Genomic DNA, 264,984 nt, shown 5'->3' with positions numbered 1-264,984 from the left:
TTTTGCCCCAGGGAATGTTAAATTCACCCACTATTTGTCAATACTATGTTCATCAAGCCTTGCAACCATTTCGTGCCTATTTCCCTCAACTTTTGGTATATCATTATATGGATGATATACTAATTGCAGGGATAACTCTTCCCCCTTCTTGGAAATCTACTTTAATTTCTATCTTGGCCTCCTCAGGATTAACAATTGCCTCAGAGAAGGTTCAAGAAAAGGAACCCTATTTATATCTAGGTTTCCGTATGACTAAAGCTGCAGCCCAACCTGTCGCTCCTCATCTCAATTTACAGTCTCCCACGACATTACATCAATTACAAGAGATTTTAGGAAATCTCAATTGGTTACGTCCCTACTTGAAACTTCCTACAGAATTTTACAACCCCTGTTTCTCGCATTAAAAGGTCATAAAACACCTGCTGAATTAATTACACTCACTGCATCGCAACAAACAATTCTGTCACAATTGGATCAAATCTTACAAACAAAATGGACAGATAGACGAGATGCATTTGCCCTTTTTTGTTTTTGCGTTCTCAAAGACCCCACCCACCGACAACCGTTTGGTGTCTTATATCAAGATACAACTCCTCCGAAATTGATAGAATGGGTCTATTTACAGAATACTCTCCATTCTACTATTACACAATGGCCCAGCAACTAGCCTTGCTGATTACTAAAGCTCGAGAGCGAGCAACATTCATGACTGGTTTCGACATTCTTAAACTCATCATTCCTCATTCTTTGTGGCAGTGGGAAAAAATGATTCAGTTCTCCGACGACTTGCAATTTATTTTAGCCACTTATGTTGGTATTATAGATTGCCACTATCCTAAAGACCCTCGCATACAGGGCACATCCATTTTGCCAATCACTCTTCATGATCCCATTTCTTTACGTCCACTCCCTACTGCTCTCACCGTCTTTACAGATGGTAGTCCCACTCGTGGGGTGGTTACTTGGTACAATCTGAACAAATGGCACGTCAAATTTACCTCTCCACAAACCTCTGCTCAACGTTCAGAGCTTGCTGCCATCATCCTGGCTCTTTCTTTATTTTCAGATCAACCACTGAATCTTATTGTTGACAGTCAATATTGTGCTAATCTTGTCCGTCGCATGCCCGACAGTTATGTATCATTCAAAATGGATGCCTCTTTTTATGCTTTACTGTTAACCCTCCAAGGTTACTTGGAGAATCGCCTTTCTTCTCTCTTTATAGGTCATATCCGCAGTCATCAACCTTTTCCTGGTGGTCTGTCTGAAGGGAATGCTCGAGCGGATCGCCATCTTCATTTTTTCTCCACAGCACACTGCAGTCATGAACTTCATCATCAAAATGCACCTAGCCTAGCTCGCCAGTTTCAAATTTCTTTAGAAGAAGCTAGAGCTATTATCAAAAATTGTCCACAATGTTCCTTTTCAGCTCCTACTACCTTTTTTCCTGGAGTTAATCCTCGTGGTCTGGAAGTTAATAGCCTCTGGCAAATGGACGTTACTCACTTTCCCCCTTTTGGTCAATGGTCTAGGCTTCATGTGGTTGTTGATACTCATTCTGGATTTTTGTGGGTCACTGCACAAAAAGGGGAAACTACATCTCATGTCCGCTCTCATCTTCTCCAAGCTTTTGCGGTCATGGGTGTTCCTAAAACTCTCAAGACAGACAATGCCCCTGCTTATACTTCCACCTCCTTACAGGAGTTCCTGACCCTCTGGCATATTGAGCACCTTTTTGGTATCCCCTATAACTCCACTGGTCAAGCTATTGTTGAACGTGCTAATCGCACACTGAAAACTGCTTTAAGTAATCTGACTACAAAAAAAGACGGTATTCTCCGTCATAGAGTAAGCATTGATGAATGCTTAGCACAAATCCTTTACACACTGAATCATCTCAATCTCATCAATAATCCTGCTACAAAAACTTTTTCTTCCAGATTTGAACAACATTTTCGTACTCCTGCCCCACCTTTATCTCGTCCTTTGGTCATATACCGACAACTACCTTCTGATCAGTGGAGTTCCCCTGTGCCTCTCCTTACCTGGGGTCGTGGTTACGCTGCTGTTCAAACAGATTCTGGCCCGGTGTGGATTCCAGCAAAGTGGGTGAAACCTCATGTCGTGGCATCAAGGTCTTCACAACCCAATTCCCAATTTCACACTCACCCTTCAAGGACCGCAGATGCAAACACGCAACGGTCAGTGACTCGTCAACCTAATGCTCCTGTTACTTGGGGACAAATTAAAGCCTTGAGTCAACAAGCTACAGAGACTTTAGAAAAAGCTCATATTGAAAAGACTGATGATAACTTCGTAGTGGCTATTATTGCAGCGCTTAATGCTAATTCCATTACATTGCTTCTACTGTGTTGTTGTTTGTACATACCTTGTGGACAGTCACAATTACTTCCCACAAAAAATATTTGGGAAGCGTTTGCAATTTCACTGAACCAAACTGATTTCTGTCTTTCTCATCAAAAGGCAGTTGGAGAAGTTTTGGCAACTTGCCTGATTCCAGTATGTCATGATCCTAAAGATATGCAAAATGATACTTGGTTTTATTCACAGCTTCCTGTTAATTCATCCTATCGAAATGCTTCTTATGAATACCATAATTGGGGAACACAAACCCTGTTGCCGCCTACTTTGGCAATGCATGTGAGAACCAATCAAATAGCTAGTATCAATATGACATGTGCTCGTATGGTTAATTGTACCCGATCAAATTGTGTTAATTTTGGACCAACTTTGTTAAATTGTAGCTCCTACGAAAATGTTTCATATATTTATAAATTTACTCATTTACCCCCTGGCTGGTTTTGGTCATGTGGAATGTATACCTTTAATTATATTCCAGCTAATATATCTGATGGTACTACATGCTGTCTAAGTCGACTCACTATGGTACTTCCCAGTAAACATATTTTATTTTCTAACTCCTCACATATGCGATCCAAGCGTATGACCCTTGCTGCCAATTGCAATGATAATGTTAAATTTCTGAGTCAAACTGAATATCTGGCACTTGCATTTTCATTAATAGGTGTCCCTGCATTGGCAGCGGCAAATGCAAAAAATATTCGTGAATTAGCCTGTTGGGCAATTAAATCAATCAATGCAACCTCCACTGCTATTAGTTTACTTAATGCTGAGCAACAGCAATTACGTCATGGAGTTTTACAAAATCGAGCAGCCATTGATTATCTTTTATTACTTAACCATCATGGTTGCGAAGAGTTTCAGGACATGTGCTGTTTTAATTTATCTGACAATTCAAGGCCATTGACAAACAATTAGCTTTCCTACGGAATTTAACTACTCATATTACTATTCATAATAACCTACTCTCTGATGTATGGGATCAATTGTGGCAATGGATCCCTTGGACCTGGCTCCGCCCTATTATCCAGTATTTAGTCATTGGTATTTTTGTTTTCACTATTTTTTGCTGTTGTATACAATGCATTCCTAACCTTTTTTCTTTATGTTTTCCTCGTCCATTCGCTCCAACACGTCACTCTGCTCAATATGTTTATAAGCTATTACAAACATCTCCACCTCCATCTCCAGCTGGCACACCACGGAGATTTCATTAAAAAAAAAAAAAAAAAAAAAAGGTGGAGATGTAGATAGAATGTATTTGGATACAGGCAGCAGATGATGTTTTGTATATTCCTGAGAATCTAGCATGTGATGTTTTTGTTCTTTCCTGAGAAAGTAGCAGAATAGCAGGTGATGTTTGTACATTCCTGAGCAGGTTCACGAGCTGTTCATGTAGAGTTGTTCTTGTAAGCAATGCATGATCATGGTTGTGTAAGCAAAATGTAACCAATAGTAATGATAATACATGTAATATCCATGAATATTCATAGAGTATATAAGAAGGGGATTGACTCCCAAATAAAGAGTTTTTTTGCCCAGACACACGAGAGGAGAGTTATTTTGCAACAGTCTCCTGGCGGTGTGTTTGTAAATAGATGAGGGTGAAATTTTAGTATGCAGGCAAACAATACACTGCAAACAGAACACTATTCACCGCCAAGTCCATACAAAGTTAAATTATGTTCAGTGGAAAATAGATTTGTTTGCTGCGTACCATGTGTTTTGGGTCAAACAATGTGGCAGCAAGCTCCGCCTATTGGCTTCAGCCCACATAATGGGCCAGATAGGCTCATGTTGTCGCCTGTTCTCACTCTAACCTCCTTGGAGGTAATTAGCCCTGCAGCTGTGCATTGAAGAAATGCACTCAAATTCTTGCATGCAGGAGGTGGGACTGCAATGGAACCAACATTTGGGCGGAAGGAGCAGGGCTGTTTGCTCTTTCCAATGACGAGTGGTTCCAACTTCTCACTCCCATCCATATTACAGTTTTACTTCCTGTAGTTTCGGCTTGTTTGAATGCAAGTGTTCCATCAGGAATCGCTCGCCAGTAGAGACCGTTTTCTTCAGCATTGAAAATGTCACGAGGTGCAAACTCGTTCAAGATGGTAGGAAGAACTGAAAGAACCCAATTTTCAGCACCAAAGTCATCAGTGTCTTGTTTTTCACCATGCTGTTTCTTGAATTTTATGTTGTTCCTCTCCTTCCATCTTTCCAACCATCCAACAGTGGCTTTGAATTCAGTTAGTCCAAGACTTTCAGCTAGCTGATTAGCTTTCTCCATAAGCAGTGGACCACTGACAGGAAAGTGTCTGCTCCTGACTTCAGAAAACCACCGAAGAAAAGCATCTTCTACCTCCTCAGCTTTTCCTGCCCGTTTTTGTTTCTGGTGTGGATTTGTATTGTTTTGCCAGTCTTCCAGAAGCTGGTCTTAGCAGAAAGATACGTGAAATTTGACTGGGATTGACACCATATTCTTTAGCAATAGGTGTTTGACTTTGTTTGTTTTCTAATTTTTTAAGAACTTCTATTCGTTCAGCCAGTGTTAGTCTTACAGTTGCGTGACAACGACTCCAGTGTACACTCTAACAACATTCTTTTGCTTATTCTGCCTGTGGCAGTTAAAGGGGCGGTAAATTTGAAATCTCGTTGGTTGTCATGCGCCAATCAGCTTACATATTCCATGCGTGCGCTTATGTGGAGTCTTTCCTGCAGAGGAGTGATCTTAAACCATGCATATAAGTGAATCTTGCACTTATCAGTGGTGCTCTAAATCGAAGTTTGACCCCATAGAAATTGATGGGGCCAAAACGGGACCGAAGTACAGCATGCAGTTACACAGAGCATGTGCTTATCCGACGTGCACTTAAATGGAGTGTACTGTGTGTGTGTATATATATATATATATATATATACTGTATATATATATATAATTATATAATTTTTTACTAGGCCCCCCCCCCCCCAGGTACTCTTGTGGCCCATTTACCTCCTTTCCTTCACTTCCTAAAAATTGCATGGTAGTCTACTGCCTCTCATCTTTCCCCGATATGTAAAAAAAAACACTTGCCCTGGTTGTTTAGTGGACCTCCCACCCTCCCTCCCTCTTCAAAAAAAGTCCCTGGTAATCTAATGGCGCTCCCTCCCTCTCCTCCCCCTTTCCCTGATTAGAAACAAATTAAATCCCTGGTGTCTAGTTGCACCCTCCAAAACCCTGACCTTTCACCAGAACTGCCTGAGCCCACCTCCTGATACCTTGACACAAGAGGCAGGAGTGATGCCTTTTTGGCCGTGCCTTCGGTGTTGCCACTTGAAAAATGGCGCCCTGCCCTAATCTGGAGAAGGGGTCATGGGTGAGAGGGAAGGGAGGAAAGTGGAGGGAGGGCCACTAGACTACCATGGAAATGTTCTGAACTTGAGCCTTCTTGCCTGCAATTTTGCCAGCATTGATTGAAGACAAAATTATACATTTTATTAATTCTTTCTGTGTGCTCCTCTACAGCCTCATCAGATTTGCTCCCTGCTGCTTTCTTAAAGCAGGTGCATGAGCCATTTCTCCCTTTATACATTTGCCTTTCTTCTGGCTGTATTCCAGCTAACTGGAAGTGTGCAGCTATTTTCCCTCAGTTGAAAAATTCTGTTCTATACCTTGTGACCCACAACTTCCATTCCTTTCATAGATAGTCGAGAAGGTCATTGCCCAGCAACTCTTTCTTTCTGGACAAGACTATTGCCTTGCATCCTCACCAGACTGTGTTCTGTACAGCGCTGCATTCATCTAGTAGCTCTATAGAAATGATAAGTAGTAGTAAGTAGTAGTAGTAGTATCAGCATTATAACACTGAGCATGGGTATCATAAATTTTATCCGTACAGCCCCTGACAGAGGTGATGAAGTTCTTGTGTCTGCTGCCTTCGACCTTGTTAATCATCATTTTCTCCTTCAGCGATTGTCAGAACTAGGTATCGTGGGCTGTGCTTTGTCTTGGTTCCATTCTTATTTAACAGGTACAAGTTATTGTGTGATCTGGTCTGATGCCATTTCATCTTCTACTGGTATTTCTTGTGGGGTTTCCCAGGGCTCAGTTCTGGGCCCTTCTTCTTTTTAATATTTTCTTGGCACCTCTGCTCTGCTTATTTTCATTTTTTCTTTTATGCCGATGACATTCAGTTGCTCTTTTCTATTCGCCTGGGAACACCTCAGGTTATCGCTCGGATTACTTCCATACTTGACACAATTGCTGGTTGGTTATATTCTTACGGCCTTAAACTAAATGCTTCTAAACTTAAGTTGTGTTTTATGCTTCCATCTCTTCCAAGTATTTTAGGCGAACATATTACTCTCGTTCAATCTGTTACATAGTAACATAGTAGATGACGGCAGAAAAAGACCTGCATGGTCCATCCAGTCTGCCCAACAAGATAACTCATATGTGCTACTTTTTGTGTATACCCTACTTTGATTTGTACCTGTGCTCCTCAGGGCACAGACCGTATAAGTCTGCCCAGCACTATCCACGCCTCCCACCACCGGCTCTGGCACAGACCGTATAAGTCTGCCCAGCACTATCCCCGCCTCCCAACCACCAGTCCCGCTTCCCACCACTGGCTCTGGCACAGACCGTATAAGTCTGCCCAGCACTATCCCCGCCTCCCAACCACCAGCCCCGCCTCCCGATCTTGACTAAGCTCCTGAGGATCCATTTCTTCTGCACAGGATTCCTTTATGCTTATCCCACGCTTGTTTGAATTCCGTTACCGTTTTCATTTCCACCACCTCCCGCGGGAGGGCATTCCAAGCATCCACTACTCTCTCTGTGAAAAAATACTTCCTAACATTTTTCTTGAGTCTGCCCCCCTTCAATCTCATTTCATGTCCTCTCGTTCTACCACCTTCCCATCTCCGGAAAAGGTTCGTTTGCGGATTAATACCTTTCAAATATTTGAACGTCTGTATCATATCACCCCTGTTTCTCCTTTCCTCCAGAGTATACATGTTTAGTTCAGCAAGTCTCTCCTCATACGTCTTGTAACGCAAATCCCATACCATTCTCGTAGCTTTTCTTTGCACCGCTTCAATTCTTTTTACATCCTTAACAAGATACGGCCTCCAAAACTGAACACAATACTCCAGGTGTTAAGATTTAAGGAGTTATTCTTGATAGACAATTATCTTGATAGACAATTATCCTTCTCTCTTCAGGTCTTATTGTTAGTTAAGAAATCTTTTTGTGTTTTGAAGCAAATTTGTTCAGTTCATTCTTTTTTTGACAGGCCTTCTCTTCATTTGCTCATTTAGGGGCCCTTTTACAAAGTGGTGAAAGGGCTACCGCACGTGTAGCGTGCACCATATCAACACAACTGCCTAGTTAGCGCGCCCATCCGGTGGTAATATTGAGGTTGGCGTGTGCTGTTTCCCGTGGCAGAAAATATTTTTTTTATTTTCTGCTGGGAGGCAGTAAATAGCTATGTGCTACTTTTAATTCTAGCGCATGGCCATTTAAAACCATATTGAAAATGCCTTTTTTCCCAGCCACAGTACAAAATGGCCCAGTGCATGCCAAAAACATGCGCTCGTACTACTGCAGGCCACTTTTACCACAGCTTAGTAAAAGGACCGTCACTCTTTGGTGCTTTCCCATTTAAATTATTGTAATTCGGTTCTCTCAGGTATTCCACAGTATTAACTGCACTGACTTCAGGTTATTCAGAACACTGCTCTCAAACGTCCCTATGGGGCTAATAAATTTGATAGTGTATCACTCTTTTTTTTTTTTCATGTAGAACACTGGATACCTATTTGCTTTTGTCTACCATGTAAGCTATTAACTATGGGGGTCTTTTACTAAGGTGTGCTCACATTTTTGGCGCACGCTAAAATTGTAGGCAAGCTAAATGTTAGAGACGCCGATGCATTCCTATGGGCGTCTCTAACATTTAGTGCGCCCACAATTTTAGCACGTGCTAAAAACGTGAGCGCGCCTTAGTAAAAGATGCCCTATGTCTTTCATATTTTTCACTCCCATCCTTCTTGCACAGTTTTCTCCTTCCTTATCAACCGTGTACTCTGCATTCTGCTAATCAGCACCGTCCCATTGTTCCTTCTCATCTTCTTTTGACCCGCTTGGTGGTGGTCTGCCTGCTTTAGTGTTCTTGCTCCTACCTTATGGAATTCTCTGCCTTTATATCTTCGCTCTGAACTGTCTTTTCTGACTATTTATTTATTTATTTAATTTGTGACATTTATATCCCAAACAAGTTTGAGTTCAATGTGGCTTACAAGAAACAGTATAGGATACATAAGTATTGCCATACTGGGAAAGACCAAAGGTCCATCAAGCCCAGCATCCTGTTTCCAACAGTGGCCAATCCACTACTACTACTACTACTACTACTACTTAACATTTCTAGAGCGCTACTAGGGTTACACAGCGCTGTACAAATTAACGAATAAGGACGGTCCCTGCTCAGAAGAGCAAATGTCAAGTTGGGGTAGTTGAGATTTCCTGAGAAGAGGTGTAGTGATTAGGTGCCGAAGGCGACATTGAAGAGGTGGGCTTTGAGCAATGATTTCAACATGGGTAGGGAGGGGGCCTGGCATATGGGCTCAGGGAGTTTGTTCCAAGCATGGGGTGAGGCGAGGCAGAAAGGGCGAAGCCTAGAGTTGCCGGTGGTGAAGGGTACTGAAAGGAGGGATTTGTCTTGAGAGCGGAGGTTACGGGTAGGGACGTAAGGGGAGATGAGGGTAGAGAGGTAAGGAGGGGCTGCAGATCGAGTGCATTTGTAGGTGAGTAGGAGAAGCTTGAACTGTATGCGATATCTGATCGGAAGCCAGTAAAATGACTTGAGGAGAGGGATGATATGAGTATATCGGTTAAGGCGGAAGATAAGACATGCGGCAGAGTTCTGAATGGACTGAAGGGGGGATAGATGGCTAAGTGGGAGGCTGGTGAGGAGTAGGTTGCAGTAGTCAAGGCGAGATGTAATGAGAGTGGATGAGAGTTCGGGTGGTGTGCTAATGTTATAGAGGAAGAAGCGACAGGTCTTGGCTATCTGCTGGATATGCGCAGAGAAGGAGAGAGAGGAGTCGAAGATGACACAGAGGTTGCGGGCAGATGAGTCGGAGACGATGAGGGTGTTATCAACTGAGATAGAGAGTGAAGGGAGAGGAGAAGTGGGTTTGGGTGGGAAAACAATAAGTTCAGTCTTGGCCATGTTCAGTTTCAGGTGGCGGTTGGACATCCAGGCAGCAATGTCGGATAAGCAGGCCGATACCTTGGCCTGGGTTTCCGCACTGATTTCTGGTGTGGAGAGATAAAGCTGGGTGTCGTCAGCATAAAGAGATGAGAAGAGATCAGGGAGCCTAAGGAAGAGGTGTAGATTGAAAAAAGAAGGGGCCCAAGGACAGATCCCTGAGGAACTCCAACAGAGAGCGGGATAGGGGAGGAGGACGAACCATGAGAGTGTACTCTGAAGGTACGATGGGAGAGATAAGAGGAGAACTAGGAGAGGACAGAGCCCTGGAACCCAAAGGAGGACAGTGTGTCAAGAAGTAGGTTGTGATTGACAGTGTCAAAAGCGGCAGATAGGTCAAGGAGGATGAGGATGGAGTAGTGACCTTTGGATTTGGCGAGGAACAGGTCATTGCAGACCTTAGATAGTGCCGTTTCTGTCGAGTGTAGGGGGCGAAAGCCGGATTGAAGCGGATCGAGGATGGCATGAGTGGAGAGAAAATCAATGCAGCGGCTGTGAATGGTGCATTCAAGTATTTTGGAGAGGAAGGGTAGGAGGGAAATGGGGCGGTAGTTGGAGGGACAGGTAGGGTCAAGTGATGGTTTTTTGAGGAGTGGTGTGACCACAGCATGCTTGAAGGTGTCCGGGACAGTTGCAGTGGAGAGAGAGAGGTTGAGGATATGACAGATGTTGGGGGTGATAGTAGGAGAGATGGTGTTAAGTAAGTTGGTGGGGATGGGGGTCTGAGGAACAGGTGGTGGATTTCGAGAAGGAGAGGAGATGGGCGGTTTCCTCTTCGGTGATAGCAGGAAAAGAGGAGAAGGAGGCCTGGGTAGGTTGGTTGAGAGAGTGGGTTATAGGATGAAGAGGAGGAGAAGGTTTGGTCACAAGTACCTGGCAAGATCCTAAAAAAGTACAAAAACATTCCATACTGCTAATCCCAGAAATAGTGGATTCTCCCCAATTCCATTTAATAGTGGTCTGTGGACTTTTTCTTTAGGAAGCTGGCCAAACCTTTTTTTAAACTCCGTTAAGCTAACCGCCTTTACCACATTCTCTGGCAACGAATTCCAGAGTTTAATTACACGTTGAGTGAAGAAATATTTTCTCCAATTCGTTTTAAATTTACATTGTAGCGTCATCGCATGCCTCCTAGTCCTAGTATTTTTGGAAGGCGTAAACAGACGCTTCACATCTACCCGTTCCACTCCACTAATTATTTTATAGACCGCTATCATATCTCCCCTCAGCCGCCTTTTCTCCAAGCTGAAGAGCCCTAGCCACTTTAGCCTTTCCTCATAGAGAAGTCGTCCCATCCCCTTTATCATTTTCGTTGCCCTTCTCTGCACCTTTTCTAATTCCACTATATCTTTTTTGAGATGCGGCGAACAGAATTGAACACAATATTCGTTTCCTAATAATACCTATTTTGCTTTCTTAGCCGCAGAAGGTTTCAACGTATCATCAACGACGACACCTACATCCCTTTTTTGGTCCGTGACTCCTAATGTGGAACCTTGTATGACGTAGCTATAATCCAGGTTCCTCTTTCCCACATGCATCACTTTGCACTTGCTCACATTAGACGTCATCTGCCATTTAGACGCCCAGAGGCATATTTTCAAAGCACTTAGACTTCCAAAGTTCCATAGGTTTCTATGGAACTTTGGAAGGCTAAGCACTTTGAAAATATGCCTCCCAGTCTCGTAAGGTCCTCTTGTAATTTTTCACAATCCTCCCAAGATTTAACGACTTTGAATAACATTGTGTCATCAGCAAATTTAATTACCTCACTAGTTACTCCCATCTCTAGGTCATTTATAAATATGTTAAAAAGCAGCGGTCCCAGCACAGACACCTAGGGAACCCCACTAACTACACTTCTCCATTGAGAATACTGACTATTTAACCTTATTCTCTGTTTTCTATCTTTTAACCAGCTTTTAATCCACAATAGAACACTACCTCTTGTCCCATGACTCTCTAATTTCCTTTGGAGTCTTTCATGAGGTACTATCCAGCTTATAATAGAAAAAGAAAAACGCCTATATTTCGACCCAAATCGGGAGATGGGCGTTTTTCTCGCAAAGGCGCCTAAATCGGTATAATCAAAAGCCGATTTTGGGCGTTTCCAACTGCACTCCGTCGCGGAAACGAATAAAGTTGACGGGGGCGTGTCGGAGGCGGGACTGGGGCGTTGTTATCAGCCAAGGAGAGATGGGCGTCTGTAGCTGATAATCGAAAAAAAAGGCGTTTTTACCGCGATTTTGGGTCACTTTTTTTGGACCCTTTTTTTTCACAAACAAGTCCCAGAAAAATGCCCCAACTGCCCAGATGACCACTGGAGGGAATCGGGGATGACGTCCCCGGACTCCCCCAGTGGTCACTAACCCCCTCCCACCAAAAAAAAACCCCACTTTAAAAACTTTTTTCCCAGCCTGTATGCCAGCCTCAAATGCCGTACCCACCTCCATGACAGCAGAATGTGTTTGATCCTCTCACAGCCTTTCCCTGGGTCAGATGTGGCTCTCAGGTGGACTACAGGGTCACATCAGCATTGCATTGTGGTGGGTGTAGGGTATTGGGCTCCGTGATTTCATTAGCTTGTGTTACAGTCTCACGATGTTGGTAGTTGGTAGGCTCTTCTCCCATGGTGCTTTTCCCCCTGCCTACTGGGTCAGAGTGTGCCCTGTTGTGTTTCCTGTTGTAGTCCATGCGGTAGTGGCCATTTTTGTAAGCCAGTTTTAGTTCCCTTTCCTGTGTTAGCCACGTTAGACAATTTAGTTCTTACCTTGAATGTGGCTGAAAGAGGGCATTGTACAGCATTCTGCCAGCTCTGACCTACTGCTAATCTCAGTACCAGGGAGGCTCGTTGCCAGTGGGGCACAACCTCTGCAGTTAACTGTGAGTAAACGTGCTTATTCCAATAAAGGACGTTTTTGGAGAGATTAGTCTTCAGGTGTCAACTGGTGTGCCAATGTTATACAGCAGCAACAAGTCCTAGAGGCCTGCGTGTATGCAGGTCCCTGGAGCACTTTTAGTGGGTACCGCAGTGCACTTCAGCCAGGTGGACCCAGGCCCATCCCCCCCCCCCCACACCTGCAACACTTGTGCTGGTAAATGGGAGGCCTCCAAAACCCACTGTACCCACATGTAGGTGCCCCCTTCACCCCTAAGAGCTATGGTAGTGTTGTACATTTGTGGGTAGTGGGTTTTGGGGGAGGGGGTTGGGAGCTCAGCACCCATGGTAAGGGAGCTATGCATGTGGGAGCTTTTTCTGAAGTCCACCGCACTGACCTAGGGTGCCCAGTTGGTGTCCTGGCATATCAGGGGGGGCAGTGTACTACCAATCCTGGCCCCTCCCAAGACCAAATGGCTCGGATTAGGATGTTTTTGAGCTGGGCGTTTTTAGTTTCCATTATCGCTAAAAAAAACGGAAAGGAGAAACAGGGGTGATATGATACAAACGTTCAAATATTTGAAAGGTATTAATCCGCCCAGCTCAAAAACGTCCATTTTTTCAAAAATTTGGTTCGGCTCACCCCTTCACGGACCCGTTCTCGGAGATAAATGCCCATGGAGATAGGCGTTTGCATTCGATTATGCCCCTCTTTGTCAAACGCCTTCTGAAAATCCAGATACACAATATCAACCAGCTCACCTTTATCCACATGTTTGTTTACCCCTTCAAAGAAATGTAATAGATTGGTGAGGCAAGGTTTCCCTTCACTAAATCCATGTTTACTTTCTCATTAATCCATGCTTTTGAATATGCTTTGTAATTTTGTTCTTTATAATAGTCTCTACCATTTTGCCCAGCACCAACGTCAGACTCACCGGTCTATAATTTCCTGGATCTCCTCTGGAACCTTTTTTAAAAATCGGCGTTACATTCCGGTACCGAGCTCGATTTTAAGGATAAATTACATATTACTAACAATAACTTCGCAAGTTCATTTTTCAGTTCTATCAGTACTCTGGGATGAATACCATCCGGTCCAGGAGATTTGCTACTCTTCAGTTTGTAGAACTGCCCCATTACTTCCTCCAAGTTTACAGAGAAGTCATTAAGTTTCTCCGATGCTTCGAATACCATTTCTGTCACCGGTATCCCACCCAAATCTTCCTCGATGAAGACTGAAGCAAAGAATTCATTTAATCTCTCCGCTACGGCTTTGTCTTCCCTGATTGCCCCTTTTACTCCTCGGTCATCTAGCAGTCTAACCGATTCTTTTGCTGGCTTCTGTTTTTTAGGCTGCTTGTATCCCTTCCCAAATTAGCATGAACCAGCCATTCTCAACTGGGAAGGGTAAAAGAAACCAAAACTACATGCATATGAGAGAGTTCATTTTATTCACTTACCAAGTACAAATACAATAGTTTCTCATGAGAGATCAATAAAGTTACATGAAAAGATGTTCACTGTCTATATCTCTGAAATACTACTCTGATTTAGCAGCTTATATAATTTGTTTCAGACAATGATTTACATGGCTTTTTCTGCAAACTATCCTTCTCACAGATTTTTATCTGGTTTCCAGCATCTGGTTTCCTTGACATGTTTAAACCACATTCTTCCTGTTTTGTTTACACTAGTTTCTTTCCCAGGCCTGCTTGCCCCCTAAGGGTATCATAATAGACCATAAATTCCAGAGTCGTGCGGGCTCGTCAATCTCTGATAGATTCCAGAGTCATACAGACTTATCAATCTCTGGTCTTTTAACCCATTCCATAGTGCGTATCTGTGCTCATAATTCTACATCTCCCCCCTTGAAGGCATTGTAATAAGGACTTCATTTATATTAGGTTTGTGATCCTAGTGTTACAGAAAACATAAACCACAGCCTAGTCCTGCACCTAGGGCCTGTATCTCGCCTTTATTTCATTAACTTATTCTACATATTCTATGTTAGTGCTCCGGCCGCAGGCTGGCTTAGGTTGCAGGCCACTCAGATTGCCTTAGCAGGATGAGAATTCGGTTCCTGTCTGACCTGTCATTGTCATACAACCTCATGAGCACTAAAGGGCGATTTCAGTTTCCTGCATAAGTGTCTAAATCTTAGTCATATTGTTAAGGTTAGGGGGTAAGTGTGAGTCACAATTCATACCAACTCTACAGGCTATATATGACAGGTATTGGGTTATGTGTAACAAGACGAGGTGGTTATAATGATATATATATTGCCCTTCTTTAATCTTCCTCGGGCCTTATTTTTATTTATTTTTATTTTATTTTTGTTACATTTGTACCCCGCACTTTCCCACTCATGGCAGGCTCAATGCGGCAGGCAATGGAGGGTTAAGTGACTTGCCCAGAGTCACAAGGAGCTGCCTGTGCTGGGAATCGAACTCAGTTTGTTACTTACAATGCCTCCCCATCTGAATAATCCTAGAGGAGGATAATGATGCAGAATAAAAGAAATCACAAGAAATTTAAATATTATCTTCAACATTTTAAACCTCTATGTCAATATGTAGTCTTTCATATAGAACATATTCATGTCCCATAGGTTCTTTCTTACTTAAAGCAGTTTCAATTAATTGTTGCACTAAACTCCTAATGCAAGGTATTATACAACAACCAAGAAGTACAAATACAGCAATAACAATTATCATTGTGGTTAAACTAGATACTATAAAAGTTTTCCATTTCCCAAAAATATTGTCCATCCACCCAGTCCAGGTGGTGTCTATACCAGAATTCTTAGCAAGCTCATCAGCTAAGGTAACAAGTCCTTGCAAGGCCTTAGTTATAGTCCCATCAGGTGCAGTGTTGTTAGGAATACATGTACAACCTTGTCCTCTTAACAAAATACAAACTCTACCTTCTTTCGCCAACATCATATCAAGAACCATGCGGTTCTCCCAAGCCATCCGGCTTGTGGCGTCCAGTTGGGCAGCAATACCTTTAACTGCATCTTTGGTGTAATTAATAAAACGTTGCTGGTTATAATAAATATAATTAATCCAATCAACATTTTTGTTAATAGTGGACCACCAAAACAAAGTGGATTCAAAACCTGCAGCAACTTGGTTGCAAGCCTTGAATTAATCTGGCCACCCCCCTTGGTACACCTATAGAGTCAATATAAATTCTATCATCAAAGGAACCAGGGATTTCTCGCTTCTTTCTAGAAAGAACTGGATTATCAACTGATTGGGTTACTATGGTAAGTGGAATCACTAATTGGACTAGACCACATTTGCCCTGCCAATTGGTGGGCAGGGTTGAGTATAAAGGTTTGATTCCACAATACCACCATATGTCTGCCCGAGGACGAGAAAAGTCAAGGTCATTGGTAGAGGTTAAGGTAGAGTTACATAGTGAAAGGTTACCAACTAAAAGGATTCAAGACTTTTTCTCAGGTTAAACAGGTCTCAAAAGTTGTCCTAGGGACTGGTGGTCTGAATACCGGGGGTGTTTTCGCTCCTTTGGGTAAGTCGGGGAACAATAGACTGAGGGAATGGCAGTGTGGTTCAGGAGGTTTACTGGAACCCTGAAGCAGTTTTAACATGCACATGGTTCCATTGTAATCATTTACAAAATTTAAGGCAAAAGGGACTGCCTGAGGCTCAGGGCGAGAAGCAGAACAACCATAACAATCAGATACGTTTAAATAAGTACATAAGTACATAAGCCATACTGGGAAAAGACCAAGGGTCCATCGAGCCCAGCATCTTGTCCACGACAGCGGCCAATCCAGGCCAAGGGCACCTGGCAAGCTTCCCAAACGTACAAACATTCTATTCATGTTATTCCTGGGATTTTGGATTTTTCCAAGTCCGTTTAGTAGCGGTTTATGGACTTGTCCTTTAGGAAACCATCCAACCCCTTTTTAAACTCTGCTAAGTTAACCGCCTTCACCACATTTTCCAGCAATGAATTCCAGAGTTTAATTACACGTTGGGTGAAGAAAAATTTTCTCCGATTTGTTTTAAATTTACTACACTGTAATTTAATCGCATGCCCCCTAGTTCTAGTATTTTTGGAAAGCGTGAACAGACGCTTCACATCCACCTGTTCCACTCCACTCATTATTTTATATACCTCTATCATGTCTCCCCTCAGCCGTCTCTTCTCCAAGCTGAATAGCCCTAGCCTCCTTAGTCTTTCTTCATAGGGAAGTCGTCCCATCCCCGCTATCATTTTAGTCGCCCTTCGCTGCACCTTTTCCAATTCTACTATATCTTTTTTGAGATGCGGCGACCAGAATTGAACACAATACTCAAGGTGCGGTCGCACCATGGAGCGATACAACAGCATTATAACATCCTCACACCTGTTTTCCATACCTTTCCTAATAATACCCAACATTCTATTCGCTTTCCTAGCCGCAGCAGCACACTGAGCAGAAGGTTTCAGTGTGTTATCGACGACGACACCCAGATCCCTTTCTTGGTCCGTAACTCCTAACGTGGAACCTTGCATGACATAGCTATAATTCGGGTTCTTTTTTCCCCACATGCATCACCTTGCACTTGCTCACATTAAACGTCATCTGCCATTTAGCCGCCCAGTCTCCCAGTCTCGTAAGGTCCTCTTGTAATTTTTCACAATCCTGTCGCGAGTTAACGACTTTGAATAACTTTGTGTCATCAGCAAATTTAATTACCTCGCTAGTTACTCCCATCTCTAAATCATTTATAAATATATTAAAAAGCAGCGGTCCTAGCACAGACCCCTGAGGAACCCCACTAACTACCCTTCTCCATTGTGAATACTGCCCATTTAACCCCACTCTCTGTTTCCTATCCTTCAACCAATTTTTAATCCACAATAGGACATTTCCTCCTATCCCATGACCCTCCAATTTCCTCTGTAGCCTTTCATGAGGTACCTTGTCAAACGCCTTTTGAAAATCCAGATACACAATATCAACCGGCTCCCCTTTGTCCACATGTTTGTTTACTCCTTCAAAGAATTGAAGTAACTTGGTCAGGCAAGATTTCCCCACACAAAAGCCGTGCTGACTCGGTCTCAGTAATCTATGTCCTCGGATGTGCTCTGTAATTTTGTTTTTAATAATAGCCTCTACCATTTTCCCCGGCACTGACGTCAGACTCACCAGTCTATAATTTCCCGGATCTCCCCTGGAGCCTTTTTTAAAAATGGGCGTTACATTGGCCACCCTCCAATCTTCCGGTACCACGCTCGATTTTAAGGATAAGTTGCATATCACTAGCAGTAGCTCCGCAAGCTCATTTTTCAGTTCTATCAGTACTCTAGGATGAATACCATCCGGCCCAGGAGATTTGCTACTCTTCAGTTTGCCGAACTGCCCCATTATGTCCTCCAGGTTTACCGTGAAGTCAGTAAGTTTCTCCGACTCGTCCGCTTGAAACTCCGAATATTATACCAAATCCAATCTAGCCACACATTAGCTTCACTGAAACCAGTCTCAAGAACAAAAGTTTCCCTAAGGCTGGTTACATTGAAGAGCTTAATAGGAATCTTGCTTCTGAAATTTGAGGTAGTAAAGGATTAAGTGAACCAGCATTGGCTATTTGAGGGTAAGTGACCATCACACGAAAGCGATCAACAGGGTCCATGTTGGTGGCTTCTATTCCATTACAAAAGGTGCAGTTAATCCCTTCATATGCCCCTTTAAAGGTAATAAGTACGAGGTTACATTTCCCCTCTTCACAATTTGTACAGTCTACTGATTGTTTGACAAGGGATATATTATGACGTAAACGATTATTCCAAGCGTTTTGGTATTTTTCTGTGGGAAAGTTGGGTCCAGTATACCACCATACATTAGCCCATGTCGTGCAAGGAGATGTATACTGACTCATTTCAACATAAGTACACAAATAAACATGATAGTTACAGTACCATCGTTGCCAGGCTAAAGATCCACAATTGGCTATGTTAAAAACATCCAATTGTAATGTGACTATCTCATCAGTTAAATTTAACTTTATTGTGGTCTTGACCGGATATCTTCCCAAAGCGTAGTTCCTATCCACGTCTTGGGAAACTAAGTTATGATTGCCAAAAAAGTCCTGAGGATTAAAGACATGTGTGCTGATAGAAAGCCAATAGATGGTATACATATTAATGGTTATGCTAAACAAAAATAATACAGTTTCTTTCTAATAACACTTCCTGCTTTTAATATACCTAAAAAGAATTTTATGTGTTTTTGCCTCCAATGCAATCTTTTTTTCAAAGTCCCTCTTAGCCTTCCTTATCAGCGCTTTGCTTTGCATTGACTTGACATTGCTTATGCTGTTTCTTCTTATTTTCAGTCGGTTCCTTCCATTTTCTGAAGGATTTTCTTTTAGATCTAATAGCTTCGTTCACCTCACTTTTTAACCATGCCGGCTGTCATTTGGTCTTCCGTCCTCCGTTTGTAATACGCGGAATATATTTGGCCTGGGCTTCCAGGATGGTGTTTTTGAACAGTACCCATACCTGATATAAATTTTTGACCCTCGCAGCTGCTCCTCTAAGTTTTTATTTTTTTCTCCATTTTTCTCATTTTATCATAGTCTCCTTTTTGAAAGTTAAATGCTAACGTATTGGATTTCCTATGTATACTTACTTCAAAGCTAATACCAAATCCGATCATATTATGATCACTGTTATCAAGCGGCCCCAGCACCATTACCTCCCACATCAGATCATGTGCTCCACTAAGGACTAGGTCTAGAATTTTTCCTTCTCTCATCGGCTCCTGTACCAGCTGCTCCATAAAGCAGTCTTTGATTTCATCAAGGAATTTTGCCTCCCTAGTGTGCCCTAATGTTACATTTACCCAGTCAATATCGGGGTAATTGAAATCACCCATTATTATTATGTTGCCCAGTTTGTTTGCGTCCCTAATTTCCTTTAACATTTCTGCATCCGTCTGTTCATCCTGGCCAGGCGGACGGTAGTACACTCCTATCACTGTCCTTTCACCCTTTACACGTGGAATTTCAATCCATAGTGATTCCAATAAGTGTTTTGTTTCCTGCAGAATTTTCAATTTGATTCAAGGTGCTCGTTAATATACAATGCTACCCCTCCACCAATTCGTTCCACCCTATCACTACGATATAATTTGTACCCCAGTATGTCAGTGTCCCACTGGTTATCCTCCTTTCACCAGGTCTCAGAGACGCCTATTATATCTAATTTTTCATTTACTGCAATATATTCATATATTCTAACTCTCCCATCTTATTTCTTAGGCTCCTGGCATTCGCATATAGACATTTCAAACTATGTTTGTTGTTCCTATTTACATGATGCTTAGTACTTGACAGTATTAATTTGCAATCTTTTGTCTGATTTTTATTTAAGGACACCTGATCTACCACGGTCTCTTTTGCAACCTCACTATCAGGATACCCTATCTTCCCTGTTTTGGTGATATCTTTGAAAGATACCTTATCCTGAACCTTGCGCTTTTGAGCAACTGTCGGCCTTCCCCCAATTTCTAGTTTAAAAGATTAAAAGCTGCTCTATCTCCTTTTTAAATGCCGATGGCAGCAGCCTAGTCCCACCCTGGTTAAGGTGGAGCCCATCCTTTCGGAATATTATTTATTTACTAGTAAAAAAAGCCCCGTTTCTGATGCAAATGAAACGGGGGGGGGGGGGGGGCTAGCAAGGTTTTCTTCTGTGTGCATATGGGAGTGTGTGTGTCCCTGCCCTCTGCCCTCTCTCCCCTCCCCCCTCTGAGTCCTTCACTGCTTTGCTGTGTTTTCCTTCACTGTTACAGAGAGGGCGGGGCAGACACTCATGGGGAAACCGGATATCTCTCCCCTTTCACACTTCCGGCTGGAGGCTTCATAGAACGTTGGTGTTGCCTTTTATATAGAGAGATTTATTTATTGCATTTGTATCCCACATTTTCCCACCTTTTTGCGGGTTCAGTGTGGCTTACAATATGAGTTAAATATTGGAAATACAATTTGTTACAGATTGGTTATGGATTACATTTTGCATAATTATGCGAAACAATTGGAGTGTCCTTGGGAGTGTAACAATGGAGCACAAACATTGAAACACTGGGAGGAAACAATGGGAGCTTAGAGGGCGATAAGAAGGCATAAAGACATATGATATATATCTTTCTGTGATTGAAGTTATGAATGATGTGATATTACGGGAATGAGAGTTCCGAGGTGAATGTGTGATGCATTCGTGAATAGTAGGTGTGGACTTTATGTGTTTTGGTTCTTTCCGTAAATCTTTTCGAAAAGATGGGTCTTCAGTGATCTGTGGAAGGAAGCTTGCTCGTTGATTGTTCTTAAGTTGCGTGGCAGTGTATTCCAATACTGCGTGCTCATGTGAGAAAAGGTTGATGCATGTAGCGTTTTGTATTTCACGCCTTTGCAATTGGGGAAGTGGAGGTTTAAGAAGGTTCGGGATGATCTTTTGGCGTTTCTGGGTGGTAGGTCTATTAACTCAGACATGTAGGCTGGGGCTTCGCCGTGAATGATTTTGTGGACTAATGTGCATACTTTAAAAGTGATGCGTTCCTTTAGTGGAAGCCAGTGTAGTTTCTCTCGTAATGGTTTTGCACTCTCATATTTTGGCTTTCCAAAGATGAGTCTGGCTGCCGTATTCTGGGCTGTTTGAAGTTTTCTCAGTGTTTGTTCTTTGCAACCTGCGTATAGTGAGTTGCAGTAATCCAGATGGCTGAGCACGAGGGATTGTACTAGGCTGCGAAAGACGGATCTTGGGAAGTATGGTCTTATCCTTTTAAGTTTCCACATGCTGTAATAGGCTCCCCCTTCCCCAGAATTTTGCCCAGTTCCTAACAAATCTAAAACCCTCCTCCCTGCACCATTGTCTCATCCACGCATTGAGACTCCGGAGCTCTGCCTATCTCTTGGGCCCTGCGCATGGAAAGGATAACATTTCAGAAAATGCTACCCTAGAGGTTCTGGATTTGAGCTTTCTACCTAAGAGTCTAAATTTGGCTTCCAGAACCTCTCTCTCACATTTTTGTATGTCATTGGTACCCACATGTACCAGGACAGCCAACTCCCCCCCCCCCCCCCCCCCCCCCCCCGAGCACTATCTAAAATCCTATCTAGGTGACGCGTGAGGTCCACCATCTTCGCACCAGGCAGGCAAGTCACCAGGCGATCCTCACGTCCACCAGCCACCTAGCTATCTATATGCCTAGATGGCCAGGATGAACAGACGGATGCAGAAATGTTAAAGGAAATTAGGGATGCAAACAAACTGGGCAACTGGGTGATTTCAATTACCCGGATATTGACTGGGTAAATGTAACATCGGGGCATGCTAGGGAGGTAAAATTCCTTGATGAAATCAAGGACTGCTTTATGGAGCAGCTCATATAGGAGCTGACGAAAGAAGGAAAAATTCTAGACCTAGTCCTTAGTGGAGCGCATGATCTGGTGCGGGAGGTAATGGTGCTGGGGCCGCTTGATAACAGTGATCATAATATGAATAATGCATAAGAAAGTAATTTGTTGTAAGAATCCAATTATACAATATCATAAACATACTGGGATAGCTATGGATGTTTAACATTTAGAAAATCTGTTATGAATGAGAAATGGCCCATGAAAGTTAATGGTAAATAGAGTAATAACCAATTCAGGTAATAATTAATTGTTTGAGATATGGTTGTTCTTTGTGAGGGTTTGTTTGAATAGGAACAATTTGAGGATTTTGCGTAATCTAGTATATTCCTGTATATTTCTTATTTTGGGTGGTAAGGAGTTCTACCATTTGGTTCCTAGGTAAGTGAAGTCTACAGAGTGAACAGTTTTGTAGATCAATTTTTTGCCATTTGGGAGGTGTAGTCTGAAAACTTATTATTTTCATTGCACTTCTTCCTCTGCTACAGCTACCTTTTGCCTTGTAGTAGTTACTGGTTGTGCAGCAGCTTTTCCTTCCTCTGTCTCACTGTGTCTTGTCATTTTTGCACTCCTTTCCTTCCTTTCATATCCTTACATAGATAATGTGGTATTCCTTGTCATCAACAGCAGATGAATCCATTAACTGATGGGTTGTATCCACCTACCAGCAGGTGGAGATAGAGAACACTGAAAGCACATGGTGTTCCTGGACGCCCAGCCCCCTCTGCCTTCAGTATATCTCTATCTCCCAGCAGGTGTGGACGTTGCTTTCTCAGCTCCTGGATTTCTGCCTGGGGTGGCTCCTGTGCTTTGCCAGTAGAGCAGGGGGGGTGTTGTGGCTGGTGGTGCCCACTTTAAAGGCATACTTGGTTTTCCCTGTCCCTGCCTTACCCCATTCCCCCTCCTTCCAGAGTTCCTCTGTGGCTGCCTGCCTCTAACTTTCCTCAAAGTTAAAAAAAAGAAAAGAAAAGAGAGAGGCTCGCTTTCTCAGCGTGGCGATTTCTAAGGCTTTCTCCAGAGCTCCTGGTTCGGTGCAGCTTGACCAAAGCTCGTTTGACTCGGTCTCCAGAGGTGAGAGTGGTGCCCAGCTCCTCCGGGGAGGTTCCCACTGACAGCGCTCTGTGCAGGGTAAGTTTTGGCGCGAAGGCGCCATTTTGTTTTCTGTATTTGATGGCTACTGAAGGGGTTAAGCGCTGCTCCCACTGTGGGAAATGCAGATCAGCAGCGGGGCTTTGCAGCTCATGCTGCCTATATGCTAAAGCTGGCACGAGCATGGCGGGCCTTCCCGCCCGACGGAGTTGGCAGCGGGCGCCATCTTGGAGGTGCCGCGTGACTCGACCCTCGTGGTTGCGGAGGGGTCTGAGTGCAGGGGGACGCCTCGTTTCAAGGTTTCTAGAGGAGCTATTGCCTCCGCTTCCCCCAATGTGGGGGCGGGGGTACAGGGTGAGTTTTTCTCCCTTGAATTTGTGCTGCTGATGCATAAGGCTTTTATGTTAAAAAGAGCACTGCCTGAGGCTCCTGACTATTCCTTTCGGACTGGGTTGCCTCCAGTTCTTGATAGCCCAGTGAATACCCCGTCTGAGGGGGACTCTTCTCCCTGTTCTCCCCCGTGGTCTAGTTTCGGGGAGTCTGAGGGGTCGGGCACGCCATCACAGACTGATGATCCAGACGAGGGTGGCTGCTTGCCACAGGAGTTGGATGACCCTAAAGCGGTAAGGATTTTCCACTGCGACGAGCTGCCAGCGCTCATTTCTGATGCCTTACAGGCCCTTTGTATTGAAGATCCTGACAAGGTCGCTGCCTCTTCTATTAATCCTAGGATGGCTAGTACTAAGAAGCCTTTTCGGGCTTTTCTCGTGCATGCTTCCATCCAAGACCTTATTTCAGCTCAGTGGTCTGACCCTGATGGTCCCTTTAAGGTGTCACCTTTACCCTCTGAGAGAAAGTCAGTTGGCCCTCTTTGGATGCCTAAAGTGGATGCGTTAGTCACGGCTGTGACTAAAACGACTACTCTCCCGGTGGAGGGAGTGGTCACTTTGAAAGATATGCAGGACCAGCGGCTGGAATCCGCGCTGAAGCGGTCCTTTGATATCTCCTACCTGTCCTTACGGGCAGCTATTTGCAGTTCTTATGCAGCCCGGGCCTGCCTTTCCTGGTTGCAGCAGGCAGTTGAGCAGCCCACCCATGGAACGGGTTCCCTCGCTGAGGTCAGCCCGCGTATGGGGGTCTGCACTATCTTTTTTGGCTGATGCCCTTTATGATCTGGTCAGAGCTTTGGCTAAGCAGATGTCGGTGGCGGTTGCTGCCCGCCACCTTCTTTGGCTCTGGCATTGGGCGGCTGACATGGCCTCTAAACAAAGGCTAGTGAGGTTACCCTTTCGGAGCCTCCTTTTATGTGGGGAGGATTTGGAGAAGATTGTTAAGGACCTAGGGGACTCTAAGTCCCAACGGTTGCCTGAGGATAGGCCGAGGCCTTCTTCCAAAAGTCCTTCTTTTCCCTCCTCTTCCAGGCCACGTTTTCACAAAGCTTGCAGGTTTCACCCGGAGCGTTCTGCGGGGTTTGGTCAACGTACCCGTTTCCAGCAGAGGAACTCCTTTCATTCGGACAAACGCGCTGCGGCGTCCGGGCAACGCCTAGGAGTTCAGGGGCATCCTCCACAATGATGGGATGCCGGTCCACTCGTTGGTTCCCACAGTAGGGGGGTCATCTCTCCCTCTTTCTCGAGGAGTGGACCAAGATTACTTCAGATCAGTGGGTCCTGGACCTGATCAGAGAAGGTTACCGACTAGAATTTGCTGCCCCGGTGGGAGATGCGTATTTGGAGTCCCGATGCAGCACTGCTGTCAAGCGGCGGCGGTAAACGAGACCTTGCAGATGTTGCTGACGCTCGGAGCAGTGGTTCCGGTTCCTCCTGCCAAACGCGGCTGCGGTCGCTACGCCAGCTATTTTGTGGTGCCTCGAAAAGGAGGGTCGTTCAGACCTATCCTCGACTTACGCAGAGTCAACAAGGAATGCGACACTTCCGCATGGAAACCCTGCGCTCCGTCATTGCGGCGGTACAGCCAGGAGAGCTTCTCACATCGCTGGACCTCAAGAAAGCGTATTTGCATATTTCCATCTGGCCGCCGCATCAGCGGTTTCTCCGGTTTGCAGTATTGAGCCAACATTTCCAGTTTCGTGCTTTGCCTTTTGGCCTGGCAACTGCCCCTCGGACATTTTCCAAGGTGATGGTAGTGGTGGCTGCCTTTCTCAGGCGAGAGGGTATCAGAGTTCACCCTTATCTCGACAACTGGCTCATCAGAGTGGATTCGGCAGACGAGAGTCGACTTGCCACAGCCAGAGTTGTTACAGTTCTTCAGACTCTGGGCTGGGTAGTCAATATGCCCAAAAGTCACCTGACCCCCTCTCAGTCTCTCGAGTATTTGGGGGTCTGGTTCGACACGGCTTCGGGGTTCGTTTTTCTTCCTGACAACAGGCGTCTCAAGCTTCAGAATCAGGTCCGCCTGCTCCTGCGGATGCCTCGCCCTCGAGCTTGGGACTTTGTTCAGCTCCTGGGATCGATGATGGCCACCATAGAGGTGGTCCCCTGGGCGAGAGCTCACATGAGGCCGCTGCAGCTTGCTGTGCTTCAGCAATGGTCCCCGTTTTCCCAGGATTACCAACGCAGACTAAGGTGGCCCAGCGCAGTGTGGATTGGTGGCTTTCCGACAGCATGCTGTGGCAGGGGATGCCACTGGCTCTTCCTTTTTGGTGTCTGGTGATAATGGATGCCAGCCTTTTAGGCTGGGGAGCTCATTGCCGGGTACGCTATGCTCATGGTCTGTGGTCCACCGCAGAAGCGGGATGGTCCATCAATCACTTGGAGCTGAGAGCGATATTCCAGGCTCTTCTGGCCTTCCACAGTAGATGGGTGGGAATGGAATCAGAGGAACAGGTAGTCAGTTTGGAGGAGGAAAGGAAATGTGCAGTTTTCTCATTAGTGATTTCAGAAAAGGTGGCAGGGGTTGATGGAGGGCTATGGGAATGGACTGGGGGAAGGAGAGATGGAGATGGCTTGGTTGAGAACTCAAGGTTAATCTTGTGAACCTTGTCATGGAAATACTCAGCCAAAGTTTGGGGAGAAAGGGGGGGGGGAGTTGGAAGTGAAGGCACTTTGAGGAGAGAGTTTAGTGTGGCAAAGAGACGTTGAGGATTTGAGCCAAGAGAGTTTGTCAAATGGACATAGTAGTCTTGTTTGGCAAGTGAAAGAGCAGACTGGAAGGAGGTCAGGAAGAATTTGAAATGTATGAAGTCAGCATGAGCACGGGATTTTATCCAAAGGTGCTCAGCAGATCGGGCACAAGAACGTAGGTAGAGGATTCTAGAAGTCAGTCAAGGTTGGGATTTGGTATGCCTTACAGAATGGGGAATGGGAGGAACAAGATTATCCAGAGCAGAGGAAAGAATAGTATTATAGGAAGCCTTATTGATGGATAACATAGTGGTTCAGAAGAGGGATGAAACACTGGTTGAGAGAATGCAAGGGTCAATAGGCTGAAGATTCCTAAATGTATTGGTGGAGATTGGACTGGACTGGTGGGGGGGAGGGTGTTGAAGTGATCAGATGATGGTTAGAGATGGGAAGAACTGAGGTGCAGAAATTGGAGAGTGAGCAGTTGGAGAAGAAGACAAGATCAAGACAGTGGTCATTCTGGTGAGTAGAGGTAGTGGAGCACAGCTGAAGATTGAAAGAGGATGTTAAAGCAAGAAATTGAGAGGCATGCGAGTCAGAGGGATCATTAGCATCAGTGCTTTTTTTGCGCCGGTACGGCGTACTGGCACCTTTTTTGTGAGGTCCGGCTCCCCCCCCCCCCCGCCCTCCCTCAGCTCCCCAACTTTCCTTTGAAATCTTTAATTTACCTGAAGTTGCGGCGAACCAGCAGTAAAAACAGCTGGCAGGCAGGCAGGCAGGCTTGCCTCCTCATCACTTCCCTCTCAGCACGTCCCACCTTCCTCTGATGTAATTTCCTTTCCGTGAGGGTGGGACGCACTGAGAGGGAAGGGAAGCAATGAGGAGGCAAGCCTGCCTGCCAGCTGTTTTTACTGCCAGTTCGCCGCGACCGGGTAAATTAAAATTTCAAGGAAAGTCGGGGAGCTGAGGGAGGGCGAAAGGGGAGCTGGGGGGGGGGGCTGGGGTTTGAACGAATTGCTGGACATGGAGGGGATGGAGGGCAGGGGAGAGAGGAGAATTGCTGGACATGGAGGGGAGGGGAGAAAGGAGAATCGCTGGACATGGATTTGAGGGGAAGGCAAGGAAGAGAGAATTGCTGGACATGGATAGGAGGGAAGGGCAGAGGAGAGAGGAGACATGCTGGACATGGGTGGGAGGTGAGGGCAGGGAAGAGAAGAGAATTTATGGACATGGATGAGAGGGGCATCACTTTGCAATGCGAAGAAATGCAAAGTGATGCACTTAGGGAGTAGAAACCCACGAGAGACTTATGTGTTAGACGGTGAGAGTCTGATATGTACTGAGGGGGAGAGGGATCTTGGGGTGATAGTATGAGGATCTGAAGGCGACGAATCAGTGTGACAAGGCGGTGGCAGTAGCGAGAAGGTTGCTAGGCTGTATAGAGAGAGGTGTGACCAGCAGAAGAAAGGAAGTGTTGATGCCCCTGTACAAGTCATTGGTGAGGCCCCACCTGGAGTATTGTGTTCAGTTTTGGAGGCCATACCTTGCTAAGCATGTAAAAAAATTGAAGCGGTGCAAAGAAAAGCTACGAGATTGGTATGGGATTTGCGTTCAAAGACATATGAGGAGAGACTTGCTGACCTGAACATGTATACCCTGGAGGAAAGGAGGAACAGGGGTGATATGATACAGACGTTCAAATATTTGAAAGGTATTAATCCGCAAACAAATCTTTTCCAGAGATGGGAAGGCGGTAGAATGAGAGGATATGAAATGAGATTGAAGGGGGGCAGACTCAAAAAAGATGTCAAGAAGTATTTTTTCACAGAGTGGTGGATGCTTGGAATGCCCTCCTGCGGTAGGTGGTGGAGATGAAAACGGTAACGGAATTCAAACATGCGTGGGATATACATAAAGGAATCCTGTGCAGAAGGAATGGATCCTCAGGAGCTTAGCCGAAATTGGGTGGCGGAGCCGGTGGGGGGAAGAGGGGTTGGTGGTTGGGAGGCGAGGATAGTGGTGGGCAGACTTATACGGTCTGTGCCAGAGCCAGTGGTGGGAGGCGGGACTGGTGGTTGGGAGGCGGGGAATAGTGCTGGGCATACTTATACGGTCTGTGCCAGAGCCGGTGGTGGGAGGCGGGGCTGGTGGTTGGGAGGAGGGGATAGTGCTGGGCAGACTTATACAGTCTGTGCCCTGAAAAAGACAGGTACAAATCAAGGTAAGGTATACACATATGAGTTTATCTTGTTGGGCAGACTGGATGGACCATGCAGATCTTTTTTGCCATCATCTACTATGTTACTATGGACATAGATGGGAGGGGAGGACAGGAGGCAGAGGAGAATCTCTGGACATGGATGAGAGAGGAAGGCAGGGGAGAGAGGAGACATGCTGGACATGGATGGGAGGGAAGGGTAGGGAAGAGAGGAGAATTGCTGGACATGGATGGCAGGGGAGGACAGGGGGCAGAGGAAAATCACTGGGCATGGATGAGAAGGGAGGGCAGGGGAGAGAGGAGACATGCTGGACATGGATGGGAGGGGAGGGCAGGGGAGAAAGGAGAATCTCTGGACATGGATGGGAGTGGAGGGCAGGGGAGAGAGGAGACATGCTGTACATGGATGGGAGGGGAAGGCAGGGGAGAAAGGAGAATCGCTGGACATGGATGGGAGTGGAGGGCAGGGAAGAGAGGAGAATCGCTGGACATGGAGGGGAGGGGAGGTCAGGGAGAGGAGAATTGCTGGACATGGATGGGTGGGGAGGTCAGCGAAGAGAGATTTGCTGGACATGGATGGAAGGGGAGGGCAGGGGAGAGAGTAGAATTGTTGGACATGGATGAGAGGGGAGGGAAGGGGAGAGAGGAGAATCGCTGGACATGGATGGCAGGAGAGGACAGGATAGAGGAGAATCGCTGGACATGGGAGGGGAGGGCATGGGAGAGAGGAGAAATGCTCGAAATGGATGGAGAGGAGAGCAGGAGATAGAGGAGAATTGCTGAACATGGATGGATGGAGGAGTTGGCGGGGAAAGAGGAGAAATGCTGGACTTGGATGGAGGAGAGGGGAGAGAGAATTATTGCTTTATATGGATACAGGGGAGGGAAGAGATAGGAGAAATGCTGGACATGGATGGAGGGGAGGAGGAAAGAAAAAATGAAGAAGATGAACATGGATGGAGATTAGGGAAAGGGAAGAGAGGAGAAAAACTGCACATGGATGGAGAAAATAGGCAAAAGCTGGATCCACGTTATACCTCCTCCAGTCAATTCCACGGAGGAGGACCCAGCTTTTACTTATGGATGTAGGACAAGAAATGAAGAAGAAAGGAGGAAAGTAAATAAATATATGGAAAGGAAGCCCTGGAAATGGAGTTAAGAGAACAGATAGAGAGCAGCAGAATCAGAGACTGGGACCAATATGGATAGAAAAACAAAGTCACCAGACAACAAAGGTAGAAAAAATCATTTTATTTTCATTTTAGTGTTTGGAATATGTCCAATTTGAGAATTTACATCTGCTGTCTTATTTTGCACTGGGTATACTGGAGCTGTAACAGCTTACAGAAATTATTTATAATGAAAAAAAAATCACATTATTTTTTTCTCCTATACTAGTATAATATTTTCAATGATGATGTCTGTTTATATGCACCATGGCTGGTATAAGGGGTGTGGCTAATGTGGGTGTGGCTATAACAGGGGTGGAGTCATATGTGGTGACCCCACCCATAATGAGTACTGGCACCTTTTTTTCTACAAAAAAAGCACTGATTAGCATGAATGTTAAAATCCCCAAGAATAAGGGAAGAAGATGAAGGTTCAAGAAAGAAGGAAAACAAGGAGTCAAAGTCAGTGAGAAAGGAAGAAAGGGACTTATCAGGGTGTCAATAAATGACTGCTACTCAGAGAGGTAGAGGAGTGAATAGATGGATGGAGTGGATTTTGAAGGAAGAAAAGCAGTGAGACTGAGGTGGAAGAAGAGGTTGAAATCTACAAGAGGGTGAGAGTAGCAGCCTGACACCACCTCTGTAGCCAACCGGGTGAGGTGTATGGGAGAAAAGGTAACCTCCGTGACACAGGGCAGCAGCTGAAGCAGAGTCATCGGGGCAAAACCAAGTCTCAGGGCAAGCAGATGGAGAGTACGAGAGATAAAGAGGTTGTAGATGTAAGAAAGCTTGGAGACAGAGCGGGCGTTTCACAGGGCACATGAGAAAGGCAGAGAAGAAGGGGAAAGGAAAGGAACAGAAATACGATTGGAGACATTGTGGTGTGACCTGCACGAGTAAGGTGAGAGCTGATTGGGAGGACTAGGTTTGGGATTGATATCCCCAGCAGACAGCAGGAGAAGGAGCAAGAGAGGCATGATGAGATGCACTCAGACAGAATGGAGATGGTTGAATGAAAGGAAGAAAATGTTGAAAATTGAGAGATGAGAAGAAGGGAGAAGACAAAAGGGATGGTGAGATGAGGAAAGCAGAAGGTGGGTAATGCGGTCCTGAGGTATGCAGTGGTTTCAGATGGAGAAAGAGATTGGGAAAGGGCAGTATCAAGAAGAGAAATTGTACAGGAACCATTGAAAATGTCAGGAGTGCATGTGTGTCTATTTATTAATCTTTGGAACTGGGGGAATAGTATGGGGGGAGGGAGGAGCAGACCGTCATTATTGTTAAAGAAAAATATAAACATTGTCCAATGATTTCAAACTGACAAGCATTAAATCAATTAAACATACCACATACCAGTACTACGTGCAACATGATATCCAACACAGCTTAAATTTTGCATGAAATGAAAAATTTGAGATAGCTACTATGACCATTTTAAATTAATTTAATTTAATTTGGTATTTATAACCCACTTCACTGACAAGTTCTAACGGCTTTCAATCAACAGTGTGTTGTCTATAAACTTAACATCTTACAGTGGAACTTTCAATATACAACCAACATACTTACATCTTACAGATAACCATCAATATAAAGTTAGCATAATTAGATCTACAGCATGATTTATAACATGATAGCTTTTGAAACCCATAATCAATAAGGAAGTACATGATTCTAAGGAACTAATCTTTAAGGAATGAAGTGTAAGTTCCTAAGGAGCATGTCTGGGACAATCAACAAGAATGAGGTAGAATCTCTTATGGGAACATGTATTCAAGAGTGAAGAATATATTTCTGTGTCCAGAACAAATTGACAAGAATGAAGTAGAACTTCTATGGAACGTCATTAAGAGTGAAGATACATACTTCCTGTGATGCATGTGAACAGGTATGAGTTATAAGTGAACAAGCATGAAATATACTTTGAGACTGTGATTAATTTAATGTCCTCATGAAAGACATGTATATCCCGTGATCGGGTGTGAAGTATATCAAAGATCTAGGGATTGGGTTGAAGATGAATGGCATGCTCTATGGTGATAGTTAAAAGCAGTAAGGATTTGTTTTACAGGTCCTGGTGGATAAAGTTAGTCGAGATAATTTATTCTAGTATCCTAAAACCATTTTTACAAGAAAGGGTTGGAGGACCATGTAACATAGTAACATAGTAGATGACGGCAGAAAAAGACCTGCACGGTCCATCCAGTCTGCCCAACAAGATAACTCATATTTGCTGCTTTTTGTGTATACCCTACTTTGATTTGTACCTATGCTCTTCAGGGCACAGACCGTATAAGTCTGCCCCGCACTATCCCCGCCTCCCAACCACCAGCCCCACCTCCCAACCACCGGCTCTGGCACAGGCACAGACCGTATAAGTCTGCCCAGCACTATCCTCACCTCCCCAGCCCTGCCTCCCAACCCCGGCTCTGGCACAGACCGTACAAGTCTGTCCAGCACTATCCCCGCCTCCCAACCACCAGTCCCGCTTCCCACCACCGGCTCTGGCACAGACCGTATAAGTCTGCCCAGCCCTATCCCCGCCTCCCAACCACCAGCCCCGCCTCCCGATCTTGACTAAGCTCCTGAGGATCCATTCCTTTGGCACAGGATTCCTTTATGCTTATCCCACGCATGTTTGAATTCCGTTACCGTTTTCATTTCCACCACCTCCCGCGGGAGGCCATTCCAAGCATCCACTACTCTCTCCGTGAAAAAATACTTCCTGACATTTTTCTTGAGTCTGCCCCCCTTCAATCTCATTTCATGTCCTCTCGTTCTACCACCTTCCCATCTCCGGAAAAGATTCGTTTGCGGATTAATACCTTTCAAATATTTGAACGTCTGTATCATATCACCCCTGTTTCTCCTTTCCTCCAGAGTATACATGTTTAGTTCAGCAAGTCTCTCCTCATACGTCTTGTAACGCAAATCCCATACCATTCTCGTAGCTTTTCTTTGCACCGCTTCAATTCTTTTTACATCCTTAACAAGATACGGCCTCCAAAACTGAACACAATACTCCAGGTGGGGCCTCACCAACGACTTATACAGGGGCATCAACACCCCCTTTCTTCTGCTGGTCACACCTCTCTTTATACAGCCTAACAACCTTCTAGCTACTGCCACCGCCTTGTCACACTGTTTCGTCGCCTTCAAATCCTCAGATACTATCACCCCAAGATCCCTCTCTCTGCCCGTACCTATCAGACTCTCCCCGCCTAACACATACGTCTCCCGTGGATTTCTACTTCCTAAGTGCATCACTTTGCATTTCTTCGCATTGAATTTTAATTGCCAAACCTTGGACCATTCTTCTAGCTTCCGTATGTCCTTTTTCATGTTTTCCACTCCCTCCGGGGTGTCCACTCTGTTACAGATCTTAGTATCATCCGCAAATAGGCAAACTTTACCTTCTAACCCTTCGGCAATGTCACTCACAAATATATTGAACAGAATCGGCCCCAGCACCGATCCTTGAGGCACTCCACTACTTACCTTTCGCTCCTCCGAGCGAATTCCATTCACCACCACCCTCTGGCGTCTGTCCATCAACCAGTTCCTAATCCAGTTCACCACTTCGGGTCCTATCTTCAGCCCCCGTCTGAATGTTAAGTAAATATGCTATTGGGGTTCATTAGGTAGTTCCATACTTTGTTTTCTGTGTCTTGTGTGTAGGTTGGACAGGTTTTCCGGAGGTTGGGTCAAAGTATTTCTGGAATAGCCAGGTTTTTACCAAGCGTCTGAATGTCAAATATTCCATTATAGTTAATCTTATTGCTTGTGGGAGACAGTTCCACAGTTCCGCTCCTTTACCTGTAATTGTTGTGCTCTACTTTTTCTTCCATCAGCATTCATGTGGTGTTGGTGTGACCAGTTTGATTTCCTTGAGGGATCTAAGAGTCCTTTTTGGTTGGTGTAGTTGGATTAATTTTTGTGTGTAAGGTGGTATGAGGCCATAGAGACCTTTAAAGATCATGGTTAGGAGCTTGAATTCTATTCTATCTTTGAGAGGTAGCCAGTGTAATTTATGAGAAATGGTGTAGCACGATCAGACCAGCAACCTCCTCTTTTCAATTTAGCTGATGCATTTTCAACTATCTATAGACGTTTTAGTGATTTGTCTGGTAGACCTAAATATACTATGTTACAGTAGTCCAGTCCTGTAAGGACCATGGCCTGTACTATAATGTGGAAGTGGGTTGGGTCAAGTAGATATTTCATAGTGAAGACATTTTGAGGGGTGAGTGTATCCATACTCCTAAGAATTTGATCTAATTTTTCAGTGGAACTTTTGATCCCGCCAGTTCAGGGAGTGCATTCAGGATTGTTGATGTTTTGTTTCCCCCCATATGTTGGTTTCATCTGGGTTGATTTTTAGATTCAGGAAGCAAAACCACTCATATAGCACCGCAAAGACTTCTTTCATCAGTGAGTAAACTACTGATAGGTTTGTTCCTGGGAATAATAGGATAGGTGTAATATTTGATTTTATTAGGGGCCAATATCTTCCTATGTCTCTGAGATAAAAATTGAAAAGAATAGGGGAGAGTGGAGAGTCTTGAGGGGCGAAACAACAGAAGAACCACAAGGACCCTCGCAGTTACAAAGACACACATCACACAGCGAAGGTGACACAAAAATGGAAAATAGACAATGTTCACTGGAGTAAAAACTTTATTCAAACACATCCAAGACTCGAGACGAGTCGTGTTTCGACCAATATGGCCTGCACAGGAGTCTGCTATAGGATGTTTTTAGTCAGTGAATATTTCGCTGTAGACTGCATCATAGAACATTTGAGCTGTTTGGCTGCATTTCGCGTCATTTGAACTGTTTGACTTCATTTTTGCACCATTCACTGTTTGTTTAACTATGTTGAATTTACTTCACTAGCTTTATCGGCTAAATTTGGAAGCTAGAAACATGAAATCATCCTATAGCAGACTCCTGATGCAGGCCATATTGGCCGAAACACGACTCGTGTCGAGTCTTGGATGTGTTTGAATAAAGTTTTTACTCCAGTGAACATCATCTAGTTTCCATTTTTGTGTCACCTTCACTGTGCTGATATGAGCATTGAGGGACTCCATATTTCATGGGCCATGGCTGAGATCAGGACTGTTGCCATTTGACTTGAAAAGATCTGTGTTTTAGAAATTCTGAGAACCAATTAAGGACTCTGTCTCCCACTCCCACATCTTCGAACATTGTTAAGAGGGTTTCATGGTTGACCAGATCAAAGGCAGCTGACAAGTCTAGTTGCATAATTACATTTGCTGATCTTTATCCAGGAGGAGGTGTAGTTCCGAAACAAGGCCTGCCATGACTATTTCTGTGCTGTATTTAGAGCAGAATCCCGATTGCATTGTATCCAGGAGTTGGTGGTGTTCCATGGGTGGCGACTATGGCTTCCATGATCTTGGCTATGGTAGGTATCTTTGCTACTGGATGGTAGTTGGAGGAATTCTTGTCAAGTGACTCTCCTTTGATTAGTGACTGGTAGCGCTATAGAAATGATTTGTAGTAGTAGGGTAAAGTAAGATTCCCCCCTCCCCCATTTCTTTTGGGAAACACCCCATAGTCAATATGGTATCTACTAGAGTAGTTATGTAGTCCAGTATCATTATTGGTGCTGACATGAGAAAGTATACAATGCATGGATCCAAGATGCATGATCCCTTTGCGATTTTCTTTATTGTACATTTGAGGTCTAGAGAGTATTTCTGGTGGTCTGCAGGGTAATTGTTTTCTGATGTCTCTTTTGTTGAGTTCTCTGGAGCTGGACTCTTAGGAATAGTGTGTAGTTTCTCTATCTTCTCTTGAAAGAAGGTTGCAAGGATTTCCACAATTAAGTTTGTTTCTGAGTTTGATTGTATAGGTTTGGTCAGTGACTTGACTAGCTGAAATAGTGAGCGTGTGAAGTTGCTGCCTTCAATAACCTTCTGGCTATAGTATTCTGTTTTTCTGATTTTATCTTTTCTTTGTACATTTTGATTTGTGTTCTCCAAGTATTTTTGTGTTGGGTGTCTTGGGTTTTCAGCCAGGTTCATTCTAGTTTCCTGCACAATTTTTTCAGGTTTAGTATTTCTCGTGTACAGCATGGATTGATCTTTAATCTTGCCGTCATTTGCGCTTTCAATGGGGCTATTTCGACCAAGGTGTCTTGTACTGCTTGGGTCCATGTGGAAACCATCTTGTCTATCGAGGGTTGAGGAGTTTGATTCCTCTTTAGTTTTTCTTTTACTAGTTCCCATAGTGGTTGGCTCATCTATTTTAAAATAAGTTTTCTCACTGACAGCTGAAACACGGCTGTATCAGAGAAAAGAAGTTAAGAAGTGTTCAGACTGAATAAAGATTATTTACAAAACTTCCAATGTTAATATGTTGAAGTTTTTGTAACCTTATAAAATACTAAGGTGATTCTTTCCTTTCTGGTGGTCCTTGTACATATAAGCACTATCCAGGGACATGGGTGAGGATTGATCCAAAAATTTACAACACACACTACAAACATAATTATGGGAAAATGATTTTTGGGCAAAGAACAGTGATTGTCTGGCATATGCTGTGAAACCGTTAAAACTGAATTTGAGATAGAGCAGATGAAGATCCTATATAATAATTTGCACCTCCTTCTGGATGCCTAGGTTCGAACACACTTCCCATTGGTCCACCCTGGCGATGACATCAGAGGGCGGATCAGTGAGAGGGAAGGGAACCCAGCCAGCGGAGGTGAGTAGAGAATCGCCCCCTCCCTCCGAGTTGCAGGCCCCCCTCTCCTCCTCCCCCTCTCCTCTCTGTTCTAGCCCCCTCCCCTCTGAGTTCCATGCCCCCTTACCTCCCTCCCTCCCTCTCCTCCCCTCCGAGTTACAGGCCCCCCTCCCCTTCGAGTTGCAGGACCCCCCTCCCCTTTGAGTTGCAGGACGTCCCTCCCGCCCTCCCCTTTGAGTTGCAGGACCCCTCCCCTTCAAGTTGCAGGACGACCCTCCCCCTCCCCTTCGAGTTCCACGCCCCCCCTCTCCTCAGAGTTCCACGGCCCCGCGCCTCCCTCCCTCTCTCTCTCTCCCCTTTGAGTGCAAGCATGACCTGTCCTCTGGCAGCCCCTCGCCTTCCTGCGTGCAGGCTGTAATTTAAAAATTCTTACCTCAGGGTCCAGCGTCTGCAGTGAAGGCGAGCGGCGCTTCAGACTGCCTTCCCATGTGTCTCAGCTCTGCCTCTGGTCCTGCCCTCATTTCCTGTTTCCGGAAGGGCGGGACCAGAGGCAGAGCTGAGACACATGGAAAGGCAGTCTGAAGCGCCGCTCGCCTTCACTGCTGACGCCGGACCCCAAGGTAAGAATTTTTAAATTACAGCTGGCACGCAGGAAGGCAAGGGGCTGTCGGAGGACAGGTCATGTTTGCACTCGGAGGGGACAGAGAGAGAGAGAGGCATGGGGGTCTGGAACTCGGAGGAGAGGGGGGGCATGGAACTCGGAGGGGAGGGGAGGGAGGGACGTCCTGGAACTCGAAGTGGAGGGAAGGGAGGGGGTCCTGGAACTTGAAGGGGAGGGAAGGGAGGGGTCCTGGAAGGGGAGGGAGGGGGTCCTGGAACTCGAAGGGGAGGGAGGTGGTCCTGGAACTCGAAGGGGAGGGGGGGTCCTGCAACTTAAAGGGGAGGGAGGTAGGGGGGCATGGAACTCGGAGGGGAGGGAGGCTGGAACTTGGAGGAGAGAGAGAGAGGGAGGTAGGGAGGGGGGCGTGGAACCTTGCTAGCACCCGTTTCATTTCTTTCGGAAACGGGCCTCTTTTACTAGTGTTTATAATATTTCTGTGTTGGTTTCTGTAGAATTAGAGTAGGAAACCCTGGAGGAGGAGTTGGGTAGAGGGGGACGTCCTGTCAAACTACCACAAGGTTCAGTCCTAATGCTGGCTGGAGAGTTAGGTAGGTCATTTCTTAACATCCATATGTACCAAATCCCCATTTTCACATGTTTTCAGATCCCAAGGATCGCAGATAGCTTACTCGATACTCCTGAATGAATATGTTCCCTCTTCATCTGGGCCTCCAGTTGTTGTGTCGACAACAAAGATGCCAGCAAGGTGCATAGAAATATCAGAGTGAGGCATCTACACTGTAGGAAATCCATGGACATGATAGGGTCGATATTGAAAGCAATTTAATACCCAGAAACAGCTCCTGGACATTTAAATCGTCTATTCAGGGCTAACCACTCATCTTCGGTGGGACTTAACCGGTTAGGGCTGCTGAAAATTAGTGGTTAGTGCCAAACTGAAAACTGGCTATTTTGGGGACATTCCAGTGGCAGATTAGCTGGCCAAAGTAACTGCATAAATAGGATCACATAAAAGTCAGTTCTATCTTTATGTGGTGCTCCACAGCTGGTTAAGTGCTGAATATTGCAATTAACCGGCTGAGGCCTGGCATTGAATTTTTGGGTTTGATGCTGGCAGCAATTTACAGTATAACTGAATGCCATAAGCTGAAGATCACGGACCCAGTTCCCATGTCTAGGAATATCATTAGTATCACAACATAACCCACGGTAGAAAGAGGATTAGGAAAGAATCATTGGCACGGCAAGTCATGCTAAGATGAAGTTAAGTTGCCAATATGTGTGTATGGTATAACATTTCTTCCCTTGACCTTATGTGTAGACATAGTATAAATGCAGCTGGATCTAAGTCATTGCGTCCTAGTCTCATGCCTAGAATCTACTTAGTAAAACAAAGAAGTAAATGTAATCCCTCTGCCTGATGCAGTCAACATGCAGCTCACTATTTGGGGGTCTATAGATATTTATTCCAGTACAGTCACTGTGCTCTATAAGAGGCTAATGTGTCAGCAGATTCCCCCAAGCACTTCCTCTCTGGGCCTCTACATGGCAGGTGAGGGTAGGACCAGAGGAAGGGTGTTGGTGCCCCTTTCTTGCCAGCAGGTATCCAGGAGTGGGTACAACTTGCCCTGGAATTCTGCCGGGAAGGTATAGATGTGGATGAGCTCCAAAGGGCTGTCAGCATTGTAAAAGGACAGTTCACCCTTCTCATAATCCAGGAATACTCCGATCTTCTGTGGCCGTGTAGTGAGCGGCAGCACCACCCGGGGGTTGGTGAAGGCCTCATAGATCTTGCCTTCTTTCAAACCAATGAGCCACACACCATTGTCAGGAGACTTCTGCAGCTTGCCCTTTCGACTGGTGGTGCCCTTGATGATGCCAAGGCGCCACTTTTGCTTGGCTCCGACAGCTATCTCCCAATAATGCTTGCCTGTGGAGAAGCCCTTGTTGGCCAAAACACAGTTGCTGTAGTCAAAACGCTCAGGGTTGCTGTCCCGGCGGGTGTACAGGAGACGACACTGCACCACTGTGTCACCTTTGGACAGATCCAGAAGAGGATGAGCAGTCATAGGGTCTAACTTCAATATCTCTGGGGCTGATAGAAAGGAGAAGGAAAGAAAAAAAATATTGCATTATACAATATGTGGTAGAGCTTGGCTTCCACTATGCAAGGCTGGGGACTAGGCCTGGGTGAGACAAGATGCCAATAGAGCCTTTCATGTGACAAGGTGATGTGTGGGCCTGCATGGTAAAAGGTGAGAGTTGGGACCTGTGGTATGAGAAGTTGGGAGTAGAGCTTTCCATGTGACAGGGTGATGTGTGGACCTGCATGGTAAAAGGTGGGAGTCAGGGCCTGTGGTGTGAGAAGTTGGAAGTAGAGCCTATTATGTGAACAGCTGATATGTAGGCCTGCTTGGTGAGAGGCAGGAAGCCAGGCTAGAAACAAAGACTATAAGGTTAGTGGGATGGGCTTCCCTGTATCTTTATATGATTGTAAAGACCTCTAAGATTCTACCGTGGCTATAGCTAGAGACCTCTAGTCATTCCACTAAAAGTAGTGTTCGATGACCTTTTTATGCTACCCAGTATTTTCCAGAATTGGGAGGGCTCTCCTGACCTGTGAGGTAATGTTAACATATGACCTCAGCTTGGAGGGAAAACTGACTGGTATAAATACCTATCCCAGCTTTCTCCCTCTGCTTATGTTTATTTAAAAATTGGATGGATCGCCAAATTTAGAGAAACCAAGTATAGGCAGCTTACAAATAACTCAAATAAAAAACTATAAAGGTAGAAAACAAACATAATAACATAACATAAACTAGTCTCCATACCCTTTTCCTTATAGTTTTAAAATTTGAACCATGGCCTACAGCGTTAACAGATAGTCTCTAGAAGGCACAGCATGGCCTTGTACTGTCATTATTCCCACCCACCCTCCCCAACTCGCCCACCCCTAGAAGATCTCTTCATTTGTAGACTTAACTTTATAGTCAATTATTCTAATGAGGATAATGAGCGCAATTTTTATTACAGGTTTAATTACATTTAATTACTTTCTGAGAAGCAAATAATAAATAAATCACACAATATATTAAGGTTCTTTATATTACCATCAGAATTCAAACTCCATGCAAGAATTCCAAGTCCAGCCAAAAATGTTCTTATTTCCAATTGTTTTTATTACAAAATTTTTTATAATTCAATATCCTTGTGTCAAAACATTTAAAATATATTCTTCCATCTTCATTCTATTTCTTGCAAAAATGTATTTAAAACATTTTTCTTCTTTTGTCATTCTTTGGGGTATGCTTACTAAGGCGCATTAGCGTTTTTAACACACCTTTAAAGTTAAGGCGCGTTAAATGCTAACGCGCCTTTACAGTTCTATAGGCGCGTTAGCGTTTAATGCGCGTAAACCATTAACGCGCATTAAAACTGCTAATTCACCTGTGGTGCACCTTAGTAAACATAGCCGTTTATGAGAATCAACATACAAAAGGAAGTTGCAACTCATTTATTTGATTGAAAACCCAATGGGAACCCATTTTGCTCCACAGGGGTTTATCATTCAATAATCAAATAGTTGCAACCAGGTCAACTTTCTTTAAATGTTAGTGTTTCACTTAGTAACAAATAAATCGACAATATCCTCGTGCTTATCTAAGCCCCTCAATATGATCTTGCTACTGTTTATGATTTGATGGAAGAAAAGCCTCAACAGACTCCTTGTTGTATGGCTCGATAGCCTTCAACTACCTGGAGCACTCGCTGTCCATAAGTTTATTTAACGTTCTAAACAATTTTTAACACTTCTTTTAGTGTAAACATATGCTAAAGAAAGTTCTCTTCTACACTTTCTATATTTTGGGTCTTTAAGGAGGAAAAGGCGTCTGCTGTTTGGTATATTATATGACTTTAGCGTATCGCTTTGTCATCTGCCAAACCGATTTCTTCATCAGCCAAAAACCTCCTTGGGCCGAAAAGATTTTTTTCTTTTGTTATTTTTAAATATTAATTAAATCTTCTTTTTGAATTGTGTTCAATGTATTTTACAATTACTTATTTGCTAAGGGTAACACCGTGACTTATCTTATGAAGTAGTGCTGTCTGCATAGGTCTGCTCAACAGAGTGCCTTAGTTTCGGTTGCTTCGTCAGGAGACAAACGTTCTTGCACTATTTTTTCGTGCCCCCCTTATCGTTATCTTGGCGTTTTTGTTTCCAAATGACTTGTAAACATGTAAACTTGTAAAAATATAAACATATGCAAAATGTAATGACTTATCTTGCTGTGGAACAGGCTTGAGATTGGAGTACCTGGGAACTTTCGAACTGTAGTCACCCTGAGATTGGGGTTGATTAGTGAGGGAGAAGAGCAAGCATCAGTTGTCTCTTCTCCACCCCACCCCTGCTAATCCACCACACTCTCTAGCACACTTTCTCTCTTTCCTTTCCACCTTTTCCTAAGCTTAATTCCAGCACTCTCCTTCCTCATGCCCTCAATAAGTCACTCAGAGCCCCCTAACTTGTATCTAGGATGTCTCCTCCTCAACCCTCTCCAACTCTACCCTCAGCTAAGTCCAGACTACAGGAATTGTAGAGAGCTGCAGTTTGCAGCTGTGTCTGCTTCAGTGCCTCTCCTCCTTCCCCTTCCCCTCTTCTCATGCTGCCTGATGGTATGGAGAGAGAACAAGAGGGTAACAGGCATAGGCGTAGTTTGACTGTTTCATTTGGGGGGGCAAAGGAGGGGGCGGAGCATATTAGCATATTCATTTGCATATATACAGTGGGGGAAATAAGTATTTGATCCCTTGCTGATTTTGTAAGTTTGCCCACTGACAAAGACATGAGCAGCCCATAATTGAAGGGTAGGTTATTGGTAACAGTGAGAGATAGCACATCACAAATTAAATCCGGAAAATTACATTGTGGAAAGTATATGAATTTATTTGCATTCTGCAGAGGGAAATAAGTATTTAATCCCTCTGGCAAACAAGACCTAATACTTGGTGGCAAAACCCTTGTTGGCAAGCACAGCGGTCAGACGTCTTCTGTAGTTGATGATGAGGTTTGCACACATGTCAGGAGGAATTTTGGTCCACTCCTCTTTGCAGATCATCTCTAAATCATTAAGAGTTCTGGGCTGTCGCTTGGCAACTCGCAGCTTCAGCTCCCGCCATAAGTTTTCAATGGGATTAAGGTCTGGTGACTGGCTAGGCCACTCCATGACCCTAATGTGCTTCTTCCTGAGCCACTCCTTTGTTGCCTTGGCTGTATGTTTTGGGTCATTGTCGTGCTGGAAGACCCAGCCACGACCCATTTTTAAGGCCCTGGCGGAGGGAAGGAGGTTGTCACTCAGAATTGTACGGTACATGGCCCCATCCATTCTCCCATTGATGCGGTGAAGTAGTCCTGTGCCCTTAGCAGAGAAACACCCCCAAAACATAACATTTCCACCTCCATGCTTGACAGTGGGGACGGTGTTCTTTGGGTCATAGGCAGCATTTCTCTTCCTCCAAACACGGCGAGTTGAGTTCATGCCAAAGAGCTCAATTTTGTCTCATCTGACCACAGCACCTTCTCCCAATCACTCTCGGCATCATCCAGGTGTTCACTGGCAAACTTCAGACGGGCCGTCACATGTGCCTTCCGGAGCAGGGGGACCTTGCGGGCACTGCAGGATTGCAATCCGTTATGTCGTAATGTGTTACCAATGGTTTTCGTGGTGACAGTGGTCCCAGCTGCCTTGAGATCATTGACAAGTTCCCCCCTTGTAGTTGTAGGCTGATTTCTAACCTTCCTCATGATCAAGGATACCCCACGAGGTGAGATTTTGCGTGGAGCCCCAGATCTTTGTCGATTGACAGTCATTTTGTACTTCTTCCATTTTCTTACTATGGCACCAACAGTTGTCTCCTTCTCGCCCAGCGTCTTACTGATGGTTTTGTAGCCCATTCCAGCCTTGTGCAGGTGTATGATCTTGTCCCTGACATCCTTAGACAGCTCCTTGCTCTTGGCCATTTTGTAGAGGTTAGAGTCTGACTGATTCACTGAGTCTGTGGACAGGTGTCTTTCATACAGGTGACCATTGCCGACAGCTGTCTGTCATGCAGGTAACGAGTTGATTTGGAGCATCTACCTGGTCTGTAGGGGCCAGATCTCTTACTGGTTGGTGGGGGATCAAATACTTATTTCCCTCTGCAGAATGCAAATAAATTCATATACTTTCCACAATGTGATTTTCCGGATTTAATTTGTGATGTGCTATCTCTCACTGTTACCAATAACCTACCCTTCAATTATGGGCTGCTCATGTCTTTGTCAGTGGGCAAACTTACAAAATCAGCAAGGGATCAAATACTTATTTCCCCCACTGTACATATGCAAATGAATATGCTAATATGGAGGAAGGAAGGAAGGGAAAAAAAGCTGGCTTTTTTTGGGAATAACCATAATGAATATGTATGAGATATCAAGCCAGCTCTTTCTCCCTTCCTTCCTTCTTTCCTTCTTCCACTCCAGTAGTATTTCCCCACCCCTTTTCCCATACCATGCTAGTGTTGACCTTAGAAATGCATAAGCTCTATATGTAGATCCTTCAAGAGGTAGTGTGTCATGATTTAGGCTCTACACCCTTTCTGATGTTTTGGTGCCACCTCAGTAAAGCCAACACACAATCTCTCCACTGCAACACACTATATACAAACTTGTGCAAAAACACACTCATAACCTTACTAAACCATAACAGCACTAATTCCAAGGACAGGACGAGCTGCAACCTTATGCGTGAAAAGGCAGAACTGTAATTACACCAGGCTCTAAAACACCAATACACTACCTCGTGAAAAACACATGACACAACAGACATGACACAAGGAACTAGAAAGCAAAAAATATGAAGGCAAAATACTTAACTCGATGTCAGACTCAGCATGCAGCAATACCAGAAAAATTGAAACTTACATGCAAAATTTCACAGAAAGCTGACATATTCCAATTAATAAATTCTGAATAAAATACTTTTTTCTACCTTTGTTGTCTGATCATTTAGTTTTTTCTATTCGCTTTGGTCCCAGTGTCTTCTGTTTTATGCAGTATCTTCTTTCCATTTGATATTCCATTTAATAGATTCAAAATAAAATACTTTTTTGTACCTTTGTTGTCTGGACATTTTACTGTTCAATCATGCTGGTTCCAGTTTTCTCTTTTCTTGTCTTTCTGCTAATTCTCCTTCAACTGCTTGCTGTCCATTTGTCTTTTCTCTTCTCGCCTGTCTTATTCCATTCCTTCACTACACCTACCTTTGACACATTATTTCTTTTTTAGCTGTTTCCTCTGTTTTTTTTTTCTTTGCTGCCTCTCTGTTCACTTAAATTTCACCCTCGTCCTCATCCTTCTCCTTTTTAGTTTTCAGCTATCAAATTCCATTTCCTTCTCTCACCCACTAGCTGCCCCATTCCTCTTCTCAGTCCTTCCTCCAACCTTCCATTTCCTTTCATCTTTAATCAATTCTCGATTACCACATTTCTGCCCCCCCCCCATCACTATCATCCTCTCATTTGTTTCCTTCCCACCTCCCCTTTGGCCTCTCCCAAATAGTTCCACCATTTGCAGCATCTTCCTCCCTCCAACCTTCTAGCCCAGCACGCCTGCTCCCTTTCTCCCCTTGTAGCCTAATATCTCCCTGTCCCTTCCACACACACATCCACACCCCAGTATCTTCCAGCCCCCCCCCCCTCCCTGTGGTCCAGCATTTCTTCCTCTCTCTCTCCCCTCCCTCCAATTGTCCAGCATTTCTCCCTCACTCCCTTCTGTCCCTGGATCCACAATCTCCCTCTTTTTCTCTTTCCCCTCTAATGTATATCTATCCCTCCCTCTCATCCATCCCCATGTACAACCTCTCTTCCCTCCTTCTTCTCTCCCACTGCCCACATCACTCTCAGTATCTCCCTTCTGTTTTAATGTCCCCCTTCTAGACCCCTTCTTGACCCCTCTACACGGAGGAGTAAAGATCGTTAGTTCGTCTAAAAGCGTTTGAATTCTTTCCCGGACCTCCAGGGTTACCCAGTCCCATGGGGGTCTGTTCTGGGGAGGCATCAGAAGGCTTAGTCTAAACCTTATTCCCAGGACCATGACTTTCTCTCGCTCTAAGTCTAAATGAATCTTTGGCCATTTGTGTTCCCACATATGTTATCAACCCTTAAATTAGTGTAGACAGTGTGTATTACTTGTATGTGGCTTAGTTTGTAGTATAAATGACAGGTGAAGAATACTTGAAAATAAAGACAGGGATAGATTTCAGAACGAAGGCTTTATTCTTACCAAGTTTTCAATTAAGTACAGGCATCAAACAGATTCTGGGTTCAATTGCATAGAGCTCTGCCGTCTGAGAAGTGTTGGGGAAGACTCCAAAAATCTGCCCAAATCCTCTCTCTTTTATAGGCATACATTTCTATAGAAGTCAATGATAACACACTTTTTTTCCTATTCTTGCCCAACTCTTTCCGGCAGGTGTACCTCTGTACCATCTGTACCATCTCTTTTCCGGTTCTAGCTATTTCAAAACATTTCCGTTCTTACAAACATGTTTTTCTTGATACCAAAATATCTATTCCAGTTATTGCAAATGATTTTGACACTTCCGTCTTCGTAAGCATCTTACTTTTTGTCTTTTACAAAAACATCTTAATAATAGCATACCAGTTTCACAACCCAATTTTATATCATCTTATGATCTGTGTGCCATCTTATAGAAGGACAAACTTCCATTTTGAGAACCATATTTTATCTATTCTATCCATTATTCCTACATTATAGGTGCTACATGCCATTAGAAAGTTGTACCTGGTTTTGTTAAGACTCCTGCTTCTTGCGGATTCTCAAATATGAAGCCATTAGCTTGTTATCAGGCCTTGTCAGTGCTTTTCAGTTATTTCAAGCTATGTTGCTTGGCCCACCACTATTCCAGTGGATAGATCTCAAGCTAGAACACATATTAACATTCCCCTCTTCACCCTATCCCATAGGGTGACACCAGAGATAATGTACCATGGTACCATCCATTCCAGAAGGTATTCTATAAGGCCATCAGATTTTCAGAGTCTTAATGTAAACAGGTACAGTCAGATTTATTTGATTGGAGATTACCTATCTTGGCACCACTTCAATTACTTCAAGCCTACTTATCTATACCTGTGTTTATACAAAAGCTTACATTTACTATAATAATATTTTTCTTCAACCCTTTAATATGCAGGTTCTATCTTATTCTTACCTAAGTGAGTATATATTGTTATTAATCATAAATTCTTTGGTTATATAGTGATTATATCTTGAGTATACATTTGCATAGATTTGCATAGATTATGTAGACATTTTGCTCATTTATCACATCATCTTATAAAGCTTTATATTGTTATATTGTATCCCTGTGTGCTATTACCTGATTATACAGTTGCAGACATTTGTACATTGTCTCTAGGATTTGCGTAGCGATTGGTCCATCTCATAGGGAGATAGTCCAACGTGTTATCCCCTGTGGTGTTGGGAAGGAGATTTTCGTACAGGGCATATTGTCCTGCTGCTGTCTTTTTTGTTATTGCAGTTTCAATCAAGCGTTCTACTAAGCCTCTAGCACACGGGATTATGCAACATCCTACTAACACAAAAATTGCTACCACTATGATTATGGTAGTGGCTGCAGAAATGATAAACGTCTTCCATTTACCAAAAACTTTATCCATCCAACCAGTCCACGATGTGTCAACACCAGAGTTCTCTGCCAATTCTTGTGACAGTGAGGTTAAGCCTTCCAAAGCTCTGGTGATTGATCCATCTGGAGCAGTATTGTTAGGGATAAAGGTGCAACACTGTGTACCTATCTTCCGGCACACCCCGCCATCCGATGCCAAAATCTGGTCAAGAACTAATCTATTTTCTAACGTCATTCTGCTGGTGGCATCTAATTGTGTTGCAATTCCTTGAACCGCGTCTCTGGTGTAATTGACAAATCTCTGCTGGTTGTAATATATATAGTTGATCCAGTCTAAATTCTTATTTATCGTAGCCCACCAAAAGAAAGCTGATTCGAACCCTGCAGCTATCTGGTTTCTGGCTTTGAACTCATCAGGAACCCCTCTTGGGACTCCAATTGCATCTATATAGACTCGATCATCAAAAGATCCAGGCATAGCATCTCTCTTCACTCGTGAGGAAGAGCTGCTATGAGGAGGGAGCAAGGATGCTATTATAATTGGAATTACCAATTTGACTAAGGCACATCTGCCTGTCCAACTTCTGTGAAGTGTATGGTGGATAGTATGGGTTCCACAATACCACCATACATCTGCTCTAGCTTGTGAAAAGTCTGTGAGGTTCAAATTTCGCAGAGTCTCTTTTTCTAGGGTTGTATTACAATTGGTCAAATTTCCTAGAAACCGTGTATTTCTCACCCCATATCGTTCCAGACATGTATGATATCTGGTAGCAGGATCTGGAATCCTGAATGCAGGTGGAACCCTCATCCGAGGGGGTAAGTAGGGGTGGTGCTCGTCAAGATGTTGACAAGACTTATTCACTTCAGTTGTTACCTGAAGTAACTCTAGCATACACCAAAAACCATCTGGATCATTGTGAAGATCTAAAGGAAAGGGAACTACTGTTGGTTCTGCTCTTGCATGGGAACAAAAATAACAATTAGAGACATTCAAACTCTTTGTAGTATAATGCGCCCATTCAAGCCACAGGTTTGTTTCTCCAAATCCTGTTTCTAATGCTATTAAATCTTTGGAATTATTAATTGACACGATCTGGTAAGGAATCTTTACTTCTGGGATCTTTGTTGGCATCAAAGGATTCTTTTCTGGTTGTGCTGGGGGTGGAACAATTTTAAATTTGCCAATGGGGTCTCTACCTGTGGCATCAATTCCTAAGGAATAAGTTCTGTATGTAACAGCCGTTACTCCTCTAAAAGTGATGGCCACTTGATTACATTTGGTCATTGGACAAAGACCATTCACTCGCAATTTCATGATGGAAATGCTCTTTTTGAGATCTGGAATCTCACTACCTGAGTATGGAGCCCATGAACCTGTGTACCACCATACCTGTGCCCAACTTCCGCAGTTGGAAAAGGGACACAGGTATACCTCAAAAGCTGACAAATATTGCTGCACAGGATGTTTCCCACACATTGTGTAAGCACACACATCAAGGGTGATTGTGGTCGTGTCCTTAGTTGTGGGTAATGTTATTTCGGGGGTGGTAATAAACTGTTGCAGAAAACCTTCTAGATCCTTTGTTCCTTGTACCATAGGCAAGGTGAGCTAGGCTAGGCACTGCATGTTGGTAGTTTTCATGGTCAGATGTTGGATCTGGACTGTACAAAAGGCAGCTGGCGACTAAGAAAAATGAGTAACAAAATTAATCCAAGGGTCTTAATAAGAACTGCAATTGCTATAATTAGTATTCCAAGGTTTACCAATGCTTGATATATCATTAGGAAGAATTTGGGTAGGGTGGGTAAATTCTAATAGCTCCTCTTCCAGTAGGGTCGGGGACTTCGAAAAGGCTATATACTTCCAAAGGTCCCAATCCAACCTCTCTAATGAACAGGAAGGGTATCCAGTCAGTGCCCAGGACGGCGTATGTGATTAACCAAAAATCTACAACGTCACCAGTTTCTGGTCTTATTAGGAGGTCGTCGGTTTGTTCAACTTGTAAACCTAAGGTTCCTCCAAACAGTACCAGAGTGTGTGTAACCGTTCGACTAGGACCTAGTATCCAACTCTCAAATAAGGGTTCACACAATGTTTGAAATCGTGTGAAGGGGTCCCAATTGGGATCGTCTTCTGGAGCTGGGTCCCAATGAGGATGTATTAATTCTCTTGGATCAAAAAGGTACTCTGGGGGTTCAGGGATTAACTGTTCACCTAAATTTAAAGGCGACGGTGGGGGAGAATCAGGTGGAGAAGGCTGGTTATCTGGTCTGTTCTGGGACATATATTGATAGCTACTTTGGGATGTTGAGCTATCTGGGAGGACGAGTAGCTGGGACGTTGATATTTGGAGTGGCTAAGGTAGTATTCGTGGGAGGAGGAACGTCACTAGTAGGCACCAGAGGATAAGGAGGAGGGGTGGGTCGTAATTCAAGCAAGGTAATATTATCCTGTTTAACAGGAAGTGCATCAGAGAGAGCCGGTCGGAGGAGTGGAAGCGGCAAAGGGGAGCGGGAACGAGGCTGCCTGTGAGAATGAATGGCAGCGCTGACGGCGACGGACAAAAATGCTGCAGGGAGTCAGGGACTGAGGCAGCGCCGGCGGGGAAGACACAATTAAGCCCCGCCAGTTCGCCGGTGCGACTCGTTTGGGGGGGCAATGCCCCCCCTCGCCCCCCCAATCTACGCCCATGGTAACAGGCTAGAATGGATGCCTCAGAGCAGAATACAACTGTTCTACTCCAGCCCTCTCCTTCATCTTCTTTACCAGGGCTCAGACAGTACACCTCTCAGAGCCCCTCTCCAATCAACTAGTGGCTGTCCAGGAATTGATAAACGTACTTATAAAACCAGCTGTCAGAGATCTTGAGTTTATAATTCTTTCACTCTAAAACAGTTGTTACCATTCAAGATTTCAAATAGGAAGTTTCAGCATGCATTTTATTTTTTAGCAGTGACTGAAGACAAAACAACTAGAAATTCAACTCAGTAGCTGAATCCAACAGGAAAAGTCTAGTTCCCTTACTTTAGATTGTGGTCACTTTGAAAATGTGGTTGATTAGTGGAGGAAGCATAGGCGGTCGGTGGCCCAACTGTTTGGGGAGGCTAAAGGGTGCGGGGTTAGGGGTGGTGCCAGGGGTGGGGCTTACATCCATAATTGTCTGACAACACACAGAAAAAAAAGTAAAATACTCACAATACCTTTTATTAAATTTAGATATTAGATATGTATCATATGTCAAAAAAAGCGGTTGCTCAAAGCATATATTAACCAATGTATACTATTCAAAACTGTTATCAATTATTAAACACTGCCATTTCCATCCATGGGAAATTCCAAAATGAAATGGTCATGAGGCAGCGTGGGCAGAGAAATTATATTTGTTAATTCTATTTTAACTCTTCAGTTCTGCAAGTGATGGAAGAATGCCATCTGGTTTAGATTATTTAGAAGTCTAGCTTTTGCTAGACTAAAGGTTAGAAAGGTCAGAGAGAAATGAAACTTGCTTTGTCCCTTTTTGAGTTAAATGTTAGGTCATAGGTATTATTTACCACATCTGGAGGCCATTCAATCTCGAGGGGATCACCAAGCAAAGCATACTGTAGTTTTAAAAGGATTAGTCTAATGCTGGTTAGAAGGAGATAGAGTAGAGATAAATAATTCTAGATACCATTATAAGTATTTAGATTTTGTCTTATAAGGAATTCTGATTTCTGCTTATTGTAGAATATGTTTTATTCTGTGTAATTAATAAGTTCTATTTCTATGTAGAATATCTGTTCAACTCAGTGTTACTTTTCAAGTAAGAGTTTAAAAGGTCATCATCTGGTTTGAATTATCCACAGTCCTAGCTAATAGGTGAAAGAGGTCAGGGAAGTCTTGATTAATTATAGCTAAGTGTAGGACTGGTCCTGAAAGTAATAACAAACTATATCTGTATGCCATTAAGTAAGATTGGCCCTTGACCCCTTAATGAATGCCAGAGTCCAGTTAGCAGTTTAAGCTATGACTGGGAATAAGAGAATGAATAATAAAATGCAAGAGATAGGTGCCACATTGTCTAGTGTGAGAGGCCCCAGATCATAGGTCAGTTTAGGAAATGTCTCAAACCTATGTAACTGATATTTTTAAGTAATGTATAGTAATAATTAGTTCAAGGCAGGGTAATCAATCTACTCTTTACCATCTGGTGAGAAAGGGGGGCTAGAAGGGGTTTAGGAATAGTATATAACTGAGAGCAGAAGCAGCTTACGTCAGAAGGAGAGAGCTGAGAAAGAGAAGAAGAGACTTAGTGCTGATGTCCTACTTTGTTTGCTGGCAAATAAAGAAGATTTCTCCCTCATTCTGGTGTGTGCTGTTTGACTCCTGAAGTACCACAGATTCTACTAACAATAGTGGTAATTCCTGCAACAATTCTTGGTGGCAAAGGTGGGATCCCGAACCCTGCATCAATTTCTGGCACCCAACTGACTGAGGAACATTAGCCGGGTATGTATTTTGTATTCTGTATTCTGTATTGTAATCCTAGCTAGGAAACTGTAAACCAGCCCCTCAAAAATTGAGGGAAGGGGAGTCTGATCAACTCTCAGTGAAGGCCTTAGTACCTTCTAGTCGTGGGGACTAGTAGGAAAACCGCCAGCGCTTATCTGTATCTGAGAAATCTGAAATTGTTGGGTGGGATTTTTTGTACAGTATGTGTGTGATGAATGAATGTTAAATGAGTGTGGACTTCTTATAGCTGCGGTTCCAGTTAACGCGAGTTCAACTGGCCAGCGACGGAAGGAAGCGATTGTTGTTTGTTTATCTTTTTGTCTCTGGATCTGTGGACCCCTTACCACACTTCCAAAAATTCCCTCCCTTTTTGTGTGTTGTAATTGTAAGCATTATGGGAGGGACATCATCTAGACAAATTGCTACTCCCCTAGATTGTATGCTTAAGAACTTTAAGAAAGGATTTTTAATTAATGATTATGGACAGACTTTAAGCTTAAGTACTCTAAGAACCTTGTGTGAAGTTGAGTGGCCATCTATGGGAGTGGGGTGGCCCCCTGGTGGCAGCTTAGATATTGACGTAATCCGGAAGGTCTACAGCATAGTTGTAGGAGAACCAGAATATTCTGAACAACTCCCCTATATAGATTCCTGGGACAGCCTTGTGACTGACCCTCCCTCTTGGTTGAAAACTTATATGGGATCCCCAGTGAAGTTCATGTTGGGCCGCGTTCAAAGAAAGATTATTAGAAAATCTAAACTGGAAGAGGGAAAGAGCCCCAGGAAGCCTACCACCCAATCGGTGGCTTCCGCCCCTACCCTGTCCGAGAAACCCATACTCTCTGATGACCCCTCAGATCTTGAGCCACCACCTTATGGCCCATTGTTGGGGTTCCGTGCCACCCCCAGAGATCCACGGCGTCCAGCCCAAGCCTCTCCAGTACAGGCTTCTCCGGATAATTCCTCCCCTTCTGTGCGAACCCCGCCACATCCTAGGTTGGACTTTTCACCCAGCCTCTACCCTCCTCTGCCACATCCTCCCCTGCTAACCTCCCAAGACCCGCTTTGGGCTCCACTCCCTGACTCCTCAACTCCCGACAGCCCAACCTCTCCCTCTAGTACCCCTACCCACTCATCAGGGGCCCGGCATCCCTTTCAATGGACTGAATCACCTGTGATCACCTCTCAGTCTATGAGTACCCCTCCCCATCCCTCAGGGGTTCAACACGCCTCCCTTGAATGGGTTAGACCTGTTGCAATCACCTTTGAGCATGATAAGAGGGTAGCTCCTAGCTCTACCTCAGGTTCCATTCCCACCTCCTCTGCCCCTGCGCCAGGTACCCACCACTCGACCGGATCCTAATAATCCGGGTCAGGTTATACAGACACAGGCCTACCAGTATGTACCCTTCACAACCACCGATCTCCTGAATTGGAAGACGCATTACCCCTCTTATACTGAAAAGCCTCAGGCAGTGGTGGACCTAGTGGCTAGCATTATGGCCACCCATAACCCAACTTGGACTGATTGTCAACAACTTCTCCTGACCCTCTTCACAACTGAGGAGAGGCGGAAGATCTTACAAAATGCTGAGGCCATCACGCGAGCGCGTGTTCCCGAGGGGACACAGGACCCAGAGGAATGGGTTAGAACTCGGTTCCCTCGCGCAGCTCCAGCTTGGGATCCAAATAATGGGCAGCACTATGAACTGTTGTCTGGCTATTGCCGGGACTTGCTGGAAGGTATGAAGAAAGGCATAAAGAGGCCCATTAATCTGGCAAAGGTCTCTGAAATTCTCCAAGGGGCAACTGAATCCCCTGGGGCCTTTTTAGAGCGACTAATTGAAGCTTACAGAACATACACCCCATTTGACCCTGAGGCACTAGAAAACCAGAGAATGGTGAATAGTGCATTGGTGGCCCAGAGTATGCCAGATATCCGGAAGAAGCTGCAGCGTCAGGAGGGATTCGCAGGGATGAATACCACCCAGCTAATTGAGATCGCAACAAAGGTTTTCGTTAATAGGGATCAGGAGATGCGCCGCGAGGCTGACCGGAAGATGCAGAAGAAGGCCGACCTTTTGGCGGCAGCCATTACTAATTCCACCCTTAACCGAGGTCGACCTCTAGCTAATGGGAAGCCAAAGTGGGACCCCGGACCGCCAGCCAGGCCTCGAGATTCCTTCAATCAATCCCGGCCACGAGGGGAGAATCCCAGACCACGATTGGAGAGGGATCAGTGCGCCTACTATAAGGAAAGAGGGCACTGGAAAGATGAATGCCCCCAGAGGCGCCAGGGACTGAGAAGGGGACCAGGAGATCGAGGAAGCCGAGGCCGAGTTCGAGAGGGAAGGTATGAGCCTTCTGAATCTGACATCATTGGGATAGCCGAGATGGCAGAATGGGATGAATAGGACAGACCGGGTTCCTACAAACTGGGCTCCCAGGAACCCATGGTCAAGCTAACCATAGGGAGCCGCTCAATTCCATTCATGATTGATACAGGAGCTGAACATTCTGTTGTGACGGAGCGATTAGCGCCTGTGTCTGGAAAAACTGTCCGAGTGGTGGGAGCCACGGGGGTGCAGAACCGGAGGCCCTTCCTGACGACCCGTAGATGCCAATTAGGCTCACACACAGTCACTCATGAATTCCTGTATATGCCAGACTGTCCAATCCCTTTGTTAGGCCGGGACCTGCTGTCCAAGCTTAGGGCCCAAATTTCCTTTGACTCAGATGGCCAGACTTCAGTCTCCTTTCAGCCCCCGACATCCAGCCCTAAGGGTATATTGAGTTTCTGCTGCCCCCTTGAAGAAGAATGGCGGCTGCATCAGTCGCATGGCCAAGTTGACCTATCCCTGGCCGACAGCTTCCAGGTCAATGGGGTATGGGCAGAAGATAATCCCCCAGGGTTGGCCCGAAATATTCCTCCTGTTCATGTAGATTTACTTCCAAGTGCCCGGCCAATCCATCTTCGCCAATACCCAATTCCCCGAAAGGCTCTGGAAGGGATTCAAGCACATCTGAATCGTCTGCTATCCCATGGAATTATTCGTCCTTGCCAGTCTCCATGGAATACGCCACTGTTGCCAGTCCAGAAGCCAGGGACTGAGGACTACCGGCCAGTCCAAGACTTACGAGTGGTCAACAAATCCACTATTTCATTACACCCTGTAGTGCCTAATCCATATGTCCTGCTGGGATTGATACCTTCTGGAGCTACCCATTTCACAACACTGGACCTAAAAGATGCCTTCTTTTGTATTCGGGTGGCCCCCGCCAGTCAACTGCTTTTCGCCTTTCAATGGGAAAACCCAGTAACAGGACGGAAGCTTCAGTATACATGGACCCACCTGCCACAGGGGTTCAAGAACTCCCCCACCATTTTTGGGACTGCCCTAGGACAAGACCTTAAGACTTTTAAATCCGAGCCTTCCAGGCGAGTTTTACTCCAGTATGTAGATGACCTCCTGATTGCAGCAGTGACCCAGGAAGAGTGTTTCGAGGCTACCAGAGAATTGCTGGAGTTACTCTTGGATGCAGGCTATAAGGTCTCACGCTCGAAGGCCCAACTCTGTCAGTCAGAAGTGAAGTATCTGGGCTTCTGCATTTCCCAGGGAAGTCGGAGACTGGATGTCAGTAGGAAGCAAGCGGTTGCTGCAATTCCCCAACCCAAGTCCAGAAGGGAAGTTAGGGAATTTCTGGGAGCAGCCGGATTCTGCAGAATTTGGATTCCAAATTTTGCACTGATGGCGAAACACCTTTATCAGGCCACAAAGGGGGGTGAAAAGGAACCATTTGAATGGGGACCTATTGCTCAACAATCCTTCCTTGCCATAAAGAAAGCCCTACTCCAAGCCCCTGCGTTAGGCCTTCCTGATGTGGAGAAACCTTTCTCACTGTATGTCCACGAGCGACAGGGGGTTGCTCTGGGTGTGCTGACCCAGATGATGGGATCCTGGCAGAGGCCTGTTGCATACCTGTCTAAACAGCTGGATGGAGTGGCTAAAGGATGGCCAGCCTGCCTGAGGGCCATTGCAGCAACAGCCTTACTGGTCCAGGAAGCTGACAAGTTGACCTTGGGGCAAGAACTGGTTGTTAAAGTCCCCCACGCAGTTCTCACCCTCATGGAGTACAAGGGCAATCACTGGTTTACAAATAGCCGCATGGTTAAGTACCAAGCCAGCTTGTGTGAGAATCCACGGATACACCTGGAAACAGTGGCTACATTCAATCCCGCCACTCTTTTGCCAGCATCTGAGGGACCACCGGATCATGACTGTATCCAAACCATGGATGAAGTGTACTCCAGTCGACCAGATCTTAAAGATGTTCCTTGGAGGGACCCAGATGTAATTTATTTCACAGATGGAAGCAGTTACGTGGAGAACTCTAAGCGATTGGCAGGCTATGCTGTGGTGACAGAGGATAAGGTGATAGAAGCAAGAGCCCTGCCCCAAGGAACTTCAGCCCAGAAAGCAGAACTTGTGGCCCTCATATGAGCTCTGGAGCTAGCAGCAGGACTGGTGACCAACATTTATACTGATTCCAAGTATGCCTTCACAACTCTACACTCTCATGGAGCTTTGTATAAGGAAAAGGGACTCATAAATGCCGCAGGCCAACCTGTTAAGTATGGACCTGAAATACTTCAGTTGCTAGAAGCCGTTTGGGCCCCTAAGAAGGTAGCTGTCATTCACTGTCGGGGACACCAAAGGACAGATACTCCAGTGGCCCGAGGGAACCGCCATGCTGATCGGGTGGCCAAGGAAGCTGCTCGAGGACCCCCAGCAGGTACTGTGACCCCCCTGTTCCAGATTCGACTGCAAGAATGGACGCCTATATACACCCAAACGGAAGAGAAATGGGCTCAAGAGGAAGGTGCAGTAAGGAGACCTGATGGCTGGTTACATCTCCCTGATACTAGAGTTCTGGTGCCACGCCACCTAGCTTGGCCTGTAGTGTCTCAAGCTCATGACTTGTCACACTTAGGGAAAACAGCACTAGCCCGCCTACTCAGTCGAGTAGTGGTGCTGGAAGGATTGGATAGTCTGGTTGCCACTGCCTCTGCCCGATGTACTCTCTGTGCCCAGAATAATGCTCGTCAGGGACCCTGTATTCCACCAGGAGTTCAGTCTAGAGGACTAACACCCTTTGAGTCCCTAGTCATAGACTTCACAGAAATGCCCAGGAGCGGTAGGCTCCGATACCTCTTGGTCATGGTCTGCACTTTTTCTGGGTGGGTGGAAGCATACCCTACAGTTACTGAGAAAGCCACAGAAGTAGCTCGAGCCCTCCTTAGGGATGTCATCCCCAGGTATGGACTGCCCCTTGCCATAGGCTCAGATAATGGTCCCGCCTTTGTTGAAGCCACACTTCAGGCCCTGTCCCGCGCATTGCGCATTACCTGGAAATTGCATTGTGCCTACCGTCCCCAGAGTTCAGGGCAGGTTGAGCGGGCAAACAGAACCTTGAAAAATAGCCTAGCAAAGATTTGTCAGGAAACCCAACTGAAATGGCCACAGGCACTGCCACTAGCCCTCTTCCGCCTCCGATGCACCCCAACTAAAGGAACAGCCCTCTCTCCCTTTGAAATTGTGTATGGGAAGCCCCCAGCCATTTTGCAGGGAATTAAGGGAGACATAGGGACTTTAGGGTCTGCCCAGGTGCAGGACCAGGTAGCCCTCTTGGGCCGGATAATTTCTGAGCTTCAGTCTTATGTGAGAGAAATAAACCCTGTCCCCTTCCAGGCTCAGGTACATTCCTTCCTGCCAGGGGATAGAGTTTGGGTGAAAGACTGGAGGCTCCAGCCTTTGGGGCCCCGATGGAAAGGACCTTTTACTGTTTTGCTTTCTACCCCTACAGCTATGAAGGTCGCAGGGATAACTCCATGGGTCCATTGGTCTCGAATCAAGTCTGCTGACCAGACTGAGCCCAGTACGGATCAGACGGAGCCTAAACAGTGGAGAGCAGAAAGTGATCCAGCGGAGCCATTGAAGCTGCGCTTGACCCGAACCAGAGAATCTACTAGCTGAAAAGAAGGGTCAACTGCATACCGCAGGAGCTGCTGGACTTCGGCTTCATACTGAGACTCTTTCTTGCCTGATTCTGGCTTTCCTGGAATTTGAGAGCTTGATCCTTGTCAGTTGAGGTTCTATCCCAACTGGTATAAGAACTCAAAGACTGAGAACATTATATTAGAGTAATCTGTGACTAGCACAGACTGTTAGAATATTATTGCTTGATTAGTTTGCTGTATTTGTTTTAGATTAGGAAGAAAGAAAATGTTAGTAGTTTGGGTGTTTTTGTTGTTTTCTACTCCTTGCCTCCTTGTTCCTAATACCCCAACTCGCTCCAACCTTTGGCTACATTCTGTCCAGGAACTAATTAGCCAGGCAAAGATTACTTCCCCTTGTATTGTGTGTTCCCGATTTTCTCCTTATACCACAGATGTCCCAGCTGTTCCTGTCCCTGTGCCGCTTACAGCTCTTATACCTCCCTACTTTTCGAGTTCAGGCCCTTGGAGCCAGGATTATACTTGGTGGTCCTTTTATAATGCTACCTCCCCCTCTGAATCTTCTCTAAGGCCAGTCTTTACGTCTCCCTATCCAGCTTCTGGAGTGTTTTGTTTAACAAGAAACATCTCAACTGTTCTTCCCATTTCCTGTAACTATACCAATGTTCTCCCAGAGAAGGGGGAATCTATGTGGGTAGTCTCTCCAGGTACTCCTATGTGCCCTACTACCGTACCTGCAGATTATGACCCAGGTGATTATCTGGCTCCTGAGCGTACCACTGAGAGGACTATAGTGTCCCGGCTTATTTTCTATTTTTATAAGTCCCCGGGGTATGAAGAGTTTATAACAAATGAGCAGCCTGTCACAATTGGGGATTGGCACCTATGGTGTGCAAAGTCTCCATTTCGTCTTCGTTCCCCCTGGGATAGGGGCTCGCATTATGGGCATCCTAAGTACCTTGTCCAGCCTGAGCCAACATTTATTGGGAATTTCCCTCACCCTCTCCTTGGCCATTACTGGCTCTGTGATAATGTCCTCCACATGATTCTTCCCCCCACGTATGATTTTTGTGTATTGGTAACCTTGAATTATTTTCCTAAAGTTATTCCTCTTCTCAAGCCACCATCCCCGCACCGCTCTAAGCGAGAGGCCTTGTCCTTACCCTCCTCCGTTGCCACAGAAGATGAGGCGATTGAATTAGCCCTCCAGTATATCAACTCTACTTATCCTCTGACTAAAAAGAGACTTGTGGCCCTTTCTGCCACGGCCTGGATTCCAATTGGGGGCCCGGTAGCGGGTATTACTGAACTAGGCATGGCTACCCGGCGACTTCAGTCCCTACTCCATGTTTTAGTTCATGAGCTGAATGTGGTAGTCAATGCATTGCAGGATCAAATTAATGAATTAAGTGTAGTTTCTCGGTATAACCGTATGGGCCTTGACTACCTCTTTGCAGCCCAGGGTGGCCTCTGCACAGTGCTCAATTCTTCAGAGTGCTGTACCATTGTCATAAATAGGACGCATGTAGTTAGGCATGCCATGGATAAAGTCCTACAGTTGGCTAGCCTTAATGTGGAGGATTACCGAGGAGGATTAGACCTTACCTCCTGGTGGTGGTCATTGACCTCATGGATACGTCCCTTGTTCATTTCCCTAATAATTTTAGTTTTAGCAGGATTGTTGTTTTGTTTCCTAGCCTCATGTGCTTCGGCAGTATGCCGTCGGACCTTAACGAGTAGGGTAATGGTGATTCACAAGCCTATTCCTAGACGTTATGCCCCAGGAGGAGGTATGGAGTTGGCATCACTATAATCCCCAGAGTTTGAGTTGTGAGACTTATCTCTGCATAAGCTGATTTTAGTCTCAAAGGGGGGAATGAGGCAGCGTGGGCAGAGAAATTATATTTGTTAATTCTATTTTAACTCTTCAGTTCTGCAAGTGATGGAAGAATGCCATCTGGTTTAGATTATTTAGAAGTCTAGCTTTTGCTAGACTAAAGGTTAGAAAGGTCAGAGAGAAATGAAACTTGCTTTGTCCCTTTTTGAGTTAAATGTTAGGTCATAGGTATTATTTACCACATCTGGAGGCCATTCAATCTCGAGGGGATCACCAAGCAAAGCATACTGTAGTTTTAAAAGGATTAGTCTAATGCTGGTTAGAAGGAGATAGAGTAGAGATAAATAATTCTAGATACCATTATAAGTATTTAGATTTTGTCTTATAAGGAATTCTGATTTCTGCTTATTGTAGAATATGTTTTATTCTGTGTAATTAATAAGTTCTATTTCTATGTAGAATATCTGTTCAACTCAGTGTTACTTTTCAAGTAAGAGTTTAAAAGGTCATCATCTGGTTTGAATTATCCACAGTCCTAGCTAATAGGTGAAAGAGGTCAGGGAAGTCTTGATTAATTATAGCTAAGTGTAGGACTGGTCCTGAAAGTAATAACAAACTATATCTGTATGCCATTAAGTAAGATTGGCCCTTGACCCCTTAATGAATGCCAGAATCCAGTTAGCAGTTTAAGCTATGACTGGGAATAAGAGAATGCATAATAAAATGCAAGAGATAGGTGCCACATTGTCTAGTGTGAGAGGCCCCAGATCATAGGTCAGTTTAGGAAATGTCTCAAACCTATGTAACTGATATTTTTAAGTAATGTATAGTAATAATTAGTTCAAGGCAGGGTAATCAATCTACTCTTTACCATCTGGTGAGAAAGGGGGGCTAGAAGGGGTTTAGGAATAGTATATAACTGAGAGCAGAAGCAGCTTACGTCAGAAGGAGAGAGCTGAGAAAGAGAAGAAGAGACTTAGTGCTGATGTCCTACTTTGTTTGCTGGCAAATAAAGAAGATTTCTCCCTCATTCTGGTGTGTGCTGTTTGACTCCTGAAGTACCACAGATTCTACTAACAATAGTGGTAATTCCTGCAACAGTCACATTAGTGAAGTAACATCCGGCGACTAGACTTCTCATCATAGGTGTCATCTGCTCAGGGTTAATATCTCCAACAAGATCACTTTCAATGTTCAGTAAACATAAAGCTGTCAGTCTTTCCTGACCCATTGTGGATCTCAGCTAGTTTCGTACACATCTCATGGCAGAAAAGCATCTCTCACAGGTAGCTGTGCCAACAGGAACAGTAAGTGCCAATTTCAAAAGCTTTATAAAATTTAGATAAAAAGGTGTTGAAGCTGCTGCTTTCAGAGTTTCAAGCACTTACCAACACTAAATCAAATACACATCTATGGAACAATTCAACATCGGATCTTCCAAAATATTGTAAAACCATGTCTGATGTTATGACAAACTTTAATTTAAAGTGTTGATGTCACCTCAGTAAGTCCAACACACAATCTCTCCACTGCAAAACACTATACACAAACTTCAGAACCTTACCAACTCATAACAGCACTAATTCCAAGGACAGGACAAGCTACAACCTTATGTGTGGAAAGGCAGCACTGTAATTACACCGGGCTCTAAAACACCAATACACTACCTAGTGAAAAATACAAAACAAAAAAGGCTGCAAATACTACACACTAGCAGAATACTGCACCTTGATCACACATGAAAAACACATGGCACAACAGATATGACACAAGGAACTAGAAATCAAAAGATATGAAGGCAAAATACTGAACTGGAAAGTTACCTCAAGAAGTCAGACTCGGCATGCAGCAATACTAGAGAAATTAAAACTTAAATGCAAAATATCACAGATGCACATTTCCCAAAGCTCAATTATTGGCACACTATCTGCTCTTTATACTGGATTCTATAATATAACCACAATACTTCTTGACATCCAGTTTAGTTTCTTTCAACCTCACTTTTTCACTTGAGTAAAGGGTTACTGGAATTGTTGATGAACTGGTGATTTAGTGAATAATAAATTGAACTGGCAGTGCTTGAGCTTTATCAAGTGAAAAAGTGAGGTTGAAAGAATCTAAACTGGATGTCAAGAGGCATTTCCAAAAACTGGCATATTGCAATTAATAAATCCTGACTAAAATACCTTTTTTCTACCTTTGTTGTCCGAGCATTTAGTTTTTCTATTCACTTTGGTTCCAGTGTCTTCTGTTTTATGCAGTGTCTTCTTTCCATTTGATATTTTTTCTCTCACCATGTCCACCATCCTCCTGTGTCTTTATGCATCCTGTCTACCATTTATAGCCCTGTCCCTATTCTACCTCCAGTTTCAGCATCTGCCCTCAAAGTTCCAATCCAGCCCTTAAATTCATCAGTTTCCCCGCCATCCATATTCAGCATTTCTCCTCACTCCCCTCCCCTCCATCCATGTGCATCTACTTCTTCTGTCTTCCCTCCCCTCCATCCATGTCCAGCATTTCTCCTCTTTCCCTTTCCCTCCATCCGTGTGCATCTCCTTCCTTTGTCTTTCCTTCCCTCCATCCCTGTCCAACATTTCTCCTCTCTTCCCTCCCCTCCATCCATGTGCATCTTCTTCCTGTCTTCCCTCCCCTCCATCCATCCATGTCCAGCAACTCCCCTCTCTCCCCGTCCCCCCCCCCATCCATCTATGTCCAGCAACTCTCCGCTCTCCCCTGCCCTCTCCTCCATCCATCCATATCTAGCAAATCTCCTCTCTCCCCTGCCTCCTCCATCCATATCTAGCAATTCTCCTCTCTCCCCTGCCCTCCCCTCCATGTCCAGCAATTTCTCTTCACTCCCCTGTCCTCCCCTCCCATCTATGTCCAGCGATTCTCCTCTGCCTGTCCTCCCCTCCATGTCCAGTGATTTCTCCTCTCTCCTCTGCCCTCCCCTCCCATCCATGTCCAGCAATTCTCCTCTGCCCCTGCCCTCCCCTCCATGTCCAGTAATTTCTCCTCTCTCCTCTGCCCTCCCGCCCATCCAGCCCCAGCCCCCCTTTTCAGCCCTAGAGTTTGAGGTCCAACCCAGCCCCACCTGCCTGCCATTAGCTCACCGACAGCTCTCCTTTCCATTCCTGCCACAGCTGCTCAGTGTTTAAACCTTTTTATTTTAAGTTTATTTATTTATTTGTTACATTTATATCCCACATTTTCCCACACATTTGCAGCCTCAATGTGGCTTACATAATACCGTGAAGGCATTCGCCAAGTCCGGTACGGGATAAGTACAAAATGTTGTAGTGGGGTAGGGAAGATAAGATTCAATCAAGTTGGGTTTGAGGTAAAAGGGTTTGTCAATGTTCAATACGATCTTTGATAGTGAAGTGTTGCAGGGTTGAGTCACTTAAGTTGGGTCATTCGGATTGCAGCAACGGCTCACCTCTAGCTTTTCCGTTCCAACTCAATGCCCCGCCTTCCTCTGATGAGGTATTTCCTGTTTCCGCAAGGGCGGGACACTGAGCGAGAAGGGAAAGGCTGGAGGTGAGCCGTCGCTGTGACTTAAAATAAAAAGGGGCCACACACCCTCCTTCTCCACCTACACAACAACTCCTTGAGCTCTTACCTGGTCGACAAGAGCAGCAGGAACTCCACGGTCAGCAACTGCCAAAGGAAGAAGCCAGTTACGGGGTGCGGCAGTCAGTTCGCTCTATACTCCTCACAGACACGCACCCAAGGCGCTTCCCCACGCCGCAGGCTGAACAGTCACAGTGCAAAAGCGAGGGAGAAGAGACAGTAAAGTCTCCACGCTAGCAATAGCGCCTTGTGCACTTGCGTACATCTGAGTGTGTGTGTTTGTGTATGTAAAGGGCGGGGCAATGAATAGAGACACTGCTCCAGCCTGGCTCAGCCCCGCACAGCTCGATTGTACAATGCCTGACCGTCTATTGGCTGTCTTCGTCGGTCCGTGTAGCATATGCTCATTGGCTCAACTAGGTGAAAGGGGTGTGGAGGAAATTATGTGGGGGGAAGAAGCGTAAACGCTGGGCAGCCGTGGCAAGGAGTTCTGTTGGGGAGCTGAGGAAGGGCTCTGCAGGGGGTGGGCGGTGGCAGAGATAAATTTTGAGGCAGGCGGGGAAGGTCACAGCTGGGCTCATATATGGGGCATCTATGGGGGGAAGGGAAGCATGGCTATCAGCTTCTTTCTTTCAACCTCACCCTCCACCCCCCCCCCCCCCCCCCCAGCTCCTGCTAATCAACATGCACACACACACACACACACATTTGACCACCCAGGATCGGCACCTGGCTGGTTACATGTGGGATAACCGACTATCCGCCGATATTCTGTGGTACATGGCCGGCCATGTCCTGCTGAATATTGCTGATTAGTGTTTAGCGAGTTATATCAGGCAATATAACCAGCTATCTACTGATTTTTAAAGTCAGGCTAGCCAAGTTTGACGGGCATATTTGGGTGCTTGAAACCCTGGAATATCTTTGGCTGGTCTGACTTTGACTGGCCAGCATTTAATATTGGCTTGGCTAGTTAAAGTCTGACTGGCCAAAGTTAAACCAGAAATAGCACCAACCACAGGAGTTAGCTGGTCCAACTCCCATGGTCTGAAAATCAGCCCCATAGTCAATCGCTCCCTCTGTTTCTTCAGCTTTGAATGTAGCACTCTCCTTCCTCCCAGCTCCCTAAAACACCACTCACAGCTCTATGACTTGTGCTCTGGGAATCTCCTTCCTCCCTCCTACTCTGCTTTCAGCTGAGTCTGGAGTCTACAGAGCACCAGGATGAGCAGTGTCTATTCCAATCTGTCCCCTCCTGGCTCTTCCCATATGGTGCCTATTTAAACAGGGCAGGAGGGGTGAAGTTGGCATAAAAGCAGCAGAAAATAATTGTTCTGCTCCCTTTTTCAGCTCCTTCATTTCTGTTTCTCCCAACCTGCTGCCTGTTGACAGGGAAAGAGTGAGGCTGACAGTAGGAAGAATGGTGGTGAGGCTGGAGTGGACACTTCAGAGCAGAAAATAATTGTTCTTCTTCTCCCTCTTCCAGCTCCTTCCCCTGGCTGAAGTGGAGGAGTTTGAGCAGTAAACAGTGAGGCCCTGGTGTGGAGCTTTTCAATTCTTTCCCAAACATCTTGCAATTGTTCAAATTCTGAGTCAGTCCCAAAGTATTCCTAGGGATGGGGATCAGGCCAGAATAGAGAGACTGGCTGATCACACTTCAGATATGGGATCAGAATAAAGCCTGGGGCTGGTTATCTATGGAACAGGCTTGGCTTTTGGTTTGCATCCAGGGTCTAGCTGACTAGAGAATGAGAAACAGGATCAAGATGGGGCCCAATTACTGTGTGATAGGCATGAGGCCTGGGATATGGCTTGCTGCATGGCAGGTGTGGGATCACCGTAGGGCCCAAGAGCAGTTTGACTGTGGGCTAGACATGAAATTGAAAGAGGATCGAAGCTAGCTGAATGTGAGTCAGGTGTTTGACTGGCATGGGGCCCAGAAGCTGATTGACTGTAAAACGGTCATGGGATTGGAATGGGGCCTGGTTCTCTGTTGGATTTAGGTAGGGGCCTGGGCTTACCTGGCAGCACCCTACGAAACATGCGTTTCCATACAGTAATCTTGATGTCATCCTGACGGAAGCCTGGCTTGAAGGATACAGCACTGAAGACACCATCTGTAGGGTGCTTTTGGGGTAGCTGAGATCTAAAGCAGAGGGCAGAACATAAGAACTTTAAAAATGACCATCAAGCCCACTCTCGTCTCCAATGGTATCTGCAGGTCCAAATGGGGAGAACCAATCCCTCTTGCTCTTTCCTATATGTAAAAGGTGGTGATTACCTGGTTAATTGTTAATGGTCTATAAACTTGTTCAAACCTTTTTTTTAAACCATCCATACTGTTAATCTTGACCATATCATGCAGAAACAATTTCTACAGTGTTGACTGAAAATATAGGACCCCACATTCAGCCAGTGGCAATCAGTGTTTTGCTGACCGCTGCTAGTTTCATTGCTGGGCCATGTTTCCAGATTTCCAGAGCTAGCTAAAGCATAGCCAGTTAAGTGCAATATTCAGCATTTAACTGGCTATGGGTTACTGCATAAAGATAAGACAGACTTTTATGCGGTCCTATATAAGCAGTTAACCTGTAAGGCTCAAGAAAAAAAATAGGCAGATATCTGCAATATGCAGAAAAGGAGCAGATCACAAGGGTAGTATTAAAAAGTCTAATTTATTTTACCATACATATATGAATCATTAATCATAGGATAAAAGCCCGACAAGATCTTGTTTTGCCCTTGCCAGGGCTGCGTCAGGGGCTTCAATGACAAAACCCAAAGGTGGTTCCACAAAATTTCACCTTACATGTAAAAACAGCTTCACTTCTGCCTGTTGTATGTTGGTATAGAGAAATTCCACAACAAAGGTAGTCAAAATAATGCTTTCTGTGCGTTTTAATCCTCTTAAAACATTAATAACCTCAGTGTAATCCTTGCTATATGATGATATTCTCGATACAAAAGGTTGAAGAAATTTGTCGGTAAATATGGATCCAGATTTGCAGGACAAGGTTGATCCAATGCTGGGCTTACCCCAGTGCATGCTGAGAGTTGTAGTTCTGATTTCTCCATTGCATTCCCTAAGAGCAAGACTACATATCCAAGCATGCACTGGGGTAAACCCAGCACTGGATCAACCTTGTCCTACAAATCTGGATCCAGTTAGCAGTCTTAGGTTAAACTGACTGGTTAAGTGCTAATTATCATCACTTAACAGGCCAAGTGCCACTTCTGGCCCTGGAATGCCCCCAATATAGCCAGTTTTCAGTTTGGCACTAACCAGTTATTTTTCAGTGGTACTAACCAGTTAAATGCGGCTGAAAATTTGTGGTTAGCTCCAAACAGGCAATTTAATCAGCTCGTTTAATTGCTTTGAATATCAACTTGATAAATATTATTTATTTATTTATTTTTCTTAGATTTTGCTCACACCTTATTCAGTAGTAGCTTAAGATGAGTTACATTCAGGTACATAGGGTACTTCTGTGTCCCTAGAAGGCTCACAATCTAATTTTGTACCTGAGGCAATGGAGGGTTAAGTGACTTTTCCAAGATCACAAGGAGCAACAGTGGGATTTGAACCAGGCACCTCTGGATGTCAAGACTGGTGCTCTAACTACTAGCTACTCTTCCACTCTAAACAGGTTTTAAATCTGTTACCAGTTTGCTAGTGTCCCCTAACCTTATCCCATCAGACAGGAAATAGGCAATGATGTCAGCAAGGGCGGGACATGGGCATGTGGCAGATGTAAGTCTGCAGGGCCGGCACAAGCAGCGAGGATGAATTGCTGCAGGCGCCGAGGATGACACTGGGAAGGACGGGGTTCAGAGACAGAAACACAGATGCTGGGACACTGCAGAGCAGAGGAGGGGAGATGTGGGGTAGGTGAAGAAAATCTATATTTTAAAAAATATCACTGGGAAGATATTTGGGGGAGGGGTTGCGGAAAGGCCCATCCAAGTTACTTCTGGGCCCATCCAAAATACTGAGTGAGGCGTTCTGTGGTTAAAACACTGTTTAAAATTTGGTACTGGAGAAACAAACCATGCACTAATGGTGGTGTGGAAGTCTTATAGTGTCTGTAACACCCCTAAATGGCAAAAAACATTTTTGTCCATTTGGTAACATTATTATTATTATTTATTATTTGTTACATTTGTATCCCACATTATCCCACCTCTTTGCAGGCTCAATGTGGCTTACAATTCGTCATGGATACTGAAATAGAAGAGAGTATACATTTGGCTTTACAGAGTGTTTTGGGTTACATGAAGATGAAATACATGATAGTGTAAGAGCAAAAGGCATTATAAGATAATGCTGGATGTATTAAGGGTTGTACAGTTACATGTGTTGCTCATTGTGATATATCTTGTCAAAGAGATAAGTTTTTAATGCTTTACGGAAGTTGGTCAATTCATAGACCGTTTTCAGGTGACGTGGCAACGCGTTCCAGAACTGCGTACTCATGTAGGAGAAGGTAGATGAGTGCATTAGTTTGTATTTCAGGCCTTTGCACTTAGGGGGATGAAGATTGAGGAATGTACGAGAAGATTTTTTTGCGTTCCTGGGTGGTAGGTCTATTAGGTCCGACATGTAAGCTGGGGCGTCGCCATGGATGATGTTATGGACTAGGGTGCAGAGCTTGAATGTGATCCATTCTTTAAGTGGGAGCCAGTGTAGTTTTTCACGTAAAGGTTTCGCGCTTTCGTATTTTGGTTTGCCGAATATTAGTCTGGCTGCCGTGTTCTGGGCAGTCTGGAGTTTTTTAAGTATTTGTTCTTTGCAACCAGCGTAAAGTGAGTTACAGTAGTCCAGATGACTACTAGTGATTGTACCAGATTGCGGAAGACAGTCCTTGGAAAGTATGGTTTGATTCTTTTTAGTTTCCACATTGAGTGAAACATCTTTTTAGTTATGTTTTTCGCATGGTTCTCAAGTGTCAGGTGTCGATCAATAGTGACTCCAAGAATTTTTAGGGTGTCCGAGACTGGTAGATTTAGTTTAGGTGTGTTGATGGTGGTAAATTTGTTCTTATTGTATTGTGAGGTGAGTACTAGGCATTGGGTTTTTTCTGCATTGAGTTTCAACTGAAATGCATCTGCCCAGGAATTCATGATGTGTAGGCTTTGCTTGATTTCGTTAGATATTTCTCTTAGATCTTGTTTGAATGGGATGAAGATCGTTACGTCGTCAGCGTATATGAATGGATTTTAGTTCTGATTCGATAGTAGTTTGGCCAAGGGTATCATCATTAGGTTGAAAATGGTCGGTGAGAGGGGGGATCCCTGTGGTACTCCACATACAGGTGTCCATGTAGTTGAAGTGGTCGAATTTGAAGTCACTTGGTATGAGCGTAGATGCCAGCAGATAAAGACCTGAATAATCCTTTCAATCTGCCCAATGGTCACTCATTATCAATTCATGATTAAATTAACAAAGAATGCGACATAAAATACTTGATCATGGTCTCTCCCCAGCACTTATGGGACACAGAGCGTAGAAGGCTGCTCGGCACTGTCCCAACAATCCAACCACTGGAAGCCCACCCCAGCCTCTCCAACACCACCCTGCCATTTGCGGGACACAGACTGTAAAAGTCTGCCCAGCACTGTTCTCATGTTCCAGCCACTGAAGTTGCTGTCGAAGCCCTTTCCAGCCCATCCTAAACCGGATTGCCATATATGGGACACAGATCATACAAATTTCCCTGGCACCAGCCTTAGTTCTTCACAACCGGAGTTGCCATTTAAGTGCCACGACACAGCCACACACACAGCCATTTAAGTTTTGGGTTTCTTTTTATACTATCCATTTTCTAATTAGAGAATTTCTTGCCATTACTCCTGTCTACCACCCCAAAACCTCAATTCATATTCTCAATTCATTACCTCTTTTAAGAAGACTTTGGGAGACTATTTGCTTTGTTTGGCATGCCTTCTTGATTTTGCTGTTTTATGAACTCATGGACTCACGATAAGCTGATATTTTTTTCTTTGCCTGTGTGTGCAATGATGCTTCACTGCTTGAATTTGGCCTTGTTTGTGATTTTATTGTGTATGTTTCTTTTGTAGTTCCGCTTTGGATAAAGTCAGTGTATAAATAAATATTCTAATTCTAGTTTTAGTTTTACCATTTCCTCTTTTCTGGAAAAGATTTGTTTATTGTTTATCGAGTTTACTATACCACTTCTCTTGCATTCAATCAAATATTTAAAAAACTAAATTAATAAGGAATGACATCAAATAGAAAGGAAAGCACAGTCACTCAACACCAATCAAAAAGTACATAAGCATCCAACTTAAAATCAATACAATTTGAATAAAACAGTCTTTTATGACTGACAATTGTGATTCCTCCCCCCATTGCAGAAATCCAATCAGAAAGGTCATTAAAGTCCAAAAGGTAATTTAAAAAAATAGGTTTTCAAGGAAGCTTGAAAAGAGGCATAAGAGTCATCTAACCTTAAATATTGGGGAAGCAAGTTCCAGAGGGCTGAGGGTACGGGAGGGAGTTTAGGGAACAATTAAGGAAGCCAAGTAAGAAGAGGTGGCAGTGTGCAGGATTTTGTTTATCACTGCAAAAATCTTGTATTTTATTTGAAACTCGGTAGGTGACCAATGAAGATGTTGCAACAGTGGAGAAGAATGGTCATAACATTTTGCACGACAAATTATAAGGGCTGCAATGTTTTGAAAAGTTTGAAGATGTTTTAAATTTGCCTTGATAATACCTGCATAGATGGAATTACAGTAATCATAACGAGAATTAATATATGCATAGAACAAGAAACAGAGTGAAGCTGAATCTACCAAATTACGAACAGAGCTAAAACAGCAGAGAAAAAAGAAACCAGTTTTCATAATCGGAGTTATTTGCGGGGTAAAGTACGGGGCAGATTTAAGATTTCCAAGATATCTGAAAGAAGTGACAGGAATAACCTTTCTGTCAAAAAGTATAGGCACCAAAGTAGGAACAGAAGAGGAAACTGTGATTCAACAGGCCACTGTCTTCTTAGGGTTGAGAACCAGATGATGCCGTTTTAGCCAATTTGCTACCTCTCGCAGGCAGTCCTGAAGTGGACCTAAACTGATGGACATTAAATCAGTGTAGTAAACCAGGAGAAAGTCATCAGCGTATGAATAAGCACTAATGCCAAAGGTCTGAATAAGCAATACTAAAAGGCTGACAAAAAAGATTTAAAAAAGAGGATGACAGAACCAAACCCTGGGGAACCCCACAAGGAAGTACATGAGAAGTAGAAGTAGATGTAAACTGGACAACTGTGAAAGAACGATGTTCCAGAAAAGAAGTGAACCATTTAAGAAACAGTTCCTGCAATCCCCAAAGAAGATAAACTTTGAAGGAGAAGGGAATGGTCAATCAGATCGAAGGCAGCTGAGAGGTCTAAAGTTACAACTAGTTCAATTCTTCCTTGCTCAAGATTAAAATTGAGTTCACTTAAAAGTGCAATAAGAACAGTTTCGGTGCTGTAACCTGACCTGAAGCCTGACTGGTGAGGATATAATGCACTTGTAGACTCAATATGAGATTGGAGTTGTTGAAAAACCACAGTTTCAAATATCTTTGACAGAAAAGGAAGATTAGAGAATGGGTGATAGTTATTAGATTGTAATGGATCCAAAGTAGATTTCTTCAAAATAGGTTTACTAAGCGCATGTTTAAGCGATGATGGAACTACCCCTGAGATTAAACTATGAGATATCAAAGAATGAAGAAATGGAGATATTCCTAAGGAAGGCTGTTTCAACCAAATAGATGGGAAATGGATCCAAGGAACTGTAAGTCACATTAAGTTGAGACAATAACTTAGACATTGATGTTAAAGATGGAATGATGAATGCTGTCCATACAACAGTATTAGCTGAAGAAGGAGGTACACATAATGGAAGCACAGCGGAGGGAGCAGGCTGTAATACCAGCAAAAATGGAACCCGAAGCCTCTCTATTTTAGAGGTAAAATATGAGGCTAAAACTTCAGAAGATGAGCAGTTGAAGAACCATCAGGTGGAGATGAGAGCATTAACCTAGTAACATAGTAAATGATGGCAGATAAAGACCTGTACGGCCCATCCAGTCTGCCCAACCAGATAAACTCATTTTACATGGTATGTGATACTGTATATCCGAGTTTGATTTGTCCTTGTAATTCTCAGGGCACAGACTGTAGAAGTCTGCCCAGCATTCTTCTTGTACTAAGTTCTGAAGCTAACGTCAAAACCCCTTAAAATTTATAATCCAGCCCATCCCTATCTATTCAGTCACAATCAGGGTGTAGACCGTAGAAGTCTGCCCAGCACCGGTTTCGCTTCCCAATTACTGACGTCACCACCTAATCTCTGCTAAGATTCCGTGGATCCATTCTTTCTAAACAGGATTCCTTTGTGTTTATCCCACGCATGTTTGAATTCCATAACCGTTTTCATCTCCACCACCTCCTGTGGGAGGGCATTCCACATATCCACCACCCTCTGTGAAAAAATACTTCCTGACATTACTCCTGAGTCTGTCCCCCTTCAACCTCAATCCTAAAAAGCTGTTGAGTAGGATTTCTACTACTACTACTACTACTATTTAGCATTTCTATAGCGCTACAAGGCATACGCAGCCTCCTGAATCTGCCTAGAGAAGAAATTCTTCTTTGCTAAGCGAGTTTGAGCAATATAATATTGCTATGTCTGTCGACAGAACTTAAGAAATTTATCTGTTCTATGTTTACGCTGCTCTCTTCTGGCCTCGGTCAGGATGCACCGGTGTGTTCCTCCTACCTCCTCACCTTATTCTATAATTTGTGTATGCAAATATGCCCACTAGTCACCATAAGAACATAAGAACAGCTATACTGGGTCAGACCAATGGTCCATCTAGCAGAATCTGTTTCCAACAGTGGCCAATTCAGGTCACAAGTACCTGACAGAATCCCAAATAGTACAAAGAATCATGCTACTGATCCCAGGAACAAGCAGTGGTTTTCCCTATGTCTGTCTTATGGACTTTTCCTCCAAGAACTTATCCAAACCTTTTTTAAACCCAGATATGCTAACCGCTGTTACTATATCCTCTGGCAAAGAGTTCCAGAGCTTAACTATTTGTTGAGTGAAAAAATATTTCCTCCTATTTGTTTTAAAAGTATTTACATGTAACTTCCTTGAGTGTCCCCTAGTCTCTGTACTTTTGGAATGAGTAAAAAATCGATTCACTTCTACTCGTTCTACATCACTCAAGAGTACTCATGGAGGAAGTATTTGTGAACTGTTTTTTGGATATGCAGTGATGAAGGTGAAGACGGTACCCTGTTTGAGCATACCTTTTTTTTGTCATCCTCAATATAGAATGCACCACAATGCTTGTGGTACAGCATTTAAATTGAAACAAACAGATCTTGTATGGGATTAGGAAAAATTATGTATGAATTATAGTAGTTGGTGGATAACTTTATTAAACAGATCCTATAAACTGTATGTATGAATGTACTGTACAATTTTGCCATATGGTATATACCGCCAGTTTTCAAATGCCAGGATAAATTATCCTTTTAAATTTATGCATTTGGAGGTTATGTGATGCTAGGCTAGCAGGAGGAAGCCACAGGGAAGAGCTCCGCAGCCACTGTTTTAAAATCAGACCTCAAGCGCCTTGCAGACTGTTGCAATTACCTGTTTCTGACGACAGGATAATCAGAGAAGCATTGCTGAGGAGGAAAGTGCTGGCGATAAGTATCTACCAGAGATTTTATGGTGACAAAGACCCACCGAAAGGAAGGTGCACGGGGCTGCACCGGAGAAGCCAAGATGGCGGAGGGAGGCTCTGCAGAAGCGCCAACAGTAAGCTCAGCGTGGGTGGCGGAGATCGCGGCAGAAGTCTCAGCACTTTTAGAATCTTCGGTCGACCAGAAGCTGCAGCGAATCGCTGATTAGTTGGAAAAAATAGGTGACACATTGGGGGATCTTAAGACAGACCTCACAGAGTACCAACAATAGCTTTCAGATGTGGAAGATAAAAGTTTACAGCATGAGGCCGCATATCAAGTGCTGCAAAAAAACTTGGACCGCCTAGAATCTAAAGTTGAAGACTTGGAAAATCGTGCTAGACGCAACAATTTAAGATTAGTGGGGCTCCCAGAATCGATCAAGGAAACTGAGTTACGAAGCTTTTTGGAATCGTGGCTGTCTAAGGTGCTGGATTTACAATCAGCGGAGGGCCCCATTAAGATTGATAGAGCCCATCGTTTGGGATCGCTTCGTTCGGGGGAAACCAGGCCAAGAATTGTAATTTTCAGACTACTAAACTATGCACAAAAGATGGAGATCTTGCGGGCAATCAGGTTGGTGGGCACGCTAAAGTATGAAAATGAACGTATTCTATGCTTCCAAGATTTTTCAGCAGCAGTGGCCGCACAACGGAAGGCATTTTCAGCAAGCTGTAAGGTGTTATATTCTAAGAAAATCTCCTTTGCTTTGTTGTATCTGGTGCAGCAACAAAACTCAGCTTTTCACATCACCGGAGATGGTTGCGAAGTTTGTGGTGCAGATAATTCCGGAGAATAATAGCGCTGTGAACTCTGGTGGGGTTTGAGCTGTATTAATGCAGAAAATGGAGTATTCATACAAGATTTCAATACAAGGAAGTAAGATCTAAACATCTTATAAACGTGGGTAAATTTAAGGCATAACTATGGACAGTACTGACTAATATACAGATGATAGTATATTGCGGGTTTTTTTCCCTGGTTCTTTGCTCTTTCCCTCCTCCGGAGACTTCTGTGTAGCCAAGATGAAGATGGAACTTGCTGCCACATGAGCAGATAATGTTACGAACATTACAGAATATGGCAGTTTGAAGACAGTGTGGAAACAGGGTCTAAAATCTTTTTGGAGACTGCTACGAAGTTAGAGCTACAAGTGGTAGTGAAGCATCCAAGTGCATTGGGATTACAATAAAGCTACACGAAAGTGGTGCCACCAGGCGCTACATAGGAGGCTTAACATATTTTCTGAATAGCGGGATACAATAAATACGGATACGTTAAAATAATTACAGTAGCGGCTTGGACATTACAGATTAAGGACACTGGACTACTTGGTGAGAACTGGAGTCTAGGAATTCGGGAATATCTTACAAAGATAACCAGGAAGGTGATTGTGGAGTGCCACTAGAAAGGTTGGATTATAAAAATGATGCATGGAACATTACAGATTAAGGAAATTGGACTACATGGTGAGGACTGGGATCTAGGAATTTGGGAACATCTCACAAAGATAATCAGGAAGGTGAATGTGGAGTGCCAAAGAAAGGTTGGATTATAAAAATGGTGCATGGAACTTTATTTGCAGACCCTATGGAAGAGGATTAGCACTCCCCGGAGGGAGATATAATATAAACCAAAATATTATTATTTTTTTCTCTTGCTCTCACTGTATTGTGAAAGGACCCCATTACTGCAGGGTTGGGGTGATGAGAAGAGCTATAGAAATGGTTGTAGTAGTAGTGTGTAATAGAGAGCCCTCTGTTTCGGGTGTATTTTAGATGGCTAAATTTGGAGGGGAAGTGACTCGTATGGATATGTTAGGGGGGGAGCCTGAAACTTCTCCCTATGATATAGACATATCACTCATATATATATATATATATATATATATATATATATATATATATATATATATATATATATATAGTGATAAATAAGAGGCTGTCCTAGCCGGGGCGGTCCCCTAGATGGCGCTGTTCCCCTAAAAATGTCCAGGATGTCCGGGGTAGGCCACTAGAGGGCGCTAGGAGAATAGGTGGAGGTCGCTAGGACCGGGGAGAGTCCTGGGACAGCTACAGGTGCAGGCGGTTATGGGCTGGGTCCTGTTTAGCTTTTAACCACTTTATACCCCACCTGAGAGGTGAAAAGGAAGAAAAGAGAGCTGGTAGCTGAAGAAGGAGCATCCCCCTGGAAAGAACTGGCTAAACCCTATGGACTTGGGGTGGACTGTGTGCTCAAGGAAGGAAAACAGGCTGGGGTAAGAAGTCCCTAAAGCATTAGTGTTGGACTGTGTAGCCTCAGTACTTAGAGGAACTGTGAGTTCAAAGAAAGGACTGGGTGTCCAAGGAAGGAAGGACTGGGTGTCCAAAGAAGAAGTAGGGCTGTGTGTCCCAGTACTGAGAAGCAGGCTGCAAAGCCTGGGGTTAGAAGTCCCCAAAGTATTGAGGTTCATGCTGAGCCCAGGAATCTGTGTGGGGAGGCTCAGTATGAAGATATGTAAATGTATAAAGTATTTAAGCTAGAAGAACTGTGCCCAGGAGCTGGAATAAAGAATTGCCTGAATATGCTGTTGGTAAGACCTGTTTAATTTTGCCTCTGGAGAACCAGGTCACCCTGAGCGTGAAAGGATAACATGCTAATCTGCATACAATTTGCGTACTGAGAACCAGCTCACCCTGAGTGAGAAAGGGGCCCAGGAGCTTGAGGTTGGATTGCTCAGGATGCTGGGAAGAGATTGTTTGGAGGCCTGGGAGGCCTGCTGGAGAGTGGGAGCAGAAGCCTCATCTTCACTATATATATATATATCTATATCTATATCTATCTCTATCTCTATCTCACATCACTGTTAGAGGATGTGGCAGGGGGATCTCTAGGGTAGATTATAGCTTTCATGGGCATGCAGAGGTGGGCATAAACAATGGATATAAAAGGTTTTTTTTTCTTTCTTGTCATATAGCTACAGACATCTGTACAAATATATATAAACTGTATTGCTTATGGAAGGCGAGAGAGCCCTTGCGAGTAAGTAGACGGCTATAGTTGCAAGAGTTAAGGTTATTACCACTTAATGATACAGAAGGTCCGAGAGGCTCATAAGTAACAATAGAGTTTGACATTTCATTCCAGGCAGGGTGCTTGAGGGGGGTGACTCTAATTGGGGCTATTAGTGACTAGGTTAGTGACTAGTAACTCAAAGAGCGTATCACGTTCAAACTCTGCACCTTGGTCCATAAAATCATCCATGGAGACGCCCCAGCCTACATGTTGGACCTAATAGACCTTCCATCCAGAAATGCAAAAAAATCCTTCCGCACATTCCTCAATCTCCATCCTCCCAAATGTAAAGGCTTGAAATACAAATCAATGCATGCATCAACCTTCTCCTATACAAGCACACAACTCTGGAACTCACTGCCACGTAACCTGAAATCGGTCTATGAAATGACTAAATTCCAAAAATTCCTGAAAACTTATCTCTTCGACAAAATATATCATAAGGAACAACACGTGTAACTCCACTTTCTTTAAGATATCTAAGAACGTTCCTTATATCCTTTGCCTCTATACTATCATGTACCTATATCAATGGCTTTATTACCATCATGTATCCCACCAACATGTAACCAAACTCTGCAAATCAAATGCATAATCTTTTCTATTCCCATTACTATGTATTTCACCATCATATACTCAAATCTTGCTGTAAAACCAAATGTATATTCTTTTCTATTTCCAGCATACAAGATGAATTGTAAGCCACATTGAGCCTGCAAAGAGGTGTGATAATGTGGGATACAAGTGTAACAATAATAATAGGTTCTATGATAGAATGGTTTGGGTTGGGGGGGGGGGTGCTTGGAAATGGGGGAGGGGTGGGTGTTTTTTTTCTCTCTTGTTGGTTGTGGGTCCTTTCTTCTCCTTTTTCCTCTCTTGGAGACCTGAGATAGCTAGAAGAGGTGGAGGTGCCCAGGGGTTGAGGGGGGTGCCTCTACAAATTTAATCCGAATTAGTTTTGCAATTGCTGTTAGTTGCCATAGCCCTTAGAGAATATGAGTACAGTTAAATTTATTTCCTGGAACTTGGGGGGAGTATCCTTACCAATCAAACATACAAAAGTGTTGCAAGCTCTGAAGCGTCATAAAGCTGATGTAGCGTTTGTGCAGGAGACCCACCTTACCACTGCAGAGCATGTTAAATTCCAGCAGAGGTGGGTCGGGCAAATAATAGAGGCTCTGGCAGTACGGAGAACAGCGGGCATAATGATCCTTTTTTGTCGAGGCCTTGACGTAAAAATTAAGTCAATAAAACGAGAGCGGGGGGACGTTATGTCTTGGCTGAGGTACAGTTGGAGGGGATTCCTCTCATTTTGTGCAATGTTTATGCCCCCAATGTCTTTGATAAGCAATTTTTCAGTAGGCTGATTTCTCTTTTAGCCCCCTTTTCAGGGTGGTAATATTATATTAGGGGGAGATTTCGATATAGTTTACGATCCACAGTTGGACAGATCATCAGCGGCATCTCAAACTTTGAGTCACTATGCCCAAGGATTGCCTTTTTTGTGTAATACTCTAGATTTAGTAGATGTATGGCGAGTGTTGAACCCCACTGTTCGAGATTACACACATCTCTCGCGGGCACACTCAACACAATCACGAATTGATTATTCTTTCTTCTCCAGGCAACTGTTTTCACGAATACCTCAGGCGGAAATTGGCCCTTATGAAATATTAGATCACGCTTTAATTTGGGTTCAGTTAACCAGGGGAAGAGGGTCACAACAGAAGGGAGGCTGGAGGTTCCCCTTAGATTTATATTGTGACACCAAGAGGGGCATTCTTGAAAGGTCGTCCAAGTCTGAATGAGGACGCCCTCACGAAGTCGGGCAAAATCAGGTAGATATAATGGAAAAATAGAATGGACATCCTTAGACATTCCATTATCGCAGTTGAAAATGCTCAAATCAGGGACGCCCAAAGATAGGAAAAATACTGCAAAGACGTCCTTAGTACAGTAACAAGGACGCGTTTCTCACAGAACTGCCGAAGGACGTCCATCTTACTAGGCCGACCTAAGGACGGTGGCCCTGTAACAGGGACATCCTTCGGCAGTTCTGTAAGAAACACGTCCTTGTTACTGTACTTTATACTTCTCAATGTTCCTTATATTTTCCCCGCACCTGCATATCCACAACTACATGTACTGTACTTCCGGAAATGCAGCTATGGGAAATATAAGGAACATACATATTTAATTGTGTATATATAAAGTTCGCACACTTGATAATGATCCATATAAGGAAGGCTCCGCACGTGTCAATACGTACTCATCCAGATAAGGCCCCACACGCGTGACAACGGTCCATGGAAGTCCATGCGTGACGGCTGTCCATGTGTGGAGCCATTATGTATGCCAGGATGTGCATGTACTGACCCGTCCATATATGGACCTGTGCATGTAAGAACGTCCATCACGCATGGGCGTCCATATAAAGCAATGCACGTTTTCCAACGGTTATTCACTGAGAAACATGGCTCTCAGACGGGACCCAAACTTTAGTGAGCAGGAAACTTTGCGCCTAGTGCACCTGTGCTTGAAGCACAGGCGCATTCTTTTTCGCCACCACCACCGCCTGCCCCCCAGGACTGTCTCCATCGAAGCCTGGTGTGAGATAAGTGACAGGTTGGAGAGGTAAGTGTTTGCTCTCCCCCCTCCCAGGCTATCAGGGCCCCCTCTTGTAGCTACACATATAAGAGCTCCCTCAGCACTGTAAGCACAAACTGTAGTCTGTATTCTGTATTCAAGGGTAATCAGTGATATGTGCACATGCACAATCATTAATAGAATCTATGTACTAGAAAGGAAAAACATTCCCACATCCCTATAATACTGCACACAAACGGTACTCTCTGTCCTCATGTTCACCTCAATGACATCATCTGTACCAATGTAATGTCTCCCCCCCCCACCAATCAGTGTTGTGAGTCTCTCCTATTTCATTTCCAAATGAAATTGTGTGCTGAAGGCAAGAAGGGCCTTCCCCTGACTCCTGGTGTACAAACTTATATCTTGCAGAAGATTTGGCATTCGGGGGGACCGATGTAAGTATTATAAACACAGCACCTGTACTCATTTGTAAATGTATTTATTTAATAATGCAAATGTCGTGTACAATATCAGTTTCCATGTGGCTAATAGGCAACTAGTAAGTCATAACACCTCTGTCCCAGATCAAGGCCTGAGGCTGCAGCTACCCTCTCATGAGTGTGGCTGTAACTTCCAAGTAACCTCCTCCGAGATGAATGAATGAGATGACATGCCTCACTTCTGTATCCCCCTTTCTGGGGTGGATATGGTTTCATGGTATTCTTGCCTGATGTCCTTCTCTTAGTGGATGTCATAGCATGATTTGAAAGTAATGTAAAGAAATAGTGCTTCCACCCCCTCCTCTCCCCCCCCCCCCCCACAAAAAGTGGTCATCCTACTATAGTCACAACTCAAAATGCTTACATGCTGCTGAGGAATGAGTGTTCCCTGCCAACACATCTTATAGTGTATTCCTTTTTCAGACCAGCTTCCAGGGACCCTGTCATGTCATCTCACGCATCTCATACCCCACGTGTCTAGCCCAGGGCTCACCACTGACCCCACCTTTCCCCATTCCTGCTTTATGCCAGCCAGCCAGCTCCTGCACTATGCAAGCCATGTTGAATGTGCTGATCTCAAGGACAATCCTTTTACATACACAGGGCACCAGCAGGAGGAGGAGGAGGAGGAGGAGGAAGCTGAGGCACCACCAGTGGTGGAGGAGGAGGAGGAGGAGGAGGAGGAGGAGGCAGAGGCAGCAGCAACAAGCCAAGCGGCAGACCCATGGCATGACATGCCTCCCCTTGAGGGGGATGAGGGCCCAACACCGCCTGCCCTCTCCACCCCAGCACTACGCCTCCTGCAGCAACTGGTGAATAGCCAAAACCAGTTGCTGCAGGAGGTGTCAGCAATGAGGCTGGAGATGGTGGCAATGCGGCAGGCTAACGAGCAGCACTTCAGAGACAACATGGTTTTACCAAAGGGAAATCGTGCCAAACGAATCTCATTGAATTCTTTGATTGGGTGACCAGAGAATTGAACCGTGGACGTGCTATAGACGTAATCTACTTAGATTTCAGCAAGGCTTTTGACACGGTTCCCCACAGGAGGCTCTTAAATAAACTGGATGGGCTGAAGATAGGACCCAAGCAAGTGGCTGAGAAAATAAAGGCTAAAGAGTTGGTGTTCCAGAAATACAGAAAAACTCAAGACGAGGAACACGGGGAGGAATACTGGAGGAAACTGAAAGAAGCCAAGAGAGAGGTACGTCTGGCGAAAGCGCAAGCGGAAGAACAAATGGCTAGAAAGGTAAGGAGGGGGTGACAAAAATTTCTTCAGGTATATGAGTGAAAGGAGAATGACTAAAAAGGGAATTGTGAGACTAAAAGATACTGCAAACCGCTATGTAGATAATGAAGAAGAAAAGGCAAATTTGCTAAATAGATACTTTCGTTCTGTTTTTACTGAAGAAAATCCTGGAGAAGGACCACGATGGACTGGCAAAAGTTCATTTGAGAATGGAGTGGATATAGCACCGTTCACGGAAGAGAGTGTGTATCAACAACTAGAAAAACTAAAGGTGGACAAAGCCATGGGACCGGATGGGATCCACCCCAGGATATTGAGGGAGCTCAGAGAGGTTCTGGCAGGCCCTCTTAAAGATTTGTTTAATAAATCCTTAGAAATGGGAGAGGTTCCAAGGGATTGGAGAACGGCGGAGGTGGTCCCTCTTCACAAAAGTGGTGATAGGGAAGAAGCTGGAAACTACAGGCCGGTAAGCCTCACTTCGATTATTGGAAAAGTAATGGAAGCGATGTTGAAGGAAAGGATAGTGAATTTCCTGGAAGAAAATGAGTTGCAAGATCTGAGACAACATGGTTTTACCAAAGGGAAATTGTGCCAAACAAATCTCATTGAATTCTTTGATTGGGTGACCGGAGAATTGAACCGTGGACGTGCTATAGACGTAATCTACTTAGATTTCAGCAAGGCTTTTGACACGGTTCCCCACAGGAGGCTCTTAAATAAACTGGATGGGCTGAAGATAGGACCCAAAGTGGTGAACTGGATTAGGAACTGGTTGACGGACAGAAGCCAGAGGGTGGTGGTGAATGGAATTCGCTCGGAGGAGGGAAAGGTGAGTAGTGGTTTGCCTCAGGGATCGGTGCTGGGACCAATTCTGTTCAATATATTTGTGAGTGGCATTGCCGAAGGGTTAGAAGGTAAAGTTTGCCTATTTGCGGATGATACTAAGATCTGTAACAGAGTGGACACCCGGGAGGGAGTGAAAAACATGAAAAAGGATCTGAGGAAGCTAGAAGAATGGTCTAAGGTTTGGCAATTAAAATTCAATGCGAAGAAATGCAAAGTGATGCACTTAGGGAATAGAAATCCTCGGGAGATGTATGTGTTAGGCGGGGAGAATCTGATAGGCACGGACGGGGAGAGGGATCTTGGGGTGATAGTATCTGAGGATCTGAAGGCGATGAAACAGTGTGACAAGGCGGTGGCCGTAGCTAGAAGGTTGTTAGGCTGTATAGAGAGAGGTGTGACCAGCAGAAGAAAGGAGGTGTTGATGCCCCTGTATAAGTCGTGAGGCCCCACCTAGAGTATTGTGTTCAGTTTTGGAGGCCGTACCTTGCGAAGGATGTAAAAAGAATTGAAGTGGTGCAAAGAAAAGCTACGAGAATGGTAAGGGATTTGTGTTACAAGACGTATGAGGAGAGACTTGATGACCTGAACATGTATACTCTGGAAGAAAGGAGAAACAGGGGTGATATGATACAGACGTTCAAATATTTGAAAAGTATTAATCCGCAAACGAACCTTTTCCAGAGGTGCGAAGGCGGTAGAACGAGAGGACATGAAATGAGATTGAAGGGGGTCAGACTCAAGAAAAATGTCAGGAAGTATTTTTTCACGGAGAGAGTAGTGGATGCTTGGAATGCCCTCCCGCGGGAGGTGGTGAAAATGAAAACAGTAACAGAATTCAAACATGCGTGGGATAAACATAAAGGAATCCTGTTCAGAAGGAATGGATCCTAAGGACCTTAGCCGAGATTGGGTGGCAGAGCCAGTGGCGGGAGGCGGGGATAGTGCTTTGCAGACTTATATGGTCTGTGCCAGAGCCGGTGGTGGGAGGCGGGGCTGGTGGTTGGAAGGCGGGGATAGTGCTGCGCAGACTTACACGGTCTGTGCCCTGAAGAGGACAGGTACAAATCAAAGTAGGGCATACACAAAAAGTAGCACATATGAGTTTATCTTGTTGGGCAGACTGGATGGACCATGCAGGTCTTTTTCTGCCGTCATTTTCATTTCATTTATATCATTTATGTCTGGGTAAAACTGGACGTATGGTAACCCTATTTCTGCAACTCAGTTGTGCCTCCAGTCTCTCACCCTCCATTGCTGTGGCCAATATACTGTACTCCTGGATTCCTTTCTGATCTGCACTCCCTCCCCACCTTTAGCTCACTTTCCATGCCCGTAGACCCTTCTTTATAGCCACACTAGTGGTGTAGCCAGACCTCAGCGGGGGAAGGAGCCAGAGCCTAAGGTGGGGGGGGGGGGCACATTTTGGCTTGCCTCCATGCCACACCCCCCCGCCGCTGCATCATTATCATACCTTGGTTAATGGGGGTCCCCCAACTCTTGCCAGCTGAAGCGTTTATCCCATGCTGGTCTTGCCTGCCCTGATCTTCTCAGTCACGCAGTGCATTTTATGTATTTTTTGTTACATTTGTACCCCGCGCTTTCCCACTCATGGCAGGCTCAATGCAGCTTACATGGGGCAATGGAGGGTTAAGTGACTTGCCCAGAGTCACAAGGAGCTGCCTGTGCCTGAAGTGGAAATCAAACTCAGTTCCTCAGTTCCCCAGGACCAAAGTCCACCACCCTAACCACTAGGCCACTCCTCATTTTAATGAAACTGAGCATGAATTTCACTAAAACAAGCATTCAAGGCGTGACTGAGAAGAGCAGGGCAGGCAATACGGCGAGACCAGCATGGGACAAATGCTTCAGCTGGCAAGGGTTGGGGACCCCCACCAGCCAAGGTATGATAATGATGCTGCGGCAATTTGGGGCGGGCCCAGGCCCCCGTGGGCCCCTGTAGCTATGCCACTGCCACACACACATCTCTGTTCTCTTTCCTTGCATCCCATGCCTGTTTTCTTACCTTGGAGGGAGAGAGCCATATTTCTGTAACAGAAAGGAAAAAAGAGAATATTGAGGAGCTGGAATGTGCAGAGACGTTACAAAGCTTGACTGGAACATGACACAAGAAAATAAGTGTTGCCATACCCGGTCAGACGAAAAGTCCATCAAGCCCAGTATCCTGTTTCCAACAGTGGCCAATCCAGGTCACAAGTATCTGGCAAGTTCCCAAAAGAGTAAAACAGATTTTATGCTGCTTATCCCTAAAATAAGCAGTGGATTTTGCCAAGCCCATCCTAATAATGGCTTATGGACTTTTCTTTTAGGAACTTGTCTAAACCTTTTTTAAACCCTGCTAAGCTAACTGCGTTAACACATTCTGTAGCAACAAATTCCAAAGTTTAATTACACACTGAGTTAAGAAATATTTTCTCCAATTTGTTTTACATTTACTACTTAGTAGCCTCATTGCATGCCCCCTAGTCCTCGTATTTTTTTGAAAGAGTAAACAAGCAATTTACATCTACCTGTTCTACTGTTTACACTGGTAGAAGTTGCTTGAAGTGCAGCACAAGCCTGAACAAAGCAGGCAGCTTTCTAAGGTGTACTGCCATAGGTCTACTTTCTACAACAATACAACTCTCGTATCCGTTTCAGAAATCAGTGATCACTGGATAAGCATTTGCACTATTATTTATTTATTTGTTTCATTTGTATCCCACATTTTCCCACCTATTTGCAGGCTCAATGTGGCTTACAATTTTCTGTCATGACTTATGTCATTTCAGAGTACAAATACAATTAGTAATATATCATAAACAGTCAGGTGGAAAAGGGAAAACATACAATTGGTATCATAAATTGAACATGGATTGCATAATAAAGTTAAACATTACGATATAGGGAGAAAATAATCCGATTGTTAAGTAAACGATGGTGAATTACGGTTCCAATTATGAGTCCTTATGGTATGTTATGTTAAAGAGATGAGTCTTTAGTGCCTTATGAAAGTTAATTACGCTGTGAATTATTTTCAGGTCAAGTGGTAAAGCATTCCACATTTGCGAACTCAAATATGAAAAGCTGGATGCATGTATTCATCTATATTTTAGACCTTTACAGCTGGGGAAGTGAAGATTTAGGAAAGTGCATGCTGATCTTTTAGCATTCCTGGGTGGTAGGTCAATAAGGTCTAACATGTAAGTCGGGGCATCATCGTGGATTATTTTATGTACCGGAGTGCATATTTTGAAAGTTATACGTTCTTTAAGAGGGAGCCAATGTAAATTTTCTCTTAAGGGTTTAGCACTCTCGTATCTTGTTTTTCCAAATATAAGTCTGGCTGCAGTTTTGGGCAGTTTGGAGTTTTCTAATGATTTGTTCTTTACAGCCAGCAAGAAGACCATTGCAATAATCTAAATGACTCAGAACCACTGATTGTACTAGATTACGAAAGCTTTCTCTGGGGAAGAAAGGCTTAATTCTCTTGAGTTTCCACATTGAGTAGAACATCTTCCTTGTTATATTCTTTACATGCCTTTCCAATGTGAGATTCCGATCAATGGTTACACCAAGAATTTTCAGGGCATCTGAAATGGGAAGGGCAAAGTTTGGTGTGGATATAGTGGTGAAGTTATTAGTATTATATTGTGATGTAAGTACAAGACATTGAGTAGCTGTACACTATCCAGGCTGACCAAAGCACGCACTCCATTAAAGCAGTTAAACAGCAGACCCTGACTCACTGCAAGCATGCACGACAATACAGTGTCCTCACCAGTATGTGCACAATACAGCAGCACCCTCTTGGCTGCAGGTGCACTAGTGCAGTTCCGCCCTACTACTACTACTACTTATCATTTCTATAGCACTCCTAGATGTATACAGCATTGTACACTGAACATGTAAGAGACAGCCCCTGCTCGACAGAGCTTACAATCTAATCAAGACAGACAAACAGGACACATAAGGGATAAGGGAATTACTTAAGGTGGAAATGACAAAACAGATACGGGTACTGGACAAGTCAATAGGAGTTAGGAGTTAAAAGCAGCCTTGAAAATATGGGCTTTTAGCCTAGATTTGAAGACGGTCAGAGCTGGAGCTGAAGTACGTGGTATGGTGCAGCAAGATAACAGGAACAGAGTCTGGAGTTGACAGTGGATGAGAAGGGTACAGATAAGAGAGATTTACCTGATGAACGGAGCTCCTGGCGAGGAGTGTAGGGAGAGATATGAGTGGAGAGGCACTGAGGAGCTGCAGAATGAATGCACTTGTAAGTCAATAAGAGGAGTTTGAACTGAATGTGGAAACAGATAGGGAGCCAATGAAGTGACTTGAGGAAAGGGCTAATATGAGCATAACGACACTGGCGGAATATAAGTCATGCAGCAGAATTTTGAACAGATTGAAGGGGAAAGAATGGCTTAGTGGGAGACCTGTGAGAAGCAAGTTACTACTACTACTACTAACTAGCATTTCTAAAGCGCTACTAGGGTTACGCAGCGCTGTACAATTTAAGCATAGAAGGACAGTCCCTGCTCAAAGAGCTTACAATCTAAAAGACAAGAAAACAATCTAAAGACAAGTGAGCAATCTAGAGGACGAGTGAACAGTTAGTCTGATAGGGTGGATAGATTGGGGTATTTTATATATCTCGAGTGGTTAGGCGCCGAAGGCAGCATTGAAGAGGTGAGCTTTTTTTTTTTTTTTTTTTTTTTTTCTTTATTTATCAATTTAGATATATTAAACAAGCAAAAAGAAACTTGTCAAGTAAATAACATCACTGTTCAAATATGTAAGGAAACCAATTAATATTCAAAATAATTACAGCATGTTAATTAAAGTCCACATTGTGAGATTCAAAAATTACAAAATGGATATCGAAAGAAAATAATTAAGGAAGCTTTCCTTTATCGGTTGCTCATAACAGATATCTTCTCTTAACATATAGGGCTATAAGTTAAATACTCCCTTGTCCTTTTGCAGCCAGAAATAAAGAAAGTTGTGCCGGCTCATAAAACACATATTTATTAGATTGGTATTTAACTAGGCATTTGCACGGGTACTTTAAGAAAAACGTTCCTCCTAACTGAATTACTCCAGGCCTCATAAGTAAAAATCTCTGTCTACGTTTTTGAGTCTCCTTAGTCACATCAGGGAAGAGACTAACTTTTAAACCAAGGAAACTCTTATCCTTATTTTGGAAGAAAAGTCTCATCAGCCAGTTTTTATCTGGCGACAAGGCTACTGTGGCAATTAATGTAGAGGCTTGGATTAATTCAGTATCTGAAGCTTCCAATATCAAAGAAATATCCAAATCTGGCTGCTCTTGAGACACCTGGCGCTTCAGGGGCAAATAATATATCTGTGTAAATGGTGGAACCATTTCCTCCGAAGCGCCAAGTGTCTCAGTAATGTATTTTCTAAGCATTTCCCTTGGTAAAACACCAATTTTTTTTGGAAAATTTAAAAAGCGGATATTATTGTTTCTGGTTACATTCTCCAAGAATTCAGTACGTCTCCTCAAAGAAGTTAAATCTTTAATCATAGTCTCTTGGTTTAAATGAACCTCTTTCACTTGTTTTTCCAATTCTTCTTGACATTTCGATATTGTCTCTATCTTGAGTTCAGTCTGTTGAACCTTGTGGTCCATATTAGACATTTCTTGAGATAATTGTTTAATTTGTGGACTTAAGGAATTCCCCAAGTCCACAATCAAGGTGTATAGAGTCTCTAGTGTAATTTCAGTAGGTTTCCGAAACTTAGGAAAAAGTACCTCTGTAACTGCAACAGCGGACTGTAGTGTTTTATCTTCGGTCACAGCTTCCGTCTGGTGCTGGTTAATAGTTGTCATATCTCCCCCTCGAGAGGCACCTAGATCGCAAGAAAGGTCCACACTATCCGCAGTTCGACTCTCCTCCTCGGTCCTATGGACGACTGCACTCTTCGGTGGCGTTCTGCTAGGATCCGGCGTCGACGTGCTCGCTCCCGAGGGTTGCGGGGGAGGTGCCCTATCATCGGGGCTGAGCGATAGCTCCAGTCCAGCGGTCTCCGAAATGGTTCCATTTCCACCCGGTCGACCTAGCGAACCTGCTCCCGGTGTTCCTGGTATCTGTGCACCGCGAAGGTAATTAATCATTGTGGATTGTAAAGAAAGACTTTGCCGTGGAGGGGCAGCAGCGGAGGACAAGCGGCCCCTTCTCTTTGGCATTTTGATTCTCGGAGCGTTGCTGAGCGTCCGAACTAGTCAGCGGCCATTTTGAATCTCTTGAAGAGGTGAGCTTTAAGCAGAGATTTGAAGATGGGTAGGGAAGGGGCATGGCGTATGGGTGAAGGAAGATTGTTCCAGGCATGGGGTGAGGCAAGGCAGAATGGGCGGAGTCTGGAGTTGGCAGTGGTGGAGAAGGGTACTGAGAGAAGGGCTTTGTCCTGTGAGCGGAGGTTACGGGCGGGAACATAGGGGGAGATGAGGGTGGAGAGGTAGTGAGGAGCCGCGGACTGAGTGCATTTGTAGGTAAGGAGGAGGAGCTTGAATTGTATGCGATAACTGATCGGAAGCCAGTGAAGTGATTTGAGGAGAGGGGTGATATGAGTATATCGGTTTTGGCGGAATATAAGACGTGCAGCAGCGTTCTGAACTGAATGAAGGGGGGATAGATGGCTGAGTGGGAGGCCGGTGAGGAGTAAGTTGCAGTAATCAAGGCGAGAGGTAATGAGAGCGTGGACGAGAGTTCTGGTGGTGTGCTCAGAGAGGAAAGGGCGAATTTTGCTGATGTTGAAGAGGAAGAAGCGACAGGTCTTGGCAGTCTGTTGGATATGCGCAGAGAAGGAGAGGGAGGAGTCGAAATGACTCCGAGGTTGCGGGCAGATGGGACAGGGAGGATAGGGGTGTTATCAACAGAGATAGAGAGTGGAGGAAGAGGAGAAGTGGGTTTAGGAGGAAAGACGAGGAGCTCGGTCTTGGACATGTTCAGCTTCAGGTGGCGGTTGGACATCCATGCCGCAATGTCGGATAAACAGGCCGATACCTTGGCCTGGGTCTCCACGGTGATGTCAGGTGTGGAGAGGTATAGCTGGGTGTCATCAGCATAAAGATGATACTGAAAACCATGAGACGAGATCAGCGAGCCCAGGGAAGAGGTGTAGATTGAGAAGAGAAGGGGTCCAAGGACAGATCCCTGGGGAACTCCAACAGATAGTGGGATGGGAGTGGAGGAAGATCCATGGGAGTGTACCCTGAAGGTGCGGTGGGAGAGATAAGAGGAGAACCAGGAGAGGACAGGGCCTTGGAACCCAAAAGAGGACAGCATGGCAAGAAGTAAATCATGGTTGACAGTGTCAAACGCGGCGGAAAGATCGAGGAGGATGAGGATGGAGTAGTGACCTCTGGATTTGGCCAGGAGCAGGTCGTTGCAAACTTTAGAGAGTGCTGTTTCTGTCGAGTGCAGAGGGCGAAAGCCGGATTGAAGTGGATCGAGGATGGCATGAGAGGAGAGAAAGTCAAGGCAGCGGCTGTGAACAGCGCGCTCAAGTATTTTGGAAAGGAAGGGTAAAAGAGAGATGGGGCGGTAGTTGGAGGGGCAGGTAGGGTCAAGTGAAGGTTTTTTGAGGAGAGGTGTGACAACGGCGTGCTTGAAGGTGTCAGGGACAGTTGCAGTGGAGAAAGAGAGGTTGAGGATGCGACAGATGGCGGGGGTGACAGTATGGGAGATGGTGTTGAGTAGGTTGGTGGGGATGGGATCAGAGGAACAGGTGGTGCATTTCGAGGAGGAAAGAAGGCGGGAAGTTTCATCCTCGGTGATCTCAGGAAAAGAGGAGAAAGAGACCTGGGTAGGTTGGTTGATGGAGAGGGTTAAAGGGTGAAGAGGAGGTGGTGGCTTGGTCGTGAACTCAAGGTTGATCTTTTGCACTTTGTCGCGGAAATAGTCGGCCAGTGATTGAGGAGAGAGAGAAGGGGGAGTAGGAGCGGGGGGCACTTTTAGGAGGGAGTTAAGGGTGGTGAAGAGACGACGAGGGTTGGAGCTGAGAGAATTGGTCAATTGGGTGTAATAGTCCTGTTTTGCACGGAATAGGGAGGAGTGGAGGGAGGATAGCATGAATTTGTAGTGGAGGAAGTCTGGAAGGGTACGAGATTTCCTCCAGAGGCGCTCAGCGGATCGGGTGCAGGAGCGAAGGTAACGGATGCAAGGAGTCAGCCAGGGCTGGGGATTGGTGCGCTTTGTGGGACGGGAGATGGATGGCGCAAGGGTGTTCAAAGCAGAGGAGAGAGCGGTATTGTAGGCGGAGACCGCTTTGTCGACAGTTTCGGAGGACATGATGGAGGGGAGGAGATTAGAGATAGTAGATGATAAGGTGGAGGGGTCAATAGCCTGGAGGTTCCTGGAGGTGGTGGTTAAAGTTGGACGGGGTGGAGGGGGGGGGTGAAGAAGTGTGAATGTGATCAGGTGATGGTCGGAGAGAGGAAGAGCTGAGACGTGGAAATTGGAGGGTGAGCTGGAGGAGGAGAGGACGAGGTCAAGACAATGGCCGTCACGATGAGTAGGGGTGGTGGAGCACAGCTGGAGGTTGAAGGAGGATGTTAGGGTGAGGAACTTAGAAGCATGGGGGTCGGATAGGTCATCAGCATGTACGTTAAAGTCTCCGAGAATGAGGGACGGAGATGAGGGGTCAAGAAAGACAGAGAGCCAAGCATCAAAGTCGGTAAGGAAGGAAGGGAAGGATTTATCAGGGGGGCGGTAAATGACTGCCACTCTGAGTGGTAGCGGGTAGAATAGCCGGATGGAATGGGCTTCAAAGGATGAGAAGCAGTGAGACTGCGGTAGGTGGAGGGGTTGGAAACTACAGGAGGGTGAGAGTAGTAGCCCAACGCCTCCGCCGCGGCCAATTGGGCGGGGCGTGTGGGAGAAGAGATAGCCTCCATGGCAGAGGGCTGCAACGGAGGCAGAGTCTTCCGGGGAGAGCCAGGTTTCGGTTAGGGCGAGCAGTTGAAGGGAGCGAGAGATAAAGAGATCGTGGGTGAGAGGCAGTTTGTTGCAGACTGAGTGGGCATTCCACAAGGCGCATGAGAAGGGGAGGGAGGAGGGGGGAAGGAGGGGAATAGAGACGAGATTGGAGACATCCCGGGATCGTTCGCAAGGATAGGACGGGGACAGGTGAGGGGGACCTGGATTAGGGTTAATGTCTCCCGCGGATAGCAGGAGGAGGAGCAAGAGAGTGCGGAGGAGGGTGGGGGAGGTTGGGCGACGAAGGCGACGAAGACGGGGTGTACTGAGGAGGAAAGGGGATGGGTTAATGGCAGGAAGGAAGTGCCGAAGGTTGAGAGCCAGGAAGGAGGGGGACAAGAGGGATGGTAAGGTGAGGGATGGAGGTGAATAGGGTATTGCGGTGGCGGGCAGGGTGGGAGGGCAGCGAGTAGTTCTAATGGTAGACAGTGGGAGTGGGGGGGAAAGGAGATTAGGAAGGGACAGGGCAAGGAAGAGAACATGGACAGGGGCCATAGGTGGTGACTGAGGTGTAACAGGTGACAATATAGTGACTGCCTGACATTGTTGCCTGAATGTCTCACTGCCATCTGAAACAACATGGCCAAGACTGAGCTTCTTATCTTTCCCCCTAAACCCACCCACCTCTCCTCTTCCTCCATTCTCTATCTCTGTGGATAACAAGTTGAGGTGTTCTAAGCAAGAGGTGATAAGAGTGTGGATAAGGGGTTTGGTAGTGTGCTTAGAAAGGAAGGAACACATTTTGGTAATATAGAGAAAGAAACGACAGGTTTTAGCAGTCTGTTGGATATGTGCCAAGAAAGAGAGAGAGGAGTCAAAGATGATCCCAAGACGAATTGATGAGACAGGGAGGACGAGAGTGTTATCCACAGAGATAGAGAATGGAGGAAGAGGAGAGGTGGGTGGGTTTAGGGGGAAAGATAAGAAGCTCAGTCTTGGCCATGTTGTTTCAGATGGCAGTGAGACATTCAGGCAACAATGTCAGGCAGGCTGAGACTTGGACCTGGATCTGGGAGTCATCAGCATAAAAGTGATACTGAAAACCATGGGAGGAGATCTGAGCAGCAAGGGAAGAAGTATAGATGGAGAAAATAAGAGGTTACAAGACAGAGCCCTGAGGTACACCAACTGAAAGTGGGACAGAAGTGGAGGAACCACCAGAGCATACACTAAAAGTGCAATGGAAGAGGTAAGAAGAAAACCAAGAAAGAACAGAGCCCTGAAAACTACTAGTACTACCACTACTACTACTACTTATCATTTCTATAGCACTACTAGACGTACGCAGAGCTGTACACTTGAAAACCAAGTGAAAACAGTGTATCAAGGAGTAGGTGGTTATCAACAGTGTCAAAAGCTGCAGATAAATCGAGAAGGATGATAGAATAGAGACCTTTGGATCTGGCCAGGAACAAGTCATTGGAGACTTGAGCAAGGGCTGTTTCAGTTGAAAGTAGAGGGCGAAAGCCAGATTGGATAGGTAAGAGAGAAGGGAGATGGGGGCGATAGTTGGAAGGGCAGGTAGGGTCCAATGAAGGTTTTTTGAGGAGTGGTGTAACTACAGCATGTTTGAAGCATCAGGAATAGTTGCAGTGCCAGATAGAGGGGATGACAGTAGGAGAGAGAGTGCTGAGCAGATGGGTGGGAATAGGATGAGAAGAACAGGTAGTCAGTTTGGAGGAGGAAAGAAAATATGCAGTTTCCTCATCAATAAATTCAGTAAAGGAAGAAAAGGAGGCAGGGGTTGGAGGAGGGTTGACAGAATGGACTGGGGGAAGGAGAGATGGAGGTGACTTGGTTGAAAAATCAAGATTAATCTTGTGAACCTTATCATGAATGTACTCAGCCATAGTCTGGAGAGAAGGTGAAGGGGGATTGGAGGTGAAGACACTTTGAGAAGAGAGCAGCATAGCAAAGAGACATTGAAGGTTTGAGCCAAGAGAGTTCGTCAAGTGGATGTAATAGTCCTGTTTAGCAAGTGAAAGAGCAGACTGGATCTCGGCTGCAGGTGCACAGTACAGCGTACACTATTCTTTAGCTGCACACTAGGGGGCCAATGCTCAAAACTACTGCCAGCGTTAACATACTGTGACACTTGTGAGGGGTTAGGCAGATCTAGGAGCCGGAACTCCGGACCGGGGCGCTGGAAAGGCAGGCGTGGGTGGAAACTGTGGAGGGACTACCAATCCCAGCATCCTCGGGAAGGATCACCTGAACCCTCTAGAAAGGCTAACCAGCGCTGCAATGCCCCTGACTCCCAGAGGAGGCCACTGGACTCCCTTAGAGAAGGTGAACCAGGCTACAACTCCCAGGTTCCCAGGGAGGAGGAGGAGGCCTTTGAGCAGGCTCATGATTGGGAGCAGCTGGGGAGAGGGGAGAGACAGATAGACCCCCATGGAGTGGATGCCTGAGGAGGTGATTACCGAAGCCAAAGAGGTTGGTGAAGGAATGCAGGTAGAGGGGCAATCTCAGGGCCTGTTAGCAACCTTGATGAACCGGTTAATTCAATTCATTGAGAGAAAAGCCCAGAGAAGTATCTGAGCAGGCTCCCTGGGGAAGTAGCTTCCACCTGGCCCTGGGCTCAAGCATGACCCTTAATGGAGTTAATGGCTGGTATTGAGGCAGTGGGCAAAAGAAATTGATTAATTCTGAGAAATCATATGAAGGGTTAAGTCTGTTTAAAAATCTGGGGTTTAAAAGCTTGGTGATTTGAATTCTAACTTTTTACCTTGCAACTAAAGTGAAGGAATGCCAGATGGTTCAGATTATTTTGAAAGTCTAGCTTGCCGAGCTAAAGGTTAGAAAGGTCAGTGAGAAATGAAACTCTGTCCCTTGTGAATGATGAAGGCTAGCTCAACATCTGTATACTATTAGGCATACTGAATAGTTTTGTAAGCAGGCATGAGCCAGACATATGACATATTGTAGTTTAAGAATAGGCTGAAATACTATTTAGAAGTGCTTAATATGTAGATATTCCTGATGTTTAGATTTGTTTTATAGGGAATTTGATTATGCTTATTTTAGAATATGTATTCTGTGTAGTTAATATGTAGGAAACCTTTTTAAATTCTGTATCATTCTTTGTCTGACGTTCTAAGTAAGATTAGACTGCAGTGAAGAGGCCAACATGTGTTTTAAGTTATTCTGCAGTTCTGGCTGGTTCAATGTATAAGCTGATAGGTGAAAAAGGTCAGGACTAGTCAGCTCTCTTCTCCTTGATTAATTATAGGTAAAATGTAGGAATGGTCCTGGAAGTAATAACAAGCTATGCCATTAAGTAAGACTGGCCCTTGACCCCTTTAATGAATGCCAGAGTTTAGTTAGCAGTTAGTACTAGGAATATGAGAAATCAATCATAATAACATGTAAGAGACTGGAGCCCAAATGTCTGGTGTAAGGGGCCCCAGGTCACAGGTCAGTTTAGGATGTCTGGAACCTATGTAACTGATATTTGTATAGAGCTGATTGGTTGAGGCAAGGTAATCAATCTATTCCTTAACCAATTGGAGAGTAAGGGGGGCTAGGCTAGGCTAGATAGAACTGTATTTAAGTGGGAGCAGAAGCAGCATACGTCAGAAGGACAGAAGGAACAGACAGAAGAAGGAGAAGACAGCATAAGAAGAGAAGCAGCTGAGACGGAAGCCACAAAGACACAGAGAGCTGAGAGAGAGACAAGGAGAGCTGAGAAAGAGAAGAAGAGACTTAATGCTGATGTTCTACTTTGTTTGCTGGCAAATAAAGAAGATTTCTCTCTCATTCTGGTGTGCTGTCTGACTCCTGAAGTATCATAAATTCATGCATCAATTCCTGCAACAATTCTTGGTGGCAGCGGTGGGATCCTGAATCCTGCATTAATCCCAGCACCCAACTGACTGGAGAACATTCGCCGGGTATGTATTCTGTATTCTGTATTGTAATCCTAGCTAGGAAATTGTAAACCAGCCCCTCAAAAATTGGGGGAAGGAGAGTCTGATCAACTCTCAGCGAAGGCCCTAGTACCTTCTAGTCTAGTGGAGATTAGAAGCGAAAACGCTTAAGCTTATCTGTATCTGAGAAATCTGAAATTGTTGGGTGGGATTTTCTGTACTGAATGAATGTGTGATGCCTGAATGTTAATGAGTGCGGACTTCTTATAGCTGCGTTTCCAATTAACGCGAGTTCAATTGGCCAGCAACGGAAGGAAGCGATTGTTGTCTGTCTACCATTTTGTTTCTGGATCTGCGGACCCCTTACCGCAAATCCAAAAAAATTCCCCCCCCTCTTTGTGTGTTGTAACTGTAAGCATTATGGGAGGGAAATCGTCTAGACAAATTGATACTCCCCTAGATTGTATGCTTAAGAATTTCAAAAAAGGATTTTTAATTAATGACTATGGACAGACTTTAAGCTCAAGTACTTTAAGAACCTTGTGTGAAGTTGAGTGGCCATCTATGGGAGTGGGGTGGCCCCCTAGTGGCAGCTTAGATATTGAAGTAATCCGGAAGGTCTACAGCATAGTTGTAGGAGAACCAGAATATTCTGAACAACTCCCTTATATAGATTCCTGGGATAGCCTTGTGACTGACCCTCCCTCTTGGTTGAAAACTTATATGGGATCCCCAGTAAAATTCATGTTAGGCCGTGCTCAAAGAAAGATTAGAAAATCTAAACTGGAAGAGGGAAAGAGCTCTAGGAAGCCTACCACCCAATCGGTGGCTTCCGCCCCTACCCTGTCTGAGAAACCCATACTCTCTGATGACCCCTCAGACCTTGAGCCACCACCTTATGGCCCATTGTTGGGGTTCCGTGCCGCCCCTAGAGATCCACGCCGCCCAGCCCAAGCTTCTCCAGTACAGGCTTCTCCGGATAGTTCCTCCCCCACTGTGCGAACCCCACCACATCCTAGGTTGGACTTTTCAGCCAGTCTCTACCCTCCTCTGCCACATCCTTCCCTGTTAACCTCCGAAGACCCGCTTTGGGCTCCACTCCCTGACTCCTCAACTCCTGACAGCCCAGCCTCTCCTTCTAATACCCCTCCCCACTCATCAGGGGCCCGGCATCCCTTTCAATGGACTGAATCACCTGTGACTACCTCTCAGTCTATGAGTACCCCTCCCCATCCCTCAGGGTTTCAACCTACCTCCCCTGAATGGGTTAGACCTGCTGCAATCACCTTTGAGCATGATAGGAGGGTAGCTCCTAGCTCTACCTCAGATTCCATTCCCACCTCCTCGAGAGTTCTGCCACTCCGTCAGGTAACTACCACTCGACCGGATCCTAATAATCAGGGTCAGGTTATACAGGCACAGGCCTATCAGTATGTACCCTTCACAACCACCGATCTCCTGAATTGGAAGACGCATTACCCCTCTTATACTGAAAAGCCTCAGGCAGTGGTGGACCTAGTGGCTAGCATTATGGCCACCCATAACCCAACCTGGACTGATTGTCAACAACTTCTCCTGACCCTCTTCACAACTGAGGAGAGGCGGAAGATTTTGCAAAATGCTGAGGCCATAACGCGAGCGCGTGCCCCCGAGGGGACGCAGAACCTAGAGGAATGGGTTAGAGCTCGGTTTCCTCGCGCAGCTCCAGTTTGGGATCCAAATGATGGGCAGCACTATGAACTGTTGTCTGGCTATTGCCGGGACTTGCTGGAAGGTATGAGGAAAGGCATAAAGAGGCCCATTAATCTGGCAAAGGTCTCTGAAATTCTCCAAGGGGCAACTGAATCCCCTGGGGCCTTTTTAGAGCGACTAATTGAAGCCTACAGAACATACACCCCATTTGATCCTGAAGCACTAGAAAACCAGAGAATGGTGAATAGTGCATTGGTGGCCCAGAGTATGCCAGATATCCGGAAGAAGTTGCAGCGTCAAGAGGGATTCGCAGGGATGAATACCACCCAGCTAATTGAGATCGCAACCAAGGTTTTCATTAATAGAGATCAGGAGGTGCGCCGAGAGGCTGACCGGAAGATGCAGAAGAAGGCCGACCTTTTAGCGGCAGCCATTACTAATTCCACCCTTAATCGAGGTCGACCTCTAGCTAATGGGAAGCCAAAGTGGGACCCCGGACCACCAGCCAGGCCCCGAGATTCCTTCAATCAATCCCGGCCAAGGGGGGAGAATCCCAGACCAAGATTGGAGAGGGATCAGTGTGCCTACTGTAAGGAAAGAGGGCACTGGAAAGATGAATGCCCCCAGAGGCGCCAGGGATTGAGAAGGGGACCAGGAGATCGAGGAAGCCGAGGCCGAGTTCGAGAGGGAAGATATGAGCCTGCTGAATCTGACATCATCGGGATAGCCGAGATGGCAGAATGGGACGAATAGGACAGACCGGGTTCCTACAAACTGGGCTCCCAGGAACCTATGGTCAAGTTAACTATAGGGAGCCGCTCAATTCCATTCATGATTGATACAGGAGCTGAACATTCTGTTGTGACGGAGCGATTAGCGCCTGTGTCTGGAAAAACTGTCCGAGTGGTGGGAGCCACGGGGGTGCAGAACCGGAGGCCCTTCCTGACAACCCGTAGATGCCAATTAGGCTCACACACAGTCACTCATGAATTCCTGTATATGCCAGACTGTCCAATCCCTTTGTTAGGTTGAGACCTGCTGTCCAAGCTTAGGGCCCAAATTTCCTTTGACTCTGATGGCCAGACTTCGGTCTCCTTTCGGCCCCCGATATCCAGCCCTAAGGGTATATTGAGTTTCTGCTGCCCCCTTGAAGAAGAATGGCGGCTGCATCAGTCGCAGGGCCAAGTTGACCTACCCCTGGCAGATAGCTTTCAGGTCAGAGGGGTATGGGCAGAAGATAATCCCCCAGGGTTGGCCCGAAATATTCCTCCTGTCCATGTAGACTTACTTCCAAGTGCCTGGCCAATCCATCTTCGCCAATACCCAATTCCCCGAAAGGCTCTGGAAGGGATCCAAGCACACCTGAATCGTTTGTTATCCCATGGAATTATTCGACCTTGCCAGTCTCCATGGAATACGCCACTGTTGCCAGTTCAGAAGCCAGGGATTGAGGACTACCGGCCAGTCCAAGACTTACGAGTGGTCAACAAATCTACTATCTCATTACACCCTGTAGTGCCTAACCCATATGTCCTGTTAGGATTGATACCTTCTGGAGCTACCCATTTCACGACACTAGATCTAAAAGATGCCTTCTTTTGTATTCGGGTGGCCCCCGCCAGTCAACTGCTTTTTGCCTTTCAATGGGAAAACCCAGTAACAGGAAGGAAGCTTCAGTATACATGGACCCGCCTGCCACAGGGGTTCAAGAATTCCCCCACTATTTTTGGGACAGCCCTAGGGCAAGACCTTAAGACTTTTAAATCTGAGCCTTCCAGGCGAGTTTTACTCCAGTATGTAGATGACCTCCTGATTGCAGCAGTGACTCAGGAAGAGTGTTTTGAGGCTACCAGAGAATTGCTGGAGCTACTCTTGGATGCAGGCTATAAGGTCTCACGCTCAAAGGCCCAACTTTGTCAGTCAGAAGTGAAGTATCTGGGCTTTTGTATTTCCCAGGGAAGTCGGAGACTGGATGTCAGTAGGAAGCAAGCAGTTGCTGCAATTCCTCAACCCAAGTCCAGAAGAGAAGTTAGGGAATTTCTGGGAGCAGCCGGATTCTGCAGAATTTGGATTCCAAATTTTGCACTGATGGCGAAACCCCTTTACCAAGCCACAAAGGGGGGTGAAAAGGAACCATTTGAATGGGGACCTACAGCTCAACAATCCTTCATTGCCATAAAGAAAGCCCTACTCCAAGCCCCTGCGTTAGGCCTTCCTGATGTGGAGAAACCTTTCTCACTGTATGTCCATGAGCGACAGGGGGTTGCTCTGGGTGTGCTGACCCAGATGATGGGATCCTGGCAGAGGCCTGTTGCATACCTGTCTAAACAGCTGGATGGAGTGGCTAAAGGATGGCCAGCCTGCATGAGGGCCATTGCAGCAACAGCCTTACTGGTCCAGGAAGCTGACAAGCTGACCTTGGGGCAAGAACTGGTTGTTAATGTCCCCCACGCAGTTCTTACCCTCATGGAGTATAAGGGCAACCACTGGTTTACAAATAACCGCATGGTTAAGTACCAAGCTAGCTTATGTGAGAATCCACGGATACACCTGGAAACGGTGGCTACATTCAATCCCGCCACTCTTTTGCCAGCATCTGAGGGACCACCGGATCATGATTGTATCCAAACCATGGATGAAGTGTACTCCAGTCGACCAGATCTTAAAGATGTTCCTTGGAGGGACCCAGATGTAATTTATTTCACAGATGGAAGCAGTTATGTGGAGAACTCCAAGCGATTGGCAGGCTATGCTGTGGTGACAGAAGACAAGGTGATAGAAGCAAGAGCCCTGCCCCAAGGAACTTCAGCCCAGAAAGCAGAACTTGTGGCCCTCATACGAGCTCTGGAGCTAGCAGCAGGACTGGTAACCAACATTTATACTGATTCCAAGTATGCCTTCACAACTCTACATGCTCATGGAGCTTTGTATAAGGAAAAGGGACTCATAAATGCTGCAGGCCAACCTGTTAAGTATGGACCTGAAATACTTCAGCTGCTAGAGGCTGTTTGGGCCCCTAAGAAGGTAGCTGTCATTCATTGCAGGGGACACCAAAGGGTAGATACTCCAGTGGCCCGAGGGAACCGCCATGCTGATCGGGTGGCCAAGGAAGCTGCTCGAGGACCCCCAGCAAGTACTGTGACTCCCCTGTTCCAAATTCGACTGCAAGAATGGACGCCTATGTACACCCAAATGGAAGAGAAATGGGCTCAAGAGGAAGGTGCAGTAAGGAGACCTGATGGCTGGTTACATCTCCCTGATACCAGAGTTCTGGTGCCACGCCACCTAGCTTGGCCTGTAGTGTCTCAAGCTCATGACCTATCACACTTAGGGAAAACAGCACTAGCCCGCCTACTCAGTCGAGTAGTGGTGCTGGAAGGATTGGATAGTCTGGTTGCCACTGCCTCTGCCCGATGTACTCTCTGTGCCCAGAATAATGCTCGTCAGGGACCCCGTATTCCACCAGGAGTTCAGTCTAGGGGACTAACACCCTTTGAGTCTCTAGTTATAGACTTCACAGAAATGCCCAGGAGCGGTAGGCTCCGATACCTCTTGGTCATGGTCTGTACCTTTTCTGGGTGGGTGGAAGCATATCCTACAGTCACTGAGAAAGCCACAGAAGTAGCTCGAGCCCTCCTTAGGGATGTCATCCCCAGGTATGGACTGCCCCTTGCCATAGGTTCAGATAATGGTCCCGCCTTTGTTGAAGCTACACTTCAGGCCCTGTCCCGCGCATTGCGCATTACCTGGAAATTGCATTGTGCCTATCGTCCCCAGAGTTCAGGGCAGGTTGAGCGGGCAAACAGAACCTTGAAAAATAGCCTAGCAAAGATTTGTCAGGAAACCCAACTGAAATGGCCACAGGCACTGCCACTAGCCCTCTTCCGCCTCCGATGCACTCCAACTAAAGGAACAGCCCTCTCTCCCTTTGAAATTGTGTATGGGAAGCCCCCAGCCATTTTGCAGGGAATTAAGGGAGACATAGGGATTTTAGGGTCTGCCCAGGTACAGGAGCAGGTAGCCCTCTTGGGCAAGATAATTTCTGAGCTTCAGTCTTATGTGAGAGAAATAAACCCTGTCCCCTTCCAGGCTCAGGTACATTCCTTCCTGCCAGGGGATAGAGTTTGGGTGAAAGACTGGAGGCTCCAGCCTTTGGGGCCCCGATGGAAAGGACCTTTTACTGTTTTGCTTTCTACCCCTACAGCTGTGAAGGTCGCAGGGATAACTCCATGGGTCCATTGGTCTCGAATTAAGTCTGCTGACCAGACTGAGCCCAGCACGGATCAGACGGAGCCTAGACAGTGGAGAGCAGAAAGTGATCCAGCGGAGCCATTGAAGTTGCGCTTGACCCGAACCAAAGAATCTACTAGCTGAAAAGAAGGGTCAACTGCATACTGCAGGAGCTGCTGAACTTCGGCTTCACACTGAGACTCTTTCTTGCCCAGATTCTGGCTTTCTTGGAATTTGAGAGCTTGATCCTTGTCAGTTGAGGGTCTATCCCAACTGGTATAAGAACTCAAAGACTGAGAACACTATATTAGAGTAATCTGTGATTAGCACAGACTGTTGAAATATTATTGCTTAATTAGTTTGCTGTATTTGTTTTAGATTAGGAAGAAAGAAAATGTTAGTAGTTTGGATGCTTTTGTTGTTTTCTACTCCTTGCCTCCTTGTTCCTAAAACCCCAACTCGCTCCAACCTTTGGTTACACTCTGTCCAGGAACTAATTAGCCAGGCAAAGATTACTTCCCCTTGTATTGTGTGTTCCCGATTTTCCCCTTATACTACAGATGTCCCAGCTGTTCCTGTCCCTGTGCAGCTCCCAGCTCTTATACCTCCCTACTTTTCGAGTTCAGGCCCTTGGAGCCAGGATTATACTTGGTGGTCCTTTTATAATGCTACTTCCCCCTCTGACTCTTCTCTAAGGCCGGTTTTTACGTCTCCCTATCCAGCTTCTGGAGTGTTTTGTTTAACAAGAGACATCTCAACTGTTCTTCCCATTCCCTGTAACTATACTAATGTTCTCCCAGAGAAGGAGGAACCTGTGTGGGTAGTTTCTCCAGGTACTCCTATGTGCCCTACTACCATACCTGCAGATTATGACCAAGGTGATTATCTGGCTCCTAACTATACTACTGAGAAGACTATAGTGTCCCATCCTATTTTCTACTTTCATAAGTCCCCGGGGTATGAAGGGGTTGCATCATATGAGCGGTCTGTTACAATTGGGGATTGGCACCTATGGTGTACAAAGTCTCCATTTCTTCTTCGTTCCCCCTGGGATAGGGGCTCGCATTATGGGCATCCTAATCTCCATCCTGTGCCTACATTTATTGGGAACTTTCGTCGCCCTCTCCTTGGTCATTACTGGCTCTGTGATAATGTCCTCCACATGATTCTTCCCCCCACATATGATTTTTGTGTATTGGTAACCTTGAATTATTTTCCTAAAGTTATTCCTCTTCTCAAACCACCATCCCCGCACCGCTCTAAGCGAGAGGCCTTGTCCTTACCTTCCTCCGTTGCCACAGAGGATGAGGCGATTGAATTAGCCCTCCAGTATATTAACTCTACTTATCCTCTGACTAAAAAGAGACTTGTAGCCCTTTCTGCCACGGCCTGGATTCCAATTGGGGGCCCGGTAGCGGGTATTACTGAACTAGGTATGGCCACCCGGAGACTTCAATCCCTACTTCATGTTCTAGTTCATGAGCTGAACGTGGTAGTCAATGCATTGCAGGATCAAATTAATGAATTAAGTATAGTTTCTCGGTATAACCGTATGGGTCTTGACTATCTCTTTGCAGCCCAGGGTGGCCTCTGCACAGTGCTAAATTCTTCAGAGTGCTGTACTATTGTCATAAATAGGACGCATGTAGTTAGGCATGCTATGGATAAAGTCCTACAGTTGGCCAGCCTTAATGTGGAGGATTACCGAGGAGGATTAGACCTTACCTCCTGGTGGTGGTCATTGACCTCCTGGATACGTCCTTTGTTCGTTTCCCTAATAGTCTTAGTTTTAGCAGGGTTGTTGTTTTGTTTCCTGGCCTCATGTGCTTCGGCAGTATGCCGTCGGACCTTAACAAGTAGGGTAATGGTGGTTCATAAGTCTATTCCTAGTTAGGACCACTATAATCTCCAGAGTTTGAGTAGTGAGACTTATCTCTGCATAAGCTGATTTTAGTCTCAAAGGGGGGAATGAGGCAGTGGGCAAAAGAAATTGATTAATTCTGAGAAATCATATGAAGGGTTAAGTCTGTTTAAAAATCTGGGGTTTAAAAGCTTGGTGATTTAAATTCTAACTTTTTACCTTGCAACTAAAGTGAAGGAATGCCAGATGGTTCAGATTATTTTGAAAGTCTAGCTTGCCGAGCTAAAGGTTAGAAAGGTCAGTGAGAAATGAAACTCTGTCCCTTGTGAATGATGAAGGCTAGCTCAACATCTGTATACTATTAGGCATACTGAATAGTTTTGTAAGCAGGCATGAGCCAGACATATGACATATTGTAGTTTAAGAATAGGCTGAAATACTATTTAGAAGTGCTTAATATGTAGATATTCCTGATGTTTAGATTTGTTTTATAGGGAATTTGATTATGCTTATTTTAGAATATGTATTCTGTGTAGTTAATATGTAGGAAACCTTTTTAAATTCTGTATCATTCTTTGTCTGACGTTCTAAGTAAGATTAGACTGCAGTGAAGAGGCCAACATGTGTTTTAAGTTATTCTGCAGTTCTGGCTGGTTCAATGTATAAGCTGATAGGTGAAAAAGGTCAGGACTAGTCAGCTCTCTTCTCCTTGATTAATTATAGGTAAAATGTAGGAATGGTCCTGGAAGTAATAACAAGCTATGCCATTAAGTAAGACTGGCCCTTGACCCCTTTAATGAATGCCAGAGTTTAGTTAGCAGTTAGTACTAGGAATATGAGAAATCAATCATAATAACATGTAAGAGACTGGAGCCCAAATGTCTGGTGTAAGGGGCCCCAGGTCACAGGTCAGTTTAGGATGTCTGGAACCTATGTTAATGATATTTGTATAGAGCTGATTGGTTGAGGCAAGGTAATCAATCTATTCCTTAACCAATTGGAGAGTAAGGGGGGCTAGGCTACGCTAGATAGAACTGTATTTAAGTGGGAGCAGAAGCAGCATACGTCAGAAGGACAGAAGGAACAGACAGAAGAAGGAGAAGACAGCATAAGAAGAGAAGCAGCTGAGACAGAAGCCACAAAGACACAGAGAGCTGAGAGAGAGACAAAGAGAGCTGAGAAAGAGAAGAAGAGACTTAATGCTGATGTTCTACTTTGTTTGCTGGCAAATAAAGAAGATTTCTCTCTCATTCTGGTGTGCTGTCTGACTCCTGAAGTATCATAAATTCATGCATCAATTCCTGCAACAGTATGAATGGGAGGGGGGTCCCCTTTCCTCAGGTTGCTCTGAGGTGAGGGTTTGCTAGGGTGAGTGTGAAGCGTGCAGCAGAACCTTTTTGGCTGAATGAACTTTGGGGAACTTTTGGGTGAAAGAACTTTGGGGGGTTTTGCTGAATGGACTTTGGGAACCTTTTTGCTGGGGAAAGTGCTGGAACCTTTGCCCAAGGATTAGTGGACTTGATGGACTCGGGGAGGGAAGGATTTGGACTGTGGGACTCAGGGCTGGGTTAATACCTGTGGGAAAAGAGCTTGTTTTTCTTTTTTGTTGCTGAGTTGAAACTACAAGAGTACTGGAACTATGTACTAAGCCTGGGGAGGCATATAGCCCCAGGGAAGAGACTGTACCTAATTAAATATAGGACATTTCTGACTGGTTAGCTATTGTTTGAACTGCCAAGCATCCAGAGTTACCTAGTAAACCTGGTGTGGAGATGTGCCTAGGACTGGGAAAGTCAAAGCACAGCTAAGCGGCGGGGGAAATGTTTACAATACGGTTAACGCCAGGTTTCTGCACACATTATACAACGCCGAAAGGTCAGATAGTTCGTGCGCTGGTATTAATGTGTGCACTAAAGATGGTCGTTAATTGTATTTAAATAGATGTTAATGAGGTCAGTAAGTATTCCTTCCGAATACATAGAAGGAAATGACGACCCATAATGCTGAAAATTTACAGCCAGGTCAGAGGCAGCATATAAGGTTTACAGAAAAAGATTTCTTGTCCATTTCTCATATTAAATTGCAGGTTTTGTCTTCTTTTGCAAGTCTGTGCAATTTTAAGTGCTGATAGTGAGTAACAAACGTTTGCAAGTCCGAGCAAAACCGAAAGTGAAAGCACCCGTTGTTGCCTGCTTTTCTGCACTTAAATATGAGACTTTCAACAATTTAAACTACAAATAGCTTTTAAAAGGCTTGCATTTAAAAGTGCAGAAAGACAGCGTCAATATGTGCTTGTATGTCAGGCTTTGTCTGGACATGAGCACAAGAGTCACACACTTGCCACAAAATCCTTTCCTTTCCTCCCCTTGCATTTGGTTTGTTAGCACAAATTAACTGTGCATGTTATTTGCATCTCATTTCCTTTGAGCATTGTGCCTTGGCTAGTTTTCTGCGCTTCTGTTGTGATACGGGCTTTGTGTTGTGGGCTTTTGCGCCCAGGCTTTGAGCATTGGCCCATAGGTGAATATCAATAGAAATTAGCAGGAGGAGACAGCGGACGTTAAGAGGAGAAAACAAGAGGGATTGACAGAGGAAGTAGTGCAATAGGAGGTGTACTCACACGAATAAAGTTCAAATGATTCTCATTGTTCAGTATCTCAAGTGTATTCTGAATTTCCACAAATTGCTTGAGGGTTTCAGTCGTCTGCTGGAGCTGGGACTCAATCGAGGCAATGAGATTTGAAGCCTTCCTCTCAGTGCTTTCTAGGAAGTGAGTCTCCTCATCTTCGATGTACCTGTGAAGCTCTTGGAACTCCTTACGGATAATACACTTAAAGACGTCCAACTCATTCTGTGGGAGAGAGGTTGGGAAATGCATTAGATACAGCGACTTCTCTGCACAGCGCAACAGGGAGAAAATGTTATCTACAGCACATGCTCCACAGAGCATGAGAGAAGGGGGAGGCACATTCAGTAGGTGCACATGTTCTGCAAAGTGAGTCAGGGAGAGACACATTACATTCAGCTCATGTTTTGCAGAGGGCATGAGGGGAAAGGTACAGGGTGCATTCAAAAGAGCATTCGAGGGGGAGGCATATTAGGCTTAGCATGTATTCTGCAGAGCAGAAGAGAGAGGAAAGCGTGTTATGTATAGCATGCAATCTACAGAACATGATTGAGAGAAGGCGTTGTTACAGCAAGCTATGGAGGTAATTCTACAAAATGAGGTAAAAAAAAAAAGGAACACCCTAGAGTATTTTGCCATTTTCTCACACGACTCTCAGAAAAGTTAGAATGTCACTGCTGCAGTCATGCTCCTTGCCCCGACTTACCCGTGGGAGTTGTCGGGCCTGGGGTCTGGGGTCCGCAGTTCCTTCCTGGTTTTGGGCTGCCTTCTTGGGGCAGCACACCGCCCATCCAACAGTTCCTAGCATTCCAGGGGTTCCAGTGGGCCTATTGGCTGTCTTCTGCTGGAGTCTCCGACATCCTTAGGCATGTGTGTGCATGCAGAACAGTCCCCTTTAAACAGCCACTTGCAGGAGGACCTGGGGGCTCCCATTGATGATGTTAGGTTCCTGGGCCCATTTAAAGAAGCTGGGCGCTTCCTTAAGCTGCCTTTGCAACAGGTGGCCTAGGTTTTCCTAATGTGAGTTGCAGTGTTCCGGCTTCAGCCTTGTTCCCAGCCACTGTCTGGTGCACAGCTCCAGCCTTGTTTCCAGCTTCTGCCTTTCTCCAGGCTGCCTTGCAGGGCCTTGCTTCCGCTGTCCTGTATCTTCTTTGGGCGTCTTGCCTGCTGCCAGTTGGGACCTAGCCTACCACTGGGCCTGCTAGGTAGTGCCAACTCGACTGTGGCCCAAGGGCTCACCTTCTTGAGCATGACAGAGAAATCATAGGTACAACAATAAAAGGACTAGAATTTATCGAACAAAAAAGTTCTTACGTAATTGCATATAGTTCACTTCCAGTGGGATATAAAAGGGAAGTCCATTCCAAATAGTGACTGCCCAAGTGGAAAACATTGCATCAAACTGGCCTTTCAAGCAAATGCCATTAAATACAGGAAACTTCAACAAAATCCGAGAAGAAAAAAAAATAAATGTGAAGCCTCTTCGCTTACTGAGAAATACTTTCATATTTTTTCAAACAAAAAAAACAACAACAATTGCACCACCGTATTCTATATTAATTGCAGATTATATATATAAATCTCTAAATTATATAGGAGAAAATAAACTCAAAAATAAAATATCAACCTATCAAAAGGAGTTTACTTATTAAATCATATATAGAGATGGTGTGAAGGTGTCCCTTTGGATTGATAAATAATATTAACAAAATGAACCTCAAACCTCCTAACAGGGAATCATACAAAATTATTGCTAAACCCCTGCTTCAATAGGAGTAGAGTACTATCATGGGTTCTATTTAAGAGAGTCAAGAGAGAAAAAATCCCAACGTAAAAACTCATCAAACATGAGAAAACCGATGGGATAAAAAACTCAATTCCTCTCTCAAAAATTCTATATCAATCTTACAAATGGACACCAATCATCTAGCCACCCTAAAAGACTGACAATAGCCAGTAAAGGACTGTCTAAAGAGAACCCTCAAAACAAGGATACACCCTGAGATATGCTAAGGTACTATTTGTTGTGTAGTAAAGCAAAACAACGGTAAGTATAAAAAACTTTTTAACATTTTAAACCATCTTGAAACTTTACTTATACATTTTGCAACAATTAGAAACCCACTCAGGCTTAACCCCAGATATAACAAGTGTGGAATACTTAGCTTCAACCAGGTGTAACACCCTCAGGAAGAAGACTATGACCAGATATCCCACCCTAAGGGACTCCGGAGTCCTATAAAGTTGCTGCAGCGGCGAAAAAACGCCAGCCCCTCGACAAAAGCGCCTTGTTTCGCCAACCTCGTGGCTGCCTCAGGAAGAGCGCTACAAAACCATCTAAATAAACCAAATTAACACTGAAAACTAAATCGTCAGCTATATGGAACCTGCACCATCTTTGAGGTTCCATATAGCTGACGATTTAGTTTTCAGTGTTAATTTGGTTTATTTAGATGGTTTTGTAGCGCTCTTCCTGAGGCAGCCACGAGGTTGGCGAAACAAGGCGCTTTTGTCGAGGGGCTGGCGTTTTTTCGCCGCTGCAGCAACTTTATAGGACTCCGGAGTCCCTTAGGGTGGGATATCTGGTCATAGTCTTCTTCCTGAGGGTGTTACACCTGGTTGAAGCTAAGTATTCCACACTTGTTATATCTGGGGTTAAGCCTGAGTGGGTTTCTAATTGTTGCAAAATGTATAAGTAAAGTTTCAAGATGGTTTAAAATGTTAAAAAGTTTTTTATACTTACCGTTGTTTTGCTTTACTACACAACAAATAGTACCTTAGCATATCTCAGGGTGTATCCTTGTTTTGAGGGTTCTCTTTAGACAGTCCTTTACTGGCTATTGTCAGTCTTTTAGGGTGGCTAGATGATTGGTGTCCATTTGTAAGATTGATATAGAATTTTTGAGAGAGGAATTGAGTTTTTTATCCCATCGGTTTTCTCATGTTTGATGAGTTTTTACGTTGGGATTTTTTCTCTCTTGACTCTCTTAAATAGAACCCATGATAGTACTCTACTCCTATTGAAGCAGGGGTTTAGCAATAATTTTGTATGATTCCCTGTTAGGAGGTTTGAGGTTCATTTTGTTAATATTATTTATCAATCCAAAGGGACACCTTCACACCATCTCTATATATGATTTAATAAGTAAACTCCTTTTGATAGGTTGAGATTATATATATAACAATTTAGCACTCAATCCAACATAAAGAGAATTACAATAGTCCAGATGGCACAGCACCAACATCTGGACTAGCAATCGTAAAAATAAGATCTAATCAACTGTAGCTGCCGCATACGGTAGAAAGTTCATCTCCAGGGATTATTAATCTGTGATTCAAAAGTAAGCGAGGAATCCAGAATTACTCCCAAAATTTTTTATTCTCTTTCTACCTTTTAAAGTTTTTCCATTGACCAATGGTATCATAGAAGGGACAGCCAACAGAGAATTACAAAACCAGAGTATCGTAGTTTTGTTTGGATTTAGTTTAGCATATTCTCTGAAGCCCACTGTTGAATTTTATCCATACAGTGAGAGGCTCTAATGAAAGTATCATCCAAGGTGGTGCATACAGACACTAACATCAAAATACAAGTGCTCTCCATCCGAAAGAGAATTAGTTCCCAAGAAACTCATGAAAAGATTATACAACATAGGTGACAATGGAGAGCACTGAAGGACTCTTTAACTTGAAACCAGCTCTTAGAGAGCACACCACGTTTCCATATGCTATAAGATCGATTACATAGAAATTCCCTAAACCAGTGGCGTAGCCACAGGTGGGCCTGAGTGGACCAGGGCCTACCCACTTAGGGCTCAGGCCCACCCAACAGTAGCACACATTTAGCGGTAGCTGGTAGAGATCCCAAGCTCTGCCAGCTGAAGACTTCCCCCTTATGGTAACGAAAACGCTACTCTCCACGATACTGGCACCTGCACATGCTCAGTTTTCAGCGCATGAGTGCTGCAGACTGCCAAGGTGGAAAGAAGCATTTTCCTGCCAGCTGAGATATCTTTTTGGTGGTGGTTTTGGGGTGGGGAGAACATTTGGTGCCCACCCACTTCTTGCCTAGGCCCACCCAAAATCTGTTGGCTGGCTACGCCCCTACGCCTAAACCAGTTCAAGACTGGACCAACCCAAGTTCACTTAGTGTTACTGCCTAGCAATTTTTGCACGTTAAAAATGTTTGAGCTAAAACACAGTAAAATAACGTCATTCAAATTAATTAACAATGTGGCTTTGATGGAGTATGTGATAGGCCTCCAACATTGCTCCCTAGAAGTCACTGTGATATCATTAACAGTAAGCTGGTACCCATTTTTTTTTTTCAAATAATAGCAGTTTTACAGTGCAAACATTTTTGAAAGCGTGAAAATCACTGGGTGATCACGCTAAAAAGTCTGTAACTTTGCCATGTTTAAAATTAATCTCATTCCACTTGGCACATAAACGTAGATAGTAACAACAAATAAAGCTGCAAAATTTCACACTGAAATTCCAAGCGGTTGCTGAGAAAACAGCAAAAAACTCTAGGGGGGTTAATTTTTTTTGCCTCACACTATATAACTATGTTATCTATAATTAGGTGCGCACAGGATGCCTGGTGGGAGCTTATTCTATAAAGCAATGATTCTCAACCCAGTCCTCAGAACACACCCAGCCAGTCAGATTTTCAGGATGCCCACAATGAATATGATTTGGATAGATCTGCATACATTGGAAGTAGTGCATGCAAATGTATTTCATGCATATTCATTGTGGATTTTACATTACATTAAATAATAACATTTATATCCCACACATACCATTTCTGGTTCAGTGTGGCTCACAGTATAAGAAGCTGGGAATACCCAGGACAAAATTACAACATAGTATTTTAAAAATCCATTAAAATCAACTACATTCCCAAATACTTCCCAAACAAGTAAGTCTTTAACATTTTATGGAACTTTCCCTAGTCCTGAAGACCTGAGGACTCGGTTGAGAACCCCTGTTATAAAGGAATGAAGGTGCCTACTGTCCTACATAGACTACTAGCTTAACAGGGTTTATATGTCCATAGGTGCAAGAACTTTTGGCAGCCACAGGGTTGGGGTAAGTGTGTGCGCCTAAGTACCAGTGATATGTGTATAACTTACAGTGTTCTGTAGGTTACAAAGAAACATAGCTGGTTAAATAGCATTTTAGTACCTAACCGCAGATATTCAGCAGGAGATAGCCAGTTGTCTCCTGCTGAATATCTGCAGTTAGCTGCTAACCAGCTGTATCGCTCAACATAGCTGGTTAGGAGCGGATATTTAGTGCCATACCAACTATGTTTAGCAGTTAAAATAGGCCGCATAAATAGTAGGCCTAGCTTTAACCTGTAAGCACTTAACCGATTAGCCCTGAATATTGGCTTAACTGGTTAAGTTGCCAAAGTCAGAAATGAAAACAGATATTCAATGCCGGTACTCTTAGCAATGCAGTGAGTAAACCGCCCACTTTTGGTGTGTGCACAATGTGAGAATTTTTCCACAAGGGTCCGGGTGTAGAAGGTTTTGTGGAGGGGATTGACACGGTTCCCCACAGGAGGCTCTTAAATAAACTAGATGAGTTGAAGATAGGTCCCGAAGTGGTGAACTGGATTAGGAACTGGTTGATGGACAGACGACAGAGGGTGGTGGTAAATGGAGTTCGCTCGGAGGAGGGAAAGGTGAGTAGTGGAGTGCCTCAGGGATCGGTGCTGGGGCCGATTCTGTTCAATATATTTGTGAGTGACATTGCCGAAGGGTTAGAAGGTAAAGTTTGCCTATTTGCGGATGATACTAAGATTTGCAACAGAGTGGACACCCGGGAGGGAGTGGAAAGCATGAAAAGGGATCTGAGGAAGCTAGAAGAATGGTCTAAGGTTTGGCAATTAAAATTCAATGCAAAGAAATGCAAAGTGATGCATTTAGGGAGTAGAAACCCACGAGAGACTTATGTGTTAGGCGGTGAGAGTCTGATAGGTACTGAGGGGGAGAGGGATCTTGGGGTGATAGTATCCGAGGATCTGAAGGCGACGAAACAGTGTGACAAGGCGGTGGCTGTAGCGAGAAGGTTGCTAGGCTGTATAGAGAGAGGTGTGATCAGCAGAAGAAAGGAAGTGTTGATGCCCCTGTACAAGTCGTTGGTGAGGCCCCACCTGGAGTATGGTGTTCAGTTTTGGAGGCCGTACCTTGCGAAGGATGTTAAAAAAATGGAAGCGGTGCAAAGAAAAGCTACGAGAATGGTATGGGATTTGCGTTCCAAGACGTATGAGCAAAGACTTGCTGACCTGAACATGTATACCCTGGAGGAAAGGAGCAACAGGGGTGATATGATACAGACGTTCAAATACTTGAAAGGTATTAATCCGCAAAAAAATCTTTTCCGGAGATGGGAAGGTGGTAGAACGAGAGGACATGAAATGAGATTGAAGGGGGGGCAGACTCAAAAAAGATGTCAGGAAGTATTTTTTCACGGAGAGGGTGGTGGATGCTTGGAATGCCCTCCCTCGGGAGGTGGTGGAGATAAAAACGGTAACGGAATTCAAACATGCGTGGGATATGCATAAAGGAATCCTGTGCAGTAGGAATGGATCCTCAGAAGCTTAGCCAAAATTGGGTGGCGGAGCAGGTGGGGGAAGAGAGGTTGGTGGTTGGGAGGCGAGGATAGTGGAGGGCAGACTTATATGGTCTGTGCCAGAGCCGGTGATGGGAGGCGGGACTGGTGGTTGGGAGACGGGAAATACTGCTGGGCAGACTTGTACGGTCTGTGCCCTGAAAAAGGCAGGTACAAATCAAGGTAAGGTATACACATATGAGTTTATCTTGTTGGGCAGATTGGATGGACCATGCAGGTCTTTTTCTGCCGTCATCTACTATGTTACTATGTTACTATGTTCCTTGTTAATCTTTCAAATTTAATGCTTGTTTTGTCTTGTTATGCAAGTGGGAGGAAGCCCATGCAAGTTTTACAGGCAGACAGTGGCGTAGGAAGGGGGGGGGGGGGGAGGGGCAGTCCGCCCCGGTGCACGCGCTCGGGGGGGGGGGGGGGGTGCCGGCCCCGCTGGTTCCCTGCTCCCTCTGCCCCGGAACAGGTTACTTCCTGTTCCGGGGCAGAGAGAGCGGGGAACCAGCGGGGCCGACGCAGCTCCGAATGACGTGCACTCGGGCCGGATCGGCCCTCCCGCAGGTAAGAATGCAGTCCGGGGGTCGGTGCACCGCAGAGGGGGGAGGTCGCGCCGTGCTGCACCCGGGGGGGGGTGCGCAGCGGCGACCCGCCCCGGGTGCCATTAGCCCTCGCTACGGCACTGCAGGCAGATGATAAGTAAGAAACATTTGTGCATGTCTGAATAAAACTGAAAGTGAAAGCAGACATTGGTGCTTGTTCTTCTGCATCTATATGTGAGCCTCTTGAAAATTTCAAGTGCAAACAATTTGTACAAGGCTTATATTTAGATGCAGAAAAACAAGCACTGATGTGTGTTCACACTTTTGTTTGTGGTTTGGCAATGCACACAAGAAGCCGTGCTTACTGCAAAACTTTGTGCACATGCGTCCGGCATAAGGCCCCCCCCCCCCCCCCCCCACGTTTGCAACAGGTTTGCTACACATAAAATTTGCATGCAATTTGCTTTCTGCATGCTGTGGTATTATGCTCATGGTAGAAGCCACATGTACATAAGTACATGAATGTTGACATACTGGGACAGACCGAAGGTCCATCAAGCCCAGTATCCTGTTTCTAACAGTGCCCAATCCAGGTCACAAATACCTGGCAAGATCCCAAAACAGTACAGTAAATTTTATGCTGCTTATCCCAGAAATAAGCAGTAGATTTTCCCAAGTCCATTTTAATAATGGCTTATGGACTTTTCTTTTAGGAAGCTAAACCCTGCTAAGCTAACTGCTTTTACCACATTCTCTGGCAACAAATTCACACGTTGAGTGAAGAAATATTTTCTCCGATTCGTTTTAAATTTACTACTTTGACCCACTTTGGGGTCAGGCCCACCCAGCAACGGTGCACCTCACAGATGCCAATAATAAAAGAATTGTCTCCCCATCCCAAACCGCGTCTTCTCCCTGCCTGCTGCGCTGCTCACTTCAGCTTAAGGTTTTGCTCCCTCCCTCCCTGCTCGTTCCCTTATCATCTTTGTCTGCAGTAGAGCTGCGCGGTGCCGGGGGCGGGCTGTCTGTATGCTGCTGTGCTTGCTGCTGGCCCCGCCTCTTCGAAAAAGATTATCAGGGAAGGTGAAGCCGGCCGGAAGAAGGAACAAGAAGCAGTCGCGGCAGCATGCTAATGGACCCGGTGCCTTGCGGCTTTGCTATAGCGTTAGACGGTGGCGCTGCCCAGCAGCCCAATGGAGAGGGAAGGGAAAGAAGGCCTGCAGCGTGCCAGTGGGAGAGAACAAAACCTGCATCGGGTGGCTGGGGGGGGGGGAAGAGAGGGGAAAATGTGCAGCATGTTGGTGGGTGGCTGGGGGGGAGGGAGGGAGAGAAAAATCTGCAGCATGCTGGGGCAGTAGGGAGGGAAGCATCAAAACCTGCAGCAGGTGGCTGGGGGGGGGGAGGAAGAGAAAAAATCTGCAGAATGCCAGCGGTGGCTGGGGAGAGGGAGGGAAAAAACCTGCAGCATGCTGGCAGATGGCTTGGAGGGGTCGGGGAGAGAGGGAGAGACAGGAGCACTGTTGGGATGATGAAGTCAGAAATGCTAGGTGGGGTGGAGGAATAATTGTTCAATGTAGGGAGAGGGATGGAGAGATGCTGCAAGGGGAAAGAGAGGGAGAATTGTTGGATATGGGTGGGGTGGGATAGGGAGAGGGAGGAAAAGGCTGCATAGGAATGTTAAAGGACCAGAGAGAAAAAAAGTGTTGGACATGGAAATGGAAGGAAGGAAGGGAGGGAGAGATGAGAGGGGAAATGTTGAACATGGCATTGAGGTGAGGGGAAGGAAGGATGGAGAGATGCTGTGTGGTGGTGGGGGGGGGGGGGTAGAGAGAGATGTTAGACCAGGGGCTCAAGGCAGGGAGAGAGGGAGAAGAAAAGTTGGACATGTAGGTGGAGGAGAGGAGAGGAAAGGAGATGCGTAAGCAGGGGATGGGGAGAAAGAGGGAAGATGGATCCAGGGAGAGAAGATGGACAATGGATGGTAGGGAAGGGAAAAATGCTGGACAATGGGGGAGGGGAGAGAGATGGGACAGGAAGATGCTGGTGGTGGGAGGTAGAAGGGATAGGGAGATAGGCTACGAGGGTATGGAGGGAAGAAAGAGGGAACAGATGATGGGCTGGCAGGGTGGAGGGAGGGAGACACTGGGAATGATGGAAAGCATGTGGGAGAGGCCCAGGGACTGAAGATGGCAAGGAAATGAATGAGAGGGTAGTGATTACAGGGGGTAGAAATATGGTAATGGCGCGTAGATTGAAAATGGAAGGGAATTGGAAGGCTGGGAAGGAGAGAGATGGGGAATGGGAGAGCTAGATGGAGATGGAAATGTGATAGATATCTGAAAAGTAAAAAGAAGGAAAAGATTTAGAGGATGAAATTTGAGTGTACAGAGGCAGAAAAGAAAAAAAAAAAAAAAAAGAAAGAGCTAAAATGGAAAGATCAATATTTCAGAGGCAGGTGTAGTGAGGAAATGAAACGAGAGGAGAGAAAAGACAAATGGACAGCCGCTTGAAGCAGAAGACAGACAGAAAAGCGGGAAAGAGAAACTGTAACCAACATGAAGGAAAAATAAAATGTCCAGACAACAAAGGTAGAAAAATCATTTTATTTTGAATGTTTTATGTTTCAATAGTTTTTATTAACGGCATCAGAAATTACACAAACAAGTTAAAACAGTAACAAGGATATCCAAACCTTGTTCAATACAGAGTTTTATACTGACCTTATGACACACCATTCCTTACCATTTTTATTAATTTTCCCCCTCCTTTCCCTTCTTCCCCCTCTACTAACCCTTACCCTCCCTCCCCCACCCCTCTCAACTTTCCCTTTTGCCCTCCTTTATGTCCTTTGGAGCAACGGGACTCAGAAATTCAACATATAACTACGAGCTGCTGGGGTCATAGTGTCCCGTCCCAAAATGGATTCCATCTCTGTTGGAATCTCTCACCAGTCTTAGAGTCAAAGTCTGTTATAGCCATGCGTTCCATACGCATCAGCAGTACCATACGAGTACGCCACTGCTGCCATGTGGGGTATTTATAGGACAACCACTCAGCCAGGATCGTTTGTTTACCCATGATTATAGCTCGTAGTATGAATGCAGTATATCCTTTCCTGGGTTTCGCCCCCAATTTAGGGTGGCCAAAAAGTAATGACAGGTCATAGTGCCACGGTTGTCCCCACATTTTGGCAACATAGGCTATGATCAGTTTCCAGAATTTCTGAATTCCAATACAAGTCCAAAACATGTGACCTACAGTTGCTCCAGAAGTACCACACTTTGCACAGTCCCCCCAGGGCGAGAGTCCCATATAAAAGGCTCTCTTTGGTGGTATGTGCAGACATAGAACCATCTTATATTGTAATTCCCAGTGCATGGCAAAGGCTGTGACTCGCTGTATCAGAGAGATGTGGGATTTTATCTGATGCGTCGTGACTGTCACCTGCAAGCTACTGCCCACATATGTGCCAGTCTATGATACTCCAGTTCTGGCGCCGTATCCCGTATGTGCCTGTGGTGGCATGACATCGGCACTCTTTGTTGCGATTCTAAAGAAAAAGCGGAAGATAGTTCTTCTTGCACGTCCTCTGTCAGTGCAGTCCATGGGAGGGATGAGATGTAATGGCTTAGCTGTCCATAGTGGAATCTGTCACTGTCTGGCAAGGTGTATTCATATTGTAAGTCTGAAAATGAGCGAATATGTCCTTCCCTAGTCACCACCTGTAACAAGTATACAATGCCCCTGCACTTCCATTTCTGAAACACAGGGTACAGTTGACCAGGAGCAAATGTACAGTTATCACATATGGGCAAATATGGCGTTATTTTCGCAGAAAACTGATGTAATCGACATACCCATCTCCATATTGCCCTTGCTGTAGTCATAATCCCAGAATACTGTAAAGCACGTAGTATGGGCGCGCCCGTACCATGTAAATAATTACTAAAGTGTACCTTTGGGGATAAGCTCAACGCCAAAGATGTGTTAACATAGTCATTTGTATTCCTATACCAATCATTTATGTGCCGCATTCCACTGGCAATGTTAAGGAATTTTAAGTTTAGAAGCCCCAGTCCTCCATATTCCACTGGTACACTTAAGGTGGAAACAGGGAGGCGGGCTTTTTTTCCCTTCCATAGAAACTTTTGTAATTGACTATTTAATATCTGCTCATCCTTCCTTCTCAAATATAAAGGAATGGTTTGAAAAACATATATCCATCTGGGGGCAATAATCATGTTAAAGAGTGCAATCCTCCCTAGTAAGGACACAGGGAGTGCACTCCAGGCCTGTAGCCTGACTTTGGTGTCAGCCAGCAGAGTTTGCAAGTTAAGATCATATGTACGTGACAAGTCTACTGGTATGCGGACCCCCAAATATTTGAAAAAGTCCTTCTCCCAACTAAGAGGGAATCCAGACTTCCAACCAGGGTGGTCGCTCTCCACCACTTCCATAGCTGATGACTTAGACAAATTTAACAAACCCAGAGAGCCGCCCAAAGGTGCCTATTTCTTGCAATAAGGCCGCCAGAGACTTAGACAGGTCTGTTAAAGTTATTAATAAATCATCGGCAAAAGCCAACACTTTCAGGTGCCGGCCCGCCATCATGACTCCTGAAATGTCTCTGTGGTCCATGAGTGTATGTAAGAGCGGCTCAAGGGATATCACAAATAGTGAGGGAGAGAGGGGGCAACCTTGCCTAGTTCCTCTCCTGATCTCAAACTTGCTTTCCCTTATCCCATTAACTAGGACTATTTTGAATATTTTAAATGGAATATGTTAGCTTTGGGAAATGTGCATAGTGGATGTCTTTTTATTGTGTTAAGTAGAAAAGGAAATGCGCTTTTGTTTTATTTTTTTTCTTCAGTGTTGCTGTACATGCTAAGGTTTCCAAGTTCAATTTTGTCTACATATTTTTATTTCGAATTTGTGATCCCTTGTTCTGTAATTTGTAAGGGTCTGTCAGTGTGACTGTAATGGCAGATGAGGAGATTGGAGAGGGAATTGGGGGGGGGGGGGGGGGGGCTTTATTTTCTGCCCTGGTCACCAGCATGGCAAACAGCAACCCCTGACCCTTGCTGTAGCTAGTGGGGATCCTCAAGCCCTACTAGCTGGGGATCTCCTCTGAAGCTAGCCAGAGCTCCCTTCTACTGAGCTTGGTAGATGGGGCATCCTCGAGCCACTGACAACTAAGCATGTATGGGGTGCTGGCATCAGTGGTTCGAGGAGTTGCTGCTGTCTGCTGGGCTCGATGGAGGGGAGTTCTGGCAATCTTTAGTGGAGGTCTTCAGCTGACAGAGTTTGGGGATCCTTATCAGCTAAAGTATTTATATTTTGAGTTGGGAAGTGCTGGGGGAGGGGGATAGAGAGAAAATTTTGTGCCCACCCACTTTGTGTTCAGGCCCACCCAAAATTGGCTGTCTGGCTACGCCAGTGTGTGCCACCTAGGCCTAGTATTTTTGAAAACAGTAAACAAGCGATTCACGTCTACCCGTTCCACTCCACTCAGTATTTTATATACCTCTATCATATCTCCCCTCAGCCGTCTTTTCTCCAAGCTGAAGAGCCCAAGCTGCATCAGCCTTTCCTCCTAGGGAAGGCATCCCATCTCCTTTATCATTTTTGTTGCCCTTCTCTGTACCTTTTCTAATTCCACTATATCTTTTTTGAGATACGGTGACCAGAATTGAACACAGTATTCAAGATGTGGTCACCCCATGGAGCCATACAAAGGCATTATAACATCCTCATTTTTATTTTCCATTCCTTTCCTAATAAGCTCAGATATGTGTGCACGGCTCTACCGTGAGCCTTTCTGCATTGGGCCTCAGACCTTACACTACATCTTCCTGGCCCTGCTTTTCAAAGATGCAGGTGGTTACTAGCTAACTCAAACCCAAAGATGGATTAAAGAAGGGAGGGGCAGATGGGATAGCTGAGCAGTCCAGTTCTAGAGGGTGGATAATAAAGGGTCAGATTAGATTAGGGGTAATGGGAGTAGGAGGGTTCATGGCCGGATTGGGCAGAAGGGACATTTAATCTTTTCCTACCTGAGTCTTGAGGTGAGAAATAGGGATTTGGGGGAGGGGGGTCTCACGTGATGTCTTTCTCCAGTGGTGGATAAATTGGTAAAGACCTGCTGTTCGCACTGAAAGAACTTCTCTGGTGAGAAAATTTATCTAAGTGATGTCCAAGATGAAAGTGACACATTTGAAAGCACATATCAGATCCTAACACTGTTCTAACAAAGCCACTGAAAACACAGCCAGCAAATCCAAACCCACCTCCCCGCTCCCCCCGTTTTCTATTTCTGTTGATGGCTCTCTCATTCTCCCTGTCTCCTCAGCTCGAAACCTTGGGGTCATCTTTGACTCTTCTCTCTCCTTCTCTGCTCATATCTAGCAGATCGTCAAGACCTGTCGTTTCTTTCTTTACAACATCCATAAAATCCGCCCCTTTCTTTCTGAGCACTTTACCAAAACCCTCGTCCACACCCTTGTCACCTCTCGTTTAGACTACTGCAATCTGCTTCTTGCTGGCCTCCCACTTAGTCACCTCTCCCCTCTCCAATCGGTTCAAAACTCTGCTGCCCGTCTCGTCTTCCGCCAGGGTCGCTTTACTCATACTACCCCTCTCCTCAAGTTGCTTCACTGGCTCCCTATCCGTTTTCGCATCCTGTTCAAGCTTCTTCTACTAACCTATAAATGTACTCACTCTGCTGCTCCCCAGTATCTCTCCACACTTGTCCTTCCCTACACCCCTTCCCGTGCACTCCGCTCCATGGATAAATCCTTCTTATCTGTTCCCTTCTCCACTACTGCCAACTCTAGACTTCGCGCCTTCTGTCTTGCCCCATCCTTGGCCACCTTTAAATCTAAATGTTAAATCTTTAACATTGCTTTTGACTCGTAACCACTTGTAACCACTCGCCTCCACCTACCCTCCTCTCCTCCTTCCTGTACACATTAATTGATTTGATTTGCTTACTTTATTTTTTGTCTATTAGATTGTAAGCTCTTTGAGCAGGGACTGTCTTTCTTCTATGTTTGTGCAGCGCTGCGTACGCCTTGTAGCGCTATAGAAATGCTAAATAGTAGTAGTGGTAGTAGTAGTAGTAGCTTTATGAACTCCACATTTTCTTTAAATCTGGTCATAGAGAACAATGAAATCTGCAGCAAAGTTCATAGTCTGCTCCCCCAAACCCTCTGAAACTTGCATGTTCGAATTCTGCTGGTTCCTGCCCTATGCTCTCTGCTAGATGAGTGCTCTTGACACACAACCTTCCCTGATCCCCGGAGAAGAGGAGTGGGAAGTGGTTTGCGCATTGGTGCAGTCCTGAGATACTTTGAGGCTGCATCTGAATGGACCCTAAGAACTGCTGGAAGATTCATCATGGGGTGTGAGAAAGAATCAGTCTCTTCATCACTGTGAACCCCAGCTCTTCTCTGACCTGATCGCTCCCAAAAAGGTGTGGGGGGGGGGGGGGGGAGGCGGCAGAGAAAGAAACATTGTGAGAACTATTTTCAAAGCTATTTCCATGTACAAATTCACCCAAAATTGCCCTTTCTCAATATGGCTAAACAAGAATGCAGTAAACACCACACATTCCTTTAGCACTGGGGTTCTCAATTTACAATAGTCCTTGGGACACACCCAACCAGCTTGGTTTTCACAAGATCTACAATGAACACACATACATAAGCCCCTTTAGGATGCCTAGGCAATGTCTAGACACAGCCTGGAAGGTGGGAGAGGGGGCACATAAGTTATTTATTTGGTGGGACCAGGTCTGGGGCCAACCTTAAGGCTGGAGGGTCGGGCAAGCAAGGCATCAGGCTTCCATTTACACAAAAATCCAGCTCACACAATGAGGTAACTTAAAAACTGGAACTTTACTGCACTCTAAATTGATGAAGCATAGCTTACATACATTGAATATTCACTCCTCCTGCTCATACTTCTTAAATGTTAATGCTACTCATGATAGGTTGATGATCTTCAGATACAGAGGTGCCAAGGAGTCCCAATTTTTGAGAGGGAGATTTTAGTACATATAGCCCTGTCCCACTCTGCCTTGGCTACACCCACTCTACATGGCTCCGCCTCCTGGCACACCTCAGTCCCACAGCCACTTCAGAAAATATTTGATTTACTAGCCTAATACCCTTTTCAATTAGCTTTCAGAGGCCAAACCTTCTGCCTCAGGTCAGGACAGTATAATGCTTTTATGGTATCCTCTCCTGACTTGAGGAAGGAAGTGCTGGTCTCTGAAGACTAATCAAAAATGTTTTAAAATCAGTGAAGATATCACCTTATTTTCTATTTTGTGTTTTATTTGCATTTATTAACCATTATTATCACAGCTACCACATTACTTTATCCTAAATTAAAAATAAAATTATTTCTGTACCTTTGTTGTCTGGCCAGTCTCTTGAGTCTGTTTCTCTTTGTCTTCTCTTAACTCTCTTGCCAGGGTTTCCTGTCCATTTGCAATTTTTCTTTCCTTTTTCTTTGTTTTCTTCAATTTATTCTTCTGACTCTCTTTCTCTGGCCAGATTTAATTCATTCTTACTAACCATTCTTTAATTTCCCTAATTTTCCTTAATCTGCCTACGGCTTTCATCTTTTCCTCACTTTTGTTCTTCCCATGTCCCTCTTATTCTCCAGTCTTTCTTTTTTTATTTTTTTTATTTTATTTATCATTTTACTTAATTACTGTCAGGTTCTCAGGTTCAGAGCCCGCGGGGCCGGGCTCTGGAGCAAACGTGAGCCCTTGGGCTGCTGCCGAGGAGCGACAGCAGCAGGCAAAACCCACCAACCAACACTGGGCAAGCACACCGGCAGGGACTGCAGGCACTGCCCAGCGAACCGGAACACATGGACTGGAATCCCCCGGACTGGAGGACACAAGACTGGAACCCCCCGAACTGGAACACTAGACTGGAATTCCCCGGACTGGAGGACACAGGACTGGAACACCGGACTGGAGCACACCGGACTGGTCCACACAGCTTCACCTGCACTTAGCTACTAAGCCCCCCAGGAGTTGAGCTCCTGGGTTTGAGTAGCCGGCAGGACTTACTGGATACCGGATGACACAGGGACCAGGACTGGAAACAGAAGTGCTCCTAAACCTAAACTGATCTACGTGCTCCCAAGCCCTAAACCAGCAGGAGTGTTCCTAACAGTAAACTGACAAAAGGACTTCCTAAGCCCTATACTAAACAGGAGCTCCTAAGCCCTGCTCAAGAAAGGGACTTCCTAAGCCCTAAACTAACAGAGCAGGGAACTAAACACAAAGCTAACACAGGTGCTACTAAGCACCAAGCTACAAGCAGAGCTCTACACTAACAAGCTAAACACAAAACTAACAAGCTACCTAAGCACTGCTCTAGCAAGCTAGATACAAAACTAACAAGGAGCTTCCTAAGCACTACTCTGGCAAGCAACCAGAAGAGCTCCTAGCACTAAAAGGGAAGACAGGGGAGCCACAAGGAAAAAGCAGGGAAGCTAACACATAAGCCAAAAGTGATTCTAAATCACCAAACACCAACAGCAAAGACTGCAATGCTCCTAATAGCACAAACACCAGAAGTACTTCTAACAGCAAACTCTGCAGTGTTCCTATCAACACCAAACCCTGAAGTACTTCTATCAGCAACAGAGCTTCCAAAGCCCTACACATAGCAATGCTTCCAAAACCAAGAGGGAAAAGCAGGAAAGCTAAACACACAGTCACCAGTGCACATTGCACTAACACTAACCTGGACCTTAGCAAAAGCAAGCAGGGAAACTAGACACAAAGTCAGAAGTGCACACTGCACCACCCTACCTAAAGCAAACACCACCATTGCAAAAGGCCCTGAAGGAAACAACACCACTTCCTTATCAAGGCCCTCCCTGATGATGTCACACTCCCTAGACCCAGGCAACAGCAAACTGATCCAGAGAGCACACTGAAACCCATAGAGGCCCAACCCACACCAATGCAACACCGTGAAGCACTTGAAGCCAGTACACCCAAAGAGAGTTAGAGCTAACTCCGTCCACACACACAGCTGTAGTAAAGTGAAACAATTAGCCCCATGCTGCTGGAAGCTGCCAGCACAGAGAGACAGAGCCAGCTCAGAAAGGACAGACAAAAGAAACAGAAGCCAGCTAAGAAGCTGACTCCCAGGAAAGAGGTAAGTTTGAGAGGGGTTCTGACCCCAATCATAACAATTACATTCACATTTATCACATAAATGTAAGGAAATACAGAAATTAATATAAAAAGGAAAACATTTTCTCTCAACAATATATATTTACATAATTGTCCACAATTGGAAGATCCAAGATCAGGAAAACAATCTTAAAGAAAATAAGAAAAACTCAAAATGGTTAATCTTACACTGCACATTTTCTGAGGGAGGAAGGTTAATCAGTTATTGCAGCCAGTACAGTGGTAACTGAAGGAAGTTGCTGCAGAGGATTCTTCATCTGTTTCCATAAACTCTTATAAATTCTTAGGTTCAAACAAATAAGTAATAAGGAAATAAAACACTTACAAGGGAATCGCGCTAGGAAGGTCCCACCTAGGGCAATGATTCCTGGCTTAAAAGCCAAGACCTCACATAGTAACATAGTAACATAGTAGATGACGGCAGAAAAAGACCTGCACGGTCCATCCAGTCTGCCCAAGATAAACTCATGTGTATACCTTACCTTGATTTGTACCTGTCTTTATCAGGGCACAGACCGTATAAGTCTGCCCAGCAGTTTTTCCTGCCTCCCAACCACCTGTCCCGCCTTCCATCACCGGCTCTGGCACAGACCGTATAAAAGTCTGCCCTCCCCTATCCTCGCCTCCCAACCACCAACCCCTCTTCCCCCCACCTGCACTGCCACCCAATTGTAGCTAAGCTTCTGAGGATCCATTCCTTCTGCACAGGATTCCTTTATGCACATCCCACGCATGTTTGAATTCCGTTACTGTTTTCATCGCCACCACCTCCCGCGGGAGGGCATTCCAAGCATCCACCACCCTCTCCGTGAAAAAATACTTCCTGACATCTTTTCTGAGTCTGCCCCCCTTCAATCTCATTTCATGTCCTCTCGTTCTACCGCCTTCCCATCTCCGGAAAAGATTTGTTTGAGGATTAATACCTTTCAAATATTTGAACGTCTGTATCATATCACCCCTGTTCCTCCTTTCCTCCAGGGTATACATGTTCAGGTCAGCAAGTCTCTCTTCATACGTTTTGGAACGCAAATCCCATACCATCCTCGTAGCTTTTCTTTGCACCGCTTCCATTTTTTTGACATCCTTCGCAAGGTACGGCCTCCAAAACTGAACACAGTACTCCAGGTGGGTCCTCACCAACGTCTTATACAGGGGCATTAAAACCTCCCTTCTTCTGCTGGTCACACCTCTCCCTATACAGCCTAGCAATCTTCTAGCTACAGCCACCGCCTTGTCACACTGTTTCGTCGCCTTCAGGTCCTCGGATACTATCACCCCAAGATCCCTCTCCCCGTCCATGCCAATCAGACTCTCCCCGCCTAACACATACGTCTCCCTTGGATTTCTACTCCCTAAGTGCATCACTTTGCATTTCTTAGCATTGAATTTTAATTGCCAAACTTTAGACCATTCTTCTAGCTTCTTCAGATCTTTTTTCATGTTTTCCACTCCCTCCGGAGTCATCCGCAAAAAGGCAAACTTTACCTCGTAACCCTTCGGCAATGTCACTCACAAATATATTGAACAGAATCGGCCCCAGCACCGATCCCTGAGGCACTCCACTACTCACCTTTCCCTCCTCCGAGCAAACTCCATTCACCACCACCCTCTGGCGTCTGCCCGTCAACCAGTTCCTAATCCAGTTCACCACTTCGGGTCCTATCTTCAGCCCATCTAGTTTATTCAAGAGCCTCCTGTGGGGAACCGTGTCGAAAGCTTTGCTGAAATCTAAATAGATTACGTCCATAGCACGTCCTTGATTTAATTCTCCCGTCACCCAGTCAAAGAATTCAATGAGATTCGTTTGGCACGATTTCCCTTTGGTGAAACCATGTTGTCTCTGATCTTGCAACTTATTTGTTTCCAGGAAATTCACTATCCTTTCCTTCAGCATCGCTTCCATTACTTTACCAATAACCGAAGTGAGGCTTACCGGCCTGTAGTTTCCAGCCTCTTCCCTATCACCACTTTTGTGAAGAGGGACCACCTCCGCCGTTCTCCAGTCCCTTGGAACCTCTCCCGTCTCCAAGGATTTATTAAACAAATCTTTAAGAGGACCCGCCAGAACCTCTCTGAGCTCCCTCAATATCCTGGGGTGGATCCCGTCCGGTCCCATGGCTTTGTCCACCTTTAGCTTTCCAAGTTGTTGATAAACACTCTCTTCCGTGAACGGTGCTCTATCCGCTCCATTCTCAGGTGTACTTTTGCCAGTCCCTAGCGGTCCTTCTCCAGGATTTTCTTCTGTGAAAACAGAGCAAAAGTATCTATTTAGCAAATTGGCTTTTTCTTCATCATTTTCTACATAGCGTTTTGTTGTATCTTTTAGTCTCACAATTCCGTTTTTAGTCTTTCTCCTTTCACTAATATACCTGAAGAAGTTTTTGTCTCCCCTTCTTACATTTCTAGCCATTTGTTCTTCCGCTTGCGTCTTCGCCAGACGTACCTCTCTCTTGGCTTCTTTCAGTTTCATCCGGTATTCCTCCCCGTGTTCCTGTTCTTGAGATTTTCTATATTTCTGGAACGCCAACTCTTTAGCCTTTATTTTCTCAGCCACTTGCTTGGAGAACCATATCGGTTTCCTTTTTCTTTTAGTTACTCTCCTTACATAAAGGTCTGTGGCCCTATTTATTACTTCTTTCAGCCTGGACCACTGTCCTTCCACTTCTCGTACGTCCTCCCAGCCCATCAGCTCCTTTCTCAGGTATTCGCCCATTTTACTAAAGTCAGCACGCTTGAAATCCAGGACTTTGAGTTTAGAGTGTCCGCCCTGCACTTCAGCCGTCATATCAAACCAAACCGTTTGATGGTCACTGCTTTTCAGGTGTGCACCCACTCTGACATTTGACACACTATTCCCATTTGTGAGAACCAGATCCAACGTTGCTCCCTCCCTCGTTGGTTCCGTCACCATTTGTCTGAGCAGAGCACTTTGGAAAGCATCCACAATCTGTCTACTTCTTTCAGATTTGGCAGATGGAACCTTCCAATCTACATCTGGCAGATTAAAATCTCCCAACAACAGCACCTCTCTTTTCTTCGCCAACTTATGAATATCAGCGATCAGATCTTTATCTAGTTCCTCCAATTGTGTCGGGGGTCTGTAGACAACGCCTACGTGGACAGAGGTTCCATCCTCTCTTTTTAAGGTGATCCATATCGCTTCTTCCTTTCCCCAGTTTCCTGTCATTTCAGTCGCTGCGATATCATTTCTCACATACAGAGCTACTCCTCCACCTTTACGCCCCTCTCTGTCCTTCCTAAAAAGATTATAGCCTGGTATGTTTACATCCCATTCATGGAAACCATTGAGCCATGTCTCTGTGACTGCAACTATGTCCAAGTCTGCCTCCAACATCAGGGCTTTAAGGTCATGAATTTTATTGCTTAGACTATGAGCATTTGTGGTCATCGCTTTCCATCTACATTTCCTAGTATGTGTTTTGGTTTTAGTTATTTGGGGGTGTCTTTTCTCTTTGGGTACCTTCTTATCTTTTTGTTCCACCTTCTTTGGTTTTTGTTCTGCCTCAGTTTTATTTTCAGGAACATCGCAATGCTGTAGTGGAGCAAAAGAATTTTGTAGTGGCAACACTTGTGCTGGTGGATGCTTTTGTGTCACATGACGAAGTCTGCCTGAGCCTACTGTGAACCATCTGTTCTTATGTGGTTTTATTCTTTGAGGCAGTGGTGAGAAGTTATGATTCTGCACAGTCCTATAAGTTGCTTTAATTGCATCTAATTCTTGCATTTCTTTACAGAGCTCTTGTTTTAAGGTAGATAGCTGAAGACAGATAGGACAAGCTTTCAGTCTCCAGATGATTTGCCTTGAAACTAAAGCACCACAATTATTGCAGAGAATAAAAGTCATCCTGATTGGTTGAAATGGGTATGAACAGGTGTACTATGTTGGAGTTAACAGGCTGGAAGACTGCCTGTGTATGATTGAGGAGTAAAGTTAATGAGGTTTGGTTTGGCTATAAATGAGTGGAAAACCCTGGGGTGGGTGGGATTATAAGTCCCCAAGTGTCAGCTAACTGCTGTTTTATCAAGGGAATTCTCTAGCTGGGTGGGACCAGGACCAAAGAATTTCCAATTGAATTAACCTTTAAAATTGTCTAAGAATTATAACATTTTAATCTAAATATTCCCAATAATTACAGCTGTGTAAAATGTTACTTTTGAGTCTCAAATGAATTCAATGCTGTTTTAACAGCCTCTCCTCTCTCTTCCTATCAATCAGAGCTTGGCAGGACAAGATAGAAAGAAAGAAAAGGTTTCACAGGGCCAATTAATTAATTAATAAAGTCAGAATTTACTTTAGTGTGCAGGGGTCCAAGAACCTGGAAAAATTTCAAACACAATTGATTTGTCTCCCCCTTTAAGGCCAATCTATCTCCTGTTGTGCAGTGAAGTGGTCCCCAAGTGTCAGCTAACTGCTGTTTTATCAAGGGAATTCTCTAGCTGGGTGGGACCAGGACCAAAGAATTTCCAATTGAATTAACCTTTAAAATTGTCTAAGAATTATAACATTTTAATCTAAATATTCCCAATAATTACAGTCTGCGATTCCCTTGATGTGTCAGGAAATATATGCATCTTTGAACCCAAAAAACTATCAATCATGTATCGGAAATACAATTTCAAAACATTGTTCCTATCTAAATCAAAGACGAAAGTCAGTAATAATAACTCTATCTATAACTTCTGAATTTTCCAAAATGTCAGTTAAACTTACATCTCTTTTCTCTGATAAAGAAGATTTTAAAGGAAATATAATTTTAGTCACCAAAAGGTGGCTATCAGAAGGTATTAGCAAAGTATCAGAGAAATATTTCTTCAAGAATTCAGTAGCAGATATATAGGATATTATAGGTAAATTTATCATTCTCAAGTTATTTTCCCTTAATTGGTTCTCCAGAAATTCCAATTTTTACAAGAAAGATAACTATTCTTCATTACCAAATTATCTGATTTTCATAGAGAAGCCATTTCCGTAATCAAAGTCTCTATTTTTATATCTTGGACTTCCACTCCGAAGGGACACCACCTTGTAAGTGGTGGAGGGGCTTCCGTGTTTCAATGACTCAGAGGGCTATGCTGTAGCCATATCAGACAGGCCTCTGAGGAGAAACCAGAGAAAAAGTGTCCCAACCTGGAAGATCCAAGATGGTGTTGAGGGAAGACGTACGCTAGTTGAGTTCCCGTTTTACACCAGAATGCCTGAAGAAGAGGGCGCGCTCCCCAGAGAATGGGGAAGAGAAAAGGCAAAGCCGTGGTGCTGTCCTCCTCGAACACGGCTGGGGTTCCCACCACTTCTCAGTCTATTTTGGAGAGATTCGGGGTCATAACGTCGGGGATATCGGTTCTTGCTTCGGGGAACAGCAAGGCTTTATTGCCGAATCTCAGTGGCGGCAGTGACTTTGAGTCCACTTGTTGGCACGACCCCTCCAAGACCCGGAAATAGCAATGCTTCGCTATGGAGGTCAATAATGGAAACGCCCGAAGTGGGTTAGGATTTTCATGTGACCCGAGGAGGTCCTGGCCCAGCATCAACTCGGATAATAAACCAACTGGGGGATTGGAGAGTGAGCTCTTCCCCCCGAAGATATCTGGAGCGTTTTCTGTGGAGAAATTGGACTTGGTGAAGCCAATAATGTCATAATGGACGTACTATAGGAACTGCAGCAGAATGTGAATAACTCTCTTCTTCAGATGTTTAAAATTTTTCACTATGTGAGTTAAAGAATTTATATTAATACTTATCTAACAAAGTGGAAGTCCAAGATTCTCCAGTCTTTCACTAACTCTTTCCTCTCCCCCTTTCCATCCAGCATCTCCCCTCTTTCTCTCCCCATCCGTCCAGTGCCTCTCCCTCTTTCTCTCTGCATCCTTCCATCCAGCCTCTTTCTCTCCCTATCCTTCCATCCAGCACCTTCCCTCTTTCTCTTCTACCCTTCCATCCAGTGTCATCCCTCTTTCTCTTCTACCCTTCCATCCAGTGTCATCCCTCTTTCTCTCACCCATCTACCCTCTCCCAATCCTTCCATCTATTGTCTCCCTCTATCTCCCCTACCTTCTAGCCAGGTCTCTCTCTACCCTTTTCCACTCAGCATGTCCTCTTTCTCTCTCCCCATCCTTCCAGTGTCTTTCCTCTTTCTCTTCCTACCCTTCCATCCAGTGTCTTCCCTCTTTCTTCTCTCTCCTTCTAGCATTTTCCCTCTCTCTCTCTCCCTCCTTTCATCCAGTATTTCTCTGTCTGTACTGCTAGGGTCTCCCCCAGTTTCTCCCCAGTAGCTTGTTTCTCCCCTGCCCTTTTCCATGTTCCATCTCTCTCTCTCTTCCATCCAGCGTCTTCCCTCTTTCTGCCCCCTCCTTCTAGCATTTTTCCTCTTTCTCTTCCTCCTTTCATCCAGCATTTCTCCTCTTTCTCTCTCCATCTGACCAGCCAGGGTCTCCCCCTTGCTCCCCTTCCTTCTCCCCAGCAGCTTGTCTCTCCCCTGCCCTTTTCCATGTCCCCTCTTTCTCTCCCCATCTTTCCACTCATCTCTTTCTCTTTCTCTTTCTTTCTGTACGCCTCTTCCATCCACAGTCCTCACTGTTCTTTCTTGTTCTCTCTTCTGCTCTCTCCATTTATCACCTCCTGCCTCCCTCTTGCCCTTTCCTCCTTCCCCTACCCTTTCCACCCAGTACCCCGTGTTTCCTGGCCACTGCTGCTTCTTCCAATGTCGCAGCAGCGGCCCCAGCAAAATAAGAAAAACAAGCGCGGGGCCGCAGCAGCTTTCAGGCATATGCTGTCAGCTCTGCCATCCTCTGTCCCCGCTGATGTAAATTTCCCGTTCCAGGGGCAGAGGACCGGCAGAGCCGACAGCGCATGCCTGAAGGCTTCTGCGGCCCTATGCTTGTTTTTCTTGTTTTGCTATGGCTGCTCATCAAGATAGAAGCAGCAGTGGCAGTGGACCCTCTGGCGCAGTGTGTCTCAGCAGGAGACTTTCCTGCTTTGATGGGAGTGCGGGAGATGACCTGCCAAAGTGGGAGTCTTGGCAGGTCTGCAGATAGTTAATAGCATACCCAGTGAGATATTACATTTGAACAAGTTGATTACACGGAAACTACACAGACACCTTTGCTGCTATAGCTTAGTACTGTTAAAGATGTTTCTTTCTATTTCTTAAATTTTCCTCCACTCTGCCATAGATGTAGTGTCCCATAGTAGTGGTGTATGGATGCCTGGGTGGTAAGGCTGAGTGTCCCGAGATTCTGCTTTCCTCCTTCCAAAGAGACTATATGGGGTGAGAAGGGTCCCCACACCTCTTCACTATACCAAGCCAGCGCCGGGTTTCAGACCTTTCACTTGCCCCAGCCTCTGAATCCTTGCTCTTAGAAGTGCCACTAATGTCTAACTGGTTGGGTATAGACGGGCTGATTCTTTCTCTTTGTGTCTCTCATGTGCTAGCTGCAGGTATTGGGAGGAATGGGGCTCTCCCCTGACAGGTATGGTCAGAGATGGGAGGGGTTCCAAAGACAAGTTTTGGCAGCAAAGTCAGAGTTTAAATCTTTTTCGGGGGAATGTACTACTGCCACTAGCAACACCCCTTAAGAAGGTCCAACTCCTCCCTGCTTGCAGGTTCCCTTTCCAGAAACTACCAGAAACCACTCTAATCCTCTGGCAGGATCTGGTGCCAGAAGCTCTGAGTACCTTGTGCCTTAGAACAGGTGTAGGAAGCACACAAGAAAAAAAAACAGCAGGCCAAAAGTGCAGCCTACAGACCCTAGGTCTTCAGATAGTCTAAAACAAAATGCTGGAGAAATCCACCAACAACTCATTCCTTTTGGCTGACAGAAAACAAGGTTGCCAACCACCAGCTAGATACAGACACATGCACTATTAGGAACAGCAAGGGGAAAAATACATCAAAAGGAAGAAAGTGAGGGAAGACCATAGGCGGTCGGTGGCCCAACTGTTTGGGGAGACTAAAGGGGCAGGGTTAAGGGTGGGGCCAGGGGTGGAGCTTAAATCCATAATTGTCTGATAACACACAGAAAAAAATAAATAAATAAAAATAAAAGTCACAATTAATACCTTTTATTAAATTTAGATATTAGATATGTATCATATGTCAAAGAATAAAGTGGTTGCTCAAAGCATATTCTAAGCACAATCGCTCAACTGCAAAACACTATGCACAACTTTGTGCAAAAACACACTCAGAACCTTACTGTACCATAAATATTACACTGCTGCTATCTGTTCTCAGTGCAGGTCAGGAAGTCATCCTCCTTAAATATCTCCCTGGCAACCCAGCCAACCCCCCCTCCCCCTGCTCTCCCAGCAGTAAGGTAAACAAACCATAAACCAATTTCTACAATTGGTTACACAAGGCTAGAGGGCTTTCACTGCAGCTCCTGCTGTGAGGATGGAGGTAAATCAACAATTTAAACCTCTCAGAGCACAGCAGAGGAGGCTTAGCCTGTCCAAGCCTCTTATACCGGGCGCCTATGGGGAAGACCAATACGATTCCAACTTTAAAAATTAATGCAATATAAAATCATTGACGACAATAAACTAGTAAGTTAATAGGTCCAGACCCATGCAGTACACCATAAAAATGAGTATGTGTAACATAAAACTAAGTCTGTAGATCCAGACTCAGTTCCATCTTGAATTGAAGATTAACATCTCTTATATTAAGCCACAAATAGCATTGTTGGAGTCTATTAGAGTTTCTATCACAGCCATGGCTGTTCCCTTGCTTCCAGACTCACCTTTCTTTCCAGTGGTGAGACTCCGTGGCTTCTCCGCACTAATTTCCTCCTGCACTGATGACTCTGTTGCATGTTTCCCTATTCTCCAAATCTCTTTCCAGAGACCATCCAAGCCTCAGTCTGATGTCCTAGTATCTTAGCCTTGCTCTGATGCCTGCTGTATTCCTCAGTGCTTTCCAAACCTCATTCCTGGGCACCAGAGGTTGTGAAATCATTAGTGAGGGCCTTTATAATGAACCTGGGGACTTTCATGCATTGCCTTCGCAACAAGCCAGTCTTGTTCCTGAAAGCCTTGCTCCTGCAAGTCTTATTCCTTAACCTTGTTCCTAAAAGCCTTGCTCCTGAGAGCTCTGTTCCTGGTTCCTGCTAAAGCCAAGCCCTGTTCCTGATTCCTGCTCTGGCTAACCACCATTCCTGGTTCCTGCTAAGCCCTGTTTCTGCAGCCCTGTTCTTGGTTCCTACTCCAGTCAAGCCCTGTTCCTGGTTCCTGCTCCAGCCAAGTTCTGCTTCTGGTTCCTGCCAGAGTCAAGCCTTGCTCCTGGTTTCTGCCTAGCCTAGTGCTGTGCCTAGTCTGCGACTTACCTTCTTTGAATTTGTGACAGATTACGAAGGTCATGAGCTCGGTTGAGCCACCCGTCCTGCAGCTGCTTCAAAACCTAGCTGGTGTCTTCCAAGACCTGACTTCACACATGGACCAGTTCCAGTGACTTACAGAGGTTGTTCAGACTCTGGTTGACCACTTAGACCACCATCTGATATTAGCAGTACCAGTCCCTTCAAGTTGGGACCTGGTACGATCTGTAGCTTCAGGCATTCGACTCGCTACTGTTCCTGATGTTCCACCCCAGACCAGTGGATTTCAGGCCAAAGCCTGTCCTGAGCAACAAGCGGTAACAAGGTCCCCATGTCAAGAAAACAAGGATGCTGCGGATCTCCTCCTAGCCTTACTCCTGCAAGCCTTATTCATAAACTTTGCTCATGAACCTTGTTCCTGAAAGCCTTGCTCCTGAGAGCCCTGTTCCTGGCTCCTGCTCCAGCCAAGCCCTGTTCCTGGCTCCTGCTCCAGCCAAGCCCTGTTCCTGGTTCCTGCTCCAGCTAAGCTCTGTTCCTGGCTCCTGCTCCAGCCATGCTTTGTTCCTGGTTCCTGCTCCTGTTACAGCCAAGCCATGTTCCTGGTTCCTGCTCCAGTCAAGCTGTGCTCCTTGTTCCTGCCAGAGTCAAGTCTTGTTCTTGGTTTCTGCCTAGACTAGCACTCTGCCTAGTGCTATGCCAAGTCTGAATGATTTGCCTGCTGTAGTCGGTTTCCAGCTGCAGTCCAAGGGCTCATCTTCCTTGAGTTCATGACAGTTTCCTCTCCAAAGCAAAAATATATTATCTATATATCGTTTTTTTAAATCTCTCTTTTAAGGGGGTGATCAGATAAAAATGTCTTTTCAAAAGAGGCAACATACAGGTTTGCAATGTCAGGGGCCATTGTGGCACCCATCATAGTACCATTAATTTGTTGAAAAAATGTAGTAGTTCAAGGCAAGTTACCTTCAGGCATGGTGGCTAATTTCTTTGCCCTGGTGAGGTTTACAATCTTGGTTTGTATGTGAGGCAATGATGGGTTAAGTGACTTGTCTAAGATCACAAGAAGCAGCATTGGGATTTGAGCCCAGCTTTCCTGATTCTCACCTCATTGCTCTAATCATTAGGCTCCTCCTCCATGTGTAGAGTGCAGTTTAAACTTATACATGTTATTTTTCACTGAAAACTCTCTCTACAAAAAAACAGATGCAAAAATCAACTCAGTGGGGGATTAGGGCTCTTGTTAGTTATTTTAGTTATTTGAGGAAGTGGGATGGGCATATGGGCATCTTTATAGTTACTTCCTGCTCAGGAAAGTGTTAAAAACATGGCTATTTAAGACATACTTGTCTTGAGGATTATATTAAGTCAGATTGTTTTATACCTAGTAGGATTTGGTAAAGCTTTTATGTAATTTCTCAGGTATGCCCAACTTCTTTTTATGTGATCCACATTGAGTTCAAGGGGTATACATGGAATATAAGTACTATATTAGTATTAGTATTATTAGTAGTATTAGGTGAGTTGTTCAGATAATTGGTTTAGTTATATTTTATTTATTTGTATTTTTGCTCACACCTTTTATGAATATTTTGTGCAGCTAGATTAGTAGCCTGCCCTGCCCTAGTGAGAATGAGGTTGCTTTGAGTTATGTTTCCAGTCTGTATTTCTCTATTTTATTGATGCAGTGGATTATGATTATGAAGGTATATTTTCTTTATAGTTTGCTTGAACTTTTGTTTGTGGAAAGTAGTCACATAAAGGGTCAGATTCAGTAAATAGTGCCCATGATCTGTGCTAAGATAGAATTCTGTACATGGTCCTCCACACAGAGCACCCTTTATAGAATAATAGATCGGCATGCTTCTTGCAACTAACTTTGAGCATGAGCACTTACGCCTGCCAACAGCTGGTGTAAATTCTCGTGCCCAACAAATCTGAGTATTCTATAACATCATACCTAATTTCTGGGAATGTTCCTAACCCTCCCAGGCCTCTCCTATGGCCAGGCCCCCTTTTGAGTTGTGTACTATACAATTTAGGCATGCATGTTATAGAATAGGACATAGGGCAGATGCATACGTAACTCCTAATCAATGCCATTTAACTCCAATAATTGATTTTTAGTGCCTAATTGACTAATTAATTTATGCATGTATCTGCGATCCATGCCCAAATTTGGGCAATCTATACAGAATCTGGGGGACTATAACTATAGAAATCTTATGAAACTTGCCCCTCTTACTCTTTCCCTCAGCCTTTCCCACCCTGACCCTCTCACTTTAGGGGTGCATTGTACCCAGTCTACTTATACAGCATCATACTCACCCCAACCCCCCCATAGGTGACTCTATATAGAGACTCATAGGTCTGGCTCTGTATTCTCTGTTCTCTGTTTCAGGACAGTCTGGGCTACCAGTCCTGCTACTGGTTGTGCAGGGTTCAAGGCCAATGTTACAGCCTCCTTACAGCAAGTCTGGCCACCAGAGACCTGCAGTGCTGACCTCCGCAGGGTGCACATGTGTGCTGACACACCTGCATACCCCACCAATGCCAGACAGACAGATACCACTCTCTGGCCCTAAGCATATTATATGCAATATATAAATAATGCAGTATATACTTTTTATCAGTAGCTAGTTTCAAAATGAAACTCGATATCTACTTTTCTTTATAGTTTATTCACAGTTTCTATACCTCCCAAGCTGACTAGCAGATCTGGGCAGTGTACAAAAGAAAAATAAAAACTGTAGGAAAAGAACTACAGTGTATTGACAGGAAAGTAGTATCACTCAAACAGTAGCAGACGCTCAGCGAGGTCAAGCAGCGGGATGTGAAATGGTATAGAGGAGAAAGAGAGTAGCATAGAAAAGCAGGGGGAGGTGAAAGAACAGTGCTCATGATAGTCCAGGAGTCTCTTTTGTTTATTGTTGGAAGGCCTGTTCGAAAAACCATGTTTCAGAAGTTTTTTTTTAAAGTTCTTGAAAGATGTTTTGGACCTAATGCTTAATGAAAGCGAGTTCCATTGAGCTGGTGCTGCAAAGAAAAATGTACGGCGACGAGTACTTTCAAATTGTGTACATTCTGGATGGGGAAGCACCAGTCGATGATCGTGTAAAGAGCGGAGAAGACATGGCGGTGAATATGGTATTGTGAAAACAGAGAGGTAATCTGGGTAACCAGTTCTATATGCCTTAAAAACAAGAGTAAGAAGTTTAAATACGATTAGTTGTTCAATTGGGAGCCAATGAAAATTTTGGAGCAGAGGAGAAACATGGTCAAACTTTTGTGCATGGCAAATAAGTTTAATGGCCGTGTTTTGTAATATTTATGCGAGAGCATCCAAGGTAAACAATCTCTCTATATAAAATGCACCTCCAACGTTCTAATGAAGCCTCAAGTCTCCAAACGTTCTAAATTTGTAGTTGTGTAGATCGCTGTTCCTCCATGAGTGTCTGCCCCGCCCTCGTGTCACAACGCGATGACATCGAGGGCGGAGCACTGACACAACGATTCGCATCGCTCATCCAAAACACGCTTCCTGGCTACTCTAAAAGCAATAAGGGCTCCTTCTCCCTCCCCACCTGACTCTTTCTCTTCTCACCCTCATTGACAGACCAGTGTGAGCTTTTGCAAAAAGCAGCAGACCACAAACAAAGGCAGGTAGGCAGCTTGAACGTCGGAGGGTGGGAGGGAGGGAGCCAGCCAGCCAGCCTGAACATGGGAGGGAGGGAGGGAGCCAGCCTGAACGTGGGAGTGGGAGGGGGGGCCACGACCCTTAAAGGCGGAGGGGGGCCACGACCCTGAAGCTGGGAGGGGAAAGGGGGAGGGGAAGACGGGGGAAGGAGAGCGGGAGACGGAGGGGGGGCCCCTGCCGCGCACTCTCATTCTTTCTCACACACACACACACACTCTCACACAGACAGCCTCACTCTATGTCACACACACACACACACACACACACACTTGCACATTCTCTCTGTCTCTCTCTCTCACACAGTCACTCTCACACACACTCTCTCAAACATACACACTCCGAGGAAAACCTAGCTAGCGCCTGTTTCATTTGTCTCAGAAACGGGCCTTTTTTGCTAGTATTGCAATAATCCAACTTTGTTATTAATAATGACAGTACAAGAGAATGGAATGTATCTGTATCAAAGAATCTGTGGCTTGAACGTAACTGCTGGAGAATAAAGAAGCTGGACTTGCATAGCCTAGAGATTTGAGTTGAAAAAGTAAGGTCAGAGTCAAATGTGATACCTAAATACCTTTCTCTAAAAAGCTCTGAAAGCCGTCTCATTGGGCAGAATATCATGTGGAGTGGCCTAGTGGTTAGGGTGGTGGACTTTGGTCCTGGGGAACTGAGGAACTGAGTTCGACTCCCACTTCAGGCACAGGCAGCTCCTTGTGACTCTGGGCAAGTCACTTAACCCTCCATTGCCCCAGGTACAAATAAGTACCTGTATACAATATGTAAGCTGCATTGAGCCTGCCATGAGTGGGAAAGCGCGGGGTACAAATGTAACAAAAAAAAATCAAGCTACATTAAACTTGAAACTTAAACTTGAAAAGTAGCCAAAGACTTTATCCTAATAGGAAACGTCTGAAAACTTTGAATGTTTATTCTACAGTGATACAGAAGAAGTCATTAGTATAGATGAGAGAGAAGTGAGGACATGGGAAGAAGGTCTAGGATGTGTGAGGGATGGAATGTGAATGTGGGGAAGGGGTCCTGGACATATGTGGAATGACAGGAGTTCATGAATGTATAAAAGAGAGTATGGCTACAAAGAGAGAGTCCTGGAAGTACATGAGAGACCAGTGAGTGGACATATGTGAGAGAGGAATGAGAACAGAGTGAGGAGATCTTGGATATATGTGAGATAGCAGTGAGGACAGAGTAAGGGGGTCCTGGATATATGTGAGTATGTGAGACAGGAGTAAGGACACAGTGAGGGGGTTATATATATATATATATTGTGAAGAGGAGGATGAGGGGGTGGATAAAATGGAAGTGGAAGGGGAAGAAGTGAGGAGGGTCAAGAGAAAAGGGAGACAGAACAGAGCCTTGCCTTTACTACTTCCCCAGAGAGAGAAAAGAAAAGGGTTTCTCCCCATGGGAAAATGGAGGATGGAGAAAAACTACAATACCCAGCAGCCCCGGAGAAAACCCTGGTACAGAAACTATCCTCCCCAGCAGCCTCCAGGGGAGAACCTTGACAAGGCCAGGGAGCTGTCCCCAGGGGGCAATCAGGAGAAGGAGGAACAGTTGAGAAATGGGTGGGACGAGGAACCCATGGAGTGGCAAGAGGCCAAGGAGAGAGGGAGAGAGGAGAGCCTGGAGGAACCAAGGGATATAGCAGCATGGGCTCAATCATTGGGGAAAAAGCTGAGAAAGCAGGTGACCTCTTGGTATGGCAGCTGGGCTGAAAGGGGTAAGAAAAAGGGTCATGCGGGAGAAGGGTCAGTGATACTGAAAGTGTGACACAGAAAGGGTGGGACCCTTGTATCTCCCCAGAGAGAGTTCAGGCTGTTTTTTGAACTGTGTGTTGCTGAACCATTCAGAGTAAAAAGTGTGTTGTTTTGGGGAGGGATTATTGTTTCCCCCCTGTGTGAACTGCTCACAGCAAAAGGAAGCTGTTTTTTTTTACTGTTTGCCAGTGCACCGGGAGAAGACAGGTAGCAGTGGTTTCTTTTGTGTGTTTTTTTTTTTTTTACTGCAGTCTGCAGATGCTCTCCCCTCAGAGGGGGGAGGGGAGCACTGGGCTGTAGGACTGCTTAAGGTGGAACAAACTGAGTTCTGGAAGTGGTGGGGTTTGTGTTGCTTTTTACCCTGCTGTGTTTATGCCCTAAGAAGGGAAAACAGTGGGGTTGTGTTTTGGATTCCTGTTTTATTTTGAACTGCTGGACTGTGAACACCCAGAAAATAAAAACTTGCTGATTTTCCTTTTGGAGTTTTTGATTATCTTAAGTCCGGCCCGGTGGATTACAGTGGGCTAGGAGGCTGGGCCTGAATCCTGTTCCTTAGCCGGAGTCTCCAAGGCAGGGGCAAGATCCTGGGAACCCCTGGAGGAGGGACGGGTCTTTCACAAGTGGTGGCAGTGGTGGGATCATGCAGCGGACGTCCACGCAGAAGGGAAGGAGTACCAGAGGGGATCCAGGAGCCCGTCGAGCGGGCCAACGCTGAGAGCCGTGCAGACTCGTCTCTGCTTCCGGTAAGCATACACGGGAGCAGGGGTGGAGTGGAGGTGAGAAGGGAGCGGCCAGCGGGTGGCCAGGTGTCAAGGTGTTGCACTTGGAGAGTCTGTTTGTGTGCCCTCTTTGTAGGTGATGACATTGGCAGAAGTGAAGGATCCGAAGGAGGTTTTCGCCTGGATGACCCTGCAATTCCAAAAGCAGCATGAGTTAGCGGAGAAGATGATTGGGGATTCCCCGGTGGCTAATCGAGCCCAACAGTAGCTGGTATTGGACCTGTTCCAGGAGTTCCTGCAGAGGGAAGCCTGCGCCCAGGGAGCCGTAAGTGGGGCAAGAGACCGGGACTTGATTTTGGATGGGACAAGCATGGTAGGACCTTATCCCATGAACTGGCTCACCTGGGGTAAACTGGCGGAAAAAGATAATGTGGATGATTTTTTGTGCGCTTTTGAAAGGGTGGCGGTGGCAGCTAAGTGGCCTCAGGAACAATGGGCCATTCGGTTAGCTCCCTCCCTGTCAGTGGAGGCCCTTGCTGCTTTCCGTGGTCTATCGCCCGCAGATGCTGGGGATTATGGGAAAGTGAAAGAGGCCATTAGAGATAGGTATGGGCTTAGTGCTCAGGCCTATCGAAGACAGTTTAGGGCCCTAGTATGGGGTAAAGGGGAGTCTCCTAAGGCTCTCGCCAATAAATTGATGGATCTAGCAAAGAAGTGGCTAGAGCCTGAAAGACGCACTGTTGAAGATATCCTACAAGAACTGGTGCTGGAACAATTCCTGCAAGCCTTACCCGGGGAAGTAAGGGTGTTGGTGGTGTGACGGGGCTGTGGTATCTTAGAGGACGCAGTGGAGAGCCTAGAGTGTTGTATGGAAGCCCAGCATTGGAGTAAGGTGGGGAAAGACCAAAGGAGAGGGGAAGCTAGTGGCAACTCTCCAGAGGGGCTGGGGCTTCCATTCCCGACCCCAAAGGGGGGTCCGGAGGGGCTTGGACCTGTTTTTTCCAGTTCTAAGGGCCAACCTCCGGGAAGGGACACGAAGGGGGCAGGGATGTCTAAGGAGTGCCTCTGCTATCAGTGTGGAGGGAGAGGGCATTTGACCAGGCCAAAACAGCCGGCTCAAAAACACGGAGGGAAGAAAAGAGCTATAGAGCATGAATTCACTCGAGAGACTGCCACGACTGGAATCAAAAAACCCTGCACTGCTTGTGCTAATCTGTAACAGTAAGATACCTACTTATTCGGGCTCTGCTCATACTAATTATAACATAAAGTTATTATCTAGGCGCTGCCTACACAAACTATAACATTAAGCTATCAGTTATTCTTGTTCTGCTCATGCTTACTAGAACTAAATGCTAGTCACTTCCTTCTGTAATGTTTCTAAACACATCACTGTAATTGCTTGCATTTATGCCTATCTGTGATAGCAAACCTTTTACCATGCTCATGCTTAATAAGACATTATGCTATTTGTGTACTTCTGACATGCTCTCCTTATACAACAGCGCAAGTCTGATACTCTTAATCACAATTTAGAACCTTGTAAATGCTTAGAGCCTTGTAATTGCTTTGCTTCTTAATGCCTTCCAACACTTGCCTTAAATGATTGCTAAATATGAATGTCACAAACACATTTTAACCGCCTCTTAGATACTTTGCCTCTAATTGCTTCTGAATGTTTGCCTTATAAATGATTGTTAAACATAATCTGTTTAAATACTAATTTAAATGTCTTGAATTGTCTTGCCACACTATAAACAATCTAAAAACCTTTAGATGCTCCCATTGCCTTCACATAAAGGCTTTTAAATGCCTTTCCCCATGTATGACTTGCTAAACATCTAACGATCTGGAATCCGCTACATACTTTTAAACACATAGCAAGCCTTTCGATACAGCAGTCAATATGAACACCAACAAACTGCTCATGATAATTTACCTCCTCCCCCTAATACACTACGCATGGACTATTCCCAACATAAACACCAATCTACCCACAACACACACACCCTACATACAACCCACGCACTACTCACCAGAACAAAAGAATAACCATCAACAAAAAGGAAAGATAAACATACATGGAAACAACCAGAAGAAAGGACACAACAATACTAGAGACCAAGAAAGCAGACAACTAATAAGAATTAATACAACTGTGTCCCAAACCGAACTGTACCATTCAATACAAATGGGCTACGTAAACGCCAGATCTGTAATAACCAAAACACAGGATATAACAGACTGGATTACTGAAGACAATCTTGACTTCCTATTCATTACAGAAACCTGGATACACAACCTCAAAGACCCTATTATCTTAGAACTATGCCCACCAGGATACAAAATTACCCATTGGACAAGAAACGGTAAAAGAGGAGGAGGATTAGCCATAATATACAAATCTGAATTCACCGTCACAAACACAGGCGAATCCATATTGCCACAACTCGAAATTGCCTCAATAAGAATCAATAACCATATGTGCCCAGTATAAGAGGCTTGGACAGGCTAAGCCTCCCCTGCTGTGCTCTGAGAGGTTTAAATTGTTGATTTACCTCCATCCTCACAGCAGGAGCTGCAGTGAAAGCCCTCTAGCCTTGTGTAACCAATTGTAGAAATTGGTTTATGGTTTGTTTACCTTACTGCTGGGAGAGCAGGGGGAGGGGGGTTTGGCTGTGTTGCCAGGGAGATATTTAAGGAGGATGACTTCCTGACCTGCACTGAGAACAGATAGCAGCAGAATTGGACAACCAGACAACAAAGGTAGAAAAGATCATTTTATTTTCATTATAGTGTTTGGAATATGTCCACTTTGAGAATCAGGTGCTCAACATTAAAAGTTTATATTTATTTACTTATTTATGGCATTTTATCCCACATTAAACATGAATTAGGGTGTTTTGTGGCTCTACATGAGAATTGTGATGATATGATCCCTTGTTTCATATTGTTGACAGTCTGCATTTTCCGTATGGGTGGTATATTGGTGTATTAGGTTCTGCCCAGTGTAATATTTATGGTACAGTAAGGTTCTGAGTGTGTTTTTGCACAAAGTTGTGCATAGTGTTTTGCAGTTGAGCGATTGTGCTTAGAATATGCTTTGAGCAACCACTTTATTCTTTGACATATGATACATATCTAATATCTAAATGTAATAAAAGGTATTAATTGTGACTTTTATTTTTATTTTTTTCTGTGTGTATCAGACAATTATGGATTTAAGCTCCACCCCTGGCCCCACCCCTAACCCAGCCCCCTTTAGCCTCCCCAAACAGTTGGGCCACCGACCGCCTATGTCAATAACCCAAAACTGCAGGATCTACTTAACGCAATTATACTTTATAGACCACCAGGCAAATGGCAAGAATCCCAAACACACCTCATGGACTTTATTTCGAACACTTGCATCTCTTCCTCAAACCTCATCATAATAGGAGGCATCAACCTACACCTTGAAGATATCACCACAACAAGTACCCAAGAATGCAAACAGTTCCTACAGCTATGGGACCTCCAAGAACCAAACTTGCAACAAACTCACACAAAAGGACACACACTAGATATCATCACACACAAATTTGATCACAATGCAAACCTTATATTAACAGATACTAAATGGACACCTGTACTGTGGTCAGACCATTACAAAGCATATATCATCCTCCTATGGAGAATGAAAGACACAATTAACAAACAAACACGAAAAACTTACACCATGAGAGGAAAAATAGATCCGATAAAATTCTGGCAACAGATATACCATGACGGATGGACAATTGAGGCAGATACAATCCAATTCCTCTCAGAATGGGATAATAGATGCAAATCAATACTAGACAACATTGCCCCAATCCAAACCAGAACCTCGCACAGAAAGAACTCACTACCATGGTTCAATGAAGAACTGAAAAAACTCAAAACACAAGTCAGGAAATTGGAACGAGCGTGGAATAAAAAGAAAGATGACCCCACACTTACCGCTTGGAAACAACTCCGAAGGAAATATAAATATACCATAAGACAATCCAAAAGATCATACTACAAAACTGAAATAGGACCAAATTATAAAGACACACACAAACTCTTCCAACTTGTAAATAAATTGTTGGATACTGCACCAGTCATGAACAACAGCAAAGAAACACCAGGAGCTGACAACCTTGCGAAATACTTTAAAGAGAAAATCATACAACTGCGACTCAAAATACCTGTCAGCCCCATTGAATACACTACACTCCTAGACTGCCTAGACCCAGACCCAGGAGTATACCCTGCAGACAGGATCTGGACTGAATTCGAAATACTATCAGAAGATCTCATCTCGCAAGCACTTAAAAAATTTGCCAAATCACATTGCAAATTAGATGTATGCCCAAATAACCTTATGAAATCAGCCCCTCAACAATTCATAATAGACCTAACGAACCACGTGAACTTTATGTTACAAAATGGACTCTTCCCAAGTGAGAAAGGAAACATTTTACTCACCCCCATACCTAAAGATGCAAAGAAAAATGCTAACGATTTAACTAACTATAGACCAGTTGCATCCATTCCCTTAATTACCAAAATAACCGAAGGGTTGGTGACCAAACACCTCACAGATTACCTATACAAGTTCTCATTACTACACGACTCCCAGTCAGGATTTCACTCTAACCACAGTACCGAAACTGTACTAGTCACGCTCATGACCAAATTCAAACAAATGATAGCAACTGGCAAGAATATACAGTACTACTACAATTCGACATGTCAAGCGCCTTCGACATGGTTGATCATGGAATTTTATTACACATCCTCGAATACTTCGGCATCGGAAGTAAAGGTCTCAATTGGTTTAAGGGGTTCCTAACTACACGCTCATATCAAGTCACAGCAAATTCGATTACATCAGCCTCTTGGACACCTGAATGCGGAGTTCCACAGGGATCCCCCCCTCTCACTGACCATATTCAACCTAATGATGACACCCTTAGCCAAACTACTATCGATGAAAAGCCTCAACCCATATATATACGCTGACGACGTAATGATCTTCATCCCATTCAAACAAGACCTAAATGAAATTTACAACGAAATCAACCAAAGTTTACATATTATGCATACTTGGGCAGACGCATTTCAGCTGAAACTGAATGCGGAAAAAACCCAATGCCTAGTACTCACCTCGCAACATAACAAAGACAAATTTACCACCATCAACACACCAAAACTAAATCTACCAAACTCGGATACCCTAAAGATTCTTGGAGTCACCATTGATCGACATCTAACACTTGAGAATCATGCGAAAAACACAACCAAAAAGATGTTTCACTCAATGTGGAAACTAAAAAGAATAAAACCATTTTTTCCAAGGATCGTCTCCGCAATCTGGTACAATCATTGGTACTCAGTCATCTGGATTACTGTAACTCACTCTATGCCGGATGTAAAGAACATATACTGAAAAAACTCCAAACAGCCCAGAACACAGCGGCCACACTAATATTCGGAAAACCAAAATATGAAAGTGCAAAGCCCCTACGAGAGAAACTGCACTGGCTCCCACTGAAAGAACGAATCACGTTCAAAATATGCACCCTCGTTCATAAAATTATCCATGGAGATGCCCCAGCCTACATGTCAGACCTAATAGACCTGCCACCCAGGAATGCAAAAAAATCCTCTCGAACATTCCTTAATCTTCATTTCCCCAACTGCAAAGGTCTGAAATACAAATTAACACACGCCTCCACCTTCTCATATATGAGCATGCAACTCTGGAACGCGCTACCACGCTATTTGAAAGCAACCTATGAACTGACTAACTTCCATAAACTACTAAAGACTCATCTCTTTGAAAAGATATACCACAAAGAATAAAATATGTAATATCTCCAAATACACCTACAAACGTCGTAACACGTTCATTGTTTCACAATGTCTCTCTTACACCAGTATATTCTATTCCTAATGTCTGATAATATCTTCTGTAATACTACTATCTCGTATTCCTAATGTCTGTCAATGTCTTCTGTAATGCCACTATTTTGTACTTCATGACCATGTAACCCAAAATCCTTCTGTAAAACCAAATGTATATCTCTTGCTATTTCCATTATCCATGATATAACGTGGGATACAAATACAATAAATAAATAAATAAATAAAATAAAAGTAAGTGTCCTGGTCGAGCTGGGTGGATCTCCTGGGTCTCCCCTAGTGCCCAATCTAGTTATACCCAGGAGGTGGAGGGCATCCGGGTGAAGGCTCTGCTGGACTCCGGGGCAGGTCAGTTGATGATTTTGAGGACCCTGTGGGAGGAGATAAGGAGGACAGGGAAGCAGGACGAGGGGACCTATGATAGGCAGGTGGTGATCCAGTGCATTCATGGGGCCAGCACCAAGTACGATCTGCACCAGGTGAGCATTAGGGGCCCCACAGGGAAGATAAAGCTAGCAGTCGCGGTCTTGCCCAGACTGCCCCAAGAGTTGATTTTGGGCAGGGATTGGCCGCCGTTTGCAGAGTGTATGGAGAATAAGAGGGTTATGGTGACCACCCGAGCGCAGGCAAGGGAGCGCCAGGCAACCGAGCCCAGTTTGGACCAAATTTTCCCTTTTCAGGGTGAGGTGGTGGGTGAGCCCGGGAAGACTCGCAAGGCAAGGGCGGACAGAAGGGCGGAGAAAAGGGAACGAAGAGAGGCCTTTGACCAGAGCGAGGGGGGAGCTTATCTACCCCGGGAGGCAGGCCGACTAAAAGATCAGTTTCCTCACTTCCCTAGGGACCCTACTCTGGAATATGCTTGGGAAGGAGCCCGTAGGGAGGAGGGTAACCAGGTCCCGAGATTTGTAGTAGAGGAAGGGGTGCTGTATAGGGTGAGGCCCACCTGGGAGAATCCCGAAGGAGGGAAGCAATTGGTGATACCCTGAGCGTTCAGGCCCTTAGTAATTCACCTGGCCCACGATCATCCCCCTGGGAGGGCATCAGGGGACACAAGCCATGTTGGGGCAGGTACTGGAGTGATTCTACTGGCCCGGGGTGTACAAGGAGGTGGAAGGGTACTGTAAGTCCTGTCCGAATTGCTAGAAGGTAGCCGATCGCCTCCCCCCCCCGGGCTCCCTTATGTCCTTTGCCTCGAGTGGGTCGTCCCATAATGTGTATAGCCATGGACATAATTGGCCCAGTTACTAAATCAAAAAGGGGATACAAGTACAGTGGTGGAAATAAGTATTTGATCCCTTGCTGATTTTGTAAGTTTGCCCACTGACAAAGACATGAGCAGCCCATAATTGAAGGGTAGGTTATTGGTAACAGTGAGAGATAGCACATCACAAATTAAATCCGGAAAATCACATTCTGGAAAGTATATGAATTTATTTGCATTCTGCAGAGGGAAATAAGTATTTAATCCCTCTGGCAAACAAGACCTAATACTTGGTGGCAAAACCCTTGTTGGCAAGCACAGCGGTCAGACGTCTTCTGTAGTTGATGATGAGGTTTGCACACATGTCAGGAGGAATTTTGGTCCACTCCTCTTTGCAGATCATCTCTAAATCATTAAGAGTTCTGGGCTGTCGCTTGGCAACTCACAGCTTCAGCTCCCTCCATAAGTTTTCAATGGGATTAAGGTCTGGTGACTGCTAGGCCACTCCATGACCCTAATGTGCTTCTTCCTGAGCCACTCCTTTGTTGCCTTGGCTGTATGTTTTGGGTCATTGTCGTGCTGGAAGACCCAGCCACGACCCATTTTTAAGGCCCTGGCGGAGGGAAGGAGGTTGTCACTCAGAATTGTACGGTACATGGCCCCATCCATTCTCCCATTGATGCGGTGAAGTAGTCCTGTGCCCTTAGCAGAGAAACACCCCCAAAACATAACATTTCCACCTCCATGCTTGACAGTGGGGACGGTGTTCTTTGGGTCATAGGCAGCATTTCTCTTCCTCCAAACACGGCGAGTTGAGTTCATGCCAAAGAGCTCAATTTTTGTCTCATCTGACCACAGCACCTTCTCCCAATCACTCTCGGCATCATCCAGGTGTTCACTGACAAACTTCAGACGGGCCGTCACATGTGCCTTCCGGAGCAGGGGGACCTTGCGGGCACTGCAGGATTGCAATCCGTTATGTCGTAATGTGTTACCAATGGTTTTCGTGGTGACAGTGGTCCCAGCTGCCTTGAGATCATTGACAAGTTCCCCCCTTGTAGTTGTAGGCTGATTTCTAACCTTCCTCATGATCAAGGATACCCCACGAGGTGAGATTTTGCGTGGAGCCCCAGATCTTTGTCGATTGACAGTCATTTTGTACTTCTTCCATTTTCTTACTATGGCACCAACAGTTGTCTCCTTCTCGCCCAGCGTCTTACTGATGGTTTTGTAGCCCATTCCAGCCTTGTGCAGGTGTATGATCTTGTCCCTGACATCCTTAGACAGCTCCTTGCTCTTGGCCATTTTGTAGAGGTTAGAGTCTGACTGATTCACTGAGTCTGTGGACAGGTGTCTTTCATACAGGTGACCATTGCCGACAGCTGTCTGTCATGCAGGTAACGAGTTGATTTGGAGCATCTACCTGGTCTGTAGGGGCCAGATCTCTTACTGGTTGGTGGGGGATCAAATACTTATTTCCCTCTGCAGAATGCAAATAAATTCATATACTTTCCACAATGTGATTTTCCGGATTTAATTTGTGATGTGCTATCTCTCACTGTTACCAATAACCTACCCTTCAATTATGGGCTGCTCATGTCTTTGTCAGTGGGCAAACTTACAAAATCAGCAAGGGATCAAATACTTATTTCCACCACTGTATGTACTGGTGGTGATGGATGTCGCTACATGATTCCCTTGGGCCATTCCCCTAAGGAACATATCGGCTAAGGTGATAGTGACCAAAATAATTAAACTTTTTTGTGAGGAGGGGTTTCCCAGGGAGGTGATGACAGACCGGGGCTCTAACTTCATGTCCCGAACATTACAGCAGGTGTGGGAGGCATTTCAAATACACCATGTGAGAACTTCAGCCTACCATCCACAAACAAATGGGATGGTTGAAAGGTTTAACCGAACCCTTAAGGGGATGCTGAAGAGAGGGCTAGGGACCGAGTTAGAGAACTGGGATCAGCTGCTCTGCTTTGTGTTGTTTGCCTGCCGGGAATCCATTCAGGCCTCCTTGGGGGTGGCGCCCTTTGAGCTCATGTTCGGGAGACCACCAAGGGGGATTCTGGATATCCTAAAAGAACAGTGGGTGGCCCCGGAGTCGGAGGAGGAATCGGTAGGGTCCTTCCTGCAGGATTTGAGAGGGAGACTCGAATGATTAAGGGAATATTCCCAAGAGCAGCTTAAGCAGAGTCAGGAGAGGCAAAGGGAATATTACGATCGGGGAACCCAGGAGAGGGAGTTTCGAGAGGGGGATAAAGTCCTCATATTAGTATCAGAGGCCCCGCACAAGTTTGAGAGTAGGTGGAGAGGACCCTGGGTGGTGCGCTGGAGACTGGGGCCTCTAACGTATGAAGTAACCCGGGGGTCTGGAAAGGGACAGACTTTCCATGTTAATCTAATGAAGCCATAGATTGAGAGGGAAGGGTTTTAGGCTCTGGCTAAAGAGGAGGCGGAGGAGGATCTGGGTCCCCAGATAAGTGAGATTTTTAGGACTGGGGTACCGGACATTAATGCCCAATTAGGTTTTGCCCAGAAAAGGGAAATGCAAGAGCTCCTGAGTGAATTTCAGGATGTCCTCACACCCTGTCCTGGGCAAACTCATGTGCTGCAGCATGAAATTGTAACGGAGGAGGGGAAGGTGGTTAGGCAGAGGCCTTATAGGCTGTCCCCCCAAAAAAGGCAGGAGGTCATGAGGCAGGTCCAAGAAATGCTAGGGTTTGGGGTGATCGAGGAGTCCAATAGTCCCTGGTCAAGCCCGGTGGTGCTGGTGCCTAAGCAAGATGGGTCATGGAGGCTGCAGCCTACATAGATGATGTGGTCATTCACAGCAGGGGCTGGAATACCCATGTGGCCCGAGTCCGAGCAGTGCTTAGTTCCTTCCGAAAGGCTGGGCTAACGCTTAATCCAGAGAAATGCCACTTTGCCCAGAGGAGGGTAAAATACCTGGGGTATCTGGTAGGTCAGGGTGAGGTGAGGCCGCTTATTGACAAAGTCCAGGGTGTCCAAGAGTTTCCCCGGCCGAATACGAAGAAACAGCTAAGGGGGTTCTTGGGGCTCATTGGGTATTACCGCCGGTTCATTCCCCATTTTTACACCCTGTCTGCCCCTCTAACGGATATGCTGAGGGGGAGTAAGCCCCATCAATTAAAGTGGGGGGAGGAAGGAAGGAGGGCGATAGAAACCTTGAAAAAGGCCTTGTCTCAGGAGCCCGTGTTGAAGGCCGTGGACTTTGGGAAGGGGTTTGTCTTGCAGACTGATGCTTCCGGGGTAGGACTGGGAGCGGTGCTGTCCCAGGAACATGAGGGGGAAGAGCATCCAGTGCTATACTTGAGTAGGAAGCTCTTTCCACATGAAATCCACTACTCAACGATTGAAAAGGAGTGTTTGGCCATTAGATGGGCAGTCCAGGCCTGTCAGGTGTATTTGGAGGGGAGGGAGTTTAAGCTGGTAACCGATCATGCTCCCCTAAAATGGCTTAATCAGATGAAAAATAACAACGCCTGCCTAATGCGCTGGTATTTAGTTCTGCAGCCGTTCCGCTATTCGGTGGAGCATCGGCCAGGCAGTGCCCTGAGCAATGTGGATGCTTTATCCCAAATGGGGAAGGAGGGTACAGAGCCTAGGGACCTGGAGAGGGGATGTCTCTTAAGGGGGGGGGGGTATGTGAAGAGGAGGATGAGGGAGTGGATAAAATGGAAGTGGAAGGGGAAGAAGTGAGGAGGGTCAAGAGAAAAGGGAGACAGAACAGAACCTTGCCTCCCCAGAGAGAGAAAAGAAAAGGGTTTCTCCCCACGGGAAAATGGAGGATGGAGAAAAACTACAATACCCAGCAGCCCCGGGGAAAACCCTGGTTCAGAAACTATCCTCCCCAGCAGCCTCCAGGGGAGAACCTTGACAAGGCCAGGGAGCTGTCCCCAGGGGGCAATCAGGAGAAGGAGGAACAGCTGAGAAGTGGGTGGGACGAGGAACCCATGGAGTGGCAAGAGGCCGAGGAGAGAGGGAGAGAGGAGAGCCTGGAGGAACCAAGGGATATAGCAGCATGGGCTCAATCATTGGGGAAAAAGCTGAGAAAGCAGGTGACCTCTTGGTATGGCAGCTGGGCTGAAAGGGGAAAGAAAAAGGGTCATGTGGGAGAAGGGTCAGTGATACTGAAAGTGTGACACAGAAAGGGTGGGACCCTTGCTTCTCCCCAGAGAGAGTTCAGGCTGTTTTTTGAACTGTGTGTTGCTGAAGCATTCAGAGTAAAAAGTGTGTTGTTTTGGGGAGGGATTATTGTTTCCTCCCTGTGTGAACTGCTCACAGCGAAAGGAAGCTCTTTTTTTTTTTTTTACTGTTTGCCAATGCACCGGGAGAAGACAGGTAGCAGTGGTTTCTTTTTTGTGTTTTATTTGACTGCAGTCTGCAGACGTTCTCCCCTCAGAGGGGGGGAGGGGAGCACTGGGCTATAGGACTGCTTAAGGTGGAACAAACTGAGTTCTGGAAGCGGTGGGGTTTGTGTTGCTTTTTACCCTGCTGTGCTTATGCCCTGAGAAGGGAAAACAGTGGGGTTGTGTTTTGGATTCCTGTTTTATTTTGAACTCCTGGACTGTGAACACCCAGAAAATAAAAACTTGCTGATTTTCCTTTTGGAGTTTTTGATTACCTTAAGTCCGGCCCGGTGGATTACAGTGAGCTAGGAGGCTGGGCCTGAATCCTGTTCCTTAGCTGGAGTCTCCAAGGCAGGGGCAAGATCCTGGGAACCCCTTGAGGAGGGACGGGTCTTTCACTATATATATATATATATATATATATATATATATATATATATATATATATATATATATATATGATGAGGCCCTGGTTATACGTGGGATGGGAGTGAGCATGTGGAGAGAATAAGGATGAAGTCAGGAGGCTTACAGTCAGTTGCTCTGTGTATAATCAATGGGAAATGAATGTAAACACCCACTTAGGATTCAGAGCAAAGGCAGAATCTCTATATGGAGAATTAGCAATGAGCACATGGGGACACTGTAAATATTTGCCTTGCATGAGAGCCAGGGCTGACCATTGTTATGCTCTTGTGTTATCTCTCTTCCAAGGGCAATGCAAATGTCACCCGCTATCATGTCCTGGATCTCAATGTTCCATTTCTCGTCTCCAATCAAAAAGTAAATGTTTTCAGAGCTATTATTAAGTTCTTTCATTTAGCATAACACTTTATTGCCTTTATCCAGCATGAGATACCAGACAGCATGGAAGGCTGTAGCTGGTTTCCAGTGTCCAGGAACAGAACTGTGCCATGGTGTTGGATATCCAGGTTTGGTCTCCCAGTCATTTGGCTTGAGGGGTGAAGGTCATTGTGGATGAGATCAAGAACCTGAGCTTTGCTCTCTATGCATAACACTTTGTTATGCTGCTCTTCTGTGAAAACAGTACCTTTAATTTGCCTTTCTCCAAGTTTTTCTCATTGATTGTATTTTATGCTTACATTTGGTCATGATTTTCAAGAAACTGAGAGAGGAGATTCACCTTGATGTTAGTACTGCTGGATTTCTCAGCTGCTTTTGACACTGTGGACCAAAATATCATGCTAGCCCGCCTGACAGAAACAGATATCGGTGGCACAATACTTTTTTTATTTTATTTTTTATTCATACCCCGCACTTTTCCACTCATGGCAGGCTCAATGCGGCTTAGGTACTTATTTGTACCTGGGGCAATGGAGGGTTAAGTGACTTGCCCAGAGTCACAAGGAGCTGCCTGTGCCTGCAGTGGGAATTGAACCCAGTTCCCCAGGACCAAAGTCCACCACTCTAACCACTAGGCCACTGGTTCAAATCCTATCAGATAGACAACAGTCCATGCTGTTCAGCAGCATCTCATTGCCACTGTGGGCACTGACCTGCCGGTTACCACAAAGATTGATACTGTCACCTATTCTGTTCAATATCTACCTCAAGCCATTAGCCCCGCAATGTTTACACAGATGACCTGCAGCTACTGAAACCCGTTGACCCAGACTTATGTGCAGCACTGAATAAACTCACTATCAGTTTAACAGGAATTCAATAGTGAGCTAAAAGCAATAAATGTTGCCTAAATACATGTAAAACTGAACTCCAGTGGGTGCCTAACACAAGCAGTCACATACCGGACATCAAAATCCCTTTTGGGATTTGTGAGCTCCCCTTTAAATCACAGGTTAGGAACCTTGGGGTACAGCTGGACTCAACAGTCATGCTGATCCCCCAAATCCAAGCAACCTTCAGGAGCTACGTCTATCATCTGTGACAACTCTGCTGTCTCTCTCCCCCTACATCAAGAAGACAAGTCTTGTCACAGGTGTTCACGCCATGTTATCATGCTGGATTACTGTAATGCGCTCTACACTGGTCTGACTACAAAGAGTCTGCACCAGCTCCAATTGATTCAGAATGCTACAGCAAGACTAATAGATGGTTGCAAGTGATGTGACCACATCGCACCATTTTTGCAAAAATGTCACTGGCTACCAGTATAATACAGGGCTAAATTTTAAAACTCTATATCTGATCTTTAAAGCTGTTAAAGGAAATGGGTCAGAGTACTTGAAGAACAGGATCTTCTTCTACTCAACTTGAAAGTTATTAATGCCCTTCCAAGGAATATCCCAAACCACACTCTCTCCAAAAGAAATCACATGAATGAAACTAAAATTACTGTACTCTGTAAACTGCTTAGACCCATTTGATCGGATAAGGCAATATAGAAAGTTTTTTTAATAAACATAATGTGATACCCTGCAACAAGCCTTCTCCAGAATGGTCCCCACACTCTGGAATGCACTCCTGAAACTAGCTAGTCACATTCATTCATTCATTCTCATTCTCATTCTCTCATTCTCTCTCTCTCTCTCTCTCTCTCTCACACACACACACACTAAGTTGGCTTCTATGCTCGGGTGGAAACAAAGGTGGCTGGAGTGTGGGTGCAGGGAATTAAGGTCTGGAGGCAGCTCATTTGTGAACTGATGTATCTTTATTGTTTACTGTTTACTACAAACTTGCTATACTGTCACATTGCAAGTGATCTCAGTGGTTTACAAAACTAAAATGTAATTTTTTCACTACAGAAGCAGGATAAAATGTCTTCATATTTTGTTGAATTACATTGGTTGCCTATAGAGGCGCGGATTATGTTCAAATTCTTTTGCTTTCTATATCATAAATAGTGAATGCCCAATTTATATAATGGATCATAAAGATCATTTCACAATTCACTTTTCATCCTTCCATTTGTTAAGGAAGTAAAGAGATTTAAAATGTTTGATAGACTTCTTGCAGTTCAAGCATCAAGGTCCTGGAGTGACTAGTTATAGTGCAGTGGACTTTGATCCTGGGGAATTGGGTTCAATTCCCACTGCAGCTCCTTGTGACTGTGGGCAAGTCACTTAACCCTCCATTGCCCCAGGTACAAAATAAGTACCTGTATATATGTAAACCGCTTTGAATGTAGTTGCAAAATACCATAGAAAGGCGGTATATCAAGTCCCATTTCCCTTTTTTCTTATTCAAAAAATATATAAAAACATATCTTTTTTAAGAATTTTGTTAAAATTACACTTTTTTTTCACTTCCCAAGAGACTGTCTTGGTTTTTAAAATTATTGTAAACCGCTCAGAACCAGAAAGTATCAGCGGTATAGAAGTATATTGTAATGTATAATATAAAATATAAAACAGAAAAGAACGCCATCAATTATAGGATAGATCTAGCCATGCATACAAAATTCTAAGAAGCCAACTACATTAACATCTATAAAATTAAAAGGGTAAGCAAGAGGTTTAACAAAGTTTAATTAGGATTTAATACAGATACCTCAGACTCCTGTCCCCTGATTTTCTCAGAGGTCGGATGTCCTGAACGTCTGGATGAAATAATAGTCCTCAATTGTTTTATAAATTCGGGCAAGGAGTCAATAGCTCTTAGACCAGCTGGAAGCTGCTTCCAAAGTGTAGGGACAGCCCAGAAGAAGGCACTAGTCCATGTAGATGCCCAGTGTTCAACTACAATGAGCTTTAGATAAACTAGATGACTTGTAGAACTGTGGGGGCACAAAGAATTCGCTGTTCAGAGGGGTGCCCGAGAATATGGATCATGAAGATGTGCCCTATATTGTGCAGAGCTTGTGCTAGCAGTTGCTGGGGAGCGATGAAATGGCAGTGCCAGTAGAGCTGGAGTAGCCGCATTGTGCCGTGGGCACCTTGTAACTGAACAAGCCCCCCACAACATCGTTGTATAGTTTGTCTGCTATGCTGATAAAGAGAGGCTTTACTAACAATCTCCTCATATACTGCAGCTACTTCTCCAGGTCTGTCTACTACAGGTTTACCAGGATGTTTATGCTCTCACTTTGGCAAAACAAAAAGAAATGAAGCCAGGGTTGGATGTACATTTTTATTTATTTTATTTATTGCATTTGTATCCCACATTTTCCCACCTATTTGCAGGCTCAATGTGGCTTACATAGTGTTGTTAACATAATTATTCCAGTATATCAGGTACAGTTAGTATTATGTAGAGATTAATTAAGGGAAGAAAGAAGAAGGAAGGGATTTATTAGGGTGTTTATAGAAGGTGGGTTTTCATAACTGAATGGGTTGTTGAAGTGGATTAGTGGGGCTGTAAATTCTCATTGTAGGCCTTGTTGAAGAACTATGTCTTCAGAGATTTGCGAAAGATAGTTGTTTCGTCGATTGTTTTCAGGTCTGTGGGTAATGCATTCCATAATTGCGTGCTCATGTAAGAGAAGGTGGTGGCGTGCATCAGCTTGTATTTTAGTCCTTTACAGCTGGGGAAGTGCAGGTTGAGAAATTTGCGAGATGATCGTGTGGCGTTTCTGGGAGGTAAGTCCACGAGGTATAGCATGTAGGTTGGGGCATCTGCGTGAATGATTTTGTGTACAATCGTGCAGATCTTGAATGCAATGCATTCCTTAAGTGGGAGCCAGTGAAGTTTCTCTCTTAAGGGTTTTGCACTTTCATATTTAGTTTTTTCATATATGAATCTGGCGGCTGTATTCTGGGCAGTCTGGAGTTTTATGATGGTCTGTTCTTTGCAGCCAGCGTACAGTGCGTTGCAGTAGTCCAGATGACTTATTACCATTGACTGTACCAAGGTACAGAAGATGTATCTCGGGAAGTAAGGTTTTACTCTTTTGAGTTTTCAAATGGAGTAGAACATCTTTTTCGTAGTGTTTTTCACGTGGGCATCGAGTGAGGTTTCGATCAATGGTGACTCCAAGAATTTTCAAGTTTTGTGAGACAGGAAGAGAACAGTATGGTGTGGTTATGGTGGAGAAGTTTTTTGTGTTATGTGGAGGGGAATAATCAAACGGTGCTGGCAAAATACATGGCCGGCGATGTATTTTGGCAGTGCCGCAAACAGCTGGCCAGACCCGTATTTTCGAAAAAGATGGCCGGCCATCTTTTGTTTCGATAATACGGTTCCGGCCAGCCAAATGCCTTGGATTTGGCCGGGGTTTGAGATGGGCGGCTTCATTTTTTAGCGATAATGGAAAGTTATGTCTGCCATCTCAAACCCCGGCCAAATCCAAGGCATTTTTTAGTGCACTGGCCCCCCTGACATGGCAGGACACCAACCGGGCTCCCTAGGGGTCACTGCGGTGGACTTCAGAAAAGCTCCCACGTGCATAGCTCCCTTACTTTGGGAGCTGAGCCCCCCAACCCCCCCCCAACCCACTACCCACAAATGTACTACACCCACTAAAACTGCTCCAGGGACCTGCATACAGCCTCTAGGACTTATTGCTGCTGTATAACTTTGGCACACCAGTTGACACCTGAAGACTAATCTCTTTGAAAAAGTCCTTTATTTGAATAAGCACATTTACTCACAGTTAACTGCAGATCAGAGGTTGTGCCCCACTGGCAAAGAGCCCCCTGGTACTAAGATTAGCAGTAGGTCAGAGCTGGCACAATGGTGTACAAATCCCTCTTTCAGCACCATTCAAGGTAAGAACTACGTTCTCTAACGTGGGTAACACAGGAAAGGGAACTAAAACTGGCTTACAAAAATGGCCACTACTGCATGGACTACAACAAGAAACAAAACAGGGCACACTCTGACCCAGTAAGCAGGGGGAAAGCACCAGGGGAGTAGAGCCTACCAACTACCAATACCTACACCCACCACAATGCATTGCTGATGTGACTCTGCAGTGCAAATAACAGAAAACATGTCACACTCACCCCAGAGCCACATCACAAGAAGGAAAAGGCTGTCGGAGGACAGAACACATTCTGCTGTCATGGAGGTGGGTACGGCATTTGAGGCTGGCATACAGGCTGGAAAAAAAAGTGTTTAAAGTGGGGGTTTTTTGCTGGGAGGGGGTTAGTGACCACTGGGGGGAGTACAAGGAGGTCATCTCCACTTCCTTCCGGTGGTCATGTGGTCAGTTTGGGCACCTTTTTGAGGCTTGGTCGTGAAAATGAAAGGACCAAGTAAACCCGGCGAAATACTGCTTAACGCCGTATTTTTTTTCCATTATTGGCGAAAGCCGGCTATCTGGTAGCCACGCCCATACCCACCCATGTCCCGCCTTCGCTTCGCCGCTGACACGCCCCTTTGATCTTTCGCCAGCAAGGCAACGGGAAAGCGGCGATGCTGTCAAAAAAAGCAGCTTTCGATTATACCGATTTCGCCGCTTTTCCGAGATCGCCGGCCATCTCCCGATTTGTGTAGGGAAATGGCCGGCGATCACTTTCGATTATGAGCTGGATTGTGAGGTAAGTACAAGACATTGTGTTTTTTTCTGCATTAAGTTTTAGTTGGAATGCATTTGCCCAGGTGTGCATTATTTGGAGGCTTTGGTTGATCTTGTTGGTGATTTCATTTAGATCCTGTTTGAACGGGATGTAAATTGTGACGTCATCTGCATATATGTAGGGGTTGAGGTTTTGATTGGCTAGAAGTTTGGCTAAAGGTATCATCATTAGATTGAATAAAGTTGGTGAGAGGGGGGATCCTTGGGGTACTCCACATTTGGGCATGGGAGTGATCTGTCCACGTTCGTTGTTACTTGGTATAATCTTGTGGTCAGGAATCCTTTGAACCATTTGAGAACTGTGCCTCCTACTCCGAAGTATTCTAGTATATGTAAAAGTATTTCATGATTAATCATGTCGAAGGCGCTGGACATGTCGAATTGTAGGAGGAGTATGTTGTTACCAGTTGCAATTGCTTGTTTAAATGAGTTCATTGCGGACACTAGAACAGTTTCGGTGCTGTGATTAGACCGAACTCCTGATTGAGACTCGTGCAGGATTGAGTGTTTATTTAGGTAATCAGTAAGTTGTTTCGTCGCTATGCCTTCCATGAGTTTGGTTATAAGTGGGATAGATGCTACTGGTCGATAGTTGGTTAGGTCCATTGTGCTTTTCTTAGCATCTTTCGGTAGCGGAGTAAGTAGGATGTTTCCTTTATCTGTGGGAAAGAGCCCATTTTGGAGTCTGTAATTTATGTGGTTTGTGAGGTCTGTTTTGAATTGTTTGGGTGCGGATCTTATTAGACTATTAGGGCAAATGTCTAGTTTGCATTGCGATTTGGCGTATTTTCCGAGCCAATGTGAGATTTCATTTGATGAAAGGAAAATATAAAATATCGGTGGGCCTTCCTTTTTTGCCTTTTCTTCATGGCAGTGAGGAAAACAGTTCGGGTTCGCAGCCTTGAGGAGGCCCATAAAGCTTTTATTAAGCTTTATGGGCCTGCTACTCCAACTCCACAATTAGCACCAGCAACAAGGAAATGCCAGGTAAGCGCCATAAGGTAGAAACTTTCTACCATGTGTTGTGGACGCACGTCAAAAATGGAATTACCACCTGGGGCAGGGGGTAGCTGGGCGGTAGTTGCAATTTGACGCACGTTGTACGCACGTAGGAGCTTACATGCCTTAGTAAAAGGGCCCCTAAGTACTTCTCTGCTGCTGTATATGCAGTGGGAGCAAGAAATGGGGGGTGGTGGTAGGGGTTGCCAAAGAACTACAGGTACAGATAGAGCATGTTAAGAGACACATTGCAGGACCATGTGATAGTAAACATTGATTTTATGAGTTTATGGTTATATATTTTTGTCAGTTTAATTTATTTTTTCTCCTCCTTGCTGCATTATGCTCCTTTTTTAGGTTTTCTTTTTTGTAAGTTTTTATTGTAAACCACTCAGATATTAATGATGGTTGGTACATCAAAATTTTAAAATAAACTGTAAACATGTTGGTACAATTTTTAATAAACTGTAAACCAAAGCCTCCCAAACTGTGGGTCGGGACCCCCAAATAGGGTCACAAAACCCACTTCAGGAGGCACAACCACTTTTCCCTCTAAGCTGAGCAGGAGTCCTTCATCTACAGTTCTGCCAGTGGGTGGTGCTGTTTCACTATCCCATTTTCAATAGTGAGGGACAGGTAAACTCTGCAGAACCTGCCTGTCTCTAGCTATTGAAAACACAATATTGAAACAGCGCCTCTCACTGGCAGCAATGCACTTGGAGGACTCCCGCTCAGCTTAGAGGGAGCAGTGGGCACAATCTAGATAGGCGCAACATTATTATACACCTCAGGGGTGAGATCACATCATTTTATTTAGCCCAGTCATGGGGTCACAGCTACAAAGAGATTGGGGAGCACTGCTGTAAACAGGCTGGTGCACATTACAGACTAAACTTAATATGTGGCTCCCAAATTTGGGTGCCAAAGAAAATGCACTTTGAGCGTTATTCTTAGGGTTACTGTACATCTGAGTTTACCTGGCATGCCCTCTTTTTGAGGATACGGCTGGGCAACCAGGCAGGTTTTACCAGTCTGCCCATTTGTCCAGATTTGTAGACAAACAGGTAGGCTGGCAGGTGGACAGGCAGGTGGGCTTCCTATCCTCCCCTCCTTTACCTTACTGTGGTGCCCTGGTGGTGTAGTGACTTCTTCAGGGCAGAAAAGAGCCCCCTCTTTTCTACCTGGCGCGTCTGTGGTGCACCGGGCAGGAAAGAGGAAGCTCTTTCCTGGCCCAAAGAGGTCACTAGACCACCAGGGCATCACACTAAGGTAAAGAAGGGGAGGGTAGGGGTAGTGCAGTGGCGTACCAAGGGGGGGGCAGTGGGGGCGGTCCGCCCCGGGTGCACGCCGCTGGGGGGGTGCCGCAGTGCGCGCCTGTCTGCTCCCAGTTCGCTATGCTCGCTAAATTCTCTCATTCGCTGCAGCTCCCTCCTTCTGCCCCGGAACAGGTTACTTCCTGTTCCGGGGCAGAGGGAGGGAGCTGCAGCGAATGAGAGAATTTAGTGAGCGTAGCGAACTGGGAGCAGACAGGCGCGTGCTGCGGCACCCCCCCCCCCCAGCGGCGTGCACCCGGGGGGGGTGTCATTTCGCAGGGGGCGGGGGGGGGGGGGGCGCTGCACCCGGGGGGGAGCGCATCGGCGATCTGCCCCGGGTGCCATCGAAGGTAGGAACGCCACTGGGGTAGTGAATGGAGTTATGTGGGTAGAGGGAGGCAGGGGGTGGGGCATGTGTCCTCTTGATTTTTTGGGCAAATATGGTAAACCTTGTTATTTCTATAAACAGTGCTGAAGTTGGGCACCATTTACAGAATAGTGTGTTGCGCTGGGATCTGTGATTTATAACAACTGAAGCCTGGTGTAAATCCCTGTATCTCAATTCTAAAATACCACGGACCTGCTCATGGCCACACCTCCTTTTCAGTTGTGCACTAAAATAATGTACACTTAGCAAGATGAGCAGGTAAATCCAAATTGGTGCCAATTAGCGCCAATAATTTTATTGTTAGAATCCATTATTGGCATTAATTAAATTGTACTCGCAAATTGGGCACATGCCTAAATGTACACGTGCAGTTTTAAGTGCCATTTATATAATTCTCCTGTATTCTCCTAATGAGGGGCAAAAGATATTTTATGAGAAGTTATGCTAAATAGTGGTCCTCTTTGCAGTGGGGTCAATTATCTTGGGAGGGTGTTTTAATGCCTGTATGTAATGTAGCCTGACCTGGATAATACTGGGATGCGAAGAGGGGAAGATAGAACTGCACACATACCATCCATATTTTTTCCAGCTCCCCACATCCACACTCCATCCACCTTTGTTTCCAACCCCCTCCTTGAACCTACACTCCATCTATATTTGTTTCCAGCCCCCCTCCCTGCACCCACACTACAGCCATCTTTGTTTCCAGCCCCCTCCCTGTACCCACTCTCCATCCACCTTTGTTTCCAACCCACACTCCATCTACATTTTTCCAGACCCCTCCTGCACATTCACTGGTCCAGCACGGAAGGAGGAGAAGCTACAGAGCTACACATCAGGCTGCTTTCTGCTGTCCTGGGCCCAAATGTTCCTTTGAGCCACACAGGCCTCCATACAGTCACGTGGCTTAAAGGAACTGCTGGGGACCAAGACAGCAAAGGAGGAAGCATCCAGACCTGCTGCCGTGCAGCTCCTCCTCCTACTGCGCTGGACTGGTGAGTGTGTAAAGAGGGTGAGAGTCACTTTCCAGCTAACTATCTGTACCGCTCTGCACTGCAAAGGCAGACTGTACAGAATTCTGCGTGGTAAAGGCAGAATTCTGCGCAGTCTGCGGAGGTGGGGAATTCTGTGTAAATTCTGCATTGTGCAGTAGTACAGAATTCCCCAAGGAGTAAATAATACTGTATTGCTTTCCTTCTTGCTGTACACTGCCTTGAGTGAATTTCCTCAAAAAGGCAGTAAATAAATTCTAATAAATGAGTAAATAAATAAATAAATAAATAAATAAATGTTTATCTGTATGTCAAGCTATATGTGTTGTATACTACCTTGGGTTAATCTCTTTATAAAGGCAGTTAAACCCTAATACATAAATACCTAGTAATTGAAGAGAAAATCTGCCCTAACCAGCTACTTATATTATCTTTGCTCTTTGGGTGAAAAATGGTGCATAGTGGAAGATTTGGTTTGCTGTAAGGATCCTCCACTTTCTGTCAGCCTGCATCTCTCATGATATCCGTCTCTCTCAGACCCACAGAAAGCATGACCTTTTCACACTTGTTCAGGCAGATAATAGAATAAGGTCTCAAACCAACTGGAACACAGCTAAGAGACTATTTCCAGTCAATTTTATTTCCCTTTGACCTTCTAGTAAGTTTCTATGTTTTCCAGCTTATTTTTCTTCATTAAATATTTATTCTGTTCAAGTAGGAGGCCAAACAAGCATTTAGCTCTCTAGATAGCTACACATCATGACATGTGACGAGGACAGAACAGGCTTCGCTTACCACAATGCGAGTTTTGTTGTTGATCAGCTTGCTGACATGCTCCTCCAGACTCCTTTTCTGCGCCTGTACTTCTGTTATCAGCAGGGAGAGTTCTTCCTAGAGAGGGAAAAAAGGGCCATCTTAGTGAAAATGCACATAAGCAGGATAATGGTTTGTTTCAGGCTGCAACCTCATCGCATAGGCAACAGAGACCCTCTTTGCTTTGCTGTGTCACCCCCAGGGGCGTATCTGAACTGCGGCGGTAGGGGGGGCCAGGGCCAGAGTGAGGGGGCACATTATAGCCCCCCCCCGCCGCCGCCGCCATTGCCGATCCCCCTCCCCCCAGCCGCTGCCATTGCCAACCCTCCCCCTCCGTTGCTCGTCTACCTTCGCTGGCGGGGGACCCCAACCCCCGCCAGCCAAGGTCCGCGTCCTCCTGCCGCTGCCTTTAAAAGAATTCAGTCAGCTGGCGGGGGACCCCCAACCCCCGCCAGCCAAGCCGAGGTCCTTTCATTTTTCCACTGAAGCTGGCGCCGACGAAAGTTTCTTTTGAGTCTGACGTCGCTGCACGTTGTACGTGCAGGACGTCAGACTCAGAAACAGAATGAAGCTGTTTCTGAGTCTGACGTCCTGCATGTACAACGTGCAGCGATGTCAGACTCAAAAGAAACTTTCGTCGGCGCCAGCTTCAGTGGAAAAATGAAAGGACCTCGGCTTGGCTGGCGGGGGTTGGGGGTCCCCCGCCAGCTGACGGAATTCTTTAAAGGCAGCCGGCAGCGGCAGGAGGATGCGGACCTCGGCTGGCGGGGGTTGGGGTCCCCCGCCAGCGAAGGTAGGCGAGCAACGGAGGGGGAGGGTTGGCAGTGGTAGGGGGGTCCAGGGCGAAATCTGCGGGGGCCCAGGCCCCTGAGGCCCCACGCAGATACGCCCCTGGTCACCCCTAACCCTTTCTCTTTTCCTCCCCTACCCCAGCGACACCTGCTAGTGCCAGTTAGGGCAGGAAGAGGGGGAGTCCCAAGGGGGAGGTAATGAATGCTGAAATGTGAAAGGAGTGAATGCATATGAGTGGTGTGAAGGGGTGAATGTTGGGGAAGTGAGAAGGGATGAAGTGGTGGTGAAGAAATCCAAAAGAGCAGCATGCAATAGGAGCTGATTTGCATAGACCTGGTAAGGGACCTTGCAGTGACAGTATCTGAGGAAGGTTTGGACAAGTACCTGAAGGAAAAGCCCATAGTCTGCTATTGAGATAGACATGGAGAAAGCCACTGCTTGTCCCTGGGATCAGTAGCATGATTCTTGCAACTATTTGGGAATCTCAGGGGCGTTGCCAGACTTGCGTGGGAGGGGGGTCCACAGCTCGAGGGGAGGAGGCACATTTTAGCCCCCCCTGCTGCCACCCCCCCCTGCCACCGCCATTGTCGCCCCCCGTCTCTGCCGCTCCCCCTCCCGCCACAAACCCTCCCCCGCTGCCGCCTACCTTCCGTTTTGCTGGCGGGGGACCCCACTCCCCGCCAGCCGACGTCCTCTCCCGTAGAACGCAGCGGCACTGGCAGGGAAAAGTCTTCTCAGACTCAGAGAACAGAACGTTCTGTTCTCTGAGTCTGACGTCCTGCACGTACAACGTGCAGGACATCAGCATGCAAGGAAGACTTTTCTCTGCCAGTGCCGCTGCGTTCTACGGGAGAGGACGTCGGCTGGCGGGGAGTGGGGTCCCTCGCCAGCAAAACGGAAGGTAGGCAGCGGCGGGTTCGCCGGGAGGGGGGTCCCCACTGAAATCTACAGGGGCCCAGGCCCCCTCAGGCCCCACGTAGCTACGCCACTGTTTGGGATTCTACCAGGTATTATTTGGAATTCTAAATTGGCCACTGGAAGCAGGACACTGGGCTAAATGGTCCATTGGTCTGACCCAGTATTCTTATGTTCTTAATTTGGAGTTTTCAGCTCCCGTGGATGTTACATTGAATATCATCTAGAAGGTGCTCCAGGACCTAACGGTGGTAGTAAATAACTTTGCTTCAGATATAATTTTATTAGTGAGCTACATAGATAACCTAATCGAACCCTTTGAGAAAGAAAAATTGATACAGCAAATGAAGTTCTACAGGAGTAGGAAATGGCTAAGATTTTGAAAATGATAATAGACCAGAAATTTGAACAAAATGAATATTATTACAGATGATTAATATTGAGATTGTTGTTTTCCCAGAGTTCCGGGTATGACTCCTAAAGATTTCCTCAGAAATATTTCCTGAATATGTTGTTATTTTCCTTTGTAATGATTCCTCTTAGTAATATAAATTATACTTAGTAATATAAATTCAAAAGGAGTGAAGCCTGTGAAACTGGGATTACCTTAATCAGTGGGAATTGGATTAGAGACTCAAGTGTTCGCAATGTTAAATAATTTCTGGTTTTAAAAGAGAAAAAATGAAATTAGGTGTATTATTTCTACTAATATTGGACAATAAGTACGTTTCCAACAAAATTAATTGAATACACACCGTTTTGGGTTTGAAGAAGCCAGCCAGATGATCAATGTAGAATAATGATTCAGATAAATAATAACTGGGGATAATCAAGTTAATACCATGTTTTTTTTCTGTTTTCTGCTGTTTAATTGAGCTCCTTGTCTTGTTTTACTCTCCCTATTTTGTGATCTAAGGAAGAGTATAGAATTACCTGACTGAAATAATTCTTGTGTATTACTTTCTCTGTATTTCTGGCAAGTTATTTTATTGCGTGTAAATTTAAATTCTTATAAATAAAAATAAAAATAAACCCCGCTAAGCTAACTGCCTTTACCACATTCTCTGGCAACAAATTGTTAAAGTTCCTCATAACAGACTCCCGAGAAAATTAAAGAGTAATGGGATAGGGGGCAAGGTTCTAGTGTGGATTAGGAATTGGTTATTGGACAGAAAACAGAGGGTAGGGTTAAATGGTCATTTCTCTCAATGGAGGAGGGTGAACAGTGGAGTGCCGTAGGGACCGATACCATTTAACGTATTTATTAATGATATGGAAAGCAGAACGACGAGTGAGGTGATCAAATTTGACGATGATACAAAACTATTCAAGGTTGTTAAAACACGTGCGGACTGTGAAATATTGCAGGAAGACCTTAGGAAATTGGGAGACTGGGCATCCAAATGGCAGATGAAATTTAATGTGGACAAATGCAAGGTGATGCACATTGTAAAGAATAATCCAAATCATAGTTACCTAATGCTAGGGTCCGCATTGGGGGTCAGCACTCAAGAAAAAGATCTGGGTGTCGTTGTAGATAATACACTGAAATCTTCTGCTTAGTGTGCAGCGATGGCCAAAAAAGCAAACAGGATGCTACGATGGTGAATAAGACCGAAAATACTATAATGCCTTTGTATCGCTCCATGGTTCATCCGCACCTTGAGTATTGCATTCAGTTCTAGTCGCCGTATCTCAGAAAAGATATAACGGAATTAGAACAGGTTCAAAGAAAAGTGACCAAAATGATAAAGGGGATGGAACTCCTATTGTATGAGAAAAGGCTAAAGAGGTTAGGGCTTTTCAGTTTGGAAAAGAGACGGATGAAGGGAGATATGATTGAGGTCTACAAAATCCTGAGTGGTGTAGAATGAATAGATCGATTTTTTTTACTCATTCCAAAATTATAAAGACTAGGGGACACTCGAGGAAGTTACATGGAAATACTTTTAAAACAAATAGGAGGAAGTATTTTTTTCACTCAACGAATAATTAAGCTCTGGAACTCTTTGCCGGAGGATGTGGTAACAGCAGTTAGCGTATCTAGGTTTAAAAATGGTTTGGACAAATTCCTGGAGGAAAAGTCCATAGTCTGCTATTGAGACAGACATGGGAAGCAACTGCTTGCCCTGGGATTTGTAGCATGGAGTGTTGCCACAGTTTGTGTTTTTGCCAGGTACTTGTGACCTGGCTTGACCACTGTTTGGAAAACAGGATACTGGGCTAGATGGACCACTGGTCTGACCCAGTGCGGCTACTCTTATGTTCTTATGAATTCTAGAGTGAATAAATATTTTCTCAAGATTCGTTTTAAATTTACTACTTTGTAGCTTCATTGTGTGCCTCCTAGTATTTTTGGAAAGAGTAACAAACGATTCATGTCTACCCATTGCACTCCACTTGATTTGATTTGCTTACTTTATTTTTGTCTATTAGATTGTAAGCTCTTTGAGCAGGGACTGTCTTTCTTCTATGTTTGTGCAGCGCTGCGTATGCCTTGTAGCGCTATAGAAATGCTAAATAGTAGTAGTAGTAGTAGTTATTATTTTATATACCTCTGTCATATCTCCCTTCAGCCATCTTTTCTCCAAGCTGAAGAGCCCTAGCCACTTCAGTCTTTCCTCATAGGGAAGTCATTCCATCCTGTTTATCATTTTCGTCGTCCTTTTCTGTACCTTTTCTAATTCCACTATCTAGCTTATTTTCGAAAGGGAAGGACGCCCATCTTCTGACACAAATCGGGAGATGGGCGTCCCTCTCTCAGGGTCGCCCAAATCTGCATAATCGAAAGCCGATTTTGGGCATCCCCAACTGCTTCCAGTTGCGGGGACGACCAAAGTTCCCAGTGGCGTGTCGGAGGTGTAGCGAAGGCGGGACTGGGGTGTGCCTAACAGACGGGCATCCTCACGCGATAATGGAAAAAAGAATGGCGTCCCTGACGAACACTTGGCCGACTTTACTTGGTCCTTTCTTTTTTTACGACCAAGCCACAAAAATGTGCCCTAAATGACCACCAGAGGGAATTGGGGATGACCTCCCCTGACTCCCCCAGTGTCACTAACTTTATTTTTTGTTACATTTGTACCCTGCATTTTCCCACTCATGGCAGGCTCAATGTGGCTTACATATTGTATACAGGTACTTATTTGTACCTGGGGCAATGGAGGGTTAAGTGACTTGCCCAGAGTCACAAGGAGCTGCCTGTGCCCGAAGAGGGAATTGAACTCAGTTCCTCAATTCCCCAGGACCAAAGTCCACCACCCTAACCACTAGGCCACTCCTCCACTCATGTCAGGAAGTATTTTTTCACGGAGAAGTTGGTAGATATTTGGAATGCTCTCCCATGGGGGGTGGTTATGAAAGTGGTAATAGAATTAAAAAATGCATGGGATAAACACAAAGGACTCCTGTTTAGAAGGAATGGATCCACAGAAGCTTAGTGGAGATTGGGTGGCAACACTGGTAATTGGCCAGTGCTGTGCAGACTTCTACAATCTGTGCCCTGAAAACAGCAAGGACAAATCAAGGACAGGTATACATATAATGTACCATATACAATGAGTTATCTTGTTGGGCAGACTGGATGGACCTGGACCGTACAGATCTTTATCTGCTGTCATCTACTATGTTACTATGTAATAAGAACCTTGTCTCCATTCGACCTGGAGAACTGCAACATTGGCCCAGAGCGCCAGCAAGGAGTCTACAGTGGCCTGAACCTCAACCTCCTTGGTTCCCTTTTGGCAAGACTGCAAAAGGAGAGGAACGAAAGAGAGGAGCAAACTCCAACTTGCAACCTTCTGTAAGAATATCAAGAACCCATTGGTCTGATGTGATTTTGGTCCTCCCAAAACTTCTGAAGATGTCCTCCCACCAGAAGAAGAGAAGAGTGGACCAGCCTTGCATCGCTGTGAAGCTCTGGAGGCATTAGGCATTCTAGATGAATGAGAGGAGGGCTTCCTGTCCGCATGAAACGAAGATTGGCATGCCTGAAAGTGGGACTTCTGACCATATTGCTGACAACCAGGCTGGCAATCGAGAGCCCCTGAAGCCAGCAATCAGAGGCTTTCGGCTTATCCTCTGGCAACCACTGTGACTTTCCCCCCAGTTCTTTCACCAAGTTACTGAGATCTTCTGCAAATAGCAACTTGCCCCAACCACCTCCTACCCTGAAAAAAACAACTTTAAAAACGTTTGTCTTTTTTTTTTTTTAGAGTATGGGTGAAGGACCTCTTTCCTCTGTCCCTGCGACGGCAGTTGAGGATGTCCTTCACTATTTATTTATTTAGATTTTGCTCACATGCTTTTTTCAGTAGTAGCTCAAGGTGAGTTACATTCAAGTACACTGGATATTTCTATGCCTCCGTCCCTGCAACGGCAATTGAGGATGTCCTTCAGTATGACATCCTTTGCTATGGCAGTTGAGGACGTCCAAAATGTGGATGTTTGTGAGAAGGACATCCATGCCTGCTATGCCTCTGACACCCCCTTTATTTATTTGGATTGTGGATCACAAGTAGCAGCAGTGGGATTTGAATTGGCCACCTCTGGATTACAAGACCAGTGCTCTAACCACTAGGCCACTCCTCCACTCCACTTCCTTGAAAAATTTGGCAGGTTCCTGGTGGGGGGAGGTATGTGTGTGTCCGCGGAGGCATAACGAGGGCATGAACGTCCTTCTTTCAAACAGTTTGGATGTCCTCAACTGCCCCCCCCCCCCCACAGGGATGGACAAATTTCAAGGGATTGAAGTGGAGGAGTGGCCTAGTGGTTAGAGCACTAGTCTTGCAATCCAGAGGTGGCCAGTTCAAATCCCACTGTTGCTACTTGTGATCCAAAATCCAAATAAATAAAGGGGGTGTCGGAGGCATAGCAGGTATGGACGTCCTTCTCACAGAAACATCCAGGCATGGATGTCCTTCACACAAACATCCACATTTTGGACATCCTCAACTGCCATAGCGAAGGACATCTTCAACTGCCGTCGCAGGGACAGAGGCATATCAAAGGACATCCTCAACTGCCGTTGCTGGGATGGAGGCATAGAAATATCCAGTGTACCTGAACGTAACTCACCTTGAGCTACTACTGAAAAAGGTGTGAGCAAAATCCAAATAAATAAATAAATAGCGAAGGACATCCTCAAACTGCCATCGTGGAGGCATAGTGAAGGACATCCTTCACCCATACTCTAAAAAAAAAGACAAAAGTTTTTAAAGTTCTTTTTTCAGGGTGGGAGGTGGTTAGTGACCACTGCATGCCTTTTTCCATTCAGTTAGTCCACTACAGTGCCCCCTACAGTGCCCAGTTGGTGTGCTGGCATGTCAGGGGGACCAGTGCACCAGTGCTCCTCCCACGACTAAATGACTTGGATTTGGTCATTTTTGAGATGGGTGTCCTTGGCTTCCATTATCGCTGAAAACAGGGGATGACCATCTCTAAGGTTGACCTAAATGTTGAGATTTGGGCGTCCCCGACCGTATTATCAAAACAAAAGATGGACACCCATCTTGTTTCGATAAGACGGGTTTCCCCGCTCCTTCACGGGACATCCTTAGAGATGGGCGCCCTTAGAGATGGTCGTCCCCATTCGATTATGCCCCTCCACATCTTTTTTGAGATGAGGTGACCAGAATTGCACACAATATTTAAGGTGCGAATGCACCATGGAGTGATACAAAGGCATTATAACATCCTTGTTTTTATTTTCCATTTCTTTCCTAATAATACCTAACATTCTATTTGCTTTCTTAGCCTCCACAGCACACTGAGCAGAGGGTTTCAACGTATCATCAGTGATGTCTCCTAGATTCCTTTCCTGGTCAGTGACTCCAAATGTGGAACTTTGCATCATGTAGCTATAGTTTGAGTTCTTCTATCCCACATGCATCACTTTGCACTTGCTCACATTAAATGTCATCTGCCATTTGGATACCCGGTCTCCCAGTTCCGTATGTTCCCAAAGCACAGAGCAAAATAGTGTTCACGTACCAGAGAAATGTCCTCGTCTCTCAGAACATACTGAGCAAGTTATTTATTTATTAAAAAAAAAAAAACTTATTTACCACCTATAACTAGGTGGTTTCCATAAAAACACTCATAATTAACCACAAATACAAAAACATTACTCAGCATCAAACAGCAGACCCATGTATAATTACCAAAATGTAGATACAGTTATGGTGAAAACAAATAATATTTATTCAAGATTGTCTAGTAAGGGCTCCTGTTTGCTTCACAGGAAAGGAGGAATTGACACTCAAAACTAGTCCTGAAAATAACAGTGTCCTCGGGTGGCCTGTTCCTGCAAGGCCACAGCATGCATGAGTGTCTCTCTTAGCTGCAGATCTTACTGGTCTCTGGCCTCCTGGATCCAGAGATACCAGCACAGTCTCTAGCAGGCACACAAGGCTGCAGCTGGCCAGGTTAAAACACAACATTTTCAAGGCTCCAGTTCTACATGTTCAGGATGGAACATATATAGTAGGTATTGCTGCTTCTCTCTGGGCCTCCTTAACCTAGTTCTGGGTCAGCCTTTTATACTTCCTGGGTCATGCTCTCTTGGCTCCATCCTTCCTGTGTCACTTCTCCTTGGGTGGGACTAGGGATTTAAGGTGGCCCTGACACTGTGAGGGAGTGTTCTTGAGGGGAAGTGGCAGCATCCTGTAGACTCTCTCACAGCCCCGCTTTGGTTCTTCATCAGGGATACTATCGTGCTTTCAAAATCTGCTGGCACTTCTGTAGCCAATACAAGCACGGAGGCCGGCAGCATTATGAGGCCAAAGGGTGGAGTGGACCGAGAACCAGGTCTTGGAACTCCTCACAGATTTAGTTGTGATTATTTCGGACACTGAACTTACTTCTGACCAACATGAAGTATTGAATAAAGGCTTAATGTTTGTACCTACCATGTCTCATCATTCTTTCACAACTTGTAGAGATATTGCACATATAATCAGAAATCTACAGGTCAAATTATATTTTTCACAATTATATCCAGGTAGTGGCCAGACATCGATCACAAGAGCTCCATCAAGATGGATGCCCCCCAGGTTCAATGGATAATCTCATTTCAACATTCAGCGATCTGGTACTAAGAGATCTTGATATCTTATTATTATTATTTATTGCATTTGTATCCCACATTATCCCACCTATTTGCAGGCTCAATGTGGCTTACATAGTTTTGTTAACATAGTCATTGCAGGTTTATGTGGCTTACATAGTTTTGTTAAAAAAGTCATTGCAGGGTGACAGATACATTTAATATTGTGCCAAGGTTAAGTAAGGGTAGAAGGAAGAAGGAAAAGGGTGATTAAGGTAGTTATAGTCAGTGAGCTATCTTGACTGAGTGGGTTGTCGGGTGGATTAGTATGACTGTTAGTTCTCATTGTATGCCTTGTTGAAGAGATATGTCTTCATAGATCTGCGAAAAATAGTTGTTTTGTTGATTGTTCTCAGGTCTGTAGGCAATGCATTCCACAGTTTTGAGCCCAGGTTCGAGAATGTAGTATCGTGCATCTGCTTGTACTTTAGTCCTTTACAACTGGGGAAGTGCAGGTCAAGGAATTTGGACTAAAGTACAAGCAGATGCACGATACTACATTCTTGTACCTGGGCACGAAACTGTGGAATGCATTGCCTACAGACCTGAGAACAATCAACAAAACAACTATTTTTCGCAGATCTCTGAAGACATATCTCTTCAACAAGGCATACAATGAGAACTAACAGTCACACTAATCCACCCGACAACCCACTCAGTCAAGATAGCTCACCGACTATAACTACTTAGAGAAGAAAAGTTTATATTTGGCCGGGACACACTAATTTTACCAAGCCTCAATATCAGCTTTTACAGACTTGAAAGAACATCCTGATGTTGTGAGTCAGCCTGCAGATAAAGGGGGAGCCATCATGGTATGGTATAGAGACCAGTATATGGAGGAAGCTAAAACTCACTTGGAAGATAATAGATTTTATCATAAGTAGAGGAGTGTGGTAGCCGTGTTAGTCCACTCTTAAGGTTATCAATAGAAATCAAACAAAATAAAACATGGAAAAGAAAATAAGATGATACCTTTTTTATTGGACATAACTTAATACATTTCTTGATTAGCTTTCGAAGGTTGCCCTTCTTCGTCAGATCGGAAATAAGCAAATGTCCCCATGCATACCTCCTACCCACCCCCATTCTCCCACCCTGTCAGACTGTCATAGTAATGCTTGAATGTTTTCACTTATATACACTGTCAGCTAGCACATTTGCTTATTTCCGATCTGACGAAGAAGGGCAACCTTCGAAAGCTAATCAAGAAATGTATTAAGTTATGTCCAATAAAAAAGGTATCATCTTATTTTCTTTTCCATGTTTTATTTTGTTTGATTTCTATAGATTTTATCAGAAATTATCAGGAGGCCCTACTCACCAATTGTGTCCCTATGTGGAATCATATTGGAACCATTATCTAAATTTGTAGACTATTTTTTAAAAACCTTTTGTGAGACAGGCAAAGTGTTAAATATACAACTGATTTTTTAAATTAAAATTAAGAGTATATCGTTTGTTTCTTCTGGTTATATTTTGGCTATAATGGATTTACAAGCTCTGTATATAATATACCTGAATCGGCTGCATTGGGAATTGTAAGATTTACTTCGAATCAACAAGAAGATCCTCAGAAAGTCCCCACTGACTTTAGTACAGCTTGCCCAATTGGCATTGTGAAATAATTACTTTAAATTTGATAAAGACCTTTTTCTTCAGATACACAGTACCGCCATGAGCACATTGATGGCTCCTAGTATAGCTAATTTGTATGTGATGCAATTGGAAGACAAATGGCTGTATTCATCTTCTTGGTGGATACATATTAAAACATGGTTACATTTCATAGATGATGTCTTTTTAATTTGGTCTTCTATATTAGAACAATTACAACTGTTCTAGAAGTGGTTGAATTTGTTGGATAATAATTTGTAATTAGAAATGCATTATGACTATAAGAAAATATCATATTTATCATATTAGTTATATGAAGCTCACATTCCCATGTTTTGTATCCTAATTTCATAATTAACCATAAGTACATAAGTATTGCCATACTGGGAAAGACCAAAGGTCCATCAAGCCCAGCATCCTGTTTCCAAAAGTGGCCAATCCAGGTCACAAATATGAAGCCAAACAACTTTGGACTAAATTTGAGGTAGGGGTTACCCTCCAGCAGCAGAGAAGAAAGCATACTATAGAGCCTTATATGCAAATAGAGAGCTGCTGTTACAAACGTTTCGAAGATTAAATGGATAAACATGTATGTGTTTTATCACTCAGTTACATCTGCTCGGGTGGTGCATATTATACACCAACATTGGAATATACTTTGATTACACCCAATATTTCAAGCATAGCATTCTCCATGGGTTCAAATATTAAACAAAATCATGTTGACAAATCTTTATTACAGAGTAAACAAAGAGTAGGGATGGGCAATAGCTTCCACAAAATACAAAAGGCCAAAAAAGACCTCAAGGTAAAAAAAAGTTATTTGTAGAGCATCTACAGTGGATGGTCCGTGTTTCGTTCAAAGTTCCAATAAAATGAACAATGGACAATAAATATGTAAGAATAGGGGGCTAAAGACACAGTCTCACATCGGGAGGTGGAATCTTGGAGCACTCTTGCCATCTGCTTCCTTCTGATTGGTGCTGAGGTTCCCGGTGTCTGATGTCATCTTTTAGGCACCGGCTTGACCCTCTCTTTAAAGGAACTGCTGCTGTTGCAGCACAGCTGCAGGGTGTGGCCAAAGGGGCATGCCCCAAGGGACAAGACAGTCCCTTTGGGAGTCCCTTGAAACCCAAGGAGCCTTGAGAAGGGTAACAGACAAACCAATTGTGGACACAGCTGAGGTGAGCCTCTTCTCTTTTTTTCATTTGTTTTTGAGGTTGCTTTTATGTGCTGCTTAATTTGTACAAGAAGACATACCCCACAATATCTGACATAGATACTGAATAATGAAATGTGGCGTTTTAATCAGGAAACGGACAGTATTCAACCCCGACACATGATCAAACCCTAACATTTTGTCTGAACCACCCCAACCTATTTACCGATACTTGTTTACTGTATTTGTTCACACCAGAGTCTGTAAGCACCTCTCTGGAACAAAGTAAGCCACTTTGAGCCTACTAATAAGTGGGAAAAGGTGGGATACAAATGTAACAAATAAATAAATAATGGCTAAAAAGAGAAAGATTGTTTGGACTCCAGTTGTTAAGGGACCACGGATAAGCATTTGTTCCAGAATTAGAGCTGAGTTATCATCTGAAACATCTTCACTGGAAGGAGCTTTTTTTTAGCTCTCGCGATATAACTCCTTCTTCACAACCATGTCAGACATCTTCCCCATCTAGCCACAAAGATCAAACCGTGGATATCAAAAGATCTGAAGTGTCTGGCATGTCTTTTCCAAAGGAGGTATCTTATCCATCTGATTTGGACTCGGTTGTTTATGCTGCCTCAAAAGACATAACGTTAAAACACATTTGGGTGATAGTTACTTGTACTGAGACACCACAGAAAATGTAATGCCTCAGCTATGTGAGTTTACCTCTGAATCTATTGCTAAAACTAAAGAATGCATGCTAAATTTGAAACTGTTACTTCTCAGGTTAAAAGTTTGGAGGGGAAGGTTTCTTCCTTGAAAAACACTAGTGTCTCTGCATCGCAAGATATAGTTAATGGAAAACTTTGCAAGGAATAGGAACTTGCGGTTCCTTAATTTCCTAGCAAATCATTACCTCTCAGCAGAGATACTTGCAAGGAAATATTTTAAGAAATACTGAAATTACCAAATGCAGATTCCTTGGTTCTGGTTAAATGTTATTATATACCTACTAAGAAGATAGCCTGGGAAGATCAGCAGGGTGACCTTGCAGAGTTGGTTCCAGCAGAGAGGGCAGATTTAACTGCTTTTCTGGAGGATTCCACTGATCTAATCATTGCAAGATCTACCCTTCTGATTACATTCTTACAAGAAAGGAGATAACGTTTCTGTTCTAAAAACGTATTTCAAGAAGAAATCTATGCTGTTCTGCGGTACAACTATTCAGCTATTTCCAGATGTGTCACGTAACAGAGGAAGGCTTTTTTAGCCCTGAAAAGCTAGGTTTTGGCCCAAGGGGCTTCTTTTTTCTTGTGATTTCCTTGTATGTGTTGCATCACTTACAGGGGAGTCCAGTATTTATTTTATTTTGCTCACACCTTTTTCAGTAGTAGCTCAAGGTGAATTACATTCAGGTGCATTGGATATTTCTCTGTCCCAGGAGGGCTCACAATCTAAGTTTGTACCTGAGGCAATGGAGGGTTAAGTGACTTGCCCAAGATCACAAGGAGCAGCAGTAGGATTTGAACTGGCCACCTCTGGATTGCAAGACCGGTGCTCTAACCACTAGACCACATATTTTTTGATATGTCACATCTTGAGAAGTTCTTGCAGGAACATGGTTAAGACTGTATTATTGATTTTCCTATTTTTGTACTTTTATCTTTTAATGTGCTCTTTTTCCTCCCATTGATGTGGCTGAAATTGTTTTCTATTTCTTTGTATTCTTATTGCCTACCTCAATTAGAGGATTTTCTTTTTTTTCTTTCTAATCGCTTATGGGCCCTTTTACTAAGCCGTGGCAAAATGTGGCCCATGGCAGTGCGAGTGTGTCTTTTGGGTGTGCGCTGGGCCATTTTTTGCCATGTACTGGAAAAGGGACATTTTTAAGGGGCCAGAAAATGGATGTACAACAAAATAAAAACCAGCACGTGTCCATTTTCGGCCTGAGACCTTACCGCCACCCATTGACATAGCGGTAATATCTTACTTGCTACCCGGGCGGTAGGCATGCAGCACATGCACACTGCCATTCGCTGCCAGGTAAGCACCACACAGCAGAAAATAACAAATATGTTCTACAATGTGTTTTTGGCATTCACCAAATTCAGAATTACCATATAAATGAATCGTATATCAGCATACTGTGTTAACCAAAAAATCTTCCCATGCGCAACTCATGGGAAGATTTTTTTGGTTAAATGATATACAATTCATTTATATGGGATTTTATTATTATTTTATTTTAAAGGACAGATTTCAATTTTGTGCGTCAAGCTTTTTAGCTGTTTTTTCTACAATCATATATGACTAATCGTATTGGTGAGTCTTGATAACTTCATGATCTCTCACAACTGCTTTGACACATTATCTCTTCTGATAGGCACTTTATAATGCCCAATATTTCATAATATTAGAAGCAATATGCACTTTCTTCAGCTCGCAAATATCACTGATTTTAAGTTTTACTGCTAATCAATAGAAATAAAACAAAATAAAACATGGAAAAGAAAATAAGATGATATCTTTTTTATTGGACATAACTTAATACATTTCTTGATTAGCTTTCGAAGGTTGCTCTTCTTCGTCAGATCGGAAATAAGCAAAAGTATATATGAGTGAAACATCAAAGCATTTCAGTGACAGTCTATATGCATGGAGACAGGGGATTAGTGAAACAGGATGGGGGTGGACAGGTGAGTGTCAGGGAGACAGGAGAGCAATATAATTTACAAGGCAATACAATTTTATGCTTTGTAATGGGCTAGAAAACACAGATCTTTGTTAAGTCCTGTCTGGTGGGTGTCAAAATATCTAATCATTTTGACTTCAAAGGTCTTACGTTCCTGTATTGTTTTAAAGTTCCCTCTCAGGATCCTTACAATAAAATCACTGGTACAGTGTTCAGGTTTTGTAAAGTGTTGTCCCACAGGTGTGACATCTTTGTTTGTACTGGCATTTTTCATATGATGTCTATGTAAATTAAATCTCTTCTTTAGCAAGAACTTCTCAAGATGTGACGTATCAAAAAATACATGGCCTGGTGATTAGAGCACCGGTCTTGCAAGGTGGCCAGTTCAAATCCCACTGCTGCTCCTTGTGATCTTGGGCAAGTCACTTAACCCTCCGTTGCCTCAGGTACAAGCTTAGATTGTGAGCCCTCCTGGGACAGAGAAATATCCAGTGTACTTTAATGTAACTCACCTTGAGCTACTACTGAAAAAGGTGTGAGCAAAATCCAAATAAATAAAATAAATAAATACTGGACTCCCCTGTAAGTGATGCAACATGTACAAGGAAATCACAAGAAAAAAGAAGCCCCTTGGGCCAAATCCTAGCTTTTCAGGGCTAAAAAAGCCTTCCTCTGTTACGTGACACATCTGGAAATAGCTGAATAGTTGTACCGCAGAACAGCATAGATTTCTTCTTGAAATAAGTTTTTAGAACAGAAACGTTATCTCCTTTCTTGTAGGAATGTAATCAGAAGGGTAGATCTTGCAGTCAGTGGCGTAGGAAGGGGGGGCGGTCCGCCCCGGGTGCATGCCGCTGGGGGGGTGTCGGCTCCGCGCTGGTGCACTGCCCTCTCTGCCCCAGAACAGGTTACTTCCTGTTCCGGGACAGAGAGAGCAGTGAACCAGCGCGGAGCCGACACACCCCAGCAACGTGCAGTCCGGGCGGATCGGCCCTCCCGCCCATCCCTCGCCGCAGGTATGCGCTCCGGGGGGGGGGGGGTGTGCTCCAGTGGGAGGAGGGTGCGCCGTGCTGCACCCAGGGGGGGGGGGTGCGCAGCGGTGACCCGCCCCGGGTGTCAGCTCCCCTCGCCACGGCTCTGCTTGCAGTGATTAGATCAGTGGAATCCTCCAGAAAAGCAGTTAAATCTGCCCTCTCTGCTGGAACCAACTCTGCAAGGTCACCCTGCTGATCTTCCCAGGCTATCTTCTTAGTAGGTATATAATAACATTTAACCAGAACCAAGGAATCTGCATTTGGTAATTTCAGTATTTCTTAAAATATTTCCTTGCAAGTATCTCTGCTGAGAGGTAATGAGTTGCCAGGAAATTAAGGAACCGCAAGTTCCTATTCCTTGCAAAATTTTCCATTAATTTGTATTATTAGCTATGTTTAATATAGACCCCTGATGCAGGCGCTGTAAGCCGAAACACGGCCCGTGTCGGGTCATTAAAGAAAGATTGGTGTTCAAGTTAAGTACATAAGTACATAAGCACTGCCACGCTGGGAAAAGACCAAAGGTCCATCAAGCCCAGCACTCTGTCTCCGACAGTGGCCAACCCAGGCCCCAAGAACCTGGCAAAACCCCAGAATTTAATAACGATCAATGGACTTTTCCTTCAGGAATCTGTCCAGACCCCCTTTAAACTCAGCAAGGCCAGCTGCCGTCACTACCTTCTCCGGCGCTGAGTAAAGAAAAACTTTCTCCAATTTGTTTTAAACCTACCACATTCTAATTTCATCTTGTGTCCCCTAGTTCTATTATTGTTAGAAAGCGTAAACAAACGCTTCACATCTGTCCGCTCTACCCCACTCATTATTTTGTAGACCTCTATCATATCACCCCTCAGCCGCCTTTTCTCCAGGCTAAAGAGTCCTAGCCGTCTTAACCTCTCCTCATAAGGTAGTCGTCCCATCCCTTGTATCATTTTCGTCGCCCTTCTCTGCACCTTCTCCAATTCCTTTATATCTTTTTTGAGATGAGGCGACCAGAACTGAACACAATACTCCAGGTGTGGTCGCACCATGGAGTGATATAACGGCATTATAACATCCTCATGCTTGTTTTCCATCCCTTTTCTAATAATACTCAACATTCTGTTCGCCTTCTTAGCCGCCACAGCACATTGAGCGTAAGATTTCAACGTTCTATCCACGATGACTCCCAGATCCCTTTCTCGGTCCGTAACTCCTAAAGCGGAACCTTGCATGACATAGCCGTAATTCGGGTTCCTCCTTCCCACGTGCATCACTTTGCACTTGTCAACGTTGAACTTCATCTGCCATTTGGACGCCCAATCCCCCAGTCTCACGAGGTCCTCTTGTAATCTTTCACACTCCTCCCGCGACGAGACGACCCTGGATACTACTACTACTACTTAACATTTCTAGAGCGCTACTAGGGTTACGCAGCGCTGTACAATTTAACAAAGAGAGACAGTCCCTGCTCAAAGAGCTTACAATCTAATAGACAAGTGAACGGTCGGTCCGATCGGGGCAGTCAAATTGGGGCAGTCTGGATTCACTGAACGGTAAGGGTTAGGTGCCGAACGCAGCATTGAAGAGGTGGGCTTTAAACAAAGACTTGAAGATGGGCAGGGAGGGGGCTTGGCGTAAGGGTTCAGGAAGGTTGTTCCAAGCATAGGGTGAGGCGAGGCAGAATGAGCGGAGCCTGGAGTTGGCGGTGGTGGAGAAGGGTACTGAGAGGAGGGATTTATCCTGTGAACGGAGGTTACGGGCGGGAACGTAAGGGGAGATGAGGGTAGAGAGGTAGTGAGGGGCAGCAGACTGAGTGCATTTGTAGGTAAGAAGGAGAAGCTTGAATTGAATGCGGTATCTGATCGGAAGCCAGTGAAGTGACCTGAGGAGAGGGGTGATATGAGTATATTGGTTCTGGCGGAATATGAGACGTGCAGCAGAGTTCTGAACAGACTGAAGGGGGGATAGATGGCTAAGTGGGAGGCCGGTGAGGAGTAAGTTGCAGTAGTCCAGGCGAGAGGTAATGAGAGCGTGGACGAGAGTTCGGGTGGTGTGTTCAGAGAGGAAAGGGCGAATTTTGCTGATGTTAAAGAGGAAGAAGCGACAGGTCTTGGCTATCTGCTGGATATGCGCAGAGAAGGAAAGAGAGGAGTCAAAGATGACTCCGAGGTTGCGGGCAGATGAGACGGGGAGGATGAGGGTGTTATCAACTGAGATAGAAAGTGGAGGAAGAGGAGAAGTGGGTTTTGGTGGAATCTGCGAATTTAATTACCTCACTAGTTACTCCCATCTCAAGGTCATTTATAAATATGTTAAAAAGCAGCGGTCCCAGCACAGACCCCTGAGGGACCCCACTAACTACCCTTCTCCATCGAGAATACTGACCATTCAACCCTACTCTCTGCTTCCTGTCTTTTAACCAGCTCTTAATCCATAATAATACACTGCCTCCGATCCCATGGCTCTCCAGTTTCCTTTGGAGTCTTTCATGAGGCACTTTGTCAAACGCCTTCTGAAAATCTAGATATACAATATCCACCGGCTCCCCTTTGTCCACATGCTTGTTCACCACCTCGAAAAATGCAGTAGATTTGTGAGGCAAGACTTCCCTTCACTAAATCCGTGCTGATTTTGTCTCAGCAACCCATGCTTTTGTACGTGCTCCGTAATTTTATTCTTAATAATAGCCTCCACCATTTTTCCCGGCACCGACGTCAGACTCACCGGTCTATAATTTCCTGGATCTCCTCTGGAACCCTTTTTAAAAATCGGCGTTACATTGGCCACCCTCCAATCTTCCGGTACCACACCTGATTTTAGGGATAAATTGCATATTACTAACAGCAGCTCCACAAGTTCATTTTTCAGCTCTATTAATATTCTGGGATGAATACCATCCAGACCCGGCGATTTACTACTTTTTAGTTTGCAGAACTGCCCCATTACATCCTCCAAGTTTACAGAGAAATCATTTAGTCTTTCCGACTCGTCCGCTTCAAATACCTTTTCCGGCACCGGTATGAGTAAAGGATCTGTGTCTCAATTTTGAAGGCACCTAGTGCTTCTTCTTGGTACTTGGACTTTGGACCCTCTCTGTGTTGGCTTATGCATCATCCATGTGGCCATTGCAATTACTGTGATATGTCTTTAAGTATTACTCAGTGGATGCAACCTCAAACTAAAAAAAACATATATTAAAATCAGAGACTACTTGTGAATCCACGTTTGTTATTAATGCTTTTATTTGCCTTTGGCAATTTATTTATGTGGGACAGACTATCAGGAAAATTAAAATTCTCCTTATGGAGCACTGGAGCCGAATATGTATAGCTTCTATTATTGCTCCTCTAGTACAGCATTGTTTTGGATAAACATGTTTTTGATCAAATTAAATGGTTTGTCATGGAACAAGTTTGTGAATCTCCTATTGGCGGTAACAGTTTACAAAGTCTTACTGTGAGAGAGCAATATTGGATACATCAGTTGGGAGCTGCCACAGCATGGAGTCTGAATGACATGATTGAATGGCATACCATTATATGAATTTTTCCTCTATGAAATTGTCATCCGTATATTAGTAGTCTGAGCAGTGTGTTTAGGAAGCTTTGTCTTGTGTTAGTGCACTGCATAAAATTAGTTGAATATGTTATGATGTCATCATGTTTCCCTCGTTCATTCTTTCTGGGGTTATGGAGGTATAAAAAGGAATATCTGTTGGTGAGTTCGGTACGTCTTTGGGATTGTTTGTCAATCTTGTACGAGCAAAAACTGTGGGAATGTATTGGCGGAAGAATTGCCAGTGGATTTTGAAAGCGCAATAGTGTCCCTGATGAAGAAACTGAAACGGGGCACCTTGTTGGACAGCGCTTATTTACCAAGAGGCGCAGCAGAAAAGTGTATTGGTTTCACACTATGGACAATGAAATGATATTTTGCATATATTTATTAAACACGTGTGGGGCTATTTTGAAACTCCTTGTTTTATGATACACTTATCACACTATGTGGAGGAACTTAGGAGCCCTTTTACTAAGTGGCAGTAAGCTCACCGCAGGCTTACTGCACACCAAGCTGGAGCTACTGCCAACCCAACACGGGCACCCACGGTAGTTCCACCCCCTATTCAGTTCTCTGAAGACTTGAAAACTAACAAAATCTTAATATCTTGAAGCATAAACCTTGGCACACCAGCACACCCTAATGCATAGGCGGTCGGTGGCCCAACTGTTTGGGGAGGCTAAAGGGGGCGGGGTTAGGGGTGGGGCCAGGGGTGGAACTTAAATCCATAATTGTCTGATAACACACAGAAAAAATAAATAAATAAAAATAAAAGTCACAATTAATACCTTTAAATTTAGATATTAGATATGTATCATATGTCAAAGAATAAAGTGGTTGCTCAAAGCATATACTAACCACAATGTTGAGCACCTGATTCTCAAAGTGGACATATTCCAAACACTATAATGAAAATAAAATGATCTTTTCTACCTTTGTTGTCTGGTGACTTTGTTTTTCTGATCATGCTGGCCCACTATCCGATTCTGCTGCTATCTGTCCTCTTAACTCCGTTTCCAGGGCTTCCTTTCCATTTATTTCTTTACTTTCTGCCTTTCTTCTTCATTTCTTGGCCTACATCCGTAAGTAAAAGCTGGGTCCTCCACAGACTTGACTGTCCAGTGGATCCAGCTTCTGCCTATTTTCTTCATCCATGTGCAGTTTTTCTCTCTTTCTTTTCCCTCATCTTCTTCCTCACTCTTCCCTCCCCTCCATCCATGTCTAGCATTTCTTCTCTCTTCCTTCCCTCTCCTCCATCCATGTCCAGCAACTCTCCTCTCCCCTGCCCCCCTCCAGCCATCCATACCCACCCAGTGATTCTCTCCTCTCCCCTGCCCCCCCTCCAGCCATCCACACCCATCCAGCGATTCTCTCCTCTCCCCTACCCCCTCCAGCCATCCACACCCGCCCAGCAATTCTCTCCTCTCCCCTGCCCCCCTCCAGTCATCCACACCCACCCAGCAATTCTCTCCTCTCCCCTGCCCCCCTCTAGCCATCCATACCCACCCTCAACAATTCTCCTCGCTCCCCTGCCTCTGTCGCAGCAGCCGCAGTGAAAGCCCGTCTCTGGCCTTGTAAGCCTTCCCTTCATTTCCGTCAGTGTCACGCCCTCACGGAAAAAGGAAATGACGTCAGAAGAAGGCGGGACACTGACGGGAACGAAGGGAAGGCTTACAAGTGAAATATTCAGATCCTTTTCTCAATAGAGAAACCTCAAACTTGTAAATTTCCACCAATCTCTTTTCACTCATATTTTCTCATTTACCACATAATCAGGCACTCTTTTATAATTTCAATTCTTTCTATCAATCCTTACACACGGAGCTCAAAGCTGCATGTCCTCTCAGTCCAAATCTTCAGTTGCTCTCTTCTCTCTGTTCCCGGGCAGATTTCTAATAGGAGCTGCTCATCCAATCAGAGAGCTCTATTTGAATGCAGATTAACATACAGACACTCTAATGGGAATTTTTAGTCAAAAACACTAGATAAACTCTTCATTTTTGGATCAAACTTCACATTTTTGATCAGAGCCATGCCCTAACATTAAGGCTGTAAACATTTCCAACAATTTTTACCCATAAATATGCAAATGAGAACCTCCCAAAATGGACTGATTTGCATATGGCTTGAGCAAATTTGAGTACATAGCATACCATCCCACTTCCTAGCACCTAAATTCTGCAATTAGATTTAATACAAATACTTTTAAAACTTATTTTTAGCACTTTTAAAATCTCAGGTGTCAGTGCAAGTCTCTTTGGTATGAACTGCTCATGCAGGAAGTCATCCTCGTTAAATATCTCCCTGGCAACCCAGGACACCTCCAGCCAACCCCCCTGCTCTCCCAGCAGTAAGGTAAACAAATTAAACCATAAACCAATTTCTACAACTGGTTACACAAGGCTAGAGACGAGCTTTCACTGCAGCTGCTGCTGCGAGGATGGAGGTAAATCAACAATTCAAACCCCCCCAGAGCAGCGGGACTCCCGGGAGAAAAAGCTGATCTATCCCCAAGCCTCCCAAGCCTCTTATACCGAGCGCCTATGCCCTGATGCCTTTTTCTTTTTCTGATATTTTCTTTATTGCATAAACACATCAATGTACTCACAGTCAGAAAGGGTGCTTCATAGCACAGAGACTTCATTATTCTGGGCTGAAACAATGCTTGGAGGTTGAAGAAAAACAATTCTACTGCTAAGGTGGAAAACAGATGAACAGGCAAAGACAGCTCAGAAATGGATACCTGGAACGTGCTATATCTTATTGACAAGATATATTTTACAAGGTAAAAAAACAAGTTTTCTGCAGGGAGTTTATCAGGCCAAGTACTGACAGAAAACAAGATGGAGAAAGTTTCAAAGCTAGAACAGGGGGAAAAGCAGGGGGGCTCCCGAACCCAAAGAACAAGAGCATAAAGACCAATGAGACAGAGCCATCAGGTAGCAAGGCAGTCAAGCTAGGCTGAGAAGGAGAAGAGGTTCAGGCAGGGGTGTGCTGGTAAAGTTTTAACAACAGGCTCTTTCTCCGGACATAGCCAGCTCTGCAGTTGGAAGGGCCAGGGGTGGCCGAGGGGGGGGGGGTGGAGAGCAAAACTTGCCTCTCTTTCCGCCCTCCCTTCGTGCGGGCACGCTAGGCATACCTTTGCTGGCAGCCAATAAATGGACTGCCACCACTCCCAACATCTTGCTCTGAGCAGCATGCTGGATCTTCTTTCACATGCTCGAGAAGTCCCAGCCTGCTGCTCAGAGCTGGAAACAAAGAGTGGGGAGCAGCAGCAGTCTATTTACTTGGCTGGCAGGGCTCCGCATCCCCACCAGTAAAGTAAAAGAGAATTCAGCAGGGGGCCCAAGCCCACATTTTGGGAGCCAGTTGTTAAAGTAGCTATGGAGGGCCCTATTTTAACAACCGGCTCCCAAAATTCTTAAAAACTTAACAACCGGCTCTCGCGAGCCTGTGAGAGCCTGCTCCAGCACACCACTGGGTTCAGGCAACATTACATCAATGATAACAGTTTTTAAACAAACAGACAAGTGTGTCTGCACTAGCTGTGAACTATATTACAATAATGCATTGCTAGCACAGGGCCCTTTTTACCGCAACTTAGTAAAAGGGCCCCTTGTTGAGCTTTTTGCACATGTAATAGTACTATCATGGGAAGTCAATGGGCTAACAATTTGATGACTTCATCTGCAAGTGCCAGTGGGCACCTGTTGATACACTGATGATTTTCCTCATATATATATTTATTTATAGCAGTTATACCCCACAATATTCCCACCCATGGGCAGGCTCAATGTGGCGTACAACAGTCTATAAAAACATACAACAATTCAGCAGACAATCAATGTCGTAAGAGAGAAAGGGAAAAAGCTAAGGAGGGAAAAGGGGAAAGAGTAGTGGTGAACAATATGTCACTACGACAGCTGGAATTCAGAAGGAAGAGATGCCAGGTGGGTTTGAAGCGTATGCTCTACCAAAAAGGAAGGTCTTGAGGCGCTTCTTGAAGGTTGGGTGATCAGGAATAAGTTTGACCAATTGAGGCAGGCCATTCCACAATTGAGTGCTGAGATAGGAGGAGGATACATAGGTGGTCTTATACTTGAGGCCACAAAAACTGGGTAATGGAGCCCTGCAGGCTTCCATTGACCGGGTCCCGCCCTCGCTTTCATCATTTCCTGTCTGGCGGGACCCAGCCAATGGAAGCCTGCAGGGCTGGTGCAGGCAGCAATAATTGAATCACTGCAGGTGCCAGGGACCCCTGTAAGATACACCAGGGAGGGAAGGAGTTCAGCGACAGGTGGGCAGATGCTGGGACATCGTGGAAGAGGAAATATGTTGATGTGGGGTGCCGTGCTGTGGAAGGGCCCGTCTAAGTTAGCTCTGGGCCCATCCAAAATACTGAGTTTGGCTACACCACTGAATTCATGCTGACCACTGTGGGCTAATATTGACCAGTTTATTTCTAATATAAACCTTCTCAGTACCAGGGATATTGTGAAGTAATACACAACTATATAAAAATTAACTCGAGATCCAGCTCAAACCTACCATTCCAGCATAACTTCCAAAACTCTCATAACAAGGACTCTAGCTAGTGGCCCTAGAACATCAGTACACCTTGTCAGACAAATCTGATTAATTTCTTTGACTGGGTGACGAGAGAGTTGGATTGAGGGAGAGCGCTAGATGTGGTATATTTAGATTTTAGCAAAGCCTTTGACACGGTTCTGCGTAGACGACTAATAAACTGAGTGCCCTCAGTATGGGACCTAAAGTGACTGACTGGTTGAGTGGAAGGCGACAGAAGATAGTGGTAAATGGAGCTCATTCTGAGGAAAAGAATTTTACCAGTGGTGTGCCATAAGGGTCAGTTCTTGGGCCGAGCTGAAGGGCTGTCTTGTAAGGTTTACCTCTATGCGGATGATATCAAAATCTGTCGTAGGGTATCTGAGAGCATGCTGCTCGGCTCTGTCTTCTCCTGGGAAAGCGGACTCTCTTTTTACCCCTTCAGTTACCTTTTATCTTTTTTACCTTTCAATTTTTACATGCATTCCCATCCAAGCTTCCCTTTGTCTTTAAGCCCAACTTCCTCAAGCACCATTCTCTATAATGAAACAACTCATTCTGCTAACTTTCCATACCCATCTTTCTACAATATCTGTCAGCTCATCTGCAGTTTTGAATATCCAATACAAAGACTCTTGCCTTGGGGCAAAAAGACTTCCAGTTTCAACTTCTCCATGCTGTAAATACTTTTCTACCATAATAAAACGCAGCCTCAACGTTCTGAGGACACTGACGTCACTGAAGTCACTCACACACCGGTTCGTGGTTTCATGGTGGTGAAGCCACACAACATCTTCATTCCTTGCCCTCGCGTCGCACGTGATGACGTCGAGGGCGCAACACGAAAACAAGGCTAATTAACACATGGGGAGCAGTAGGGAAACACGCTCCGCGTGTTTCCCTACTCCTCCCCTTCCAAAAAATCCCAGCCGCCCAGGATGTCCACATCAACCCGGCCCCTTTCCCCACATAGCCCCGCCCCTTTGAAGTTACCGCCCCGCCCACGGTACCACACTCACCCTCAGCAACGTCCCTCCCCCCCTGTCACCTCCCCTCCCCTTCCCTTACGCCTGTCTCCCTGGTGGTCTAGAGGTACCTGTTCGGTGGGGGCAGGAAAGAAAGAGCCCCCTCTTTCCTGCCCAAAGCGGTGGTGGTAGCATCCTTGCTACATCGTGTGGGAGTCCTGCTCTCGGCGTTTCAAAATGGCCGCCGAGAGTTCAAGCTGCATCGCGAGACTTCAACTCTCGGCGGCCATTTTGAAACGCCGAGAGCCGGACTCCCACACGATGTAGCAAGGATGCTACCACCACCGCTACGGCCAGGAAACAGGGAGCTCTTTCTTTCCTGCCCCCACCGAATAGATACCTCTAGACCACCAGGGAGACACGCGTAAGGGGAGGGGAAGGGAGTCCCCTGCCCGCTAGCGCCCGTTTCATCGCCGCCAGAAACGGGCCATTTTTACTAGTCTATCTATCTATATTGCAACAAACAGTTGAAATCCAGGAAAAACAGTCTTGTTCGGGATACTGGAATGATGTGCATTATCTGTCTGGATAATTAAGGCAGAAGCCAGAAACAGTTTAAAGGTATAAAGCAGAGTAGAAGGAATTCAGAGAAACCTGCTAATATCAGTTGGTGAAGTATGAAGAAAACCTAAGAAACAGCAGTTCCAAATATGCCAAAGGATTTTAACCTTTGTAAGACTATGGAATAGTTGAGTGTGCCTATAACAGCAGAAATGTCTAACAGAACCATAAGAAAGTGAGAGTAATGATCTAAACCTGCTTCAATGTATTAACCTTGGAGAGAAGCATTTTGGTACTGTGTGACTTGTGAAAACCATATTGAAAAGGATCCATAATTCAGTACAAAGTTGGGAGCAAATTGTCTTTTCAATTATTTTTGGCTATTGTAGGAAGGAAAGAAATCAGATGGGTAAAGTCTGAGGACTATTTCTTCAACAAAGGACAGACTGTTGTGATTTTCTACCAGTAATTAAAGACAAATTCACTAGTGTAGTTAGAGCAAATGTAAAGTCCTTGTGTAGCTGACACCAAATCTTGCAGGGACATACTAGGGTCTAGTCATCTCAAAATCAAGGAAATCTTGATCTCGGATGCAATCTCAAGGTCCATCCAAGTATGGGCTACAGCAGACTGCATATTGTCTGCTATTGGTGGTTAATCAAAACTCCTCAGCAACTTGGAAATTTTATTGGCAAAAGCATAAATAAAATCATCAATGAAAATTAACATATGACTGCTTACCCTGGATTAAGTATTTTACTGTTTTAAAGAGCTCCCTTGGGCAATTCAGGCCTAAACAAATCTTTGACTTAGGTGTTCCTAGCCAATTTGCAAGCATGTTTGTGTTTGGTTGTATGATTCAAGGTCCTCTCAGTCTACTTTCTCAGTTCTCTCAAAAGCTTGAAGATAGAATATAATCATGGAGATGGATTATGGCTGGGGCTGAAGACCAAATATTGAACTAGACTTGGATGATTTCAGTGCAAATGTGTTTGGTGTAAAAGCCCTAATGGAGTGTAGTCTAGAGGGAGCTACATTTACAGCTTTTGCCTCAGCTTTATATGCACCCTAGGTGGGGTTTTAAAGCAAAAGTAATCATCTCTAGCTCCTGCCCTATGTGTGAAGAACCCGAGGGAACTTATTCGCACTGTGTCTCAGCTTTTCCATATATGAAGCAGGTTTGGGAGCTGGTTTAGGGGTATATATTGGGATTATTAGGGACAGACGAGAGAATGTGGTTGTGTATCTTCTAGATAAGATAGACAACCTCAGTTGGGGTGCACTGCTAACATATTATTTCTGAGGAAAGCATGCCTAGCTTTAACAGATGTATTTTGATGCAGTGGGTTTGAAGCAAAGCTCCTACTCTGAGGAGCTGGAGACTGCAAATACACATGTTGCTGCAAATGGAGGGTTTAACTGCCAGTAGGAGGAGAGAGAAAAGATTTGTGAAGGTTTGACACCCACTTGTAATGTCAACTGTTCCCTAGATATGAAAGCGAGATTCTTAATATTATCAAATCTTAAATATGAGTCCCATAACATAACATAAGAACACCCACACTGGGTCAGAACAATGGTCTATTTAGCCCAATCGTATCCCCCCTCAACCGTCTCTTTTCCAAGCTGCAGAGCCCTAACCTCTTTAGCCTTTACTCGTATGGGAGGAGTTCCATCCCCTTTATCAATTTAGTTGCTCTTCTTTGAACCTTTTCTAATTCCGCTATATCTTTTTTGAGATATGACGTCCAAAATTGAACACAATACTCAAGGCAAGGTCGCACCATGGAGCGCTACAGAGGCATTATAATATTCTTGGTCTTATTTTGCATCTCTTTCCTAATAATTCCTAGCATCCTGTTTGATTTTTTTGGCTGCCACCACACACTGGGTAGAAGATTTCAGTGTTTTGTCTACAATGACACCTAGGTCTTTTTCTTGAATGCTGACTCCTAAAGTGGACCCTAGCGTCAGATAACTATGATTCAGATTATTCTTCCCAATGTGCATCACTTTGCATTTGATTACATTACATCTCATCTGCCATTTGGATGCCCAGTCTTCCAGTTTTTCACAATCTGCATGTTTTTTGACAATTTTGAATAGTTTTGTGTCAATTTGCAAATTTAATCACCTCACTTGTTCCAATTTCCAGATCATTTATTAATATGTTAAATAGCACCAGTCCCAGTACAGATCCCTGCGGCACTTTTTAATTTTCTCAACAGTCTCTCATGAAGAAATCTGTCAAACGTTTTCTGAAAATCTAGATACACTACATCAACTGGCTCACCTTTATTCACATGTTTGTTCATGCCTTCAAAGAAATGAAGCAAATTGGTGAGGCAATACTTCCCTTGGCTGAATCCATGCTGACTCTTAAATCATGTTTATATGTTCTGTAATTTTATTTTTTATTATAGTTTCTACTATTTTGCTCAGCATTGAAGTCAGGTTTACCGGTTTGTCATTTCCTGGGTCACCCCGCATACAGAGGTGTGGTAGCCGTGTTAGTCCACTTTTAAAGGTAATCATCAATAGAAATAAAACAGGGAAAAGAAAATAAGATGATACCTTTTTTATTGGGCATAACTTAATACATTTCTTGGGTCACCCCAGAAACCTTTTTAAAAATCAATGTCACATTGGCCATCCTTCAGCTTTCAAGTACTACAAATGATTTTAATGACAGGTTACAGATCACTAGCAGCAGATCAGCAATTTCATGTTTGAGTTCTTTCAGAACCCTGAGGCAGGGGCGTAGCCAGACAACAGATTTTGGGTGGGCCTAGGCAAGAAGTGGGTGGGCACCAATTGTTCTCCCCCCCTGCCCCACAACCACCAAAAAAATATCTCAGCTGGTGGGAAACTGCTACTTTCCACCTTGGCAGTCTGCAGCAGGCATACACTGAAAACTGAGCATGTGTAGGTGCCGGAATCGTGGAGAGTAGCGTTTTCATTACCATCAGGGGGAAGTCTTCAGCTGGCAGAGCGTGGGATCCCCACCAGATACCGCTAAACATGTGCTACTGTTGGGTGGGCCTGAGCCCTAAGTGGGTGGGCCCTGGCCCACCCAGGCCCACCTGTGGCTACGCCACTGCCCTGAGGTATATATCATTTGGTCCAGGTGGTTTATCACTCTTTAACATGTCGATTTGGCTGAGTATGTCTTCCAGGTTCACAGAGATTTCTTTCAGTTCCTCCTCATCATCACCCTTGAAAACCATTTCCGGTACATCTTCTTCTGTAAAGATCAAAGCAAAGAATTCATTCAATCTCACCGCTATGGCCTTGTCCTCCCTAAGTGCCTCTTTTGCTCTTTCATGATCCCATGGATTCCCTCACAGGCTTTCTGCTTCTGATGCACCTGAAAAAGGTGTTACTATGAGTTTTTGACTCCGCGGCAAGTTTTTCTTCATATTATTCTAGCCTTCTTTATCAGTGCTTGCATCTAGCTTGACAGTGCTTATGGTGCTGCTTATTTTCTTCAATTGGGTCATTTTCCCATTCTTTGAAGGATGCTCTTTTGGCTCTAATAGCCTCTTTCACTTCACTTTTCAACCCTGCTTGCTGTCGTTTGCTCTTCTTTCCACCTTTGTTAATATGTGGAATACATCTGGTCTGGGCTTTCACAATGATATTTTTAAACAACTCCCATGCCTGATTTAAAGTTCTAACAATTTCTTTTTAAGTACTTTCCTCATTTTGTTATAGCTGCCCTTTCGAAAATTAAATGCTGCTACAGTATATTTCCTTAGTGACTTCACTCCAGATATCAGCTCAAATATGATCATGTTATGATCACTGTTTCCCAGTGGATCCAACACCATTACCTCTTCTACCATGCCCTACATTCTACTAAGAGCTAGATAGCTCCCCCTCTTCTTGGACCAGTTGCTCCAAGAAACAGTCATTTATTACATCTAGGAATTTTACATCCTTAGTGCACCCTGATGTAACATTTATCCAGTCAATTTTGGGGTAATTGAAATTACTAATTATTATAATGTTGCCCATTTTGTCAGCTTTCCTAATTTCTGTAAACATTTCTTCATCCGTCTGTTCATTCTGTCCTGGTGGACGGTAGTACAGCCATACCAGTATACTCCTTCCCTTCACACATGGAATTTCTAGAATATACAAACTTTATTTAAGGGATTGGGTTGTATTTAGAGTTATGGATTATAGTTACATAAGTACATAAGTATTGCCACACTGGGAAGACCGAAGGTCCATCAAACCCAGAATCCTATCTCTAACAGTGGCCAATACAGGCTACAAGTACCTGGAAAGATCCCCAATCAGTACAATATATTTTCTGCTGCTTATCCTAGAAATAAGCAGTGCATTGTCCCCAAGTCCATTTTAATAATAGCTTATGGACTTTTCTTTTAGGAAGCTATCCAAACTTTTTAAAACCCTGCTAAGCTAACCACTTTTACTCTCTGGCAACGAATTCCAGAGTTTAATTACACGTTGAATGAAGAAATATTTTCTCTGATTCATTTTAAATTTACTACTGTGTAGCTTCATTGCGTGCCCCTAGTATTTTTGGAAAGAGTAAACAAGTGATTAATGTCTACCCGTTCCACTCCACTCATTATTTTATATACTTCTATCATACCTCCCTTCAGCCATCTTTTCTCCAAGCTGAAGAGCCCTAGCTGTTTCAGCCTTTCCTCATAGGGAAGTCATCCCATCCCCTTTATGTTTATGTTTTTCGTCGCCCTTTTCTGTACCTTTTCTAATTCCACTATATCTTTTTTATGATGAGGTGACCAGAATTGCACACAATATTTGAGGTGTGGTCACACCATGGAGCATTACAAAGGCATTATAATGTCCTCAATTTTGTTTTCCATTCCTAATAATACCTAACTTCTATTTGCTTTCTTAGCTGCCGCCACAAACTGAATAGAGGGTTTCAATGTATCATCAATGATGACGCCTAGATCCCTTTCCTGGTTGGTAACTCCTAATGTATAACCTTGCATTATGTAACTATAGTTTGGGTTCTTCTTTCCCACATGCATCACTTTGCACTTGCTCACATTAAACATCATCTGCCATTTGGATAGCCAGTCTTGTAAGGTCCTCTTGTAATCTTTCACAATCCTCTTGCGATTTAACAACTTTGAATAACTTTGTGTCATAGCAAATTTAATTACCTCACTAGTTACTCCCATCTGAAGATCATTTATTATGGTGAAAAGGCCATTACTAAAATTTGTAATGCCGTTTTGTACTTAATGATTAAACAAAAAAGAGATTTTCACCAAAAACTGGAGATGAGCTGGAAGCAGTCATGTGAAGGTGTTATTTTAGCGTGCTGAGTTTTAGCACCAAAAGGAAGACTGTGTATCAGATTTCCCATGAGTATTTCCCCAAAATATACTGACTACTGTAATTATTGTCTAAATACAGTGGTTTAAAAGAAGACAGTGTGACAGAAAGGATACAGTCGCATATTCTATGATTTCTGATCCTACCTATGAGTGCTCACTGGGTGCATATGTGTGTCTCTGTCTTTTTGTTTTTATCACTATAGCACTTATTTTCAAAAGAGAAAAACATCTTAAAAACGGCACAGAGCGGCAGATTGACTTTTTTTTTTTGCAGAAACGTCCAAGTTGCAATTTTTGAAACTGATATTTGAGACGTTTTTCTCTTCAATTTGTCTAAATCACAAGGGGGTGTGTTTTAGGTGGGATTTGGTGAGCCCAGAATGTGGATATTAACATCTAGGGCAGAATTTGGGATTTTTTATCTAGATCTGTTTCAATCATGACTAACTCCTAAAAACGACCTAATAGACCAGCTGACCACTGGAGGGATTAAGGATCACCGTCCCCCCCTTAATTCTCCAGTAGTCACTGACCCCCCTCCCACCCTCCTATATGACATGACAGTGACAGTACATACCAAGCTCTACGACAGCATCAGAAATCAAGGCCGTTCCTAATTCCTATTAAAGCACAAGCTGATCCAAGGAGTAGGATAGTGATCAGTTCAGTGTACTGTAGAAAAAGGGACCCAGGTCCATATCCCACTCTAACTGGTAGACTTGTAGTGGAAACTGTGAGCCCTCCAAACACCAGAAACTACTCAGTGTACCTATGTGTAGGACACACTTGCAGGCTTGAGGGCTATTGTGGTGGCATCCAGTTAGGTACAGTAGTTTGTTTTTAGTTCCTGGAGGGCTCACAATACAAAATAAGGGTGTTATGTGGGATTTGTACCTGGAATCTTTTATGTGAAGTCCACTGCAGTGCCCCCTAGACTACCCTGCTGCTCTGCTGGTATGTTTGTGTGGCCAGTTTACTAAGAATGCTGGCCCCAAGACATCCCAATGGTTTGTTTTTGTGCGTTTTTCTCTAGGATGGGTGTTTTTTTTAACTAGTACCTAAAGAAGGATGCACTGAGCAAAAAACATCTAGAAAATAGCAATTTTCAAAACAAAAAGACTGTTTCCGGTTCAAAAATTACCATGTTCAGGATGAGATTTCTAGACGTTTTCAGCAAAACATTTACAATTTGACTTGGACGCCATATCGAAAATGCCCTTCTGCGTGTATACTTGTGTTTTTCCTACCTTCATTCTGCCATAGACGCTGGCGACTGGCGTGATCTGGTGCTGCCGGTGGGTACCAATGATGCCGCACAGACCACAGATGACCTGGTGGTCCTTCTCGCAGTACAGGCTCAGGGGGTTGTGGTGGTCAGGACATGACTCCTGGTTGGGCTCAGAATCGCTCATAGTCTGCAGTGTCTCTATGATGCAGGCCAGAGACACGTTGGGAGGGGAGCTGCTGAAGTCCACCTCCTGCCGGCACACAGGGCACAAGAAAGGGTTCTCCAAGTCTCCTGAGAGTGACATCACACAGCTCTTACAGTAGGAATGTCCACACTTTAACATTAGGGGTTCTCTGAAGACGTCAAGGCAGATGGGACACCGGAGCTGGTCCTCTAGCACAGGGAAACTCATCTTACGGGCCATGCTAACTCTTCAGACATGTGGGTTCTCTCTGTACAGCTGTTTCACTCTACGTTCTGGATCCTAGACATACAGCAGCATCCCTGTGACAGGAAATAAAGGGTTAATACTTCAGCCACATGCGTCAGCACCCTACTGCCAATTCCACTAATATCCCCCCCCCCCTCCCGATGGAAATGTGTTTGTACACCTCAGTCCTGCCATGCAACACCCCTGTTATTTCAATAATATCGCTTCCACACAGAGCTCTGACATGCAAAATGTTTTAATTCTGCCTAGGGATACTCTATGTTCTCAGTGAGTGTTCTCATCATATGCTATGTCAAATAGCCCAGGCTTTCTCTGTGACACTTGACACATTCTCTTGTATTCATCCTGAGACCAAAGGACCTACTTTACCCACCTCCCAAACAGAAGAGACCAAATCAGAAAGAGTGTGCTAAATAAAGACAGTGCTAAGATCAGTTCTGAGTCAATCATATCCTGTCTTTGGTGGAGAGGACTTATGTAACCTCTCTATAGATGCATTTTAAATGGTCTTCCCTAAGCATCTAGATCAGGCTTGTCCACGTTCAGTCCTCAAGGACTGCAAGCAGACCAGGTTTTCAGGATATCCTCAATGAATATGCATGAAAGAGATCTGCACACAATGGATGTAGTGGGCATGGGAATCTCTCTCATGCATTTTCATTAGGAATATCCTGAAAACCTGGCCTGTGCCTTCTGTTATATTATGTTATGTTCTATCAAGTTTTCTATTTTGTCACAGCCTATACAGTTCAGGCCATCATCTAGATAGACTAAAGAGTTTTGTCAGATGGGGGAAAACAAAACCTACTCTCAATGTGTAATTAAACTCTGGAATTCATTGCCAGAGAATGTAGTAAAAGCAGTTAGTGGTGTTTAAAAAAGGTTTGGATAGCTTCCTAAAAGAAAAGTCTATAAGCCAGTATTAAAATGACTTGGGGAAAATCCACTTCTTATTTCTAGGATAAGCAGCATAATATGTTTTCTATTGCTTGGGGATCTTGCCAGGTACTTGTGACTTGGACTGGCCACTGTTGTAAAAAGGATGCTGGGCTTGATGGACCTTCAGTCTGTCCAAGCAAATGGCTGAGAAAATAAAGGCTAAAGAGTTGGCGTTCATGAAACACAGAAAAACTCAAGAGGAACACAGAGAGGAATACCGGATGAAACTGAAAGAAGCCAAGAGAGAGATACGTCTGGCGAAAGCGCAAGCGGAAGAACAAATGGCTAGAAATGTAAGGAGGGGTGACAAAAATTTCTTCAGGTATATTAGTGAAAGGAGGAAGACTAAAAATGGAATTGTGAGACTGAAAGATGCTACGAACCACTATGTGGAAAATGATGAAGAAAAAGCAAATCTGCTAAACAAATACTTCTGTTTTCACAGAAAAAAATCCTGGAGAAGAGCCAAAACTGACTGGCAAAAGTACATATGAGAATGGAGTGGATATAGCACCATTCACGGAAGAGTGTGTTTATGAACAACTTGAAAATCTAAAGGTGGACAAAGCCATGGGACCAGACGGGATCCATCCCAGGATATTGAGGAAGCTCAGAGAGGTTCTGGCAGATCCTTTTATGTTTCAATCATTTTTTATTAAGTGAACATTATCAGCTGTAACATTTCACATTACATAAGCAAGTTCCATAACAGCAATTGGCATATCTTCACATTTTGTATTTTTATTGATATTAGTATTTCCCCCCCTAAACTACTCCCCCTCCCCTCCCTGTTCCCTACCCCCCTTCCCTCCCCAAAGCCTCCCCCCCCTTTTTTCCCTTATATATACAATAACAAGCTGAGGTTACCGGAGCAGCAGCAACGGGGATTATAGGTTCAATATCTGGCTCCGGACCATTGGGGTCAAGGTTTCTGGCAGATCCTCTTAAAGATTTGTTTAATAAATCCTTGGAGACGGGGGAGGTTCCATGGGATTGGAGAAGAGTGGATGTGGTCCCTCTTCACAAAAGTAGTGACAGAGAAGAAGCTGGAAACTACAGGCCGGTAAGCCTCACTTCAGTTATTGGAAAAGTAATGGAAGTGATGCAGAAAGAAAGGATAGTGAATTTCCTGGAATCCAATAAGTTGCAAGATCCGAGACAACATGGTTTTACCAAAGGTAAATCGTGCCAAATGAATCTCATTTAATTCTTTGCCTGGGTGACCAGAGAATTGAATCAAGGATGTGCGATAGATGTAATCTACTTAGATTTCAGCAAAGCCTTTGAAACGGTTCCTCACAGGAACTTGACAGGCTGAAGATAGGACCCAACTTGGTGAACTGGATTAGGAACTGGTTGACGGACAGATGCCAGAGGTTGGTGGTTAATGGAATTCACTCAGAGGAGGGAAAGCTGAGTAGTGGAATGCCTCAAGGATTGGTGCTGGGGTCGATTCTGTTCAATATATTTGAGAGTGACATTGTCGAAGGGTTAGAAAGTAAAGTTTGCCTTTTTGTGGATGATACAAAGATTTATAACAGAGTGAACACCCCAGAGGGAGTGGGAAAACATGAAAAAGGATCTGCAGAAGCTAGAAGAATGGTCTAATGTTTGGCAATTAAAATTCAATGCAAAGAAATGCAAAGTGATGCGCTTAGGGAGTAGAAATCCACGGGAGACATCAATCCCAATCCAGGTCCCTCCCACCTGTCCTCCTATCCATGCAAACGATTCCGGGATGTCTCCAATCTCATCTCTATTCCCCTCCTCCTCCCTCCCCTTCTCGTGTGCCCTGTGGAATGCCCGATCGGTCTGTAACAAACTTCCCTTCACCCACGACCTCTTCATCTCTCGCTCCCTTCAACTGCTCACCCTAACTGAAACCTGGCTCTCCCCTGATGACTCTGCCTCAGTCGCGGCCCTATGCCATGGAGGTTATCTCTTCTCCCACACTCCCCGCCCAGTTGGCCGCGGTGGAGGTGTCAGGTTACTACTCTCGCCCTCCTGTAGTTTCCAACCCCTCCTCCTACCGCAATCTCACTGCTTCTCATCCTTTGAAGCCCACGCCATCCGTCTATTCTACCCATTGCCACTCAGAGTGGCAGTCATTTACCGCCTCCCTGATAAATCTCTCTCTTCCTTCCTCACTGACTTCGATGCCTGGCTTTCTGTTTTTCTTGATCCCTCATCTCCGTCCCTCATTCTCGGAGACTTTAACATACACGCTGATGACCCATTCGACTCTAACGCTTCTCAGTTCCTCACTCTAACATCCTCCTTCAACCTCCAGCTGTGCTCCACCACCCCTACTCACCAAAATGGCCATTGTCTCGACCTCGTCCTCTCCTCTTCCGGCTCACCCTCCAATTTCCACGCCTCTGCTCTTCCTCTCTCTGATCATCACCTGATCACCTTCACACTTCTTCACCCCCCCTCAGCCCCGCCCAACATTAACCACTACTTCCAGGAATCTCCAGGCTATTGACCCTCCCACCTTATCCTCTAGTATTTCTAATCTCCTCCCCTCCATCATGTCCTCCGAGTCTGTCGACAAGGCTGTTTCCGCTTACAATGCCACTCTCTCCTCTGCTCTGGACACCCTCGCACCATCCATCTCCCGTCCCACAAGGTGTACTAATCCCCAGCCTTGGCTGACCCCTTGCATCCATCACCTTCGCTTCTGCGCCTGATCCACTGAACGCCTCTGGAGGAAATCTTGCACCTACTCAGATTTCCTTTATTACAAATTCATGCTATCCTCCTTCCAGTCCTCCCTATTCTTGCCAAACAGGACTACTACACCCAATTGACCAATTCCCTCAGCTCCAACCCTCGTCGTCTCTTTGCCACCCTCAACTCCCTCCTCAAAGTGCCCTCCGCTCCCACCCCCCTCACTCTCTCCTCAATCACTGGCTGACTACTTCCGTGACAAGGTGCAAAAGATCAACCTTGAGTTCACTACCAAGCCACCTCCCCCCCTTCACCCCTCAACCCTCTCCCTCAACCAACCAACCCTGGCCTCTTTCTCCTCCTTCCCTGAGATCACCGAGGAGGAAACCGCCCGTCTTCTTTCCTCCTCGAAATGCACCACTTGTTCCTCTGACCCCATCCCCACCAACTTACTTAACACCATCTCTCATACTGTCACCCCCTCCATCTGTCATATCCTCAACCTCTCTCTCTCCACTGCAACTGTCCCTGACACCTTCAAGCACGCCATAGTCACACCTCTCCTCAAAAAACCATCACTTGACCCTACCTGTCCCTCCAACTACCGCCCCATCTCCCTCCTACTCTTCCTCTCCAAAATACTTGAGCGCGCCGTTCACAGCCGCTGCCTTGATTTTCTCTCCTCTCAGGCAATCCTCGATCCGCTTCAGTCCGGTTTTCGCCCTCTACACTCGACAGAAACAGCACTCTCTAAAGTCTGTAATGACCTGTTCCTTGCCAAATCCAGAGGCCACTACTCCATCCTCATCCTCCTCGATCTCTCCGCTGCTTTTGACACTGTCAATCATGATTTACTTCTTGCAACACTGTCCTCATTTGGGTTTCAGGGCTCTGTCCTCTCCTGGTTCTCCTCCTATCTCTCCCACCGAACCTTCAGAGTACACTCTCATGGATCTTTCTCCATCCCCATCCCGCTCTCTGTTGGAGTTCCCCAGGGATCTGTCCTTGGACCTCTTCTTTGTTCAATCTACACCTCTTCCCTGGGCTCACTGATCTCATCTCATGGTTTCCAGTATCATCTTTACGCTGACGACACCCAGCTGTATCACTGCGGAAACCCAGGCCAAGGTATCGGCCTGCTTATCCGACATTGCTGCATGGATTTCCAACCGCCACCTGAAACTGAACATGGCCAAGACCGAGCTTATCGTCTTTCCACCTAAACCTACTTTTCCTCTTCCTCCGCTCTCGATCTCAGTTGATAACACCCTCATCCTCCCCGTCTCATCCGCCCGCAACCTCGGAGTCATCTTCGACTCCTCCCTCTCCTTCTCTGCGCATATCCAACAGACAGCCAAGACCTGTCGCTTCTTCCTTTTCAACATCAGCAAAATTCACCCTTTCCTCTCTGAGCACACCACCCGAACTCTCATCCACGCTCTCATTACCTCTCGCCTTGACTACTGCAACCTACTCCTCACTGGCCTCCCACTTAACCATCTATCCCCCCTTCAATCCATTCAGAACTCTGCTGCATGTCTTATATTCCACCTGAACCGATATACTCACTGGCTTCCGATCAGATACCTCATACAGTTCAAGCTTCTCCTTCTTACCTACAAATGCACTCAGTCTTCAGCCCCTCATTACCTCTCTACCCTCATCTCCCCTTACGTTCCCACCCGAAACCTCCGCTCACAGGACAAATCCCTCCTCTCAGTACCCTTCTCCACCACCGCCAACTCCAGGCTCCACCCATTCTGCCTCGCCTCACCCTACGCTTGGAATAAACTTCCCGAGCCCTTACGCCAAGCCCCCTCCCTACCCATCTTCAAATCCTTACTCAAAGCCCACCTCCTCAATGTTGCTTTCGGCACCTAACCTTTATACCTTTCAGGAAATCTAGACTGCCCCAATCTGATGACCCCTACTTGACTGTTTGTACATTTGTCCTTTAGATTGTAAGTTCTTTGAGCAGGGACTGTCCTTTTATGTTAAACTGTACAGCACTGCGTAACCCTAGTAGCGCTTTAGAAATGTCAAATAGTAGTAGTATGTGTTAAGCGGTGAGAGTCTGATATGCACAGACAGGGAGAAGGATCTTGGGGTGATAGTATCTGAGGATCTGAAGGTGATGAAACAATGTGACAAGGTGGTGGCGATATCCAGAATGATGCTAGGCTGTATATAGAGAGGGGTAACCAGCAGGAGGTGTTGATGCCCCTCTACAAGTCTGTTACGTCCCTCACCTGGTGCCAGGCCTGCGCGGCTGATTCGCCGGCGAGCCGTGGCCCAGCGAAGATAATCGGCCATCTTGGTGTTGGTTAGCTTCAGGAAGGAAGGAGGGTCTGTTTCTGTTTCCTATTTCTGGCAACCGTCATCTGGATTGGATCAATGGCCGTATTGGATCTTGGATAGATCAGGTACTGGGAAGCCATCTTGGAGTAACGAGGTCAGGAAGGAAGCCCATATTTGGACGTAGGCACCTGTGCTGATGGGGGCAGCCATCTTGAATCAGCTGCACATGCTTGAGCCTAATTCCTCCACTACTTAAGGTCCTGCCTTCAGTCCTTCGTTGCTTCGGCCTCAATTGTCTGAGAGGTCCATGCCGGAATTCTGTTCACTGGCTTTCCTCATTTCCTGTATTCCTGTGTACCAGACCTCGGCTTATTTTCCTGACCACGATTGTTTGCTGCCTGCCTAGACCTTGGACTGGTTTGACTATTCTTTGCCCTACGGATTACTTGGCTATTGGACTGTGTCTGCTTGCCCGTCAGCCTGGTCAGTGGCTGTGCAACCCCGCCGGTTCCAGAAGTCCTGGTGGCCACCTGCAGCTGGGAGCTCAACTCTCGGTGAACGGTGGTCGCTTCCCAGGTGAAGCTAGGGGTTGTCTAGCTGCCTGACCGAGTGTGGCGTCACTCCATCTCTGTCGTGCTCAGTCGGGGCACAGGGGCTCACTACTACCGGGTCATAACAAAGTCGTTGGTGAGGCCCCACTTGGAGTACTGTGTTCAGTTTTGGAGTCTGTACCTTGCCTACGGCAATTGACTCCCCAGAGGAAGCTACAGACCTACCTCAAGAGACCAAGACTTCCACTTCCAGTCCTGACCCACCACATCCGCGTTGGTTGACTGACATCCAACTGAAGGATGATGCTTACACCATTCTGGTCCAGATAGCTGACAGCCAAACACTCCAGTCCAAGTTGCTGGTGCCTAGTGACGTCTCCTTCATCAGTGACACCCTGTTTTACTGTCTTCGCAAGTCTGTGCCACTTCCCTTCAGTAAGTGTTCTTCCATTTCGGTAGAAGTACCTGGACTAGGTGCCAGGCCACTAGTGGGAAAGTGCAGTCTTCCTTTGACGGTGGGACAGAAGTTGTTCACCCATCACTTCTCTGTTGTCAAAGGCCTACAACAGCCCTTATGTCTGGGCTCCGATTGCCTTGTGCGACTGGGAGTTTATGTGGACTTGGTGAATCTTGTCCTGTGGAGCAGACTGGATGGCAGCCCAGTGGAATCTGAGTCAACGCCTGTTAGTTTACAATCTGGACAGACCATACCCCAGGTCTGTGAAGTAGTCTGTGATAAAGAGGTGACCATCCCGGCAAGAGTGAGGGACTTTTCCATCCAGCTCCGCCTTGCACAGGGACAGCGTCTGTTGGATAAAGTGGTGTTCTTCATCCCTCACTCTTACTTTCGTGACCTAGGGTTGTCCACCGGTGTTCTGCCATGTTTGGAGGTAACGGATGCACCTTTTTACGTGTTGGTCACCAATCCGCATTCAGAGGAAGTTGTGGTGTCTAAAGGAGACCCTTTTGGATTTTTGGTGGGAGCGTCTTTTCCTGATGTCGAGGTAAGTTTGCCTATTATGGGCAGGTTGCCCTCCATTTGGAACACCTGCCGGGGGGGGGGGGGGGAGACAACTGAATGTCTGTTTACCTCTCCCAGAGGCCTCATATCTGTGGAGTTCATCTGGCCATATGATGCAACGGATTCACAGGTGCAGTTGGAAGACGACTTCTTGATTTTGTCCAGATGGATGCTGTAACCAGGTCCCCCTTCCAGGTGGGAGCCGGGGTTGACCCTGCTTAGCTTTCACTGGCTTCCGTCTGCTTTCCTAGCCAGCCACCGCACTTTCACTTGCTCTCCCTCTCCACCTTGCCAGCTGCTGAGAAAATCAGTCCCACTCCAGCAGAAAGAGCAATCCAAGTTCTTTATTGTTACAGATGTCAGCCTTGTCTAAACACCTCCAATTATCAGCAAACTTTAATCCATTTTCAATTACAGGCTTTGTTTAAATTCTCTCTCCCCAAACCTCCAGCCACACTATCTTCACCGCAGATAGTTTTGGAGATTTAGCTGGAACCACCTCCTCTCTCACCTCTTACAGTTTTAAGTTCCCCCAAAATGCACATGCCTTTCTGTCTTAAAGCCCTTCCCCCCCTTTCACAGCACTACCTCTTGGGAACAGCCAATATGGTAGCAAGTTGTGCTTTCCAGTTGCTCCCCCACTGCTTTGCTCCCAGCTTCCCCCAACTCCACAACCGGGGCAATGCTGAGGCCACAAAAGCTCTCACCCTGTCTGCACGGGTTAGAGCCAAACCACCCACCTCCATACATTCCCCCTTACCTTCTCCTTCTACCTCTGCTTTATTCCACTCCATCTCCTCCTCCTCCCCAAGCTCCACCAGCTGTTCCCCATCTCCAGGATCAGACCTCATCTCCCAATCAGTCATTCCACCCTCCCCCTCCTGAGAGTTCAGCTGACCCTGCACTGGCTTCTGGGGAGTGTAGTTTTTCTCCTGCATTACAGCTTTCCCTGGCAGTTTGATCCCTAGAGGGCGCCCTGCTCTCCTAGCTGGGCTGAATGACCGGGGATGATGCCGGCTGAAAGAACCACTATCCCCTCTCCCTCGTACCAGCCCTCCAGAGTGCTCACACACCCCCCGGCTCAAACGATTGCCAGTCTTCTCCAGTCCTGTACTGGCAATTCGAGAAAGAACATCCGCGTTTGTCAGAAATTTGCCTGATCTATGCTCCACCTTGAATTGATAGGGCTGTAAAGCCAGATACCACCTTGTGAGACGACCATTACTATTTTTCATCTGGCCTAACCACCTCAAAGGCGCATGATCAGTAACCAGAGTAAATTTACGCCCATCTAAATAGTAATGGCACATCTGCACTGCCCATTTTATCGCTAAACATTCTCTCTCTATGGTCGAGTACCGGACCTCATGGGGGAGCAGTTTCCGGCTCAGATACATCAGGGGATGTTCCTGTCCCTCGTGTACCTGAGACAACACAGCCCCCAAACCTACCCCCGAGGCATCAGCTTGCAGTACAAAGGGCTTATCAAAATCCACGGCTCTCAGCAGGGGTTCCTGACACAGGGCCAATCTCAATTCATTGAACACCCGAAGCCCTCCCTCCTCCCATCGTAGACTGTTGGGGGACCCCTTCTGAAGTTTATTAGTGAGGGGTGTAGCAATGGAGGCAAAGTGGGGTATGAACCTCCTATAGTACCCCACTAGGCCCAAAAAGCTCCTTAACTGTTTCTTATTTTTGGGGCAGGGAAAGTCTCGGATACTCGCTACCTTATCCCAGAGCGGAGTTATCTGACCATTCCCCACCCGGTATCCCAGATATTTAACCTTCTCCTGCCCAAAGCAACACTTTTGAGGGTTCAAAGTCAAACCTGCTTGACGGAAAGCCTCTAATACCGCCCTCACTCTTATCATATGAGAGGGCCAATCCTCACTCTGAATGATAACATCGTCCAGGTAAGCCGCCGCATATTGCTGATGTGGTCTTAAAACCTGATCTAACAACCGCTGGCAGGAAGCTGCTGCGGAATTAAGACCAAACGGCATGCGTTTAAATTGATAGAGCCCCATGGGTGTAGAAAAGGCTGTCTTAGGCTTGGCCTCCTGAGTCAGAGGGATCTGCCAATACCCTTTGGTCAAGTCCAGGGTGGACAGATATCGGGCAGTACCCAACCGATCCAATAGTTCATCGATACGTGGCATCGGATAGGCATCAGAATCTGACAGCGCATTAACTTGTCTAAAGTCGATGCAAAACCGCCACGTACCATCGGACTTGGGCACTAACACCACAGGACTCGACCATGGACTGACAGATTCCTCCATGACCCCAAAATCCAGCATCTCCTGTACCTGTTGGACCACCTCTTGTTTCTTTGGGGGTGAGAGACGGTAAGGTCTCTGTCTGACCACCCGGCCCGGCTCCGAGATGATATCATGCATGATAAGGTGGGTTTCCCCTGGGCAAGGAGTCAGGACATCCCGAAACTCCTCCACATGTGCCTGAACCTCTTTCTGCTGACTCCCTGGCAATGTAGTCGCAATCTGCGGTTCTCCTGCCTTAAATATCTCCGTGATCTGTGGTCCTAATTCTTCCTCAGCTTCTATCCTAGACTGACCAAATAGTCCCCTTCTCTCCTGCCAAGGTTTAAGCACATTAATATGATAGGTCTGCCCCCGGCCTTGCTCATTCCTTACTAAGTAGGTGACTGGACCTAACTTCTTTTCTATGACAGCAGGACCCCTCCAGCGTCCCGTGAACTTATGAGGTGAGTCTGAAACCATGATCAAGACTTTGTCCCCCACCTCCAATGCCCTCTCCTCCCCTTTCCGGTCATAATAGGCTTTCTGATAATCCTGACTCCTCTCCCAGTGTTGCTGAGCCCCGCGGCTCAATTTATGCAACCGTTCCTTCAGCTTCACTAGATAGTTCACTACATCCCGATCCTCCTCTTCCGGAGGAACCCACTGCTCCCTTAACACATCCAACACTCCCCGGGGTGATCTCCCATACATCAATTCAAATGGTGATACGCCCAAAGAGGCCTGAACATTCTCCCTACACACATACAAAACAAATGGTAACAATAGATCCCATTCCTCACGGGAGGAACCCAACCCTTTCCTCAACAACATTTTCAAGGTTTTATTGAATCTCTCCACCAGGCCATTAGTCTGAGGATGGTAAGCTGCGGTCCGAATATGCTGTATCCCGAAAGCCTCCCACACCTGGGCCAGGGTTCGTGACATGAAATTGGTCCCCCGGTCGGTAATCATTTCCCTAGGAAACCCCACCTCACAAAAGATCCGAATTAGCTGGGCCGCAATAACTTTCGCTGAGGTGGTACGAAGCGGCACGGCCCAGGGATACCTTGTGGCCATATCCATGATCACTAGAATATAGGAATACCCCCTTCGGGACTTATCAATGGGCCCGATCATATCCATTGCCATACGGGTAATAGGAGTCCCTATACGGGGAAGGGGTCGTAGGGGCACTCTGTTCGGTGTTTGCTCTGATACCCTCTGACACTGACTACAGGAGCTGCAAAATTGTTCCACCTCTTTATACACCCCGGGCCAGTAAAATCTGTTTAATACCTGCCGGAGAGTATTCTGAGCCCCCTTGTGACCCCCTAGGATATGATCATGAGATACCCGTAACACCAGGTCCCTAAACCCCCTCGGTACTACTAACTGTTTCTGAGGTTCCTTCCCCTCTGCTAAACAGGACAGCCGATATAGCAACCCCTTGTCACTAACAAACCGAGGGAAGCTGGTTTCTCCCTCTTGATCTACCCGCTCCCACGCATACTGCAATGTCTGGTCATCTTTTTGCTCTTTGGAAAAATCAGGGAATCTCTCTAACACCTGTTCCGTATCCCCTGGGAACCTCCCCTGATGAAGGAGCTCTTGACAATGCTGCCGCCTTTGCTCCTGACCTCGTTTCTTTTGCTGAGAGCCTTTCCTGGTCTTCCCCGGCCGCCCCATAACCTCTCCCTGGAATGGAAATACTTGTGCCAGGGACAGTTCCTGCTCCTTCTCCTGCCTCTCCTGGGCCCGGGTAGATACCAAGGCTTGCTTACCACCAAGGCAGTATGTGAATGGAGCCCAATCCCGTCCTAAAATGAGATCCTGAGGTAGCCTAGGAAGTACAGCCACCCACACCCACTGAAGGCCCTCCTGGTCCTGTATGTCTACTAGCCGGACCGGATACCTTGAGGAGGCCCCGTGTATGCACTGAATAGCCACGGACCGGTCTCTCTTCCTACCCTGCTGACCCCCTTTCCGGGCAATCTGCCCCCACAACTTCTGGGAGCACATTGTCTGGTCCGCTCCTGAGTCTAAAAGTCCTTCCACCGGGACCCCTCCTATCTTAACCCTATGCGTAAACTGGGGTTCCTTAGAGGGGGTTACCTGAGATATGAGCCCCAACTTGGCCCTACAATCCCTCCTCACATGTCCCGACTTCCCACATCGGTAGCACATTCTATCATCCTCCTTAGGACCGTCCTCCCTCCACCCAGATCCTTTGAACATTTTACCCCGACCACCCCGCCAGACCCCCTCTCCCCCCCCTGAGTATTGTGACTCCAGGAAGTATTCAAAGCCTTTGATAGCTTCTTCCAGAGTCTCACATCCCTTCCTGATCAAATTAACCCTGATACTGTCCGGTAGAGCCTCTAAAAACTGCTCCAGCACCAGATCCTGCATCAACTGAGTCACTGCCCTCTTATCAGGTTCTAGCCATTTGGTAGCCAAGTCCATCAGCTTCTGAGCCAAGGCCTTCGGAGTCTCCCCCTCCCTCCACCTCCAACTCCGAAAGCGCCTGCGATAAGTTTGTCTGCTTACCCCATACCGGTCCAAAATAGCCGTTTTCAGCTTCTGATAATCCACCACGTCCCCTGGCAACAGGCTCCGAAAAGCTGCCAGGGCTTCCCCCGACAGGGCAGGAGCCAGTCTAATGGTCCATTGCTCTTGAGGCCAGGCAGCCGCCAATGCTACCCTCTCAAAAGTCCCCAGATAATCCTCAATGTCGTCCTGCTCTGTTAATTTGCCCCAAGGCAACCAATTAACTCGTCCAGGCTCCATGCTTCCAGGCACAGCTCCAGTAGCTGTAGACTCCAACGAAGTACTCTCCTTCCTCGGTAGGGGTACTGCCCGTAACAATTACTGCACCACCTCCAGCACCGGTTGTATCTGTGCTCGAGAAGCAGCCAAGGAATCCTCTAGAAGTCTCTGAGCCATTTCCTGCTGCTTTTGGAACTGGTGGGCCATAAAAGACAGCAGCTCCTTCGACTCCATGTCGTCTTAGCCACTGGTACCTGTGAGAAAGGGAAAGACAAAGAACACTCTCCAAGTGCGGTATTACCACCACTCTGGCCCTCTATATCCCCCTCCTCCTGGTTACCCGAGTCCCGTATATGCTTACCAGAACTCGGAGTAATGCACGCTTCTTTACCCGGCGGGTTGTTCAGAGGATCCCACCACTGCCACCACTTTGTAACCAGGTCCCCCTTCCAGGTGGGAGCCGGGGTTGACCCTGCTTAGCTTTCACTGGCTTCCGTCTGCTTTCCTAGCCAGCCACCGCACTTTCACTTGCTCTCCCTCTCCACCTTGCCAGCTGCTGAGAAAATCAGTCCCACTCCAGCAGAAAGAGCAATCCAAGTTCTTTATTGTTACAGATGTCAGCCTTGTCTAAACACCTCCAATTATCAGCAAACTTTAATCCATTTTCAATTACAGGCTTTGTTTAAATTCTCTCTCCCCAAACCTCCAGCCACACTATCTTCACCGCAGATAGTTTTGGAGATTTAGCTGGAACCACCTCCTCTCTCACTTCTTACAGTTTTAAGTTCCCCCAAAATGCACATGCCTTTCTGTCTTAAAGCCCTTCCCCCCCTTTCACAGCACTACCTCTTGGGAACAGCCAATATGGTAGCAAGTTGTGCTTTCCAGTTGCTCCCCCACTGCTTTGCTCCCAGCTTCCCCCAACTCCACAACCGGGGCAATGCTGAGGCCACAAAAGCTCTCACCCTGTCTGCACGGGTTAGAGCCAAACCACCCACCTCCATACATTCCCCCTTACCTTCTCCTTCTACCTCTGCTTTATTCCACTCCATCTCCTCCTCCTCCCCAAGCTCCACCAGCTGTTCCCCATCTCCAGGATCAGACCTCATCTCCCAATCAGTCATTCCACCCTCCCCCTCCTGAGAGTTCAGCTGACCCTGCACTGGCTTCTGGGGAGTGTAGTTTTTCTCCTGCATTACAGCTTTCCCTGGCAGTTTGATCCCTAGAGGGCGCCCTGCTCTCCTAGCTGGGCTGAATGACCGGGGATGATGCCGGCTGAAAGAACCACTATCCCCTCTCCCTCGTACCAGCCCTCCAGAGTGCTCACAATGCCTTTACCCCAGAAGTCCAGACTGGTGAATTCTGTTGAAACTTCATCTTTGCAAGAGGAGATAGAGGAGCAAGTGTAAATTCCATCCAACCAGCCTTGCTCCGAGTTTGATGCTATGGTGAAAGAGCAAGTTGAACAGGCTGATGCTTGTACTACTGACACAGAGAAGATGCAGTTGACTGAGTTGCTGTACAAATACAAGGAACTTTTTGCTGTAGACTCGTATGACTGTGGCCTTACAGACCTGCATGTCACCAGAGTGCCTACAGACCCAAATAGTAAGCCTGTCTTTGTGCGCCAGTACAAGATCCCATTAGCTTCCTACGAATCTGTGCAAGAGATTCTCAACACTTTGGAGGCCAGGAGCATCATTAGGCAATGCAACAGCACATACAACTCCCCTCTGTGGCCTATCCTGAAGAAGAACAACAGCTGGAGAATTGCACTGGACTACCGTCAGCTGAATAAGCGAGTGCCGTTGTCCAGGTGGCCGATGGCTCCGCTGGATCAGAGTCTTGCTACAATTAAAGGGGCTAAGTATTTCACAAGCTTAGACTTGGCATCAGGATTTTGGACCGTACCTGTACATCCACATGATCAGTATAAACTGGCCTTCACTTTTGGGAAGAAACAGTATACGTGGAACAGAACTCCCTTTGGTTTTCTCAATTCACCTGCTGAGTTCAACATCTTCCTCCATAAGGCACTTCCAGATGCTGAAGCTCGAGGAACTGTGGTCTACGTGGATGACATTCTGATCAAAAGCCCCACCTTCCAAGATCACGTGGCAGAGATCGAGCATGTTTTCAGTCAGCTGACAGATGCTGGAGCTAAACTCACTTTAGCCAAAGAACAATGGTGCAGGAAATCGCTGAATTACCTAGGGTATGAAATTTCAGCGGAGGGCATGCGACCTCAGAAGAAGTGAGTGCAGGCTTTACAACAGCTGAAACAACCCACCAATCTCACAGAACTTCGTTCCTTTCTGGGAATATGCAATTATTCCAGACAGTTCATAGCTGATTATGCGGAGATCACCCGACCCTTGGTCAAGCTGTTGAAGAAAGATACACCCTGGGCATGGGGTCCAGAGCAGGAATCTGCTATGCAGGAGCTGAAGGATCAGCATAGCTGCTTTCCATGCCTCGCGTACCCTGAGGAGGGTCGTGAGTTCTACGTCGACCTGGGATACTCCAATCACTCCATGAGTGCTGTCCTGTATCAGAAATATGACTCTGATAAGTGGGTTGTGGCCTATGCTAGCAAAGGCCTATCGGAAGTGGAAAAGAAGTATTCAGACTGTGAGAAATCCTTGTGGACCCCGGTATGGGCTCTGCAACATTTCCGGAGTTACATCCAAGGTGAGAAGCTGATTGTGGAAACGTGTCATCAAATTGTCAGTTTCCTGGGGAGCGACTGAATCAAATCCGGTCGGGTGTCCGACAGCAGGATAGTATCCTGGACATTGGCTCTCCAAGGATGGCCTTTAGAGGTAAGGTATGCTCAGAAACATCGTAATGTAGTAGCCCAAGGTATGGCTGAGCTGCATGACTGTGCAGGACACGATTCCCTTGCAGGTATTTCTGAAACAGATGTTCCCCCACAGGAGAGAGAACCTCATCTGCACCATCTGTATGATGAGAAGATCTGTGATACAATGCCCAAGGTCTATGTGGATGGTTGTGCTTACCGCCGTGACCCAGACCACGAGTTGGTTGCAGGTGTGAGAGTGGTATGGAATCCAGCCATTCCTGAAGAGACTTTGAAGCACAGCTTGGGTTCCCAGACAAACCAGTATGCTGAGATAGTTGCAGTCCTGGTGGCTGTACAGTCTGCAGTTCAGAGAGGAATTAGGGAACTAGTCATATGCACTGATTCAGATTATGTGAGACAGAACTTTGTCTCTCATCTGCCCATTTGGAAGCAGAACAACATGCTAAATTCTAAAGGAAAACCAGTACATCATGGAAATTTGATTCTGGCTCTGGATCAACTGGTATGAGACCATGACATGACCATCTATTGGAAGAAGGTCAAGGGTCATGCAAAAGTTGATAGTCCAGATAAGATAAGGAACGATCTGGCAGACCTACTTGCGAAGGAAGGTGCGCTCACCGGAGAACTATGGCAGTTCTCAGAACCGGATGCATTGGCAGTTCAGGCTGTCACCAGACGGCAAACTAAACAGCTCTGTGAGACTCCAGTGTTACAGTGGAGCAGTGAAGTCCCATCCTTTGATCTTGTCACGGCTCAGAAATCAGATCCGGTGGTTGGAAGATTTTATGAGTACATCCAGAATCCGCAAGAACATCCATTGACAGAAGAGGAGTGTCAAACTGAAGAACTGAGGATACTCTATACATCTAGAGAGAAGTTTGAGATCCGCCAGGACCTGCTTATTCGGATGAGTAAGCATGGCATTGAGCAATGGGTTGTGCCTCAGACGTATCGTAGCATCATGTTGCAACATGCTCATGATGAACCATGTACAGGACATAGAGGAGAAGGCATCACCTATGAGACCTTGAAGCAAGTGGCTTATTGGCCCCATATGCATCAGGATGTGAAGCTGTACACACGAGGTTGCCTGACCTGTTGTCGTTTCCAGCCATCTTCACCATCCCATCGGGCACCCCTCAGGAAGAAGGGTATTGCTATGCCCTGGTCAGATATCCAGATTGATTGGGTTGGACCTGTGGTTCGATCCACCCGAGGCAACAAGTACATGCTTACTGTCACCTGCATGTTCACCAAGTGGGTGGAGTGCCTACCTGCACCCAATTGCACCGCTGAGACTACAGCTACCTTACTACTGAATCATGTGTTCAGCCGGTGGGGTTTGCCAATGTGAGTGGATTCAGACCAAGGATCTCAGTTTACCGCAGAAGTAATCCAACACATGTGGAAGATGCTAGGAGTGAAGAGTAAGCTACACATTGCCTACCGACCACAGTCCTCAGGACAAGTGGAAAGAGCTAATCGTACCATCATCACCATTCTGAAGAAGTATGTGTCATCTTCAGGTAAGGATTGGGACATGAAGTTACCATTGGTCCTCATGGCCATCAGTACCACACCTCATTGGTCTACAGGAGTGTCACCTTTTGAGATGATGACAGGTAGGGAAATGATGTTACCAATTCATTTGCTTTACAGGACTAATGATGTGAACTTGTCCAGTGCTACTTCCTCTCATGAGTATGCCACCCATTTGCGTCAGCATTTGCAAAGTGCCTTTGCCTTTGCCCAAAAGAACTTGGAAAGTAGTGCTAGAGGTAGAAAAGCCTACTATGATCAAGGGACTAACTCCAAAGAATACCAAATTGGTGACAAGGTATTCTATTTCAATTTTGCCAGAAACAAGGTAAAAGAAAAGAAATTTCTGCCCAGTTGGCATGGTCCTTTCCCTATAGTGGAAAAAGCTTCACCTGTGGCGTACCAAATTCGCCTCAGGAAAAATTCTCAAGGTGAAGATAACCTTAAATGGGTCCACATCAATCAGTTGAGACCATGTCATCCCAGTCATTTGGTTCCAGATACATGCATTGTTGAAATGACCCAAACTAACCACGAAGCAGAATAGCTTCGTTTTCTTTTGTTTTTCAGCTACAGAGAAAAAAAAACAAAACCTTGAAGATTCGGTGCAGTTGCCAAACTGATTGATCCTGTTCCAGTTCCTGATGTCGTTCTTCAAGATGTTCCTGACGCCCTGCTTCCTAATCCATTGGTGGTTTTCAACATTCCTTCCCCTTGATCCTCATGATTTCCATTGTTTAGTCATGACTGTTGGATTTTCTTTTCCCAAGAATCATTCTTCTTGTTGGGGGGGGGGGGGGGGGGGGGGATTTGTTTGGTTTTATTTTTATTTCAACCGATCCAGTGTTCCTGAAAGTGAAGTTTTGGATGTGTTGGTTGGTTTTTGGGACATTTCATTGACTTTCTTTTTGAACTGCGTCCAATGCTTATGTTTGAAGATTTTCTTCATCATCACCAATATGTGGACCATTTTGTTCCTGTTTGATGTCTTCTTGATGTGAGAAGTTGTCCATTTACACCTCGTCATTCATCACGGTCCACCCTATTGACTTTGGTTTGGACATTATGCCATTTTTACAGTCTAAAGACTCTTATACCATTGACTTTGTTAGACAGATGAAGAAATGTTTACAGAGATTAGGAAAGCTGGCAAAATGGGTGATTTCAATGACTTCTTATAAGAAAATTCAAATAGGATTAGAGACGAAAAATCATACTTTGTATGACGAAAAAAATCACCTCTCTTCTATTCAGGGTACCTCCTACTGCCACACAATCCCAAAAAATGTGGAGAAAAAAAGACCTCAGAAATAACAGGGCTTTAAAACATACAGCCACAGCTTATAGTAATAAAAAGCTCCCCTTCGATCATTGGTCAGAGAAAAAAGCTCCACAATTAATAAGTATATAAGATTGCAAACAGCAGTCAGAACTACCACATGAATAGGCAATAGTAAGTCCAGTGAGTGAAAGTTTTCAGCAATATATTCCAGCACAATATCAGTAATGCCAATAATGCAGCTAAAAAGCAGAGAAGGGCGACGAAAGTGACATCATAACTCACAAATTCTCATCAGAAGCGAACCTCACAATCAGAGACACAAAATGGACAGTCACACCATGGTCAGACCACTACAAGGCAAACACTTCCCTCCTCTGGAAAACAAGAGAAACACAACAAAAACAAGAAAAAAGAACTTATACTACAAGAGGCAAAATAGACCCTCTAACATTTTGGCAACATATATATACCGACGAATGGACAGCAACTACAGACTCACCCCATTTCCTACAAGAATGGGACAACAGATGCAGAACAGTTCTAAACAAGATAGCACCGCTCCAAACTAGAACCTCACATAGAAAAAACTCAATCCCATGGTTTAACGAAGAACTAAAAGAACTAAAAACACAGGTCAGAAGACTAGAAAGAGCATGGAGCAAAAAAAAAAAGACGAACACACACTCAAACAGTGGAAACAATTACAAAGAAAATACAAATACAACATCAGACAAACCAAAAGAACGTACTACAAAACTATAATAGGACCAAATTACAAGGACACACACAAACTATTTTCACTTGTAAACAATCTCCTAAACACCACACAAGTCACATCGAATAGCTTAGACACCCCTTCGGCAACCAACCTAGCAAATTATTTCAATGAAAAAAATCATAAAGCTCCGACGCATGATACCAAGCAATACTATTGAGTACACAAGCATCCTTGAATGCTTAGACCCAAAAACGGAGGAATACCCAGCTGATCGATCGTGGACCAATTTTGACTTGATTTCAGTAGAGGAACTCACACACTGGCTCAGAAAATATGCCAAATCTCAATGCAAACTTGACATTTGCCCTACCAGCCTAATAAGTGCCGCACTCAAACAATTCAAAAAAGACCTCACGAACCAAGTAAACTACAGACTCCTAAATGGTCTCTTCCCCTCGGAAAAAGGAAATATCTTACTCACTCCGCTGCCAAAAGATGCTAAGAAAAGCACCATGGACCTAACCAACTACCGACCAGTTGCCTCAATCCCGCTCATAACAAAATTGATGGAAGGCATAGTGACGAAACAACTCACGGAATACCTGACCAAATACTCAATTCTACATGAGTCTCAATCAGGATTTCGATCAAATCATAGCACTGAAACTGTACTAGTGTCTGCAATGAACTCATTCAAGAAAACAATTGCAACCGGCAAGAAACATACTCGTACTACAATTCATGTCTAGTGCATTTGACATGATGGATCATGGAATATTACTACACCTAATAGAATACTTCGGAATCGGAGGCCCAGTTCTCAAATGGTTCAAAGGATTCTTCACCACCAGATCCTACCAAGTAACAACAAACACTGATAGATCACCACCTTGGATACCGGAATGCGGAGGCCCTCAAGGATCCCCCCTTTCACCAACTATCTTCAACCTAATGATGATACCACTAGCCAAACTCCTAGCAAATCAAAACCTTAACCCCTACATATATGCTGATGATGTCACGATCCACATCCCGTTCAAAAGTGATCTAAATGAAATAACCAACAAGATCAACCAGAGCCTCCAAATCATGCACTCCTGGGCAGACTCATTCCAGTTAAAACTTAATGCAGAAAAAACTCAATGTCTAGTTCTCACTTCCCAATATAATACAAACAACTACCCCAACATAACCACACCATACTGCACACTTCCCATTTCTGAAAATCTGAAAATTCTTGGAGTCACTATTGACCGAAACCTCACACTTGACACCCATGTGAAGAATACAACGAAAAAAATGTTCTACTCGATGTGGAAACTCAAAAGAATAAAACCTTTTTTCCCCAAGAAATATCTTCTGCACCCTAGTACAGTCACTAGTGATAAGTCACCTGGACTACTGCAACGCTCTGTACGCAGGTTGTAAAGAACAGACCAGCCCAGAACACCGCAGCCCGACTCATTTTTGGAAAAACTAAATATGAAAGTGCGAAGCCCCTAAGAGAGAAACTACACTGGCTCCCGCTCAAGGAACGAATTGAGTTCAAGATCTATACGACCGTACACAAAATCATTCATGCAAATGCCCAACTCTACATGTTAAACCTAATGGACTTACCGCCCAGAAACGCCAAAAGATCAGCCTGCAAATTCCTCCATCTGAACTTCCCTAGCTGTAAAGGAATTAAATACAAACAGGCATATGCTACTACCTTTGCGTACAAAAGCACACAGATATGGAACGCACTATCCATGGCCCTGAAAACCATGGACAACTTAACCAGCTTTCGCAAATCTTTGAAGACACACCTCTTCAACAAAGCCTACAAAAGACATCCTAATGAAACTAATCCCTCCTAAACCACACAAGTGCTTCAAAAACACCTCTCACACGACCTTACCTATCACCTTTCCATTTAAATCCTCATCTACCTTTAGCTTATTACCGACTGTATTTAAGATCATGTAATGACTATATCATAATAACACTCTGTAAGCCACATTGAGCCTGCAAAAAGGTGGGATAATGTGGGGTACTAATGCAATAAATAAATAAATAAAGGGGATGTGATGACTTCTCTATGAGGAAAGGTTAAAGTGGCTAGGGCTCTTCAGCTTGGTGAAAAGGCGGCTGAGGGGAGATATGATAGAGGTCTATAAAATAATGAGTGGAGTTGAATGGGTAGATGTGAAGCATCTGTTCACGCTTTCCAAAAATACTAGGACTAGGGGGCATGCGATGAAGCTACAATGTAGTAAATTTAAAACAAATTGGAGAAAAGTTTTCTTCACTCAACGTGCAATTAAACTCTGGAATTCATTGCCAAAGAATGTGGTAAAGGCAGTTAACTTGGCGGAGTTTAAAAAAGGTTTGGATGGCTTCCTAAAGGAAAAGTCCATAGACCGTTATTAAATGGACTTGGGGAAAATCCACTGTTTCTGGGATAAGCAGTATAAAATGTTTTGTACTTTTTTGGGATCTTGCCAGGTATTTGTGATCTGGATTGGCCACTGTTGGAAACAGGATGCTGGGCTTGCTGGACCTTTGGTCTTTCTCAGTATGGCAATACTTATGTACTTCCAAAATACTCATCTGAATGTTGATTTTTTAAAACGGTTCCAGGGGTAATCCAGGAAATTATAGACTGGTAAGCCTGATGCCTGTGCCGAGCAAAATAGTGGAAACTATTTTAAAAAATAAAATTACAGAATACATAGACAAACATGGTTTAATGGGACAGATGGTTTTCAGCCAAGGGAAGTCTTGCCTCACCAATTTGCTTTGTCTTTAAAGGTGTGAATAAACATGTGGATAAAGGTTTGCCGGTTGATGTAAGTTTTTGTTAAAGTTCCTCATGAGAGACTCCTGAGAAAATTAAAGAATCAGGAGGCAGTACTCTGGTGTGGATTAGGAATTGTTTATTGGACAGAAAACAGAGGGTAGGGTTAAATGGTAATTTCTCTCAATGGAGGAGCGTGAACAGTGGAGTGCAACGGGGATCAGTACTGGGACCGGTGCTATTTATCATATTTATAAATGATATGGAAATCAGAATGAGTGAGGTGATTAAATTTGCAGAGGACACAAAACTATTCAAGATCGTTAAAACATGAGTGGACTGTGAAATATTGCAGGAAGGAAATTGGAAGACTGGGCATCCAAATGGCAGATGAAATTGAATGTGGACAAATGCAAATGCAAGGTGATGCACATTGGAAAGAATAATCCAAATCATAGTTACCTGATGCTTGGGTCCACCTTGGGGGTCAGCACTCAAGAAAAAGATCTAGGTTTCATTGTAGATAAGAACATAAGGAGTAGACGTGGAGGGGCATAATCGAACGCGAACGCCCATCTCCATGGGCATCTATCTCCGAGAACGGGTACGTGAAGGGGCGAGACAAACCGTATTTTCAAAAAGCATGGGCGTCCATCTTTTTTCCGATAATACGGTTTGTGCCAGCCAAATGCATTGGATTTGTGCGGATTTGAGCTGGGCGGTATTGATTTTCAGCGATAATGGAAACTGAAGGCACCCAGCTCAAAAACAAACAAATCCAAGGCATTGGGTCGTGGGAGGGGCCAGGATTCGTAGTGCACTGGTCCCCCTCACATGCCAGGACACCATCCGGGCACCCTAGGGGGCACTTGTAACAATTAAAAAAAAAGTTAACTACCTCTGAAGTCCATAGCTCCCTTCCCTTGGATGCTGAGCCCCCAAAATCCCCCCAAAACCCACTCCCCACAACTCTACACCATTACCATAGCACTTATGGCTGAAGGGGGGCACCTAGATGTGGGTACAGTGGAGGGCTCCCATTTACCACCACAAGAGTAACAGGTAGGGGGGTGGGCCTGGGTCTGCCTGCCTGAAGTGCATGCACCCACTAAAACTGCTCCAGGGACCTGCATACTGCTGTGATGGAGCTGGGTATGACATTTGAGGCTGGCATACAGGCTGGAAAAAAAGTTTTTTAAGTTGTTTTTTGAGGATCTTCCGGTGGAGCTGCCGGTCAAGATGTCCGCCGCACAGTCTTCCATCACAGACTGAAAAGGAACAGAAGGGCACACTTCCCTGTAATTTATCCAGTTGCAAACTATGCCAAAATATTTCACAGGACCCCAAAGTCATCCACAAAGGAAAGATATTCAACATAAAGGGATCTTTCACTTGCTCACCTTCCAATGTGGTATATATCATTCAGTGTAAAAAATGTAACGAAGGATGCTATATTGGAGAAACAGGCCAGATGCTTAAGACAAGATTAAATTTACATAGACATCACATGAACAATGCTGGTGCCAGTAGGGCTCCCACACCTGTTGGTCAACATTTTACAGGACCAGGACACTGTACCAGTGACTTCACAGTGAGAATCCTGAAAGGTAACTTTAAAACCATACAAGACCATACAAGACCTTTGAAGTCAGAATGATTGAATATTTTAACACCCAACAGAAAGGACTTAACAAGGATCTGGGGTTCTTAGCCCATTATAAACCATAAAGCTGTATGTCTCTGTTGATCACCCCACCCCTCACCTATCCACACCCATCCTGTTAGAATATCAATGATATGCTTTGATGTCCCCATGCATACCTCCTACCCACCCCCATCCTCCCACCCTGTCAGACTGTCATAGTAATGCTTGAATGTTTTCACTTATATACACTGTCAGCTAGCACATTTGCTTATTTCCGATCTGACGAAGAAGGGCAACCTTCGAAAGCTAATCAAGACATGTATTAAGTTATGTCCAATAAAAAAGGTATCATCTTATTTTCTTTTCCATGTTTTATTTTGTTTGATTTCTATTGATAATCAGCAGAGGGACAAAGACCAATACTCCGCGCAGGCAGATTAAGCTAAATTTGCCTCTAGAAACTTTTTGTATGGCGACTAGAAGCTCCAAAAAAGAGCTGGATAAGGATAAAAACAAGAGCGGGGGATTAAAAATGGTGGAGAAAAATTCACTGCCATCACCATCGGTGAGCTCTGTCTGGGCATCAGAAATAGTAGCAGAGGTAAAAATGGCGGTGGAGGAAACCATGAGCCACAAATTACAGCAAATTATCGACAAGCTTGATGGCATGGATCAAAGATTTACCACTTTTACTAATGAACTCCAGGAGGTGCAGCAGCGATTAGGAGACGTAGAGGACGTCTCACAAGAGGCCTCAAAGTCCATAGAACATCTCCAAAAAACGGTATCAACATTAGAAGACAAAGTGGATGATTTGGAGAATCGCTCGCGCAGAAACAACCTCAGACTGGTAGGAATACCAGAATCCATACCAGATGTGGAACTGAGAGGCTTTTTGGAGCCCTGGCTCGCTAAGATATTACCTAATCAGAACACGACGGGGCCGCTGGATAGAAAGGGCACATCGTCTGGGTCCGAGGAAGGAGACTAATGCCCGCCCGAGAGTGGTCATACTAAGACTACTTAATTATCAAGACAAGATGGATGTTTTAGCAGCCCTTCGGAAAGGAGAACAGTTGGAGGTAGATGGACAAAACATACTGTGTTTTCAAGATTATTCTACTAAAGTCTCCCTCCAATGTAAACAAATTTCACACATTTGTGGGCGACTACATAAAATGCAGATAAAATTCAGTTTATTGTATCCGGCCAAACTCAGAATTCAGCACAATGGGACAGTAAGATTTTGTGACACTGCAGAAGCCGCTCAAGCACTGGTGGATCAATTAGAGAAGGACAGGCCGAGAGCATTAAGAGACACATGAATATTGTACTCAAGATCAACAGTGAGATTGATGCCATTGAAGGAGGTGGAGCAGCAGAGGCCGGCAGGCTTGTGACTATAAATGGTTGAGTTTAAAAGTTTTGGAATTGTTATTGTTTTTGGTGGCTATAAGATTGAATGGGGTGGAAGAAGTATGAAACATATATAAATAGTATGGGTGGGGTCCCAGATCGGAGGCACGGAAGTAGGGCACATTAGGTGCTGTTAAGAAATGGGGAGGATGGGTAGACAGAGGAGGGGGAGGGGAGGGAGGGGGGTGGGAGGCACATGGGATTGTAGGAACTTCATGGTTACAATGGGGAAGGGAAAAATAGGAGACACATTAAGAGCTTCACGAGGAGTGTACTTTTGTGTGATTTCGTATCACCATGGGCGGTGGGGGTATAGGCTGGGATGCCCCCCCGCCCACATAGCGACGGCAGCATAGTAATACTTTATGTGATACTTGATAATATGTGATGGCCCTTAAAGTGGTGACGTGGAATGTGGGGGGTATTTCCTCGCCGATTAAATGGCAGAAGGTCCTTCACACACTTCATAAGCAACAGGCATCAATAGCATTGCTTCAGGAAACGCATTTAACAGCCAAAGAACATGAAAAATTATGTCGGTGGTGGGTAGGCTCATATTATGATTCTCCAGCGCAGGCGAAAAAAGCGGGGGTTATAATTCTAATTAAGAAAGGGATCCAAATCACTACACATAAGATCATAGCGGATAAGGAGGGAAGATATGTGTTGGCACACCTAACAATAGAGTGTCAGCCAGTGGTTATATGTAATGTGTATGCTCCCAACACATATAACAAGGCATTTTACAAAAAGCTTTTGTATCATTTAACAAGCTTGGAAGGAATTCCCCTGTTGATAGGAGGGGATTTCAACGAAGTGGGTGACCCTAAATTAGATAGATCTCAAGGGGACAAAAGGGGGTCGGGAGCAGATTCCAGAGGAATAGGTCTGTTGAGTGAGGTCCTGGACCTGGTGGATGTGTGGCATACTTTACATCCGCTGGAGCGAGACTACACTCATTTGTCTCGAGCACACGCCACCATGTCACGGATTGATTATATTTTTATCTCTCGTCAATTATTTACAAAAATTCGCTCAGCAGAAATAGGTCCCATCAAAATCTCAGATCATGCAATGGTGATGGTCTTATGGGAACCTACAGAGGGCAATCCTGGTCAATACCAATGGAAGTTCCCTATAAGGCTATATAAAGACCAGGGTTTTTGGGAATTTATACTAAACAAATACAGGCAGTTTCAAGATACCAATCAGGAGCATAGGGCAACTCCCATACTCTACTGGGATACAGCTAAGGCTGTAATCCGGGGTGAGATTATCGCTTACACAAGTCATCAGAAAAAGACATGGGAGAGGGACATGCACAGGTTGGAAAAGGACATAACACGTTTAAGGCGTGAGTACTGTCGCCACCATGATGTTCTATTAAAAGCCAAGCTTCTAGAATTGCAGCAAACCTTAAATGAGAGACTACATACTAAGGCCCAAAAGAATTACATGTACTACAGATATCAGTTATATAAATACGCTAATAGAAGTGGTAGGCTGGCAAATCCTAGGCAAGGCAATTATAAAATAAACACATTGTATTCTTCAAGTGGTATTTTAGAAAATAAAGATGTTTTTATAAATCATACCATGCAAGAATACTATCAGAAGTTATATGCCATTCCTGACCCACCCCGATGGATAGTGAGGTGTATTTGGCTGGGCAAGACCTTCCGCAGATAGACGCACAGAACCTAAACATGTTAAATGCTCCCATAACGACAGATGAAGTGTCATGGGCTATACAACAAGCACCATTGGGGAAGACCCCAGGCCCAGATGGCTATAGAGGAGAATTATACAAACTGATGAGGGATGAAGTCGTAGAACCCCTTACTTCAATGTTTAATGTCATAGTGCAAGAGCAGCAAATGCCCATTTCTTTACGAACAGCGCAGATCATAGTGCTTCCAAAACCAGGGCATGATATACAGAAACCCGAATCTTATAGGCCCATATCGTTACTAAATTTTGAAGCAAAACCGTTTGCTAAAGTCTTGGCAAACCGCCTGTCTCGAGTATTGCCAGATATTATTGAGGACTCACAGGTTGGATTTGTACATGGCAGAACTATAACTAAAAATGTGAGAAAGATATTGGTAACCTTGGAGGCGGTGTCTACACAGGCCATACCGTCAGTGTTAGTTAGTTTCGATGCCGAAAAGGCGTTCGACAGGGTGGTCTGGGAATTCTTATTTGGCACACTAGACGCTTATGGAATAAGAGGGTTTTTTCAGGAGGCGATCCGAGCATTATATTATCTTCCACAAGCCCAGGTATGGGTTAATGGAATTTTGTCCCCTCCATTCCCTATACATAGGGGGACCAGGCAGGGATGTCCCCTGTCGCCTTTATTGTTTGTATTAACACTAGACCCACTGATTAGAAATATCCAACAGACACCCGATGTACAAGGAGTCAAGGTTGGCACAGATACTTTTAAAATAGCAGCCTTCGCTGACGATTTACTGGCACATGTGATTCATCCTGAAACATCACTGACAGCGCTTTTAGAATGTATGGCAGAGTTTGGGGATTTCTCTGGCTTTAAGCTAAATCTAGAGAAATCTGAAGCTTTGCAGAGGAAGGGAGATCAAGCGGGAGCTTGGCAAAGACAGCTCCTGTTGAAATGGGCGGAGGAATCCTTTCGATATCTAGGAGTGCTGCTGACTATGGATACCACCACACTGTATAAGATTAATATCGAAAAGCTGTTACAGGACACCAAACGCTCTCTTGAGAGATGGAGCCATTTGCCTTTATCATTAATGGGCAGAATCAACCTATTTAAAATGATCATATTCCCGAGGTGGCTCTATATTTTACAGGTGTTGCCAATACATATACTGGTTAAAGATTTACGAAAATTAAATAGGATGTGTCGGAAATTCTTATGAGGGGGGCAGAAGTCTAAACTACGAATTGAATATCTATATGACGGATGGGCTCAGGGAGGGCTAGGATTCCCTTGTATTAAGCAATACAATCAGGCGTGCCTTTTGAGACATATCAGGGATTGGTTGCTTAATACAAATCAACATACGCCGCTTAGCTGAGAACGTGCATTCTTTGCTCCTTGGCATTTGAATTTTCTTCTGCAGGCTAAAACACAAAGTTTGCCAATTACCTGTAGGGGAAGCATACTGCTACAACCACTGCGACGTGTCTGGCAATTCCTCATGCAATCCTGGAGACAAGATCCCAATGTTAGTGATCAACTCCCATTGCGGGGGAATAGGGATTTTCCCTCGGGGTTAGAGAAAGGGATAATTGCTAGATGGTCGAAAATGGGAATTACTCTGCTTGAAAAACTAATGAATGAAGAGGGAGGTCTATATAATTTTCAGGACCTGCAGCAGAGACTTGCACTTGCCAACAAGGATCATTACATATACAGACAACTATGTCATTATTGGTTTAGTTTGGATCAGGCAGCTTTGGGCACGAAACTGGGTCATAGGATGAGAGAGTTCCTGAAAGGGGATGCATACGGACAGGTTTCAATATCGAGTTTTCATAGAGCTCTGGTGTCGCTCGGTCCTTCTCGAACATATGAGAAGCTTAAAGACACATGGAGTAAAGATTTGGGATATGAGTTGAAAGGAATAAACTTTGCAAAACTGATCAAAGACATACTAAGGGCAAATGGGAGGGGGGGGGGCTGAGCTGCAGGAGAGCCAATTTAGGGTTATACATCGGGGATACATAACACAATCACAAGCAGCAAAGGCGGGCTGGATCTCTGATACCCAATGCCCTAAATGTCACAGAGAGAGGAATACCTTTTTACATGCATTTTGGAGATGTGACAGAATAAAATCATTTTGGAAAGCGACACAGAAATACTTAGAACAAGTATTAGGGCAAAGGATACTCCCCTCCTGGAAAGGAGTACTTTTGAATAAAAGCAATGCATATGGGATATCAGATAAAAATTTGGAGTTATTTTTATGTAAGGCATTTGCAGTGGGCAAAAAGTGCATACTGAGACACTGGATGCAGGTAGAACCACCCTCTGTTTGGCTTTGGAGGAACAGGTTCCACGAGCTAATGCTGTGGGAGGCTAGGGAGGTATATGGAAACCTAAAGAGAAGAAAGAAATTTATCAATATATGGAACCTATATTTGCAAAATATCTCTCATAAAGCAAGAAGTGCCGTACTCAATAAGCTAGGAATGCCCTAGTTCAAGGGGAACCAAGAGGACATACGCTCCTTGTGGAAGTTGGGTTAAAGGTAGCTGATAAATTACGGAAGAACTTGCTACCATGAAATATGAAGCTCAAAGTTAAGAGGATATGGGGGGGGGGGGGGGGGGGGGTGGGTGGTTAGGTGGGGGGTAAATGTCAAAAAACTGATGATACAGATGCGATGTAAGTTAATGTACCAGTAATGTTAGTATGATCACAGAACGTTTGCTCTTAATAATTCTGTTTTGAATGTCTGTTCATCAATAAAAATCGTTTATAAATAAGTTGTTTTTTTTTGGGTGGGAGGGGGTTAGTGACCACTGGGGGAGTCAGGGGTGGTCATCCCCGATTCCCTCCGGTGGTCATCTGGTCATTTAGGGCACTTTTTGGGAGTTGTTCGTGAAAAAAGGGTCCAAAAAAAGTGACCCAAATTCGCGCTAAAAACGCCTTTCTTTTTTTGATTATCGGCCGAGGACGCCCATCTCTCCTCGGCCGATAAACATGCCCCAGTCCCGCCTTCACCACGCCTCCAACACGCCCCCGTCAACTTTGGCCGTTTCCGCAACAGATTGCACTTGAAGACGCCCAAAATCGGCTTTCGATTATTTATTTATTTTATTTATTTATTTGTTGCATATGTATCCCACCTTATCCCACCTCTTTGCAGGCTCAAAGTGGCTTACAATACATCAGTGGCGTAGCCAAGGGTGGGCTCGGGTGGGCCCAGGCCCACCCTCTTTGGGCTCAGGCCCACCCAGTAGCAGCACACCTATGATTTGGCAGGCAGGGATCCCCAAGCCACACCAGCTGAAAACTCCCAACAGCTGTCCCTCCTGCATACCTTATAAATAGCAGATCTTTGCCTGCATCGAGCAGCGACTGATACATACTGTGCACTGGCCCCACAGCCTTCCCTCTCATGTATTCCCGCCTATGCAGAAACAGGAAGTTGCATCAGAGGGAAGGCTATGGGGCCAACATGAGCAGTGTGTATTAGTTGCTGCTCGCTCCGGTGAAAATCTGCTATTTAAAAGGTATGCGGGGGAGGGGGGATATTTGGGAGACCTGGAGGCATATTTTCAAAGCACTTTGGGAGGCTAAGTTCCATAGGTTTCTATGGAACTTTGGGAGGCTAAGTGCTTTGAAAATGAGCTTGACATATGGCATGCAGGCAAGAGAGGTAGACTGACTGTACATTTGTCCTTTAGATGGTAAGCTCCTTTGAGCAGGGACTGTCCTTCTATGTTAAATTGTACAGCGCTGCGTAACCCTAGTAGTGCTTTAGAAATGTCAAGTAGTAGTAATAGTAGAGACCAAATCACTGTGAGATAGGGTGGAGTTCTTCTGCCCACCCATCTTGGGCCCAGGCCCATCCAAAATTGAGTGTCTGGCTACGCCCCTGCAATACATCATGAGTAGTGGAAGAGTGTTAGTAATATAAACATTTAGTATTGCATGATTTTGGTTAGTATGATGATAAAAACAAGGTAGTAGTATACAAGCAGATTTTAAGAAACAGTTCTGAAATTAAATAGGCGAGTTGTGTAGTGTATATTCACTTGGGTTATACCGATTTGGGCGCCCACGGGAGAAAGACGCCCATCTCCCGATTTGGGTCGAAATATGGGCGTCTTTCTCTTTCGAAAATAAGGCGGATACTGGGTCAAACCAGTGGTCCAGCTAGCCCAGTATCCTGTTTTCCAAACAATGGCCAAGCCAGGTCTCAAGAACCTGGCAGAAACCCAAATTGTGGCAATACGCTATACTACAAATCCCAGGGCAAGCAGTTGCTTCCCATGTCTGTCTCAATAGCAGACTATGGACTTTTCCTCAATACATTTTCAAAAATTGTTTTTGTTATACCCCTCCCTTCCCCCACTCTTATTATTTGCCACAAAGCATAGAACATAAATGCAGACCCAAGACACACCACGTTATTTCTTCATGGTGGTCTCAGACACCATCAAGAAATTCCCCCTCCCCACCCAGTACTCCAATACCACAAATTTAATAGATAGCTTTGTGTTCTATCCCATGTCGAAGATCATATTTGCTGAAAAGTCCACCAGGCCCTAGGGGATCTTCATTTTGCATCGAGTCTTTCCCATCTCATAAGTTGACATAACTCATTCTTCTATGCTTTCACAGATGGTGATTGCTGCTGTCTCCAGTTCTTAAGCAGAACAGCCCAGAGAGGGTTTGGAGCAAAAGCCACAACCCAAAACACAAAAGAAGTACCAAAGGCCTTCAAAAGCAAGACAGGTCCTTTCATTCCACTGCTTAGATCAGTCTTGTACATAAATGATTAAATCTTATATATCTGTGGCCCAACATGGGACATGTCTTAGCGCACAGTGCCTGCATCAGGGATCATAGTATATAGTATACCATGCCATACTTTGTATTGTTTTTGAATATTTTTACTGCTGTAATTGTCTGTTGCTCATGTTTGATCTATTCTATTTTTTTTTTTTTTTGCTAATTTCAATACATTAAACAATAAAAAGACTTTTCTTGAACAGAAAGAATAGTGTCACAAATCCATAAAGAAAATTATTATAGTTAACATATCTTTTAAGTGACAGTTATTACTTAAGTCCACAAATCATAGAGGCAAGGCACAATTCAAGGAATTATCTCTAAATGATAAATAAGAAAAAATTAAGGAAGAACCCCCCCAGGTATATAATTCATTTTACGGAGTAGATATTACAAGAACTGATAACAGAGGAGGTATGACCGGGCTTTGTTTAGAGTCCAAAAAAGACAAGTGATCGCTTTTGAAGAAAACATATTTAACTGATTGCAATTTAAGAACACACTTACAGGGGAAGTTAAGCCAGAAGGTTCCCCCTAGCTGGAGAACGCATGAACAAAGTTTTAAAAAAGATTGGCGTCTCTTTTGAGTTTGTCTAGATACATCAGGAAAAACCTTAATTTTATAGTTCAAAAATAATTCTTGTCTATAACGAAAAAAGGTCTTTAAAATCCAATCTCGGTCTGGTTGAAGAACAAAATTTACTATTAAGGTGGCAGCTTAATAGTCTGTGATAGATTTAACTCATCAAGTGGTATCTCAGAATTCGTTGTTAATAGTTGACCCGTAGATTTCTTAACATAGGGTAAGAGATAATGAATTCTTGATACTGGAGGATAAAGTTGCTCTGGTATTTTACATAGTAACATAGTAACATAGTAGATGACGGCAGAAAAAGACCTGCACGGTCAGTGGTGTGCTGGTAAATTTTTAACAGGCTCTCTCTCCAGTCCACCTCGGTGCCCCCCCGTCCACCACTGTGCCCCCCTATCCACCTCTGCGCCCCCCCATCCACCTCTGCGCCCCCCCCAAAATTGCAGAGCTGGCTATAGCCGGGGGGGGGGGGGGGGGGGGGGGGCAATGCATTACTCTCTCCAGGAAAAAAAATTAAATGATCCCAGGTTCCAATCTAATTCATGTTTAATGTGGGATAAAATGCCATAAATAAGTAAATACATAAATAAGTAAATAAATATAAACTTTTAATGTTGAGCACCTGATTCTCAAAGTGAACAGATTCCAAACGCTATAATGAAAATAAAATGATTTTTTTTTTCTACCTTTGTTGTCTGGTGACTGTTTTTCTGATCATGCTGGCCCAGTATCCGATTCTGCTGCTATCTGTCCTCTTAACTCCGTTTCCAGGGCTTCCTTTCCATTTATTTCTTTCCTCCTTTCTTCTTCATTTCTGGTCCTCAGCTTCTGCCTATTTTCTTCATCCATGTGCAGTTTTTCTCCTCTCTTCCTTTTCCCTCATCTCATCTCCTTCCTCACTCTTCTCTCCCCTCCATCCATGTCCAGCATTTCTTCTCTCTCCCCTCCTCTCCCCTGCCCTGCATGCACCCATACCCAGCGACCCTCCTCTGCCCTGCCCTGCATGCACCCAGATGTCCAGCAGTGACCCTTCTCTCCCCTGCATGCACCCATGTCCAGCAGTGACCCTCCTCTCCCCTGCCCTGCATGCACCCATGTTCAGCAGTGTACCCTCCTCTCCCCTGCCCTGCATGCACCCATGTCCAGCAGTGTTCCCTCCTCTCCCCTGCCTTGCATGCACCCAGATGTCCAGCAGTGACCCTTCTCTCCCCTGCATGCACCCATGTCCAGCAGTGTACCTTCCTCTCCCCTGCCCTGCATGCACCCAGATGTCCAGCAGTGACCCTTCTCTCCCCTGCATGCACCCATGTCCAGCAGTGACCCTCCTTTCCCCTGCCCTGCATGCACCCATACCCAGCGACCCTCCTCTGCCCTGCCCTGCATGCACTCAGATGTCCAGCAGTGACCCTCCTCTCCCCTGCATGCACCCATGTCCAGCAGTGACCCTCCTTTCCCCTGCCCTGCATACACCCATGTCCAGCAGTGTACCCTCCTCTCCCCTGCCCTGCATGCACCCATACCCAGCGACCCCCTCCACCCATGCCCAGCAGCAACTCCCTTTTCCCCCCTGCCACCCCCTCCCAAGTTGTATCGCGAATTCTTCTCCTCCCTCCCTCCCAATCCGGTCCCTCACCGCCCGCTTGTTTTTTGAATTCTTCGGGGCAGGCAGTCTTGCCTGCCCGCTTCCAGCGCTGACTGTCCTCCCTTGCCGATTCGCGCTTCAAAATGGCCGCCGAGACTTCAGCCGAAGTCTCGTGAGGCTGCCGCTAGAACTCTCGGCGGCCATTTTTAAAGCGCGAATCGGCAAGGGAGGACAGTCAGCGCTGGAAGTGGGCAGGCAAGACTGCCTGCCCCGAAGAATTCAAAAAACAAGCGGGCGGTGAGGCGGATCCGGAGGGAGGGAGGAGAGCCAGAGCCGGCTCGCTATTTTCAACAACCGGCTCGCAAGCTGGAAGAAAATTTAACAACCGGCTCTTGCGAGCCAGTGCGAGTCGGCTCCAGCACATCCCATCCAGTCTGCCCAAGAAATGTGCCACTTTTTTGTGTATACCTTACCTTGATTTGTACCTGTCTTTTTCAGGGCACAGATCGTACAAGTCTGCCCAGCACTATCCCCGCCTCCCACCATCGGCTCTGGCACAGACCGTATAAGTCTGCCCAGCACTATCCCCGCCTCCCAACCACCAGCCCCTCCTCCCACTACCGGCTAAGCTCCTGAGGATCCATTTCTTCTGAACAGGATTCCTTTATGTTTATCCCACGCATGTTTGAATTCCGTTACCGTTTTCATCTCCACCTCCTCCCGCGGGAGGGCATTCCAAGCATCCACCACTCTCTCCGTGAAAAAATACTTCCTGACATTTTTCTTGAGTCTGCCCCCCTTCAATCTCATTTCATGTCCTCTCGTTCTACCGCCTTCGTATCTCCGGAAAAGGTTCGTTTGCGGATTAATACCTTTCAAATATTTGAATGTCTGTATCATATCACCCCTGTGTCTCCTTTCCTCCAAGGTATACATATTCAGGTCAGCAAGTCTCTCCTCATACGTCTTGTAACGCAAATGCCATACCATTCTCGTAGCTTTTCTTTGCACCGCTTCGATTCTTTTTACATCCTTAGCAAGATACGGCCTCCAAAACTGAACACAATACTCCAGATGGGGCCTCACCAATGACTTATACAGGGGCATCAACACTCCCTTTCTTCTGCTGGTCACACCTCTCTCTATACAGCCCAACAACCTTCTAGATACAGCCACCACCTTGTCACACTGTTTCGTCGCCTTCAAATCCTCAGATACTATCACCCCAAGATCCCTCTCCCCGTCAGTACCTATCAGACTCTCGCCGCCTAACTCATACGTCTCCCGTGGATTTCTATTCCCTAAGTGCATCACTTTGCATTTCTTCGCATTGAATTTTAATTGCCAAACCTTAGACCATTCTTCTAGCTTCTTCAGATCCTTTTTCATGTTTTCCACTCCCTCCGGGGTGTCCACTCTGTTACAGATCTTAGTATCATCCGCAAATAGGCAAACTTTACCTTCTAACCCTTCGGCAAGGTCACTCACAAACAGAAGTTTTCAAAACTTCTGTTAGATATCTCTTAAAAGTAATTAAGGGAGCCACAGCTGGCACTTTAGGAAAATTTATAAATCGCAAAGTTTTCATTCTTTGCTGATTTTCCAGATGTTCTATTTTCCTTTGTAACAATAAGTTCTCTTTAATTAATGTCACTTGTCGTTCTTTAATTTTATCAGTATCAGACTTAATTGTCTGTTCAAAAGATTTTGATTGTTGTATTTGCTTTTCCAATTCCACAACTTTACCAGGAAATACCTGAGTAACCGTCAGCATTGAAGTAATTTTCTGAGAAAAAGTATTCTCTAAACTCACCAGAGCGTCCCATATGGTCTCCAAAGTAATTTTTTTCTGGCTTTTTTATCGATAAGGCAGCTAATTGAAGCTGTGTCTCTATTTGGGCTCTTCCACTGCCCACAGCCATCACCTCCTCTATCTTTGCTCGTGAATCTCCTGTGGAAATCCAAGCAACGCCATCCTGTGTTGCTAAACTCGGCAATCCATTGTCTGGGGCTGCCCCTGCTCCAAGGTCGGTCGACCCCTCTCCAGGCTTCATTGATCCAGGACGCCTGTCCTGCAAGGCTGCTGCCGGCATTACCGGGGAGCTCCACAAATCTGGGCTCAAAGAGATGTCGTCTTCAAGCGGGGAGAGTAGTTCACCTCCCGCTGCTTCTCCCCACAGCGAAGTCTGCCCAGCTGGATTGCCTGGGGTTGTGAAGCAATCCATCGGTCCCACCACAGGTCTAGCAGAGGGAGCAGGGAAAACCCTCTGCTTACCCCTTCTTTTTGGCATGAAAGAAATGAGGAAAAAGAAGCAAACATGAATGAAGTTAAGGTGAGTCAGAGGAGCAGCTTCCAACACTTCCTACTCAGATGCCATCTTGCCTCTTCGCCAGTATCATGTTTGATCTATTCTTACTGTACACCACCTTGAGTGAATTCCTTCAAAAAGGCGGTAAATAAATCCTAATAAATAAATAAATAAATAAATAAATCATTTGTGATCAAAGTTCTAGATGAAAATTAGTCCAGCAAAACTGTAGGAGACAACGTGATACGAACCTTGTTCTTAGAAAACAATAAGATAAAAACCTAAGCATACTTCAAAGCTCAAAAAATATAATAATAAAAGGAGTAATAAGCCATTAATTCTATCTAATCCAATGACAGCCGTACTTAGTTAATGTGTGTCAGGCAAGAGCAGACAGCACTAAACTGTAATTAACAAATCCTAATAAATTAAAGGATACCAGGTGAAAAGCATAAAGTCATACTGTGTATTGTAATGAGTGCAAAATTAGACTTTATTAGACTACACAATGCAGACTGCAATGATAAGGCTCATTGGATTCTAATCCTGATGTAATATTGATCTTATTCAGAGAAATAAATATAAACAGTGGACATTCACTAATCGTTTAGAAATAAACCTAAATGCAAAGTCATCCAACCATATTGTGTCACGACAGAGATCTTGCATGAAAACAATGATGTGAATACTCGCATTGCAAAACCTTCTGACTTGGCAAACGATCAATAATAGATACAGCATTGCCTTGCGATTAAAATATCTAAAGTGGTGAAATATCACAAGGTGCATTGCATTATAAGTTCCACAAAAACCGCTGTAGAATAAAAGGACCTGTCCTGCTTTTGAAGGCCTTTGGTACTTCTTTTGCATTTCCAATTCTTAAGTATATATTTCTTTGCCAGAAGAAACCTTTTATGCAAGAGAGCATTGGCTCCCTTTCTAGTGCCTAGTTGACAAACTTAGAAAACAATTGGACGTCAGCCCTCAAGAGGAAAGTTTTACCCAAGGTCATAGAAAGATAGTTCACAAGGCTTCTCCAAAAGCCCTTAATACGCTCACAGGACCAGAACTTATGAGTAAGGTTCTCTGTTGCTTGGTGATTTCACTGTTTAACTTGTTGATTCCTATTACATCTTCCAGGTTCACTGAACATTGTTTCGATTCTTGTATTTTACCCTTAAATACCATTTCTGGCACAAGTAGTTCCCTTACATCCTCCTTAGTAAAGACTGAAGCCAAAGAGTTCCTTTATTCTCTTCATATGTGGCCTTGTCCTCCCTGAGTGCTCTTTTTACAGGTAGAAAAGACGATGGTCAAAGCCAGAAGGATGCTCAAGTGCATGAGGGAGGGATGACCAGCAGGATAAAAGAGGTGATAGTGCCCTTGAGGTGAGGTCCCATTTGGAGCAATTCTGGAGACCACACCTACAGAAAGATATAAACAGGATGGAGTCGGTCCAGAGGGTGGCTACAAAATTGGTAAGCTGTCTCTGTCATAAAAACATTTGAAAGAGGCAACCTTGGGGGGGTGGAGAGGAGAAGCGGCGATCTCGTGGGTGGCTGTAGAGGGGAAGCAGCGACCTCGGCGGCGGCGGGTGGAAAGGGGAAGGTGCGTCCTTGTGGGGGGGGGGGGGGTTGGAGAGAGGAGGTGGCATGTTACCTTACTGCTCCGTTGCTGTCCCATTTCTTTCTTTCATCGTAGCTCCGCCGTCGACGTCATCGTTGCTCCGTGGACGTCATCACGTTTGACGCGAGGGCGTGACTGACAGAGATGGACAGATGCTCAGTCGAGAGGCTTTAACGCCACGAAGTTACGAACCCTTCACGGAAGTCGATGGAGCTGGAGTGGCTTCATTAGAACGCTGGGGTCGCGAATTATGTCCGGAAGGGGCGTGGCTGAGGGCGGGTGTATGAGTGAGAGTGAGAGTGAGTGGTGCTGATAGGCTACAACACTACAGGGCTTCACTGTTTCCCTGCCACACTGTGAGCTTCAGTGAGCTTCAGAATTGGAGGTGAGATTTTATTATATAGATTTATTTATTTATTTATTGCATTTGTACCCCACATTTTCCCACCTATTTGCAGGCTCAATGTGGCTTACAGAGTGTTGTTATGACAAAGCCATGACAGAATAATGGATACAATCAAAAGTATGCAGAAAAAGGATGTGGAATTAGAGAGGGTGGTGTTAGGTAGGATAGATTGGGGGGTGAATTTGTGTCTAAGGTTTCTTTTTGTAGGTTCTATTGAAGAGATGTGTCTTCAGAGATTTGCGGAAGTTACTTGGGTTGTCTGTGGTTTTTAGGGCTGGGGCTAACCTGTTCCATATCTGTGTACTTCTGAAGGAGAAGGTAGAGGCGTATGCCTGCTTATATTTAATTCCTTTACAACTAGGGAAATTCAGGTTGAGGAATTTGCGGGCTGATCTCTTGGCGTTTCTGGGCGGTAGGTCCACAAGGTTAGCCATGTACAGTGGGGCATCTGCGTTGATGATCTTGTGTACGATCAAGCAGATCTTGAATTCGATGCGTTCCTTGAGTGGAAGCCAGTGAAGTTTTTCTCTTAAGGGTTTTGCACTTTTGTATTTGGTTTTTCCAAATATGAGTCTGGCTGCGGTATTTTGGGCTGTTTGGAGTTTCTTAATAGTTTGTTCTTTGCAGCCAGCGTATAGAGTGTTGCAGTAGTCCAGGTGACTAATAACCATGGACTGGACCAGAGTATGGAAAACGTTTCTCGGGAAGAAAGGTTTAATTCTTTTGAGTTTCCACATCGCGTAGAACATCTTTTTTGTCGTGTTTTTCACGTGGGTAACGATAGTAAGGTTTCGGTCGATGGTAACTCCAAGAATCTTCAGGTTTTCTGATATTGGGAGGGTGCAGTATGGTGTGGTTATAGTGGAGTAATTGTTTGTGTTGTATTGTGAGGTGAGTACTAGGCATTGAGTTTTTTCTGCATTGAGTTTTAGCTGGAATGAGTCTGCCCAACTATGCATGGTTCTGAAGCTTTGGTTGATCTCGTTGGTGATTTCGTTTAGGTTGTGTTTAAACGGGATGCAGATTGTGACATCGTCAGCATATATGTGAGGGTTAAGGTTTTGATCGGCTAGTAATTTGGCTAGAGGTATCATCATTAGGTTGAAGATGGTTGGTGAGAGGGGGGAGCCTTGTGGAACTCCGCATTCTGGTGTCCATGGAGGTGATCTTTCGGTGTCTGTAATTACTTGGCCTACCAAGTAATTACAGACACCGAAAGATCCCTCGAACCATTTGAGGACTGGGCCTCCGATTCCGAAATATTCTAATATATGAAGTAGCACCACCATGTCGAATGCGCTTGACATGTCAAATTGTAGTACAAGTATGCTTTTACCAGTAGCAATTGTTTTTTTGAATGAGTTCATTGCCGCCACTAGTAAAGTTTCGGTGCTGTGATTTGATCGAAATCCTGATTGTGACTCGTGTAGAATTGAGTGTTTGGTTAGATAATCAGTGAATTGTTTCGTAACTATGCCCTCCATTATTTTGGTTATAAGCGGAATGGATGCAACTGGTCGATAGTTCGTTAGGTCCATTGTGCTTTTCTTGCCGTCTTCTGGCAAAGGAGTGAGTAGGATATTTCCTTTATTCGTGGGGAATAAACCATTTTGGAGTCTATGGTTGACTTGGTCCGTAAGGTCTTTCTTGAATTGTTTAGGGGCGACTCTTATTAGGCTAACAGGGCAAATGTCTAGTTTGCATTGGGACTTGCCATATTTTTTAAGCCATTGTGAGAGTTCATCTACTGAGATTATGTCGAACTTGGTCCATGAGCGATCTGCTGGGTATTCCCCAGGTTTTGGATCTAGGCATTTGAGGATGCTTGTGTAGTCAGTGGTATTAGAAGGTATCATGCGTCTGAGTTTTATAATTTTTTCATTGAAGTAATTCGCTAAGTTGGTTGCGGATGGGGTTTCTGTGTTGTTAGAAGTGACTGGTGTAGTGTTTAGGAGTTTGTTCACGAGTGAAAAGAGCTTATGTGTATCCTTGTAGTTTGGTCCTATTATAGTTTTGTAGTGCATTCTTTTGGTTTGTCTGATTTTATATTTGTATTTTCTTTGCATCTGTTTCCAATCATTAAGAGTGAGTTCGTCTCTTTTCTTGCTCTATATTCTTTCCAATCTTCTGACCTGTGTTTTTAAGGCTTTCAGTTCTTCGTTAAACCATGGTATTGAGTTGTTTCTTTTTGAGGATCTAGTTTGTAGCAGTGCTATACTGTCAAGTATTGCTGTGCATCTATTGTCCCATTCTTGTAGAAATTGGGGTGAGTTTGTAGGAGGTGCCCATTCGTCCGTGTATAGTTCTTGCCAGAATATTAGTGGGTCTATTTTGCCTCTAGTAGTATAGGTTCTTTTTTCTTGTTTCCGTTGTGACCCTTTTCTTTTCCAGTAGAGGGAGGTATGTGCTTTGTAGTGGTCTGACCATGGTGTAACTGTCCATTTTGTGTCCTTGATAGTGAAGATGGTTTCTGATGAGAATTTGTAAGTTATTATGTCTAGTGTGTGTCCTTTTTTGTGGGTAGGTTGCATGGTAGGCCAGTGAAGCTCCCATAGTTGGATGAATTCCTTGCATTCGTTTACGTTCTTTATGTTAGTATCTTCAAGGTGAAGGTTAATGTCCCCTGCTATTAGAGGGTTCTGGGAGGATACGCAGGTGTTTGATATGAAGTCCATAAAGTGTGTTTGTGAGGCTTGCCAATTGCCCGGGGGCCTGTAAAAAATGATTAGGTTAAGTTGGTCAAGTAGATCAGGGTGGTCAATTCTAACTGAGGCTTTTTCAAGTTGGGGTAGGATGGATTCTGCTGTTGTAGTAACTGTGAATTTTGATTTATAGATTATTGCTATGCCTCCCCCTCTTTTTCCTTCTCTAATCCAATGGGTAATTTTATAGCCTGGTGGACATAGTTCTAGTATTATTGGGTCTTTGGAATCATGAATCCAGGTTTCGCTAATAAGTAGGAGATCAAGGTGGTCTTCCATGATCCAGTCGGTCAGTGTTGTGGTTTTCTTGACTACTGATCTGGCGTTGGTATAACCTATTTGAATTCGTTGGTGTTGTTCTTTTGGAATCAGGTTTGGGATAATATTTATTAGTTGTCTTTCTCCTTGATGTGATGGTTTGGATCGTTCTTTCTTTCCCAATCTTTGATGGGTTCCGAGGATGTTAATTTTTTCCTGGTCTTCATTGTTTTTTTGGGTATACATGTTGTGTTCGTGATTTGTATGTGGTTTGAGAATTGTGAGGCTATTGTTGTCTGTGTGTGGAGTTGTAGGTGCGTGTTGTAGTAGGGTGAGGCAGTAGATGGTTAGGAGTATTGAATTGGTGTTCATGTCAGTGTTGATATGTACGTTGGTTTGTGTGGTTGGAATAAGGGGGTTTGATGGTCTAGGTCAGTGTAAGTATTATATTCGGAATGGGGCGAGCAGAATTAAATCATTGCGAATGGTGCGCATAGATCAAGGTAGGAAGAGGCATTAGAGGTCTTACATCACTTTGCATCACATCTGAAGCATTTACACCTCTAATAACTACCAAACATAAAAACAGTGATTAGGTATCTGATAAGCTGCCAAGCATATAGACAATTTTTAGGCGTCTACTAAGCTGTCCAAGGTATAAACGGTACTTGCAACATAATGACTTACAGCTTTCAGAGGAAGTTTTAGAGCATTTAGAGGGAGTTTTTGTTTTCATGAGTCTGCTACAATATTGTTAAGTAAGCACAGTATTTAGGTGAGACTGCTACATCTACTAAGTTGTCAATGATATAAACGGTGCTTGCTACATAACGAGTTACAGCATTTGGAGGAAGTTTTATAGCTTTTAGAGGGAGTCTTTTGTTTTCATCAGTCTGCTACAATGTTAAGTAGGCAAAGCGTTTAGATCAGACTGCTACAGTGTTATTAAGCAAGCGCCGCTTTTACATTGAATTGTTACATTGATATTGAGCACAGCATTTAATTCAGCTTGCTACGATGCTATTGAGCTAACGCTACATTAGCTTCAGTTAACGGAGCGTTCGGTGTGCTACAGTATTGATCGGCAACTCAGTTTTCAAGTCATTAGCAGGGGCATTTAAATGTCGGTTTTTGCAATGCTGCTGAGCGGGTGCTACATATATAAGTCTTGTAGAGGCCCTTCAGTAAAATTTGTACCGTGTAACTGAGCAGGTAGGGCTATTTTGTCGGAAGTTGGCGAAGGACTGGTCGGTCGCCCGAATCGGCCTTACCTCGCAGTGCCAGTCGTAGGCTCAGCACTGCGGTTAGGTGGAGTTTTAGTTAGATGAAGTTCTATTTCGATGGAACGGTTGCCGGCTGGTCTCCACGGAGGCCCCGCGTCGCTGGTCGCTCGGGTCCTCAGTCGCCATGCAGTCTCTCTTTGTCTGCTGCGTGGTTGGGTTTTCGCACTGATCACGCTGGTTGAGAGATCCGGGCAGGAGAGTCGACTTGGAGGTTGGAGTGGCCGCCCGAAGCCGCGTAAAGCGACTACGGCTCACCCTCGTTGGATTTTACCGTCGGGAGCCCGGATTGTTCCTCCTCGGGAGGGGTGCCACCTTGCTTCGGGTCGCGGGTGCGTTGAATACCTTGTGGCGCCCTAGTAGTGGTCGTTCCGTTGGTCACCTAGGAGGCCCTGGGCTAGTTTTATCGCTAGTGGCCACGCGGTCGGTCAGCTTGTCGTCACTTGGCACTTCTCAGCAGATCGACCACCAGGTTTCACAACAGTCGGTGGAGCTCCGGTTCCACCTGGTTCCAATCAGCTGCCTGTAGCTAGTTCCAGCTATTTCGCAGCTAACTTTGTCCCAGGTCCACGATGTTGGTCGGTTCGCCAGGTGACCGTCTTTCGGCGGATCGTGCACCAGATCTCGTAATGGTAAATCGATCCACTGGTCCACCTGGTCCCGACTGGGTCTCGACCGGGTTGGCGTATGCTCTGGCTGTCTATAGCCAGGCTCTGGCTATTTCTCAGCCCAATTTCGGCTGGGGTCTTCGGAGCTCACTTTCTCCGTGACCTTTTCATGTGGCGGCCATCTCATCTCCACATTTTCCCACATTTCCCCACCTATTTGCAGGCTCTATGTGGCTTACATAATAACCATGATGGCGATCACCAGTTCCGGTATAACAGATACAGAGTGACAATGTAGAAGGTTCGTGTAGGATAGATACATCAGGGAATAAGGAGGAAGGGTTGAGCTGTGATCAGTTCAAGTCTTAGTTTCATTGTGTTGCGGGATTGAGGCATTTAAGTTGGGTCATCAGGGTATGCCTTTTTGAATAAGTTAGTTTTTAGTGATTTCCGAAAGTTTGATAGGTCGCGAGTTGTTTTCAAGGCATTTGGTAGTGCGTTCCATAGTTGCGTGCTTATAAAGGAGAAGCTGGATGCATAGGTTGATTTGTATTTAATTCTTTTGCAGCTTGAGTGGTGTAGGTTTAGGTATGTGCATGTTGATCTTGTAGTGTTTCTGGCTGGAAGGTCAGTGAGGTCTGTCATGTATCCTGGGGTCTCACCATAGATGATTTTATGCACTAGAGTACAGATTTTGTAGGCAATCTGTTCTTTGATCGGGAGCCAATGTAGTTTTTCGTGTAGGGGTTTGGCGCTTTCGTATTTCGTTTTTCCAAAAATCAGTCTGGCTGCAGTGTTTTGAGCGGTTTGGAGTTTCTTTACGATTTGTTCTTTACATCCTGCATAGATTGCATTACAATAGTCTAGGTGATTTAGTACCATTGATTGTACCAAGATGCGGAATATTGCCCTCGGGAAGAAAGGTTTTATTCGTTTGAGTTTCCACATTGATTGGAACATTTTCTTTTTGTAGTTTTCGCTTGGGTTTCTAGCGTGAGGTTTCGGTCGATGGTAACTCCAAGAACTTTTAGGTTGTCAGAAACAGAGAGGGTGTAGTCTGGGGTGGTAATATTGTTGGGTTTGTTGGTATTGTATTGGGATGTGAGGATGAGACAGTGTGTTTTCTCTGCGTTTAGTTTCAGTTGGAATGCATCTGCCCATGTGTTCATGATTTGCAGGCTGATTTTGGTTTCATTGATGATTTCTGAATGGTTGGAAGAAGCCAATGGTTCAGAACAACAGAACTGTCCAAAGAGTTCCAGAAAACAGGATCTGATTAGTTTAGAGCGCAAGAGGTATCGGGCCTGATAGTCAGTTGGCGGCGATCAGTGTTGTGCTGGCTGTCGCCAGTGTTAAACCCAAAAATTCAATGCCGGGCCATGTCCAGACACCAGCACTGAATTTCCAGGGGCTGGTTATGGGCGACATTCAGCAGTTAACCAACTATGGGGCAATGCATAAAGATTGGACTGACTTTTGTGCATTTTTGTCCTTTAGATTGTAAGCTCCTTTGAGCAGGGACTGTCCTTCTTTGTTAAATTGTACAGCGCTGCGTAACCCTAGCAGCGCATTAGAAATGTTAAATAGTAGTAGTAGTTACGTGCTGAATATTGGCACTTAACCGGCTAAAGAGCTGCAAAAGAGCCGGATTTTAGTTCAGTGCTAACTGGTTACTTTTAGCGGCACTAACCAGTTAAATGGTGCTGAAAATTAGCAGTTAGCCTCAAACAGACCATTTAATCGGTCAGAAACCATTGCTGGGCAGTTAAATTGCTTTGAATATTGACCCGATCACCTGTACTACCTCCACCAGTATAAACCAGTTGGCTGCAGTGTGGAGTTAGTTCTGCAAGACAATGAGAAACCAACAGACAACTTGCTGCTTGAGGCAAGAAATGAGCTGCCACCCCGGTTTCTCTGCCACTACTCCCCTCTCTTCCCTCCCCAACCCCCTTCCCCAAAATTACCTTTTCTAATCTGTTCTTGTTTTTCTAAAGAAGTCAGCAGCAGCAATTCCCATAGGCTGCCCTGCTGCTGGTCCTGGCTCCTTCCTCTCTGAAGTAATTTCCTGATTCCTTGGAGGTGGCCACTCGCAGTAGAGAGAAGGGTCCGGGACCTGTAGCAGGGCAACCTAGGGGAATTGCTGCCACCACCTTCTTTTGAAGAACAAGAACAGAAAAGAAAAAAGTCTTTTGGGGAGGGAAGGGCAGGGGGAGATGACGCGTCACAAGAATGCCGACTGAGGCCTAATGGTAGGGCCACCACTGCCAACAGATCCCAGAGGGACTATGAAATTGCAGGAAAACAGTTCTAATGTTCAAACTCCTTTTTCATGTGCATATGTGACATACTGATTTCATTTGATGCTTCTTTCAGTGTTAAAAGTATAGACATGTGGGTTAGGGGTAGTAAGCATTTTGTTTTAGTATGCACTGTATGCTTCAGTTCCAGCCTCTGGAAATGTGTCCTTGATATGCCCTCTTTCTGAGCATAAAAGCTTATCTGCATGCCTGGATTTATGATTCTGATTTTCCTAGGGCCAGCACAAGGGTGTCTGATACCCTAGATGACCCTCCAGCAGTGTACCACTCCCTCAAAGGCAGTTGAAGACAATCTTCTGCCTGAAACAAAGGATGAGATGGTGCCCATCCTTCAGGCATCCAAACGAAAGGGCCCCTTTAGAGCACTAGTTAGGGAATGGGGAGGGAGGTAGGGTCCCCTCATTCAGAACACTGGCCGATCGCTGGTTATATACAGCAAAAACTGTAGCAGTTAAATTATTTAGCATATGCCTCTAATAAAAAAATGATGACCTTCTACATGGGACCATTATGGTGTTAATTGTAAACAAACATTCTGCATTCACAGAAGTCTTCTTCACCCAGCAAAGGCTGCAGAGCAGAACAAGGATATTTCGGAATATAGGGTGCCACAGGGATCCATATTGTCTCCCATTTGATTTAATGTCTACCTCAAGCATCTGGCTAAGCTGCTTCGGTCGATGGACACAAACTTCTACATCTATGATGATGTGCAACTTCTCATACCCATTGAACCAGATCTACCCACAGCTCTGAGTAAACTGACTGACTGCCTAACCACAACTCAGGAATGGGCAAACAGCAACAAATTGTGCTTGAACCCAGGAAAAACAGAGATTCTTTGGGTACCAAACACAAGTAAACAAATGCCTGACTTCAAAATATCTTTTGGGAAGTATGAACTCCCCCTAAAATCACAGGTCAGGAATCTTGGGATACTGCTAGACTCATCATTCACTCTGATCCCACAAATTCAAACAACCTTTAAAAATTATCTCTATCACCTATGTCAGCTAGGAGATCTTTCTCCATATGTTGAAAAGATGAGTCTGACCACAGTGGTCCATGCCATGATAACAACACAACTAGACTACTGTAATGCCCTGTACACTGGTCAAACCAAAAGAGTTTGCACCAGCTCCAACTAATTCAGAATGCTACACAGCACGACTGATAGAAGACTGCAAGCAGCGTGACCACATCACATCCTTCCTGCAAAAACTACACTAGCTACCAGTACCTTACTGGGCTACATTTAATCTCTGTTTGATTTTCAAGGTCCTCAGACAAAATGAGCCAGAGTACTTAAAAAAAAAATAAGTTAGCCCTTTTACACACCTTTGAGACCTCTAAGGTCCTCTCAAGGATCACCACTATTTGTACCCTCATTAAAATAAATTGTACAATGTGATACCTGCCAGCGAGCCTTCTCAGGAGTAGCCCCCACACTCTAGAATTTACTCCCAGAGGGTCTATGTATAATTTGAGACTACCTCTAATTCAGGAAGCAGGTAAAGGCCTGGCTCTTCTCCAAATCCTTTAATACATAGTGTGACTGACTATACACTCATTCTGCACTTGGAGTAGTTTGCTACACATAGTGTAACTTAGACCAGTTCCTTATATCTTGTTAAACTATACAAAGAACTTGCTTTGCGTTTAGCTACCAATTTATTTATCCCAACCGACTCAGTACCACGCATCTTGTCCCCATCTATTTATCTGCACTTGGCCCCTCAGCTATATGGTAAGCTGTACTGTAGTATCATATCTATGTTATTTGAATGTTCTAATGTGTGCTTATTAGATGTTTTATTGGTATTATACTGACATCGTATTATATCTCTGTTATTTGAATTTCAGTGCTGTGTATATTTTTGACAATGTTTTATAGTAGTCCTATTATTAGGTTTCAATTTTTGCTATTTTCACGTTTACCTCATTTATTGTATTTATGTTTATACTAGGTCATTATACTATTGTTAAAATTGTAGACACATACCAAGTGAAATCAAGCACCAACATATCGTCACCCTGGAAACCAGACTGCGGAGTACCGCAAGGATCACCACTATCACCGATCCTCTTCAACCTCATGATGGTCCCATTAGCCAAAGCCATCCACACAAGGCCTTAATCCATTCATTTACGCGGATGACGTCACACTATACATCTCCTACAAACATGACTTAACAGAAATTACCAATAAAATCAAGCTCAGCTTAAACATCATGAACTCATGACAAACACATTCCAATTAAAACTCAATACAGAAAAAACACACTGCCTCATCATATCATCCCAATACAACACATACAAACCCACAAACATTAACACCCCAGGATACTCCCTCCCTATCTCAGACAGCCTGAAAATTCTCAGAGTAACTATCAACCGAAACCTCCAACTACAGTCCCAAGCTAAAGTCACAATAAAGAAAATGTTTCTCTCAATGCGGAAACTAAAACGTGTGAAACCATTCTTCCCGAGGGAAATATTTCGCAACCTGGTACAGTCAATGGTACTAAGCCATGCAGACTACTGTAACGGAATCTATGCAGGATGCAAAGAACAAATCATAAAGAAATTTCAAACCGCCCAAAACACAGCAGCAAGGCTTAAATTTGGAAAAACATGTTTTGACAGCGCCAAACCACTCCGAGAAAAACTGCACTGGAACGTATCGTATTCAAAATCTGCACGACAGTTCACAAAATCATCCACGGCGAGGCACCGGGATACATGACAGACCTCATCGACCTGCCACTCAGAAACACCATAAAATCAGCACGATCATACCTAAACCTCCACTACCCAAGCAGCAAAGGACTCAAATACAAATCCACTTATGCATCCAGTTTTCCTTACCTGAGCGCACAACTGTGGAACGCACTACCAAAAGCAGTAAAAAGCACACTCGACCACTTGAATTTCCGGAAAGCACTAAAAACAGAACGGTTCAGAAGGGCATACCCCACCGACCCAACATAAAAAACCTGGACATTTGCGACACAACGTAACTAAAGATCGTAACGGACATATCCTAACTCTTCCTTTCCCTCACTAAGTTCTCCCCAATTGTCTTTACTATACATATCTCACTCTACCATAATATCACCTTAATACTACTCACACCTGGTACTTGTTCACACCGGAATCGGTTAACGCCAATTACAGTACTATGTAAGCCACATTGAGCCTGCAAAAAGGTGGGAAAATGTGGGATACAAATGCAACAAATAATAATAATAATAGTTGTTAAGCTGTTAACAAAATTGTAAGTTTTATGTTAAAAACTGCACCTGCTCTACACAGCCTTGAATGAATCTCTTCATAAAAGCAGTTAATAAACCCCAATAAATAAATAAAATAAATCTCACTGTACAAAAAAAAAAATAGATTCTAGTTTCAAATCAGTGACAGTAACATAAACCCACTCTAGTACCACACATATTGTGAAGTCACAGAAAGCCCTACAAAAGTCACTCAGGACTAGAGCTTGTACAACAAGGAGACTACCCAGAAAAAGGCACCGCCCTAAATATCGCAATGGTCTCTAGAACATCAATGCACCTACTGAGAAAACTGAACAAGTGATTACCACAGATCTCTACGTACAAACTTCAAGTTAACAGACTACTTGGCCTCAGACACACGTTGGACAAAAATTAAACTGAAACCCCAATAATCCACGCTGTATGCAGTTCTTTTCTCCCTGTGCTGTGCAAAATATAAAGACAGCAGATGCAAATTCCAAAAAGCAAAATATAAAGACAGCAGATGCAAATTCCAAAAACTGACATATTGCAGTCATTACATTGAAAATAACTGGTGTAATAATCTGCTTGGAGGTAAGTGGTTTGTAAGCTGCTCACAGCCACAGGCTGAACCCAGGTATTCAATGCAAGGGCACACAGCACTGAATATCTGGATATGTGCACTGACCTGTAAATTAACCAGGCACCGGCCAATGTTCAGAATGGTGCCCGGTTAATTCAGGGGCCCTTTTACTAAGCCGTGTAGATACCAACGTGTGCCAAATTGGAGTTACCACCCGGTTACCATGTGGCCCTTGCGGTAATTTCAATTTTGGTACATGTCCGAAAAATATATTTTATTTTCTGATGCGTGGCAGCTACGCACGTCAGCTGGAATTTGACACGCGTAGACCATTACCTCCCGGTTACCATGTGAGACCTTACCGCTAGGTCAATGGCTTGCGGTAAGATCTCAGACCCAAAATGGACATGTGGCAATTTTCATTTTGCCGCACGTCCATTTTTGAGAAAAAAAGCATTTTTTTGTAGGTACGCTAAAAAATCACATTCTGTGAGCACCCAAAACACGTGTCTACACTACCACAGGCCATTTTTCAGCGCACCTTAGTAAAAGGACCCCTCAGTGCATAAAGAGGCTCTTTTACTAAGCTGCAGTATTAAGTGGCCTTGTGTGGGTTTTTCCCATGTGCTAGGGTCATTTTTACCAGAGCTGTACAAATGGCCTTTTTCAATTTTTTGCATGAATGGCTGTGTGATAATTTTGCTATTAGTACATGGCGATTAAAAAATATTAGTGCATGAGCACTCACCGTCATCCATTTTGTAGGTAGTAAGGGCTCACGTGCTATTCCTGTGTTAATCAGTTAGTGTGGCTGTGCTGATTAATGCAAGAACACCCCCTCTCCACTCTCTACGCCTCCTCCAAGAAAAAAATATTTTAAGCTGATTTCGCCAGGACGCCAGAGCATGTCCCACGGTACGCCATTTTAAGATGTGTTAAGCATGCAGTAGCACTTTTTGCTGTCCTAACTTTATGTACTTACTTAGCCAGTTAGCATTGTCTCTAACTGAGTAAGTAGTGGTTCTGTTCAAACTCCGCCCCCACACCACCCTTAACCTAGTCAGTTAGGAAATGGCTGATTAGCAGCCATATTGAGCGACACTACCCTGTTGTGCGACTGAATAAAGGTGGCCAACCAGATTACTGGGGTTTAACCAGGCAGGAGCCCACAACTTTCCTTCTCCTTCATCCCAGCCTTCACATTCCCCCATCTGTTCGGTAAGGGTTGCCTCTTTGCAGATGATACCAAAATCTGTAATAGGATAGACACCCCTGATGGTGAGGAGAACATGAGGAAGGACTTAGCGAAGCTAGAGGAATGGTCTGGAATTTGGCAGCTAAGACTTAATGCAAAAAATACAGGATCAGGCATTTGGACTGAGCGATCAGTACAATTTAGAGGGTGAAGAAATTTTGTGCACAAAAGAGAAGCGGGACTTGGGTATGATCATATGAAAAGGCGACAGTGAAAGCTAAAAGGATGCTTAGGTCCATAAGGAGAGGAATGGCCAGAAGGAAAAATGGAGGTGATGCCCCTGTATAAAACTCTGGTGAAACCTAATTTGGAATATTGTGTACAATTCTGGAGACCACACCTTCAAAAAGATGTAAACAGGATGGAGTTGGTCCAGATGATCCGTGGTCTTCATCATAAAGCGTATGGGGACAGACTTAAAGATCTCAATATATATACTTTGGAAAAAAGGCGGGAGAGGGGAGATAAGATAGAGATATTTAAATACCTATATGGCATCAATGCACAGGTGTCAAGTCTCTTTCAATTAAAAGGAAGCTCTGGAACGAGGGGGCATAGGATGAAGGTGAAAGAGGATAGACTCAGAAATAACCTGAGGATATACTTCATAGAAAGGGTGGTGAATTCGTGGAACTGCCTCTTGGTGGAAGTGGTGGAGAAAAGAAAACAGCATCTGAATTCAAGAGAGCTTGGGATAAGTACATAGGATCTCTAAGGGAGTGATAGGGAAAGCAGATGGCATGGTTGGGCATACTGGAAGACCATATGGCCTTTATCTGCTTACATGTTTCTGTCTCTCTCTCTTTCCAACTTCATGCCTGATGTTCAGCCTCCTACCTTCTCTTCCCTTCCCTTTTTTTCCCTTGTCTCTGCTCTATGTGCAGCATTTCTAAGTAGCTAACTAGCTTCTGACACAAAAATGTGTCATGCAAGCATCCCAGTGGTGTGTGGGAGAGGAAACCATAACCCTCACAAACCAAAGAGAAGGCAAAAGTGCAAGAGGTCAAACACATACATAACAGTACTTAAAAGATCACCATATTGTCACACCAAAGCTACCCACAGCACCCCCAGACCACCCTTGGGAACTATAGGACTGGTGAATGCCAGATCAGCCGCAAAGAAATCCTCGGTGATCCATGATGCCATAAATGAACAGCATCTTGACATCCTAGGATTAAGTGAAACCTGGCTAGATGAAAGGTAAAATTATGTATCATACCTGATAATTTTCTTTCCATTAATCATAGCTGATCAATCCATAGACTGGTGGGTTGTGTCCATCTACCAGCAGGTGGAGATAGAGAGCAATCCTTTTGCCTCCCTATATGTGGTCATGTGCTGCCGGAAACTCCTCAGTATGTCGATATCCAAGCTCCATCCGCAGGACTCAGCACTTAGAGAATTACACCCACGAAGGGACACTCTGCCCAGCTCACCACCGCCGAAACGGGGGAGGGGAATTAACCCAGCTCATCCCCACACAAGTGGGGGAGGGGAATCCATCCAGCTCATCCCCGCGGAGCGGGGGAGGGACACCACACCCGCCGATGCGGGGGGATCTGGCTTATCCTGCAACCGCAACCGCGGGAGGAGCTGACTGACCCTAACACCGCCGAAGCGGGAGGGGTACAAAACTGCCCTACTGCCGCACGAAGCGGGAGGGAGCGCCGGCAGAATTTAAGTCTCAATCCAGCCCCGTAAAACGGAGGGGAGAGGAATGCAGCAGCTCACTGTAACACAAATTCGTCTCAACTCTTGAAGAATTCATTGAAAAACTTGAACACGAAGTCCTCCTGAACAGGAACTGAAGACTAAACTTGAACCTGAAATGCAACCAGAATATAAACAGTACAGATATCTGGGAGGGGCTATGGATTGATCAGCTATGATTAATGGAAAGAAAATTATCAGGTATGATACATAATTTTACCTTCCATATCATCATGCTGATCAATCCATAGACTGGTGGGATGTACCGAAGCAGTACTCACCCAGGGCGGGACATTAAAATCCCTGACCGCAACACTGAAGCTCCAAACCGGGCCTCCGCCCGAGCAGCCACAGTCAAGCGGTAATGCCTGGAGAAGGTATGGGCCGAAGCCCAAGTTGTCGCCTTGCAAATCTCTTCCAAGGAGAAGGACCTGGCCTCTGCCATCGAGGCCGCCTGAGCTCTAGTGGAGTGAGCCTTCAGCTGGATAGGCGGCACCTTCCCCGTGGCCACATAAGCCGCTGCAATGGCTTCCTTGACCCATCTTGCCACTGTAGGCTGAGCAGCCTGCAGACCCTTACGAGGACCTGCAAACAGGACAAACAGATGATCCGATTTCCGGAAATCATTGGTCACTTCCAAGTATCTGATGATGACACGTCTCACATCCAGAAATTTGAGAGCAGAGTATTCCTCTGGGTAGTCCTCCCTACGAAAGGATGGGAGACAGAGCTGCTGATTCACATGGAAGCGAGAAACAATCTTGGGCAGGAAGGAAGGCACTGTGCGAATAGTCACTCCTGCCTCAGTGAACTGCAGAAAAGGCTCTCTACATGAGAGCGCCTGGAGCTCGGAAACTCTTCTGGCTGAAGTGATAGCCACCAAAAAGACTGCTTTCAACGTCAGGTATTTCAGAGATGCCCTCGACAAGGGTTCAAAAGGCGGCTTCTGCAATGCTCTTAGCACCAGGTTGAGATTCCACGCAGGCACCACTGAGTGCAGAGGAGGGCGCAGGTGATTAACTCCCTTGAGAAAGTGCACCACATCTGGCTGCGAAGCCAGGGAAACACCCTTCAGGCGGCCCCTGAAGCAAGCCAGAGCCGCTACCTGGACTTTAAGGGAACTGAGCGACAGGCCTTTCTCCAGACCTTCTTGCAGGAACGCCAACACTGAAGAAATTGGAGCAGTGAAGGGAGAAAGTGAGCCTGCTTCACACCACGCTGCAAAGATACGCCAAACCCTGGCGTAAGCAGTAGAAGTAGAGCGCTTCCTCGCTCTCAGCACAGTGGCGATGACCTTGTCTGAGAAGCCCTTCTTTCTCAGACGCTGCCGCTCAATAGCCAGGCCGTAAGACCAAAGGGGGAGGGATCCTCCATCACCACGGGACCCTGATGTAACAGGCCTTGCTCCACTGGCAGCCGCAGAGGATCGTCAACTGAGAGCCTGATCAAGTCCGCATACCAGGGACGTCTGGGCCAGTCCGGACCCACCAGGATTATCCGGCCCGGATGCTTTGCCACCCGGTCTAGCACCCTGCCCAACATGGGCCAGGGCGGGAACACATAGAGAAGCTCTTGTGTCGGCCACTGTTGGAGAAGAGCATCTACTCCCAGGGATCGAGGGTCCCGTCCTCTGCTGAAAAAGCGCGGCACTTGGCAATTGGCCGATGACGCCATCAGATCTAGGCTCGGCTGGCCCCAGCGCTTCGTGATGTCCAAGAACGCCTGAGCAGATAGCTGCCACTCTCCGGGCTCCAAGGTATGGCGACTGAGAAAGTCCGCCTTGGCATTCATGACTCCGGCAATGTGGGCCGCTGACAGCTGTTCCAGGTTCGCTTCCGCCCACTGGCATAGATTCATGGCCTCCTTGGCTAGAGGGGCGCTCTTGGTACCTCCCTGGCGGTTGACATAGGCCACAGCCGTGGCATTGTCCGACAGGACCCGTACTGGCTTCAACGCCAGTACCGGGATGAACTCCAAAAGCGCCAACCGAATGGCCCTGAGTTCCAGGAGGTTGATAGACCACTTTGCCTCTGCAGGAGACCAGAGCCCCTGCGCTGTCCTTCCCAAGCAGTGGGCTCCCCAGCCCGACAAAGAGGCATCCGTCGTGACGACAATCCACTCCGGGGTCACCAGAGGCATTCCTGCAGACAACTTGTCTGTCTGCATCCACCAGCTCAGCGCCTTGCGCACTGCTGGGTCCAAGGGAAGGCGCACAGCATAATCCTCCGACATCGGAGTCCAGCGCTGCAGCAGAGAGTGTTGTAGTGGTCTCATATGAGCCATGGCCCAGGGCACTACTTCCATCGTGGCCGTCATAGAGCCCAACAGCTGCACATAGTCCCAAACCCAAAGAGGAGAGGCTACTAGGAACTGGTCCACCTGAGCCTGAAGCTTGACAATCCGATTGTGTGGCAGGAACACTCTGCCCACTTGGGTGTCGAATCGAACTCCCAGATACTCCAGGGACTGAGTCGGGCGCAGCTGGCTCTTCTCCCAGTTGATGATCCACCCCAGGGAACTCAAAAGAGCAACCACCCGGTCCACAGCTTTGCCGCACTCTGCATAAGAGGGGGCTCGGATCAACCAGTCGTCCAGATAAGGATGGACTTGTACTCCTTCCTTTCGCAGGAAGGCCGCAATGACCACCATTACTCTGGAGAAGGTCCGCGGAGCAGTAGCCAACCCAAAAGGGAGGGCTCTGAACTGGAAGTGTCGGCCCAGGACTGCAAAACGCAGAAAGCGTTGATGAGGAGGCCAGATGGGAATATGCAGGTACGCTTCCTTGAAGTCCAAGGAAGCCAAGAACTCTCCTGCCTTCACTGCCGCTATAACAGAGCGGAGAGTCTCCATGCGAAAGTGCCGCACTTTCAAGGCCCGATTGACCCCTTTGAGGTCGAGGATAGGCCGGACAGAACCTCCTTTCTTTGGTACCACAAAGTAAATGGAGTAACGTCCCTTGCCAGTCTGATTTTCTGGCACCGGAACGACCGCACCCAGGCGGATCAGGTTGTCCAAGGTCTGCTGCACTGCCACAGCTTTGACCGGAGACTTGCAGGGAGAGAGTACAAACCCGTCTCTTAAGGGTCGGCAGAACTCTAACTTGTAGCCGTCTCTGATGACTTCCAGCACCCAAGCGTCTGAAGTTACTTTGGTCCACTCGCCCAGAAACGAGGACAGGCGTCCTCCAATCTGCACTGGGCCATGGACCAGGACCCCGTCATTGGGTACGAGACCCTGGGGGAGGACCGGAGGGCGTACCTCCGGGACGGCGGTCTCTGCGAAAGGAATGCTGCTTGGGGGAGAAGTTCCTTTTGAAGGAAGAGGGGGCAGAGGAGCCCAACTTGCCCGGGCGGTACCGACGGGCTTCTTGAAACCGTCCTCTGGAGATACCAGGGCGAGCACTGGCCCGAGCCCTGACCTCTGGTAACCTCTTGCCCTTAGACGTGCTGAGATCGGTCACGATTTTGTCCAGCTCGACCCCAAAGAGCAGCTTGCCTTTAAAAGGCAACTTAGCCAGGCGGGACTTAGAGGCGTGGTCCGCAGACCAATGTTTCAGCCAAAACCAGCGCCGCGCAGAGACTGTCTGAGCCATGCCTTTAGCCGAGGCTCTCAAGACATCATACAGTAAGTCTGCCAAATAAGCCAAGCCCGATTCCAGGGCCGGCCAGTCAGCCCTCAAGGAAGGATCCGAGGGGGAAGCCCGCTGCACCATCGTCAGGCACGCCCTGGCCACATAGGAGCCACAAACTGAGGCCTGCAAACTTAAGGCAGCCGCCTCGAAGGATGACCTTAAAGCCGCTTCCAATCTTCTGTCTTGGGCGTCCTTTAGGGCCGTGCCACCTTCCACCGGCAACGCCGTCTTCTTAGTCACCGCAGTGATTAAAGAATCCACGGTAGGCCAAAGAAAGGCCTCACGCTCACTTTCAGGCAAAGGATAGAGGCGGGACATAGCCCTAGCCACTTTGAGGCTTGCTTCCGGGACATCCCATTGAGCCGAAATTAAGGTGTGCATGGCATCATGCACGTGGAAGGTTCTAGGCGGGCGCTTCATCCCCAGCATAATGGCAGAGCCAACAGGGGCTGAGGGAGAGACGTCCTCTGGCGAGGAAATCTTCAAAATGCTCATGGCCTGCAGTAACAGGTTGGGCAAATCCTCTGAGCGAAAGATCCGCGCTGCAGAGGGGTCATCCGCTCCATCCGAGCGGGAATCCGTGTCCTCCAAGGAATCCCCAAAGGACCGTTGGGAGAACTCAGATACGCTGCCCTCATCTACATCAGAGGAAACAGCGTCCTCTAAGGCCTGGGAATCCACCTGAGGGCGTTTACTTCCGGGGGCCTCAACCCCGTTATCGGACAAGGGAGAAGGGGCAGCGTTTTGCATAAGGAAAGCCTGATGCAGCAGCAAAATAAACTCGGGGGAGAAACCCCCCAGACTGTGTATTTCAGCAGCCTGGGCCACAGCCCTAGACGCACCCTCAACCGGCGCTCACAAGAGCGGGGGAGCCACATGCTGCGCATCCAAGGTGGCGTCCGGCGCGACACTCCGCGAAGGAGCCACGCGGGAAGAACGGCGCTTAACTTTAGCCGCTTTTTTGCCGTCGCCCAAATCAAGGGCGGCCATGGCATGAACGTCTCCCAGCTCAAGGGCGGCCCAAGAAGAAGCCGTCCGAGCAGAGTGGCCGGCCAAGATGGCGGAGGGAGCAGCGGGGGATGGGCGTTTATGGCGGGAAAAACCGCCGCGCCGGAGGAAGACCCGGGACACTGACCAGCCTCCAAACTGACACCCAACAAGGGCGAATCAGACTTTAAAACCCCCGCATCCCCGCTAGAAGCGCACACACGGTCCGGGGAGCGATTCTTCGCGCCCTCGCCCTCCGACGCCATAGGCCACGTGGAGATCAATCGGGGAACCCCCTGCCCGCTATAAAAAGGTAAAAATTACCTGCTTCTCGCTCCGAGCTGTAACGACCTGGTGTCCCAGTGAGTAGCTGCAATAAACGTTTAAATAAACGTCGAAATAAACGCCCCTAAGGACGTCCAAAATTTTTTTTTTTTAACGGAGCCAGCGGGAGGGGGGAGAAAAGGAGGGATCTGGCGCCACCAGGTTTGCACTTGCTCAAGAAGAGCCCTCAACCCCAGGCACTCAACAAAACCTAAAAATTAGGCTTGGAGGCCTAGCCAGAGCTGCTGCTGTGTGTGACCACCACCTGCTGAGATAGAGAACATACTGAGGAGTTTCTGGCAGCACATGACCACATATAGGGAGGCAAAAGGATTGCTCTCTATCTCCACCTCCTGGTAGATGGACACAACCCACCAGTCTATGGATTGATCAGCATGATGATATGGAAGTGGGGGTTTACCACTGGCTGAACTATGCCCAACAGGTTTCAACATCCAACATCAACCAAGCCAAGGAAGACAGGGTGGAGGGGTAGCAGTCTTGATTCGGGACACAATCAAACTGCACAGAATATCCATCCCCCAGCTAAATGGATCAGAATCTCTTTTAATCCAACTTGAAGAGGAGAGGCCAATCTGGCTGCTCATAGTATACAGAGCACCTCGTAACAACACATTATCTGTGCAAGAACTCCTAGATTTGATTACTCAAGTGACCCTGAATTATCCTAGGCTGGTGATCATGGGAGACTTCAATCTACACATCAAAATCCCAGATACCACCACAGCTGCCTTTCTGGACACGATGACAACACTAGGATTTACACAGGTGATCAATTCTCCAACCCACGAAAAGGGTCACATACTAGACCTGGTATTCTACAAAGGGGTGGATATCCCAGAATTCTGGGATAACAGTATTGAAATAACACCCTTATCATGGTCAGACCATTTTCTAATTAAATTCTCTGTAAGTGACCACCTGAAACAATTGGCACCTCCCAGAGTTTGGAAGGAGATCAGAGACAAAAAAAAGCTGACTGCTGAGAATTTCCTAGAGGCCTTGGACTATCCACATGTAGATGAAAAGACAACAGTGTCAGAATAAGTTGACATCTGGAATACATACTTAGCCAAGACCTTAGAGAAAACAGCACCACTAAAAAAGGTCTTATGCCCCACTCACAAACGCTCACCTTGGTTTTCTCCAGAACTTCGGATCCTTCAACGCGAAGGACGAAAACTGGAAAGGAGATGGCACAAATCTCGCCTGGATGAAGACAGGCTAAACTGCAGGAAGCACATGGCAAAGTACCGCCAAGCCTTAACAGCAACCAAAAAACAGTATTTCTCTCAATGCATTGCACAGGCTGGCAATTCAACCAAGCAGCTGTTCAGTATAGTAAACAGCCTACTGCAACCCCCACAACAAAACCAGCCTGCCCAGTCTAAACTGAACTGCAATGATTTTGCTGCATACTTTGCCAACAATTAAAAGTCTCCACCAGGATTTACAGGCAATCCCACCCAGTGCCCAACCAGTCAACCAGGGGTGCACAAACTCGCCCCCTCCTAACAGAGACATATAGAACACTTTTAACTTAATGACAGAGGAGAGCCTTGACAAAATCCTAAGAGACCTTCGACCAACTACCTGCTCCATCGATCTATGCCCATCAAAGCAGCAGGCAAGTATGGGCCTTTTAGAAGGCGCCACAAAAATTGTGAACACTTCTCTTTCTAATGGGAAACTACCAACAGCATTAAAAAGGGCAGTGGTTTGCCCTCTGCTGAAGAAAAACAACCTTGACCAGGACAAACTTGAAAGTTACAGGCCCGTATCCAACATCCTGTTTCTAGGGAAACTCATAGAACAAACAATCTGTGTTCAACTTAATGAATGGCTAGAAAAGAGTAACTGGCTAGATCCATGTCAATTTGGATTCAGACCTGGTTATGGAAGAGAAACGGTCCTCGTATCCTTGCTAGATGATCTTCACAGAAACTGAGACAAGGGATTCGCCTCGTTGTTAGTACTGCTAGATTTCTCAGCAGCTTTTGACACTGTGGATCATGATATCTTGCTAGCATGACTGACAGAAACAGGTATCAATAGAATAGTACTTGCCTGGTTCAGGTCCTATCTATCAGACAGGCAACAATCCATAATGTTTGGCAGCAACTCATCACCACCATGGACACTGACCTGCGGGGTACCACAAGGATCAATACTGTCAACTATTCTGTTCAATATCTACCTGAAGCCACTAGCTGACACTCAGTTCTACATCTATGTGGATGATGTGCAGCTACTCATACCCATTGAACCTGACTTACCTGCAGCCTTGAATAAACTGATTACTTGTCTAGCATCAATTCAAGAATGGGCTAAACACAACAAACTTTGCCTGAACCCATGTAAAACCAAGCTTCTCTGGGTCCCTAACACAAGTGGATGCATACCTGACATCAAAATCCCTTTTGGGAAGTATGCCCTCAAATCATAAGTCAGGAACCTTGGAATACAGTTAGATTCAACACTTACTCTGATTCCCCAAATCCAAGCAAACTTCAAGAGCTGCTTCTACTATTTGCGACAGCTACGCTGCCTCTCTCCTTACATCGAGAATGTAAATCTTATCCCAGTTGTGCATGCCACAGTAACATCAAGACTGGATTACTGCAATGCACTATACAATGGTCTGACTACAAAGGGCCTGCACCAGCTCCAGTTGATTCAGAATGCAGCAGCAAGACTCATAGAAGGTTGCAAGCGACATGACCACATCACACCATTTTTGCAAAAACTTAATTGGTGACCAGTACAATACAGGGCTAAATTTAAAACGCTATGTCTGATCTTCAAGACCCTGAAAGGAAATGGCCCCAAGTATCTGAAGAATAGGATGATCCTCCACACACCGCCAAGGACACTAAGGTCCTCCCAAAGACTTTCACTAACTATACCCTCTCCAAAAGACATTACACGATGTGATACCCGCAGGCGAGCCTTCTCCGGAGTAGCCCCCACACTCTGGAATGCATTGCCTGAAAGGCTCCGCTTAACACAAGATTATCTGTACTTCAGGAAGCAGGTGAAAGCTTGGCTCTTCAACCAAGTCTTTAATGGAAGAAGTAACTAACTTGTTAGTCTCACTCACACACACAAGGATTGACTCGGGCTGCACATACTGCAGCGGGACAACATGTTTATCCACTCCTACCCTAGCTGAGATGATATTTAACCATCTCTCTGACCTGATCTGCAACTTTCTTCAAATCAGTCACCTTACTTTCTAATTCTTCCTACTTTCTTACTCATCTATATTTTACAACTTTGCCTTACCCTTCACTATCAATTATAATGTTCTATTACGTATTGTGTAGTCATTGCAAGTAGTATACACAAAAGGAAGGTCCAAATCTCCCGTAAAATCAAAACAAACCACAAAAAATGGCGGAAGATGAACCAAAACAGACCAGAAAAACTAAGGAGTAAGAGCACCAGAAAAGTTTAATGGGACCCTACACGGTCCGTGTTATGGCCAACAGGCCTTCCTCAGGGGTCTAAAATAAAACAGAACAAAAAAAATTAACATATGTACAACTTGAGTATGAAAGTACAAATGTTCCAAAATTAAAAACATTAAAAATACAAAATCAAAAACAAGGTTAAAAACAAATTCAGATTAAAAGCGAATCCAAAAATATTAATAAAATGCCAAAACATATAGACACACATCACAGACATACTAAAAATATCAGGACCATATGATAGAAACAAATTATGCCATGTAAAATGTGGGTTATATACTAGAAAAAACAATGACAATCCTAATCTACTATAATAGGACACTGACGTCACTGAAGTCACTCAGACTCCCAGAACGGTTCGTGGATTCATGGTGGTGAAGCCACCCCACAGACCCGTGCCCCGCCCTCGCGTCAAACATCATGACGTCGAGGGCGGAAAAAAATTTTCACTAAACGGATCGCACCCACGCACGGGGAGGAGAAGTAGGGAAACACGCTACTCCTCCCCCTGCCGACCCACCCGCGGAAAGGGAAACCACCTCCAAAGCTCCGGAGTCCACAGTTCCGACATCCAACCTCCCCCCCGCCCGCGCGCGCCAAACCTCAACAACTAGAAGCCCCGCCCACATAATGGTATATCCACCCCCCCAACCCGACCCGACCCCCCCCAAACCTGCAGGTCAAAAGAAGGAGGTCCAACACCCCCCCGCAACAACCCCCTACTAAGCCACCCACCTTCGCGTTGCTTTGCTGGCGGGAGACCCGAAACCCCGCCAGCACAAGTCCTGTCTGCTGACTACGGCGTCATCTTCGGCGTTGCTAGCCTGTGCAGGCAGCCAGGGCTTCTGTGCGTCTGATGTCCTGCACGTGCAGGACGTCAGACACACAGAACCCCGCCCTGCACAGGCTAGCAACGCCGAAGATGGCTGGAGGAGTCTGACTCACTCAGCACACACACAGGACTTCTGCTGGCGGGATTTTGGGTCCCCCGCCAGCAAAACTACGCGACGGTGGGTGCGATGGCCACGGTGGGTGGGATGGCGGCGGCCGGGTGCATCACCATGGGTGGGATGGCGGCGGGAGGGGGGCATCGCGTGGAAGAGGCGCTTCATTACTATTACTACTTCTTCTTCTTCTTAAAAGCAAGATCCTCCCTCCCTCCCTCCCTCCCCCCCCCCCCCCAAAACTGAACCATACCATACAACACACACACACACTCTCTCATCCTCATCTGGCACCGCTTCCTTACCCCCCCCCCCCCCCACACTTACTCACTCCCTCTCATTTGGCCACACTTCCTCAACGCCCCCCCCCCCCAACACACACACACTCTCATCTGCCAGCGCTTCCTGACACCCCTGCCCCCCCACACACTCACTCATCTGGCTGTGGTTCCTGACCCCCCCCACACACACACACTCACTCTCATTTGGCCACACTTCAACGCCCCCCCCCAACACACACACACACACACACTCTCTCTCTCATCTGGCAGCGCTTCCTGAAATCCCTGCCCCCCACATACACACTCACTCACTCATGTGGCAACCCCCCCACCACACACACACACACTCATGTGGAAACACTTGATAAACTGCCCCCCCACACACTCACTCATCTCGCAGCACTTACAGACCCCCCCCACACACCCCTCTTCTTCCAAGCTGAAACCCCCAACACACACACCCCCACACACACCCCTCCAACACACACACACACACACACTCTTTCTCACTCTCATCTGCCAGCGCTTCCTGAACCCCCCTCCCCCCCACATACACTCTCTCTCTCTCATCTGCCAGCACTTCCTGAAACCCCGTACACACACACACAGACACTCACTCTCTCTCATCTGGCAGCGCTTCCTGAACCCCCCCCCCCCCCCCACACACACACACTCTCTCACTCATCTCGCAGCGCTTCCTGAAACCCCATACACACACACTCACTCAGTCTCTCATCTGCCAGCGCTTCCTGAACCCCCTGCCCTCCCCCCCCACACACACTCAGTCATCTGGCATCGCTTCCTGAACCCCCCCCCCACACACACACAAACACTCTCTCACTCGCATCTGGTAGCGCTTCCTGAAGCCCCCGCACCCCTCTTCTTCCAACCTGACCCCCCCAACACATCCCCCCTCCCCCTCCTCCAGCACACCAATTGCTTGGGTGCAGTGGCGGGAATCTTAGACACCACAGACAGAGGGGAGGGGGCCTGACACCAGAGAGACACAGGAAAGGAGGTATCTCTGTCACACACACTCTCTCTCTCTCACATACAATGTCTTTCTGACTCTCACTCTCACACACTCTGTCTCACACTGTATCACATTCACTCTCTATGTGTCACACAGTCACTCACACACTCGCTTGGTCTCATACACTCACTCTCACAGAGAATCTGTGTCTCACACACACTCTCTCGCACGCACACACACACACACACACTCTCTCTCACACTGTGTCTCACATACGCACTTGCACACACTCTCATTCTCACACACACACTCTCTCACAGACACACTCACACCCAGACTCACTCTCTCTCTCACACACACACACTCACACTTTCACTCTGTCTCTCACACAATCACTCTCACATACACTCTCCCAAACATACACACTCCGAGGAAAACCTTGCTAGCGCCCATTTCATTTGTGTCAGAAACGGGCCTTTTTTACTAGTATGTAATAAAAGATACAATCTTACACTTCATGAATAAGATACAATTATGTAACATCATTTAGAATATTACAGAAAGACATAGCCAGCAAACACAGACAGTTGGCATCATGTGCAGAGCTCATCTGAAAGATGAAATAGAAATCCTAACAGATCATGACCAAAATGTACATATTAATAAAAGTGTTATTTAAAAATATTATTTGAAAAGTAGGACTAAATTAAACATGTTAATAAAAACAACACCACTTAAGCCATCAAAAACAGGTATATAAAGATGAGAGATGTCTAACATTATGACCTACCCTGAATCTGACGTTTACAGGTGCACCTCCGAGATACTCATGAAACAAAAAGCAAAATACTACAGAACAAAAGAAAAAGAATAAGGATCAAAATATAGATGGTTGAAAGTATATTATTCTACAAAAACTTGAAAAATGAATAATAAAAAAATAATAAAAAATGAAAATAATAAAAATGAACAAAAAACAAAAATATATACTCACATATGCCAAAATATACTAGAGAATGTCATGGCTCAAAAATATAAAATGTATAAATAAAATAAATAATGATAATGCCTAACCGTTTGACCGTGGACGTATGTACAACAAAAAATATATATTAAAAAAAATATGGTATAGATATGAACTCATAATAATATGAAAACACATAATGAAATGACCCAAAAACATTGCCAGATTAAAATGAAAAAATAATAATGAAAATGAAAAAAGGAAAAATGGAAAAATAACTCCTAGAGAGATCTAAAAACGAACAAATTGAAACCCAAAAAAATGATAACGCAAAAAAATTTTTGCATCATAAAGGTCATACCCAGCTCGTTAAAGGCAATAGCAGAGAAGACCCTAGAAAAATGGCGCATGGAAGTGACTAACAAAAAGGACCAGAGGTGATGAATTATGTGTACATCAACCATATGAAAGAAGAACAGAAAGCAGCCAACAGTAGCATACACGAAACAAAAATCAAAAATGAAAATCACCGACAAGACCACAATCCATTTAATGTCCATAGCTTTCACCCACCATTTAAAATGAAAGTAACCAGCGGTAGCGTGCATAAAACTCACCAACAGAAGCATATATAATACGATACCACAATACATCTAATGCCCGTAGCTCTCACACGCCATTTAAAATGGAAGAGCAAACTTAAATTGTGTAAGTGGAACACTGTATACATGAAATAACCACAGTTCCAAACCGAATACTGGAAAATGAATATGAAATAAACCTGAATGCTGACATATTATGCATGAAAAAAACATAAATTTATTAAAGAGGAAATCAACTGTGCCAAGAATGAAAAAAATCGGAGAAAAGAGCCACTGCAACTACCTGCTCAAATAAAACATAAGGCCGTCACGAAATATGCTAGGACTAGGAATGGTTAACAACTACCCTGTAAATATGAACAATAAAAATACGATTGCTTGTAAGTATCACGTTCTTAACATGCACTTAGCCGAATACTGTGGAAAATCCAAATATCTGAAGAACTTACCGCTAATGCTGTCTGATGGCGGACATAAGCGTGTATGCTAATGAAAAACTAGAACAGCTAGAACCGCTGTCATTTAAAAGAAAACAATGTGACGTAGCCATCCATTCAAAGTAATTAATGACGTAACCAACCGTTCAAAACAATTAGTGACGTATGCAGAACTCATCAGAGCGAAAGTTCTAGTTAACTAGGACAAAAAGGCCACTAGAGGGACGCAAACTAAGCGAAAAGATTGAAAGCTCATTATCCGTTTGGAGAGGGATAAATGGAAAGTAAAATATGGTGTGCGAATCAAAAAAACAGAAAAAACATAGTAAACGCTAGCTAAGGGGTATCTGCATAAAAATATCTACTATAATAAAACTCACCCTCAACGTTCTGAAGACAACGTTCTGAAGTCACTCAGTCACTCCCTGAAGGGTTCATGGATTCATGATGGTGAAGCCACAACACTGACCATGTCTCTCTGCCCCGCCCTCGCATGACGGACCAATCAGAAAAAACACCCTCAACATTCTGAAACACAAAGGACCATCACAACACCGTTCCCAGGCAACACTAGGCAACGTAAGACGGACCAATCAGAGGAAACTACGTGACAATAAGGGAGGAGCATTCCCCAGCAGAATGGCTCATTATCTGTGCAGCATGGAGAGCACAGAACCACCACTGGAACGAGAGAAGAATATTCCTGCTGTGGGTATGTGCAAAAATAGACCGGGGGGGGGGGGGGGGAGAGAAATTTTTAAATGCCTAATGCCAGTACTGAAGAGTGCCAGAGGGCCTATAGCACAGACTATATTTGGGATCGCTTGACATGGAGTCAGAGGAGCCGGAAAACAACGTGTCCGTCACCATCTGGGACATGGGCGAACAGGACAAGCTGCGGCCCAGCAGGAAGGATTACCCGCGACCCAGCCAGCAGCAAACAGCGACCAAGGACAGCACAACACATTCCCCAACCCCCAAGCAAAAAACAAAACAAAAAAAGACACACATCAACAACCTGCACACACACCGCACCCTCACACACTCACACAAAATAACTCTGTGACACATACACACACAGAAAAAAAAAGCCACATGCTAGCGCCCGTTTCATTGGTTTCGGAAACGGGCCTTTTTTACTAGTAAATATATAAAGCCCAATGGTGTTGTGAACATCAAAACAGAATAATAGATAGTCAATATGTAAAAATGTAAAAGATAATAAGGAATGATGAAAGTTATAAATAGAAATAATGTTATATGAGAATATAAATATTAATGATGATATATAAAAAATATCCTATATATAAATAAAATGCACCTCCAACATTCTGAAGTCAGCAGCCTTGCAGTGAAGCCTGAGGTGTTCGTAGGCATCATAATAGCTCTGCCCACATTCTCAGCTGATTCCATAAAAAGCACCTCCAACGTTCTGAAGCCAGCAGCCTTGCAGTGAAGCCTGAAGCCTGAGGTGTTCATAGGCATCATAATAGCTCCGCCCACATTCTCAGCTGATTCCAAGGCAAGGGGAGGAGTAGTTTCCCTACTCCTCCCCCTGCCTGGGAAAAAGCTGTCACTGCGCCGCTCCCTGCCACTTTCAGAGCAAGTGGCAGGGAGTGGCGCAACAACCTCCCCCCTCCCTTGCTTGGCGCATCAACAAAGCCGTCGCATACCTCTGCTGAGCTGATGGATCCGAAGTTCTCGGCTGCGGGGCGTGGCTTCATGATTGCGCATCAGTGGAAGTTTCTGTGCGTGCGTCTGATGTCAGACGCACGCACATAGGCTTCAACAGATGCACAATCATGAAGCCACGCCCCGCAGCTGAGAAAGAACAGAACTTGATCCATCAGCTCAGCTTCAGGGGAGGTATTTCGCAGGAAAGGGTGGTGTACAAAGGGTCGCGGTAGGGGGGTGTAGGGGACATTAAAGCAGAGGGGGGTTGAATGTAAGGGAGGGGGTAGTCTGGAATGCGGTGGGAGGGGCTTGACGGCCCTTGAACTGGGAGCGAGGGACATATGTGTGGGTGGGTGTGTGGATGTGCTTCGGGTGGGGCCCTTGAACTGGGAGGGAGTGGGGTCTGCAACTCGGGAGGGAGTTCTGCAACTCAGCAAGGAAGGAAGGAAGGGAGGGAGGGAGAGGGGTATGGAATTCGGGAGGGAAGGAAGGGAGGATGGGTGGGAATTTACCTTACTAGTGCCCGTTTCATAGCGTTTCAAAACGGGCCTTTTTTACTAGTGATATATAAAAAATGATAATCCAATATATTGTGACAAATGTAAAAAAGTTATAAAAATAATGATTATAAAAATATGAATATGACAATCTGATGTATTGTCAAAAATATTTATGAAAAAAATAATAAAAATAATAAATGGTGATAATAATAATGAAACCCACAAACAATATTGAAAAAGAAAAAAGTAATAATCATAAAATGAGTAAAAATAATAAAAAAAGAGTAAAAATAATAAAAACAGAGAAAGGGGGAAAGTAGTATACCATGCCATACTTTGTATTGTTACTTGAATATTTTTACTGCTGTAATTGCCTATTGCTCATGTTTGATCTATTCTTACTGTACACCGCCTTGAGTGAATTCCTTCAAAAAGGCGGTAAATAAATCCTAATAAATAAGTAAATTTCCCTCCAGCATCTTTCCTTTCTTTTCCTACTCCCTCCCAGGTGTCCAGCACCTTCCTTTCACTTCTCTTCCCTCCCTCCCTCAGATATCTCCATTATCCCCATATTTCTGGCATTGACCCTACTCTTAACTTATCTCCTAATTGTGCATCTCCCCTTACCTTCTTCTCTCAAGTGCTCAGCATCATTCCTTCCCTTCCCTATCATCTCAGGTGTCCAGCCTCCCCCTTCCCTTACCCTTCTAAGTGTACAGCATCACTCCTTTTCTTTCTTACCCCCCCAGTGTCCAAGATCTCGCCCTTGTGGGCGACACACAGTCTGTGTCGGGTGATCATTTTAGAATAAAGGTTTGAACTATACCATTGATTGATCTGCTCTGTTCTGTTTCCACATTGGATTTTGCGGATCATCTGCCTTCTTGCTTTTTGGGACTTATCCTCCAGTATCCAGAAATGTCCCTTCATTTCCCGGCCATTTAGATATCTAACAGTGTTCCCTTCTCTACCCTCCAAATGCTCAGCATCACCCTTTTTATTCCCACACTCATTCTCAGATGACCAGCCTTTCCCCTCCAGGCTTCCAGCTTCCCCATTTCCTATTCTCCTGCATCTCCCTTTCTCTTCTTCCCAGGTGTCCAGCATCTTCCTTTTCCCCCCACTCATGCTCTCCCTCAGTATCCAGCATTGCCCCTTCTCTTCTCTATCTCCCTCAGTGTCCAGTCTCTCAAATCTAGAACTGGAAGGTTCAGGGGGGTGGACATAAGAATACAAAGTCTGTTAATTCTAGAACTGGAGAGATCAGGAGGAATGACAGGGATAAAGAGTGTGTTAATTCTAGAGGATGGATGAAGAGTCAGTCAATTCTACAATTGGAAGACCTTACGAGACTGGGAGACTGGGCATCTAAATGGCAGATGATGTTTAATGTGAGCAAATGCAAAGTGATGCATGTGGGAAAGAGGAATACGAATTATAGCTACGTCATGCAAGGTTCCATGTTAGGAGTCATGGACCAAGAAAGGGATCTAGGTGTCATCGTTGATGATACGTTGAAACCTTCTGCTCAGTGTGCTACTGCGGCTAAGAAAGCAATTATTATTAGGAAGCAAGTATTATTAGGAAAGGAATGGAAAACAAAAATGAGGATGTTATAATGCCTTTGTATCTCTCCATGATGCGACCGCACCTTGAATATTGTGTTCAATTCTGGTCGCTGTATCTCAATAAAGATATAGTGGAATTAGAAAAGGTACAGAGAAGGGCGAATAAAATGATAAAGGGGATGGGACGACTTCCCTATGAGGAAAAGCTAAAGTGGCTAGGGCTCTTCAGCTTGGAGAAAAGGCGGCTGAGGGGAGATGTGATAGAGGTCTATAAAATAATGAGTGGAGTGGAATGGGTAGATGTGAAGCGTCTATTTACGCTTCCCAAAAATACTAGGACTAGAGGGCACGTGATGAAGCTACAATGTAGTAAATTTAAAATGAATTGGAGAAAATATTTCTTCACTCAACGTGTAATTAAACTCTGGAATTCGTTGCCAGAGAATGTGGTAAAGGCGGTTAACTTAGCGGAGTTTAAAAAAGGTTTGGATGGCTTCCTAAAGAAAAAGTCCATAGACCATTATTAAATGGACTTGGGAAGAGTCTACTATTTCTGGGATAAGCAGAATGTTTTGTACTTTTTTGGGATCTTGCCAGGTATTTGTGACCTGGATTGGCCACTGTTGGAAACAGGATGCTGGACTTGATGGACCTTTGGTCTTTCCCAGTATGGCAATACTTATGTACTTCTGTAAGGGTTCAGGGGGATGGGCACAGGGATACAAGATTTGTCAATTCTAGAACTGGAAGATCAGCACATGGATAGAGGGATACAGAGTCTGTTGATTCTAGAACTTGAGGGCTCAGGAGGATGGACAGAGAGATACAGAGTCTGTCAGTTGTAGAACTGCAGGGCTGACGGGGCTGGATACATGGATACTGGGTTAGTCAATTCTAGAACTGGAGGGGCTGAGGGGGATGGACACAAGAATACAGAGTCTGTCAATTCTAGAACTGGAGGGCTCAGGAGGAATGATAGTGGGATACAGAGTCTGTCAATTCTAAAACTGGAGGGACTGAGGAGGAGTGACAGAGGGATACAGAGTCTGTCATTTCTAAAACTGGAGGGCTCAGGGAGATAACCAGGGATAGAGTCTGTCAATTCTACAACTGGAGGGGATTCAGAGTCTGTCAGTTCTAGAACTAGAAGCTAGGGGGTGGACAGAGGGATACAGAGTCTGTCTATGCTAGAACTAGAGGGATCAGGAAGATGGACACTGAAATATAGTCTTTCAACTCTAGAACTGGAGAGGCTGAGGGGAATGGGCACAGATATATAGAGTTTGTTACTTCTAGAACTGGAGGGGGCTGAAGGGACATAGAGATACAGACTCTGTTGATTCTAGAACTGGAGAGATCAGGAGGATAGACAAAGGAATACAGAGTCTGACAATTCCAGAACTGGAGAGCTCAAGGGATGGACAGAGGGATACAGAGTCTGTAAATTCTAGAACTTCTAGACACAAGGATACTTATCTGTCACCTCAAGGACTGTAAGGCAGAACAGGTACAAGGATACTGAGCCTCTCACCTCTAGGACTGGGTCAGGACTACTGAGACAGGGGCGGAGGGGGGCAAGATTCCCCAGGTTTGGCCTCCAAGGGGGGCCTGGTTCCAGAAGGTTCTGCTCCCTCGGTCTGTCTCTCTCCTGTTCCTGTGTGTCAGGACCCGAGTGATTGCGTTAACGTGATAACCCGGGTCCCGGCACACAGGAGCAGGAGAATGACAGACCAAGGGAGGAACAGAAGAAGGAAGGTAAGGGGAGCAGGGGCAGCTGCGGTGGCCCTGCCTCAGGCCTGGCTCTGTCTCTTGGCGGCCCTGGACTGGCTGCCTTCTTCTGAGTAATGCACAAACATTTTCCAGTGATTGTATAACTCATTTACTTTTCAATGTGGCCAGTACACTAGTGTTAACAGTTCAGTTAACTTCAAAACCTTATCTTCTTTGCACAATCTGAATTTTTATAATGCTTAAGATTTAATGGAATGCTCTCTGACATTTTGAGAATCGTACTGCCTGGCACGGTGTATAAACTCTCATATGATGAGTAATGGGGAACAAACCAGTCAGAAACTTTCCTTTACCTGAAAAAATATCTCACTGAAAAAAAAATGAACCTCTTGTTTACTGCTGTCTGGAATCCCAAAAGAAAATTGGTGATCTTGCCATGACATCTATGCAATTACCAGGCTTTATCTGATGGTTATGGTTTCGTATATTTCATATAACTTTCATAATAGTGTCAAAGTGGTTCACAATCCAGTCAATTCAAAAGGGTAGAGAATTCTATAGTAGTAACAATAGAATAAAATCAAGTGAAAACTTATACTCCCTGACCTGCCCTATAGCAAACTGTGGAGATATCTTGGGAGAAGTCTGGGATTATCCATGTGTTTAGATTTACCCTGTTAGTAACCTTTTGCCCTGGAACTGGATAGAAATTTGGCGTTATTACTTCAGATATATGTATGAACAATTTCTGGGTTCTAATGTTTGTATTTTTTCCTGATTTTTCTTTGGTGACCCCATGGTGCCATAAGGACTTTTTTAGGATTCTGTCCAAGGGTCTTGGCGATGGGGGCATCTTACTTGTTAAAGTGTCTTGTTATATGACACTTAAAATGTAATGGTGGCGATGTGTTATTTCTCGAAACTAAGCAATTGTTGAGATTTTTGGTGGCTTGGGAGGGTGGACCGATTGCCGCGTATTTCCTTTTGATTAGCACATAATCTGGCTGTCACTGTTTAGGATTCCTCTGCCTTGTTGTTATGGGTTTTTTTTTCTACATTTTTATTTCCTGCTTGACTCCAATATTGTGGATTAATGGATGATGGGGGGTTTTCTGCATCTTTCTGCTTTTTTTATGATTTCTTTTTCAGGTTCATGCTTGAATGTTATGTTGAAATTCTAAAATAAAATAACAACAAAATACTGAGGCTCTCTGCTTAAAAAGACCTCAGAAGGAAGTTACAATGTGTTGTTTGTAAACAAAAGAGCACAAGGAGACCTCAGTACAGCTTCTAAGTTTCATTTCTGTCCTGACCTTCAAGGAGTGGAGGAATAGTGGAATGGTTAGAGCAGTGGCTGAGAACCTGCAAAACTTGTTTCAGTTCCCACTACAGCATCTTGCCATTCCGGGCAAGTCACTTAACTCTACGTTGCCCAGGTACAAAACGTAAATTGTGAGCCCACTAGGAACAGAGAAAGTACCTGAGTGTAATACAGTATACATAAACCGCTTTAATTGTATTACAGAAAGGTGGTATATCAAATCCACAACCCCCTTCATCCTTTGAAGTCACAAAATGGCAAATGCACAGCAAGAGCCCAAACTCATTTATTCCCATTCATGACTACTTTGAACATCACTGAAAGAAGTACCTAAGGACGCTTTCCCCTGCTTTTTCTATATATATATATCTCTTCTGAATAGAGCAGTGATTCCCAAACTGGGTTCCACGGAACCCTAAGATTTTTCCAGAAATTAGATTGCAGAATCTATTTGTATGAACATATATATGTTTACATAAATTAAGGGTTCCTTGGTATATGAAAAAATATTCCAGGGGCTCCACCCTAGTGAAAAGTTTTGGAATCACTGGACCAGAGCAACGTACAAAGTCTTGGAAATACTAAAGTACATGTGTTGTTGCAATCCCTGCCCTAAAGTTCAATGCAGGTAAAATGTGTAAATATACAAGTGTGTATTTACCTGTACACAGGGTGTGCATAGTAACATAATAAATGCCGGTAGATAAAGGCCTGCATGGTCCATCCAATCTAGCCAACAAGGTGGCCAGAGCTGCTTCTGTACCCAACAGCTGCTTCTGTGAAGAAATTTTCAAACAACCCAATCCTGTTGGTAAATTGCTGTTTTCCCTACAGAAATGGCTTTGAAAGTTGCCTCCCTATGACACTTCTTATGTACCTCATTACAATGCTCTCCTTCCAATCTGCGTGCATGCCCAGATCCCTGCTAATACAGCACTCGCCTTCCAATCTGCTTGCACATCTGGGCTCCTAATACGCTGCTTACCTTCCAAACCGCTTGCACATCTGGGATAATACAGCACTCACCTCCCAATCTGCTTGCACATCTGTGCTCCCGCTTATATAGTGCTTAACCTTTGAATGCAAATACTTCTGTGCAATCTCTCTCACCGCCAATGTCCTTTGATGTCTCCCAGCCAGCTCTCAAGATTTCCAGACTGGTTAGCGACAGCTAAGTGGCACAAGAGAGTCAGCAGAGTGGAGAGTCTTATGTTTCATATGAACATTAATCGTGTTTTCAGACAGGAACTCAGCAAGCAACAACAAGCATAGAACTCTATTAGTTCCTGAACAAAAAATTTCCACCAAGATGCCTGCCCTTGCCAAGTCCTGCTGTGGTTATAGCAGCTGAAAAGTTCAGTGCCAGCTAAGACCAGCCTCCCAGCACGAGGTTCCTTATCATGCCAGGGACTGCTGCAGGTGGTTCCTCAGTCATATGAGATGTTGACATGTGCACTGCTGAGGATAAGGGCTTGCCAGGGGAGGTGGCAGGCTGTAGATACAGATTGCTAGTGACAAAGAACAACAACAACTACATTGAGAAAGAGGCATGGTCTAGCAGTTATAGTACAAAATCAGCAACATGGTAAGAAGCACATAAAAGAGCTGAATGAGCACAAGTTTGAAACTTGTGAGCAGTAGTGCTACATGTGAAAGCTTCTCTCCTAAAGTCCTCGGGCAGTGGCAGTGAGTGTTCTTTAAACACTGACCATCACAGTATAAAGTTAGAGCTGGATATTCAGCATTGGCTCAGTAACGATATCCAGAAGTTATGTGGGTACAGTCAGCAATATTAAGTACTGTACCCACACAGCCCTAGGCAAATATACATTTGAGGGATCCCCTACCACAGAGTCCCATTTCTTCATTCCTCAACCCCCTCCCCCCCCCCCCATCACATACACTTTTGGACTGAACATGTCATGCTAAATTGTAAGATCACAAAATAGCACTGGTCAAAAGTCTCCTTCCTGGAACTGGGTAACTTGGCAGCTATGGAACAGCAGAGATGCCAAGTTATCCAGTTCCAGGCTGGATTTCTGGCCACCCCATCCTGGTGCATTATGGGTTCAAGGTTCATTTTATTTTGATATACCATGAATTACAAAAACAAACATCTACATCTAAGCGGTTTACATAATCATTTTTTTATAGGGGAAGGAAAAGTCTAGCTAAAATTAAACTAAGGGAGAATACAGACATCACAGAAGACAACACACAAGATATCATACTAGTAGGAAGGTACAAAAGGTGAACTATAGATTAAAAATCTATAAGCATGTGGGTTTCATGGCTCTGGAAATGCCTGTGTAAAAAGATATGTCTTAAGAGCCCCTTTGAATTTTAAGAAGGAAAGGCCATTCCAAAGAGATGGAGTCACAAGTACTGAGAATGGTATTAAGCCAAAGATATGTGAGAAGACGAGTATGTTGTGGTTTGTATGGAATAAGGTGGTCAAAGAGAAAAGATAGAACATCAGAGTTTAGAACCTGGTAATAGTTAACTGGAAATGTAACTGGTACCAATGTTCTGAAATTAGAAACAGAGAGACGTGATCAAATTTCCTCTTACCAAACAGTAGTTTAATGGCAGTGTTTTGATCAAGTTGAAGTCTTCTAAGTTAGGATAATGGTAGGCAATGGTAAAGAGAATTACAATAATCCAGTTTCAGTATTACAAGGGCAACCAATAGGATCCAGAGAGACGAGAGTTCTCA

The 264,984-nt window shown here is 45.1% G+C and overlaps 1 protein-coding gene across 2 annotated transcripts; it reads right to left on the bottom strand.

Annotated features, from left to right (window-relative positions):
• Positions 1-37,247: 37,247 nt before the first annotated feature.
• Positions 37,248-263,635, bottom strand: TRIM50 (tripartite motif containing 50). Of its 2 annotated transcripts, none has more exons than XM_030185755.1 (7): positions 263,295-263,635; positions 190,685-191,169; positions 159,129-159,224; positions 103,762-103,992; positions 82,508-82,530; positions 64,495-64,619; positions 37,248-38,934 (listed from the first exon to the last, which is right to left on the bottom strand). In XM_030185755.1, the coding sequence occupies exons 2-7, from the start codon at positions 191,087-191,089 to the stop codon at positions 38,381-38,383; spliced, it is 1,434 nt and encodes a 477-aa protein (XP_030041615.1). In that variant the 5' UTR covers positions 191,090-191,169; positions 263,295-263,635; the 3' UTR covers positions 37,248-38,380. The 2 variants fall into 2 exon arrangements, with proteins under 2 accessions (XP_030041615.1, XP_030041616.1); XM_030185756.1 differs by having other exon boundaries at positions 263,254-263,306.
• Positions 263,636-264,984: the final 1,349 nt, after the last annotated feature.

Source organism: Microcaecilia unicolor, chromosome 13, assembly GCF_901765095.1.
Source record: "Microcaecilia unicolor chromosome 13, aMicUni1.1, whole genome shotgun sequence".
Lineage (NCBI taxonomy): Eukaryota > Metazoa > Chordata > Amphibia > Gymnophiona > Siphonopidae > Microcaecilia > Microcaecilia unicolor.
The sequence above is the reverse complement of the archived record's forward strand: the minus strand, read 5'-3'. Positions and strand labels throughout refer to the sequence as shown.

Excerpts from the sequence above, each read along its gene's own strand:
- TRIM50 (XM_030185755.1), bottom strand. The coding sequence starts at position 191,089 with ATGGCCCGTAAGATGAGTTTCCCTGTGCTAGAGGACCAGCTCCGGTGT. Across the intron at positions 103,993-159,128 it reads ACAACAAAACTCGCATTGTG|AATGAGTTGGACGTCTTTAA; the intron begins GTAAGCGAAGCC and ends TCTCTCCCACAG. Across the intron at positions 82,531-103,761 it reads ATCATTTGAACTTTATTCGT|AAATATGGCTCTCTCCCTCC; the intron begins GTGAGTACACCT and ends TTTCTGTTACAG.